The sequence below is a fragment of the Crassostrea angulata genome, chromosome 1 (genome assembly GCF_025612915.1).
Source record: "Crassostrea angulata isolate pt1a10 chromosome 1, ASM2561291v2, whole genome shotgun sequence".
Taxonomy (NCBI): Eukaryota; Metazoa; Mollusca; class Bivalvia; order Ostreida; family Ostreidae; genus Magallana; species Magallana angulata.
In genome coordinates this window covers 18399195-18687552 of record NC_069111.1, presented here as the reverse complement: position 1 = coordinate 18687552, position 288358 = coordinate 18399195, and the positions used below count along the sequence as shown (strand labels likewise).

The window sequence follows — 288358 nt, the reverse complement described above, 5'->3', positions numbered from 1 at the left end:
ACGAAGTTGCTCCCCCCCCCCCCCTTTCCAATTTTTTGGGGGAGTATCTATTAGAATTTGAAATGAAAATAAGGAAATTTAAGAGTGATATTGAAGATTGAAGGTATCGGTACCCCTACCCCCCCCCCCCCCCCCTCCCTTCACACACACACATGTCATGATTTGGGGAATTTGCCTTTTTTTCCGTTTTGCTTGTCAAGATTTTTGATGATAGGTCTAGCCCCCTCCCTTTCAATTTGCTTCCGACGCCACTGGAAAGTGACGTGTTGGGATTATTGAATAAGGTAAGAATCCTCTTCACCTGTTGGAAAAGTTTTGCATGTAAACCCAAATTTTTATATTTTATAGAGATTATCAATATGAAATGCAATTTCGATGCACTGTAATTAAAGGCATTTTGTCTAAACTCCTTTATTTGTTAAATCGGTATAAGCTGCAGGTCTGTAGCTTCCGGTCTAAAAACAATTCGGTTGGAGGATCGGAATTTTAAGACCGAAAGTTACAGACCTTCAGATATGTATACCAGTATCACATTGTACCACTGAGGAAAAAAACATTAATTCCACTTTCATCAGTCGGGAACTAGGCTTCGGATTTTTTTGGGTTTGATAGAAATACCTTATTTTTCCCAGTGATACATAAAAATGAAATTATATCATGTGTTTGATTGACAGATAAAGGTCTACCCATTTATTTTTTTAGGGGGGGGGGATATCAACTGTTTAAAATTTATTAAAAGCGGTTTTATACAAATCTTATAATTATTTTAATAAGATTGATGGTTAAAAAAAGGTCCCTGCTATATTCCAAACACGGGACTTGTGGGTCAGAAGTTACATGTATATATCCATTGTGCTACATAGATGACTGCTAAACTAACCGATAGATGCCGAGTTGAATTTAGGGCGTTTCCTCCCGGGACAGGAGCTGATTTTTTATGAGATTAAACAAAAATGTATATGTCTGACTATCCCAGTTTTGTAACAATGCGAGGTCATTTGAATTTTTGATGTTGTTTTTGGAGGAAAGGGGGGGGGGAGACCGGGCTTGATTTCAAACGCATGTGTAACTTAAATACAAAGTCTAATAGTATACATGTACCTTGCGGGGTGTACGTGTTTTTTGCTGGTAGTAAATGAAAAGTTGACAAATGGCAAACCGGCAAACATCCGAAATCTTGACCAAAAAAAAAAAAAACAAAAAAAAAAAAAAACAAAACAAAACAAAAACATCAAAAATGGAAAATAAATAAAGCTTTTTATCCTATTACAACTACAACACTTTTCTCGCCATTGTCTTTTGTGGTTTAAAACAGGTGCATCTGGAGTGAACGCTCAATTGTTTTATATATATTAAACATTACACCCAATTTAATTATTCCGATCGGGACTTTTCATTTAGTAATAGAAATTACACCATATTTTAATTTGTGCGACCTAATAAATTCCCAAAGATGAGCAGCTTCAAAACATATTAAATTTTCTTTTCAAAACAAACGTATGAGCTACTAAAGCTTTATTTACTGGTAATACAGGCTATGGAACTTGGTGCACGAGTTGGTAAACAACTCCATCGTCATCGTAACATGGCTGCCTTTTCATTCCAGATTCTTATGGATCGCATTGTTTTCTTTTACAATAATTTTTTGAAATTAAGTACAATGTGCTGAGCTATATTTTTTTAAGCAGAATTAATTTACTGCATTAATTCACTTGTGCTTTACGCACGTCTGTTTAGAGAAAATTTGGACGACACAGACTTCGATGTAGAACGTACAGCTGTTAGATTGGACTGATTCATTTCCGTATAAAATCGCGTCATACAGACATTAAGAACAATAGGTTATACCAATTAAGATCAGTTCTGACAATTTATTAATTCCTGTGTATTAATTTCCTTCCTGTGTATAGTGATTAGCAGCGTTAAGCCCCCCCCCCCCCGCCCCCACCCACCTCACCTGAGATTTTCTACCCGGTAAAAATGCAACATAATCGCACCTTCGAAGGCCTGTACAAGTATTACGAAGGATCATGCTGTCCGTCAATGTAAGGAAAATTCTTATATAGTGTACACGAATACTGGGACTATGGATAGGAAAGCGCACCTGTCTTTATATGCACGCACAACAAAATTATATATATATTCTTTAAATTTTGATCATGTAACTTGATCAACTTGAGCGTGCACAGATTATTGTTTGAATGCGTACGTATAACGCAGGTTCATCTAAATGTATTTCTTATTGGGGCGGTGAATTTGATCGATAAAGGAGGTGGGGGGGGGGGGGTCAAACACAGATCGCTGCTATAAAATTTATTCTCAAAAAAATGGCAAAATTATTGGGGCGGCGTAACGTTAACACATAATAATTAAACTGAGAAATTCAATGAACAATCTACCGATGAGGAAGAAGTCCGCAGTATCCTTTCGATATAAAAACTCCCATGCATACGGTTTATCGCACAGATACGTACACATCACCAGTGTACACATATATAGATATGTAAAGTGGTTGGTGTTGCAAAACTGACATGCAATGCTGACATCATTATCAGGTGGAAAGAGAAGAGCATGATGGTGTGTTCGACGAAGACCCAAATTGAATCCTCGGTCCTTTCTGAACTTTAAGGATCCGCTCCAGTCGTCAAAAATCGCAAGATGGCTTTATGTTTATGTGATTTATTTATATACAGCCCTTTAAAGCTGTGCAGAATTAATCTTTCCGATGAGACTGTTATCTAAATTGTACATGCAATTATTGGTTATTCAGCTAATAACACACATATATTTATGTATTAGTAAAGTTATGTATATACTAATGTTTGAATGGTTGTCAATAATAGAGCTCTCTAAATAATACAATCCTGGTTTTCTTAAAAGATTAGAAAAAAGCTAACTTTTACATCAAGTCCCCTCTCATATTTGACATTAGAGAGGCAATTTAAGCTGCATATCTGGAAGAAAATAAAATACTTTTGTAGAAGTAAAATAAAATAGAGGATTGATTGGCTGCATGGGTTCGAAGAATTGACTCCCATTATTTTTAGGGGGGGGGGGGGGGGGGGGGGGTGTGGGGGGTCTGAAAGTGAGCTCTCGTGCTTTTTGCCTGCATGGCGCAATTGGCCTGACGTCTAGACATCAGGCATATTTAAGGTTTGAAAGTTGCATTCTCCAAAACGGTGCAGACAATGTGAGCTAGGAATATTAATATTTTACGTAAGAAAGATTAATATTTATCATATGGCATATAATTAGCAACAATTAGTATTCAAGTAAACGGGAGGTTCACCATATATAAGTGTAATCCTGGTGGAAGGGGGGGGGTGTCACCGCTACAAATTGTTGCCTATTGTGCACCCCTGCGAATGTGTTCGGAATGTTTTCTCTATCGTTGTTAAGTATATAATAAATCCAGAGGTTCTCGAATGAAAGTTCACGGGACTTCACCGATATTTGTTCAGTTCCTTTGAAATTTCGAGCGGAAGTATATGTGTTCGGATAATATTCTCAAAATACGTAAGTTCTGGTCGTTTTTCATATCATATCCTACTTTGATTTATGTTAAAACATGAAAATCTTTCAAGATATGGGTTTTTTTTTCACAACCTAGCGGTTATTCAAATTAAACGATGATATTCAGATTAGAGTTATCGGTCGTGTTGAACCACGTGTAGAGTGGTTGAAAATATAAACATTAGCCTTTAGGTTACTTAAAAAAATCATAGCCATGTTTGATGCTTGTTGTGTGCAATACCATGTTTTTAAAAAAAATAATGGGTGTCTGTTTTGCATAAGAACTAAGTATATCAAGACATTTTCAAGAAACATTCTGCATAAAATAGTATATTATGTTTCACTATTGATGCCTTACTAGGTCAGGCGCGGATGGAAAAAAAACCCTTAGGGGGGGGGGTCTCTACTAAGCATGTTAAATGTTGCAACAGCAGAAAAAACTATTGCTTTTTTTATTGTCACATTTATTTCTAGAATATATTTTATCCACCAATTAATGGAGATAAAGTTTAAAATCAATAAACCTCGAGATTTTATATTTGATAACAAGTCCCTACTGAAGGCTATAAACAAGAGGCACGATTTTTACTGCGAAAATGAAAGGGTCAATTAAAAACAGGTGGTCTAAAATTTAAATGACAATAACATTCACAGGGATGTTGTATATTATGGTAGAATGTAAGTACGTAGCTGGGCGGAGTTAAGACATAGCCGCTCGTGATTTGAATGAGAGAGAGAGAGAGAGTGAATTGAGTAAATTATAAGTGGTGCCGATGAAGGAATAATCATTAGTTATAAACTTGCAAACAAATTAATTAAGGTCTGTTTATAAAAATTACATATATATCCTATATTGGTATAACTTTAAAGCGTTTTAAAGAACTATTGTGAAAATTTCTTTGGCCGCGCGCCGTCGTACATGTACATGGATAAGAATGACGTAGCTAACCAACTAAATTTCCTAGCATGGAGTCCGAGAATATGGACATTAAATATTTTGAAATGCGAACGAATGATCGCTTATGAACATGATGAATTTAGGTGTTGTGTAAAGGAAAGGCAACGCAGGTGGATGCTTAGTGGAAAAGTAAAACAATGGCGGACAAATTCGTCCTCAGGTAAAGAATGTTTCAGACTGAGTAACCATGAAGAAAGTTTTATACAAAGTAAATTTACAACCTATGTTTAATTCCAGGAAGATTCGGCAAACTTTGATTAGAGTACTAACGGTAACACTTGTAATAAAAACAGTTTCTTAAATATTCGTAGTCTTCGATGTTTGACATTACCTCCTCACATTATCTATATATAGACATCGTTGTCTTCAAAGTTTCATAAATTAAAAAAGATATACTAGACCTTGATTTGTCACTTTATAACTATTGTTGACAGATAGTTCGCTAATCTGCCTCATCTAGGCTATAATTTACTCCATTAACCAGTTAACTCTCTCTCTCTCTCTCTCTCAAGTTAAGGTCTCAACTCCGCCCAGCTACGATCTGATTGGACAAAGGTCAGTCAAAACATTACGTAGAAACTTTTGTGGAGTTCGCTACTATTAAACGCTTCAATGTAGTTTGCTGTATCATTATCAACAAAAAATAATCAGTTCGGATTAAAATAAATATATATTCCTAAAGCTGGAATATTTTCTGGAGGAACTGATTCGCTGAAGCGGGGCTTGTCCCGATTTTTTGATCAATTGTTAAATATCATTAATTATGAAAAAAACTAATTTACATGTACGTGTCATACTAAATGTACATTAAACAATAACTAGTAGTGTGCATCACTATTTTAATTCATACAATTGACTCAAAAAATTCAAAATTCTGTTTCAATACTTAACCAAATGGGCATTTGCGCCCTCTTATTGCCCCATCTTCTTTCTTTGACCCCCCCCCCCCCTATAGATCCATTGATGGGCTCATTGATGAGTTCATTCAAGGCATCGATGATCTAATCCTTTCGGTGAAAGGCAGAGGGTGAAGGTACATGTTAATGGAAGTTCGCGCCATAATAAATTAATATCACATTAGTGGACGAGTCCAAATTGGGATCGTGAGAATACCGCGTGTACCCATGTAGCTTTATTTGAAAACAAAAAAAAATCCTATGGTTGGAAATAACAAAAATGGCCTTTGGTTTTGCATCTTTATTTAGCAAATAAAATTTAAATTTTGTCTGTTTTCTCTTCTGCTGTCAAGCCTACAATTTTTTGATACATGAACAATCCTAAAATAATTTGAAATAATAAAATTCTAAAAATCTATGTTTGTTTATTCACCAATTAAAGGGTCATCAAGGGGCATACACATTCAACAACAATATAATCATGATTATAATAAATAGCGGTTGAAATATGTGGAAAGAATGCCCAGATCCACATTACAAGCTTATAGTCAAATTATTGTACTGTATATTTTCGCCCTTATTCAGTTGCAAACGGTTTCGCCCCGTCTTGAAATCGCCCGCCCAAAGTTATGCTTAAAGAGACTGAGATATTTTGAGACATTTGAATTCGCCTAGTCTTAAATTCGCCCGCTGACAACGGGGGCGAAATGGGCGAAAATAAAACGGGGCGAATATTTCCATATATTGTAGTACATTCACTAGATGAAAAAAATAAATGTATTTAAATTGATTCTTGATTATACACGTTCCATTTATGAATTTATGAACAGCAGCGAAAATTAAAAAATATATATTTTTTAAAAGATAGCCTAATTTGTACATCTTTCCTATGAAACAATTTTCATTTGTCAGGCAAGCTTTTTGGAAAGCTACATGTATTACTTGTTTAAAAAATAATTGGTTTTTTTTAATGGCATTCTCCCTCCCTCCCCCCCCCCCCTCTCTCTCTCTCTCTCTCTCTCTCTCATTCTCTGTGCAAGCAGTGTCCATAATATTTATGTTTTCTGTAATTTTAATTCAGTCTATCTTCTTTCATGTTCACTGTAGCTTTATATAAAGTTTATGAGGAACGTAAAGTATCTAAAACCCTTGGCTAGCAAAGATTATCTTCCTCGTGCATGGGGGAATCACAGTCATTATTATAATTCTGAAAATAAATGTACACACGCATAAAAATCATTGACTCTCTCTCTCTCTCTCTGCAACCGGTGATCTTTAATATTCAATCTTCTTCAGTCATGTACGTATGTTTCATGCATTCACATGTATGTACATATATATGCCGTTTAACATGCTTTATCATAGTTCTGAAAATAAATGTATGCATGCATAAAAATCATTTAATATTCTCTCTCTCTCTCTCTCTCTCTCTCTCTCTCTCTCTCTCTCTCTCTGCCTGCAACCGGTGCTCGCAAATGCCTCTGAACATCTCCAGTTCTAGCTTCGTGACGTAACAGTAGGCTATACGTCAGTTTGAAGAAGTTTTGGAAGACTTGCACACTAAAATCGACACTTTAGTTGGCAGAAATATTCATGGGCGGATCCTGAAACTTCAAAACTTTGAATTAGTATTTTGAAGAGAACTCTTTAGTTTCTGCCAGACCACTGACGCAGCATCTTACTTAGGTGATGGGAAATGTCTCCAGCTATATAAATTAAAAAAAAAAGGAATATTAAAATGAAGATTTACAATGAGCCCATAATTCTATCACAACTCATAACAACGTACATCGCAGACTTCCATAGAAATCATTGTGGGTTTTTTTCCAATATAATTTTAATATCTGCATGTTACAAATATAAAATTAAAATGAACGAATATTACGATCACGCTAATGCATTGTGTGATTCAACGTACTGCGTCAAGAATGCATTATATTAGAAACGTGGTATTTCAAGTATTGTCAGTAGATATTAAAATAATATTGATTATTATGGAATTTTTTTTTAAAGAAATGATGAACCCAACAGGTTAAATACAGAGAGACGTTTATTCATGTCTACACACCACTGCTTATTTGTGTAGTTTGACTAAAGAAGAAACATGCATTCAAAACGTCCATCATTCCTATAAATAATGTTAGAGATGCCTATTATACATGTAAAGTATAGTAAAAAAAACCGTACTGCTTGTACTGTAATCACATGCAGAAACTGAAATAATATGGTAATTAAAAAATCAAATTAATGAATACAACTTGAACAACACATATAAATACCTGTTCAAGATATATACGTTATTTATATACCGTACTGTTAGAGTATATGTACCTGTAAATATATGAGAAAATATACTTGTTACGTTAGTATTTCTACTTAAACACTTAGCATGTAAACCCCGCTGAAATTATATTTATTTTCATGTCGCCAGGGACTGATAAGATGTATCCAATTTTAAGTTCGTAGATATTTCAGGCTTAATTCATGATCCGCCGATCAATTTCAACCCTCGGTGCAAACAGAATATATGACGTCACGAACACGGAAGTGACGCGGATCGGTAAATCTTCTGTGGCAATGGATGCAGTGCTTGTTGGAACTTGTCATGTAAATAACGTCAAGCTTATAGCTATGATGTTTTATTGTAACTCGGAATTCGGTGAATTTCTTAACTGCCGCGACCGCAGTTTGGATTATGTACGTCTCGATCGTAGCCATCGCGTTTTAGCCAAGCATTGTCGCATACAAAGGCTACTTCACTTCGTTTCATTGTAAGTTTAGATTTGAGGAGTGCAGTGTTGCTTCCAGTCAACATCTACGATGTTATAGTGGCGAATTTACAGCTTGTGGAGATGATTTACGTATTACAGATCAAATATTAATGTCTAAATTGAAAGGCAGCTGGATTTTACGCGAATGGGGGGGGGGGGGGGGGGGGGGTTAGCTTTTCACTGAAAAACTAAGGGGGTTAGTTTTTCAGTGAAAAACTAACCCCCCCCCCCCCCCCCTTTTTCTACCGGAAGATGTTAGATTTGTCGTACAAATATGATTTATACAAATGAAAATTTATCAAATAAAGAACAAACAAACAATTACAAAACAAATAAATAGAATAAATTAAAACAAATAAATAAGATAAATACTGGTATATAAATTCAGAGCATAGAAAATCATGTATTTTTCTCCATTACCCCTGCCACTGCTAAAATCACACTATCTCATGGATTTATATTTTTTTTCATGTAACTAAGGCTATTAGGGCCAATTAAAATATTCCATCAGGAAAAAGGTGAATTCCGAGGAAAATAATTATTCCGAAATAAAATAATACCTTGTTAGTATCCATGAATATCTAAGATAGTTTTCATATACACTACGGTCAACGCGGTTTGCGTATTTACCGCGAGTCCTCGTGGTATGAAATTGATCGCGGTTTAGCACAGGTAGCTCAGGTAAAACCGCGCATCCTCGCGGTACGGCTTCTCACCTTGGCCACACCGTCGCGGTACTGTGAAACCAGTCCCAGGTGAAAACTATTGTTGTTTTTTAACGCGAGTTACCTCCCCCAATATCTTCTCATACGGGAAATATGATTGAGAGATTTAATGAATATAAATTTATATTCCTTTATTTTATAAAAGGAGCTGATTGTTACAATTTATTATTATTTTTAAAAAGTGGGAGAAATAAAAAGAAGGTGTAATTATGCTAATACAGAATTTTGTATACTATTTTGTTTACTCGATGGCCTTACATATAAATTAATCTTGGCACGTTCATCGCTGACAATTCTTGGTTATAAATTAATTTGATTGATAATTATATACCCGGTTATAAACACTTCACCAAAATATCTTATTTCGCCTCGAGAAAGGGATACTAATTAGCGTTTCATTAACAATCTTTCATATTTAATTCTTACCTTTAAAACATACCTTACACTTGGTCATTTCTCTTAAATACAATTCGTTTAATGAATAACAAAATACATGTAGATATAGTCTAGAATGTTTTAAAGTGCACTCGTTTATCACCGCTGCAACCCGAGTTCTATCCCCGCGATCGACATTAGTTGAATAGACATGCAGGTTGCCTGCTTGGACATGTGGGTTTTCTCCGGGCACTCCGGCTTTCTTCCACATCGATGACCTCCTCGCGTTAACATCCGTGCCAACGAAAGCTATTAATATAACTTGTATAACTTGTTTATCAAACGTTTTTAAATAAAAAAAAGGTTCAATCAGTTTACGAAAATGCTAATGTTAAAATCGTGTGTATTTAAAAATTGACTTTCCTATCCGATCTAGCAAAAGTATGATGTTCAGTGGGTCGCCCAATATTTATATGTTTGTCGTTCAAAACCCGGGATTTAAAAATATGAATTATCATTTATTCTGGGGTATCCATCACATGTTAAAATTTCGCAGTGTCAGTTGACCAACAGAGGGGGGTAAATTGCGTAACAATACGTATGTGTATATAGAATTTTGGGGTGGGTGACCTGCAGCAATTAGTGTGACTAGGGGTCCGCTAAATTGAAGTAATAGTCCGTTCTTTCAAACAGCAAATTTTCTTGATAGAATAATTTAATTTCAAACAAATGAAAATTTGTTTTTAATTTAAATTAAAGGAACTTATTCTGCGTATTCATAACACAGTATTTACAAAATACATCCATAAAATTACCTTTTAATGATATACCGTACACTCGATTAAAATACAATTAACGAACAGGCTATAATCAGGGTTAATCAGGAATGGAGAGAGTAATTGAAAACACAGCTAAAGTAAATTTTATATACACATCTAGTATTTGTACTTTTTAAAATGGTAAAAATGTGATTGTTTGAATGAATGTAAGTTTTGAATCCTTATGGGAATCAAATGAACAAAGATGTGTGTTTGTGTGCATAAGTACAAAAAATCTTCTTTTCGCGATATGTGGTATATCATTTATTCCTCTAGCCATGTAAAAATTAAGAAAGTTTTAAATTTCAATTTTCTTAGAATTTTATATATTTTGATTTTGGAGAGAGAGAGAGAGAGAGAGAGAGAGAGAGAGAGTTGTCTCAACTTCTCACGGCACGTGGTCAGAGCACGGGCGCTGTCACAGACAGGAAGTGTTATGTAATAGTTATACACACCCGTATATATAATAATATGTAAGAATATGCAAGCGTTACCTAAGTTTAACACCTACTTTGTCATTTAAATGGCTCAAGGCATTAGACGCGGGACCCGTGTTACGGGAATTTCTTCAGGTAACACTTGTCCTGCAAGGTGATAATTGTCCATGATTGACCATACCGTTGCCTAGACTATAATTAACACCGATCGTCCTAAATGTACATATAATCGTATTTATTCAAAACAAGCGAGAGAGAGAGAGAGAGAGGCCGGAAAATATTTAATGCGTTAAATAAGAGTAAGATTGAGGGAAAACATACACGTTGCGTTGATGCCTACGGTAGCGACCTTATAATAGTACATCGCGGAATATTTGTCTTCTTTAAATATGTGGCATATTTTCAACTCATCATATGCAAAAAATAATACTTTAAAATATAACTAAATTTCAAGTACACGTATATGCATGATTTTGTAATACATTGCTATGTTTGGGACTCTTGAACAACATTAACAAAATACATGTAGCAATAGTTTTCTCGAAGTTTTTGTTAAAAACAATTCAAAGAGAATAATGAATTTTCTTCTTATAATATTTATATCTAAATTCTAACAATAGTTAAAACAGCGCTTGTTTTCTCCTTCTTGGTTTAATCCCTAATACAGATAACACGCCTGTTACGGTGTCTTACACCATCGCGGTAAAATCGTGACCCCGCGATCACCGCGATGACAATACCGCGACGGTGTATCGCGGAAAAGATTAAAACACCATCACGGTGTCGCGGGAAAATACGGGATCCGCGTTGGCTGTAGTGTAATATGATAAAGGTGGTCTCAAACAGGTGATGCCTCATAAGGTGATGCCTCGTCTCGGTGAGCTTTGTAATCTGTGATTACTTATGTTTATATAGTGTAGTATTAGTGCCTGTGGGTTCTTGTGCTGTTATGTAAAAAGGGAGGGTTACTTTTGCAATTTTTTAGCTCAACTGAGCTGAAAGCTCGATATTCTTACTTGGGAAATATAGCACATTCTAGAATTTGGACGCATTTTGGTTTAAAGAAAATTAAAGTCGGACTGCCTACAAAGGAAAATCTTTTGAATATAGTTTTTTTATCGCTTAAAATACTAAGTAAATCAAATTACGAAAGCCTAGTAATGAGTCTGTTCATTGTAACTTGTTTATTTACATTTATTTAGCACTACACTATAAAATATAAAAATGTCTGATTATAATGGATTATTTATTAGTTGCGGGAAACCGATTATCGATTATGAAAATCTCACCGACTCCCATCACTACTTCTTAGAAACCAATCAGTCAGGAAAGCTGAAACTTGTGTGGAAGCATCCTTAATATGTAGTATAGATACAAATTTGTAAAAATCATGACCCCCGGGGTAGGGTGGAGCCACAATGGGGGAGGGGGTCGAACTTTTACATAGAATATATAGTGTAAATCTTTTAAAATCTTCTTCTCAAAAACCATTCGGCCAGAAAAGCTGAAACTTGGGTGGTAAGGTAGATTCAAGTTTGTTCAAATTATGATCCCCGCAGGTAGGATGGGGTCACAATGTTGGGAGGTGGGGGAGGGGGACAAACTTTACATAAGAAAATATTAAAAAATCTTTTTCTAAAAACCACTTGCCTACGAAAGCTATAACTTTATTGAAAGCAATCTTGGATAAAGTAGATTAAAGGTCAGACGACATGTTCCTCGAGCTTCTTTTCTGTATCTTCTCATAATAAAGAGTTCCAATAAAAAATATTTTTTTATGATGATTTTTAAAATGATTGAAATTTACTTGTATATGTATATATATGTTTAGATGTCTTAGTGGTTAGAGCCGTGGCCACTCTCTGCCAGGAGCGTAGGTTCTAGAGGTTGTGAGTTCAAAGCCCGGCCTAATTTAGTGATTTTCGCTGTGCTGTATTCTTTGTTTATTTTTATATCAGCAATTCAAATGTATTTTCAAGAAGACTGTATAGGAAATTGCATTATATAGTTTTTTGCAGAAATGCCTGATAAGGTATCCTAATTTTTTGCAAGAAAGCATGTCAGAGTAGTAGTAAACCATTAACAAATTCCTGGAAAATGTTATATATAAAATTGAGGAATGTGTCATCTGACCTTAAATTCTTTGAAATCAAAATCTTGAGGAGTAGGGTAGGGCCACATTGGGATTCCAATTTTTCAAAATAAAACATTTTAATTTATCACAAAAAATGAAATGTTATGATATATGGTTTTACAAAAATGCAAGGATCCTAACATATCGCTGATTCTTTCAAACGAGTGTTTTTTACTAGCCTGAAAAGTGTCCATTTTCCTTTGACAGTTATGAATCTGGTTCTTTCCTTTCGCAGCCTGTTTTCGACATTTCTACGTTTCCTCAAACGCTTTAAAAACTAAGAAATTGTAGACTTGTTTATGTTTAAACATTCAGATATTTCTGACGCCGTGCATCCACTTTCTATAAGTTTTATGATCACTGTTTATTGTTGTCTGACATTTCATTACCATTGCCATTTTGTAAACAAGTGGGAAATGTAATAATAAAATGAATTCGATTTGGAAAATTACGGAAATAAAAATTCGTAAGAGTTACTCCCCTTAGATCACAAAAAAAGATAAGTGTGACATCGTGTTATTGTCTAAAACGTAACTTCGAAGTTTTGAGGCGATGCTAGTTATTGGGCGCCATTAAAAAAGTTGATTCATTTTTCGCACTATGCTGTATATCCTTTACTGATAATAACTCCCTTTGGGGTGCGTCTTTTTACCCCAATGAACCCCAATGATACCCCAATGAACTTTGAAATACCCCAATGATACTAAGTATGTTCATAATTGATACACTTTATGAATTTTATGTACCAACATGTTACACAAATTAATGAAATTTCAACTACGCAGCGTTTTTTTACTGATTGATTTCCCAGTGGACCCATTGTTATCCCAACCAAATTTCATTGATACCCTAACGAACACAATAAACTTGAAATGAGCTCTGTTTAATGATTCATTCACCCATGAATTTTAATTTTTCCAAATGAAATAAATCTTATTAATACAAGAATGTACCTGTACTTAATGAACAATTAATCCCAACCAGACCCTGAATAACATTAACTTACCAATGATACCGTATTTTAGCTTTAATGATAAGTAAGCCACAGTGATATTTAATGATAAGTAAGCCACAGTGATACTTTGATGAACACAACAATTCCTAGACATTATTTAAAAGCCCACCCCACCCCCTAAACAAAGTTTTTTTTTTGGGGGGGGGGGGAGAAGGGAGTTATAGGAATTATCTTGTCCATAAGTCTCTCTGTGCAACATTTGTGTCTTGTCAATACTTATACTTATGGAGAAACACTGAAAGTTCTCTTACGACCTGAGTGTGTGTCATGAACTTGCCCCAAGTTCATTAGGTCCGATGGCACGATGCAGAGGTAGCGCGATGACGCGATGGTACGATAGCGACAACACGATGGTGCAATAGTGATGACGCGATGGTGCTATAGCAATAACGCGATGGTGCAATAGTAATGACGCAATGGTGCAATAGTGATGACGCGATGGTGCGATAGCGTTGACGTGATGGTGCGAAAGCGATAAGGCGATGATGCGATAGTGAGGATCAATGGTGCGATAGTGATGACGCGATGGTGCAATAGTGATGACGCGATGGTACAATAGCGATAACGCGATGGTGTGATAGCGATAACTCGATGGTGCGATAGGGATGACGCGAAAGTGCGATAGCGATGACGCAATGCTCTATCATGTCATTGTAAGTTGTTTATCGCGCTATCGTCATCGTATCAACGCACTATCACTCTATCGACTGTTTATTAAAGGATTTCATTCCAATTAACCATTATTTTTGCTCCTCCAAGAAATAAACTTATAAATCTTGACAAAATTTGAGGCGCCCGTCTGAAGGATTAAAACAATCAACCTACGACATAAAGCGCACAAGGGCTACATGTAGTTTTAACAATATAGGTTTTAATAATAACCAATCGGGTTCGAAGAGTGTTCATTTTTATTTAAGGAAATACATGTAAACCTAAACAAAGCTTGTTTTAATTGTAGAGTAGTTTAAATTTAGTCCTACACTCACTCCTTCGTAACATTTCTGAGTTTACGGAGTCACGATCCCACTGCTTAAAGCTAATTATACCCCCCGCAAACGAAGTTTGGGGGGGTATATAGGAATCACCTTGTCCGTCTGTCCGTCCGTCCATCTGTCTGTCCGTCCGTAACAAAAATTTTTACACAGTGTTTGTTAAGGTATACCATATCGTTGGATATATTTTTGTACCAATCGGACATCAACTTCCTGTTAAATGACGACTTTGCTTATTTTTTAACCAAAATTTTCAAACAAATTTTCCTCAAAGATTTCTCGGCAACTATTTATCGCAGAGTCTTGAAATGTTTACACAATATTTGTCATAGGCATGCTATATCATGGGATGTATTTTTGTACCAATCGGACGTCAACTTCCTGTTTAATGAGTACTTTGTTTATTTTAGCCAAAACTTTCAAACAAATTTTCCTCAAAGATTTCTCAGCAGCTATTTATTGCAGATGCTTGAAATTTTAACACACTGTTTGTTAAGGCATGCCATATTGTGGGATATATTTCTGTACCAATTTGATGCCAGCTTTCTGTTAAATGTCGACTTTGCTTATTTTGCATATTCACATCAGAGCGGGGGTATCACTAGTGAGCATTGGCTCACAGATATCTTGTTTAAACTTAATCTTTTGAATACATTTTGTGAAATATTGAACATTATACGAGGGTTGTTCGGAAATTATTGAGACATTTTCTCTTATTCTTTTAGTAAAAAAGATAAACTCTTGAAATTTTACCAAAACGTAAATCAGGATAGAGTTTATCAATGTGAAAAGTTTCTTGTTCATGGCATGAATAGATCATTCCTAGAAAGCTGACCAACGTGCTTTCGTCCTGTAACCCGGCGCAACCGCAAACTTTTCTCGACGTCATTTTAACGCTTCTTCTTGCTCCCATGTTTTAAACACCGTACAAACGAACTGAAATAAGAATTTTTCTTTATTTCTCATCTTTTGTTTTAATTTCAAGATGTCATCATTTACAATTTCTCTCATTCTTGGTTTTTTTAGAGAGAAAATCGAGTTATTTTTACCCGAAAGTGTAATTGCTGTGAATGTCTCCTGCAGAAATTTTTTACATATTTTAGAACTGTTGACAACAGTTAGTGTGTCAAAAGTTGTTAATTAATCCCTTTGGCCTAATTCTAGTTAAACAATCAGTGAAAAAAAATATGATGAACTGAAGTTCTATACCTTGTCTTGTCATCGTATAGATTGTTTACGCAATTGCGTGGCTTTAAAAGGTCTTCTTCTGAGATTTCCACCAGTTTAATGGTTTTCGTTGCGCCGCCTTGACGTCAAAATTCAATGTAAAGTCGTTGTCAGATTTTTATTGTTTGGTAAATATATGTGTACCATATCCGTATTTCAACTCGAACACCAGTGAAACTTAATCAACAGTTTGTCGCAAAGAATAGCAAAATGAACATATTTAATTTGATTTCTTTTATCATTAAGTGTAATTCTACGGACACTTATAAAGTAGATGTTTAAGTTGTTTAATCTCCGAGTTCATGGCTGCGCCGGCTACCCCGACCACCGACTTGTTTATCTACTATCGTAAACAAAATATTAAATATTCTTTAAATATTACTTTGTTTTATTATTTGTTGGTGTTTCTTCAGTGTCTATGCTAATTTTCACCAAAATTCGTCACTTAGAAAAGAAAATAATCGATTTGTCTCAATAATTTCCGAACAACCCTCGTAAGCATCATATTTGATATTTGCTGTACAACAGATGTCCAGTGTACACCAATCTCCCAGATGTTTGCCGTATGGTCAACGACTTTGCCAACCCCTGCTGTAAGAAACCAGACTGTACCATCTCCGCTCACCCTGGTGTAATTCAGGGAACCGGAACAACTACGCCAAACCCCGCTCTGCCTCAGACCCTCCCACCAAAACAACGTAAGTCATCAGTGACCATCCATCTTCAAAAGCAAGGAAATTCGCATTCACAAAAGTTTTGAATAATTTGAGATGGGAAAAAAATTAGAATGTAAAATCTTGCAGTACAAAGAATTGAAAATGATAAACATTTGGCAAATTTTTACAATGAGATGTCCTGTTTTTCTCTTACAACAATGTTTAGAATACTGTGTGTAGAAAGGATGTAAATATTTCTCTCTTTTGACGATTTTCAAAATACTCTGTGTACTAAGAATGTACATATTTTGTTCTTTTGACAATTTCAGAATACTGTGTGTACAAAAATGCCCAGTATCTCCAGGGACAGACCTGGGAAGATGGCTGCAGCTACAAATGTCGCTGTGACGACTCGAGCCATGGAATCTACACCTGTAACCAGAGGTGAGTCGGAAGAAAGACTGTTGTCAAATTGTTTTGCTCAGGAGACCATGATAATGAATTCTACCCTCTGAACTTTAATACAATATAGACATGATAGATTAAACATTAATTGAGTCCCTTTTCAAGGAACTTTGGAGTTAGATTTACTCATTTTATGATCTCACTTTTCAGAGCATTTATAAACAGAATGATATAAACTTTAAAGAAAAAAAGGGGATATTTGCTTCTTAAAAATCTATCAAAACTGAGTATTTTTATTTATTCTTTAGGTGCCCAACAGTCACCAGTGTTACCCCAGGCTGCACAATGAAGACTGATCCTAGGGACTCCTGCTGTCTGGTGGAAGTCTGCCCACAGCCCACACCAGCCCCCGGTCAGACTAACCCAGTGCCCACTATTCAGCCCATACCCTTCACAGGAAAGGTCAATCTGCCCACACCTAGCTCAGTGCCCGGACAGCCAGCCCCATCACCAAAACCAGTTGGTACGTTATCAACTTTTTGGTCTCCTTGTTTGTTGAGAATTTGTTTGGCCATGCCTTGGTAATGATATCGATATTAAAGACAATTCAACCACTGTTCTCACCCTGGATATAACTCTTGTAAGACAGATTTTTATGTGTACATTTACAGAAATTTGAAGTGATTTTATTTTTATTTTTTTTAAATGAATTTCTATTTCATACTGATTTTTTTTTTTACCAATTCTGATAGGTTTCTGTATGTACAAAAGTGTGACCTACATGCAAGGCCAGAAATGGGACGATGGATGTGATTACGCATGTACTTGCTATGACGCAGAGCATGGAAGATACAAATGTGATCCTAAGTAAGTTGCTATGTAGTAAATGAAAAAATATTACCACCACTGTTCCTGTATACACATCTGAATTTGAAGCAATGTATCTTTTGAAGAAATTTTTTTTCTTCTTCATTGTGTAATAAAGAAATTACATACCGGTACTATTATAGCCAATTTTATTTGATTCATATTTGCATTTCATGATAAATGCGATCATTTTTCTTTAATTAAACCCTGCCTTACAGATGCCCAAGATACATGGATCTACCTGAAAACTGCAGACTTCACAAGGACCCTGCCAACCCCTGTTGTGACATTGTGGAATGTGCTGAGCCAACACCTGCCCCCAACCCAACTTAGACCCCTGCTCCAGGACAACCCAACCCCAACTCCAACCCTAACCCCAACCCCAACCCACAGCCGACATACAATCCTAAACCACAGCCAACTTCAGAGTCTAGATGTAAGTCATTCAAAATCATGTGAATCAATATGAGCTGTGTACATGTGTATATAGTGTATATAGAGTAGTTTTTGCTCCGTTTGATTTACACATAGGGTTACTGTAAAAGATTCCCCCTTCCATTATATAAATTAAATGAGAAAAGAAGACGAGTGATAACTTGCGTTCATTCGGGTTGATAGGTACTTGTGAGTACAAAGGACAACAGTATCTCCAAGGACAGCAGTGGTATGATGGATGTGACTTCTCCTGTATCTGTGAGGACTGTGTCACTGGCGTGTACAGATGCAACCAAAGGTATGTCTCTCCATGAGAATCAAAAGAGGTTGAGATTTTATCAGAATTTAGTTTTACCTGCCTTTTTTTGCTGGTGTGGAAAATTTACTAGAAGGTTTTGTCTTTTGACAGGTGCCCAACATTCCAGGCTCCACCCCCAGAGTGTACTCTGATTGCTGATCCCAAAGATCCCCTTTGTTGTAAGATCCCAGTGTCCCACCACAGGAAACTACAACACTGCTCCTCCATTGGTCATTCAGGGAGGAAAAGCCACTCCTAGCCCCACTCTGAGACCCATCTACACCCCACAACCTACACCCTTCATTCCAAATCCTAACTATAATGGATTTACCAGTGGTACAGTCTACACACCAAGACCCACTCCAGCAATCCTGATCCCTGGAAGACCTTATCCCTCAGGCACACCTTACCCAGGGGGCACATACCCACCCGGTACAGTTCCCACTGTTCCTCCCGTAACCTACACACTATACCCAGGAGCAACCTATCCAGTGAACTACATGCCCAATCCTTCAATGATTCCAACATTCAGACCAGGGCAGACATACCCAACAAATATGACTCCATATCCAAGTGGAACATACCCAACAAGGGTAACGTATCCTCTGCCAACCATCTATCCAGGTGGAGAAACCTATCCTCCAGGTTTCAGCCCAGTGACAACCCAAGTTCCTTACAGCCCTGTTGTGGAGTACTTTACAAATGCTCCACTGATCCCATGTGGCACCTATCCACCAAGACAGACACCATTTGTCGGCGGAACCTATCCAACTGGAACTGTACCCCCAAGGACTTACACTCCATTTGTCGGCGGCACTTATCCACCCAGTCAGACCTTTGGTCCTTATTTCACTCAGCCCACATTTAGGCCCTACCAGACCTACCCAACCAACAAGACTCCATACGTTGGTGGAACCTAACCAACTGGAACTGTACCATCTCCAACTCCATTTGTTGGTGGGACCTATCCTCCAGGATACATACCAAGGCAAACACCACCACCCAAACCACAGGCTCCTATTCTGGTCCCTGGAGAACCCTATCCATCCAGAGAGACACCCTACCCTGGCGGAACTTTCCCTACAGGCACTGTTCGAGTACAGTACACTCCCTTCATTGGTGGAACATATCCACCCTCTTTCACTTTCCGACCAGGACAGACACCACCAACTTTTGTGCCAGGGCAGACCTACCCAACTAATGAGACCCCATATTCAAGTGGAACCTACCCAACCTGTGTCACTTTGCCTCCATACGCACCTTTTGTTGGCGGAACATATCCGCCAAGCTACACACCACCTCCATATTACAGACCATCAACATTCAGACCAGGTGGCACATATCCAACCAATCAGACACCTTATCCATATGGCACCTATCCAGTTGGCACTGTCCCAATGGGAACACCCTTCGTTGGAGGAACCTATCCACCAAGATTCACCTTTAAACCACAACCTACCACACAAAGCCCATTCATTCCAGAACAGACCTATCCAACCAATGTTACACCATATCCTCTCGCCAAACTGTCACACCTGTGACACCATATCCTGGTGGACCAAATCAAACACCTTATCCAAGTGGAACCTATCCATCAGGCACTGTACCCCCACCAGTACCATATCCAAGTGGTACCTATCCACCAGGATACACGGATAATAATCCAAACCAGCCTTATTTGATTCCAGGAAGAACCTATCCACCATTCTTGACACCATTCCCCTCAGGAACATACCCACCAGGTGTGACGGTGCCATACACCCCCTACCCACAGGGAACTTACCCACCAGGCTTTACTATTCCACCACAGTTCACCACACCTCAACCAACCCCATCACCACAACCAATCTATGTCCATAAGTAATTTCTCTCTCCATTTCTGTTTAGAGCTTATAATGGTAGCATATTCATGCAATAAAGGCAGCTTTTATGCAGTATGTATGTTTTATACTAGGATTTTAATAATAATTTGCCCATTACGAAATATATTTAAACAGCATATATTTATGGCAATTTTCTAGCTGCATTTTTAATTTTGGTTATTTTTTTTATGACAGAACTCCATTCTTTTTCACAGAACTAATCTTTTTGTTGAAGAATAAATGATGCTTTTCCATTTTAGCCAACACTTGTATCTACAAGGGTAAATCCTACACCCAAGGACAAAGATGGCAGGATGGTTGCGACTACGACTGTGTATGTGAAAATCAAATGACTGGAGTCTACAAATGTACTGAGAAGTAAGACATCCTTCTAAAGCCTAAAAATGTTCGACTTGACTTACGATTTAAAGGCCAAAATATTTGTAATCTATGATTATTCTTTCAAGTTTAGTCCATTTTTGAGTCATATTATTTTACACGTTTGGTCATGGATAAATATGATATCATGACTTTTGTGGCCCATAGATGCCCACGAATCCCAGACTTGAACCCAGGCTGTCAACTGGTCCAAGACATTAATGATCCCTGCTGTAAGAAACCTTACTGTCCCCCTAATGTGTCCCCCATTGTCATCAAGGCCCCAACACCCACCACCATTAACGGATCTCCAGGTGAGCAAATCAAATACTTCATAGCATTACAGTAAAACCAGGTAAGCCAATCAAATGCTTCGAAGCATTTCAGTAAAACATGGTAACAGATACACACTTTTTACAAATGCATGAGCACAGCAAATTCAGTTTCATTACTCTTACTATTCAAAATGTTTTTTAAACTAATTGGATATAAAATTTAATATATAATGAATAGATCATCTGGGGCTTTGCTAAAAATCTGTTTTAGTGTACTTTTAAGACTATGCCATCTTCTCCAATCAGAGACTGGATATTGCCAAAAATGGTCAGAGAATAGAACAGATTTTTTTTTTTGTCTTCAAATTAGAGTTTTCTTGATCAATCTTGGATGGTGAGATGCTGATATGTTATTGATATAGAGACTATAGAGGGGGGGGGGGTCCCAAAAATATTTCTGTACACTTGGTGGATTTGATGGAAGTGCTGATATGTTATTGATTGTTTTGACAGCTGTCTGTATGTACAAGGGCGTGTCCTTCCAACAAGGCGAGTCCTGGAAGGATGGCTGTGACCTGGTCTGTGAAAATGGAACAACAGGATTCTACCAATGTGACGACAGGTAAATGTGACCAATTTTATTAATGCATTGGATGCCAGTTAAATTTTACTTAAGTATAGTTAACTTAGAATGTTTTACCATTTTCAGACACCCCCTCCCACCCCACCACCCCACCACCCCCCCCCCCCCCCCCCCCCCCCCAAAAAAAAAATACCGGTATGTTAAGTGGAAAATCTTAGGTACTGTGGTTTCTTTAATATTTAAGGGTATCAATTTTCGTGGTTAAAGTGAAATACACAGTTTCAAGGATACTTAAATTCATGGCCAATGATCCTATCAATACAAACAGTTAGTAGAAAGTGCACTTCAATGAACATTTATTTTCATGGGTAAACTTAACAACGAAATCCATGAAAATTGGTATCCAACTAATATTGATGAAACCACAGTATTTAATGAAGTTTCTAGTGTTTTGAGAACAACATTGGTTTTTGGAACAGATGTCCACAGTACCAGCTGACTGAGGGATGCTCCATGGAGGCAGATCCTGATGACTCTTGCTGCAAGAAACCAGTCTGCCACCTAGAGCTGATGAAACCCCAACTGTGGCCCCCACACCTTCACCCAAACCTGGCGAGGTCCCAATGCTCACACCATCCCCTACCCCATACACTCTGCCCATGCCAACAGCTATTAACTATGGATCTGGACCCAATGGAGGACGTAAGAGAATTTTCTTCTCCTGAAACAGTTTCAATATTTGATTTAAACATATGGTGACCAATTTCTTTTTAAAGATTCTTTGTTTTCTATCAAACCTGAAAGTCTTTGGTATCAATATTTACAATGGCAGCAGTCTTACATGAATTTTGTCAAATCCTCAATTTCAGGGACATGTAAATTTGTACATGTAGATGATTATACGCCTATCAATTGAAACTGGAATTTCTTATTTCAATGAACAGTTGATTTCATTCCATGAAATTCATTATAAGTGATGTTCATTAATTAAGTGATACAGGATATTAAAGCTCTATCAGAAACATTTTTTCTGGTTTGAACAGATGGATGTTTGTACAAGGGAGTCTCTTACAATGCTGGAAAGACCTGGAAAGATGGCTGCTTCTACACCTGTGAATGTTTGGACATGCAGACTGGCAGATACAGATGCAAGGACAGGTGCAAAAATCTAAATTAACTAAATATTATTCTCAGTTCAGTCAGAGGCCGGGAATTTTGAGCAACGATTTTACCAACTGGTCTTTTTGTCCAATGTTTTGACAGTCAGATCTGTGTCTTCCTTTCTGTAGATGCCCATCCATGGATGGTGTCGTCCCACCACCCAACTGCTAGATTGTCTCTGACCCTGCAGACCCATGCTGTAAGATGATGCAGTGCAGACAACCTACCCCCGCCCCCTCATTCAATCTGGTCACAGGAAACAAACCCCCGATCACTGGCAGCATCACCTTCCCCCCACAACCTAACAACACACAGGTACCCAACCCATACCAAACAACCCCAGACTCCTATGCCAACACCTAAGAGTAAGTGCATCCAGTTGATTTTTCATCAGGCTGTAAAACTGAATTCAAAATTTTTCTAAATAAGTCACCTCTTGAGAGTGTGTTTCTTTATTGGTGGTGATATCTTTCTCTCTCATTTAGACATCTGTATTATGAATGGCAAGACCTACAGCCAAGGACAGACTTGGTATGACTTGGTATGACGGATGCGCCAGAGTGCGTGTGTGATGATGGAAAGACTGGCTACTACAGATGTAGTCAGAGGTAAGTATATTAATTACGAGGACACAAAGGTTATTAATGTAACCATGCTTTTATTCTTCTCTCTACAGAATTTTTATTACTACCGTAGTTTAAAATGCTACAAATTTGACCTTTTTCATTCATAATTCTAAAAAACAAGTGAAATAGAAAGATAGAATATATAATATTTAAGACAATTTGTTTTCTTTTTCCAGATGCAACACTTACGACAACTTGCCTTCCTCTTGCACATTGATCCCTGATCCAAATGACCCCACCTGATGCCAGGTGCCTCACTGTGAAACGCCCACACCTGGACCAAACCAGCCTGTCACCATCAAGGGAGAGCCTGAATCCTTCACAGGATATGGAATCACCGAGACACTACCTCCTACCCAGCCTACCACTGTCAACCCATTCCTGCCAACTCAGCAGCCTACTCCTTCTCCTCAGCCTAGCACTCCTAAACCAGATGGTGAGATTATCCTGTACACTATTACCTACTAAAAATGTTTAGAAAAGGGAGGTTGGTGTTTGGAGGATGAGGAATCTGAATTTCAGTGTTAGGAAAGTTTTTGTGCATGGTTTAGAAATATGGGATAGGAAATGAAGCGAATATGAGATATGATTTTACTCATTCACTAAATTTTGATTTGTAAATATTTAAACAAATTTATAGGTACGGTACAAAGAAAGGGAGGGAGGAGGGAGAGAAATGAAATGAAAATAGTTGAACAAAATTTATGTTTATTTATTATATCAAATTTAAGATAAAGTCTGTTGATTTGTATTTGTCAGTTTGACCATTGTGTTAGAAACTGGCTTTAAGGGGTCAAGAGTTAAACTTTTAGAAAGCTTTGCAGTACCATTGAACTGGTCAACATTTTTGAACACATTAATTTTATGTTGTGCAAGAAGTAATAATTTTTTTTTTTTCAGTCTGTATCTACAATGGACTGGCCTACAGAACAGGTGACCAGTGGCAAGATGGATGCAAGTACAACTGTATCAGTGAGGATGGACACATGGGATTGTACAAATGTACCGAGAGGTGAGAGGTCTTTTATATACCAAGTATTAAAGCAATACCAATTTTTAATTGACAAAAATGCATACTGTATTTCTGGTAATTTTTCGTGGGGGCCTAATTTTCGCTTTTTTTGCAATCACTTTTAAATTGCAAAATATTCAATATGCAGAAATTATATCCAATAATGTTTGGTAAAAAAATTTGAATTGCAAAATAATGACTAAGGCAAATTAAAATTGTTACACATTTTATCCTGTTTCGCAAATTTTGTGACACAAAAAAAATGGATGTACAGTATATCTGTTAATTTGGCACATGACATGGGAATTTCTCAGCTAAGACAAGAATATTTTTCTCCTTTTTCATTTATAGTTCAATGTTATGTTTTTGAATTATTCTTTTTTCATTTAGAAAATTTCACATTTTAAGATTTATGGGCATAGCTGAAAATTGATTTACATGTACATTAACATGATAACTACCTTAGATCATTCCTATTTTACATGAAGATAAATAAAACTTTAGGTCCCAATATTCTGAAAAATTTGTAAAAATTTGAATAATGCATACAAATCCTGATGCTAAGCTTTGATCTTACAGATGCCCAACAGTTCCTCGTCTGTCTGCGGGATGTACCCTGGAGACTGACCCCAGCGACTACTGCTGTAAGGTGACTGTGTGTCGTCAGACCACAACCTCTGCCCCTGGACAGCCAACACCCTCACCCACCAAACCACCAAGTAAATGACCATCAATGTCACTGTCAAAAAATTCAAAAATTTCTTTTTTCAATGCCCCACCCATCAAACCACTCAGTAAATGAACATGCAACCACTGTCAAAAGTTTCACAAAGCACTTGCCATCATTTATGTGGATCCATTCATTACTAATTCTATAGATTTTTACCCTTGCCAACCAAAGACTTCTGTATGACAATGTTTGCATTGTACTTGTAGCTTTCTGTGTGTACAAAGGAGTCCCATACATCCAGGGCCAGACCTGGCAAGATGGCTGCTCCACCACTTGCAGATGTGACAGCAACATCTACAACTGCTTTGACAGGTAAGTGTATATAAGTGAAGAATATTCTCGTTCAGAAGAGAAGTTTTATGGTATTAAGAATTGTGTTTGTGATAACAGCTTCTACTACAAGCTGTCAAGCCAAGACTAGATACACTGATGTGCAATTAATATGAATTAAGATATTGGGCATTATTGAAATTTTACTTCTTTTATGTGTACATGGCATTTTCATTAAGATTGGTAAGGTGCAATTACAGTGTTGTTAAGTATCCATTGTTTATACTTCCAGGTGCCCTCAGTATCCTAACTTACCTGCAGGATGTACCAAGACTGCTGACCCCAACGATCCATGCTGGCTGGTGCCAGTCTGCAGCACCCCAAGACCCACACCCTACAACCCTCAGTACCCAACCACCACCCCCAATCCTAACCAGCCTACCACACCCTACAATCCTTATGTTACACCACTGCCTAAAGGAGAGATTGTGGGATACAATCCTACCACACAGAATCCTTACAAACCTTCACCCAAACCAAGTAAGTGTTGAGAAAATTATTGATAAAAGGGGAAAAAACATTACAGAAAAGTGATAATTCAGGAATTGATTCAAGAAACAGGTATTGTATACAGTACCCGCAACATTATTTTTTACAATCCTATCCTATCGTATCGTGTATCAATCCTATCGTATCGTGCGTGTATACTGTCCTATCGTGCGTTAATGCTATCCTATCGTGCGTGTATTCTGTTCTATCGTGCGTTAATGCTATCCTATCGTGCGTGTATACTGTTCTTTGAGCGTTAATCCTATCCTATCGTGCGTTAATCCTATCAGGTTTATCGTTTGATATCAAAAATTCTTCCGTGTTAATCGTTTCGTGCCTTTTCATAAGCAAGTAAATTTATTACTAAGTTGCAACTCGTTCGGTGCGCCGTATACGAATATTTATCGAACAAGAATTGTAAAATCCTATCCAACATTTCGTCAGGGTACTATTTTTTTTAATTTTTAAGATCAAAATTAGCCAATATTATATGTAAATCATATCTGTTAACATTGAAAATGAAGAACAAAGTTCTTAGGAACAAGGTAACATATTTACCTGTATATCGAACATATTAAATCGTACTCAAAGTGTATACCTGCGTAAACATTAACTTTTATGCAATATAATTTTGTTGCATCATATTTTATAAAAACAAAAGTATTTATGATATAATTTATATTTAATTAAAACCCAAGTTGTATTTTGAACCCGTTATTTTCCGTGTGATATTTGATTTCAGGCTGAAATGTTCTCGGCAATCAGCTAGAATGTGTGGTAAGGAAAACAATGTTAACAAATCGTACGCGGAATGTGTATTTGAGTAAATATTTATTTAACTTGTCTGTAATAATTCGTTTTTAATGCCTCATTTTCTTATACAGAAATAAATGTACTTATGATAGATTTTATATTTACTTTATACAAAGAGTTGGATTTATATAATTGATTTTAATAGATTTTATATTTACTTTATACAAGAGTTGGATTTATATAATTAAACCCGCTATTTTCCGAGTGATTTAATCTCGGGCTGAAATATTCGCGGCGATCAGCTAGGGTGTTCGATAATGAAAACAATTTTAACAATACCAATTTATTGATCATTAAAGCTCATAATTTTAGTTGAAAAAAAATTTACTTGTCATTTTATACATTCTATAAATGATGCAGCGATGATTAACAACTCGGCAATTGTTACTAAAAAGAAATTCCACGTAAATCTTTATTTATACGTGTTCTCTCTCAAATTCTGCCATTATCAGTTTGTTCGTAAATATCGTTTAAAGCGATCATACGTTTATCATGAACATCGTTTGTCCTTTCCTATCGTGTATCAATCATATCATATCGTGCGTGTATACTGTTCTATCGTGTGTTAATCCTATCCTTTCGTGGGTGTATACTGTTCTGTCGTGTGTTAATGCTATCCTATCGTGCGTGAATCCTATCCTATCCTTTATCTTGTAAAAAATAACTTTGCGGGTACTGTAACAGTGCATAACCTGATCCATTGCAGCATTCTGTGTATACAAGGGACAACAATACACCAATGGACAGACTTGGCAAGATGGATGTGACTACAACTGCGAATGTATCGATCAAGCCACAGGCCGCTACAAGTGTACCGAGAGGTAACAATGTCATCTACGTTTAACATTCTGATTTTAAAGTTAATTTAAATGTGCTTTAAGGAAGGCCCATCAAAAACGATCTTAGCACGGAATGGTTTTTTTATTCTGATATGCTTTTACAGGTGCCCATCCTTCCCTGTTAAGCCTAGCTGCTTCATGGTACCAAGCCAGACAGACAAATGCTGCAAAGTACAGTACTGTCCACCCCCAACCCCACCCCTATCCCCACCCACCACCCCAGTACCACCAGAGAACACCACTCCCGTGGGCGTAACTCTTGTACCAAACCCAGGCTCAACCTTGGTACCACCACAGCAGATTACCACAGCTCCAGTCATCCCCATTCCACAGCCCGGAGGTCAGAGTTAACCACTGTTTCAATCTGTAATCTATTCATTTAACACTGTTTCTGCAGGCTTTAAAATTTAGATCTGTAGAGTGACTGAAACAGTTTTATGGGTCAGGGTAGGAATATGGAAATAACAAAAACAATCATTGGCAAGGATTTTTTTGTGCAAGAGTGTTGGTATAAATATGGATATATTTTTATACCCCTGCTCCGAAGGAGAGGGGGTATACTGTTTAACCCTTGTGTGTCCGTCTGTCCGTCTGCCTGTCTGTCCGTCCGTAACAAAAATTTCTGTTGCATTTATCTCAGCAGCTATTTATCGCAGATGCTTGAAATTTTAACACACTATTTGTTTAGGCATGCCATATTGTGGGATATATTTTCGTACCAATCAGACGTCAACTTCCTGTTAAATGAGTACTTTGTTTATTTTAGCCAAAATTTTCAAACAAATTTTCCTCAAAGATTTCTCAGCAGCTATTTATCGCAGATGCTTCAAATTTTAACACACTTTTTGTTTAGGCATGCCATATTGTGGGATATATTTCTGTACCAATCGGATGCCAGCTTTCTGTTAAATGACGACTTTGCTTATTTTGCATATTCACATCAGAGCGGGGGTATCACTAGTGAGCATTGGCTCACAGATATCTTGTTGTACCAATCTGACATCAACTTCCTGTTAAATGACGACTTTGCTTATATTGCACATTCACATCAGAGCAGGGGTATCACTAGTGAGCATTGGACATCTTGTTTCAATTGGGCAGTTCATGCGCTCCACCATGCCATCAGATTGTGGATGGTATGGGGTTGTGTGAGTCTTGTTGATTCTCAGTATATCCCATTTGTTTGAATAATTTTGATTCACACTTGCGCCCTTGGTCAGTATGGAGAGTTCTAGGTGGGCTGTATTTGGTAACGTAATTGTTTATGAAGGCTTACGCTACTGTCTTGGCCTCCATGTGCGGAAGTGGATTAGTTTCGGCCCATTTAGTGAAGTAGTCTTGAATTACCAGATAGTTTTTATTCCCTCTGGTTGATGTAGGAATAGGACCTAAGATGTCAATCGCAACTCTTTCTCCTGGATCTCCTGCTCTGGTAACTTGCATAGGCGCACAAGGAGTTTACTGTATTTCTTTCTTTTGGCGCAATGTTGACAGAATGCACACCATCTTCTAACATCTTTGTTCATGACAGGCCAGTAGAAGCTTTGCTTTTTTTTTTGCAAGAGTTTTCTGTCTACCAAGATGTCCTCCTGATGGCACATCATGGAATGTTTCTTGGGTTGTTGGCATATAGGCTTTGCATCTACAGTATCAATTTTATGTTTTATCAAGTTTGTGTGACCTTGATCAGCACCCTGTTCAGCTAAAAGATTTGCATGCTTAAGCAGAAACGAACTTGCTTGCTTTCTTTGTTCTGGTGAAAGACCATCAGTATTGTCCAAAAGAGTTTGAATGTGTCAGGTAGCTTTGTGTTTTCTGTTGACTCACCGCTGTCTGCAGGTGTTGTGGTTCTTTTCAGCTCAAATATTCTGGCAATACTTCCTTTTTTATACCACTAAGAGATCTTCATTGTGATTTATCAGCCTCAAAGGAACTGTGTTGCTAGGAGCTGTGGATACAGTGGATCTACTCATCATCAATTCTTCTTTTTTGAAATTCATGGATGGTTCTTAAATTCCATACAGAATGCATTCTGAGGGTATCACCTTACCAAAGATGATCCACTCACTTCTGCCCGGTATTACTGAAATTTCTTGGATAGAAACCATGCAACATTGCACATTTTGCTCCAATAGTACAAATTCATCCATTAAACAAGGGTCATTGACATGAGGTTTAGAGTGCATTCATGTTCAACCATTAAATCTAGCCCTAGGATACCCTGTCCTCTTATTGCTGCAACAACTGCTTCATGTTTTATCAAATTTTATCGCTCTCTAAATTTAGACACTGCTGATCCTTTGGTCTGTAATGTTTTACCATCTGTTGAAGGGAATCCTAAGTATGCCGGTTTGTAATATCGGTTGATTTGTCGATGGTATAGCATCATGTTTTGTAAGACTATTGTAACTGAAGCCGTATAGTGGCCAATGAAATTGGCATCTTTTCCATTAACATTTGTTAGAATGTAAAATCCAGAGACAATTGATGTCTAGCATCCACTCCTCACCTGGCAATTAGGTTGTGTGCACTCTTTATCATTCTCTTTACTAAGCTGACGTTCATTATTTGTCTTCTCTTGTGTCACTCGCTGTTGACATTTGTGGCTAATGTGTCCTTTTGATTGCAATTAAAACAAATGATGTCATCTCTTATTGTCTGTCTGCAAACTCTACCCAAATTTCCCTGCTGCTTTAACTGCTGAATTTTAGACTTAAGTTCCCTGATTTCTGCATCTCTGCCATCATCTTGTTTACACAGGGTTTCAGTGACAATTTTGCCTTATTTAATTTCCCTGTCCTCTTTACTTTAGCTTTCATGCAAGCATCGAATTCCACAGTTATCTGTAATGTTCCGTCAAAGAAAACTGGCCGGGCACGCAGAATTTTAAGACAAACTTCAAACTTTGTCAACGGGTTTAGGAAACTGTCCATAGCTAGTGTATCAAGAACTTCCTTTGGTGCTTTAGGGTACACAAGGGTAACCAACTTTCTAATCGCCTGCCCTAGTTCCAACAGTGACTCACCAGGTTTTCTCTGCCTTGTCCTCAGTTCAGACTTATAAAGTCCTTCAATATTTGTCCGTGCAAAGCAATTAGCCAAGGCACTGACTAATTATGCCCCCAATCGAAGAAGGGAGGGCATATTGCTTTGCTACTGTCTTTTGGTCGGTCAGTCCACCAACAGTTTCCATTTATTTTCTTCGCAAAGGATGAACATATTGATATGAAATTTGGTATACAGGTTTATCATTGGGTACGAACGAGTAATTTTTGACAGAGTTATGCCCCTTGACCTTAGAAAAGTTCCAATTATTTACAGTTTCCTTTCATTTTCTTTGCAGAAGATGCACATATTGAAATGAAATTTAGTATACAGGTTTATCATAATGATATCTAAGTCAACTGCTATTTTGGGTATGCATACCTGTTAACCCTCCCGCATTGCGCGGGAGACTCCCGCAAAACGGCCCAAAAATCTAACATCTCCCGCATCCAACATATCTCCCGCGCGGGAGACAAATTTCTCCCGCAATCGTATTTGTCTTCCCCTGTACCAGGGAATCCATTCTGAATCTTTACATGCAAATTTCAACAACCACTGGGGGTTTTTCTCTGATTTTGAGCTCAAACTGCTGCTGTATAGCTTGAATATATCAAAAAAGTACTGTCTACCATGATCATAGTATGACATGTTATAGTCCAGTTTACTTTTTACGATTACTTCCGGTTTTGACTTAAATCAGTTATGTATTTTGTTATGCATAGGCCTTATAAAAAAATTAAATGAAAGCTTAAAACATCTTGATTTTACTCTGTAACACCAAAGAAAACAATAACAGCCAGTGGTGTCACTTAACAGGTGCACAGGTAAAGCACCCAAGCCACGTGCAGTGAGTCGTGACTGATTCTATCTGGCCAGCACGGTAGGTAAAAATCAAAGTGAGTTTGGAACAGAGTGTTTATACAAGCTACCGATAAAAGTGAAGCTCGAGGAAAAAGTGTAAAAGCATTTCACAAGAGTTTTTAAAGTTTATAGTAACGGTACTATGAATTACAGGGATATGCTATAGACATTACAACAGAGATCATTTTTTAAAAATGCTGGAGAAATACATGTTGTTTTGTGAATTAAAAATCTATGATTCTATGCAGTGATGGTTCAATACTGAACAATAAGAAGACTTATAATAATATAAAAAGTGACACTATTGACTTCTTGTATTGTACCATGCAAACAAAATAATAGTTTTCTGAACATGTACAGCAACACAAGTTGTAATTGCACACTGGTAGTCATAGAAATGATAAAATTTAAAATGATTGCAAATGCATTAATTACAATGGTAAAACAAGGTATCTAACAGTATTTTTAATATATATTTGCATTTCACGTGAAAAAACGTCGTTTACGCAAAATCTCCCCCTTAGCCAAGTTGGTAAGGGGGAGATTCTCCCACATAGCAGCTTTGAAAGGTTAACAGGTATGGGTATGATCTAGCAATTTATACCCCTTGGTCATAGAAAAGTTTCAATTATTTATTGTTTCCAGCCATTTTCTTTGCAGATGTTTCCAAGGAAGGGGACATAAGTGTTTTATAAACATCTCTTCTTCATTGAAGTCTGTTTCATTTGTTCAGTTCTGTGCAGTATTCAAAATGAACCTTGAAGTCCATCCAGGCCATCGAAGGTTGATGGGGTAATTCTTGACCTTCACAATTCTGCCAATGTTTTGTCTCTTCAGTTCATGACTGCTGTCTTCTTTCGAGAACTACGTTTTGATAGCATCTGGAATGTCTGCTTTTTATCTTTACAGTGTTAAAGGGCATGCCAAACCTTCAAGAAGTATTTCATACTGTTGTATTCATATGTTAATTTGTTACATGTGATCCTTACAAGGAAATTAAGGTAGGTCCGTAACAATGAAATGATAAACTTCAAGTTGAAGATATCCATGGTGTTACATACAAAGACAAGCTGTTATTGTGTGTACTGGTCCATTGATTTAGCATACAAAAGCCCAAATGGTATTATGTTGTGGGTATAACTGACAATATGATATAAATTAATATTTAGCTACATGCTAAGGTTTTGTCATTTAGTGAATGAATACTTGAAATTTGTAAATGTCTGAGAAGACAGATCATTGTGGGTAAGTATGAACTAACCAGTATTGATGCTTACTGACAATCTCTGTGAACATGTGTTGTTCCGTGTTAGTCCTTGTCTGTCCTTTTATGTACCCTAAATGTATATAACTGTCTTAGGAGATAATGGGTTCAAATCCCATCACTACTGCATATGTTTTCAAGTAGTGTTTTAAGGTAGGTCTCCAAGTTCTAGTATCAACTAATATAACTGTTATGTTTGCATGCTGTTTTATTTCTCCCTTGTTTTGTCTCCAACATCAATCCAATTTAAATCTAAATGATATTGTTTATAAAATTGTTATTAATTATGAATCATTTGCTTTACAAGAAAATGAAGATGAAATGAAAATGATTTTTTTTTCAAATGTTTCTGACAAGATGCTTTATTTTTAACTCCTTTTTCTTTATGGAATGAATTGTAAATTGTCAGACTATAGTAAGGAAATATGTACTTTCAACTCCATGAAAATTTTAGATATTGCAGTTGATTCCTCAGTCAGCCATATCTGGAATTAAGGATGGGGTGGACACCAGTGAAGTCAGGTCTTCCCTTCAGATGTCCCAAAAACCAAGTTGCCTTGAGATACAGCCATTTATTGTCACTGAGGGTAAGATTATAAGTTGCCATGATACTTTGCTATCATTGATCATGTTGGTTTATCACTATGAATGGTTACAGTAGTTATACCCCCACATATGAAGGGGGATCTTTTTGGAAGCACTCTGTCCATCTCTTTGTCTGTCTGTTCTACATGATCAGTCTTCTAAGATATGGAGTTGCATTATTATACCATAGGAGTAAGTGATTAATAATGAAGGAGAAAAACAACTTATTACTGCTGTCATGACTTAGAGTTATACCCCCACATATGAAGGGGGATCTTTTTGGAAGCACTCTGTCCATCTCTTTGTCTGTCTGTTCTACATGATCAGTCTTCTAAGATATGGAGTTGCATTATTATACCATAGGAGTAAGTGATTAATAATGAAGGAGAAAAACAACTTATTACTGCTGTCATGACTTAGATTATTCAAGGTTTCATCCATCAAAGAGCTTTACATGGCTATTTTCATTAACTGCAAAGGTTGGGTTTATTGTCTTTTTTCTGCATTGTAAATAAAAAAAAATAGCATTAATGTAACCCAGAGGCCTCGGGTTAAAAGTATGACTAAATAAATAAATAAAGAACAACATTTGTTTTTGTTCCAGCTGAAGAACTTGAAAATCTAGACACTAATAGTGATGTGCCAGTTGTCTCTCAATCTGAAGGTTAGTATATATCCTATGTTTAGTATTCTTTAAACAATTCAACATTTTGAACTACTGGTATTAAACTGAAATTGGTCATTCTGCCCAAGAAAAGTGCAAAATTTATCAAAATGCTTATAATTGTTAGTTTAAGCAAATATAATTATCAATCTGATTAAAATCAGATCTGTGATCCGCTCCAACAAATTCAATGTCGCTACACAAAGATCTCTTGTGTGGCAACATCAAATTAGTCGGAGGGGATCGCAGATCTGATTTTAATCAGATTGATATAATTATACACACTGCAAATATGATTATACCCCTTGCAAACAAAGATTTGGGGGGGGGGGGGGGTAAATAGGAATCTCCTTGTCCGTCTGTCTTTCCCCGTGTTCCAGGTTTGTGCAATCATGTCAATGATTGCATGTATTGCACACACATGATGGTGGCAATATTGAAATAATTTCAATATTGCCACCATTACAATTATTGTAAGATCATCATTATGTTAATGATTCTGATGGATTTGCCATTCTCAAATGTTAATATAAGTAATATACAGCAATGTGAAAAAATCATCAATGAACTTTTCTCAATGCTGTTTATTTCTAAGATAATTCGATTTAATTGCTAAAGAATTAAATCGCTCTATTGGAGAGACCATTATTTGGGTTTTTTGGGGTGATTAGCATACCCCAATAGCTACTTCGTCAATTAGTCAACCCCACTGCACTTCCTTTTCCTTTTCATCGACGAAGTGAAGCAGACGAGAAATCGCTTATCCAGTTTGAAATCTGTTTATTTTAATTCTTTATTGTTAAATTTAAGTCATTCTATCGTAAAATTTTAAAAAGAGAAGTATTTGACCAATATCTTATAGCTTTAGTTTCTCCATTGTTTATTTATTGCGTTTGATGATGCACGATTTTAAACAGTGTTAATCGGCCACATGTTTGAAATTTATAGTGGGCATGAATAATACATTTTCAGTAATTAATTTTCAAGCTACATTGTTTTTTTCTCATAGTTAGAAGTTAGTTTCAGATAAATAAGAGAGAATGCCAAGGGGGAAACCTGCTCGAAAGAGACCTGCTGCGTCTGTCAGCGCCGAGCGGCAACCAGCCCAAAGTACTAAGAGGAGACATACCGGTAGATCGACCGCAGATCCTTTTCCAGCTGTAGAGGACAACATTAATGCCGTGTCAAACAGTGAATCAGCTACCAATGAGGCTACTGATGCTGTCTGCACTCCAAGTTTGGATTCTGCCTCTGTCAATGGTCCTGGATCGTCTATCCAAGGCAGTACAGCAGGTAATGAAGTTGCCAGTATTTATGACAGTTTGGGGGCAAATGTTTCAGAATTGGTAAAACAAAAAATAGTTAAAGGAGATTTTATTGATTTAGGTCAGCTACTATCCAATCCGATCCCGATGGATAGTAAGCAAACCTTTACAATATCAAATGGTCAATTGGTCATTAAACGTAAGCGGGCCTCAGTTAAGATTACAAATGTACAGCAGTGGACAGATGCATTCTTGATTTTTTCATCCATATATTCTGTTGTTCACCCTGAAAGTTTTTTAGGATTGTTGAAATACATCCACACTATAAAGCTAGGGGCTACAAGGTGTGCAGGAATAGGGTGGAAATTTTATGATGAGCAATTTAGGATGAGAATGGCTAAAAATCCTAGTGCATCATGGGAAGTCGTAGACCAAGAGCTCTGGCTTATGTATATGATTCCTTCAGCTAACCCCGTGCAAAAGCCTTTAACAGGAGGACGTTTTCTAAAATGTTATGATTTTAACAATTATGGGGTGTGTGTAAAACAACAGTGTCAATATTTACATAAATGTTTGAATTGTAGTGGGCCTCATCCATCAGTTATGTGTGTGGGGTCTTCTAATTATCAACCTGTTGCTAGGGATTTTTCAGGTCACAGATCCCCATCACCGTACAGAAGCCAGGTTCCTTCTCCAAGACCAACTCAACCACACAGAGCCAGATTCCCTTATGTACCCAGAGCTGCAGGGCCTAGGTTTTCCCCCAATTAATGTGCAAGTCCTTGCAGATTACTTACAAAATTCTTATTATGATAAGAGGAGTGCTGAATTTTTAATTAGGGGATTTGTTGAAGGATTTAAACTCAATTACACTGGTCCAAGGGTTGCTACTAATTGTTCCAACTTAAAGTCTGCTAGAGAAAATGAGCTTCAGATTGTTGAGAAAGTTTTTAAAGAAATTCATGCTGGAAGAGTTGCAGGACCATTTAGATCAAGACCTTTTCCTAATTTACGTCTTTCACCCATAGGTTTAGTTCCAAAGAAAGATGGTTCATTCAGGTTGATTCATCACTTATCTTTTCCTGCCAATTCTAGTGTAAATTCATTTATTGACAAGTCATTTTATTCAGTCAATTACTCCTCGCTGGATGATGCTGTTAAGTTGCTAAGTTTATTGGGTACAGGAGCACTGATGGGTAAAATTGACCTCAAATCTGCATTTAGGTTGCTTCCTATTCACCCATCAGATTTTGAACTTTTAGGTTTTAGATTAAATGATATGTTTTTCTTTGACAAGTGCCTGCCTATGGGATGCTCAGTGTCTTGTAGTCTTTTTGAAGAGTTTTCAACTTGTTTAGAATGGTTACTAAGGAAGCAATCTGGCCAAGAATCTGTGGTGCATTATTTGGATGATTTTTTGTTTGCAGGTAAGGCAGGCGACAATGCATGCAATGAACTCATGTTAACATTTGTGGAGCTTTGTAGGGAGTTAGGTATCCCTTTAGCTGATGATAAGACAGTGTGGCCTACAACTTCCCCAATATTTTCAGGTTTTGAATTAGATTCAGTAGAAATGAAAATAAAAATTCCAGTAGATAAGCTGTATAGTTTAAAGAATTTAATAATTTGTTTTCTGGCAAGGAAGAAGGCTACTTTGAAGGAATTTCAGGCTCTTGCAGGATTACTTAATTTTTGTTTAAGGGCCATTCCGACAGCTAGAGCATTTACTAGACGTATTTATGATGTCATGCAAGGCGTTGTTATAAACCACATCACTTTATTGGGTTTCAGTAGCGGTTAAGGATGATTTAAGAGTATGGCTTACATTTTTAGATTTATTCAACGGCTGCTATTATTTTCCCCAGATTGACTGGGTAGATGATGAACATTTACAGCTTTTTACAGACAGTGCAGGGAATTTAGATTTGGGTTGTGGTGCTTTCTTTAGAAATCATTGGTTGATTTTTAAGTGGCCTACTGAATGGGCTAGTACAGAAGCAATGAGGGACATAACATTCCTTAAGCTTGTACCAATTGTCTTGGCAATCCATGCTTGGGGGAATCAATTAACTAGCAAAAAAAATGTTTTTCGAGTGGACAATGAGGCCTAAGTTGCAATTTTGAACAAAAAATCATCAAAGTCAAAGCGTGTCATGGGTTTGATTCGCCCTTTAGTACTGCAATCCATGTTAATTGCTATTCAATTTAAGGCTTGTCATATTTTAGGTGTTCATAATGAAGTTGCTGATGCATTGTCTCGTTGTCAGTTTCAGCGTTTTCGGACCCTTGTACCCCAGGCAGACTTGGAACCAACACCAATACCAGATTCTTTCCTAACCATCATTTCCAGGCTGAGTTTAACAGATTAATTCAAGGTTCTATTGCACCAAATACTAGGCTGGCTTATGAGACAGGTTTAGTTGAATTTGACCGTTTTAGGGTCTCCAGTGGGTTACCTTTAGTATGGCCTCCTCCTGATCAACATATCATACAATTCATTGTTAGCTGTTCTGTAAGAGGTTTGTCATCTGCATCTGTAAGAACCTGTCTGTCTGGCATTAGTTTTAAATGTAAACTTCAATGCACACGAGACCCCACCCAAAATTTTGTTGTCAAAAAGCTGTTGTCAGGCATGTCAAGATTAATAAGTACCACTGATGTTCGACTTCCCATTACACCTGCTTTATTGGAAAGGTTAATAAATGTACTTCCAGTTGTTTGCAGCTCCTTGTATGAAGTTAAATTATTTTCGGCCGTTTTTTCGTGTTCATATTTTGGTCTATTCAGGGTGAGTGGGTTAGTGTTGGATAGCAAGAAAGGCAGTAGTTCCCATGCAATGGATGTCTCCAGCATCCAATTTTTCAGGACAATTCAGCTGTTAAATTTATGTGGCCCATTCAAAAACAGATCAACTTGGTAGGGGAGTTGTATTGATTTTGCCTGCAGTAGAGGGTAAGGAATGTCCAGTAAAGTTGTTGAAGCAGTACTCAATGCTGCGTCCTAAAATGGAAGGCCCTTTCTTCTGTCATTTTGATAGATCACCACTAACTCGTTACCAATTTAATGCCATTTTAAAGAAATCTCTGTCATGTATTGATGTAGATATTAAAAAATACAAATCGCATTCCTTAAGGATAGGTGGCGCCACAACAGCCTCTATCAATGGCATTTCCGATGGTCAAATTAAAGAACTTGGGCGTTGGGAGTCAAGAGCTTATAAGCGCTATATACATATAACCTCAAAGTTACTTCATGAATGAAGACTTGAACTGTTGCCCCTTTTTCTGGCGGCTTACTTGACGTTTTTATATCTTGTCTGTTCATATTGTAGTGCACAGAAATGTTGAGTTGTTTACTGAGTATTTTGAATGTGTTTTTATGTTTGTATGTTTGTATATATCTATATATATATATTCTTTCAGAAGTTGTTAAAGTGTGGATTGTTGGATCCTCAATTATTTGGCAAGCATTTAGTCATGCTAGGTTGAATGGGGGGTCCAATCTTGATTTTTCTCCAATGGAAGCTAACATATGGTAGCAGGGAAAAGGCGGCATGAGATGGTGACATCTCCTCCCCAAATTCAGGCAATTGTTACGGTATGAAGACCCTCCACATATTCTGGTATTTCATTGTGGTGGTAATGATATTGGTCAGATTAAGTCTAGCGAATTGCGCAAAAAATGGAGCAATCTTTAGATGCACTTTCTCCACTGTTGCCAAGAACAAAATTCATTTGGTCGCAAATACTTCCAAGACTGAAATGGCGTAATGCTAGAGACAACAATGCTCTCAATTAGACACGGGTGCGAGTAAATAGCTTTGTTGCTACAAAACTTTTAGCACACCAAGGGGGTTACATTCGCTATCAAAAGATTACTCCATCCGACAAAAGCTTATTCAAGGGAGATGGGGTGCATTTGACTGAAAAAGGCAATGAAATTTTCCTTAAAACCTTGAAGAAAGCTTTGAAGAGGTTTATTTCGTCAGGTGTAGGAGTTTACTAGTACCCTTTGTCATAATTATGTAATGGCCATGACATACACTTAATTCTAGCTAAATACTAGTCATAAATTAAACATTCTAAATTCTAAGATTATAAAAGGAATAAGGAATCATTCTTTGAGTATTATGAGGTGATAATTTCGGTCGGGGCGTGGTCAAATCAAATAAAGCCCGAAGGGCTTTATGATAGATTTGACCACGCTCCGACCGAAATTATCACCTCATAATATTCAAAGAATGATTCCTTATTACTTATATTTATATTATTTCTAATGTGCACGATTAAAGATCTAATAATTATAACATTTTTACCGTTGTTTTAATTCGTATAATCATGCAAACCCCACTGGCGCCCCAGGAATACGTCATTTGACACTTGCATCACACGTGTGTTGTACATGAAAACTCACAGACATGTATTGAAGAGTCAAATTTGCAAATTTATTAAGTCGATACAACAAAATATCAAATCAAATATCATTTGATTTTTAAAAAAAATGTGTGTAGTTGCAAAATAGTAAATAACTAGAGTGTTTATTTCGTGATAGCGGAAGGTACTTTCCTCCTGCGCGGTAAGGCGGTCGATCTACACCTCAGTCGAGATTGTACTTGATGGTAATGGAACAGTTCTCAAAGCGGGAGTTATTCAAAACTCCAGATTTAATGCTCGAGTCAGACATGGTGGAACAATTAAGTTCATTTTTGACAGGTAAGTTGGAATTTTCAGAATTATACGGGAAAGATTTGAAGATTCTGTGATTGTTGGCCGGAAATTACACATGAATCTTCAGATGGATCATTTATTTTGACACTTGCGGTGGTTATTGTAGATAAAGTTGCACTCGCACTTTTTTTTGGGGTAGAAGACAGTTCACGATTATAGCTACGTATGGAAGCTTCGTTGCGATGCCCATGGAGAAGTACATGATGTGTCTTGCTTCAAATCCAGCGTCGTTCATGGCCTGAATTGCTGTCGCTCTTAGACAGTGAGCTGTGTAACGTTTGCACCCGGCGGCCTTGCAAATATCCGGAAGGAAATTAACATATGATCGCTTTTTCATGGGATCGGCTGTGTACCATATGTTGCAATCTTTCGGGTAAGAAATGGCATCTTTAACGCATTTATTGAAAAGATGAGACGCATTTGGGTCCGTTTTAGACAAGAAGAACTTCAACATCTTCACAGGACAAGTTTCGTTTCCAGTTTCATACATTCTTTTGTCGTTCAGTGCTTCAAGTTTGTGAATGCCACCTTGATAGTTTTTTTGTTTTGTTTCATGCTTCAAACAAGCATATATGGAGCCTTCTTCGTCAACTTTGAAATCGAAGGAATCTACCCGAAGCTGATGATGGAATTCAAGACCACGAGACACAAAATGTATCGCGATGATGTACCACATTGCAAGTCGCAGATTGACTGGAGAAGAATATGCACTCTCCAGGTAAGCAGAAATTTTCTGTAAATCTGATTTGTGAATGATCTCCTTATGAGTTGTAGGGCGAGAAGTTCCAGTGACCATTCTATGCTTCATGAGACCGGTCAAACTTTTATTTGCAGTTTTGAATGCTTTATCGTTTACAATGTCTATATTTCGACCGATGTCGGATAAATGCCTCTTTATGGCGGCTCTGATTGCTTTCATGGTATTTTTATGATATTCGGAGGTATGCTCCTTTTTCGGGTTTTGGGGTTTTGCTTCACAGTAAAAGCGACTGAGTTTTTTCGCCAGATCCTCCTCGCAAATCTCAGCCAGATCTAGAGGGACTCCAAACGTTTCAATATGCCAATCTGTAATAGAAAACGCACAATGATATCCATGTTTTGACAGTTATTTGAGAAAAAACTGTAACTGCATAATATGGGCTGTTTTTGTTTGCGTTTAATTGCTGCTTACTAATATTCACTTTTAAAAAAAAAAGAAGCGTACCTGTAAGAATCTTTAAACCCCATTTGGTGCTTTGTTTTGTAGCCTTTGATTGTGTGAGTTCCTGAATCCTTTAATTTCGTCGTCGGAGAGCTTGGCAAAACGAGTACTTGTTGGCGTTTCTGGGGCTGGCAACCTGGGATCATCGGATTTTTTTCAAATCGGCAAATGCCTGTTGGGTTAATGTTATATCGAAGTCCGAAACGACCATTTCGGATAGAAAATTGTCAAAATCAGAATCAAAACCTTCTAATTTTAATTCTGGCAGGAGGGCTTCATAATTATCCCCACTAAATACTTCAAAATCGCCATATTTTACCGCATCTGATATATCGTCGTTCATGGTGGCTGCATTCGATCGAAATAAAAAATGAAGTGATCAGCAGACGATCATTATAAGAAATCTATTCATCAGCAGACGAGCCGTTTATATAAAATATTTAAATTGCATATTAAGATGTTTTTCTATAAATTTTATTTTAAATGGTAACCTTTACATGCTCATTTTAATTTTCATTCATTTTGTGTGCGAAAAGAAAACATTTCAAAACCACTACTTTTTTTATTTAGCACATGCAATGTATTACTACGCGCGCCGTGCAGCCAATACCGTTTTTCGGTTTTGCTATAAGACACGCCCATTTTGTGTCACTCATATTTTTTGATGTTATTCGGTTTTAGGGTTCAAAATTGATTTGTAATGTTATCACAGACAAAGACAGTTGAAAATGTAAATATATACTCTTAAACATCATAAGTTAGCATCTTAATAATTGTGTTCAGCTACCGCCCTTATGGCAGTGGACACTCCGTGTCCATATGGCGCAATCTTTAGCTGAATTTAGTGAGCATCTGTTCCCAGGGCTCGCTACAACTCTAATTTTCAATTTGCTTATTTGTGTCAAATTTGATATGTTTTATTTGCTAGTATGTTCTTTAACAGTTTCATATGTATATTCCCATATTTCTGATTCATTTGCATATTTGACATTTTGATGTGCATTTCCATTTACATGTATTAGCCATTTGGGTTGCCATTATCGCCCTATTTACATGGGTCGGTAACCTTGGTTTCAAATGTAGCCAGTAAAAATTGTAAATTGCTGAAAATTTTCTATTACATGTATTTGCCATTTGGGTTTCCATAATCGCCCTATTTTCATGGGTCGGTAACCTTGGTTGCAAATGTAACCAGTAAATAATTGAAATTTATACTGTAATCCAAAATTGTAGTGTAGCCATGGCCATTATTCGCCAATAAATATTACAGTTATAGTTTTTTGGTTATCTCTAATAACTTGAATTATGATATTTTCTTAACGAGGTGTATCATTTGTAAGATTGCAAGCTCAAGTTCCCTCTTGCTAGTTTTCTTTAAAATTTCCTTTTACTTCACAGAAGAATCTTCTTTGTCAGAACTGTCTCACAGAAGAATCTTCTTTGTCAGAACCGTCAACTTCTAAAGGTATGAAAATAAGAAAAACACAAAACAGAAACACAATTCTATTTTGCCTTACATATGTGAAAAGAGAAAGCTTTTTCCTAATTAAAAATAAAAAATTTCTAGTTTATAATATTAAGATTTTAAAAAGATTAAACAAAATGTTCTGGCATTACTCTATATCGAGATAAGATTTATTTTCCGTTTATAAGGAAAATGGAAAGCTCAAACATTTAATGAGTACAGCTACGGATCTCAGCGCCTCATTGAAATTGAGGAGGAGAAGCTTTCAATCAAAAAGCAGAGACCGGAAATTGAAAAAGAGAGGCTCGAGATTTTGAAGAACTTTTATGCTTTGTTTTCTTCTTCAAATGTTCAATCTGTTTGTAATCTTTTGTCTGAGTTTAATTAGTAATTTCGTTTATAATTGCGTGAAACTTCCACCCTATGTGAGACCAATGTTTTTATACCTCCGCTCCAAAGGAGAAGGGGTTATACTGTTTTACCCTTGTGTGTCTGTCTGTCTCATGACTGTCCGTTTGTTCATCTGTCAGTAACGGTAATTTCTATCACAGTTTTTCAGCAACTATTCATTACAGATGCTTGAAATTTTAACAGACTATTTGTTTAGGCATGCCAGAAGATAGGATTTATTTTTGTACCAATCAGCTTTCTATCAACTTTGCTCATTTTGCATATTCACATCACAGCTGGGTATTACTAGTGAACATTAGCTCACAGATATCTTGATCTGCCTGTTCTAACCATTATTACAATTACAATTACTTGTATGGAAGCAGCATTTTTAATTTGCTGGTTATTTTAAATTTTATTATAATTATCCACTATATGGACTAGAATATTTTTGTTTATGTTTTAAAGAATGTGAAAACATTAAGTACATGAATGAATTGTCTTGGAAAATAGACTTAATCATTTTTAAATTTATCAAATAACAAAGAAACACATGCTAAGTTTCATGGGACTCAATGTATTTCATAAATGTATTTTAAGAGTACCATCTGAAGACAACCTTAACAATAATACTTGCATATAAAATGTAAATTAAAAAGTACAGTAAGTCATACTCTGGCATTATCTTGATGTGTTGAACGGTATTAATTTTTTGATTTATCGTACAAAAAAAAAAATTGAAAATGACACTGTGGATTAACAAAAAATGTTTCTTTGTATGTGTTCCAGTTAGATGGAGAATTCAAAAATGAAATTTTACAATTCTAAAGTAAGATGGCAGCTTTAAATGATATCTCTCTTTAAAAATATCAAATAAAACAAATCTAAAACAATAACCAAATTGCTTACCAATGTAGAACATGATTTTTTAGATAACATATTGGAAAACATCAATCTTAGAACACATTTAACATACTAACTTTTGTACAATTCAAAGATAATGACCTGTAGGCAGAAAAAAAATTATCACTTATTTGAATAATTAAAATATCAGTCTACTTTTAACAGGGTGTTGCACATTACTTATCAAAAATAACTAACTATTGGGCAGGCAAATATATCAAATAAACAGACAATTCCACTAAATAATTAAAACCTTCTAACAACGATGTTTCTGATGTTAACTGCGTTTGCATTGACAATAGTTTCAGCATTGAAAGTGTCATTATCAGAGAAGATGGGTACTTGTCCTGCTGCTGGTGCTGGAATGCGGTCTTCGATGGCCCTGTTGTGGAGGCGGCAGAATGTCTACAATAGAACAGTTGTTTGGACAATTAATGATTACCATGGGGTAAGATGGGGTTATTGGGGGGGGGGGGGGGAGACAAATTTTTTCATAGGAATATATAGAAAAATATCTTTAAATCTTTTTCTTAAAAAACATTTGCCTAAAAAAGCTGTAACTTTTGTGAAAGGGATTTCAGATAGTGTAGATTCAAATTTGTCCAAATCACAATCTTTAGGAGTAGTGTGGGGCCACAATGGGGATTCAGTTGTACAAAGGAAAACAATTTAATTATTCACAAAAACTGAAATGTTATTTATGCTTTTACTTATTTATATAGCATTTTTATATATTGCTGATTCTTTAATATTGTTTAAACTTTGGCCCCTGGATGATTATTGGGCCTCACAAAGGTTCAGATATAATTTACACAATAAAATATGTTCAAATAAATCAAATCAAAGGTTCAGAGTTTGATGTACATGTATGCTGAATGTGACACGACTATAAAATCGTGTTAGAAGAGGGACTTGATTATGCCGGTAAATATAAGAATATCCAGGGGGAAACAGATTTTTTGTATAGAATCTACATGTATTATACCACATTGTCCAGATATTTTGTATTATGACCCAATGAAGCCAATTTTATCCTGCCTAGTGTTGCTCAGGTGAGCGATGTGGCCCATTGGCCTCTTGTACTGTAAATTTCTATACCCCGTGTAATTTTAATGAGGACACAAAGGAATAACAATTATCAAATGTCCTGAATGTTGCATTGTCCAAATAACAAACATCTTATTATAAATTAATTTTCTGTGTGTTTATAAATGAATGAATTATACGTGTAGGTGGTGCCTTTAAGCAAAATAGTCCCTACACTTGCAGAGTGTATATACATTTATTGGGAGATTTTAAATCAGAATGCTTGACACAGGTCAGAAAAGAGGATTTGCAATTTTAAAAACAATTGTCAAAATTGAATTATCATTTGAAGATAAGAATTGAAATTGTTTGATGTACACCCTTTTCAAAACTGAGGAATTCCCTACTTTTACTTTCATTTTCAGAGTTTTTCAATACAGACGCATTTTGCCGGAAAACGAATCTGACTTCAAACCACGAAATTTTAACAGGAAAGAGACAATTTGATGAGCTTTCATTCAAGAGGTCCCTCGTTGCTGAACAAAAATTAGGGCCGGAGCTATGAACCATTATAATGTTAACATTACCGCCTATGGAAATTGCATTAGTGGACTATACCCATATTGAGCTCCATGCTGGTAAGGCATATTTCTTGTTTATTAGCAATTATTATGATAAACGTGCATTTTGCTTTTGTACATCTTCTCATTTATGTGAATTAACTAAATTTTTAACAAGTTTAATCATAATAATAGCTCATCTACTAAGAAAATATCCATCAACCCCCCCCCCCCCCCCCCCCCGGATTTTCAAAAAACCAATTTAAATTAAAGAAATTGTGATTTTAACTTGACCGTAATTTATTTTGAGTTTGTACATAAAAAAAATGAAAAGGTATGTGTGTTTCTAATTATATATGAGTTTAGAAGACATCTTAGTAAATTTTGAGACCAAATATCACTTCGGGTTTTTAGTGCGATCATTTCAAGCGAGCAAAAGTGAAAGTAGAAAAGCAGAAAGTTTCCGGTGAGGAAAAATACATTCTAGCAGTGTCCAGTTATCTAAGATTAGTTTACATTGTGAGGGAATTGTATTAGTGTCCGGTAGGTTCCAATTCTATATTTATGATGATAGATTTGCATTAAATTTGAGTAAATTGATTTGTCATGCATGTGACATGACTATGTACCGAACATGTAGGTATGCACTCTTTAACATGTAGAATTAAGCCTACCATGTTGGATAGTACTTAATCCACAAAACCTATCTTTGTTTATCATAATCAAAATTGAATGAAATTATCAGTAATCATTTTAAGTAGATATTTACTAGTATTTATTTATACATACTATTGCAAAAATAGATCAATATATGTTGGGGTGGGTGTTGATATTGAATGTTATTTTGGGGGGGGGGTGGTCTTCAGGCTGTATAGATGTGTTATGCATGAAGATGTAGTTATTGTTGCCTATCTGTTCTCTCTTTCTGTATCTTTCCCCCTCTCTCTAATTCTCTCTGTGTCTCTTAATTTCTCTCTCTCTCTCTCTCTCTCTCTCTCTCTCTCTCTCTCTCTCTCTCTCTATCAAACTAATGGCTGCTTTTGACATGGAATTGCAAATGTTGGGGATAGTGTTTGATAATGTAGAATTTAATTCAAAACATTTCATTTTAGATAACATGTAAATTGAAATGGAACTTCTTCAAAGAATAAAACACAACAATGAGCCACACTTGATGTAAGTAAAAATTTTTTTTGTAACTACACTCGTCCAAGTTTAAAAGAAGGAACCTGTAAAAACTATATACCCTGGCCAGTATTTTACATGCAGATAATTTAGAATATTAGATACTGGGAAACTTTACATTGATTATACATATTTCACAGACTTAGTGGGTATTTCTTGTTCTTCTGGATTTTGAACTTTAGTTAAATGTAGACTCTCTTCCACAGGATATGTCTTTTGATAATTTTTGTTAAATTTGTTACCATGGTAACAATATACAAGAGTAAAAGAAAAAATCCTTATTAGCAAGTTTCTTTTCCCTATGACATATATTTAATGAGTTAAGTCATGGTGCATTTGTTCCGAAATTAGGCTTAAATAAAAGTTCAGCAAATATTACACTTATATGAGTAAAAACAACTCATCACTATGACGTCATTATGACGTCATAGGTGAGGTAATCTCAAGCTAGCATCAAAATGGAGCAAAAACGGAATTGAGGGCCTCACATTATAGAGTCATATAACTTTATTATTTATAAACCAATACCTACATGTAATACATTGATGGATTGGGAAATTCCTATACTTTTCTATTTTACCTTTTTATTGGTGTTTGAAAACATATCTTTTTTGTAACTAAGAAAAAACTCGTGACTTTTACGACAAAATTTTTATAAAATCAGACATAATTGAGCTTTTTCAAAAGAATATGAACAAAATAAATTTGGTAAATTATTGAATGTTTATGTTTCACATGTATTTTAATCCTTGAGATTAAAGTTTCCTCAATTTATGCAATTTAATGAGCATTGAGTGCCAATGAGCTATATGTTGTTTAGGTAAATTATGACTGGACTGTTTCTTCAAATTTCATGCATGTGTATCAATGCCGCAAAATCCATCATTATAGGCAATTGGCTGATAGTCAACAGCAATCTAAAACCCAGTGACTTCTCCTTCACCGACATGTAGGGCTAGCCAGCAGCAGCAGTAGGTCTATTGGTCAATCCATGTAATTAGACACTTTTCACTACCCAGTGATATCACCACCAACACAAGCAGGTAAGTATAGATATCTTTAAAAAAAAACAGGGGTTTTATTTAAAGAAAACTCTGTTCCTCTCGGTAGACTGTATCAATAGCCTTATAGGGTACTAATGTAAACTTGTGATTATCTCAAGGGACTGTATCCCCAGCTATTGGTACTCATATGTTGTAACTGTTGTGATCCTTTCATCAGAGGACTATCAGTTGACTAGGTTATTAATGTGTTGTAACTGTTGTGATATTCTCATGGGACTGTATCAGTAGTGTGTAGTACTAATGTGAACTTTTGAACTTAAACCATTTGCTCTTTTCATGTGTAATGTAGTACCAAAAACTATGTAACTGTTGTGATCCTTTTAATAGACTGAGAGTGTACAAATAGCTGAGGGTATTTATGTGTAGCTAATAAGATCTTCTCTGTAGACTGTATAATTAGCATATGACATTATATTTGCATTTCTATTGTTCTTTCCCACTGTAAGCCCATACGGAGGAGCTGCAATTATTTCTCTATAATCGCAATTGCTCTGTCAGTATACTATGACGTCATAAAGGTGTAACGTTATATATACTTTTCCATGACGTTATAGATTTAAACCACTATACGATACATCATGTGTTTTTCTCCAACTCGATTAAAATTGACGTATTTACATGTGATATTAAAACATGTTTTTGATAACATTTTAAAGGAATAACTGTTATAACATATCATTGATTCTGTTAAAAATCTATGTGAATTAAAAGATACATTACAGTGTGAATGTTTACTTTTGATGTTATAGCTAAACGTCAAGGTCTAGGCTAATACATGGTATTTGCGAGTGGTAAAATGCAAATATAAGTAATAAACAACGATTATTTAGTGAACATGGCGTTATGAATAGCAACTGCTCTGCTGGCATATTTTCCATGATGCGCTAGCGCGCATCATGGAATATGCCAACAGAGCAATTGCTATTCATAACGCCATGTTCACGAAATAATCGTTGTTTATTTCTTAAATGGTTACCTGTTTTGATCCTCTCATCATGGGACTTATTTGATTAGTGTATTAAGAGATGTAAATGTTGTGGTTTTCTCAGTGGATTGTACCAATATCATATGATACTAAACTTTAACTGTTGTGATCCTTTTACTAAAGTGTATAATTAGCCCAAGGAAATATTGGAACTTATTGTTTTCATGTTCCAATCTTGAAAGGGTGATTTGTGTTTTAGAAATTGACATTGTGTAACTTTTTGAGTCTAGTGTTTTGTTGTGTAATTTGTGCAAAAAATCTTGACTCTTGAAGGATTTTATACAAATGTCAAATTGCAGCAAACACATCTACCTTGAACAATTGTCATTTTCCATGCTGTTTTAATTTTCTTTTATACCCCCTGCAAATGGACTTTGGAAGGGTTTATAGGAATCACCTTGTTTGTCTGTCAGTGTGTCCTTGCAAAATTTGTGTCCTGGCCATATCTGGAGAAATATTGGAAGTTCTTGGTTCACATCAAGATTGTTTATGACCTAAGGGTGTGTCATGACTTTGACCACAGGTCATTTGGGCAAGGTCAAGGTTACCGGCAGGAAAAGTGCAAAATTTGTACACTCTCCGTATCTTGCTTAACGGGAAATATTGGAAGTTTTTACTTCACACAAAGATTGCTTATGACCTTAAGGTGTGTCATGACTTTGACCCAGGGTCATTTGGGCAAGGACAAGGCCACTGAACGGGAAAGCTGCAAAATTTGTGTTTCTTCTTATGGAGAATCATTAGAAGTCCTTACTTCACATAAAGATTGCTTATGACATGAAGGTGTGTCTAACGTTGACCCAAGTCTTTTTAGCAAGTTCAAGGTCATTGTTTAAAAAATGCTTAATTCCTGTCTGTGTCATGTTTTGCCAAATGGAAATGATTAGAAACTCAAATTTGACACAAAGCTTGCTTGTGTCAGGCCACATAAAATTAATTTTTAGATTCTGATCCCGACCTGCCTCTCTGAAAATGGCCTGTCCAGAATTTTATTTATTTTTTCGGGGAAAAAAAATTGGACAAAAAAATGTTGCTCGGCATACCAAAAGTTCAAATTATTTAATGTCTGCTTGACATGTGGAATATTGTTTGATTCCAGTCATGTTTGTTACCATAAGGATACAAATGTCTTTATGTATTAACAATGAAGTTGAAATAAAATTGAATTTAAAGAATAGAAATTGGTTTGTGTACTCATACTAGCATTAGCAGTTTTTTTAGGTCACCTGAGTCACTCAGATGACCTATTGCAATTGGTCTTCATCCCCTGTCGTGTGGTGTGCGTAGTGTGCATTGCATTAACAATTTTACTTTTTAAACTTCATGAAAACCATAAGGCCAATTGTTACCATTTTTGGTGTGAAGCATCTCTCTGGTAAGAGGAATATAAATTGTGAAACCCATGGCTCTACATCCCCCCCCTCCCCCGGGGCACCACAGGTGGGGCCAAATATGCAATTAAAAAAAAGCAAAATTTTCAAAAATCATTTTCCCATCTCTCATACATGTGAGGAAAAAGTGAATGCATGGTGATGATGTCCATGAAGCCCTCTACCAAAATTGTGAAATTCATGGGTCAGGGGTTCAGGCTTTAGGGTGGGGTCAATATGGCCATACAGTAAAAATATATTATATCTTAGAAAATCTTCTTTTTTACTCCAATATATATTTGTTAAAAACTAAATGCATGGTTATGATGTCCATGAAGTCTTCTACCTAAATTGTGAAATTCATTACCCCTGGGACAGGGGTCTAGGCCCTAGGGTGGGGCTAATGTAGCAATATAGTGAAAATGTATATATTTAATTCTTTAAAAATCTTCTTTACTCTTACACATGTGGGGAAAAATTGAATGCATGGTTATGATGTCCATGAATTCCTACCTAAATTGTGAAATTCATTGCCCATTGGTCAGTGCTTCAGGCCGAAGGGGGTAGGGGGCAATATTGCCTTATACTGTTAATGCCTATAACATTTAAAAATCTTCTTCTCTACTATCCGCATCTGTAAGAAAAACATACTTCATAATTATGTAAACTAGGAAGTCTTCTACTAAAATTGTAAATTTCATATCCCAAGGACTATGGTTTTGTCTGACTAAGGGGGCCAAAATGGATTTAAAGCGTTAATGCATATAATGTTTAAAAGTTATCTTCTTTATGCCCACACACATGTAAGAAAAACTGAGAAAAAAAGACCAGGTAGCCCTCTACCAAAATTAATTTCATGTCCCCGTGATAGGGGTTCTGACTCTAAGGTGGGACCAAAATAGTCAAATAGTGTTAATATAATTAATGTTTAAAAAAAATCCTTTTCTTCTTTCCTTCTGCTGATACTGAATAAAAACTAACTGCATATAAGGAAAGAAAATAAAGCCATCTATCAAAATTTTAAATTTCATGTCTCCCATGTAGGGATTTGAATCTAGGATGTGGCCAAAACACTCATAAAGTGTAAGACTAGGGGTTCTTAATGCAGGGTGTGGCCAAAATTGTCATTTAGTGTTAATGTATATAAAATTTAAAGAAAAGGTCTACTGACTCACTGCATATATAGAAAAAAAATCATTAAGCTGTCATCTTTAATAATATTTTAAAGCTGAGTGGTTAAGGTGCAGGACTCATGAATAAAGGTAGTGGATTCGAATCCTGGTCGTGGCAGGTCGACGTTGTGTCCTTGGGAAAGGCAATTTACATGGATTTCCTCACTCCACCCAAATGTAAAATGGGTACCTGGCTATGAAAGATATTGTCAGAATGTGAGTGTTTGAGCGCCTTAATGGCTGCCGCACTGAGAAAGCTCTGGAATGCTATAAGGTCTGCTGGAGTAATAATTGTAAAAGTGCTTTGAGAATTCATTAGCATTATAAAAGCGCTATATAAAAATTGCAATTATTTATTTATTATTATTTATGTCAGGTATTATATATACACATTACAAACCTTTTTGAACATGCATATGTAGTTTAGTACACAAATTATCCATTTAAGAGTCGTAACAAGGCATTTTGTTGAAATACGCGTTTAAATTTCCCTGCCATTTTGTGAGAATTCGCACTTGGAATGTCTCGGATTTTATCGTTAACATGGTCCCCATAAACAGCGAATTTTTAAACGTGATCTTAAAAGTTGCAGAGATTTCGTTGCAAAAACAGTTAATATGGTAACATGGGATTATAAAAGAGAAACATTGTAAGTATTTGAGACCAGTCATATGAAAATTTAGGCAGGATACAGCGTGATTTAGTTTTTTTATTTGCTACAAAGCTAGTATTTGGGACGAATTCTATTGTTAAACTGGGTCCGTAGGACATCTGTCATTAGCTCACCTGGGCTGAAAGCTCAAGTGAGCTATTCTGATCACATTTTGTCTGTCGTCCGTCTGTCTGTCCGTCTGTCCGTAAACTTCACATTTTCAACATCTTCTCAAGAACTACTGGGCCAATTTCAACCAAACTTGGCACAAATCATCCTTAGGCAAAGGGGATTCAAAGTTGTGAAAATGAAGGGCCACACCTGTTTTCAAGGGGAGATAATTAATTAGAAATTAATGAAAAATTTCGAGAAATTTTCAAAAATCTTCTTCTCAAGAACCATAAAGCCAGGAAAGCTGAAACTTGTGTGGAAGCATCCTCAGGTAGTTTAGATTCAAAGTTGTGAAATTCATGAAACCGGGGGGTAAGGTGGGGCCACAATGGGGGGGGGGGGGGGTCGACGTTTTACATAGGAATATATAGAGTAAATCTTTAAAAATCTTCTTCTCAGAAACTAATCAGCCAGGAAAGCTGATACTTGTTCGAGGCATCCTCAGGTAGTGTAGATTCAAAGTTGTGAAAATCGTGAACCCCGGGGGTAGGGTGGGGCCATCATATGGGTTTGAAGTTTTACAAAGGAATAGATAGAGTAAATCTTTTAAAATCTTCTTCTTAAAAACTAATCAGCCAGGAAAGCTGAAACTTGTGTGGAAGCATCCTCAGGTAGTGTAGATTCAAAGTTGTGAAAATCATGACCCCGAGAGTAGGGTGGGGCCACAATGGGGGTCGAAGTTTTACATAGGAGTATATCTATAGAGAAATCTTTAAAAATCTTCTTCTCAGAAACTAATCAGCCAGGAAAGCTGACACTTGTGTGAAAGCATCCTTAGGTAGTGTAAATTCAAAGTTGTGAAAATCATGACCCCGAGGGTAGGGTGGGGCCACAATGGGGGTCGAAGTTTTACATAGGAATATATCTATAGAGAAATCTTTAAAAATATTCTTCTCAGAAACTAATCAGCCAGGAAAGCTGTGTTGAAGCATATTCAGGTAGTGTAGATTCTAAGTTGTGAAAATCATGACCCTTGGGGGTAGGGTGGGGCCACAATGGGGGGGGGGGGTCGAAGTTTTACATAGGTATATATAGAGTTAATCTTTAAAAATCTTCTTCTCAGAAACTAATCAGCCAGGAAAGCTGAAACTTGTGTGGAAGTATCCTCAGGTAGTGTAGATTCCAAGTTGTGAAAATCATGACCCTTGGGGGTAGGGTGGGGCCACATGGGGGGTGTTAAAGTTTTACATGGGAATATATAGAGTAAATCTTTAAAAATCTTCTCAGAAACTAATCAGCCAGATGATTCTTTATAATTGTTAATACTTTGGCTCCAGGACAATTCTTCAGCCTCACAAGAAGGTTCAGAGTTTGATGTAGCTTTATATCCCATATATAAACAATTATTAAGGATCTTTTTGAGAACTGCAATACTCATCATGTGATATGACTATATAACCATCCTGTTAGAAAAGGGACTAATGATAATAAACATAAGAATATCCAGTGGGAAAAATGGATTTTATTTATACAGGATCTACATGTATTATTGTACATTGTCCAGATTGTTTGTATTATGACTCCATTAAGCTGATTTTATCATACCTATTGTTCCTTAGGTGAGCAATGTAGCATATGGGCCTCTTGTTTTATTGATAGAACATCCTATCTAGCTTTAAATGAAATGACGGTATTTAATGATACGATTTTTCTATTTTGTTTATTAATAAAAACACAAAAGTACACGTTTCCACTTAAGGTGGCTCTATACACCAATTTTTGATGACGCAGTACGAAAAAAAAGTAAATCTGGAAGCATATATTTCTTGTACTGGCTGATTTCAACTGAGGCGAAAGGTATGGGGACCGCTCTTTTGAAAAAAATGTTAAGGTGGCTCTATACACAAGTTATTGATGACGCAGTTCGCAAAAAACATAAATCTGTCATTCTTGTACTGGCTGATTTAAATTGATTCGTGTGGGGACCGCTCTTCTGAAAAAAAAATGTAAAATAGATTTAATTTGGTCATTGGAAAATTCATTATTTAGATGTAAGGTGATATGGGACACCTTCATGTTGTGTCGTATTATTTATCAAAATGAATAAATAAAATCAGGTATACGTTTATAAATAATTTTTGTTCCTATTATTGTCACCTTAAAGCGCAGCAGAGTGGGTTGGAGGGTTCACCACGGACCTGTAAGACTTAATCCCGCTGGGGATTTTAAAATTTCTTACCTTTCCAAAATTTTCTAAGACATATTTTTTGGTTAAAAATTATGAAAGAAAATTCTAAACTGGTGAAAGGATTTCAATTATAATTTTCTTTAATCCACATTGATATCGACAGATGTTTCTTACCACCTTTAAGGGGATGGAAGGGGGGCTTTGAATTTCTATTGGGTTGGGATACATAAATCCTATTAGTTAATTTTCCCCTTTATTTGTTGGACTTAGTTTTGCCAAAAAAGCAAATATACTATGTATTTACTTATTTATACCTATAATGAAATATGTATGTATTTATCATTCCAACACAATATTTAGGAAATTTTCAACTCAGAAATTGAAAAGGTGTTTGGGCCTTGGAACTTAGGAACGAAAACTCTTACCTAAGGAACTTTCATACCAAATAAAATAAAATAAAAATAATTTGTGTTTATTTGCAATGATTTTCATTATTATCTTAATGTCACATTTATGAAAATACATTTTCTTATGACATCAAGCAGCTTTTTCAGATGACTTGTCAACAGAGTAAGAAGATATGAACAATCAAGTTTTAGGGAAATACTAAGAATTTTGCAATAATAATTTTTTTGAATGTAATAAAGTGGTATAATTATTTTATGTGTCTGAAGGAAATATCCATCATATGACAAAAACATTACAAGTTGTTAACAGGTTACTCTTTTAAAAAATATTTTACAAAAACACAAAAAACAACAACCTTAAAATTCTTTTAAAATACCTATTGTATCACTATCATCATTTTAATATTTGATAAGTATATATTTTGTGGTCTTCTATTGAAAATTGGAATAAACTGTGGACGTATAGAACCACCTGAAATAAATAGACTTAATTAGATAATTGGAAATTTCATTATTTACATGTAAGGTGGTATGGGACACCTTCATGTTGTGTTGTATTATTTATCGAAAAAAAAGAATAAAATAAAGTATAATTTTATAAATAGTCCTAACCTTCATTGTTATCTCACAGCGTAGCGCAGTGAGTAAGAGGATTCACTACAGACCCGGAAGTCATTTTCAAAATTTTCGAAAACATATTTTGTGGTTGAATATTCCCACCGTACAACCACTTTGAAGTTTGAATCACTTCATTTAAGTGCCGTATGATACATTCCAAATAAGTTACATAGTTGCTCTTTTATCTTTTATGTTTTTAAAAAACATTGTAATATAAAGAATATTGAGCCATTTTCTGATGCAATTTTTTTTTTGGGGGGGGGGGGGACGCAAACTGAGAAGTTTGGACGCTTAACAAACTAAAACGGGTTGTGTTAGCTACATGATACACTATCAGAAAAAATAGTCTATTATATAAGCTTCAATAAGTTTCTATAATACATCTCGTTGCTGCTATTTTAATTTTAGCAACACACCCTAGAAGAAAAATGATACTTGTAACGTCTGTTGGATGATACATTCAATGTATGTTATTAAACAAGTAATTATACACAATGATCAGCAAAATTTGCCTCTCTGTAAATGGCCTGCCCTGATGTATTTTTAAAAAATTGAGTGAAAAAAAAAACAAGACATCAGTCGCATCTTTGCATATAACAAATTTGAGGGTTTTTTTTCAACATACAGAATACTTTGTTTGAATGTTACACCTTTCCTTATGATGAACTGACTTGTAAGTTTTTTCACAAATAGAAAAGGGGCTCCTAATTGATATAGACTCAAGTTATATTAGAAAAATGTTAGAGACTCGGAAGTAATAACAATTTGAGTTATGATGACTCGTCTGCCATATCGTTTGTAATGGGAACACATTAAAATAGTTGTATCTGGATCCAGCTTGATAAAGATAATTGTTACAAAAGCGCTTACGTTTGTGTGTACATTCTTATTTCAAATTAAATTCATACAAGAGTAAATTTAAACTAAAAATTTCAGGTGTAGCATTCATGCTTGGTTGTTCTTCAGAGAAGCTACCAGCAGATCTATCATTTAGGCGTCACTGTGAGGGAAATCTGTTTGCCTGTGCTAATTTGTAGCGATCTGGTCTGAACAAGTAAAACAGCCTGCAAGTCCGGGAATTTACCTACTTCAGACGCCTGCAAGACTGTGAAAAATCACACTTTACAAAATGGTTGGAATTATTGTTTAAAACGATTTGCACAAATGTTATTTCTAAATTATGTTCATGATTCTTGGTTCAAAAGTGCAATTGCCAAACATAGACTCAAGCAGTGTTAACAAAATATTTAGAGACTTGAAATTAATAATAGTTTGAGTTAGGATGATTCGTCTGCCAGGTTCAAACTATCTTGCTTTCATATCTTAACTCTGAAATTGAACGATAGAAATTAGCGCCCTCTATTAGGAACGAGGTCCGAGACTTTACAAAACAATTTTATATTGCATTAATATTATCCTTCTGTCAACTGACATGTACATGTATCTTCAATTATTTTCAAAATCCTTGGTTCAATAGTATTATTTCTATATAATGATTCAACCAAAATTACAAAAAGTTTAGAGATTCTAGAGTATGTTAAAACGAAATATGCCAAGTGCAGCATCCACAATTATTCAAAGAAGCAACAACAACTTTATCATAAAGGCGCTACTGTGTGGAAAATGTGTATGCCTGTGGCAATTTTGTAGCAATCTGGTCTGAATATGTAAAGCAGCCTGCAAGTACGGGATTTTACATACTTCAGACGCCTGCAAGACTGTGAAAAATAACACTTTACAACATGTTATGAAATATTCTTTAAAACTTGTTCCATTAGCTTTATATTACTGTCAGCTGACATCTTTCAAGTGTAATTTGCAGACATAGACTAAAGTTTTATTTGAATAATGATAGAGACTCGGAAGTTATAACAGTTTGAGTTATGATGACTCGTCTGACATATCGCCTGTAATGGGAACATATTAAAATATTTGTATCTGGATCCAACTTGATAGAGATAATTGTTACAAAAGCGCTTACGTTTGAGTGTACATTCTTATTTCAAATTAAATTAAAAATTCCAAGTGTAGCATTCATGCTTGGTTGTTGTTCATAGAAGCTTCCAGCAGATCTATCATTTAGGCGCCCCTGTTTTGGAAATCTGTTTGCTTGTGGCAGTTTGTAGCGATCTGGTCTGAACAAATAAAACAGCCTGCAAGTCCGGGATTTTACCTACTTCAGACGCCTGCAAGACTGTAAAAAATCACACTTCACAAAATGGTTTGAATTATTGTTTAAAACGAGTCGCATGAATTTTATCTTTCTATCAGCTGACATCTTTCAATTATGTTTATGATTCTTGTTTTACATACTTCAGACGCCTGCAAGACTGTGAAAAATCACACTTTACAACAACGTATAAAATATTGTTTAAAACCTGTTCCATTAATTTTATCTTACTGTCAGCTGATACCTTTGAAGTGTAAATTGCAGATATAGACGAAAGTTATATTAGAAAATGATAGAGACTCGGAAGTAATAACAGTTTAAGTTATGATGTCTCGTTCGCCATATCGTCTGTAATGGGAAAATATTAAAATATTTGTATCTGGATCCAGCTTGATAGAGATAATTGTTACAAAAGCGCTTACGTTTGAGTGTACATTCTTATTTCAAATTAAATTGAAAATTCCAGGTGTAGCATTCATGCTTGGTTGTTGTTCAGAGAAGCTATCAGCAGATCTATCATTTTGGCGCCACTGTGTGGGAAATCTGTTTTCCTGTGCTAAAGTGTAGCGATCTGGTCTGAACATGTAAAACAGCCTGCAAGTCCGGAATTTTACCTACTTCAGACACCTGTAAGACTGTGAAAATTCACACTTTACAAAATGGTTTGAATGATTGTATAAAACGATTCGCACATATTTATCTTACTGTCAGCTGACATCTTTCATTTATGTTTATGATTCTTGGTTCAAAAGTGTAATTTCCAAACATAAACTCAAGCAGTGTTAACAAAATTTTTAGAAATATTCGATTTAATAACAGTTTAAGTTATGATGACTCGTCTGCCAGGTTCAAACTATCTTGCTTTCATATCTTAACTCTGAAATTGAACAATAGAAATTAGTGTCCTCTATAAGGAGACGAGGTCCGAGACTTTACAAAACAAATTTTATATTGCATTACTATTATCCTTCTGTCAACTGACATGTTTCTTCAAATCTGTTCAAAACTCTGAGTTCAATAGTATTATTTCTATATAATGATTCAACCAAAATTACAAAAAGTTTAGAGATTCTACAGTATGTTTAAAACGAAATATGCCAAGTGCAGCATCCAAGCTGGGCAGTTATTCAAAGAAGCAACAACAACTTTATCATAAAGGCGCTACTGTGTGGAAAATGTGTATGCCTGTGGCAGTTTCGTAGCAATCTGGCCTGAATATGTAAAGCAGCATGCAAGTACAGGATTTTACATACTTCAGACGCATGCAAGACTGTGAAAAATCACATTTTACAACAACGTATAAAATATTGTTTAAAACCTGTTCCATTAATTTTATCTGACTGTCAGCTGATACCTTTCAAGTGTAATTTGCAGATATAGACGAAAGTTATATTAGAAAAATGATAGAGACTCGGAACTAATAACAGTTTGAGTTGTTGTTCAGAGAAGCTACCAGCAGATCTATCATTTAGGCGCCATTGTGTGGGAAATCTGTTTACCTGTGCTAAAGTGTAGCGATCTGGTCTGAACAAGTAAAACAGCCTGCAAGTCCGGGAATTTACCTACATCAGACGCCTGCAAGACGGTGAAAAATCACACTTTACAAAATGGTTTGAATTATTGTTTAAAACGATTTGCACAAATGTTATTTTTAAATTATGTTTATGATTCTTGGTTCAAAAGTGTAATTTCCAAACATAGACTCAAGCGGTGTTAACAAAATTTTTAGAGATATCGGAATTAATAACAGTTTGAGTTAGGATGACTCGTCTGCCAGGTTCAAACTATCTTGTTTTCATATCTTAACTCTGAAATTGAACGATAGAAATTAGCGTCCTCTATAAGGAGACGAGATCCGAGACTTTACAAAACAATTTTATATTGCATTAATATTATCATTCTGTCAACTGACATGTTTCTTCAATTCTGTTCAAAATCCTTAGTTCAATAGTATTATTTCTATATAATGATTCAACCAAAATTACAAAAGGTTTAGAGATTCTAGAGTATGTTTAAAACGAAATATGCCAAGTGCAGCATCCAAGCTGGGACGTTATTCAAAGAAGCAACAACTTTATCATAAAGGCGCTACTGTGTTGAAAATGTGTATGCCTGTGGCAGTTTCGTAGCAATCTGGCATGAATATGTAAAGCAGCCTGCAAGTACGGGATTTTACATACTTCAGACGCCTGCAATACTGTGAAAAATCACACTTTACAACATATAATGAAATATTGTTTAAAACCTGTTCCATTAATTTTATCTGACTGTCAGCTGATACCTTTCAAGTGTAATTTGCAGATATAGACGAAAGTTTTATTAGAAAAATGATAGAGACTCGGAACTAATAACAGTTTGAGTTATGATGACTCGTTCGCCATATCGTCTGTAATGGGAACACATTAAAATATTTGTACATGTATCTGGATCCAGCTTGATAAAGATAATTGTTACAAAAGCGCTTACGTTTGAGTGTACATTCTTATTTCCTATTAAATTAAAACTTTCAGATGTAGCATTCATGCTTGGTTGTTGTTCAGAGAAGCTACCAGCAGATCTATCATTTAGGCGCCATTGTGTGGGAAATCTGTTTACCTGTGCTAATTTGTAGCGATCTGGTCTGAACAAGTAAAACAGCCTGCAAGTCCGGGAATTTACCTACATCAGACGCCTGCAAGACGGAGAAAAATCACACTTTACAAAATGGTTTGAATTATTGTTTAAAACGATTTGCACAAATGTTATTTTCAAATTATGTTTATGATTCTTGGTTCAAAAGTGTAATTTCCTAACATAGACTCAAGCGGTGTTAACAAAATTTTTAGAGATATCGGAATTAATAACAGTTTGAGTTAGGATGACTCGTCTGCCAGGTTCAAACTATCTTGTTTTCATATCTTAACTCTGAAATTGAACGATAGAAATTAGCGTCCTCTATAAGGAGACGAGATCCGAGACTTTACAAAACAATTTTATATTGCATTAATATTATCCTTCTGTCAACTGACATGTTTCTTCAATTCTGTTCAAAATCCTTAGTTCAATAGTATTATTTCTATATAATGATTCAACCAAAATTACAAAAGGTTTAGAGATTCTAGAGTATGTTTAAAACGAAATATGCCAAGTGCAGCATCCAAGCTGGGAAGTTATTCAAAGAAGCAACAACTTTATCATAAAGGCGCTACTGTGTTGAAAATGTGTATGCCTGTGGCAATTTTGTAGCAATCTGGTCTGAATATGTAAAGCAGCCTGCAAGTACGGGATTTTACATACTTCAGACGCCTGCAAGACTGTGAAAAATAACACTTTACAACATGTTATGAAATATTCTTTAAAACTTGTTCCATTAGCTTTATATTACTGTCAGCTGACATCTTTCAAGTGTAATTTGCAGACATAGACTAAAGTTTTATTTAAATAATGATAGAGACTCGGAAGTTATAACAGTTTGAGTTATGATGACTCGTCTGACATATCGCCTGTAATGGGAACATATTAAAATATTTGTATCTGGATCCAACTTGATAGAGATAATTGTTACAAAAGCGCTTACGTTTGAGTGTACATTCTTATTTCAAATTAAATTAAAAATTCCAAGTGTAGCATTCATGCTTGGTTGTTGTTCATAGAAGCTTCCAGCAGATCTATCATTTAGGCGCCCCTGTTTTGGAAATCTGTTTGCTTGTGGCAGTTTGTAGCGATCTGGTCTGAACAAATAAAACAGCCTGCAAGTCCGGGATTTTACCTACTTCAGACGCCTGCAAGACTGTAAAAAATCACACTTCACAAAATGGTTTGAATTATTGTTTAAAACGAGTCGCATGAATTTTATCTTTCTATCAGCTGACATCTTTCAATTATGTTTATGATTCTTGTTTTACATACTTCAGACGCCTGCAAGACTGTGAAAAATCACACTTTACAACAAGGTATAAAATATTGTTTAAAACCTGTTCCATTAATTTTATCTTACTGTCAGCTGATACCTTTCAAGTGTAATGTGCAGATATAGACGAAAGTTATATTAGAAAATGATAGAGACTCGGAAGTAATAACAGTTTAAGTTATGATGACTCGTTCGCCATATCGTCTGTAATGGGAAAATATTAAAATATTTGTATCTGGATCCAGCTTGATAGAGATAATTGTTACAAAAGCGCTTACGTTTGAGTGTACATTCTTATTTCAAATTAAATTGAAAATTCCAGGTGTAGCATTCATGCTTGGTTGTTGTTCAGAGAAGCTATCAGCAGATCTATCATTTTGGCGCCACTGTGTGGGAAATCTGTTTTCCTGTGCTAAAGTGTAGCGATCTGGTCTGAACAAGTAAAACAGCCTGCAAGTCCGGAATTTTACCTACTTCAGACACCTGTAAGACTGTGAAAATTCACACTTTACAAAATGGTTTGAATGATTGTATAAAACGATTCGCACATATTTATCTTACTGTCAGCTGACATCTTTCATTTATGTTTATGATTCTTGGTTCAAAAGTGTAATTTCCAAACATAAACTCAAGCAGTGTTAACAAAAATTTTAGAGATATTGGAATTAATAACAGTTTAAGTTATGATGACTCGTCTGCCAGGTTCAAACTATCTTGTTTCCATATCTTAACTCTGAAATTGAACGATAGAAATTAGCGTCCTCTATAAGGAGACGAGGTCCGAGACTTTACAAAACAAATTTTATATTGCATTACTATTATCCTACTGTCAACTGACATGTTTCTTCAATTATGTTCAAAACTCTTAGTTCAATAGTATTATTTCTATATAATGATTCAACCAAAATTACAAAAAGTTTAGAGATTCTACAGTATGTTTAAAACGAAATATGCCAAGTGCAGCATCCAAGCTGGGCAGGTATTCAAAGAAGCAACAACAACTTTATCATAAAGGCGCTACTGTGTTGAAAATGTGTATGCCTGTGGCAGTTTCGTGGCAATCTGGCCTGAATCAGTAAAGCAGCCTGCAAGTACGGGATTTTACATACTTCGGACGCCTGCAATACTGTGAAAAATCACACTTTACAACAAGGTATAAAATATTGTTTAAAACCTGTTCCATTAATTTTATCTTACTGTCAGCTGATACCTTTCAAGTGTAAATTGCGGATATAGACGAAAGTTATATTAGAAAATGATAGAGACTCGGAAGTAATAACAGTTTAAGTTATGATGACTCGTTCGCCATATCGTCTGTAATGGGAAAATATTAAAATATTTGTATCTGGATCCAGCTTGATAGAGATAATTGTTACAAAAGCGCTTACGTTTGAGTGTACATTCTTATTTCAAATTAAATTGAAAATTCCAGGTGTAGCATTCATGCTTGGTTGTTGTTCAGAGAAGCTATCAGCAGATCTATCATTTTGGCGCCACTGTGTGGGAAATCTGTTTTCCTGTGCTAAAGTGTAGCGATCTGGTCTGAACAAGTAAAACAGCCTGCAAGTCCGGAATTTTACCTACTTCAGACACCTGTAAGACTGTGAAAATTCACACTTTACAAAATGGTTTGAATGATTGTATAAAACGATTCGCACATATTTATCTTACTGTCAGCTGACATCTTTCATTTATGTTTATGATTCTTGGTTCAAAAGTGTAATTTCCAAACATAAACTCAAGCAGTGTTAACAAAATTTTAAGAAATATTCGATTTAATAACAGTTTAAGTTATGATGACTCGTCTGCCAGGTTCAAACTATCTTGCTTTCATATCTTAACTCTGAAATTGAACAATAGAAATTAGTGTCCTCTATAAGGAGACGAGGTCCGAGACTTTACAAAACAAATTTTATATTGCATTACTATTATCCTTCTGTCAACTGACATGTTTCTTCAATTCTGTTCAAAATCCTTAGTTCAATAGTATTATTTCTATATAATGATTCAACCAAAATTACAAAAAGTTTAGAGATTCTACAGTATGTTTAAAACGAAATATGCCAAGTGCAGCATCCAAGCTGGGCAGGTATTCAAAGAAGCAACAACAACTTTATCATAAAGGCGCTACTGTGTCGAAAATGTGTATGCATGTGGCAATTTTGTAGCAATCTGGCCTGACTTTGTAAAGCAGCCTGCAAGTACGGGATTTTACATACTTCAGACGCCTGCAAGACTGTGAAAAATCACACTTTACAACATGGTATGAAATGTTGTTTAAAACCTGTTCCATTAATTTTATCTTACTGTCAGCTGACATCTTTCAAGTGTAATTTGCAGACATGGACTAAAGTTTTATTTGAAAAATGTTAGAGACTCGGAAGTTATAACAGTTTAAGTTATGATGACTCGTCTGACATATCGTCTGTAATGGGAACATATTAAAGTATTTGTATCTGGATCCAGCTTGATAAAGATAATTGTTACAAAAGTGCTTACGTTTGAGTGTACATTCTTATTTCAAATTAAATTAAAAATTTCAGGTGAAGCACTCATGCTTGGTTGTTGTTCAGAGAATCTACCAGCAGATCTATCATTTTGGCGCCACTGTGTGGGAAATCTGTTTTCCTGTGCTAATTTGTAGCGATCTGGTCTGAACAAGTAAAATAGCCTGCAAGTCCGGGATTTTACTTACTTCAGACGCCTGCAAGACTGTGAAAATTCACACTTTACAAACTGATTTGAGTTATTGTTTGAAACGAGTCGCACAAATTTTATCTTACAGTCAGTTGACATCTTTCAATTATGTGTATGATTCTTGGTTCAAAAGTGTAATTTCCAAACATAGACTCAACAATGTTAACAAAATTTTTAGAGATATTGGAATTAATAACAGTTTGAGTTATGATGACTAGTCTGCCAGGTTCAAACTATCTTGCTTTCATATTTTAACTCTGAAATTGAACGATAGAAATTAGCGTCCTCTATAAGGAGACGAGGTCCGAGACTTTACAAAACAAATTTTATTTTGCATTACTATTATGCTTCTGTCAACTGACATGTTTCGTCAATTATGTTCAAAATTCTTAGTTCAATAGTATTATTTCTATATAATGATTCAACCAAAATTACAAAAAGTTTAGAGATTCTACAGTATGTTTAAAACGAAATATGCCAAGTGCAGCATCCAAGCTGGGCAGTTATCCAAAGAAGCAACAACAACTTTATCATAAAAGTACCATTGTGTTGAAAATGTGTATGCCTGTGGCAGTTTCGTAGCAATCTGGCCTGAATCAGTAAAGCAGCCTGCAAGTACGGGATTTTACATACTTCAGACGCCTGCAATACTGTGAAAAATCACACTTTACAACAAGGTATGAAATATTGTTTAAAACCTGTTCCATCAATTTTATCTTATTGTCAGCTGATACCTTTCAAGTGTAATTTGCAGATATAGACGAAAGTTATATTAGAATAATGTTAGAGACTCGGAAATAATAACAGTTTAAGTTATGATGACTCGTTCGCCATATCGTCTGTAATGGGAACATATTAACATATTTGTATCTGGATCCAGCTTGATAAAGATAATTGTTACAAAAGCGCTTACGTTTGAGTGTACATTTTTTTTTCAAAATAGATTAAAAATTCCAGGTGTAGCATTCATACTTGGTTGTTGTTCAGAGAAGCTACCAGCAGATCTATCATTTTGGCGCCACTGTGTGGGAAATCTGTTTTCCTGTGCTAATTTGTAGCGATCTGGTCTGAACAAGTAAAACAGTCTGCAAGTCCGGGATTTTACCTACTTCAGACGCCTGCAAGACTGTGAAAATTCACACTTTACAAAATGGTTTGAATTATTGTTTAAAACGAGTCTCACAAACTTTATCTGACTGTCAGCTGACATTTTTCAGTTATGTTTATGATTCTTGGTTCAAAAGTGTTATTGCAAAATATATACTCAAGTAGTATAAACAAAATTTTAGAGATTAGTTTGAGTTATGATCACTAGTCTGCCAGGTTCAAACTATTTAACTCTCAATATTTTAACTCTAAAATTGAACGATAGAAATTAGGGTTTTCTATAAGAAGACGAGGTCCGAGACTTTACAAAACAAATTTTATATTGCATTACGTTTATCCTACTGTCAGCTGACATGTTCTTTCAATTATGGTCAAAATCCTTGGTTCAATATTACGATATCAATATAAAGATTCAACCAGTATTACCACAAGTTTAGAGATTCTAGAGTATGCTTATGACGAAAAATGTCAAGTGCAGCATCCAAGCTGGGCAGATATTCAAAGAAGCAACAACAACTTTATCATAAAGGCGCTACCGTGTGAAAAATGTGTCTGTCTGTGGCAGGTTCGTAGCAATCTGGCTTGAACATGTAAAGCAGCCTGCAAGCACGGGACTTTACCTACTTCAGACGCCTGCAAGACTGTGAAAAATCACACTTTACAACATGGTATGAAATATTATTTAAAACGTGTTCCATTAATTTTATATGACTGTCAGCTGACATCTTTTATCTATGTATATAATTCTTGGTTCAGTAGTGTAATTTCCATATATTGACTCAGGAAATATTTAAAAATCTACGAGACTCAAAAGTAATTACATTTTGAGTTATGACGTCTGCAAGGTTTAAACTATCTTACTCTCATGTTTTTACTCTCAAATTGATCAATAGAAATAAGCGTTTTCTATTGGGATACGAAGTCCCAGACTTTACAAAAGAATTTTTATAGCTGATTGTCATTTGAATAGTCTCATCTTTGGATGTATACATTTGAGGTTTTATTCAACATACAACATGCATTCGTTGAATGTTACATCTATCTTGATGATTAAATTGATTTTTGAGTTGCTAAAAAGTTGCACCTAAATGTGACCTAACCTAGATGGAAAAATATCAAACTTAGAAATATGCATATTTAATTTTTTACGTTTTAATGACGAAACGCAAAGAAAATTGTTTCTTAATTCTATTGAAACTAAAATATTTCAAACATAAAAAATAATGAGGTGGAAAGACATTTAATTGTTTGAGAACAATCTACTAGTTTGTTATTGTTGTTATCTTCTCAGTAGACTGTAGTAATATTTACTGCAACACTGCGTTACTGTTGTGATCCTCTAATTGTACTTAACCATTTGGTTATGAAATGTATGTGTGATTTTCTTTGCAATTTGTATCATTAGCATATATGGAACCAATATGTAGGTTTAGTGATCATGTCAACGGACTTTTAGCATTACACTGGGATACTGTTGTTATCCTCTCAGTACACTGTATTAATAGCATATGATACTATTTAAAACGTTTATGGTCCTCTCAGTGGACTCTAACAATAGCATAACCAAGTAAACTAAGTAAGTAATAGAGAAACAAGAAGTAGTGTAAGTGGTTTGATATATGTATCAAAATCAAGGACTTAACAGTAGAAGCGCTCGTTTAGAATATCAACAGCTATTTTAGGGAATCGACAGCCATATGGCGTTCGGACGTGTAACAGCATTGCTTCTTTTAAAAGAAAGTATCTACAACAGTACTATTTTACTATTTACTTACATTTTACAGATTATGATATCAAATCACTGTATATATATATATCTGTTGCTGTGAGTGTATATTTGATGTATACTGTTTATTTATGTGTCTTATACTTCTTTTTATACAAATGTTTTTTACAGGACCACAAAGAAGACTAGTGCACTGTTACTAATTGGGCTATCTTGTTTAGATAAAAGACTTCATTATTATTATTATTATTATTATTACAGCGTCGTAATGTATAACCTTTTTAATCGTCTTTGGACGGTTACAATGGCACAGAGTACCAATCTGTAGCTGTTGTTATCCTTTCAGTAGACTTTATCAATAGTAACAATGTGAAGCTGCTGTGGTCTTCTCAGTGGACAATATCAATAACCTATTACTTGTGTATAACGGTTATGATATTCTCATTAGATTGTTTCAATGGCCTAGAGTACTAATGTATAAGGCTTGTGATTATTTCAGTTAAATCAATGAATAACATAATGAGCAAATGTGTAAATATGTTGATCCCCTAAGTAAACTGTACTAATACAAAACTCAATGGCAGATATCAATTGCTTTGGTTTGCCTTTCATTTGATTGAATCCATAGTAAAGGATACCAATGTGTGCTAATTGTGATTCTCTCAAAACACATTAAAAATATCTAGGAATCTAATGTGAAAGTGTTGTAATCCCCTCGGTTCAATTTATCAATATGCTAATAGTATAGAGTACTTTTAACTGCTGTAATCCTATCAGTGGACTGTATCAGTTGTTTTGGATCCTGAATTATAGGTGTTTGACCTTCCTGGTGAACTAGGTCAACAGCTAAGGAGAAAATTGTATAACTCATGTGACCTTCTTCATCGACATGATCAAAGCGTCAAGTTCTAAAATGCAACTGTTGTTATATTCTCTGTAGACTGTATCAATAGTTCAGGGCACAATTGTGTTTTGTGAAGCTCTCAGCAAACAGTAGCATACGTTTCAGATACTTATGTGTTACTGTAGTTATCTTTTCAGTTATATGTATGAAAAGTTAAAGGCATTGTGTATGTGTTGTGATCCTGACAATAGACTGTATCATTATCATTATTCTAAAGTACGAATGTACTACTGTAGAAATGACATGATCCCTCAGTTTGTTGACGGTGTCAATAGCTAGCATTAATTAAAAAACTGCTTTTATCCTTTGACTTGACTGTGCATATATCAATAAATTACAGTGCAAGAATATCCTCTAAGATGACTATATCATTAGACTTAGTTATTAATGTGTTGCAACTCTTGGTAATCTGTATCAATAGTTTAGGGCGCAATGTTATTATGTTGTAATCCCGTCAATAGACATTATTATTCTGGGGTATTCATGTGTAACCTATGTGATCCTCTCTTTGAAATGTACTAAATGCATAAGGTACTATTTAAAAATGGTGTGTTTCTCACAGTGGACTCTATTAATATCTAAGAGTAATTACTTGATGTGATCCTCTAACCGAACGTAATCGTTATCATGAAAAAATGCTGTGATTTACTAAGTATCTTGTACCAATATCAAAAGTTATTATGTAAAAACATTTATGATTCTCTATCAATAGGTTAGGATACTAATATATTACCGTTGTGATCATCTTTGTAGACTGTTTCAATAAATTAGTGTACAAATGTGCAGCTGTTGTGGTCATTTAAGTGGACTTTGTTTTTAGTTTAGGTAGCAATGTATAGCTGACGTGACCCCATAGTGGACTGTATCAATAGCTTATTATTAGGGAGTAAGTATTATATGGTGTGGTCCTATCTGTAGACTGTAAAGAGTACTAATGTGTAAATGTTGTGATTCTTTCGGAAGACTACATTAATAGCTTTTGATACGTGTACTAAGTTGAAGCTGTTGTGGGTATCTCAGTGGAACGGTTCAATAGCCAAGTGAACTTAATGAATAACTGTTTTATTCCTCTAAGAGAAGTCAGTCAATAGGACAGGTACTTGTCAGTAACTGTTATGACTCTTTTAATGCATTCTATATACTATAGAGAACTGATATGTAAGTGTTGTGATCCTTAAAGTGAAATTTATCAACTTATTTTGTACTAACATGTATTTATTATGCTCTTTTTAGTTGACTCTATCAGTAGTCTAGGACACTTAGGTGTAATGGTTATATGGCTCTTACTGTACAAGGTGAGGTTGTGATCTCCTAGATTGTATCAAAAACCTAGATACTAATGTTTAACACTGGTAGTTCTCTCGGATGACTTAATTAAAGGCATGATTTATATGTATATCTTTATTGGAAAGTAATTAATAACTGTTGTGATCCTCTCAGTTAAATGTAACTGTATCATAAGACTTACAAATCAAATGTTTAAATGTTGTGACCTCAAAAAGCTAAGGTCTTTAATGTGTATATGTTGTGATCTTTTCAATGTAATGTTGTGATTGATTTCCAGAAGGCTTATGCAGTTTTTAAAAGAAAAAATCCCCGATTCTATAAGATAGTACAAAAGCTATAGCCTATAAATACTGTGATGGTCTCGTGTAACTTTGTTAAATTGTCAAAAACGGTGAGACCAGTTGAAAAAAAAGGTGTTCTGGTAGTATATACAGTATTTAAAGCAAAGAAGATGTAAAATGCCTGTACTAGGACGGATAAGATGCTAAAAATTTAATTATTAACAAATCTGATAATTCAAAAAATTATTCATCACAAGATATGTTTAACATATCATCGATCTGTAACCCTGAGATATGGTCATTGATTGAAATATGATTCAAACTGGCGAGTAGGTATCAAAACCTCTAACTTACGACGTTTTTCAAAACATAATGCCTTTTTAATACAGTTTGTCTGTGTTCCATATTTTTCTGATAAATGTAGTCTAAATAAGGACAAATAGACCACAAACCAAATCAACAAAAATGGGGAGAAATGACCAACTATACAATAAATACATCATTTTGTATCCAAATACTCGCCAAGAGTAAAAAATAAAAGTCCCTAAACTCGTGGACAAAGTCAGACATAGCATTTAATTATCTCACTTTGTTGTGGCTGAATGGCTGTGTGGCTAGAAAAGGAGACACAAAATATTCTTACATATCTAAGCTTTCTATCTTGTGGGTTCGATAACGCCAAAATTTATGGCAACTTTTTTTTAATCGTTTGATAAAATATTAACAACTGAATATAATTAGAAATTTTTCTTTTGCAAATATTATTACATATATTTAATTGAGAGAAAAAATTAAATTGTATTTTACGGCAATACTTAATGGGCATTTGCGCAATCTTTCCCCCTATCTTTTTAATTTGACAAAAATAATTAAAAGTATGTTTATGGGATATCTGGGTATTTCCAGACAATTATTAAGTCACCGCTTTTAAAAAAAAATTAAATGGAAAGCCTGACTAGTTGGTATCATTCTCTCTGTGTATATACCGAATTACGTATGTTATCCATCTAAAGTAAATTTTACAGATTGTTTTTCCTCCAGATATTTCAGAGTGGTAATCCGTAAAAGAGAAGCAAATGATTCCATACAGTTTCAAATATGTATACATGTATATGGCTTACGAAAATACATCTGGCGAAGTTTTAAAATATATTATAAAATATCTATGAAAACCAGGAATTAGATCAGAGCATTTTGAATTTAAAAATGTTTTTATAAAGTTACTACATGACATTGTATACACGTGTAAAACAATGTTTTTTCAACTTTAAAAAAAAATGACTGAAAACTCCATTTGTATTTTGCTTAAAACCCTTTATTAAAATAGAAACTTTCATGAATTTTTAATTTGAATTCACAATATTTTTACTGCATATTGATATCCAGGTAAACACGGGTAAATTCTACATGTGTCCCTTAAGAGGATCTCATAATTGCCCAGTAAAATATATAAATGTTTATTTTTGCGAGAATCCGTTCGGGAAATAAGATTAATATGCGCCTGATGGTTTACATTTAACATAAAAAATATTCAAAAAGTGAAAATATCTTAACTGCATCCATTAACTGCATACGTAACAAACAATCAAACGTCGAAAATAAATTGCATTTTATTCAATCAGCTGCAAGTCTTCTTTTTCTGTCCACTACTCTAGACATTTAGCCAGTTTCACTTTATAATTTGAATTTTTTAAGAAACAAATGCAGGCTTTGAATAATTAAAGGAAAAAAAATAAACACAGTAAATTTTTTGTGTAGAAAATTGTGTTTGTTTCAGATAATCACAAACTCGAATATTCGGGTAAATAAAACAATTTATTGCGAGGGTTAAAAAACTTTCTTATTTGAAAAATAAATGACCTTAATGTTATTAAAAAAGTTAAATCTAAACACATTCCTTGAAAAACAGATTATTTATTTTCCAGCATTATATCAGCTGCTTTGAAAGCAGCAAGATATTATAAGAATGTAAAACATTTCTGCATTTCCCAAAATCATTTGTATCTTTTCAAATTGATTTAAAAAAACGAATAAAATATAATCTTTCTTCTGCTTTGAAAAATATTGAAGAAATAAAAAAAGGCACGAATCTTTTCGCAAAAATAGTAGAAAAAAAATGATATCTTAATATTATGATTCCTAAAACAATTATTCATCAAAATATTTTAATCAATCAATTAATTAGTTATCAATAAACAAATCATTGATTAATGAATTAATTTATTAACCAATTAAAGAAGTTAATAACAATAGTTAACTCATCTGTTTGAAAAAAAAATCTCACTTAATAAATGTGCTTAGATATCTTCTTTGCATGAAAGCAAACTCGATCCGCTCCCGACGCAGCCTTTGAGATCTGACCCACATTCAAGTCGGAAATGACGTGTTTTGTTTTGAAGTATATTTAGCAAACAATGATGATCACAAATAGATCTATCGAAGAAGTCTTGGAGTCGAATAAACTGATGCATTTATGTAGAAACTAAATGGAAAAAATTAGAATACATGACATATTAGCATAATTATTTTTTTCTGTGTGCTCCTAATTAAATTTGTCGATGCTGCTCATCGCAAGACACAATCAAATCGATCATGCATATTGCGATATTTATGCTATAGTTCAGCGTTCGACATACGTTTAAATTTAAACAAATAGTTACACAGTGGTCATTCAACACATTGTTTAAAAAGGCCCACAATGATTATAAGTTGACCAAAACAAAGATTTCAATTAGTATTGACATTAATTGCTGGTAATAATAATCATTCAATAAATGAATAAATACTTATCGTTTAGAAACTATTTTAGTTTATTTTAAACAAGTGAAAATTCCTACTTAAAATAGATTTATCCCCCCCTCCCCCCCCCCTCCGATATGTAAATGAAAAAAAAATGGTCAGTCAAGAATAAGGCCGGAGTGGTTTTCTCCCTTCGTTTGCCATTATGTGACACTTAAACTTAATGGCAAAAATTCCGTAAAAACTTCTTAGGTGGCAGGGGACAGTTTTTTTGATACAATTCATTGTAGCCAAGGGATGCATGTCTTCGGAACTCTGTAACTAGAATTTCCTCAGTTCCCATTCAGCACAAATACCTTTAATTCACTCTTTATAAGGCCAATCACCAATTTCTGAAGAAAATTACTAGTCAAAACCTGTAAAATTCTCTACATACTGGTTTTTATGAGATTTTGACCCTTTCATATTTTGCTAATTTTTTATGATTTTTCAGCTTTTTAGACCTCCCCCAGCTAATTCCCTGCAGAGGGTTGACCTTCCGTACCGCGTGCATGTTGCACTATCACATGTCAGAAACTTACCAGTGTATAGTTTACAATGTCCCATCCACCTACTTTTCGTGTTATTTTACCTCCCGTCTGTAACTTGCAATTTCACTGTGTAAAGTCAGCACAACAGTCATAGCCGCAGGTTTCGCATTTTACTTCTGATTCTCATGTACCTAACATAAGGGGCCTACATATTGCATATCAATTTCAACAAGAGACACCCCTCTAACTAATGATAATCATTAAAAATCATTTCATGAATTTTAGCAACACTCATAAGCCTTCAAGTACAGCAACTCTCAATTTTACAAAAATATTGACGGGTACTTTATTCGAAACTGTCCCTTGCTACCTTTAACATACACTAACATTCTCTGAAAAGTCATCTTGTCTTAAAATTAAAAGGCTTATGCTATTCTGAGAAAAAGTACACCACATTTTGACAATTCCATTGAGGATTAAGAAAAATATGGCCATTTAAGTGAACCCACCATTTCCACTTTCCTCTATTTAACACAGATTCATAGGGTTCTCCATAAATAAAGCATCTTTACCTAATCTTTTAGAGGTCAACTGTTGTTCAACCTCCTTAAATAAGAAACCTTATTCAAAACTACATACATTGGCTTGATATTATTATGATAAAAGCATCACATCACTTAGAAATCCCTCTACATATATACCCTCCCCCTATCTTTTGATTTTCACAAGAAGGATTAGTTTGAACACTTTAACCTAATATTATGAAACTTTTGGCAGTTTCCTTGAGTCATTTCTTACACATATTTAAAAACAACCAACACTGATATCTAAAATTGATCTTTTTTTGGTAAATGGATGATTTGTAACATTTTTATTCAGAAAAAATCATGTCGCCCAACATGTGATTTCTTGTTTTCATGAAAAACTAAGCCTAAAATCATATTTAGTGGATATCTTACATATTCTGGTTTCTAGTCTCCTTTTAACTTTGCTAAATTAGTAAGACCTACAAGTGTGATGTGTGTGTTTAATTAAAATGAAATTCAAATACACTCGGGTACATGGGGACGGATGAGAATTCCATGAAAAATGTTCAAATTCTACATGTTTTTCTACATTTTTGATGAATATATACAATAAAAGGGTAAAAAATATGTTGTTTTTTATTCATTTCAAGAGTAATTATCATAGCAGATGTTATTTCAAGGTCAAATGTACATTTACATATCCTACATGTAATGGTAATGGAGTCCATTGGAAAGAGGGGGTGGCTTTTTCAATTCTGTAAATACATCTAAAATACCATTTTTTGATAGGAAGGAGCAAAAACTTGAGTTTTTTGACATATTGTATACTTTGATAACTGCATTTGTCTACATGTAAAGTTCACTTGATATAAAAATATGCTGTTTTAAAAAAATTGGGTGATATAAGTCAGGTGGCTTAATGTTATTTCATAAAATCAGACAGCAAAATGGCTGCAAATTCATAAATTTAATGATTTAATTGATAAAAACTGTTTTAAAATATTTATTCTTATCTCAGTAATTACCTTAAGCCTATTAATTGTCATCAGGATAGGAAATACCTACTTTCTTAGCCAATTTACTCTAGTGGTGGTCATTCTACACATTTAAGAGGGAGTTACTCCCCTTGAATATTTTAGCTGATAAATCATGTAATGACATCTATAGCCAAGAAAATCATCCATTTTCACAAAATGTATTACTTATGGTACAAAATCCACTCAAAATTACAGTTAAAGGAGAAATACGAAAATACCATGTAGTCTTGAAGGTGGCAGGGGACAGTTTTTTTGATACAATTCATTGTAGCCAAGGGATGCATGTCTTCGGAACTCTGTAACTAGAATTTCCTCAGTTCCCATTCAGCACAAATACCTTTAATTCACTCTTTATAAGGCCAATCACCAATTTCTGAAGAAAATTACTAGTCAAAACCTGTAAAATTCTCTACATACTGGTTTTTATGAGATTTTGACCCTTTCATATTTTGCTAATTTTTTATGATTTTTCAGCTTTTTAGACCTCCCCCAGCTAATTCCCTGCAGAGGGTTGACCTTCCGTACCGCGTGCATGTTGCACTATCACATGTCAGAAACTTACCAGTGTATAGTTTACAATGTCCCATCCACCTACTTTTCGTGTTATTTTACCTCCCGTCTGTAACTTGCAATTTCACTGTGTAAAGTCAGCACAACAGTCATAGCCGCAGGTTTCGCATTTTACTTCTGATTCTCATGTACCTAACATAAGGGGCCTACATATTGCATATCAATTTCAACAAGAGACACCCCTCTAACTAATGATAATCATTAAAAATCATTTCATGAATTTTAGCAACACTCATAAGCCTTCAAGTACAGCAACTCTCAATTTTACAAAAATATTGACGGGTACTTTATTCGAAACTGTCCCTTGCTACCTTATCACATAGTGGCAAAAAAAATTGTTTAAGTTAAATAATTTTTTAATTAATTTTCTTCCTTACAAAAAATTGTATGATCATTGCTTAAATTCTTCTTAACTTCCGATGTCATCATGAATCATTTCTTAAAAGATGCTTTTTCCCCATAAAATCAACCCTTTGCCTGTATGTGACACCTCAGACGGTTTGCCACTATGTGACGAGATTCGGTTATATATATATATATATATATATATATATATATATATATATATATATATATATATATATATATATATATATATATATATATATATATATCACGTTGACAGTTTTAGTGAAATAAAAAATAAATTGAGTTTAATTAATTGGCATTAAGACACTGAAAAGTATAATAAATGATATAATAATTAAGTTTAAGTCGTAACCGTTTTATCTGTCAAAACTATGCCTTGGTACAATTGAGTTTAAACTAGATTGTCAAATTTATTTTTAAGACCGGGGGCTACAATGTACATACTTGCAGCTAAAGGCTTATTAGTTCAATAAAAAACTTCTAAAAATAATTTATATAAACTTAAATGAATAAAACAGAATGCGACAGTCCAAATTAACTAAATTGTTTATACTGTTAGCGCTTTCAGCCATGTCGGCCCTTCAGACAGTGATACAGGTATAACAGACAGGTATAACTGTCTGAAGAGCCGACATGGCTGAAAGCAGTAATTTGGACTGTCGCATTCTGTTTTATTTATTTATAATTTGCTGTACAAATTAAGGCTTTATATAAATTCAGGGGGGAAAAGGGGAAAAAATACCAGTTTTCAAAATTCATTTGTGACATATCTAGTATTGCAAAATGTAAACAAAGGTACACGGCATACTGCATCAAAGGCACTTTGCGAGGCAGGGTAGAACTCGATCATATCATGTTCATGAGTGTCCATAGAAAGAAGGATCGATCAATAGTTATGCTAGAAAATGAACAGGTAACCAAAAAATCGCAATCAGTAAAACATGTTTCAGCTTGACGTCAGCGAGCAATGGCGGTGCAAGGCATTGACAGTATATTTGTTTTGTAATCGAGAAATGAATCTAAATACACCATCGCAAACGTTTTCGCTCACCTGAGCTGAAATCTCAAGTGAGCTTTTCTAATTACATTTAGTCTGTCATCTATCTGTTCGTCCGTCCGTCCGTCCGTCTGCTGTCTGTCTGTCTGTCCGTCTGTCCTTCTGTCTGTCTGTCCGTAAACTTTTCACATATTCGTCATCTTCTCAAGAACTGTGAGACCAATTTAAACCAAACTTGGCACAAAGCACCCTTAGGCAAAGAGAATTCAATGGGAGTGAATTAGGAATTATTGGAAATTTTTGAGAAATTTTTAAAAATCTTCTTCTCAAGAACCATTTGGCCAGGAAAGCTGTAACTTGTGTGGAAGCATCCTAACGTAATGCATATTCAACGTTGTGAAAATGATGACCCCCAGGGGTATGGGGGGCTCCAATGGGGGGTCGAATTTTTACATAGGAATATAGAGTAAATATTTAAAAATCTTCTCAGAAACCTATTCGCCAGAAAAGCTGAAACTTGTGTGGAAGAATGCTCAGGTAGTATAGATTCATAAATGTTGAAATTATTACCCCTGGGGGAAAGGTGGTGCTACAATCGGGGGGGAGGGGTGTCAAATTTTTACATAGGAATATATAGAATAAATCTTTAAAAATCTTCTTCTCAGAAACTAACTAACCAGGAAAATTGAAACTTGTGTAGAAGGTTGCTCAGGTAGTGTAGATCCAAAGTTGGGAAGAGCATGACCCCAAGGGTAGGGTGGGGCAACAATGGGGGGTTGTAATTTTACATAGGAATATATAGAGTAAATCTTTAAAAATCTTCTTCTCAGAAACTTATTAGCTAGGAAAGTTGAAAATTGTGTGTGAAGCATCTTCAGGTTATGTACATTCAAAATTGTGAAAATCATTACCCATCGGGGGTAAGGTGAGGCCACAATGGGGGGGGGGGGGGTCGAATTTTTACATAGGATTTTATAGAGTAAACCTTCAAAAATCTTCTTCTCCGAAACTTATCAGCCGGGTGATTCTTGTAAATTGTGTAGACTTTGGCCCCTTGACAATTCTTGGGCGTCACAAGGTGTTCAGAGTTTGATGTAAGTTTATATTCCATATACATAAACAATTGTTTAGGATCTTTTTGAGAACTGAAATACTCAACATGTGTTATGACTATAATATTATCCTTTTAGAAAAGGGACTAATGGTACATGTGATAAGAATATCCAAGAGGAAAATGGATTTTTATTTCTACGGGATCTTCATGTATTATACAACATTGTCAAGATAGTTTGTATCATGATTCCATTAAGCTGATTTAATCACACCTATTGGTCCTCAGGTGAGTGATGTGGCCCATGGGTTGTATATAAAAGCGTTCTGTTTTTAACCGGGTTTTCCAAAGGAAAAATCCGGTTATTAAAATGGTGAAAACGGCGGGCGGGCGGGCGGCTGCCAAAAGCGTACCCTCATCGTACGCATAACTCCTCCTACAGTTTTCAAGATAGGAAGTTGTTCTTTTGCAGATCAATTGTACATATATCAGAGGTGTGCATATCGCTAGGATTTTGATTTCCGATAATTTATGAAAAAAATACCAGCTTTTGAACATAGTCATTTTTTGGCAAAATATTGCATATAGGGTACCCTCATTGTACGGATAACTCCTCCTACAGTTTCCAAGATAGGAAATTGTTCTTTTGCAGATCAATTGTACATATATCAGAGGTGTGCATATTGCTAGGATTTTGATTTCCGATAATTTATGAAAAAAATGCCAGCTCTTGAACTAAGTCATTTTTGGCAAAATATTGCATATAGGGTACTCCATTTCACTGGATACGGATTTACATGGATTATGGATACAGTTCACATAAAAGAAAACCTGGTTTGCTGTCACATTGACAGCTTTTCACTTGTAAGATTCATTTCTCGATGAACAAAAAAAAATAAACAAGCAATTCTATAATAAACAGGCTGTTTTGAGTTTTAAAGAAGACATTAATTTACTATGTTAAAAAGTCTTTCACAAAATCTAGGTTCAAAGTATTTTTGTCTACAACTGTAAGTTACTAATTAAACGCGAGGAATTTATATCCGCGTAAAATCGCAAGAAGCACCCCTCGCGAATTTTAAATTCTCGTCATTATTTTCTGAGAGTTGGGAACTATCAGAAATATGTATAACAATACATGATTACTTTACACAAAATGCATTTCATAGGCTATTTAATTATTATTGCATGAGGTACAGCGTCTGTCATTAAGAGGAATGCCGATCTGTCTACCAGTTTCTACAAAAAGTCGGTGATTGTTTAAAATTTAACAAACAATTTTCGATGGTTTGATGGTAAAATATGTAAATACTTTTCATATCCAAAAGTTACCTTTGGAAGAAATTACAAAATTGGCTGATTGTTTCTGCATAAACTGGTCTTTTAAGTCTTTGCTTGACAGCATTAGTAATCAATTTATGATTTACAATAAATTGTTCATTTTAAATGTTAGAAAATCCACAGTTTTCAAGAAAAGAATGCAAAATATCAATGGGTTCTTAAAATATTTAGATATTAAAATATTTTAATGAATATACCAGCCAATTGGCTCTTTAACTTTTTCTGGGCTGAATAAAAGGTATTTCATGCCTGTGATTTATGATAGCAAATATTTACTCTTTTCATATGCAAACTCCTCTAGAGTATACGTTTATCGAGCTTGGAATTTTATGCCACACATTATTCCAATTTAAGTAAATCAACTTTACAGATCTAGACTGACAGTGCAGATATGGGGACAACATTTTCGTTATTTTTTCTAGATAGTATTGGCACGCTGGGCAGTTTTCGAATTGAAGAATGCATCGCTATTGTATCTGGAGGGGCCAACAAACTTAACTGTTCATCACAGAATATGTATATTTGTCAAAGTAAGTATGATAAGAAGAGTTCAATAAATTCCTTTCTTAATTCAGATTTACAAGATTTTACTTATCATGAATTATCTCACCTACGAATTTTAAATGAACAGGTTACGAGATCTGCAATAGTTCATCTTCCCTTGTATAAAGTTAATGTCAACAGAGTACATACAATAAACATAGTTTTATGCAATCAGTGGTTTTGAGCTCCGATTAGTTAGGTTTTTTTGTAAAAATCGATCTAAAATGGGTAGAATTTTGAAAATTGATGGAGGAAATTTGGACTAAATCAAATTTTAAATATTAGCTTAAAACGATCCATTGAAATGTGAATTTAGTAAAACTATTCGTTTTTTATCATTTGTCAACCAACAAATTAAACTGTTTTATTAGTTCTAATAATTGCAAAGTTTGCAAATTGCAAATAAAGAAAACATTGAAAAGGGTGGAAAATTCTGACAAATTTGACAAATGTTTCAATAAACTTTCAAAGGTCATTTACCTAAAAAGTAGGTCATTGACCTAGTTATTTGAAATGGTAGTAAGGCTACGCTGAACAATAAGTAGTTCGTTCATATCGGTGGACTTAAGATGATCCTTAAATTAATCCTTAAGATGAGACAATAAGATAAGTTATAAAGTTTTAAAACAAACTTTAGTTTCCTTAATATGTCACTGTAAATGTGTAAATGGAGATGTTAAGATATTTATAGGAACAGGCAGAGATGAAAAACAGAAACTGAAATGAATGATCTATACATTAACATTATGAACTTGATCTTAAATTTTTTGGTTTCAGCTTACTGAAAAAAGAGCAAACTATTTTATTTAGTTTCAAACCGGTGAGTTGGTATTCAGTGCGTTGTTAATCTAAGGTTTGTTCTTTAGGTCAAATTTCACAATAATTTTTGTCACTGTCCCATATAAGAATTTTAGATAAAAGATTGTTTTGAAGAAAAAGAATGGCAACCCCCATTCCATTCAACTTCTCTGTTTTATGCGTACATTACACATCATTTATTTATATAGATCAACGTAAGACCTAACCTGTTCATTGTTTCCATGTTTATGTATATAAGGTTTACTACCAATCTGTCGTGTTTAAAATGTATATAGAAAACGCTAATCGATGTCCTATGGATAACTCGCCCTTCGCGTTCAGCAATGACGTTATTTAGTCTAACTGCGTTACTTGCCATTCGTTCTGGAAAGTTCTTTCCATCAAAATTAAAAATCGAATCCAATTAATCCATTTTATTTATTTTTTTGATTAACCATAGATTGCCGATCAAAGGTATCCGCCTGCGATGCCCGTCAACCCATGTCCGTGTTTACCCTGTTCTCGAAAGCTCTATCTGATTTTCTCACCAGAGGTCGTGCTTTGCAAGCGTCTAGTATCCTAGTAGCAACCACTCGGGCCTTTCCTCTCGGAAAAAACACCTCGAATGTATTAACATTACCGGATGTTAGAATGTTATACAAAATGGAGTTGCTTCCCAGTAAAATAAGTATCTTCTAGACATCCTCGTGTGTTGCTTTTGTGGTATATTTTAAGGTATATCATTGACTTTAATAAAGTCTAGCTTACATCTATAAAAATATTAAAATGTGTTGTATTTTTATCAAATTTAATAAAAAAGGGGGATTGTCATGGACGCCTAGGTTATACTTTCGAGGTGTTTTTGGGAGCCTGTGGGAAAGGTCCGAGAAGTTGCGATTGGCGTCTATTCATCAAAACTAAAATCGCTTTTCAAGAAACGAATTTTCAAATTTGTCAAATCTTATTTTCTATGTGAACCTTAAATAAGTTCTCACTAAATAAATTCACTATTAACGTAATCATTCAATATTATTTCATTGCAAGTGTATATTTGATTAAAACTTCCACTGACTTTGATCCGCCAAGGCGTGTCCACCTTACTCTCATTTTTGCTATTTCGGGCTGGTTTACCGAAAATGAAAGTAGGTTTTTAAAGCAATATGAGCTGCATTTTTCATGTTGAAATGTTCCTTTCTACTAAAATTACAAAAATATCATGGTTTTTAAATTTCTGTTAGCCATATTTTTCTGGAAAAGGCCGTTAAGAAGCCTTGTGCGGAGCAAAATTGAATCATTTTCGTCCTGTACAAAAATTGATTTTCTATATATTCCTTAGAAGAGAATATTTACTTAAAAAATTGACAAAAATTAATTATTTTTTCAAATCTTATTTATCATAAAAGTTTATGCTATATGCAGACTTGTCATACTAGCAGGTTTTTGCAGCAAAATAAAATTCTAAAAAATACAGATCAAATTGCTTTAATTTATTTTTAAGTTATTTATAATGTAAAATTCAAGCGTTTGGACATCAAATCATCCGTGTTGAAATACCAAAGCTATTAGTAGTTACTCTGACGCAGGAGTTTCGATGTTTATTGGCAAAATGTTAAAATTTATAAGGATATATTGTATAACACTTGTTAAAAAATACTTACACTGTTTATGTTGAAATATTTTTTTTCAAGGCGTCTTTACAATTTGTTTTACCTGATGCACATTTGATGAGTCCAGAAAAAATTAAATAGGGTATTATTTTAAGATTGTGGAAGTTTATTTTAAATTTACATTAAATGTTTATATATCTTAAAATTTCAGAAAATGGCATTTTAATAGACATCCGAGATAAAGTTACTTGGATGGAGGCTGTGTCTAAATGTGCAAAACAAAATCAAACATTAGCGTATTATCTACCGACTCATGAAAAGTACAAAGGCTTACCCTCATCTCGTTATTGGATTGGCATAAGACAGTTTTATCAAATCGAAACGGTGAAACGTAAGTTAAACTTTATTTTCAAGAACTTATGTTCCATATTGTGTTGAAGTCCAATAGAATTAATCCATTAAAGAAGATTAGTATGGTGTTTCTGTGGGTTTTTTTAAAATTACTAGTATGTTTAACTTTCTAAAAAGAATTTTAAATGATTTTTGTTTGTTTTGCTTTAACACTCATGTCCTTCATTGTTAAATACATATTAGGAAAGCTGGTCATTTTAGACTTTATAATCTTTTTTAAAAAGAAGAGTTTTGTATAAAGATATTATAACAAATTATTTAAATTTTAAAGCTTAATAAAAAAAAAATCGGATAGACGACCTGCCGGGAGTTCCATCTATACAGGGAACTGTATATTTATTGCACACAAAAACGTTGCTCAAGGTTTTAAGCTTATCAAATGATTTAGGAATATATCATGTAAATGTTTTAATACCATAAAATTCCTAAGAGATTTTACTACTGGATTCAACACTTTGAAGTATTTTTAAACACCTTAGCCGACAACGAAAGTGAAGTATATTAAATTCACGTTGCAATCGTAAATGGATAGATATTTTTACTTGTAAACAAACCACACCTTTTTAGTTTACGAGGCTGGGAGGGTGTTTAAAAGATATCCAGAGGCAAGTACTATGAGTAATGATATCTGAAGTAATTTTTAAAATTCCTTAATTAGTTTTATAAGTCCAAGACAGTGCGAAACTCTTTGTGCGCAATACATATAGTTTTTTGTTTAGCTGGAACTGTAGCTCTACGGTTCGTCAATTCGAATTTCCCATAGAGCTATAGATCTACAGGTATTTTTTTCCCTTATTAAGTGATAGTCTATAGCTTAACAAACTATACATGTATCTGAGTATTGAAGAAAGGCATGATGGTTAATGTGTTGGCCACCAAGGCTTCTTAATACAAAGCTACATTTATGGACGTATATTGGAATAGTGCATGTCTATTTAGGCAAAATATATCTCATTTTATTTCAATGCAATCAAACAAACATACCAGAAAAACCCAAGGTATTAAATGCTTTCATTTATCATTTCAGAAGGAAGCAGCTCGTGTCCAGTGATCCATCGATATAATAGCGCTGATATCCGTGTTGAAAACTCAAACTGTGACGAAAAAAAGAAGTATATTTGTTCCAAAGGTACTTTTGTGTCTACATATTAGAAACAAAATATTTATGGTTACTAAAATAAATGAGTTTAGTACTATAAACATTACTCCTTTACAAACATTAAAGTTTTTTTTTTAGCTTTTACCACTAATTTTCGGTAAAGGAAATACAGACTTCCACAAAATCTTATCTTTTTGTAAAATATCGAATGCCAAAAGTATAAAAAAAAATTGGAATAATATAAATGTGAAACAATTTTATATGTAATACATTGAAGTGCATTGAAGTGGTAAAAATTTGCGTTTGAATGAAATGTTCTTAACTTTGTATCGAACGTCAATTTTTACATAAGACACGTCCATTTCTTTTGAAACGAGGAATGAACAATTCAATATTTTGAATTGTACACCGTTTAATACTATAAAGATGATTTCATAAACAACATAAAAGACATAATTACTTATAATTAAAAATTGGAATGCAGCTTTTGTCAACATTTCTCGGGTTCAAATATAAAACAAGAAATTTGACACCTTTTCTCTCCATGTGTACTCGCACCGGATCAGTTTTATGTCGATTTTAATACCCATTTTTTTTTTCTTCAAAGTGAAATTGTTCTTAGATTATTTTGCATTTCAAATATCAAACATAACCCAGTTATACATGCAAAAATGTGCCAAGATTTTTGTTAATTGAGTATTTTCCCGCATGGAAATTCAAAGTGCGTGCATGTTAAAACCGTCCAAAAATTATGGAAACGGTGTGTCCAAGATGGTATATAAACATTGTGACGAATACTATTTTCCTCGTTTCAAAAGAAATTGGCGTGACTTATGTAACAATTGACATTCGCTACAAAGTTTAGAACATTCCATTCAAACGAAAATTTTTACCACTTTTAAAAATGCACTTCATTGTTTGGTATTATAGACTTTTGCCTAAATACTACTCGTAAAAGGCATTTTCCGCCACAAATCTCTCTTATTGCGATATCCCTACAGCCCCTTTATAAACCGCACACCTTTATTTCGTTGTAGTGGCCTCATCTGTGTAGACCTACATTTTACAGTGCTGTTACTCGGTCAAGATGAAATTATCAAATTTTACGCACTTTTGCTAAGCCAGAATCATACGAACTTCAAATAGGCAGGCTAATGCACAATAATCATTTGCAAACAAAAATGCATATAGATCAAGAAATAAATGCACAAAATCTAAGGTCACAAAAGGAATACAACACAATACCTTCAGGTGGGCGATCGAGGGCAACTTCCTCTGTATGCAAAGTTTGCTAGTATCAAAACATTTTTCCCTGTTTCTACCGGACTTTGTTTGAACGTCGGCGTCTGTCATCCTGGCAGAATGTCTACAAACAAAGCAGACGCTCTGGAAGTTGATGAGTATAGCATTATGGGTAATGGAACGCTTTAATGACTCATTGATATTTTAATGCTGCATAAACTAAAAACCTTTAATAACGGTTTTGTAGAACGACCTTTAATATGTTTATTAATAAAAATGATTTATTTAGAATTTAATGATTATTAGCCTTAATAACACTTTAAAACTAGATGCTGTCATTAGACAGTAATACCCGCACCATGTGTTTGCCCCTAAATAACACTGTTTTATACCAGTTTAATTAAAAATGAAGGCTACATGCAAACTCCGGTAATACATTTAAAAATTATAATTTTCATAACTGAAGGATGAGATCCCTGCCCATATGATAATACACATCGTGACATGAGCAGCACTTTATGTGCAATTTGGGGTAGAACTGTTTGCAGTGAATTTTCAGTTAATCAATAATCTTAACATTTTATGTCATAGGAAGTATAATGGTCTATATAATTATTACAAACAAAATTAAAAATTAAATTATGCCCCCTCCCCGTGGCGGTTGCCGGTTTTAGATTTGCTTCTGTGTGCCTACATAAACATCATCGTGTGCACAGATTTAGAGAAGGGGTGGGAGTGAGGGGTCCAGACCCCCCCTCCCCATGAAAATTCGTAAATTACCAAAAATACATCTTGGACCCCAATGCTCTTACAGACATGTAAACGCTCTAACCCATTGCGCTTCAATGTTAGGTAACATTATTTGGGGGGTAAATATTTAATCAATAGTCAACATACTTTATTGTTTATCTCAATAGGAAGTATACATGTACATCATAATATGCAGGTGTCCTGCACCACCTTAAAGCTGTTATTTACCTATTAAAATAGTGCAAGTGGATTGGAAGAATAGGTCATAAAAATACATGCATGTTACAAATGACTGATCTTTGTCTGAAGTTACGTACACAACACAGGTTTGCATGTCTCATTAGCGGGTACTAGTTTTACCCAGCTCTTCGATTAGATGGGTTCACGTGTATACATACATGGGTGTTGCTAAAACGCGGAACGGAAAACGGAACGGAAGGAAAACGGAAAATCTTATCTAATGTTATTTACCTCATAGATTTGTTAAGTATGCTAAAACGATATACTTTATGTACCTTTTTAATTTTTTTTGAAAGATTAGCAATATTAGCTTATTTATTCAAGAATATCTATTTCCTCAAAATTAACAGTACATGCATTGACCACTATATTCTGTCCCAAAATATCCTCGATTCACTTTTTGCTGTATATTTATATATACCTCAGGGTTCAAGCGATTCTCTTTTAGAAGCATTAAACATTCTCATTATTCTTTCTTTAAAACGTCCTCTCTAGCTTATCAGCTGGTATAAATACACGGCTAAAAATAAAGAAGTCTATGGGGTTTTGCATTTTAACAGACCCGGATGATGGTGTTGAAAAATTGTGCAAGGTCTTCTGAGTGACTTCCAAATGGAGAAAAGATGTCAACATTTTCCATTATAAATCGTCCAAATGTGCTGCATGAATATTTTGGGATCGACAGACTATAGTCCCAATATATAATCGGAAAATCAAACCAGGCAACGTCTAGAGCTCTCTATTCGGATCATATGTATATAGCTGCTGGAATAAACAACTGCATGCTTTGTAATGCAAACGTAAACATAATTGCATTGCTAAAAATACTAGTTTCACAAATTACTAGTTTCACAAATTACCGGGTATTTTAATGTTTACTGTATTTTAATTTGTTAATGTCGTCAGTCCTACAGTTTTTTCTTCCATCTCAATGATACTGTATCGTCTGTATGATAAAAGATCGTCTAGAACACCGAAAATTCAATTTTGATGTAAGTATATACATGTACATCATATTTGAAAATAATATAAAAATACTCAAAACACGCATAAAACGCTTTCACTAACTGCGTACGTTACGCTAATATGCCAGCAATACCATATAAGAGAAATAAGTAAAAAGTTATAGCTAATTTGCTCGTTTAATCATGTTAATGTTTCACAATTCATATACATTTGATTTTTCCGTTTCGTACTCAACTAAAGCCGAATGAATACAATGCTATAATTGATAGACATTCATATGAATATTAATAAGATAGCAACATGTTGATAATCATTCATTAGATATAAATAAAAGATACAAAGTAAATCGTTTCTGGCCAGTCTATACCCTTTTTAAGGGATAAACGTGATGATATTTTCCATTCCGTTCCGCTTTCCGTTCCGCGTTTTAGCAACACCCATACATACATGTCTGTGTTTTCCGTATGCAGAAAAGGATTACGGTAGTTAAGATCAGCTAAAGGAATTCATTATTGTGTTTTAATTGGATTATCATTATGATGTTGACCAATTTAGGTAAGCATAATACATGTAGTAGCAGTAGCACAATATAATAAGATGCCAGCATGGGATTCCTGCCAGCATACATACACATGTATATAAGTTCTACTTTCACTTTCTAAATGTAATCTCCCTTTGACAGCAGTGTATCATCATCTTTTAATATTTAAATAAGCTTATCATCGTTACCTATCCTATCGCATTTGTAAAGTTTCTGTCATTTTAGTTGCAAAAGTTATTTTTTTCATTTGTCAGACTGCATGCACTGTTGAGTTGACCCCATATTGACCCTGTATAAACAATTTCTTATTAAAATTGTGTATTTCATATGTAAGTAAGTGTAGACACTTATATTTTTTATATGAGTAATAATAGGAAGGAAGGAGTATTTCTTTCTTAATGTATTATAATGCATCAAATACAATGTAGGTCATGACCTTATGGGACTGTTCTGACCCAACGAAACAGGAAAATACAAAATATCTTCTAAAGTCATTATGATGCATCAACTGGTGTAAAGTACATTAATGACCCCCAGGTGTTGTCTTTAACCCCCCCCCCCCCCCCCCACGCCTTTTTGAAATAGGAACTGATATGATACACTGTATATTTTGTTAACTTCTGAGATCTGAGATCCTCATCCCTAAACCGTTTAATTTATTTTTGCTCTTTGTGTCATTGCGCGTAAAATTGTATTGTAAGATTATGCCCCCTTGGAGATACCCTGACATTTTAGAACTAGAAATAATAATGTATTTTATCTTATTCATATGTTATACAGTAGTGTTTGATCCATGTGGGTAATTCCTAGCCTAATGATGTCACTGCTTTGTTTAGGAGACTTTACAATTGCCCCAAATAGGTGAATACACATGGCAGTGATGCATATAACATTTTGTTTATAAATCTTAAAAATTGAATTAAGCAATTTCCAAAATGTTAATGTGAATCACGAGAGAAAAAGCAATCAAGAAATGATTTAAAATTTGCTACTGTACACATGTAAGAATGTATTAAGAAGACTGAATCTTTATAAGCAGGTTAGATGGGGGGGGGGGGGGGGATGAATGTGGAGTATAAACATTTATAATTTGAATCATTTATTGTTATTAATTAATTTTAACTTGTCAATGAATACTACTTATTGATCCCAAGGTAGAAATATGACCTCTGATCGTATCTCAATAGATCATTTGTCAATTATGCAAGGTGTAATGTAATTTTTTTTAAGAATAACATTTTTTACCAGTTTATAAAAGTTTTTAGACACCCAAATTATATTTTGATTTTAATAGATTATTCGACAAGGAAGGGGGAGGGGGGAGAGAGAGAACAGTTTATATTTGAGTTTGTTTGGGAGTGGGGGTTCCAAGTCATATATTTGACAATTTTTTAATGTAATTTAAAATAAGACTAAGCCATACTACAGTCATGAACATGAATAGTATAGAACAAAACACAAACTAATACATGTATATATACATAGGAAGTATTACAAAACAGATGATTGATCTATATCTGGGTTCTTAAATTGAATCATATATCATGTACATATTATATTATTGTTTCTTTGTTCAAGGCATTAAGATGGTATGTAGGTCATGATCCCAAGTGCTCTTCCTGAAATTATCAAATATCATAAAAACCATTGAGATCCCCACCTTAATCCAAAGATATTATTCCTCCTTAGGTCATGCAGGCGCATCAGATCATTATGGCATGTAAGTCATGACCCTAAGGGGTCATCCTGACCCCCTTAGAATCAGAAATTGTCAATTATCTTTAAATTATTGATGTTTGATGATCCTATCTCTATTTAATCTTTATTAATTATTAAGTCTCCTGAATGAAGTTTGGAGACTTATTGTTTTTGTACGGTTCTTAATACATGTATATATTCTTCATCTTCTTTTTCTTCTTTCCCGCTCTGAACTTGTTTCTCAGAGATGGCTGAACATAATTGTACAAAACTCTAGGATATGATAGGCCTGCAAATCTAGTTGTGCACCCTGGTTTGATTTTTCTCATTTTGGGTTAGACAACCACTTTTCGGGGGAGGGGGAGGGGGGGGGGAGGGGGGTGTCAAAAGGGTGTGGGGTCTAACATTGAACCTTGTAGAAAGAATCATAGACTCTATTGTAAATGGTAACTTGAAAACGGACAAAGATAATAATATAGGGTTTTCATAATCATATATTGGCTGTTACTGGCAATATATAGGGTTTATTAGATCTGACCCCTGGGGTCATCCCCACCCCCCAGGAATTTGAAATTACTATATATCTCAGAAACTGTTATAATCATGACCCCTAAACCATATATATTCATGTTTCTGATGTCAAGGGGCATCAAATGTTATGTAGGTCATGGGCCCTGTAGGTGGTCCTGACGCCCTCAAACAGCAAGTCCCTTAATATCTTCAAAACAGTTGAGATCCCCACCCTTAAACCATATATATTCTTGTACCTTGTGTCAAGGGGCATCAAACGGTATGTAGGTCATGGGCCCCGGGGGTTGTCATGACCCCCCTTGAACAGGAAGTGCACGAATATCTCGAAAACGGTTGAGATCCCCACCCCTTAACCATATATATTCTTGATCCTTAAAGGGCATCAAAAGGTATGTACCGGTAGGTAATGGGCCTCAGGGTTAAATTTAATTTTTCAAAACCGTAATGCACATCTATGGAACAGTTCCTTTCATATCCCAAGATATGATGTGTCTAACCATTAAATCATAAAAGGAGTTCTAGGATCTATGGGTTTTTTTAAGTGATAAACGTCAATTTTCTGCTACATTTTGACTCCCTGGATGAAATTTAAATTTTGAAAACCTTACTGCACATCTATAGAACAGTCCCTATCATATCCCAAGATATGATTGTCTATCCATTAAATCATAAGAGGAGCTCTTGGATCAATGTTTGATTTTTTAGTGATAAACGTCAATTTTCTGCTACTATTTGACTCCCAGGATGAAATTTAAATTTTTAAAACCTTATTGCACATCTATAGGACAGCCCCAATTATATCCCAAGAGATGATGTAGCTACTCCAAAAGTTGTAAGAGGAGTTCTGGGAACCATATTTTTTTGGCCAAAAAACGTCATTTTTTGTTGCCCACTGATCCCCTTAATTAAAAAAAAATTCTGGAACCTGATCATGCCTCAATATGACACCCCCAATCATATTCTAGAAGATCATTTGGCTACTGCTTAAAAAAATGACGTTTTTTAAACCAGTTTTTTTGTAAAAAAAAACGTCATTTTTTAGCCATTAAATGACCCCCAGGACAAAATTGAAAATTCCGAAACCTTATTGCGCATCTATAGGATACCCTAAAACATATTCCAAAAGATGATTTGTCTACTTTTGAAAATGTAGGAGGAGTTCGAGGAAGAAGGTTTTTTGTGAAAAAACGTCATTTTTTACCAATTATTTGACCCCCAGGACTAACAGAGAATTTTTGAAACTTTTTTACAAAACAACATGATACCCCAAATCAAACTCCAAGAGTTCAGTTTGCTGGTTTATAAGATGTAAGAGCAGTTTGAGAAAGTAAAACGTGACAGACGGACGGACGGACGGACAGACGGACGGACGGACGGACGGACGGACAGACGGAACAGGGTAACAACAATATACCCGAACTTTCTTTAGAAAGTGCGGGTATAATTAATGAACAGTTGATACAACCCGATCCTGACATACTACATTTATATGTGAGAACCCAAAAAGATTAAGCTATATCATTCTCACTTGCTTCTTTTTCTGGGTGAACGGGGTTTCTGTGTACACATTTATTCAAGATCACAAATAAAGGAAATTATTGTACATTTTATTTAGAAAATATAGATCAAGGTATGTGTATTTTTTCTACAGTTTTCCACTTAAGTTCAAATCTCAAATTCACATATACATATTTACTGTTATATACTTGTACATCGTCATTTTGCTTTCATGTTTAATAAAATCCTTTCTGTGTGCATTTTGTATGTTTCAAATTTTCAAATATTTCAAGTTGATAATTTCACACAGTCTAAAGCAAGCACGTTGATTCGATATGTAAAAGGAAAACACATATCATTATTATTATTTATTGTTTGAAAATATAATGCATGCATGGATATGTGTATACCCATTAATATTGACTTTCAAAAAAAGTTCTTAACAAAAAGCCAAGATTCACACACTGAAATTGTGAGAAAAAAATCAGATCTTTCTAGCATTATCTACACAAGCTGTTTTGTATCATATATCTTTATTATATTTTTATATCTGCATGAATATTATTTATGGTACATGTATTTCAGAACAAATTTCACTAAAAAGAAGTCATCACACTCGATCTATAGTAAACAATAATGGTAACTGATTAAAATTTATAGTTTCTGAATAATTGTTATTAATTTTTCATTTATCATTTTGATAGATACGTAAAAGTGATGAATTTTGTAGACATTATTATAAAACAGTGTTTCAAACACTGCAGAATAATGAGTATGATAATAATAAATTCAATACGATACAATATGTAAAGTTAAAAACATGTTTTATACAATCTTATATGCATGTATACATATTTGTATTGATTTTAAGCGGATTTATTTGCTGAAGGCTGAGATACCACAGTTACGAACGTTATATGGTAATGTCTTTAAACTTTTCTGCATGAAAATTGCTGCCGTCATAGTTCCCTAGTATATTTTTCATTTCAGAACCAACTACAACCCCAGCAATAGAACTAGCGAAATCTTCAAACTTCGTCATAGTAAAAAATGGTAAAATTTTGAATATCTAATCAAAATATCGTTTTTAGATTTGTCTTACTTCTATGGGTTAAAGAAATTGGTTCACTTGTGTCTTATTTTGGCACTCAGATACAGTGAAATTTCAAAGATGCCATGACAAATATTTGGTAAATATTAATACTTTCTTGTTTTACATGCTATCACCAATGTGTAAGTACTTGTGATTCTCCAAATGAATATACTAAATAAATTGCGATGGAACGTCGTGGGAATGCATATTTCCGAAAAATTCACAAAATGCTGTAAAATGTTCAGGATATTTGGATAGGTCAGCATGAAATCACAACTTCCAGTTTTGTCATATTAAACAACTTACTTATCTTGACGTGTATGCAACAATGGTGATAATGTGCGGACCATGGTTTTTTAAAATGCCGTATTTTGATAAAATCAGAATATCGTGTTAGATAGTAAAAATAATAACAATCGATGAATAAATGTGATAAGTTTTGTCAATCATACTCTAAATGCAAAAACATATTAATTTCTTGTATTACAATGGAGCGCATTGAAGTGGTAAAATTTCTCGTTCGAATGGAATGTTATAAATTTTGTATCGAACGTCAATTGTTACATAAGACACGCCCATATCTTTTGAAACGAGGAAAACAGTATTCGTCACAATTATTTCGGAACCGCCACTCTTCTAAACAGCATAAGCAGGAATTTCACACACGTGCATTATACACAAAAACACATATAAACACACTTTTTTCTTTCTAACTATATGTTCAGAAACAGTGATATTGTTCAAAATAAAGAGTCAAGAATATTTTTAATAACAAATTTATTTGTGTTTACATTGTTACGAATACTATTTTCCTCGTTTCAAAAGAAATGGGCGTGACTTTCGTAGCAATTGACATTCGATACAAAGTTAAGAACATTCCATTCAAACGAAAATTTTTACCACTTCAATGCGTTTCATTGTAGTGAGAACGAGATGAAAAGTGAGCTTGATCAAGATTTGTTGCCATTGAGCTAACAATGTTTGAGATAGTACTGACACATTAAATGTATATGCAAGAACCTACTAGTCTAAACGTATACAACTTAAATGAGCCTAATATGCTTATGTATTTCTCTCTATAATCAAATCAAATTTGGCGCAAAAAGCAAGATGTTATTATTCGTACTTTGTAAAGCATGTATAACAAGTTTTTGCATTATTTTTTTTAGTATATTTTTTAATGCTAATAAACAGTTTTGCATGAATACGTTTTAATTGACTTTAATAAATCACAACTATTGTGAATTAACATACTCGGATATGTGAGCATGAATTTTGCAAAAAGTCCTCTTAAGCAAACAAGCTTTTAAGAATTACTTCATTATAATCTTCATCTATTTAAATAAATATAGTAAAAAATATTATCACTGGTAGTCAAGTGTTCTATCATTCTTGCATTTTAATTTTGCATGACAAATAGATGATAAGATATCGTCTTTTATAAGCTTCACTATGCCCTTTTAATTTTTATCAATATTCATCAGTTAATTATAGGTATTTATCGGCAATAAGTACTAATAATCAGCATGCAAAGTAACGAGGTTTATATAATTAATACTTTAAAAAAATTGAAGTTTTCTAATTTTCATTAACTTTTTAAAATATAATTGAATAAATTAAATTATTCAATAAAAGTAAAACAATTTGAATAAAAATTAAGATTAAATATATTAATTTTATGTGAAATGCAGTTTCCACATCGTTACTATTTCAGGCTTTATCTAAGTTCATTATCTTTGCTTGAAATTTGCTGGTTCTTGTATTTTTACCAGATTAATTCGACATTTACCATAATACATAATCCAGCGATTTGTTGGAATAGTAGTTGGAGTTTTGGCAACAGTAGCAATACTGCTACTGGGTTTTGTTTGTATATCTTTACGGTAAGTTAACATTATTCATTATTAAGACGTACATGTACAATGTAAATATGCCTTAATTTTATTGTAAGAGGACTTGATGATCGTGGCCGGTTTTATACAATATAGATCTCCTAAAATGAAAAGTTTTTTGTAAAAATAAATCAACAAATTCAAATTTCAAATCTAAAATATATGATTTTTTAACCTAACAAATCATATCTAATGGTTAATGGTTAATTTGTAGACCACCCAGCCTTTTTAATCTAACATCGCTTGGGTCGCCGATATGTAATGGATTTTTTCGATGATTATAAAATGAAACCATTTCAGAATACAAAAATTTAAGTATGCATTTTTATCTAATTTGCTTAATTTCTAATATGATGTCTTAGATTTGAATATCTGTAATTTTTTATTGTAGACGTAGAAGCAATAGCTTTTGCCGACGTCATTACTCGCTAGGTAGCGTGCGTGCACTTAAGGAAATAAAAAAAAATTAAAATGGCGGGCAATTTAAACAGTAGGCGGTGCAACGTTTTAATTTCGAGCTTGCTCAAAGAGGGGCAGCATGTAGGGGAATGAAGATTGATCTGATCGAGAGGGTAGGTATCTGATATAGGAATGAAGACATAGTTTTTATTCACGGAAACGTGAGATCGTTTATAAAATGTACATTTAATTGCCGTTGTTGTCGTTTTACAACACAAGATTTGGCAGTTTTTGAATCATTTAACATGTAGGACGTAACAATCCATTTCTTGCGTTAAAAAAAATGAAGCTGGTTTCAGGCAAAATATGCACACATTGATTACCTACGTATTTTTAGCTCAAATGTAAGACAAATGTTGTTGATTTCAGAGAGCCATGGCTGAGAAGTAGACATGCCTGCGGCACATTATTGTTCCCAAATCCCCGCGTATGTTGGGCCAATGTTTGACCAATGTCATCGGTTACAATGAACCAACGTTGGCAATTTTGTTCATCGGTCCAACGTTGGCCTAATGTGAGTTCAACGTAGACCCAATATTAGTTGGCGTAACGTTTGGCCAATAAAAAGTGCACACATGAATTGCAACAAAATATTACAACAATACATGTATATGATTTTATTTTTATTTTAAATTTAGAATACACAAACCATGATAAACATCCTTAGAAAGAAAAAATGGCCGATGGTGTGTTATGGCAAGCATAGTTTCACAAGGTAAATCTATATCCGCACTTTTAACCTTAGTTCCCCAAAAATTCAATGTTTGTATCCATTCCAACTCATTAATTTTTGTTTCTTGTTCCTTTTCTTCATAGTCAATTGCACAACACTCAAACCATGAACAGGCCTGGGGGCCATACAAGTAAGACGAGCTCACTTTTGATTTAAGTCTCACTTTTAGGAAGATATAGTGGAAAAGTGAGACTGAGATCGAAAGTGAGCTCGTCTAACTTTTATGGCCCCCAGGCCAGAACTCCCCAGAGTCAGTAGAAAATTCAACAACATGGTTGTACGCCCTAACATTCCCTGTACAAAAAATAATAAAAGAGAGACCTGGGATTAAATTACACAAAATCCATTAAAATATGCAATAACCTGAGATAAATGCTTAAATTTCTGTTTTGTTTGCTGAGCTGTTACTGTAACATTCTCTCTTAAAACGAAGCAGCAAAAACCACGAGTCTCTTTGTTTGCTAAACCTGCTAAATGTGAGCAGATCCATCCCAACAGATCAGATATTACAATTACGGATACCATAGAAACTGGCCAGTCTCACGCTGTGAAAACTCCGTCCTAATTGTTCGGTCAGTAAATGTGCTCTTATCTCAGGATCGGCTTCTTATAATTCTACACTTAAGAACAATTATGCAATATCCAATTATTTTGCAGAATCTTTTTGGTTCGGCTTTTTTACGCGCGTTTTTGATTTTGACTTGTATATTTTCACTTGTTTTCGTTGATGATATAATAGCCATTATTGATATATTTAGGCTTAAAATTATTTAAACATCCAAATATTTCGGAATTCTATTATATATATTAAATGTTTCAATGTTTTTTGTAGATAAATGAATAACCTGGAATATATGTAATCGACAAAAAAATCTTAACATACGACATACGTTAGACCAATATTTGGCCAATATCATGGTCTCACCTAAAATGATTAATGTAACTTTAGCCTAGACTCTAATACTCCAAATATCTAAGTATTCCTTGTTTTTTTTAAACTGATTTTGAATTAATTAATTAAACTAATTAAAATTGGTTTAATAGGCCAAGAAAACCTCAGATCTTTTGGACTATATTTTGTCATTGTACATGTACAGGTTAACACATGTGTATCAAGGTCTACGGATTGTATTACTCTCTAGAAATTTCAGGCTTGAATTGCATGACAGATATAAGAATTTCAGAGAAGATTCCATCAAAATTCCAGAGCCATTAGATGTATTCTGGCCTATAACTGGTTTCCAGCAACTCAGACCAGAACACAAGCCAATGCACAGTTACCATATCACCAGATTGAACAATACTTTCTGTCTAGAATGGTAGGTAAATATGTAAACGCAAGTTTTAATCAAGATTTAGCTGAAATGTTTCTATTTAAAGTGATATTTTAAACTAGAATATAATATATTTTGGTTTTTTCATATTTCTGTATGCACATGTACAGACATTTACAACAAACATTTGATCAACTTTAAAATTTAAAAAAGAACATTCTCTATGAAAATTTACCAACTTTGATTTCATTTTGTAGAAGACAAACAGATGATATCGAACCTTAAAGCATTGGAAAAGGGAAAGGACCACCTAACTGGAGAGAGAATTTTTTAATGCAGCATTAGGTGATACACATATTTATTTATCTGAGACAGTGGGTGCAGCAATGACAAAAAAGATTTTATTTCATATAAAAATTAAGGTTCCTCGACACACAAAAATTTTATTTTATGGTTCGATAGAGAATCTTTTTTGAAACATGATTCCACAAGACAGAGATCAATATCCGCTTTCAGTTATTTTATACGAATTTTTTTGTATTTTTTCAGTGTAATAGGAAAAACTGTTTTGCAGACAAACAGAATATATTAGAGCTTAAAACTTGTTGTCAATTAATGTGTAATATAATTATAAATAAATTCATGCCAAAGATCGTTTGGTCAAATGTTTAATTTTTTAGTTAAAAAAATATTTCTGAAAATCAAAATTGTAATTCTTTAATATCTTTTTAATCTATGGATAAAAGTTTTAAAATAACATATAGTCACATAAACTATTTACTAAACAATGATATTTTACAAAGAAATTGAAATGAAAATGCGAAATTTTGGAAAAATTGCTATTTATCAAATTTGAACCGATCCCGATTGAAAAAAACAACTGATCCCGATCAGAATTATTTTAAAATTGAAATTTTACAAATAAACTGCCGTTTTTTCTAAGTAATTGATATGAATTATAAAGTTAGTAAATGACGAAACCATTTTACAGCTAAACAACCTGAAATTTTTGCAAAATTCTGATTCATTCTAACTTTATGTGATTTCGTTCGGGATCAGTTTAATTACAATCGGGATCGGTTCAATTTTAAAATTTTCCATTTATACTTTAATTTCACTATTTGGTTTCAATTTCTTGTTGAAATATGATTGTACAGAAATTGTTAAATGCGAGTAACAGTTTATCTGCAGTTTTTATCCATAGATTTAAAAAATATCTACAATCCTTTTTTTTAATTTTCATAAATATTTTTTTTACAAAAATATTTCAAAGTTTATCTGGCCGTTTTTGATATGTATTTATAGATAATTGTATTGTGCATTAATTGATAACAAATTTTTAGCTCTAATATATCTTGTTCGCAGCTAAAACGATGTTTCCGGTTTCTATAAAAAAAAATACAAAAAATTCATATAAAATAATCAGAGGCCGATATAGGTGTCATTTTTGAATAATCATTTCTCAAAGAGAATTCTTCATCGATCCATCAAATAATGCATTGGTGTGTCGAGCCACCTTAAGTGTTATTTAGATAGACATGATAAAATAAAAGGCTTATGTAATTGCTTAGTATACCTTGCAAATTTTTCTGAATTGCTAATAAATATATAGGGTTGGTTTTAGCAGTGCATGTAAAATTAACAAAATTGACTACATGATATCAGATAGTAAACTAGCTCAATGTCATACTGGATTTAGCTTGGCACATGTAGCTATCATTTATGTTCTGTCATGATTTTTGTAAAATTATTGATTGAATTTCGATACATAATGGCCATACATACATTTATTTTTAGAAATTACCTTACTTTTTACTTTTTTTTTTATATTTCATTAGTTATCCTAAAATTTTAAAATTGTAATTGACATAAGAACAGGATATCCCCTGATTTCCCATTGTAAATGCCCTGCAGGCAAGAGACCTCATAGAATATGTAAGCATGTTGCTGGTTATGGTGGAGAGCTTTGTAGAAAAGGGAAAATTAGCAGTCAAGAATGGATGTACAGACAATTTGCAAAGCTTTCATGTACCACAGAAAATTTTCAATTATCAAAACTTAAAATTTTCACATAAAATCATTACTCGTGGATATGCATTATGATGTCATGAATGACTCCATACATGTATAATAAAGTGTAGTACTTAATAGGTAAACTACTAGAAGTAGAGAGAAGCTCTTGGAAAAGAAAACACACCGATGAAATGCTGGAGGATTTAAGGAAAGACAAGTACTTGAAACACTCTTCATGATACTCCAGTTACATCTGTAACTGCATGGTTAACACATTCTAGGTTGCAAGTAGAGACCTTGATTACCTTCAACTTCCTTTAATAGGGCACTTTGTTGACAAAGCAGTAACTATAAGTAAACTAATTACTGTGGTTTCATCAATATTGGTTGAATACCAATTTTCGTGGATTTCGTTGTCGAATTGATCCATGAAATTAAATGTTCATTGAAATGCAATTTCTTTTAACATTTTGTATTGAAAGGGTCATTGGCCACGAGTTTACGTATCCTTGAAACTGTGATTTTTACTTTATCCACGAAAATTGATACCCTTGAATATTAATGAAACCACAGTAACAGAACTATATGCAACCTAAATGCATTTCTGGGAATGTATAATTAATATGTTTTTGGCAGAGTCAGGTATATTGCATTCCTACATGTACTAGCTCTGGATAGTGAGTTAACCCTTTAGCTCGACCAGTAGAGTGTTGGACTGGCATAACAGAGAACCCGGGTTCAAACCCCAGCAGTGGCAAAAAGTGTCTCTGTTACATATCAATTTTTTTAGGTCAAACCAGCATTCAAATTAAATATAGCAACAAAGATAAGAATATCATATACAGGTTCTTTATTTTAAAAAAAAAGTATGTTGATTTAACATACATGGAAGTAAAAATTATTCATATTTCATTTTATTGTCATTTTTTTAAGGTCTCTTCAAAAGATGCCAAGGACATAGGGGAATCTACAAGGATGCAAGCCAAGAGTAAAACCTAATGCTTGTTCGATAGAAGAAAATTTGTTAATTACTGCCTCACGTTTCGGTGACATTGTAAAAAATGATTTGCTGCAGAGACACTAGAAAATTGTATTCTAGCATTTACCAACATACGATACGTCAATCATCACATATACCAGTATTTATAGTAGGCAGCATGAGAGTAGAGCAATTTCCATGTTTGAAGAACTGACTCATTTCAATGTCTCAAGAGTGTGGGTTGTGTCTGTCAAATACCCTTACCTTGCTACACCAGATGTTTTAGTAGGGAATGGAGCCATGGTAGAAGTTAAATGCCCATATGGTGGTAGAGATGATGATATTCTTTCTGTGAAGAAATTCCCAATTTTTGTTGAACCAAATGGTAAAATTACATTGTAATCAAGTCATAAATACCATGACCAAATCCAAGACTACTGTATATTTCAGGTACAATACTCTGCTACTTCATTGTATACACATTTTGTAACATTTTGATCTTGAAACTTGAATATGATGATGAATATTATCTGTTTAGTTTATTGCTAAAACTAGAAATGTTCTACAAGAAACATTTCAGACCAAATGTTGCTTCTTGTTTGTAATAAGCGTATATTCTATTAGTTTTCATGCACATGTAAGCTTATTAACATATTATACACTTCATTGTTGAAGTTTTTTGGTGCACTAGATATAGCAGAAAGAAGATAGAATGTACATTTTTGATGCAGTGGCTTGGTATTTGCATCTTCATTTGAAGTTACATTAAACTCATTCTTTTTTGTAACATAAGTCAATCAGTAATACTACTGTTCTGTATGAATATAATATACAATTATACCCCCGCTCCGAAAGGGGGGAGATATACTTTTTTACCCTTATGTGTCTGTCTGGCTATCGGTATTAAATATCTGCAAATTTTATTTCAGAAAATATTAACTGCAGCTGCTTTAAATTTTAACACTCTTTATTAAATATGCCATATGGTGGGATTCATTTCAAATTCATAACAAATTCAATATCAACCTCAAGTTAAATTTATGTTTATTCATTATATATTACTAGAAATGTGAGAGAAGAAAACTGAAGATGTAGTTCAATAAAATTTTATCATCTCTTGATCTGTACAAATTTGAATTTAATTATTTGACATTTGTAATTGTTAATGTTTTTATCTTAACAATACCAGTAATTAAAACAGACTCTTGTTATCGTTTTCATAATTTAAAAGCATAATTTTTTTCAATCCTCAGCAACCAACAGTTTAATGACAAAAAAAAAAAATGGTATAAACATTGTGAATAAGTATTCATTGTAAATTGACTAATATGAACATATGACTGATAATTTATCGTACGCCAAACAAAGCAAAAGCAACGACAGTTTAATAACTTTAAGCAAAACCGTCTACAATAGGTTTTCTGAAGTTTGACAATGAAAAGCAAACAAATACTGTTCTTGAACCAAGAAAATATTTACTAGATGGTAGCGGATGACTTAGAATTTTATAAGTCTTGGAGAGGCCAATTACTCTTTCTACGTTTATTCTCTTGGATGCAATTACTGTAAACGTACTACATTTGGCTGAGTATTTTATGAAGCGCTTTTGGTGGAATGCGGCCCTCCGCTAAATCAAGTACATCGCTAAATGCCATACATCTATAAATAAGAATATTCACATTCAGGAGTACACTAATTCAAATCCATGCCAACTTTTTCGAAAACTAATTTCCGCCAAATATTGTACACGCCAAATACAATACGTTTACAGTATCTTGTCTCAAACAACATCTCTTGGCTTAAGTTGCGATTTACCTTTCAGCATGGAAGGAGTATTAACATATACATCCATGGGTGCAAATCCAATTCTTCGGTCTGCCATTATACTATCTTTTGGCAGTAACATACTTGATTCTGGGTTGATCATGGAACACTCTATTATATGTTGATCTGATGCTTTTAAAGATCAATTCTATGTAAGAATCAAAGATTTATAAAATGTCAGGCCACGTATAGTCACCAATTTTCCTTATATTTCATACATGGACACGCCAAGGTGTAAACCGCAAAAAATCACAAAAATTTGGTTGCTAGGGGTAACCGTTGCCATAGTAACCGAGGCTAAAAAAATAGCCAAAACTTACCTAATTTGAAGCCATATTAGAAGGTTTTACCCACTAATGTAAACTATCAAAGACATAAAAACAGCTTTGTCCTATTTCTATTTATTTAATTATATCAGAAAATTGATGGAGAAACCAATACTTTTAAAATGTTACCATGGAAACAGTTACAAATTTTTGAAATCAGTTTTATTTTTTAATAAGCCGAAGTTGGAAACTGTTAAATTTTTACATCCATATCAATGTCCATTCTATATATATTTTGTTTAAAAAATTACATCCGTTGCTATGGCAACAAGGCCAAAAAATAGGAAAAACTGAGAAATTGAAGATGATTTTGATATGCTTTAATTCCCGATTTTAGAAATTTTTGCAATTGTTTTAGTTAGAACTTGTAAAAATATATCTAAATTTTCATTATATACCACAAAAACCTTTGCTTTGCAACAGAGAAGTGTTGTTGCTATGGAACATTAAGTTGGTAAAAAATCACACAGAAATTCTTACTTTTTGAAAAGTCCATAGCAACGACAGTTATTTTTAGAATATTTCAGATTTTTTTCAAGTGTCATTAAAGATAAGGACATACTTTATTTTTTCTCACCATTTGATTTTATAAATTTATTCATTATAAGTAAATAATATCCATTCAAATATGCCTAAACATATTATAATTTTTCTTATTTTTTAGCTTGTTACCAAAGCACCGGTTCTCAATTTTCATATTTAAATTCTTAATTGCACAATCATAATAGTGTTTACCTAAAAATCCAAGATTTGCACTTTTTATTCAAATTAAATGAAGAAAACAGATTTTAAAATTTCTGTTTAGTATCCATCATGATGGAAACGCTCTAAAAATATGCGTTTCTCCATGAATTTGTTTCTTTCTTTTGAAAAATGACAACTATGTTTAATAGTATATACTACCCTGGAAACCCCAAGTTCTGCACATTACTTACAATATGTTCTCAAATAAGCATTAAAATGCCATTTTTACAGCTTTACCTTCGGTTTCCATGGCAACAGGACCGTATAGCAACAAACAAATGGTGTTAAGACTTTTTACTCACTAAAGTCTATCAAATTGTCAAGTATGAAGAAAAATCAGTGACTTTGCATGGCCACCGAATTTTTGATTCTTACATAGAATTGATCTTAACCACCAAAAGACTCACTAATAAATGAGATTGCGCCTCTACGGGTACAACCGTTCATTGTTTTCAGTGTGTTACGATGTTTATAACTTGACCACGGTATTGATTGAGCGTTTACATTTGATGGTTTTTGAATTGGAATCTCGGTTGCATCCAAAATTACTCTCGTACTTGGAAACTTTTGATAATCTTCAGGCATGTTTTTGTCGATAATTTCACGGGAAGGCCAAATGTCAAGTCCCTTGTGTTGTCAGCCCAACGTCATAACCCACTCGCCTACAACGTGCACTGAAAATGAGTGATAAGTAATAATACTAAGAATAAAAAGACACTGTGATTGAACGACACTGGTAGCATCCGACATTATTCCATTCCAAAAATTTACTAAATATACAAATATTTGATTAAAATTCGTTTAGTTTTAACAAGTTATTAAAATTATTCAATTGTACATTACTTCAAGAATCAAAACTGTGTTATTTATAATCGATCAAATCGATATAAAATAATCTTGTTTTACAATGTACAGCAGCAATTTAACTTTTTCAAAATCAACGAAATAAATCAGTCTTAGAATAAACAAACACAATTTAGTAAAGTATGTTCACGAAAAAGGAAAACAATTCATTAAGAAAATAGATCTACATTTCGTAAACTTTCTTTGTAAACGCTTATTTAATCTATTTCAACCAAGTATTACTTACATATTCTTCTCAGTAAAAAATATTTATTATGCCGATCTTGTTTTGTTTTGCAGTATAATTATGCAGTTAGGCACATGTAACCTATAAACGGATACTTTCAACCCCCTCCCCACATTAATGCAACATGTAAACAAGAGATGTTTGTAAAACACTTATGCGCCCCTCCCTTGGAAACATCCACAAAGAAAATGAACGTAAACTGCAAATATTTGGAATTTTTCTAAGTCCAAGTGCATAACTCTGTCAAAAATTGCTCTATCATACCCAAAATCAAATTGACCTCAATATTATTTAGATAAACCTGTATACTAAATTTCATATCAATATGTGCACCCCCTGCAAAGAATATGAGTGGAAACTGCAAGTAACTGGAATTTTTCTACGTCCAAGATCATAACTCTGTCGAAAATGGCTCGATTGTACCCAATATCGAACTTGACCTAGATAATATCATGATAAACCTGTATACCAAATTTCATTTCAATATGTTTATCCTCTGCGAAGAAAATGAGCGGAAACAGCAAATAACTGGAATTTTTCTACGTCCAAGAGCCATAACTCTGTCGAAAATCGCTCGATCGTACCCAATATCGAACTTGACCTAGATGATATCATGATAAATCTGTATACCAAATTTCATTTCAATATGTTCATCCTCTGCAAAGAAAATGAGCGGAAACAGCAAATAACTGGAATTTTTCTGCGTCCAAGAGCCATACTCTGTCGAAAATGGCTCGATTGTATCCAATATCGAATTTGACCTAGATAATATCATGATAAACCTGTATACCAAATTTCATTTCAATATGTTCATCCTCTGTGAAGAAAATGAATGGAAACTGTTGGTGGACAGACCGACCGACCGACAGACCGACGGACAGCAGAAAAGCAACATGCCCTCCCTTCTTTGAAGGGGGGCTGAAAAATAACCATGACAGAACAATTATATTTAAATCATTTTTTAAAAAGTTTATTGTTTTTACCTTTATCTTAAATTTATTTTACTCACTGAACACTTGTTTAAGTGCAGAAATGTAACAACATTGGGCCCTCTTTTACGAAAATATGAAAACTTTATTGATTTCAAGCTAAATTTTTATTAACTCCACAAGCATGTGCACAAAAGATTTTTTACTGAATCACTTCTTACATCTTAATCAGTTATATATGTGAAATTCACATTGGCACATAACTGTCGAGCATATGAAAATGACATTCTTTTGGTCACAAATTGTCATGGGGGGGGGGGGGGGGATTTTGCAAAACTTAGCGTTTCCATGCCAGTATGACTTCATCAAAAATGTATTTTCCCGGAAAAAATATACATTTTTAGAAAGAACTTAGAAAGTATTTTTTAGGAAAAAGTAGAAAATCTGTTTTTGTTGCAAGTAACGCACTATAGAGTTTAAAATTTTGGTGTGAATAAATGCATAATATAAATATGTAATAAACCATGACCAGCTGCACATATGTAGATTTTCATACTGGACGGCCCCATACCCTGGTTTATCGTGTTTAGGCCAGTTGGGCTTTTGACTCAAAATGTCCAATTTCCAGACAATTATATATCCATGGTATTACTGAATAAATAGGAACAGTATGTGTTTGTGAAACACTGATACCCTGTAAGCATGCTATGGCCAAGGTCTTACAAGAGTAGACTAGACTCCAGGATCAATGTCATATTAAAGATTAAAAAGATGATGTCAAAAGGAATTAAAACCAAAGCTCAAAGTTATAGCAAAATAGAATAAAATCCAATGTCAATTCGTGAATTACAAATGAAATACAAAGAACATTGGTTTGTGACACTAAAGAATAAATCTGGGATATATGAAAGCTTTATCGCTGTGCACAAACAAGCTCCAGCAATGTCTTTTAGTAAATTTATTTATTGGCCTCCTCTGTCCTGAGGGTAGAGGCTACAATTTCCATAACAAATTAAGCCCTCGTAGAAATAATTTCATATAACAACCAATTCATAAACAGTTCAAAAATTACGTAAAATTTGAAAAAAAAACATGAAAAGGAGTACTAGTTTCATGAGTTAAAAAAAAATACATGTAATATTTATACTGCACTATATCATTTAACATTTCAACTTGATGTAATCGAAATAGTTACTAAAATAATGTTTCCTAAAATATAATTGCACCCATATTTTACATCAACGCCATATGCGTTTGTGCACTTCACGTTTTATAACAGTTATGCAGACAAAGGGCGAAAACAATCTTTAAGCAAGTCCTTAAAGATGACTTAAAGGTGGCGTAAAGGAGGCTTAAAGAATATACAATCTTTAAGCCTCCTTTACGACTTAGTCACTTTTTAGCTGAGCTTATAGGTCCTTAATGTCCAAACTTTTTAAAGTAACCTTTAAGCCATCTTTAAGCCACATTTTAGCATTTTTAAGTGGCATTAACGCTCCCTTTAAGTTGTCTTTACATTATCTTTAAGTTCCCTTTAAGTCAAGTTGATCAAGCTGAACAGATTCATCTTAAATACATAAAATAAGGGATGGGAGGGGGTGATCCGAGTGATGAATTAATTTCCAAGGGGGGGGGGGGTTCCGGGCGGTTTTAATTGTCATTCCATTGAACACAGATCGCTATCACTAACACTGCTCCAATGGACACAGATTGCCGTTATAAAATTCTTTTTTTTTCCCTAATTTATTGTAAGGGTACAGTCTCTGTATCTTAATCTGAGCATGAAATTATATTAAAGTATGTTTGTTTCCTATTACAAATGAACCGTTGAAAGCAAGCTCTGTAATTTTTTTTTAATTTTGATTATTTCAAGGTCTAATTGCCAGAGACATGTTAAAGATGAAAAGACTCTCAACTACCTTTGTTATATCGGGCGGGACTTTACTGCTTTTTATGCAGTGTTGTTCGTTTGTGTATATCTATACTACTATATTAAAATAAGAGACTCGAATTTTTGGGCTTTAATACCGAGAAATCGGAAGAGTTCTGTCTTTTGTTTTATATATTTTAAATACCACTGGTACTTGAAGATTACCAATTTGTTTTCATTGTTTCTAAATCAATTTCGCTAATTAATAATCAATGAAAATTTCTTTTAAAAATCCGGAAATCATCTGAGTTCTTTTGGATTTTACAATCTTGCGCATGCACATTCACGCTAAATCACAGGAGGCTCTTTAGTTTATGTTTTCACAATATCACTTTTCATGGATAAACTAAAAAACGATATTACAAATACGTGAAAATTTTCATTAAAAATTTGTCATATATTCTGTTCATCAAAGGAAATATGGAAGATAACTCTAACTCAGTGCAAGAGTTCTGAATGTCAGCATGGTGTGTAAATTCGAAGCCAGTGAAAAAAGTGTATAATTCTTTAGGAATATGAATAAGTTTTGAGATGAAAGGTATTTACAGCTTTAAAATGGTTTGTTATGAATAATTTAACTGTTATTTTTAAAGGAGCTTCATTAATTTTCTTAGAAATCGTTTCGGAGCGATTCTGCAAGTTTTTGCTACATTACGGGTATATGGGAGCAAAGACATAAATAAAGATTGGCAACTCCGCCATTAGTGTGTTTTGTTGTTGAAAAATGTTTCTGGAGCAACCTTACTTTGAGAACTACATTTTAGTAAACTGAGATGATGGTCTTAAACCAAAAGTATATTGTTTTAATAAAGTGTGCATAGGTTTTAAACATTTTGAATCAAAAAATTGAAAAATACGATTATAGTCTGTCCCAAGACATTTATACAGCACATTTGGACGATTTTTAATAAAAATACACATACCTGTAAAAGAAGTGCAGTTGAAATAGTTGAGAGAGATAATTTCCGAAATAATTTCATTGACCTAGTATTATCTTCCACTCGGAAAAATTCACAGGAACGAAAAAAGATTCCTTATGGAGATTTGTAATGGGGAATATTCACATCTTTATTGAAACCTGATAAGCTAACAGGGGTGTTTCGACCGAGAAATCTTCGGAAATTTTCATATTTTTGAATGAACATCGTTTGAACCCTAGGGCTGAGGTATTTATAAATATCATGCAATTAAGCAAAATGTAAATCTAGGATATCTTGGGAGAGAGTATAACATATATATATAGAAAATATATTGGCCAGCTATAAAACATCGGCGAAATCTGGGACGACAGGTGGCCAACTGCCTCCTTAAACTCCTCTTTTAATATTGCTTATATGACATAAACTCATTGAAAAAAATAATATTTTGAATATGTTGGTAATAGGTTTTAGCTGTTTGTATTTCGATATGTTCGTTAATTAGAAATATATACTGATTTAAACTGGGAACACTTTACAATAGGGACCGCGAGATTTCGATCAGTTGCCAATCTCTGTTATTTATGTCTATCATGGAAAGCATTTTAACTGTGGTGAATGTCTGTCCCGAGACACAGTTAGATTATTCTAACTAAGCAGAGTGCAGTGAAATTAATCGCATTATTGTAGGCCTAAAGCTTGGTTAAGTAAATGTAAAAAAAAAATATACGGTGTGTCGATTAATATATCGTCAGAGAAGACCAAATGGTTTGAAGACTTGACCTGGAAATGTGTGTGGTAAAAAGCATGATGTCTTACGTGATAGTGGTATTTGCATGTTAAACTTATCAATGATAATTTCTTTAATTATTAATGCTGACTGGGTTTGTTTTGTTATCAAAATGCTGAAACATCGTTTTAGGGCAAATAACAGAGAGGTAAAAATAGATACATCGACTTGTAAAGATATTATATAATACACAAACACATTATGATTCATGTAGCAAAATAATGATTAAACATAATTTATGTTATTTTTCTTTCAAACTATACTTGTACAATGTACAAGAAAACATGTAAACAATATTGAAGGTATTGTTGAAACTGTGTTATATTATGTGCTAATGTGGGTTGGTGGATGAGAGAGTGTGTGTGAAATGTTCTTTCCTAATGTACATGTATGAAGTGTTACATTGTTAAAAATGATTTGCAATAAATGTGTGCAATATTACAGTCAATGATCTTCACCATCCAGGATTTTAATGAATGGTCGTGTAATGTAGATATCTTTTACGAATTGATAATTTTGCACATTTCAGCTATTAATGACGTCATTTTTACCCAATATTCACCTTCATTGATTACATGAAATTAATGTTTTCGACAAAATCAAAATCAACAACAGAAATTGTATTGCCATTCCGTGCCGTGCAAAAGCTTTCAGATTGCTTTGTATTGAAGAAGTCTTGAGAGAAAAACGATTGATAAACAGTGTAAACAACAAGAATCTAATGGGCCGTAAAATCACTCAAGTATTGAAATCTAATAAATGCAACAATTACATTATTGTCATGTGTATAATGTTATTGGTTACGTTGCATGCAAAGAAACACATACAATGTATGATTAAAACATTGGCAAATTCAGTTAAAAAACCCAAGAAAAAAACCCAAAACATCGGCAATTTCGAATAGCTTTCCGGAGTTTGTGCAGTTTCCTTTAGGCGTATCTTTCCGTGTCGGACATGTTACGTGATAACAAATGATCCTTTGATGCACTTACTGGAACATTATCAAAATGAGAAAAGTGTGGATTAACTTGGAGGAAGGGGGTTAAAAAAATTGACAATTGATGATAAAGGCGAAGGGATTGGGATCAGGACTCATGTGAGTTTAAAGTTGTCCACTACTCCAATCAATTTTTACCTCACCTGAACCAAAGGTTCACCTGTTGTCCGTCGTCCGTCCGTCTGCCTGTAAACTTTCTTCTTTAGAACAACTAGGCCAAATTTAACTAAACTAAATTGTAAAATAAAGGACAAAATCCTTTTCAAAAGAATGATAATTGGGAAATGCACTGTAGTAGAAATGGTATGTCTTAAAAATCTTCTTCTAAAGAACCGCTGCACCAGAAATGCCAATATATACAACAAAGCTTGTATATGAAATGAAGAATGCTAGGTTCCAACTTAGGATTCAAAGTTTAACATAGAAATAAATAGAAGAAATGTTTCAAAATCTTCTTCTCAACAATTTGTAAAATGTGCAGATTCTATATTGTCAAAACCAGGACATGCGGACAAATATTAGGGCCCTAAGAGGGTTTCAAACTTTAACATAGAAATATATTTGGGAAATGTTTAAAAATCTTCCTTTTCAAGAACCACAATGTTGCAATGTGTGTTTTTAATATGCAAGCATTCTCAAATAATGTAGATTCTAAATTGTTCAAACCGTGACCCCCAGACCAATGCTGGAGCCTCAAGAGGGAGTTTTTGCTATGTAAGCATTCTCATATATCTTCATATCCTCATATCAAGGTAACAGTGACCTTCCTTCACTTTTCATAAATATTGAAAGCTCATTTTATAATTTTGTTATCTTTAATTAGTTGAGGCAAAGTATAATTAGATTAGTCAGTTAATGTATTTTAGATTGTAGGATATAATTTCTTAAAAGTATACTTTTGTATTTTTGTTTAATATATTGTATAATTTTGAAATTTCTACATTATTATAAGAATTTCACATTTAAAAATCTCCAGATAAAATTGTACAAGAACTGTTGTTAAGGTGAGCGATGTGGCCCATGGGCCTCTTTTTATTACTTTAAAATAGGAAGACGAATGTATTTTATTGTTTGCTAGTTGTCAAGAGGTTAGATGAATTATTCAAAAATTTATGCATCTCCATTGCACAACCAAATATAGCTTAGCCGATATCATTTAAACTCTTTCTTTTTGGACCATTTCACAATAGTTAGAAGCATTTCAGCTAAATCTAATCAAGTACTTGGTTTGTCTGTTGGTACCAGGCAGTTGAGAAGAGGGGCGCTATGCATACTCATTATATGTACAAAGACCCAAACTACTTCGGCAAGGAACAAGAACGTTGTGAGTTTGTTTCCTGGTATAACGTATACACAATAAACAAAAATATATCTAAAAAAAAATTAACAAAATATCTTTAGAAACCACATTACATTACATCGTTTTTCATTTTCTTAAGAAATGAAAAAAATTATGAAAATTAGATTAAATAAAAATATTTCTTTTAGTCTGATCAAAACTTGTACAAGTAGAATATAGTAGTATCTTTAATGTTATCGGACACTTGTTTGTGATTCTAAATGTGTGGAAGTATACACTTCACTTCCGAGTATCAGTCATACACACACCGTCAAAGTTATAAATATATCTCTAAAAGGTTGTTTGGGACTTACGCTCTGTTCATTGAATGCAACCCTGTAGTGCTTGTTTTGTATGATTACCTTAATACTTGATGAATGTGTTTCGATAAAAACCCAAAAATAGGAGATTCAACAGCAACTTTTCGAAACAAGATTAAAATAAAAAGAGAGAAACTGTAGTTTGACATTCATAATTCTTTTGTTAAAACTATTATTTCTATAAAAGATATTTATACATTATATAAACAATACTTTTTTCGACATACCACATCAGTTACATGTACATCGATCACAAAAATCAGTTGCATAAGGCAAATTGTTACTAATTCAAGAACATGTAATATTTTTTTCATGTCAGGATATACATAAAAGCTAACGGAAAGAGGGCTGTGAGTAAAACACACGCGTGGGCTGAATGTCCTCACCCGCATACACTGTACTGGTGAGAAATACTTCACATGACATCTCACTTTAAGTGTTTCTCCAAAAAAAAAAGTTGGCACTGATTATCTTTATTGATTAATTATCATCACATCCCTTTTCTTGCAAGACGCTGAATTAAATGCATGCGATGTATAGATGTGCAGTGAGTACCGTAGGCCGTCCGGATATTAGTGTGAGGAAATGTGATTTTCCGTTTTCTGGGTTCTAAGTGGCGTGTTAATCATATAAATGTGCAATGTTGTAACCCTTACACAATAACGAATAGACATGTATATCATGGATTGGTACTCGCGATATCTTTATTCTATTGTGCTATCCGTTTTAAGTGAGTATTATATTTTAACAGTAGTTAACGGTTCAAGTTTCTAATAACGAATTTTATAATTTTATAAACAGTGAAGTTGCAAATAAGACATTTTATTATATAGTTAAATTTTATACACTAACTTCCGTGTAGTGAATTTTGTTTGCTTAGTCTATTATTCACACATAAGACCCGAACGTCACCTTTTGTCCTCGAGTCAAAACTCAGTTTATGTCTAAGTATCGAACTCAGATTTATGAACTTTTCTTTTTAAGATCTAAGTTAAGGACTGAGTTAAGTGATCTAACAATTTTGGTGAAACTGTTACTTAAAATATATTTTTGATCTATCAGTACTTTACAAGCTCATAATTTCGAAGATGTGGACGTTGTTTAAATTCTTATATTGCAGACGTGCATTCATCCGCAGTGGTACTTAAAGATGTGTACCTTAATTGGAAAGAGGCTAATGAAGCTTGTCAGTTGATAACATTTTCACAAGTGAAGACAGAATATAAAAAGTTTATAAACGAGATGGATCAGGGAACCTCTGGATACTGGATACAAGACGCAGTAACGAAATTCAGTGTCGTGAATAAAGGTACCAGGATTACAAAAAAATCAATGATATTAAGTTACAAAAATCCTTCTCTGTGCCATGAAGCCCCATAAGGCCAGTTTTTATCCCCAGTTTCCATGGTGCTAAGCGGATAAGAGTCATCGATTCCCTCTTGATGGGACACCAGTCCAATGCAGGTTAACCCCCAGCGTAAGCCGGTGTAATGAAGAATAATGACCCCCGTAGAATAATGACCGGGGGTCATTTTTCTACGTAGAATAATGACCCCCCTAGCTGAAGAATAATTGGATTTTTCTGAAGAAAAAAGACCCAGGGGTTATTTTTCTTCATGTTAAACATGAAGAAAAATGACCCCCATAAAAAAATGACCCCCCCCCCGTAAACATGAATAGAAATTGGTTACCCCGTATCCAAGAAATGACTTTGAAATTACTTAATTTTTCACTCTGTTTAACTGATTTTGAAGTTATAAACACCGAACTTGTAAATAAATCGCTGTATATAGTTTTTCATATTCGTAGCAAGCACACGCAAAACACTCTAACGTTATTGTTAACAGTTACGTTACTTTTCTCGTCGACATACGGCGGGAAATGACGCAAATAAAGAAAAATTCATACACAATGAGGATATTGTGTGATAAGTAACGAACAATAATCATTAAAGAATGATTGTTGTAATGATATAACAATGATAATAATGAAGCAATATTCATTGGTGAATGAATTGTCAATCGAAGAATGATACATGTATATATCTTTATGGAAAAAGACTAAGGGGCAGGTAACGTAGGAATATGAATACTTCTTATTTACATAAAATTTTAAAAAAATCATTCTGCGTTAGTTTTGTTTTCTTCTACGTAATACATGAACATCAATATTCTAAACATGTGTTGTAATGTTGTTTTGTGATCATGAATAGACTTTATTCTTTTGGAGCAAATTTGTGAAGAGCACCTGACTATAGTAAATCTAAATAGATAATAAACACTGATCGATTATAATGAGAAAAGATTGTTTCTAAAAGCGTTGATAAGAGGTTAGGACCCATGTTAGGGGTTTATATCCCGCTTGATTTTGATCACACGATCTTTATTGTATCCAAAGTTACCAATGCTCATACAAACTATTGAAGCATTAATCATCTTGATATCAACTAAACTAAAGTATGCCGAGGATAAAGTAAAATATATTTTCTGTACGAGTACTCTTAGTACTTTGACGATTTTCCTTATTGGCCGTTAACCTCTACTGGCGTAATGGCTGCTGTCAGTGCCTACAAATTTCAGCTTGGTTATAATGCCTAACAGTGGAGTAAACTTTTCAAAATTTTGGTTTCATCATTAATTCTGGGTGATGAACTTGTATACCCAGCAGTTTGTACTGTGGAAATCCTCAATGCAAGTATAATTCATGAACAATATGAAAATATAGAAGATGCGACGGCGAAGCGCGAAGATGCGAAGACGAAAGTGCTAAGTTGCGAAGGCGAAGAAGTGATACTACTATTGCTTCTTCCTCTTTGCAACTTCGCACTCTCGCCTTCGAAACTTTGTGCTTTCGCCTTTTTAGCTCACCGAGACGAAGTCAATGGGAGCATATGCTATACCCCCGGCGTCGGCGTCCGGAGCTGGTTGAAGTTTTAGTTGCAGCTCCTGTTTCTAAGCTATTACTTGTCCTTTCTTCACCAAAATTACATGCATGATGCATCTGGACCTACTGAATCTGGTTCCTATAACTTTCAGATGCTGGAGGAGGTTTAGGTTTTGGGAGCAGGTTAAAGTTTTTTTGTTGTATGTGCCCTTTAATAGCAATATCTAAGTTACTGCTGGTCCGTACTTCACCAAACTTGCATGGATGGTGTGTCTTATGATACTTATGCACCTGACAGGCTTGAATGCTGAATCAGAGCCATAGGTTTATGATTCTTGATGAGGTTAATTTTTTGGAACAGGTCACATGTTTTATAGATGATAGCTTGCATAGTTGATTTAACTATATTATAAATGATACGTAGAGGTTTCTTTAGATGCAGAGCCTGATCTCCGCTAAAAAGGATGCTAGCGAAATCTCCTACCTCACTCAAACCTGCTTGATAGATAGATGTGGTTGTTGTTAAATGATGTACATGTAACATGATTCCTATGATATAGTATTGTATGATTTGAAACACTTTTGTTTAATAGGATGCAATATTAATACCACATGTTATATTGTAAAACGTTATATGATACGATAAAATATTGTATCAATTTTTTTTTATATTTTATGATATGATATTGTATCGTGATATTGTTATGTATAGTATTAATTTTTATGATACAATATTATAAAAAAGCGTGTCATACGATATTGTATGATATGATATTGGTTTATATGATATATTATCATATCACACGAAATTGTATTTTATGATATTTTAATATATTTTATTGTATCATATGATACAATGTGTATAATATCATTGCATTATATAATATTTTACTTTATCCCAGGATATTGTATCATTTGATATGATACAATGTTCTATCAAATTATATTGTATTATATAATACAATATCATATTATGTATCAAATATGATACAGTATCATACAATACAATATCATACTATAATATTTATATTCACTTTCTTTCCCTCAATTAAATTGCATTGGTTAATTTGAGTGATATTTACGCACAGCACAGAAGACCCAATCACCAAATTTGGTGCGTATGAATACATTTAGTATTCCTTTAGTTTTTCTCGAAGAACAGGAACTGACTCTTCTTGCGACTTCAAACCGGATAAGGACCTTTTATTATACTTACGCTGATAAATATTTCATTGATGTAAATATATGTTGACAGTTAAATGAATTCAATTGATTAATTTCTTAGTTTACCAAGAGCAAATTCATTAAATTACAAAAATAAAATTGTGTTATTAGAATTTTAAAAGCTGTGCACTATTTTTGTCAGCATATTTCGGCTGTTCCAGAGGCAATTCCGTTAATTTCGCATAACTCGTTGAATAAGACAGAGCTTTTTAAAAACAAATCATATTTGCGGGAAGGAAATACATGTTTAAAAAACGTAAATATAAGCATTGATTCATTATTTTTTTATAACTGCAACGATGAGTGCTAGCGCGCGTTATACTATTTGTATGCACACACCGTTGCAGTTATGAGACCACATCTTTCAAAAAATAATGATTCAATGCTTAATTATACAATATAATATCATATGTTTCAATGTTATGATGTATTATTGCAATATGATATTGATTCATATAATACTATATTGTATTATGTTTTATGATATTCTATTATTTGATCAAATACAATTATAATGTATAACACAATACAATGTCATATCATACGTTACAATATCATATCTCACAATTTTTTACGGTATTTTATGGTTTTACATGATATATATTGTAGGTATGATAGGATGCAATTTTAATTTAATTTATATTATTGTATTGATTAACATATGAACTTATGCTTATCATACAATTTTTTAACAAATGATATACGATATTGTGTTAAAACATAATCCATGAATATCCAAGATCATAAAGGATGGTTTTCATACAATATAATAAAGGTGGTCTCATAAAGGTGATGCCTCGTCTCGGTTTTATAATTGCGGAGCTTTCCATCGTTTAAAGGGTCCGAGGCATATTTTGGAATTTTTTTTTTATAAAATTAATAAAATTAAATTATCCAGGGGGATAGAGTCCGGACTCCCTCTCCCGTTTTACTGCGTAAAATGATTAATATTGAATTTTCCGGGGGGGGGGGGGGGCGGACCCCCTCTCCCCCTCTAGATCCATGCATGAGCGAGGAGTGTCGCATAATGAAATTAGAATGTTACTGTGTTTGGTCCACGGTAAACAGACGGCTGGTAAGTGACAGGGGTCTGGAAGTGCATATGTATACATTGTGGCGGACATTTTATGTGGAGTATATAATGATTAGGCATAGCCAGCACTGGTAAACATATATGTTACATGTTCACATTAAAATATTTATAAACATTCATAGTAAGCGCGATGGCCTAGCGCATGCGTACCAATAATAGCATGAATTAATCGGAAAACCTTGGCGAGTACGGTGCCTATATTAAATTCTATGTAATCGACCGAGACTTGCTGAATGCAATCAAAAAAGGCGAAGGCGAAGATGCGAAGGCCAGAGTGCAAAGTTGGGAAGGAGGGATAGTAGTGTCGAAGTGGCCCTATCGGAACACCATAGATATATGTAAATGTAATTGTTAAGATGATAACCATACCCCGATGCAATACCTCAATATCTTGTTATAACGGAAGGATTGTTATTTTCCAAGATTTACCCCTTCTTTCACTTTAAGTTTATTTGAATATGAATTATAATTTTTGTTACTTTCGGTAAACTGCAGCAGTAAAAATTTAAATTGTGTAAAGACTATTTCACAAATAATAAAAAAATATACTGAAAAACTTTAATCTACAAGGGGGTCATTATTCTACAGGGGTCACTTTTCTTCATGTGGAGTGTGCTCATTTTTATGAAAATGACAGTTATTCTTCAGGCAAAGGGGTCATTTTTCTACGTAGAATAATGACCGGGGGGTCATTTTTCTGCGTAGAATAATGACCGGGGGGTCATTATTCTACGTAGAAAAATGACCCCCGGTCATTATTCTACGGGGGTCATTATTCTTCATTACACCGGTACCCAATTCCAGCTGGGTGGACTGTGACAATGTAGATAAAGTGCCTTGTCTAAGTGCACAACACACAACAGCAAGTGACCAGAGCTGGGTTAGAACCAGCTACCTTTCGGCTACTGGCCCAACGCCCATAACCACTGAGCCATGTGCTCAACTTAAATTAATGACATACATGTATATTCTCAATAATGCAACATTGAGAGGGCTATACACATGTATATTATCAACAAATTAATCATTAGACCTCCTTTAAAATTTAAAATATGAATTACTTAAACCATTTTTTCTTTATTTTAATATTAATAATAGAGTTCTTCTTTTGGAGATCAATACAGTCTAAAATCGGCCATGACCATCGAGTCCTCTTAAACGAGGCAAATGGATATCATGGTTAATGACTTTTTTAGAGCGTGGTCTAAGTTATGGAACTTGTACAATCTCAACAGTATTTTTGTTCAATAAATTAAAAATATGTTCAATTCAAATCAAATCACTTTTTATAACACGAACGGAAATGAGCATCATTAATTTTAAGGTATTTCGTTAAATGAAAAGGGGTTTTCCTACTAAAAATTCCCAAGTGTGTAAGTTGATTTCAGAAAAGGTAGATTCTAAATAAAAAATAAATTGTGCTTTTATCTTCAGAATCTCAAGGTTTAACTCAACTTTTCATATTTATTACTATTAGTACTGTTAAAATAGATTAGTTGTCAATATGTCTTTAGATTTTCTTTCAGACTGGTATATATTTTGTTCGATACTGTAACACAGATTAAACAAAATATAATATTGTTTTCAATTTTTTCTTTAAGGTTGTCAGAAGAATGTCAATGTTTTAGGCTCTACAACGATTGAAAACAACAGGCTGTTAAACTGCTTTCAATTTTGTCAGAACAATGCCAATACAACGACCATTGGAGTAAAGGTTTCATGTTAATACATGTAGCATCCTTAAATTAGATATAATTAAGTAAATTTGATATTGATGACTATTACTTTTTCTTACTTTATCCGATCCGATCTAAACACATAGTTATATTGATAAATTCTTAATCCATCATTAATCAATCAATTCTAAATATCATTCAAGATTATCATTGAAAAACTTCTCTTTGAATTCGATTCGATCGCTTCTATAAGGTCACCATATTTCGCCGACCTTGATTTCAAGACCCAGTGTTACATGTATCAATTTAACAAAAAGCTCAAACTGTTTTATCGTCACCTACCTGTAACACGACCCTGTAAATGATTCACAGTATTGCTATTTACAAATTACATCGTCATGGTAACCAAAATTAAACTTTTACAAAAGTTCTCCTAAACAAAGAACGTAGGCGAATAATATAGCGCAGATGCCTATTAGTTAATCGTAAAATACAATTATGAATATTTTCAATAAATTTCATTGCTCTAAGAGCTTTATATATTAAAAAGAATCATGCAAAAAATTTAAACTAGTATATTCTGTATTCAAAACATATACTTATCAAATATTAAAATGATGATAGGGATTTCATAGGTATTTTTTGTGAAAATAAAAAGCAGCGACTGTGTCAACGTCCATCTTCTTGACCAAATATAGATACAACTAGACACGATCTCGTTGCGAGCAACGAGGAGGTCTTCCGTCCGATTTTTAGAATATGGAATAACCTTACTCTTGACCTTCATCAACGAAACGTATCCGGAAAAGGAGGCGGGATCTATGAGTAATGGGTGAAAGACTATTTATCACTTTGGTGTCCCTTACTTGAGGGATCAGCTCCTTTTCATTCATTTTAGTCAAAAGGTATTTTTGTGTACCACTAATAAGTATTTAGAAATTGGTTACCGTTTTTGAGATATCTGGGAAAAATCGTTTTGATATCCGGTCCTTAAACTCCTTTTAGGGTCCAGATAAAAACAATATATGGTTGTACATTGTTATGCTCAATATTTTGAGCATCTTTTGTTAAATATTGCTTTCCAAAGTTTTCCTCCATTTTGAGATATTGGGCATCAAAGCTTTAGACTTCTGGCCCCTTAAACTCCCTAATTACGTAACAATGGAGTAAATGATTGCCATGTACATGTACATAACATTAGAATGAACATAATTGCTTCTATAACGTATCAACAAATATTTAACAGTAAAAGGTTATCATCAAAAGACTTTAGAGCCCCCTCAGCCCCTTATTAGAAGGGCCAGCCCCTTTTTCATGATTTCAAATGAAAGCTCTTGTCAATTCAAACACATTTTGTTCAAAAAGTGTTTACAAATTTTGTACCGTTCTCGAGATATCTGGAGAGGGTCGTTTTAGGGCCCGACCCTGTAATTCCTTTTAGGAACCGCATAACAAGGAAATTATGGTTTCAGATTGTTAAACTCAATATTTTGAGCATCTTTTGTTCAATATTGCTTATCCAAATGTTTCTTCATTTTGAGATATTGAGCATCAAAGTTTTGGACTTCTGGCCCCTTAAAATCCCTAATTACGTAACATAGGAGTAAATGATTGCCATGATTAGGTTAATGACCTAAGAATAAACATAATTGCTTCTATAACACATCACAAAATATTTCACGGTAAAAAGTTATCATTTAAAGACTTTAGAGCCCCCTCAGTCCCTATTTTGAAGGGCCAGCCCCTTTTTTATGATTTCAAATGAAAGCTCTTGTTAATTCAAACACATTTTGTTCAAAAAGTGTTTACAAATTTTGTACCGTTCTCGAGATATCTGGAGAGGGTCGTTTTAGGGGCCAACCCTGTAACTCCTTTTAGGGACCGCATAACAATGAAATTATGGTTTCAGATTGTTAAGCTCAATATTTTGATCATCTTTTGTTCAATATTGCTTATCCAAATGTTTCTTCATTTTGAGATATTGAGCATCAAAGTTTTGGACTTCTGGCCCCTTAAAATCCCTAATTACGTAACATAGGAGTAAATGATTGCCATGATTAGGTTAATGACCTAAGAATAAACATTATTGCTTCTATAACGCATCACAAAATATTTAACAGTAAAAAGTTATCATTTAAAGACTTTAGAGCCCCCTCAGCCCCGAATTTGAAGGGCCAGCCCCTTTTATATGATTTCAAATGAAAGCTCTTGTCAATTCAAACACATTTTGTTCAATAAGTGTTTACAAATTATTTACCGTTCTCAAGATATCTGGAGAGGGTCGTTTTAGGGGCCAACCCTGTAACTCCTTTTAGGGACCGCATAACAAGGAAATTATGGTTTCAGATTGTTAAGCTCAATATTTTGATCATCTTTTGTTCAATATTGCTTATCCAAATGTTTCTTCATTTTGAGATATTGAGCATCAAAGTTTTGGACTTCTGGCCCCTTAAAATCCCTAATTACGTAGCATAGGAGTAAATGATTGCCATGATTAGGTTAATGACCTAATAATAAACTTAATTGCTTCTATAACGCATCACAAAATATTTCACGGTAAAAAGTTATCATTAAAAGACTTTAGAGCCCCCTCAGCCCCTAATTTGAAGGGTCAGCCCCTTTTTCTTGATCTCAAATGAAAGCTCTTGATTTCTTTAAGTTTTTTTATTCTACTTGTTTTAACAAAATGCTTTCGAGAAAAGAGATATTCAAAGAAAACCAAGAAAAATCACGACGCCTTTTTTATCTTAATTTTCAAGCTCGGGCGAGCTTCGGCGCTCTTTGACATAAAGATGATTAATGACCATTAGACACTATTTCAATCTTTCGTCTATCAGCCCTGAAAAGTTCAACATCATATCTTAAATGGTAAAAGAGGAGTTCTCTGTACAAAATACCCCTATAAAAACAGTTAAATCCACGATATCTCTAGACAGGAAGTGACGTCATCAACAAAAAAAATTTCCAACAAGGTTCAGATCAATACCTATCAGAACTGAAAATTTGACGTAAATCAGTTGAGTCGTTTCCGAGATATCGCGTGCACAAAATCGGTAAGAAAAAAAAATAATAATAACTAGACACGATCTCGTTGCGAGCAACGAGGAGGTCTTCCGTCCGATTTTTAGAATATGGAATGACCTTGCTCTTGACCTTCATCAACGAAATTTATCCAGAAAAGGAGGCGGGATCTATGAGTAATGGGTGAAATACTATCTATCCCTTTGGTGTCCCTTATTTGAGGGATCAGCTCCTTTTCATTCAGTTTAGTCAAAAGGTATTTTTGTGTACCACTAATAAATATTTAGAAATTGGTTACCGTTTTTTGAGATATCTGGGAAAAATCGTTTTGATATCCGGTCCTAAAACTCCTTTTAGGGTCCAGATAAAAACAATATATGGTTGTACATTGTTAAGCTCAATATTTTGAGCATCTTTTGTTAAATATTGCTTTCCAAAGATTTCCTCCATTTTGAGATATTAAGCATCAAAGCTTTAGACTTCTGGCCCCTTAAAATCCCTAATTACGTAACAATGGAGTAAATGATTGCCATATACAGGTACATAACATTAGAATGAACATAATCGCTTCTATAACGTATCACAAAATATTTAACAGTAAAAAGTTATCATCAAAAGACTTTAGAGCCCCCTCAGCCCCCTATTTGAAGGGCCAGCCCCTTTTTCATGATTTCAAATGAAAGCTCTTGTCAATTCAAACACATTTTGTTCAAAAAGTGTTTACAAATTTTGTACCGTTCTCGAGATATCTGGAGAGGGTCGTTTTAGGGCCCGACCCTGTAATTCCTTTTAGGAACCGCATAACAAGGAAATTATGGTTTCAGATTGTTAAACTCAATATTTTGAGCATCTTTTGTTCAATATTGCTTATCCAAATGTTTCTTCATTTTGAGATATTGAGCATCAAAGTTTTGGACTTCTGGCCCCTTAAAATCCCTAATTACGTAACATAGGAGTAAATGATTGCCATGATTAGGTTAATAACCTTAGAATGAACATAATTGCTTATATAACGTATCACAAAATATTAAGCAGTAAAAAGTTATCATTAAAAGACTTTAGAGCCCCCTCAGCCCCTTTTGAAGGGCCAGCCCCTTTTTCATGATCTCAAATGAAAGCTCTTGATTTAATTAAGTTTTTTGTTATACATATTTTAACAAAATGCTTTCAAGAAAAGAGATATTCAAAGAAAACCAAGAAAAATCACGACGCCTTTTTTATCTTAATTTTCAAGCTCGGGCGAGCTTCGGCGTTCTTTGAGATAAAGATGATTAATGACCATTAGACACTATTTCAGTCTTTCGTCTATCAGCCCTGAAAAGTTCAACATCATATCTTAAATGGTAAAAGAGGAGTTCTCTGTACAAAATACCCCTATAAAAACTGATAAATCCACGATATCTCAAGACAGGAAGTGACGTCATCAACAACAAAAATTTCCAACAAGGATCACATCAATACCTATCAGAACTGAAAATTTGACGTAAATCGGTTGAGCCGTTTCCGAGAAATCGCGTGCACAAAATCGGTAAGAAAAAAAAAAAAATAATAATAGGGAAAAAGAAACCTAAGAAAAACAATAAGGTCTTCCGTTGGAAACGGAAGACCTTAATAATAGGGAAAAAGAAACCTAAGAAAAACAATAAGGTCTTCCGTTGGAAACGGAAGACCTTAAGGGTGTTGTTTACTCAGGGTTTGAGTTCTCGAATTCGGATTGTTATAAAGTTCAATGTAATGAGTAAAATTTGTTCTAAACACAAAAAGTATCTGTGAAATGAATTATTATTGACATAACATTCGATATTTCTACTATATTATGGAATTATGCCAAAACAAAAATATACTTTTAGCCAAACAGAGGAAATTCGGACTAAAATTTGCAGATTTTGTTTTCTGCTAAAACATTTTTGGAAGTAATTTAATATTAAAAGCTAAGATTTTATATTTTAGTCTATATAATTTTGCATATTTTCTGGTAGTTTTACCTCATTTATTCATTATAATTACCGTATGGCACGAATTTAAAAAATATTGAAATATGCTTAAAAACGAGAAAAGACACCATATCTCAAAATTTTGATCATTGACCTCATATAAATTATATGCCAACAGAATAAGATCAATATAAGTAGTTTAATACTATAAATGTTTTTGTATTATCATCATTCAATTTTTTGTAAAATTGGATCAAAAATGGGTAGGAATTTGAAAAGTGATAGAGGAAATTCGGACTGGAATATTTATAAAAATTGTGAAGGAAAACTTAATGCTTTGTATGTATTTAGTGTCACTGCCATTCATAAATTGTATTTTATTTTCAAAAGTGTTGAGCAATTTGTATTATTTTCACAATTAAGAAAATCTCAATCATAGTATACAATTTTCAGTGATTTTCCTTTAATTTTCCAAAAATATACAATGGACATTAACTCAAAAAGTAGGTCATTGACCTACTTTTTTGAAAATGAAAAATAACACTACAATAAAAGGTCTATAACACACAATAGTTGGTTTTTCATTATCATCAGTGGAATTTTTTTTCATTCTGAGTAAACGTCATCCTTAATAACACTCCTTTTGCAAAATAATTTATGTGGCTGCCGCCAGATAAATAATGTGGCGGCCGCTAGATATATAAGTGGCGGCCGCCAGATAAATTATGTGGCGGCCGCCAGATATTAAGTTGCGGCCGCCACATAATTATAAACGTAAAAAGAAAAAATTATAAATTCTAAATTAAGTTTTGACGATATCGTATCGTCAACTTTAGAATGCTTAGTTCTTTATAGTTCTTTATAGCAATATTTGTCCTTCAAGCACAGTTATCCATTTTAGTCATATGAATTGATGTTTTTAAGTTCTAGTTAATACTATGTCCCCGAACTTTTTTTCTTCTGAAACATTCACATGTTGCATAACAAATAACGATTCTTGTGTACGGTTTAAAAACTTATTAAAAATTCTTCGTTTTAAATTATACTTGAATGAACTTATCACAAAAATATGATATCAAAACGCTTGTCACTTGTAGAAAAAATGGGATACTTATAATAATTACGCGTTTTTGAAATTCAATACACCCTAACAATGTAATGTTGTTGTTTTTTATTTTGTGTGCGTTTAAAGTTAAAATTTTATAATGCAATGTTATGAGGATTTAAACCGATCCAGAAGGATGAAAGTGGCATTTTTTTTCATAGTATCTAAACTCAAATTTCACTTGCAAAACGATTAAAGGGAATATCATTAAATATTCTTTCTTCTGTAACGTTATATTGAAAGAATTTCTTTGTCTCGTCTTTGTCTTTTTCTGCAATACAAGCGACATTGAAAAAGTGTAAACCAACAGAAAATAGCTCAATATTTCATAAATACTAGTTAAATCTTCAAAAGAACAAGTGAATTTGTGCTCAATGGGTTAGTTTTGAGAAAGCAATAACAGCTGTACTGGAAAGTACGCAAAGTACCCAAAAAATTGGAAGAATGAATATTGTATGCTTTAAATATTTTTGTACTTTCAGGGAAACAATTGTTCGTGTTTGGTATCAATGAAATCTGACACATATTTGCCCATTGACAACTGTGATATTCTGTGTGTTTGGGAAGACAGACTGTGTGAGATGGCAACAGTTTTTTCCGTTTTCGTACGACAAGGTAGATAACCATTTCACAATATCAGCACCATACATTTTTAATGGCACAACTCATAATAAGACAATGTTTCTTAACAAACATCACAGCAGGCACATTGTGATTTTATTTTCATATTGAGGGAGGTGAAATTGTGAAAAAATTAAAGATTTTTATAATTAGAATGAAAGTAACTATTCATTGCTTTAGTAAAAAAAATCAAATAATTGACTTCAAAATGAAGGGTATGATTGCATTTTAAAATGCCCTCTTAAAAAGAAATGTTAACAAAATAATCATAGAAATATAATATAATCAACTTGTCCGCGTATGAATATGTATGTACGCATAGTTACAACGCATTAAAAAAATACAATTGCATGCGTTAATTTTAAACCATGTCAATGCACTATCAAAACAATTATAATAAACGTTGATATTGTCGATACTAAAGCACTTTTTCAGCACAAAATTGTGTAGGGTTTGGTGAAAGTACTTTTAAAATCAATAAATAGTCATATCAACATTGTTTATCCCAACGGTATACATATATATCAATCAGAAACCCCAAGAAAATTCCAGCAAATGAGCTCACGTACATGTAGATCACTAATTAACACATTAAGAACATTAATATTAGGACACGAACTGCATCGGTTAGCAACCATTCTTTGATTGTATTTGAAAATCTTTTATTACTTTTTTAACAAGGTAAATGTATGAATGCAGCCAATTTGCTAAAAAAATATTTGGCTATGCCAGAAATGAAAATAATTCGTGTAGAGATCAATGTATAACGTGTATTACAAATGGCTTAAAATATAATACGTAGTGCTTATAAACAAAAATGGTGACAAGGATATATGTTATTAAGTATGTCAAACACATTACAGTAAAGTACGAAAAGTTTAGTACGAACACGGATATAGCGAACTCTCGGATATAACGAAGTTTTTGGAGTCCCCGGTAAAATTCTTAACAAACCTTTGCAAAATTTTTCGGCTATAACGAATTCGGATATAACGAATTTATGGATAAAGCGAACTGATTTTGAGTCCCGTAGAAGTTAATAATAATGAAATTTAACACTTTCATAACGTTTTCTCTCAGTTAAATAAAGTTTCCACTACTATATAACATATTTAACATGATTGTTTGAATAAATTTAATTTCATATAATTTTTTCGACCAATAGTCCGATCATTATATGTATCAAAGTAATATATTTTTATTCTAAGCCTCAATTAGTAAAAATTGTAGTCTTGTGAAAGAAAACATGTATATAGTGAATTCGCTATAGTTATTATTACGAATTCGTTATACGGATATAACGAATTACGGATATAACGAAGTAAATCCTTTGGTCCCTAGGACTTCGCTATATCCGAGTTTTACTGTATTATCATTTAGAATATCAATGCAAGAAAAGACATACCCTTATGATTATTCTTAGGCGATTATACTGTTTCATTGTTTAGTACACAGTGTAACTCTCTTGTTTTTATAATAAAGTGATTTATTTTTTGTTAATTTGAATTCGAGAGGGGTTTATGTTTAAGCACCCCATGAGTAAATCCATATTTTTCATCAAACCACAGAAGACAGTATGGTTTGGCCACCTTTCCAATATTGAATTTAACTTTCTTAACAACTAAACATCCTTTTTCAGTTCTGTAACATTTACTTTAATATGTTCGGTGAACATTATTGGATGTGGTGAAGAGGACTTTCCCGTAATCAATTTGAATGTTGTACTGCTTTTTAAACTGGATCTGTGGTTGTCCCCTCACACTTCACTTCTAAACGACTGTAAATTATTTTCATGAGTGTTTACCAATTATCATATCATCAGTTAACGAAAATCGAAGTCATGATTTCATGATTTATGATTTTTTTTCAAAGTGCGTGAAGTGTCTCCATAACAAAACAACAGATGTTGGTGTCTATTCTTCGCACATCATTTTTGGGAGTTGATTTTAATCAACTTTCCTATGCAGTTACTCAGACAAACCGAAAGTGAAACAGTGTTTGGACCTCAGCACAAATCATTGCTGCTGACAAGACTAAGTTCTTGAAAATAATTGATAAATCGATGTAATGTATCCTAAAGCATTGTTTTTCTAGGAAACTTATTTATAAATGCCTTGAAAAGAGTCAGATTTCAAATGGTACGAACAATTTAAATAATTTTTGTAGTCGCATGTATTCCTACGCCAGAGTTCAATATAGTCTCATTCAACTCGACATCCGGCTGTCTCCGTAAATCCTTGTCGGAGATTTACGGTGTCAGCCGAGCGTTTGGTTGAACGAGACTAGAGTTCAATATTGCTTTGATCGATACAATTTTCGAGAAATATTTTATTACTTATACATAGTTTGATTGAATTAATTTTATCTTTAAATATTATTCAACATGATTCATATGGTGGTTTCTCGACATTCTTGTCGAAAAAGTCCAAAAATTCATATTATAAAAATGTGCGTAATTCAAATTAGAAACTACATGTACTTGTCATGCAAAATAGCATATAATTGATTTTAAAATAAATAAACATCGACAAAATCAACTCCCGTCAGTTCTTCAGTTCTTTGATTTTTTAATCGTGTTAACTTGGTCGAAACATTGAACAAATCTAAAATGAGCTGTCACGTTGACAGTTTTAGTAAAATAAACTGAGTCTAATTAATTGACATTAAGACATTAAAAAGTATAATAAATAATATAATAATTAAGTTCAAGTCGTAATCGTTTTTATCCATCAAAACTATGCCTTGGTACAAATTGAGTTTAAACTTGATTGTCAGTATATATATATATATATATATATATATATATATATATATATATATATATATATATATATATATATATATATATATATATATATATATATATATATATATATATATATATATATATATATATATATAACACGGATATTTTTCAGACCGGGGGCTACATACTTTCAGCTGAAGGCTTATTAGTTCAATAAAAAAAAACTTCTAAAAATAATTGATATAAACTTAAGTAAATAACACAGAATGCGACAGTCCAAATTAAATAATTTTTTTTATACTGTTAGCGCTTTCAGCCATGTCGGCTCTTCAGACAGTTTTACAGGTTTAACAGACAGGTATAACTGTCCGAAGAGCCGACATGGCTAAATGTAGTAAACATTTTTTTTTAATTTGGACTGTATATATATATTATATATATATTCAGGGGAAAAAAAGGGGGAAAATACCATTTGTGACATATATCTGGTATTGCAAAATGTAAACAAAGGTACACGGCATACTGCATCAGAGGCACTTTGCGAGGCAGGGTGGAACTCGATCATATCATGTTCATGAGTGGGCATAGAAAAGAAGGATCTATCAATATGTATGCCAGAAAATGAACAGGTAACCAAAAAATCGCAATCAGCAAAACATTTTTAATCTTGGCGTCAGCGAGCAATGGCGATGCAGGGCATTGACAGTATATTTGTTTTGTAATTGAGAAATGAATCTAAATACAGCATCGCAAACGTTTTAGCTCAACTGAGCTGAAATCTCAAGTGAGCTTTTCTAATTACATTAAGTCTGTCATCCGTCCGTCCGTCTGTCTGTCTGTCTGTCTGTCTGTCTGTCTGTCTGTCTGTCTGTCCGTCTGTCTGTTTGTCTGTCCGTCTGTCTGTCTGTCTGTTCGTAAACTTTGCACATTTTCGACATCTTCTCAAGAACTATGAGGCCAATTTAAACCAAACTTGGCACAAAGCATCCTTAGGCAAAGGGAATTCAAGGGGAGTTAATTAGGAATTATTGAAATTTTTTGAGAATTTTTTAAAAATCTTCTTCTCAAGAACCATTTGGCTAAGAAGCTTGTGTGGAAGCATCCTAACGTAGTGTATATTCAAAGTTGTGAAAATCATGACCCCGGGGGTATGGTGGGCCACAATGGGGGGGGGGGTCGTATTTTTACTAGGAATAGTAAATCTTTAAAAATCTTTTCAGAAAACTATTCGCCAGGAAAGCTGAAACTTGTGTGGAAGCATGCTCAGGTAGTATAGATTCAAAAATGTTAAAATCAGGACCCCTGGGGAAAGGGTGGTGCCACAATCGGGGGGGGGGGGGTCAAATTTTTACATAGGAATATATAGAGTAAATCTTTAAAATTCTTCTTCTCAGAAACTAACTAGCCAGGAAAATTCAAACTTGTGTAGAAGGATGATCAGGTAGTGAAGATCCAAAGTTGTGTAATTCATGACTACTAGGGGTAGGGTGGGGCCACAATGGGGGGTCGTATTTTTACAAAGGAATATATAGAGTAAATATATAAAAATCTTCTTCTCAGAAACTAATTAGCCAGGAAATTTGAAAATTGTGTGGAAGCATCTTCAGGTTATGTACATTCAAAATTGTGAAAATCATTACCCCTCGGGGGTAGGGTGAGGCCACAATGGGGGGGGGGGGGGGTAGAATTCTTACATAGGATTATATTGAGTAAACCTTTAAAAATCTTCTTCTCAGAAACTTATCAGCCGGGTAATTCTTGTAAATTGTGTAGACTTTGGCCCCTTGACAATACTTGGGCGTCACAAGGGATTCAGAGTTTGATATAAGTTTATATTCCATATACATAAACAATTATATAGGATCTTTTTGAGAACTGAAATGCTCAACAAGTATTATGACTATAAAATTACCCTTTTAGAAAAGGGACTAATGGTACATGTGCTAAGAATATCCAAGAGGAAAATGGATTTTTATTTATACAAGATCGTCATGTATTATACAACATTGTCCAGATAGTTTGTATTATGATTCCATTAAGCTGCTTTTATCACACCTATTGTTCCTCAGGTGAGCTATGTGGCCCATGGGCCTCTTGTTTATGAAAGCCTTCTGTTTTTAAACGGGTTTTCCAACGGAAAAATCCGGTTATTAAGATGGTGAAAATGGCGGGCGGACGGCTGCCAAAAGAGTACCCTCATTGTACAGATAACTCCTCCTACAGTTCTCAAGATAGAAAGTTGTTCTTTTGGAGATCAATAGTACATTTATCAGAGGTGTGCATATTGCTAGGATTTTGATTACTGATAATTTATGAAAAAATACCAGCTTTTGAACTTAGTAATTTTTTGGCAAAATATTGCATATAGGGTACTCCATTTCACTGGATACGGGTTGACATGGATTATGGATACAGTTCACATTAAAGAAAACCTGGTTTGCTGTCACATTGACAGCTTTTCACTTGTTTGATTCATTTCTCGATGAACAAAAGAATATACAAGCAATTCTATATGAAACAGGCTGTTTTGAGTTTTAAAGAAGACATTAATTTACTATGTTAAAAAGTCTTTCACAAAATCTAGGTTCAAAGTATTTTTAAAAACGTTCCTAATTAAACGCAAGGAATTTATATCCGCGTAAAATCGCGAGAAGCATCCCCTCGCGAATTTTAAATTCTCGTCATTATTTTATAAGAGTTGGGAACTATCAGAAATATGTATAACAATCTATGATTATTTACACAAAATGCATTTCATAGGCTATTTAATTATTATTGCATAAGGTACAGCGTCTGTCATTAAGAGGAATACCTATCAGTCTACCAGTTTCTACAAAAAGTCGTTGATTTGACGTTCAAAATTTAACAATTTGTTAAAAATTTAACATTGTTCATTCTAAATGTTAGAAAATCCACAGTTTTCAAAAATAGAATGCAAACTATCAATGGGTTCTTAAAATATTTAGATATTTAAATATTTAAGAAATATACGAGCCGACTGGCTCTTTAACTTTTTATTGGCTGAATAAAAGGTATTTCATGCCTGTTGATTTCACAGTAAAATTATCAGTAAATATCAGCAATTCTCAGCACTTACAGTACAATATCAGTAAATATCAGAAACTATCAGTAAAAAATGGCACTTTCAGTACTTTTTAGAGCCAGTAGTGTTTATGATAGCAAATATTTACTCTTTTCATATGCAAACTTCTCTAGAGTATACGTTTATCGAGCTTGGAATTTTATCCAACACATTATTCCAATTTAAATAAATCAACTTTACAGATCTAGACTGATAGTTCAGATATGGGGACAACATTTTCGTTATTTTTTTTTAGATAGTATTGGCACGCTGGGCGGTTTTCGAATTGAAGAATGCATCTCTATCATGTTTGGAAGGGCCGTCAAGTTTAACTGTTCATCACAGAATATGTATATTTGTCAAGGTAAGTATGATAAAAAGAGTTAAATAAATTCCTTTCTTAATTCAGATTTACAAGATTTTACTTATCATTAATTATCTCACCTACGAATTTTAAATGAACAAGTTCCGAGATCTGTAATAGTTCATCTTCCCTAGCCAAAGCTATATGGTTCACTCTGCTCTCCTTAAAAATGTTTGGTTCACTTCGTTCCCCATAAACCCTTGGCAGATTTCATTACGAAAACTCAGTGACAACCTCTGTTTTATGATTGGCTGCAGCTGCGAGTAGCTGATCCAATCGCAACGTTTAAAACACTTGCTTTATAAATAGTGTCTTTGAAAATAGATTACAATTTTAATAACGTTTACTACAAGTAGGTTATAAAATATCTTAATTCGTATAAAATTATACGTAATTTCTTATCCAAGGCCCGCAAGTCGATATTTTTTCAAGTTATCATTTCTTCCGTAGAGCTATATAACCTCTTTTTTCATTGAATTAAAATGTAAAGTTGCAAGGGGTGCAACTCTAGTTATTTGCTTGATAGCGCCACCGCATCACCGAGTTTTCGTAATAAAATCTTTTAAGGGTTTATGAGAAGCGAAGTGGACTGAAAACCTTCTCTAGTCCACATATCATATTTAAAACCGTCTGCAAAAATGAATATCCCAAATATGTCAACAAGAGAAGTATTTTTTATAAAAAGGGGGTCAAGTAAATTTCTTAAAGTTACCCGATAAAAGCAGATAAAAAGAGAAGGCATTAGTACTATTGAGTAATGTTCCTACGGAAAATTGTTGTGTATCTATTTAGCAGTTTATTGTTTCATTTTTGGACTATCGGATTGATCACCACACACTTAATGCAGTATATAATTACACGCTCATCATAGGCACATCATAGCCTGATTGCATGTTTAACACATTATTGTGATAAAAGCAAAGGTAGTTTCAAACCTACTTATATAGAAATACATGTATTAACAATATCCATATGATAGGATTCAAATAATTTCAATAAATTGCACCAGATGCCTTTTTCTCAATAAAAGAAATACAGCTTTAACATCACAAATTATTTGCATGTACGAGAAAATGTTTTTATTGTGACGATCTCAATACTGTTGAAAATTTTACAAACTTAAATTTAATAAGAAGTGGGATACCTTAATTCCAGATAGAATATCTCGAAAATTTGACCATTGACCTTATGTAAGAGCGCCAGCAACTACTTTAGTCCTTTTAACTGGAATACGCATGCTCTACTTCAAAGCAGGACATTCTTGAAATACTTCTGTTGATAAACTGTACCATGTCAATTTGGTTTTATCATCTACATATGATCTGAAGCTTTGTGTTCCGTTATTCAACCTGTACATAAATGCTCAATGGTATTAGTAGCCCAAAAGTAACAGCGACTTAGGTCTTACAATGCCGGGTTATCTCTAAAACCATAATAAAAAGATGTCTTTTCTTAACTACATGTACCTTCCTGTATATTTTCGTTAAACTCGGAAAACAATCGTTTTTTTCCGAGCTTGCCGGAAAGGCCCGTAAAGATGCGATTGCAACTTAGATATGGCACGCCAAATTCACAAAAATGAGCTAAACATAGTTTCACATTTGATAAATTAGGTTTATCGACTGCTAACTATATTTTACGAATCGCAAACCATAGTTTACAATTCGTTAACTATAGTTTTTATCTGTTAAACTATATTTTATGGTTCTAAACTATAGTTTACGAATGATAATATTCGTTTATCTGCAATTAACGTTAACGATAGATTTTGCTGACAAAGATAGATTCACATCTGTAAACAATAATTTACATTCGTTAACTATCGTTAAGATTCGTTAATGATAGTTTCACGATCGTGAAACTATATTTATCAGATAAATTATGTTTTGTAATGGCGTATGGTTGTTTTCATTGGTAATAATAGTTTTACACTTCTGAAACATAGATGTTCGCGTTAACTTTGGTTTACAGATGTGAAATATAGATCGTTTATGGCCTTAAATAAAGTTTGATGATAAACTAGGTTTATCGACTGGTAAATATAGTAGAAGCTCACTCTAGATTCAGCATTCTGAATTGAGACCCCCACCCCAACACAATTTCTGTTTTAAAATGTGCCCTCCTAGTTATAAATAATCGATTTAGAAAATTAAACCGACGACTTTTGTGTTTTATGATGGCTACAGCGCTAGCTCACCTATCTTTTTAAAAGATAAACTTGTATAATGTCCACAGAAGACATACAATAAACATAGTTTTAGGCAATCAATGGTTTTGAGCTGCGATTAGTTACCTTTTTTTGTAAAAATCGATCAAAAATGGGTAGAATTTTGAAAATTGATGGAGAAAATTTGGACTAAATCAAATTTTAAATATTTGCTTAAAACGATTCATTGAAATATGAATTTAGTAAAACTATTCGTTTTTTATCATTTGTCAACCAACAAATTAAACTGTTTTATTATTTCTAATAATTGCAAAATAAAGAAAACCTTGAAAAGGGCGGACAATTCTGACAAATTTGACAAATTTTTCAATAAACTTTTAAAGGTCACTTGCCTAAAAAGTAGGTCATTGACCTAGTTATTTGAAATAGAAAAATAACACCATAATAGTAAGGCTACGCTGTACAATAAGTAGTTCTTCGTTCCTATCGGTGGACTTAAGATGAACCTTAAATTAATCCTTAAGATGAGATAATAAGATAAGTTATAAAGTGAGTGTTTAAAACAAACTTTAGTTTCGTTAGTATTTATATTTCAATGTAAATGTGTAAATGACTTTTCCTTTAACATTATCTGCGTAATTCATCTCAAATAAACGAGTTCCAATCTCCCATCTCCGTAAACAAAAAAACAAAAAAACAAAACAAAACAAAGAAGGAAAAACTGGCGCCAACCCAAAAACATGAATAGATGTGAACCAATATAAAGTCCTGACTATAGGATTCCACCTTTTGGTTGATTGAAACTAACATATTGTCTGTTTTTTTTTAAATAATGTCTAGTCCGGACTAAACTTCAATCTGGCCGTAAGTTTTTTGAATGTGAGGAACGGTCCCAAGCTCTTAAAGCGCAGTGCAAGTGCGGGAATTAAAACACTTTAAACATTGAATGATACAATGCTTATTGTTCGTTTTTGTATATACTGTGTTCAATTTTTTTCTTAATTGCTTTCATGACATATTCTTTAAAATTGAAATAAAAAACAGTTTGTCTAGATATTTAGAGGAACAGGCAGGGATGAAAAATATAAACTGAAATGGATGATCTATACATGAACATTATGTACCTGATCTTAAATCTTTTGGCTTCAGCTAACTGGAAAAAGAGCAAACTTTTTTATTTAATTTCAAACGGGTGAGTTGGTATTAAGTGCGTTGTTAATCTAAGGTTTGTTCTTTAGGTCAAATTTCACAATAGTATTTGTCACTCTTCCATATATGAATTTAAAATAAAAGATTGTTTTGAAGAAAAAAAAATTGCAACCCCCATCCAATTCAACTTCTCTATTTTATGCGTACATCATTTATCAATATAGATCAACGTAGGACACAACCTGTTCATTGTTTCCATTTTTATGTATATAAGGTTTACTACCAATCTGTCGTGTTTAAAATGTATATAAAAACGCTAATCGATGTTTTATGGATAACTCGCCCTTTGCGTTCAGCCATGACGTTATTTAGTCTAACCGCGTTCCTCGCCATCCGTTCGGGAAAGGAAAGTTCTTTCCATCAAAACTAAAATCGAATCCAATTAATCCATTTTATTTATTTTTTGATTAACCAATTAGATTGCCAATCAAAGGTATCCGCCTGCGATGCCCGTCAACCCATGTCCGTGTTTACCCTGTTCTGAAAAGCTCTATCTGATTTTCTCACCAGAGGTCGTGCTTTGCAAACGTCTATCCTAATAGCAACCTCTCGGGCCTTTTCTCTCGGAAAAAACACATCGAATGTATTAACATCACCGGATGTTAGAATGTTATACAAAACGGAGTTGCTTCCCAGTGAATTAAGTATCTTCTAGATATCCTCGTGTGTTGCTTTTGTGGTATATTTTAAGGTATATCATTGACTTTAATGAAGTCTAGCTTACATCTCAAAAAATCGTAAAATGTGCGGTATTTTTTATCAAATTTGATAAAAAGGGGGATTGTCATGGACGCCTAAGTAATACGTTCGAGGTGTTTTTCGGAGCTTGTCGGAAAGGTCCGGGAAGTTGCGATTGACGTCTATTCATCAAAACAAAAATCGCTTTTCAGGAAACGAACTGACTCATTTTCAAATTTGTCAAATCTTATTTTCTATGTGTACCTTAAATAAGTTCTCACATAAATAAATTCACTATTAACGTAATCATTCAATATTAATTCATTGCAAGCGTATATTTTGATTAAAACTTCCACTGACTTTGATCCACCAAAGCGTGTCCACCTTACTCTCCACCTTTTTGCTATTTCGGGCTGGTATACCGAACATGAAAGTAGGTTTTTAAAGCAATATGAGCTGCATTTTTCAAGTTGAATGTTGTTTGTTTTGTTTTTATACCAAAATGTTCTTTTCTACTAAAATGACAAAAATATCATGGTTTTTAAATTTCTGTTAGAAATATTTTTGTGGAAAAGGCCGTTAAGAATGCCTTATTTGGAGCAAAATTGAATTATTGTCACCCTTTACAAAAATTGATTTTCTATATATTCCTTAGAAGAAAAATATTTTCTTTTGACAAAAATTAATGATTTTTTCAAATGTATGCAGACTTATCATACTAGCAGGTTTTTGCAGCAAAATAAAATTTTGAAAAAAATACAGCTCATATTGCTTTAATTTATTTTTTAAGTTATTTATAATGTAAAATTCAAGCGTTTGGACATCATATCACCTGTGTTGAAATACCAAAGCTATTAGTAGTTACTCGGACGCAGGCGTTTCGAAGTTTATTGGCAAAATGTCATTATTTATAAGGATAGATTGTATAACCTTTGTTAAAAAAAATACCCTGAAATATTATATTGTTTATGTTGAAATATTTTTTCAAGGTGTCTTTACAATTTGTTCCACCTGATGCGCATTTGATGCGTCCAGAAAAAAATCAAATACACTCTTATTTTAAGATTGTGGGGGTTTATTTTAAATTTACATTAAATGTTTATATATCTTAAAATTTCAGAAAATGGCATTTTAAGAGAATTCCAAAACAAAGTTACTTGGATGGAGGCTGTGTCTAATTGTGCAAAACGAAATGAAACATTAGCCTATTATCTACCATTTCATGAAAACTACAAACGCTTATTTTATCCGTCATATCGTTATTGGATTGGCATAAGACAGTTTTATCAAATCGAAACGGTGAAACGTAAGTTCAACGTTATTTTCAAGAACTTATTCATGTTCTATATTTTGTTGAAGTCAAACAAAATCAATGCATTAGAGGAGACCAGTACTGTAAATCTCTAGTTTAATAAGCCCAAAAACCGTGCGAAACTCTTTGTGCACAATAATTATATAATTTTTTGTTTGGCTGGAACTGTACCTCTACGGTTCGTCAATCCGAATTTCCCGTAGAGCTATAGATCTAGATGTATTTTTTTCTTTACTAAGTGATAGTCTATAGCTTACCAAACTATACATGTATCTGAGTATTTAAGAAAGGTATGATGGTTAATGTGTTGGCCACCAAGCCTCCTTAATACAAAGCTACATTTCTGGACGTACATTGTATATTGGAATAATGCATGTATATCAAGGGAAAATATATCTCATTTTATTTCAATGCAATCAAAGCAAACATACAGTAACGGATACCAGAAAAAACCAACGTATAAAAAGCTTTCATTTATCATTTCAGAAGGAAGCAGCTCGTGTCCAGTGATCCGTCGATATAATAGCGATGATATCATTGTTGAAAACTCAAACTGTGACGAAAATAAGAAATATATTTGTTCCAAAGGTACGTTTGTGTCTAAATATTAGAAACAAAAAAATTATGGTTACTAAAATGAATGAGTTTAGTACTATAAACATTACCCCTTTCAAATATTAAAGAAACAAGTTTATTTTCGCTTTTACCACTAATTTTCGGTAAAGGGAATACAGATTTCCACAAACTCTGATCTTTTTGTAAAATATCGAATGTCAAAAGTAAACAAAAAAAATTGGAATAGTATAAACGTGAAACAATTATACATGTAATATGATATTACAGACTTTTAGCTGAATACTACTCGTAAAATGCATTGTCCGGCACATATCTCTCTTATCGCCGATATTCGCTGTAGTGGCTTCACCTGTGTACCTACATTTAACAGCGCTGTTACTCGGTCAACATGAAATTATCAAATTTTACGCACTTTTGCTAAGCCATATTAATACTAACTTCAAATATGCAGGCTAATGCATAATAATCATAACAAACAAAAATGCATATAGATCAAGAAATAAATGCGCAAAATCTAAGGTCACAAAAAGAATACAACACAGTGGCAACGGGGTTCAGGTGGGCGATCGAGGGTGACTTCCTCTGTATGCAGATTTCGCTTGTATCAAAATGTGTCTTCCTGTTTCTACCTGACTTTGTTTGAACGTCGGCGTCTGTCATCCTGGCAGAATGTTTACAAACAAAGCAGACGCCCCGGAAGTTAATGAGTATAACATTATGGGTAATATTGAAAGAATAAGAACGCTTTAATGACTCATTAATATTTTAATGCCGCATTAACTAAAAAACCTTTAATAACGGGTTTGTACAACAACCTCTAATGTGTTTATTAACTAATGATTTATATAGAATTTAATGATTCATTAAGCTTAATAACACATTAAAATAAATGAACCGTTGATACAACCGGATCCTGATGTACTACATTTATATGTGAGAACCCAAAAATTGTAAGCTATATCATTCTTACTTGCTTGTTTTTCTGGGTGAACGGGGTTTTTGTGTACACATTAATTTTATCCAAGGTCACAAAGTAAATTATTGTACATTTTATTTAGAAAATATAGATGAAGGTATGTGTATTTTTTTTCTATAGTTTTCCACTTAAGTTCTAATCTCAAATGCACAGATACATATCTACTTAAATTGCCGTTTTTTGATAACGTCAATATATCGTGTTAGATGGTATAAATAGTAACAATAGATGAATAAATGTGATAAGTTTTATCAATCATACTCTAAATGCAAATAACATTTAAACTATAATAAAATATGTTTATGAACCAATATCAAACATAAACGGAAGACGATATATCCGAAAACCTTGTCTTATTACGTGTTCGATCTACTTTCGCGTCTCCGTAACCTAGCGGCTATAGACATTAGACTGAAGGTGTCGAAGATACTGTATCAGGTAATACCGGGTATAATTCGACAAGGAAGGTTCTACATCAATTAATATGTGAACAATAAGCTGTTTTCCGTGATTTTCTTAAATGAAGGTAAGTAAGACTAGAAGAACGTGAGATTTTAACATGTAACTTGTACTGATTTTAATATACAGCTATCGCATACAAATTGTGTATCGGTTTTATATTTATATTACAAAGCAAAGAAATCAGTAGTACATACAAAAAAAATTTGGAGGAAATTTTAATACAGTGCTGCTATCCTGAAAGTTGACAAGGATAGGATAGGATAAGATGCACGATGCACGATACAGGATAGAAATATAAAAGTTAAGTTCTATCCTATCCCATCCTATCCTATCCTATCCTGCATCCTGTAGCCAATCAGATTCGAGTATAAATTTCAGAGTTATTTTGCAAAACGAAAATGGTCTTAACAATGTATTTTCAATGTTAATTTAATACGTTTTACAAGTTAAACCATTTAAGAATAATTATTATATCTAGAACGCGGGGCATACAATTGATGCGCCCTAAAATGTCGACGCTACATCTTTGTCAATTCGTACGCAAGTACGGAGTTACTGCGAGAATTCGATGCAACATTTGACAACGTCAGAAATAGATTTCTGTACTAACTTTATTTAAAGTCTGCAAAGTAATAAAAGCTTGAATTTATAAACGACCAATTCGGCATTTTAAAATATAAAATATACAAGAAACAGACATTGCTTCACGTTTCATATAATTTCTTCAATGCCCAATAACAGGGACGCCTATTTCTGTCCGATATTAACCTGAACACATCAAATTAATAAATGTTAGCTAGCTATAAATGCTTAAGAATTTATACTTTAAAAAAATAACTCCGAGTGGTTTAACTATAAACGATATAAACTTATTTCCAGATCGTGTTTACATGTATCGCCGAACGAATCGCTCGAATAATGATAATTATGCTCAGTTATACGTGATAACACAATAATTTGATAAAAATATGTGACTAAACAGTTCCTCAATAAGTACATCGAAGTTATTAATCTGTTTTTTATGCATAAATATAATAAAATCAAACATCGAATCACTTACCTGTTTGTTTACGTTATTTTGTCCATCCCGCGTACGATTTAATTTTACCGTAGCACAGGTAAGTAAGTTATACCGCTCGAAGAATATTCGGTTTTAAGATTTCATTATTCATTTTGAGTACAACATTAATTGATAAAATCATTTAATTCTAAAATTTCGTTTCATTTAACTTGCATTCCTATATTTTGAAGGTACGGGATAGGATAGGATAGGATAGAGCTTATTTGCAGGATAGGATGCAGGATACAGGATATAGGATAGGATAGGATAGGATAGTTTTCTCAACTTTCACGATAGCAGCACTGTACTAGTAGTTTCGTCAGATGAAATTATATAGAAGCCAGAAAAAAGCCAAAAAAACAAACAAACAAACAAGCAGTTAATCAATACAAAGTTTACAAATCGTACCTATCGACGGGTGCTGTGGTTTATGCTGACATGTGTGTACATATTTAAATCGAAAATTGTTTATTCAATATGTATTTCAAACTCAATTTTGGTCTAACATTATTGTATTAGTGAGAATGAGATGAAAAGTGAGCTTGATAAAGATTTGTTGCCATGGAGATAACAATGTTTGAGATAGTACTGGTACATTAAATGTATATGTAAGAACCTACTAGTCTAAATGTATACTACTTGCATGTTCTTCTGGAGGTAAAAGCGGTATTTTATTGTGTCAAACTTAAATGAGCCTAATATGCTTATGTATTTCACTCTATAATCAAATCAAATTTGGCGCCAAAAGCAAGATATTATTATTCTTACTTTGTAAAGAATGTATGGCAAGTTTTTGCATTTCGTTTTATTTAGTATATTTTTAATGCTAATAAACAGTTTTGCATGAATACGTTTTAATTGACTTTAATAAATCACAAGTATTGTGAATTAAAAAACTCGGATATGTCAGAATGAATTTTGCAAAAAGTCCTCTTCAGCAAACAATTATTACTTCATTATAATCTTGATCTATTTTAAAAAAACATAGGAAAAAATATTTTCACTGGTAGCATGTGTTCTATCATTTTTGCATTTTAATTTTGCATGACAAATAGAAGATTAGATATCGTCATTTATAAGCTTTACTATACCTTTTAAATTTTGATCAATATTCATCAGTTATAGGTATTTATCGGCAATAAGTACTAATAATCAGCATGCAAAGTAACGAGGTTTATATAATTAATACTTTTAAATTGAAGTTTTCTTATTTTTATTAACTTTTTAAAATATTTAAATTTAAGTATTCAATTAAAGTAAAACAATTTAAATAAAATTTAAGATTAAATATATTAACTTTATGTGAAATACAGTTTCCACATCGTTACTATTTGAGGCTTTATCTCAGTTCATTATCGTTGCTTGCAATTTGCTGGTTCTTGTATTTTTACCAGATTAATTCGACATTTACCATAATACATAATCCAGCAATTTTGATGGAATAGTAATTAGAGTTTTGACAACAGTTGCAACACTGCTACTGGGTTTTGTTTGTATATCGATACGGTAAGTTAACATTATTCACTATTAGAACGTACATGCTAATATGGCTTAATTGTATTGTAAGAGGGCTTGATGATCGATGCCGTTTTTAGACAATATAGATCTCCTAAAATGAAAAGTTTTTTGTAAAGATATAGCAACAAATTCAAATTTCAAATCTAAAATATATGATTTTTTAACCCAACAAATCATATCTAATGGTTAATGGTTAATTTGTTGAACACCAAGCCTCCTTAATTTGGCATCGCTTGGGTCGCTGATATGTAATGGATTTTTTCGATGATACTGTAAATTCCTTATATTTCGCGAGTACTTAATTCCACGATCCCGCTGTTTTGTATCAAATCGCGAGAATATAAAATTGCGAACGTGGAACTATTATCCTTATTTCTTATAGTTCTCAACTCTAAGAAAAATAATGGCGAGATTTTTCAATCTGCGAAGAGTGCTTCTCGCGATTTTACTTGGATATCAATTCCTCGCGTTTAATTAGGAATCTACAGTAATAAAATGAAACCATTTCAGAATACAGACATTCGAGTATACATATTTATCTAATTTGCTTTATTTCTAATATGATGTCTTCAAATTATCTGTATTTTTTTTTATTATAGACGTAGAAGCAATAGTTTTCGCCAACGTCATTACTCGCTCGGTGGCGCGCGTGCACTTGACGTTATAGAAAAAAATTAAAATGGCTGACAAATTTAAACAGTGGTCGGTGCAACGTTTTAATTTCGAGCTTCATCAAAGAGGGGCAGCATGTGGGGGAAGGAAGACTGATCTGATCAAAAGGTAGGTATCTGATATAGAATTAAAGACATAGTTATCATTCACAGAAACGTGAGATCGTTTATAAAGTGTACATTTAGTCATCGTTGTCGTCGTTTTACAACACAAGACTTGGCAGTTTTTTTTATTCATTTTAGGAGAGAGACCTGGGATTAAAGTACACAAAATCCATTAAGATATGCAATAACTTGAGATAAATACTTACATTTCTGTTTTGTGTTTTGTTTGCCGAATTGTTACTTTAACATCCTCTCTTAAAACGAAACAGCTAAACCTGCTAAATCTGAGCAGATTTGTCCATATCAACAGATCAAATATCACAATTACGTATACCATAGAAACTGGCCAGTCTCACGCTGTGAAAACTGTGTCCTAATTGTTCATTCAGTTAATGTGCTCTTATCTCAGGATCGGCTTCTTAAAATTCTACACTTTAGAACAATTATGCAACATTCAATTATTTTGCAGAATCTATTTGGTTTGCTTTCGTCTTTTTTACATAAAATTTTGATTTTGACTTGTATATTTTCACTTGTTTTCGTTGTTGATATAATAACCGTTAATGATATATCTAGGTTTAACAATTAATTAAACATCCCAATATTTCGCAATTCTATTATACATATCAAATGTTTGAATGTTTTTGTAGATAAATGATTAACCCGCAGTATATGTAATCGACCAAAACATCTCAACATACGACATACGTTGGACCAATATTAGGCCAATATCATTGTCTCAACTAAAATATGGTAAAATTTTACAACATTTACTTAACGTTGGCCCAATGGTGTGTTACCAACTAACATCGGCAATTGAATGGGAATTTGTCAGGTGGGCATTGGCCCAACAGTAGGCCAACGTTGTGTACCTAACACCAACGGACCAATCGTTGCCCAACGTTGGTCTAGCACTGGGCCACATGCTTACCCAATGCCAACGGACCAACAATAACCCAACGTTGCCCAATGTATGCATGCCATCTGAACAAAGCCCAAGCTCTAGTTAAAATTGTTTCATTCAGCACGATACATAAAACAATATATATGAGCTTCGCGAGTGTAGCGAATTCGCTCGCGAAGCTGATAGATGTATTCATATACCATCCTTTAAAGCATTTTTGATGTGTCTTTTATTTATATAGAATTATTTGATATATGTTTTAAGCATTATTTCTTTGTTTTGAACTGTTGAGTTGAAATATACCTCATCATTGTTTTATCAGTAAAATTAAAGGTACTATAGGAACTACATTAATGTAACTTTAGGCTAGTACTCTAATAGTCCAAATATCTAAGTATTCCTTGTCTTTTTAACCGATTTTGAATTTTTACTTGACAGGAAAATCTGTCAAGTAACACTAATTAAAATTGGTTTAATAGGCCAAGAAAACCTCAGATCTTTCGGACTTTATATTGTCATTGTACATGTACATGTTAAAACGCGTGTATCAAGGTCTACGGATTGTATTACTCTCCAGAAATTCCAGGCTTGAATCGCATGACTGATATAAGAATTTCAGAGAAGATCCCATCATAATTCCAGAGCCATTAGATGTATTCTGGCCTATAACTGGCTTTCAGCAACTCAGACCAGAACACAAGCCAATGCCACAGTTAACATATCACCAGATTGAACAATACTTTCTGTCTAGAATGGCAGGTAAATATGTAAAACGCTAGTTTTAATCCAGATTTAACTGAAATGTTTCTATTTAAAGTGATATTTTAAACTATAATATAATATATTTTGATGTTTTCACATATCTGTATGTACATGTACAGACATTTACAGCAAATGTTTGATCAACTTTAAAATTTAAAAAAGAACATTCTCTATGAAGATTTACCAATTTTAATTTTCATTTTGTAGAAGACAAACAGATGACATCGGACCTTAAAGCCTTGGAAAAAGGAAAAGACCTTCTAACTTGAGAGAGAATTTTTGAATGCCGCATTAGATGATACACATATTTATTTATCTGAGACAGCGGGTGCAGCAATGACACAAAAGGTTTTATTTCTTATAAAAATTAAATCCTAGTGTTATTTAATCAGACATGAACCAATAACAGGCTTATGTAATTGCTTATAATACCTTGCAAACTTTTCTGAATTGCTAATAAATATATAGGGTTGGTTTTAGTATTACATGTCAAATTAACAAAATTGACTACATGATATCAGATAGTAAACTAGCTCAATGTCATACTGGATTTAGCTTGGCACATGTAGCTATCATTTATGTTCTGTCATGATTTTTTAAGATTATTGATTGAATTTCGATACATAATGGCCATACAAACATTTTTTTTATAGAAATTACCTTACTTTTTAAAATCTTTTTTTCATATTTCAATAATTATCCTAAAATTTTAAAATTGACATAAGAACAGGATATCCCCTGATTTCTCATTATGAATGCCCTGTAGACAAGAGACCTCATGGAACATGTAAGCATGTTGCTGGTTATGGTGGAGAGCTTTGTAGAAAAGGGAAAATTAGCAGTCAGAAAAGGGTGTAAAGACAATTTGCAACGCTTTCATGTACCAAAGAAAATTTTCAATTTTCAAATTTATTTAAATTTTCACATTAAATCATGACTCATCGATATGCATTATGATGTCATGAATGACTCCATACATGTATAATAAAGTGTAGTACTTAATAGGTAAACCACTAGCAGCAGAGAGAATCCCTTGGAAAAGAAAACACACCGATGCAATGCTGGAGGATCCAAGGAAAGACAAGTACTTGAAACACTCTTCAGGATACTCCAGTTACATCTATAACTGCATGGTTAATACATTTAAGGTTGCAAATAGAGACCTTGATTACCTTCAACTTCCTTTAATAGGGCACTTTGTTGACAGAGCAGTCACTGTAAGTAAACTAATGAACAGAACTATATGCAACCTAAATGCATTTCTGAGAATGTTTAATTAATATGTTTGTGGTAGAGTCAGGTATATGGCATTCCTACTAGCTCTGGATAGTGAGTTAACCCTTTAGCTCGATCAGTTGAGTGCTGGACTGGCATGGCAAAGAACCTGGGTTCAAACCCCAGCAGAAACAAAAAGTGTCTCTGTTACATGTTGAAAATTTTGGGTCAAACCAGCATTCAAATTAAATATAGCAACAAAGATAAGAATATCATATACAGGTTCATTGTATTAAAAAAAACTGTATGTTGATTAAACATACATGCAAGTAAAAAATATTCATCTTTCATTCTATTGTCCTCTTTTTAAGGTCTCTTCAAAAGATGCCAAGGACATAGGGGAATCTACAAGGATGCAAGCCAAGAGTAAAGCCTTCAGTTTGTTCGATAAAAGAAAATAGCGAATTACTGCCTCACGTTTTGGTGACATTGTATAAATGACTTGCTGTAGAGACACTAGAAAATTGTATTCTAGCATGTACCAACATACGATACGTCAATCATCACATATCCCATCATTCATAGTAGGCAGCATGAGAGTATAGCAATTTCCACGTTTGAAGAACTGACTCATTTCAAGGTCTAAAGAGTGGGTTATGTCTGTCAAATACCCTTTCCTTGGTGCTACACCAGATGGTCAAGTAGGGAATGAAGCCATGGTAAAAGTTAAATGCCCACATGGTGGTAGAGATGTTGATATTCTTTCTTGGAACAAATTCCCAATTTTTGTTGAACCAAATGGTAAAATTACATAAAAATCAAGTCATATAAGTACCATGACCAACTCAACGACTACTGTGTATTTCAGGTACAATACTCTGCTACTTCATTGTATACACATTTTGTAACATTTTGATCTTGAAACAAACTTGAATATATGAATATTGTCTGTTTAGTTTATTGCCAAAACTAGAAATGTTCTACAAGAAACATTTTAGACAAAATGTCACTTCTTGTTTGTAATAGGCGTATATGCTATTAGTTTTCATGCACATGTTAGCTTATTCACATATTATACACTTCATTGTTGAAGTAGTTTGGTGCGCTAGATATAGCAAAAAGAAGACAGAATGTACATTTTTGATGAAGTGGCTTGGTATTTGCATCTTCATTTGAAGTCACATTAAAGTCATTCACTTTTTGTGAAATAGGTCAATCAGTAATGTTACAGTACTGTTCTGTATGAATATAATATACAATTATATCCCGCTCCGAAACGGGGAAATATACTTTTTGACCCTTATGTGTCTGTCTGGCTATCGGTAGTAATTTTCTGTCACATCTTTTTTTTCTGAAAATATTAACTGCACCTGCTTGACATTTTAACACTCTTTATCAAATATGTAATTTGGTGGGATTCATTTTTTAACAAACACAATATCAACCTCAAGTTAAATGCTGACCTTACTTATTACTTATATTCATTATGTATTATTATAAATGTGAGGAAAGAAACTGAAGATGTAGTTCAATAAAAGTATATCATCTCTTGATCTGTACAAATTTAAAATTAATTATTTGGCATTTGTAATTGTCAATGTTTTTATCTTAATAATACCAGTAATTAAAACAGACTCTTGTTATCGTTATCATGATTTAACAGTATATTTTTCTTCAATCCTCAGCAACCAACAGTTTAATGACAAACAATGGTTTAAACAATGTGAATAAATAAGTCTTGGAGAGGCCAATTACTCTTTCTACGTTTATTCTCTGGGATGCAATAATCCTGTCTCAAACAACATCTCTTTGCTCAAGTTCCGATTTACCTTTCAGCATGGTAGGACATCCATGGGTGCAAATCAAATTCTACGGTCTGCCATTACACTATCTTTTGGCAGAAAAATACTTGATTCTGATTTGATCATGGAACACTCTATTATATGTCGATCTGATGCTTAACCACCAAAAGACTCACTAACAAATGAGATTGCACCTCTAGGGGTACAACCGATCATTGTTTTCAACCCCATTCCAAGATTTTCAGTCTCATCATTGGAGAATTCAACTATGACTTCATGCTAAACACCGAGATAGTCACAAATGCTTGGTTGCGCTGGGATCCTTGTGCTAAGTTGTCGCCTTTTAGAAATTGTAGAGTTGACGGGGGCAACAATTTGAACAACATCCTCACTAAGCCTAGAACGCTCACCTGCAAAAAACAGAATGTTGACATATAAAAATGTGCTTGTCAGACATTCACACGCTGATATGTGCAAAACAACAGAAATGAGGAATTTTGCAAATACTTGTGGTTGATTCTTGCACTCAAAATTAAGCTTCATTATTCTCAGAATAATAGTTAAATTAATAAAACTTAGTGACCGTACCCGGTTGTAAATCTACCTAGCGTTTAAATAGTATGGAAGAAAAAGAAACTTCGTCAGAAAATATTTTACAATGGCTAATAATACATGCACTAGGTACTATATTTAATATAAGTAAACAAATAAAAAAAAGTTATTGCATGTCAGAGAAAATATCTGAGTGCATTATTTAAATACCAAATACAGGGGAATGTAACATGCTTACCATTAATTGACATTGCATTGAATTTTACTTAGAAGTTAAAGTGAAAAAACTGTTATGGCTTATTACTGCAGAATCTCGTTAATATCATTAAACATTTCAACTTGATGTAACCGAAATAGTTACTAAAATAATGTTTCGTAAAATATAATCGTATTCATATTTTACATCAACGCCATGTGCATTTGTGCACTTCACGATTTATAACAGTTATGCAGACACAGGGCGAAAAACAATCTTTAAGCAAGTCCTTAAATATGACTTAAAGGTGGCGTAAAGGAGGCTTAAAGGATATACATGTACAATCTTTTAGCCACCTTTAAGACTTAGTCACTTTTAAGCTGAGCTTATAGGTCCTTAATGTCCAAACTTTTTAAAATCACCTTAAAGCCATCTTTTAGCTACCTTTCAGCATTTTTAAGTGGCATTAACGCTCCCTTTAAGTTGCCTTTACATTATCTTTAAGTTCCCTTTAAGTCAAGTTGATCAAGCTGAACAGATTCATCTTAAATACATGAAATAAATTCAAAAGCTCTTTTATAAGGGATGGGAGGGAGTGATCCGAGTGATGATTTAATTTTCAAGAAAGGGGGGGGGTGTTCCAGGCGGTTTAAATTGTCATTCCATTGAACACAGATCGCTATCATCAACGCCGCTCCAATGGACGCAGATTGTCGTTATAAAAAGTTTCATTGAAAATTTGTAATATATTTGCGAAAAAAGATTCCTTACGGAGATTTATAATTGGGAATGTTTACATCTTTTCTCCATTCGGAATACACTCGAAATACATCGCGCAATTTTACAAGGTTATCAACCTGGCCTACTGCAATACAAAATCACCGTAGACATCACATGTGTTAGCATTGTATTGAAACCTGATAAGCTAGCAGGGGCGTTTCGACCGAGAAATCTTGGACATTTTGTTTCATATTTTTGAATGAACAACGTTTGAACCCCGAGGTATTTATAAATATCATGCAATTAAGCAAAATGTAAATCCAGGATATCTTGGGACAGAGTATAATATATACCTCCTTAAACTTGTCTTTTAATATTGTTTATATGACATAAACTCAATAAAATAAAAAAATATTTTGAATATGTAGGTCATGGTTTTAGCTGTTTATATTTCGATATATTCGTTAATTAGAAATATATACTGATTTAAGGTATCCCACTCCTCAATGTTCTTGTATCAAGAATTTCTTGAGAAGTATTCTATTGAAATCTGTAGACAAAACACACTTAAATAATACAAAGATAATGGGAGGTCAGTGTTCATCCCTCTGAGTTATGGTCAATTAAATTTGACCTTTTTGCACCTAAATTGCGATTTCAGCCTGATAAGGATTTGTTGTCAGAATTGTTGTCAGAATTTTTGATTAAGCAAACTCTTTTCTTAAAATGTTGTTTTTAATTATGTACAATGGACACACTGAATAGAGGGATTACGAAAAAAAATTTGCATGAAGCTGCATAAATATTTGTATGACCTTTTTGCACTTAAAATAGACAATTTTTATAATAGTTACAATTTGATTTGAAATAAAAACATTTTGAATATCAAGAATTTTAGAAGATTAATCCAGTTTGCCTACATATGTATTCAGTATCATTTTGACATAATCAAACATGGGGGTCAGTGATTTCAAATTTTAGATACATGGCTTCAAAAGAAAAATTATTGCAAAATTTGGCTTTAAAAAATTCAGACATTTTCTATATATTTGCATGATTTTATGATAAACGTCTATCATTCTCTCAAAATTTAGTTTAGTACAAGTCATAGAGAACCTAAAAAACATGTCACACACCTATCAAATGTTAAAAATGAGAATAATGAATAAAGTATAATAAAAAGAAAAGTATATTGAAAATTCATAAAATTGCTTGTTTCTATCATTTTCGACTAAAAAACCTTCCGCACGAGAAAATAGTTCCCCCAAAACTTGTTCTTTTCTTGAATTCAAATGGATTTTCTTTACGAATGTTGTGTAATTATAAAATGATGATCTTCTTGTGAGGTTTACATTAATAAAATCATATTCATTTAAAATATAATGAACATCTGCGCAATGAAATCAAAACATGAGGAGTGATATACCTTAAACTGGGAACCCTTTACAATAGGGACCGCGAGATTTCGATCAGTTGCCAATCTCTGTTAATAATGTCTATCATGGGAAGCCTTTTAACTGTGGTGAATGTCTGTCCCGAGACACAGTTAGATTATTCTAACTAAGCAGCGTGTAGTGAAAGTAATAGCATTATTGTAGGGCTAAAGCTTGCTTAAGTAAATGTAAAAAGATATATGGTGTGTCGATTAATATATCGTCAGAGAAGACCACATGGTTTGAAAACATGACCTGGAAATGTGTGTAGTAAAACGCATGATGTCTTACATGATAATGGTATTTGCATGTTAAACTTATCAATGATAATTTCTTTAATTATTGATGCTGAATGGATTTGTTTTCTTATCAAAATGCTGAAACATCGTTTTAGGGCAAATAACAGAGATGTAAAATAGATACATCGACTTGTAAAGATATTATATAATACACAAACACATAATGATTTATGTAGCAAAATAATGATTAAACATAATTTATGTTATTTTTCTTTCAAACTATACTTGTACAATATACAAAAATACATGTAAACAATGTTGAAGGTATTGTTGAAACTGTGTTATATTGTGTGGTAATGTGGGTTGGTGGATGAGAGAGCGTGTGTGAAATGTTCGCTCCTAATGTATGAAGTGTTACATTGTTTAAAATGATTTGCAATAAATGTGTGCAATATTACAGTCAATGATCTTCATCATCCAGGATTTTTATGAATGATCGAGTAATGTAGATATCTTTCACGAATTGATAATTTTGCACATGTCAGCTATTAATGACGTCATTTTTACCCAATATTCACCTTCATTGATTACATGAAATTAATGTTTTCGACAAAATCAAAATCAACAACAGAAATTGTATTGCCATTCCGTGCCGTGCAAAAGCTTTCAGATTGCTTTGTATGGAAGAAGTCTTGAGAGAAAAACGATTGATAAACAGTGTAAACAACAAGAATCTAATGGGCCGTAAAATCACTCAAGTATTGAAATCTAATAAATGCAACAATTACATTATTGTCATGTGTATAATGTTATTGGTTACGTTGCATGCAAAGAAACACATACAATGTATGATTAAAACATTGGCAAATTCTGTTAAAAAAACCCAGAAAAAAACCCAAAACATCGGCAATTTCGAATAGCTTTCCGGAGTTTGTGCAGTTTCCTTTAGGCGTATCTCTCCGTGTCGGACATGTTACGTGATAACAAATGATCCTTTGATGCACTTACTGGAACATTATCAAAATGAGAAAAGTGTGGATTAACTTGGAGGAAGGGGGTTAAAAAAATTGACAATTGATGATAAAGGCGAAGGGATTGGGATCAGGACTCATGTGAGTTTAAAGTTGTCCACTACTCCAATCAATTTTTACCTCACCTGAACCAAAGGTTCACCTGTTGTCCGTCGTCCGTCCGTCTGCCTGTAAACTTTCTTCTTTAGAACAACTAGGCCAAATTTAACTAAACTAAATTGTAAAATAAAGGACAAAATCCTTTTCAAAAGAATGATAATTGGGAAATGCACTGTAGTAGAAATGGTATGTCTTAAAAATCTTCTTCTAAAGAACCGCTGCACCAGAAATGCCAATATATACAACAAAGCTTGTATATGAAATGAAGAATGCTAGGTTCCAACTTAGGATTCAAAGTTTAACATAGAAATAAATAGAAGAAATGTTTCAAAATCTTCTTCTCAACAATTTGTAAAATGTGCAGATTCTATATTGTCAAAACCAGGACATGCGGACAAATATTAGGGCCCTAAGAGGGTTTCAAACTTTAACATAGAAATATATTTGGGAAATGTTTAAAAATCTTCCTTTTCAAGAACCACAATGTTGCAATGTGTGTTTTTAATATGAAAGCATTCTCAAATAATGTAGATTCTAAATTGTTCAAACCGTGACCCCCAGACCAATGCTGGAGCCTCAAGAGGGAGTTTTTGCTATGTAAGCATTCTCATATATCTTCATATCCTCATATCAAGGTAACAGTGACCTTCCTTCACTTTTCATAAATATTGAAAGCTCATTTTACAATTTTGTTATCTTTAATTAGTTGAGGCATAGTATAATTAGATTAGTCAGTTAATGTATTTTAGATTGTAGGATATAATTTCTTAAAAGTATACTTTTGTATTTTTGTTTAATATATTGTATAATTTTGAAATTTCTACATTATTATAAGAATTTCACATTTAAAAATCTCCAGATAAAATTATACAAGAACTGTTGTTAAGGTGAGCGATGTGGCCCATGGGCCTCTTTTTATTACTTTAAAATAGGAAGACGAATGTATTTTATTGTTTGCTAGTTGTCAAGAGGTTAGATGAATTATTCAAAAATTTATGCATCTCCATTGCACAACCAAATATAGCTTAGCCGATATCATTTAAACTCTTTCTTTTTGGACCATTTCACAATAGTTAGAAGCATTTCAGCTAAATCTAATCAAGTACTTGGTTTGTCTGTTGGTACCAGGCAGTTGAGAAGAGGGGCGCTATGCATACTTATTATATGTACAAAGACCCAAACTACTTCGGCAAGGAACAAGAACGTTGTGAGTTTGTTTCCTGGTATAACGTATACACAATAAACAAAAATATATCTAAAAAAAAATTAACAAAATATCTTTAGAAACCACATTACATTACATCGTTTTTCATTTTCTTAAGAAATGAAAAAAATTATGAAAATTAGATTAAATAAAAATATTTCCTTTAGTCTGATCAAAACTTGTACAAGTAGAATATAGTAGTATCTTTAATGTTATCGGACACTTGTTTGTGATTCTAAATGTGTGGAAGTATACACTTCACTTCCGAGTATCAGTCATACACACACCGTCAAAGTTATAAATATATCTCTAAAAGGTTGTTTGGGACTTACGCTCTGTTCATTGAATGCAACCCTGTAGTGCTTGTTTTGTATGATTACCTTAATACTTGATGAATGTGTTTCGATAAAAACCCAAAAATAGGAGATTCAACAGCAACTTTTCGAAACAAGATTAAAATAAAAAGAGAGAAACTGTAGTTTGACATTCATAATTCTTTTGTTAAAACTATTATTTCTATAAGTGATATTTATACATTAAATAAACAATACTTTTTTCGACATACCACATCAGTTACATGTACATCGATCACAAAAATCAGTTGCATAAGGCAAATTGTTACTAATTCAAGAACATGTAATATTTTTTTCATGTCAGGATATACATAAAAGCTAACGGAAAGAGGGCTGTGAGTAAAACACACGCGTGGGCTGAATGTCCTCACCCGCATACACTGTACAAGTGAGAAATACTTCAAATGACATCTCACTTTAAGTGTTTCTCCAAAACAAAAAGTTGACACTGATTATCTTTATTGATTAATTAACATCACATCCCTTTTCTTGCAAGACGCTGGATTAAATGCATGCAATGTTTAGATGTGCAGTGAGTACTGTAAGCTGTCCGGATGTTAGTGTGAGGAAATGTGATTTTCCGTGTTCTTGGTTCTAAGTGGCGCGTTAATCATATAAATGTGCGACAAAATTGCATGTGTTGTAACCCTTACACAATAACGAATATACATGTATATCATGGATTGGTACTCCCGATATCTTTATTGTATTGTGCTGTCCGTTTTAAGTGAGTATTATTTTCTAACAGTGTTTAATGGTTCAAGTTTGGAATAACGACACTTTTATAAAAAGTGTAGTTGCAAACAAGACATTTGTATTGTATAGTTAAATTTTATACACCAACTTCCGTGTAGTGAATTTTGTTTGGTTAGTCTATTATTCACACATAAGACCCCACTGTCACCTTTTTTCTCAAGTCAAAACTCAGTTTATGTCTAAGTATCAGCCTCAGATTTATGAACTTTTCTTTTTAAGATCTAAGTTAAGGACTGAGTTAAGTGATCTAAAAATTTTGGTGAAACTTTTCCTTAAAATATATTTTTGATCTATCAGTACTTTACAAGCTCATGCATTCGAAGATCTGGAAGTTGTTAAAATTCTTATATTGCAGATGTACATTCATCCGCAGTGGTACTTAAAGATGTGTACCTTAATTGGAAAGAGGCTAATAACGCGTGTCAGTTGATCAAATTTTCACAAGTGAAGACAGAATATAAAAACTTTATAAACGAGATGGATCAGGGAACCCCTGGATACTGGATACAAGACGCAGTAACGGAATTCAGTGTCGTGAATAAAGGTACCAGAATCACAAACAAATTAATGATATTAAGTTACAAAAATCCTTCTTTGTGCCATGAAGGCCCATAAGGCCAGTGTAATTCCCCGGTTTCTGTGGTGCTAAGCGAATAAGAGTCATCGACTCCCCCTGGATGGGACACCAGTCCATCGCAGGTTAACCCCCAGCGTAAGCCGGTACCCAATTCCAGCTGGGTGGACTGAGACAATGTAGATAAAGCCTCTTGTCTAAACACACAACACACAACATCAAGTGACCAGAGCTGGGTTAGAACCAGCGACCTTTCGGTTACTTGCCAAACGCCCATGACTACTGAGCCATGTGCTCAACTTAAAATTAATGACATACATGTATATTCTCAATAATGCAACACTGAGAGGGCTATACACATGTATATTATCAACAAATTAATCATCAGACCTCCTTTAAAATTTAAAATATGATCTACTTAAACTATTACTTTTTCCTTTATTTTTATATTAATAATGTGATAAATACAGTCTAAAATCGGCCATGACCATCAAGTCCTCTTAAACGAGGCAAATGGATATGGTTAATGACTTTTTCAGAGCGTGGTCTTAGTTATGGAACTTGTACAATCTCAACAGTATTTTTGTTCAATAAATTAAAAATATGTTCAAATCAATTTAAATCACTTTTTTATAACACGAACGAAAATGAGCATCATTAGTTTTAAGGTATTTTGTTAAATGAAAAGGGGTTTTCCTACTAAAAATTCCCAAGTGTGTAAGTTACTTTCAGAAAAGGTTGATTCTAAATAAAAAATAAATTGTGCTTTTATCTTAAGAATCTTAAGGTTTAACTCAACTTTTCATATTTATTACTATTAGTACTGTTAGAATAGGTTAGTTGTCAAAATGTCTTTAGGATTTCTTTCAGACTGGTATATATTTTGTTCGAAACTGTAACAAAGATTAAACAAAATATAACATTGTTTTCAATTTTTTCTTTAAGGTTGTCAGAAGAACGTCAATGTTTTAGGCTCTACAACGATTGAAAACAACAGGCTTTTAAACTGCTTTCAATTTTGTCAAAACAATGCCAATACAACGACCATTGGAGTAAAGGTTTCATGTTAATACATGTGGCATCCTTAAATTAGATATAATTAAGTGAATTTGATATTGATTACTATAATATTTTACTTTATCCGATCCGATCTAAACGCACATTTTTATTGATAAATTCTTAATCCATCATTAATCAATCAATTCTGAATATCATTCAAGATTGTCATTGAAAAACTTCTCTTTGAATTCGATTCGATCGCTTCTATAAGGTCACCATATTTCGCCGACCTTGATTTCAAGACCCTGTATTACATGTATCAATTTAACAAAAAGCTCAAACTGTCTTAACGTCCCCTACCTGTAACACGACCCTGTAAATGATTCACAGTATTGCTATTCACAAATTACATCGTCACGGTAACCAAAATTAAACTTTTAGAAAAATTCCCCTAAACAAAGAACATAAGCGAATAATATGGCGAAGATGTCTATAATTAATCGTAAAATATAATTATGAATAGTTTCAATAAATTTCATTGCTCTAAGAGCTTTATATATTAAAAAAAATCATGTAAAAAAATTAAACTAGTATATTCTGTTTAAACGTAGAGAGAAAAAAATAAAAATTCTAAATTAAGTTTTGACGAGATCGTATCTTCAACTTTATAATGCTTAGTTCTTTATAGCAATCTTTGTCCTTCAAGCACAGATATCCATTTTAGTCATATGAATTGAGATTTGAATTGAAGTTCTAGTTAATACTATGTCCACGAACTTTTTTCTTCTGAAACATTCACATGTTGCATAACAAATAACGATTCTTATGTACGGTTTAAAAACTTATTGAACTTATGAACTAAAATTATTAAAAATTCTTCGTTTTAAATTATACTTGACTGACCTCATGACAAAAATATGATATCAAAACGCTTGCTACTTGTAGAAAAAAATGGGATAATTATTATAATAACGCATTATTGAAATTCAATACACCCTAACAATGTAATGTTTTTTTTTTATTTTGTGTTCGTTTAAAGTTAAAGTTTTATGATGCAATGTCATGATGATTCAAACCGATCCAGAAGGATGAAAGTGGCAGGTTTTTTTTCATAGTCTCTAAACTCAAATTTCACTTGCAAAACGAATAAAGAGAATATTATTAAATAGTTTTTCTTCTGTAACGTTATATTGAAAAATTTCTTTGTCTCGTTTTTTTTCTGCAATACAAGCGACACTGAAAAAGTGTTAACCAACAGAAAATAGCTCAATATTTAATTAATACTAGTTAAAACTTCAAAAGAATAAGTGAATTTGTTCTCAATCGGTTAGTTTGAGAAAACAACAAAGATGTGTTCGAATGTACGCAACTTAAAAAAAATTTGGAAGAATGAATAATGTATGCTTTAAATATTTTTGTACTTTCAGGGAAACAATTGTTCGTGCTTGGCATCATTGACATCTGACACATATTTGCCCATTGACAACTGTGATATTCCATGTGTTTGGGAAGACAGACTGTGTGAGATGGCAACATTTTTTTCCGTTTTCGAACGACAAGGTAAATAACCATTTCACAATAGAAACACCATACATTTTAATTGCACAACTCATAATAAGACAATGTTTCTTAACAAACAACACAGCAGGCACACTGTGATTTTATTTTCATATTGAGGGAGGTGAAATTATGAAAAAAATGAAAGATTTTAGTTATCAGAATGAAAGTTACTATTCATTGCTTCAGTAAAAAAATCAAATAATTGACTTCAAAATGAAGGGTATGATTGCATTTAAAAATGCCCTCTTAAAAACAAATGTTAACAAAATAATCATAGAAATATAATAAAATCAACTTGTCTATGAATATGAATATGTATGTACGCATAGTTACAACGCATTTAAAAAAGATACAATTGCATGCATTAATTTTAAAACCATGTCATTGCACTATGAAAACAATTATAATAAACGTTGATATTGTCGATACTAAAGCACTTTTTTAGAACAAAATTGTGTAGGGTTTGGTAAAAGTACTTTTAAAATCAATAAAAAGTCATATCAACATTGTTTTATCCCAACGGTATACATATATATCAATCAGAAAACCCCCGAAATTTCAGCAAATAAGCTCATGTACATGTAGATCACGAATTAACACATTAAGAACATTAATATTAGGACACGAACTGCATCGGTTAGCAACCAGTCTTTGATTGTATTTGAAAATCTTTTATTACTTTTTTAATAAAGTAAATGTCTGAATGCAGCAAATTAGCTAAAAAATATTTGTCTATGCCAGAAATGAAAACAATTCGTATAGAGATCATTGTATAACGTGTATTACAAATGGCTTAGAATATAATACGTAGTGCTTATAAACAAACATGGTGACAAGGACATATGTTATTAAGTATATCAAACACATAACAGTAAAGTATGAAAAGTTTAGTACGAACACGGATATAGCGAATTCTCGGATATAGCAAAGTTTTTTGGAGTCCCCGGTAAAATTCTTAACAAACCTTTGCAAAATTTTACGGCTATAACGAATTCGGATATAACGAATTTACGTATATAGCGAACTGATTTTGAGTGCCGTAGAAGTTAATAATAATGAAATTTAACACTTTCATAACAAATTTCTCTCAGTTAAAAGGGCATGGTCACGTTTTTGGTCAAATTTTATTTTTTTATTTCTATTGTTTACAATGCTTCAGTAAGGCATTTCTAATAATCAAATAAAACTTAAGAGTCATTCATAGAGTAATAAGCAAGATACAGGGCTAACAAGTCTTTGTCATGTAAACAAGACCCGTGCCTTGTTTTTGTTTACATAGCTATAGGTTCAATATACCAGTAAAAAAAAATCTTTTTCCAGCTTATTTGTCTATCGTGTTATTTATTTTAAGTATGGATAAACAGTTCCTAACGTTTAACATACCAGTTTTAAATTTAAAGCTGAAATTTTTTCTTCAACGTTCAAAATGTAAACAATCGCTTTGTTTACATTGCGAAGAATTTCAAGCTCTGTAGCTCGCTTATAACTCAACAAATGACACTCAAATTTCGGTTGCCTATTAAAAATGCCTTTCTAAAGCATTGTAAATATTAAAATCGGAATAATAATTTTTGGAAAAAATCGTGACCATGCCCCTTTAAATGAAGTTTCCACTACTATATAACATATTTAACATGATAGTTTGAATAAATTTAATTTCATATAAATTTTTCGACCCACAGTCCGATCATTATATGTATCAAAATAATATATTTTTATTCTAAGCCTTAATTAGTAAAAATTATAGCCTTGTGAAAGAAAACATGTATATAGTGAATTCGCTATAGTTATTTTTAAGAATTCGTTATACGGATATAACGAATTACGGATTTAACGAAGTAAATCCTTTGGTTCCTAGGACTTTGCTATATCCGAGTTTTACTGTATTATCATTTAGAATATCAATGCAAGAAAATACACACCCTTACGATTATTTTTAGGCGATTATAGTGTTTCATTGTTTAGTACACAGTGTAATACTATTGTTTTTATAATGAAGTGATTTATTTTTTGTTAATTTGAATTAGAGAGGGGTTTATGTTTAGGCACCCCATGAGGAAACCCATATTTTTCATCATATCACAGAAGACAGTATGGTTTGGCCACCTTTCCAATATTAAATTAAACTTTCTTAACAACTAAACATCCTTTTTTAGTTCTGTAACATTTACTCTAATTTGTTCGGTGAACATTATTGGAGTGGTGAAGAGGACCTTCCCGTAATCAATTTGAATGTTGTACTGCTTTTTGAACTGTATCTGTGGTTGTCCCCTCACACTTCTAAACGACTGTAAATTATTTTCTTAAGTGTTTATCAATTATCATATCATCAGCTAACGAAAGTCATGATTCCATGATTTATGATTTTAAGTGTCTCCATAACAAAAATACAGATGTTGGTGCCTCTTCATTCGCACTTCAATTTATTTAAATCGTGTTAACTTGGTCGAAACATTGAAAAAATCTAAAATGAGTTAATTTGGTCAAAAACTTTTTTTAAAAAGTTCGTTGTACTTTGTTAAATCCTCATGTACCCAATATATTTATATATATATATATATATATATATATATATATATATATATATATATATATATATATATATATATATATATATATATAACGTTGACAGTTTCAGTGAAATAAAAAATAAATTGGGTTTAATTAATTGGCATTAAGACACTGAAAAGTATAATAAATGATATAATAATTAAGTTCAAGTCGTAACCGTTTTATCTGTCAAAACTATGCCTTGGTTCAATTGAGTTTAAACTAGATTGTCAAATTCATTTTTAAGACCGGGGGCTACAATGTACATACTTGCAGCTAAAGGCTTATAAGTTCAATAAAAAACTTCTAAAAATAATTTATATAAACTTAAATAAATAAAACAGATTGCGACAGTCCAAATTAACTAAATTGTTTATACTGTTAGCGCTTTCAGCCATGTCGGCCCTTCAGACAGTGATACAGGTATAACAGACAGGTATAACTGTCTGAAGAGCCGACATGGCTGAAAGCAGTAAACAATTTTTTTAATTTGTACTGTCGCATTCTGTTTTATTTATTTATAATTTGCTGTACAAAGGCTTTATATAAATTCCGGGGGGAAAGGGGGAAAAAATAACAGTTTTCAAAATTCATTTGTGACATATCTAGTATTGCAAAATGTAAACAAAGGTACACGGCATACTGCATCAAAGGCACTTTGCGAGGCAGGGTAGAACTTGATCATATCATGTTCATGAGTGGCCATAGAAAGAAGGATCTATCAATAGTTATGCTAGAAAATGAACAGGTAACCAAAAAATCGCAATCAGTAAAACATTTTTCAGCTTGGCGTCAGCGAGCAATGGCGGTGCAAGGCATTGACAGTATATTTGTTTTGTAATCGAGAAATCAATCTTAATACACCATCGCAAACGTTTTAGCTCACCTGAGCTGAAATCTCAAGTGAGCTTTTTTAATTACATTTAGTCTGTCATCTATCTGTTCGTCCGTCCGTCCGTCCGTCTGTCCTTCTGTCTGTCTGTCCGTAAACTTTTCACATTTTCGTCATCTTCTCAAGAACTGTGAGACCAATTTAAACCAAACTTGGCACAAAGCACCCTTAGGCAAAGAGAATTCAATGGGAGTGAATTAGAAATTATTGGAAATTTTTGAGAAGTTTTAAAAAATCCTCTTCTCAAGTACCATTTGGCCAGGAAAGCTGTAACTTGTGTGGAAGCATCCTAACGTAATGCATATTCAAAGTTGTGAAAATCATGACCCCCGGGGGTATTGGGGGCCACAATGGGGGTCGAATTTTTACACAGGAATATAGAGTAAATATTTAAAAATCTTCTCAGAAACCTATTCGCCAGGAAAGCTGAAACTTGTGTGGAAGAATGCTCAGGTAGTATAGATTCATAAATGTTAAAATCATTACCCCTGGGGGAAAGGTGGTGCTACAATCGGGGGGGGGGGGGGTGTCAAATTTTTACATAGGAATATATCGAGTAAATCTTTAAAAATCTTCTTCTCAGAAACTAACTAACCAGGAAAATTGAAACTTGTGTAGAAGGTTGCTCAGGTAGTGTAGATCCAAAGTTGGGAAAAGCATGACCCCAGGGGTAGGGTGGGGCAACAATGGGGGGTTGTAATTTTACATAGGAATATATAGAGTAAATCTTTAAAAATCTTCTTCTCAGAAACTTATTAGCTAGGAAAGTTGAAAATTGTGTGTGAAGCATCTTCAGGTTATGTACATTCAAAATTGTGAAAATCATTACCCATCGAGGGTAAGGTGAGGCCACAATGGGGGGGGGTCGAATTTTTACATAGGATTTTATAGAGTAAACCTTCAGAAATCTTCTTCTCAGAAACTTATCAGCCGGGTGATTCTTGTAAATTGTGTAGACTTTGGCCCCTTGACAATTCTTGGGCGTCACAAGGTGTTCAGAGTTTGATGTAAGTTTATATTCCATATACATAAACAATTGTTTAGGATCTTTTTTAGAACTGAAATACTCAACATGTGTTATGACTATAATATTATCCTTTTAGAAAAGGGACTAATGGTACATGTGATAAGAATATCCAAGAGGAAAATGGATTTTTATTTATACGGGATCTTCATGTATTATACAACATTGTCAAGATAGTTTGTATTATGATTCCATTAAGCTGATTTAATCACACCTATTGGTCCTCAGGTGAGCGATGTGGCCCATGGGTTGTATATAAAAGCGTTCTGTTTTTAACCGGGTTTTCCAAAGGAAAAAATCCGGTTATTAAAATGGTGAAAACGGCGGGCGGGCGGCTACCAAAAGCGTACCCTCATCGTACGCATAACTCCTCCTACAGTTTTCAAGATAGGAAGTTGTTCTTTTGCAGATCAATTGTACATATATCAGAGGTGTGCATATCGCTAGGATTTTGATTTCCGATAATTTATGAAAAAAATACCAGCTTTTGAACATAGTCATTTTTTGGCAAAATATTGCATATAGGGTACCCTCATTGTACGGATAACTCCTCCTACAGTTTCCAAGATAGGAAATTGTTCTTTTGCAGATCAATTGTACATATATCAGAGGTGTGCATATTGGTAGGATTTTGATTTCCGATAATTTATGAAAAAAATGCCAGCTCTTGAACTAAGTCATTTTTGGCAAAATATTGCATATAGGGTACTCCATTTCACTGGATACGGATTTACATGGCTTATGGATACAGTTCACATAAAAGAAAACCTGGTTTGCTGTCACATTGACAGCTTTTCACTTGTAAGATTCATTTCTCGATGAACAAAAAAAATAAACAAGCAATTCTATAATAAACAGGCTGTTTTGAGTTTTAAAGAAGACATTAATTTACTATGTTAAAAAGTCTTTCACAAAGTCTAGGTTCAAAGTATTTTTGTCTTAAACTGTCAGTTCCTAATTAAACGCGAGGAATTTATATCCGCGTAAAATCGCAAGAAGCACCCCTCGCGAATTTTAAATTCTCGTCATTATTTTCTGAGAGTTGGGAACTATCAGAAATATGCATAACAATACATGATTACTTTACACAAAATGCATTTCATAGGTTATTTAATTATTATTGCATAAGGTACAGCGTTTGTCATTAAAAGGAATGCCGATCTGTCCACCAGTTTCTACAAAAAGTCGGTGATTTGACGTTCAAAATTTAACAAATAATTTTTGATGGTTTGATGATAAAATATTTAAATACTTTTCATATCCAAAAGTTACTTTTGGAAGAAATTACAAAATTGGCTGATTGTTTCTGCATAAACTGATCTTTAAGTCTTTGCTTGACAGCATTAGTAATCAATTTATGATTTACAATGAATTGTTCGTTTTAAATGTTAGAAAATCCACAGTTTTCAAGAAAAGAATGCAAAATATCAATGGGTTCTTAAAATATTTAGATATTAAAATATTTTAATGAATATACCAGCCAATTGGCTCTTTAACTTTTTCTGGGCTGAATAAAAGGTATTTCATGCCTGTGATTTATGATAGCAAATATTTACTCTTTTCATATGCAAACTCCTCTAGAGTATACGTTTATCGAGCTTGGAATTTTATGCCACACATTATTCTAATTTAAGTAAATCAACTTTACAGATCTAGACTGACAGTGCAGATATGGGGACAACATTTTCGTTATTTTTTTTTTTTTTAGATAGTATTGGCACGCTGGGCGGTTTTCAAATTGAAGAATGCATCTCTATCGAATCTGGAAGGGCCTACAAACTTAACTGTTCATCACAGAATATGTATATTTGTCAAAGTAAGTATGATAAAAAGAGTTAAATAAATTCCTTTCTTAATTCAGATTTACAACATTTTACTTATCGTTAATTATCTCACCTACGAATTTTAAATGAACAGGTTACGAGATCTGCAATAGTTCATCTTCCCTTGTATAAAGTTAATGTCAACAGAGTACATACAATAAACATAGTTTTATGCAACCAATGGTTTTGAGCTCCGATAAGTTAGGTTTTTTGTAAAAATCGATCTAAAATGGGTAGAATTTTGAAAATTGATGGAGGAAATTTGGACTAAATCAAATTTTAAATATTAGCTTAAAACGATCCATTGAAATGTGAATTTAGTAAAACTATTCGTTTTTTATCATTTGTTAACCAACAAATTAAACTGTTTTATTAGTTCTAATAATTGCAAAGTTTGCAAATTGCAAATAAAGAAAACCTTGAAAAGGGTGGAAAATTCTGACAAATTTGACAAATGTTTCAATAAACTTTCAAAGGTCACTTACCTAAAAAGTAGGTCATTGACCTAGTTATTTGAAATGGTAGTAAGGCTACGCTGAACAATAAGTAGCTCTTCGTTCATATCGGTGGACTTACGATGATCCTTAAATTAATCCTTAAGATGAGACAATAAGATAAGTTATAAAGTGAGTGTTTAAAACAAACTTTAGTTTCCTTAATATGTCACTGTAAGGCAGGCAGAGATGAAAAATATAAACTGAAATGAATGATCTATACATTAACATTATGTACTTGATCTTAAATTTTTTGGTTTCAGCTTACTGAAAAAGAGCAAACTATTTTATTTTATTTCAAACCGGTGAGTTGGTATTCAGTGCGTTGTTAATCTAAGGTTTGTTCTTTAGGTCAAATTTCACAATAATTTTTGTCACTGTCCCATATAAGAATTTTAGATAAAAGATTGTTTTGAAGAAAAAGAATTGCAACCCCCATCCCATTCAACTTCTCTGTTTTATGCGTACATTGCACATCATTTATTTATATAGATCAACGTAAGACATAACCTGTTCATTGTTTCCATTTTTATGTATATAAGGTTTACTACCAATCTGTCGTGTTTAAAATGTATATAAAAAACGCTATTCGATGTCCTATGGATAACTCGCCCTTCGCGTTCAGCCACGACGTTATTTAGTCTAACTGCGTTACTTGCCATTCGTTCTGGAAAGTGCTTTCCATCAAAATTAAAAATCGAATCCAATTAATCCATTTTATTTATTTTCTTGATTAACCATAGATTGCCGATCAAAGGTATCCGCCTGCGATGCCCGTCAAATCATGTCCGTGTTTACCCTGTTCTGGAAAGCTCTATCTGATTTTCTCACCAGAGGTCGTGCTTTGCAAGCGTCTAGTATCCTAATAGCAACCACTCGGGCCTTTCCTCTCGGAAAAAACACCTCGAATGTATTAACATTACCGGATGTTAGAATGTTATACAAAATGGAGTTGCTTCCCAGTAAAATAAGTATCTTCTAGACATCCTCGTGTGTTGCTTTTGTGGTATATTTTAAGGTATACCATTGACTTTAATGAAGTCTAGCTTACATCTATAAAAATATTAAAATGTGTTGTATTTTTATCAAATTTAATAAAAAGGGGGATTGTCATGGACGCCTAGGTAATACATTCGAGGTGTTTTTGGGAGCCTGTGGGAAATGTCCGAGAAGTTGCGATTGGCGTCTATTCATCAAAACTAAAATCGCTTTTCAAGAAACGAATTGACTCATTTTCAAATTTGTCAAATCTTATTTTCTATGTGAACCTTAAATAAGTTCTCACTAAATAAATTCACTATTAACGTAATCATTCAATATTATTTCATTGCAAGTGTATATTTTGATTAAAACTTCCACTGACTTTGATCCGCCAAAGCGTGTCCACCTTACTCTCATTTTTGCTGTTTCGGGCTGGTTTACCGAAAATGAAAGTAGGTTTTTAAAGCAATATGAGCTGCATTTTTCATGTTGAAATGTTCTTTTCTACTAAAATTAAAAAATATCATGGTTTTTAAATTTCTGTTAGCCATATTTTTGTGGAAAAGGCCGTTAAGAAGCCTTATGCGGAGCAAAATTGAATCATTGTCGTCCTGTACAAAAATTGATTTTATATATATTCCTTAGAAGAGAAATATTTACTTTAAAAATTGACAAAAATTAATTATTTTTTCAAATCTTATTTATCATAAAAGTTTATGCTATATGCAGACTTGTCATACTAGCAGGTTTTTGCAGCGAAATAAAATTCTACAAAATACAGATCAAATTGCTTTAATTTATTTTTTAAGTTATTTATAATGTAAAATTCAAGCGTTTGGACATCAAATCATCCGTGTTGAAATACCAAAGCTATTAGTAGTTACTCTGACGCCGGAGTTTCGATGTTTATTGGCAAAATGTTAAAATTTATAAGGATATATTGTATAACACTTGTTAAAAATACTTACCCTGTTTATGTTGAAATATTTTTTTCAACGCGTCTTTACAATTTGTTTTACCTGATGCACATTTGATGAGTCCAGAAAAAATTAAATAGGGTATTATTTTAAGATTGTGGAAGTTTATTTTAAATTTACATTAAATGTTTATATATCTTAACATTTCAGAAAATGACATTTTAATAGACATCCGAGATAAAGTTACTTGGATTGAGGCTGTGTCTAAATGTGCAAAACAAAATCAAACATTAGCGTATTATCTACCGACTCATGAAAAGTACAGACGCTTACACTCATCTCGTTATTGGATTGGCATAAGACAGTTTTATCAAATCGAAACGGTGAAACGTAAGTTCAACTTTATTTTCAAGAACTTATGTTCCATATTGTGTTGAAGTCAAATAGAATTAATCCATTAAAGAATATAAGTATGGTGTTTCTGTGGGTTTTTTTTAAATTACTAGTATGTTTAACTTTTTAAAAAGAATTTTAAATGATTTTTGTTTGTTTTGCTTTAACACTCATGTCCTTCATTGTTAAATACATATTAGGAAAGCTGGTCATTTTAGACTTTATAATCTTTTTTAAAAAGAAGAGTTTTGTATAAAGATATTATAACAAATTATTTAAATTTTAAAGCTTAATTAATTATGCCAATTTTTCTTAGCTGAAAAAAAAATCGGATAGACGACCTGCCGGGAGTTCCATCTATACAGGGAACTGTATATTTATTGCACACAAAAACGTTGCTCAAGGTTTTAAGCTTATCAAATGATTTAGGAATATATCATGTAAATGTTTGAATACCATAAAGAGATTTTACTACTGGATTCAACACTTTGAAGTATTTCTAAACACCTTAGCCGACAGCGAAAGTGAAGTATATTAAATTCACGTTGCAATCGTAAATGGATAGATATTTTTACTTGTAAACAAACCACACCGTTTCAGTTTACGAGGCTGGGAGGGCGTTTAAAAGATATCCAGAGGCAATTACTAAGAGTAATGATATCTGAAGTAATTTTTAAACTTCCTAAAAAAGTTTAATAAGTCCAAAACCGTGCGAAACTCTTTGTGCACAATAATTATAGTTTTTTGTTTGGCTGGAACTGTAGCTCTACGGTTCGTCAATCCGAATTTCCCGTAGAGCTATAAATCTAGAGGGTTTTTTTTTCTTTACTTAGTCATAGTCTATAGCTTAACAAACTATATCTGTATCTGAGTATTTAAGAAAGGTATGATGGTTAATTAGTTGGCCACCAAGCCTCCTTAATACAAAGCTACATTTCTGGACGTATATTGGATTGGTGCATGTATATCAAGGCAAAAAAAAATCTCATTTTATTTCAATGCAATCAAAACAAACATACATGTACAGTAACGGATACCAGAAAAACAACGTATAAAATGATTTTATTTATCATTTCAGAAGGAAGCAGTTCGTGTCCAGTGATCCGTCGATATAATAGAGATGATATCATTGTTGAAAACTTAAACTGTGATGAAGAAAAGAAATATATTTGTTCCGAAGGTACTTTTGTGTCTAAATATTAGAGACAAAAAAATTATGGTTACTAAAATGAATGAGTTTAGTTCTATCAACATTATTCCTATACAAACATTAAGAAAAACAAGTTTATTTTCGCTTTTACCACTAATTTTCGGTAAAGGGAATACAAATTTCCACAAAATCATATCTTTTTTGTAAATTATCGAATGTCAAAAGTAAACCAAAAAAATTGGAATAATATAAATGTGAAACAATTTTACATGTAAAATGATATTTTAGACATTTACCTGAATACTACTCGTAAAAGGCATATATCTATCTGATCGCCGATATCCCTACAACCACTATATAAGCCGCAGACTTTTATTTCGCTGTAGTAGCCTCACCTGTGTAGACCTACATTTTACAGCGCTGTTACAAAGTCAAGATGAAATTATCAAATTTTACGCACTTTTGCTAAGCCAGATTGATACTAACTTCAAATATGCAGGCTAATGCATAATACTAGTAATTATTTACAAACAAATAATGCATATAGATCAAGAAATGAATGCACAAGAGCTAAGGTCACAAAAGGAATACAACACAACGGCAACGGGGTTCAGGTGTGCGATCGAGGGCGACTTCATCTGTATTCAAATTTCGATAGTATCAAACTTTTCCCCATGTTTCTACCTGACTTTTTTTTAACGTCGGCGTCTGTCATCCTGGCAGAATGTTTACAAATAAAGCAGACGCCCCGGAAGTGTATGAGCATAGCATTATGGCATTATGAGTAATATTTCAAGAATAAGAACGCTTTAATGACTCATTAATATTTTAATGCTGCATTAACTAATAAACCTTTAATAACGGTTTTGTACAACGACCTTTAATGTGTAACTAACTAATGATTTATTTAGAATTTAATGATTCATTGGGGATAATGACACATTAAATTTAATGAACCGTTGATACAAGCGGATCCTTACGTATGACATTTATATGTGAGAACCCAAATATTTTAACCTATATCATTCCTACTTGCTTGTTTTTCGGGGGGGGGGGGTCTGTGTACACATTTATTCAAGATCAAAAATAAAGAAATTATTGTACATTTTATTTAGAAAATATAGATCAAGGTATGTGTATTTGGGTTTTTTTCTATAGTTTTCCACTTAAGTTCTAATCTCAAATGCACATATACATATTTACTTTTATATACATGTACATCGACATTTTGCTTTCATATTTAACAAAATCCGTTCTATATGCATTTTGTATGTTTCAAATTTTCAAATATTTCAAGTAGATTATTTAACACAGTCTAAAGCAAGCCCGTTGATTTTATATGCAAAATGAAAACATATATTATTATATATTATTATTTATTGTTTAAAAATGCAATGCATGCATGAATATGTGTATACCCAGTATATATTGCCTTTCAACAAAAGCTCTTAACAAAATTCCAAGGTTCACGCACTGAATTTGTGAGAAAAAAACGGGTCTTTCTAGCATTATCTGCACAAGCTATTTCATACCATATTATATCTTTTATTATAATTTTATATCTGCATGAATATTATTTATGGCACATGTATTTCAGAACAAACTTCACCACAAAGAAGTCATCACACTCGATCTATAGTGAACAATAATGCATATGGTAACTGATTAAAATTAATAGTTTCTGAATATTTGTTAATAAATTTTCATTTATCATTTTGATAAATTTATGATACAAGTGTTGAATCTTGTAGACACTATGTCAAAGCAGTGTTTCCAGCACTGCAGAATTATTACCATGATAATAAATTCAATACGATACAATGTGTAAAGTTAAAAACATGTATTAAACGATCTAATATGCATGTATATATTTGTATTGCCTTTAAGCGGATTTATTTGCTGAAGGCTGAGGGACCACAGTTATTAACGTGATAAGGCTATGTCTTTTAAAACTTATCTGCTTGAAAACTGTTGCCGTCATAGTTCCCTATTATATTTTTCAGAACCAACTACAACCCCTCAAATAGAACTAACGAAATCTTCAAATGGTAAAAGATTGAATGTCATTTTCAAAATATCGTTGTCTTGCTTCTATGTGTTAAATTTGTACAGCTTTCCCATGATGACTTTCTTTTTAGAATATACATTTGTGTGGAAGAAATATTTACTTAGTGATATCCATATTTTGTTATTCTCCTTACACTATAAATGAAATTTATTTGCGGCTGAAAATAATGCGCCCACTTTTGTTATCAATTCTAAAAGTGGAAGAATGTTACCCTTATAGGTAGGTTGACTTTTGTTTCTACCACAAAACAATAGACTTCATTCAGTAAACAATGTGCTCGATGAGTAGAGCGATTCGCTTTCTGTAGATTCCTAATTAAACGCAAGGAATCAGTTTCTGCGAGAAGCACCCTTCGTGGATTTTATAATCTCGCAATTTTTTCTGAGAGTTGAAAACTCTAAGAAATAGAGAGCAAAGTTCCACGTTCGTGATTTTACATTCTCGCGATTTGATACAAAGCAGCGGGGTGGCAGAATTAAGTACACAAAACAATAAACCTCATTTAGTTAACATTGGTTCGATTAGCAGAGCAATTCATGTTCTTTAGATTTCTAATTAAACGCGAGGAATCAATTTCCGGGTAAAATCGCGAGAAGCAACCTACGCAGATTTTATAAACTCGCCATTTTTTTTTTTTTAGAGTTGAGAACTATAAGAAATAAAATGTAAAGTTCCACGTTCGCAATTTTATATTCTTCAACTAAAATTAACTGTTTGACATGCTCGTAAACAATTCCTGCTACAATTTGTACTCTCAGCTTTGTAAAGGGGTCTTTAATTTTAGAATAGCTCAGGCTATTAGTGTAAACAAAGTATTCCGCCGCTCAGCAATTTTACATCGCAAACTCCAAGTATCTAAAATGATAATAGATCAGATGAAAACTTAAACTGACTAACTAATATACTATACATTCTACGTTCTCTTTTAAGTAGAAACTTCATTTTTTTTGTTCAGTCAAAATCTGATAAACCGTGTTATAGCATGGCCATTGCAGTAAACTTGGGTGAACATAATAATAGGTAATAGTTTGGTCGAAAGGGGGGTGGGGGCTAACATAAATATATTTAGTGTTTTTTCTTAACTCTGAACAATATCAGAAGTATCATTCCCAGCAGATTTTATATTGATAATATTGGCAATAAAATGCAACGAGAAAATTGAGAGAAATGACACATACACGAACGTTACTTTTTATATATAACACATTTCAGAACAAGAAAGTCAGATACATGAGATCGGGGAAACTAGGAAATCGTTCCTAGCTAAAGACAGTAGTGGTAAACGAAGTCTATAATGAATTGTTTTGTCTTTTTTTCTCAATATAGTATGCTGTGAATGTAACAAACAAAGCTTTTAGCTCCCATCAAATTTGAACAAATTCAGTTTTGGTCTTATTCCTTGTAATAGTGAGAATGAGATGAAATGTGAGCTTGTCAAAAATTTGTTGCAAGGGGTTAAATAATGCTTGAAATACTGACATATTACATTCATATGTGGGAACCAACTACTTAGTAATTTAACGTATATTATTAATACGTGCATGTTTTTCTGCGGGGAAATCGTAGTTTTTATGTAAATATTTAATGAGCTCAATATGCTTATTTTTAACCCTCAATAATCATATCAGTTTATCCATAATGAATATATACAAAGTTTTTGCATTGATGATGTTAAATATGTATTTTTAATGCTTATTCTATTTATAAACAGTTTTACATGATTACGTTTTTAGATTAATAGACTTTAATCAATCACAATATCTGTTAATTGAAAAATTAGACGTACCAGCATGAATTTTGCAAGAAGTCCTCTTCAGCAAACAGAACATACTTCATTATAATCTTTATCTATTAAAATAAACATATGAAAAATTTTATCATTGGTGATCATGTTTATTCTTGCATTTTAATTTGGCATGGTAAAATGAATATTAGATATCGACATTTACAAATTAAACCATGTCCTTTATGTTTTGTTCATATTCATCAGTTTTATGTATTTATTTGTTATAAGTACTAATAACCAGCATGCAAAGCAACCTGGTTCATGTAACCAATATTTGAATTAATATATGATTTCTTATTTTATTACTTTTTCCAAAATATAATTCAATAAAATATCATTGTTCAATGAAAGTTAAACCTGTTGAATAAAAGTTAAATGTGAACATATTTACATGAGTTTCAGTTTCCAAGTGTTTACTATTTGAGGTTTAATCTCATTTTATTGTAGTTGTTTGGAATTTGCTGGTCCTTGTAATTTGGCTAGATTAACTCGTCATGTTTAATACTTTACAGATTCCAGTTCCAGCAATGTTGTAGGAATAGTAATTGGAGTTTTGGCAACAGTAGCAATACTGCTACTGGTTTTTGTTTGTCTATATAAACGGTAATTTTTTTTTATTCTAAAACATGTTTTAATCTTACTCACTATTATGACATGTTCCTTAAATGCGCTTAAGAATGTTGGGTGATCGTGGCCATTTTTAGACAATAAAAATCTCCTGAAAAGAAGAGTTCTGGATAAAGATATAGCAACATATTCAAATTTTAAATCCAACATACTTATTTTATACATTTCATAAATGAACAAATCATACCCAAAAAATATTGAGAAAGATATGATGGTTAATTTGTTGACCACAAGCCTCTTTAATTTGGCATCGCTTGGGTCGCTGATATGTAATGGATTTTTCGATGATAATGAAACGAAATTAATTTTTAAAAAAAACGGAATTTGAGAATAAATCTTTATCTAATTTGCTTAATGTCTAACATGAAGTCTTAAATTTAGATATCTGTATTTTTGTTCTTGTAGACGTAGAAATAATTTAAGATCGGCTTATCATTCCCCTGTTGTTGAATATGCAACCCAGCAACGACGTGATAGCAAACAGTCGCAAACCAGATCTGTAAAGTCGTCTCCTCTAAAACCCGTCAGACGCTCAAAGAAAGCAAATCCTGATTCACTTGTTTCAGGTACAGAGTATGAAAACATTGTGCTAACCTTTGAAGATCCTTCAACGATATCCCGAGTGGTCAGTTCGACATCAACAGATAAAACGGAAATTCCCAAGGAAGAAGAGAACTATGACGTCATGAATGCAGAAAACAAAACGACTAGTTCAAATGTGATAAGTCAAAATGTTTATGGATTTAGCCCACCAGAAGGAGAGTATGACGTCATGAATAGAGAGAATCGAAATGTCGATGAATTTAATCCAGACTACGACCACATGTGACGTGTATGTTTAAGGTTGTTCAAATCAAAAGATACATAATGATTGATATTGAAACATTAATATTACTCAAATCATGCACTACAAGTAAAAAAGGGGTCAACAAACCTTATGTGCAAAACGACAGCCATATTAAATAATATTTATTTCAATGACCGGTGAATCAAAGTTTTGAACCTGAACGGTACATGTATATTTGTAAAGCATTTCTAACATGTATGGTGTGACAGTGGTTGAGGCAATTATTTCCCACCATTCTTACTAGTCAATAAATACAACATCGCCATTTTTGAGGTAAAATATACACTGTATGTATGTAAATCATTTTCAACGTAAGTTCAAATGTAAATTGTTTGAATGTTTTGAATTCTTATAACGAATCTGTGTGTGTGAGTTTTTTTTTTAAATATAGATGATGCTTCAATTTTTATTCGCATTAATTTTAATCATTAATTTTTTTTTTAATTCTCTTTTATCAATACCAATAAAACTAATAAAGGAACACATTTCTTACATAAGTGGTGTAAAATGGTATTAAAAAATCATGAATTAATAAGTTTACAACAAAAATCTAGTATAATGGATTTACATGAAATAAGTTCACATTCTTTTTATCATTCTGTTTAAATTAAATTTAAATGGAACTTGCATATTAGATAGATCTATGTATATTACTTTAAAGTATAACAAAATACACCTTGGGTCGAATAAGTATTGATAATATGTTTTCAACAATTAAAAAGCTATGAAAGGTATTCTTGTCTGGATATCTTGAAAGAGAAATTTTCATAGATGTATTTTGATTTTTTAATAACGCATGCTTATGCTTAACGGGGTTAATTATGTCAGAATAGTCTTTCGTGCAATTCTCCTGCTTCCCCATAAAGCTATTGGTAATAAAATCAAGTATTAAATTTATGTTGTATTGATTTTCGTTCTTAGTTCGTTTTCCCTTTAAGCATAAAAATCATGGATGGATTAAAAAATAACATCTTGCTTTTATTGATACTACATATACTGTCTACAGGGTTATTTTCGCCCCATGTTATTTTAGCCCTTTTAACAATATTGCAAACTGTTTCGTCCCGTCTTGAATTCGCCCAGATGCAGTGGGGTTAACAAAGATATTAATTGCAATATAGAATTCGCCAAGTCTTAAATAAGCCCTTTGACAACGCGGGCGAAGGGGGCGAAAATAAAACGAGGACGAATATTTCCCTGTATACAGTAGCTCTTTTGCATGATGCACACCTAACATCTAACAAAAACACTAAACAAGAACACCAAAACATGTAATTTATTTTGTCTAGGTTTGGGTTACTTTAGGGCCTGTAAATATACTTCATTTTATAAGCATATAATTTTAGAGTTGTTTTGCTATTAATACCCTGTAGATAGAAGATATTTCCTGCAAATATTTTAGATTGCAACTGTCCCTTTTCTCTACAAACATGGTCGACTAGTGCGTTAAAAACTGATAGAGTGTTCTGAATTTTCTCCAGTCATTTGCATTGCTAATGTTTAACAGTTCTGATAGACTCAACCTCATGGTTTTATTTTACAGTTATTGACCGCACCTTTTTCAAAAAGAAGTTGCTAGCCCGTTTTACTGCGATTTATAAAAAAAGGAATAGTAACTTTAAAAAATATACTTAATTTATCGAGCCTTCTTATATTAAATATCTAGATACTGCAAATTACTAGATAATAAAATACATTGTTATTCACAAAATGTCAGTATTTGATAATAATACTATATTTAAGTGATACATTTTATTAATAATGCGTCGATTTACACTGTACGTGTCATATAAAAAACCTTTTTGATTATTTTACAAACCTAGAAAGATCAGCGCATAAAAACAACACTGCAGTTAAAATGATAATAAGTATTCCTACAACACCAACATAGGCAGCGCTTGGACGAGGGTCCGTTGCGCATGTCAAAGATCGACGATATGCACTGGTGTTTTTCATTTCAAATGTTAGGTTCTTTTTCAGGGAATGCACCATTTCTTCAAGGAACGAGATGCTGTATCCCATTGTGCTGTAGTTTTCAATGCTAGAAGTTGGCACTAACGAAGAAAGTAAAACAATGCTTGCAATTAGTTTTTTTTCATTAAAAAATACTGCCGATATTTATGAGATGAAACGAATATTGAAAAAAGCATTTTTCGATTTTTTGATATCGAATATTTGCGACTCCTTAAAGCAAAAATTTAGAACAAGCTCACGTGCATTAGTAGTACTATAAATTTATAACATATTTATCTGATATGATAAACTGTCTTTCATCTTTAGTACAGCGTCAATATACTATTAGATCAAACGGCGTTTACTTGCCTATGTTTCTAAAAGAAAGATATTTTTACATAGGAGTTTAACGAGCAAACTTTATAAATGTTAATGAATCCTATGTTTACCAGTGCAGTTGTAATCAGTTTCCTCCCAGTAAGAACCATTGTAAGCTACGACACCTTTCGCGCCGTTTGATTGGTAACCAGACATGCACGTATAAATGGTGATGTTATGAAGCATACACTTATGTGCATTTTGGATGTCATTTGGTTGTGAAGTTGAACCTTTAGAAATCAAATGTAATGTTATCATAAAAATGAATTTTCAAACGATTTGATTAATCTTTTATATAAGTAAAACTTACAGTTGGTGGTAAGTGTGTTCCAGTCTGAAGTACACAAAGAGCACCCAAAACCTGTTCCGATTTCAAATAAAAGAGATATTAAGGAAGCTTTGTGGTCAATGAATTTAAAATAATCGGATTTTTCTTAGATTTCTAAATATGAGTTTTTCGGTGTTACCTATCTTTTATTTTAAATAACCATATATTGTAGCTCTAAAACTCGAATGTTTTCCAATATTTTATACGTATTCTATTGATCATTTCAAGAAGATTTAATAATATGTTTCAAAAATGGCTATAACTATCTAGTACTCTTGAACCAAACTATTTATGAAATTTGATCTGTGGTTGTGGTTAAAGCATGCAAACTAGTGATACCTGACCCAGTCGCTTTCGTTTTAATAACCTTCACAGATACACTCGCTGTTGCAGATGCTTGGGTAGGACTTCCATACCCCCAAATTCCACCAACAAATAGAAGATAATCTTCAGACCCAGGGTACCATATGTTTACTTCTCTAGGATTGTACGAATACACCACAGCACCTATTTTCTTGAAGAAAGCCGATCCATCGCTCAATGCTGAGCCAGCCCCCTCAAACACATAGTTAGCATTGGCTCCGTCCACAGCTTGTGACTTAAAATTTTTTTTTCAAAATTTCAAATTTCAACAACAAAAATCTAATACGTAAAAGCAGATAAATGATAACTTACCCGAACAAGAAACAAATGAGTATCGATATCGAACGGTTTTGGCATGGTTATTGTCGGAGAAACATTTATTCCTGAACCTCTTGTGTCAGTCTGAGTAAACACAATCTCAGAGGAATCAAATATCCATGCTTGTACGTAAATAGACGCATAAGTAAATACAAATTCGTCACTTGCTGCTGAGGCCCATCCGTCCGAGACGCAGAAAACTCCAACTGCAAAAAAATCAGTTACAAGCAGTATGAAATCTGCAGTTGATATGAAATAAACGCGGATAAGTTCAAAATTAATCAAAGTACTGAGAGTACTGAAAGACGGGGTCTTGAAAGTTTGAATTTGTAATTGTCCTGGATTTCCTCGAATAAGCTTCCAAAACTTATGAGTTTGAATTAGTTGTTACAATCTATGTTAATTTGGCTTTTTTTGCAATTGTCTGATACTTTGTCTAAATTTTACTCATTCCCGGCCTTCTTAATTGTAGAAAATTGACACAATGTAATATATTATGTTAAATAAGACCACAAGGAAAAATTTTAAAAATTACTACTAACCGGAAAAATCAAACAACTATTTCAAAGTAGATAATTTTAATCATTAGATTTATTCAATTTTGTGATCCAAGGGAAAATCCACAAGTCGGATGGTATCCTTAATAAAAGTTTTATGAAAACCCCGAAAACTCTAAAACTGCTGAATTAACAAACAAAGTGAACATTTGTATACCGATAACAAACACAGGCACCTGACGTTAGAAATATTTTGTTTACAATAAGATTCCAAGAACTTTGACAATAAAAAGATTTGTCACGGTCGCCATTTTGATTTTAAGACCGACTTATCTGACACGATTTTCGTCATTTGCGATTCATGCAAAATTAATGGGTAAAAATAAATCCGTTCGCCACTTACTACTTTTTTGTGTAAACTAGTGCATCACCTACACGAATTACGATACAACCGTTCCTTTCATAAAAAATCATACTCCGAAAATCAGAGACATAAATAACAGAGATTGTCAACTCCGCCATTAGCGTGTAAATGTTACGGGACCAACCTTACTTTGAGAACTACAAGTGCAACAGCAATCTTGTATAAGTCATTAAATTTGAACCTGATAGTGAACATGAACATGAACCTGTAAAAACTTTAAGCATGCTTTATTTATGAAATATTTACAAAAACTCTTTATTTAGTTTTTAAATTACTTTTTTTAAAACTTATTGACTTTTCACAAAGTAATGGTAATGCATTACTTTACTCATGCATGTAATGGTAATGTAATGCATTACTTCAAGAAAATTAAGTAATGGTAATGGTAAGTTAATGCCCTAATTCATGAAGTAATGGTAATGTAATGCATTATTTTACAATGTAATTTACCCCAAGTCTGATTCCAACTAAGCCGGAAAACATGAACATTAAACTTGGTTCTTTAATCGATAAGATTGTATATATAATATGATGTATAAGTTTTCCAAAATGTATAATCTATTATAGAGTTTGCTTACAATGCATTGTTTAAAATTTAAATTCAGTTTAATTAACTAAAGAGCCAACGAACGAGAAGGCAAATTCAGACTTGTTTTTATTTTCTTTGTACAAAATTTCTTTAGAGACGAACAGCAGACATACCGCAAGTAGACTGGAAGCCAATGAAACAACTATATAATTTGTAAAACATCTGTGTATTACCCGTCCCGATTTTAACTTCGGCTTGCGCATGAAGTTTGGTAGTATTAAGGTGAAAGATTGTCAAAATAAAATTCACAACTTTTAAAAAATGCCATATTGCGTTTGGGAACTTTAATTTCGATTCCACCATCAACCTCTTCTATTGATAATTGAGCTCGAACACCAACTGAATCGTCAACGGCGCTGTGCATTCAGTTCGTAACTCATTCCACATTTGAACCCGAGCAAGAATATTTTGATCAATAAAACTATTTGTTTGTTTTCTAAATAGAATTTCGTTTATACACAGAGGACTTAAAAAGATTAAATGCGTGTTTTTATAACACATAATTACTGAAATGCATTAAAACTTTTTGCACTATTTTCTTACGCGTAGACTCAATTTATGTGTTCTACGCGTGCCTTCCGGTTTGAGACTTCGGCTGACAGTAAACCAATTGACGGGGTAACGTGACCCCGTCTAAAAATGATCAATAATAATTACTTTGCCGATGGAGTGAGAAAGAAAGAGGGATGATAATTAAAATCTGCCGTTTAAGATATCAATGATATCGTCTTGGTTAACTTTGTTTGATACTCACATTTTGTTAATCATTTATCAATAGAAGTGCTGCATAGAAAACTTGGAAAACTGCAGCTTTATATACGTGTACGATAGAATAGGCATATAAAACAAAAAATCTGATTTTTTAATGTTAATAAAATTTCCTCAGTTTGAATCAAGCCTTTCCAGCATGTTAATAATCAGTTATTAAGATAAGCCAGCAAAATATATGTGAATAATCTACTCACATTTATCAGACCCATCTATATATTTCGGGGACCACAGTCGAACGTTGTTTCTATCAAAAGCCATAATAACCCCACAAATCTTATTATAAATGTCGTTGTAATTTTCTATGAAAACCGCACCTGAAAACGAAAAAATCAATTTTTCCTTTGTTTCAATAATATATAAGCAATACAAATGTAATTTGTAAGATTCAAAACAGAGCACTTTTCAAAATTCTTACAAAAAGGAGAAATTTTGAATTTGAACGGGTAACTTAGAGGCAAAAAAATTGCTTAAAAATTACCTTTTGTTATCTATTTGTTTGTATTTTTGTAATACATCATATTTCCAAATTGTTTTTAAACGACTTTTACATTGTATGTATAACAAGTACTTTATATTGTTGAATAAATAAAAAGGAAAAAATAGGGAAAGTTTTACTATCGGACTTTTATAGAATTTTTGAGTTGTTCATTACATAAGAAACTGTTCAAATGGAAAGAAATTTTCCTCTTCATAAGTTTAACATGGACTTAGTTATTAAAAATGAAAATCAAAAATAGTTACTAAAGTTCTCTTGAACAGAACCATGTAGCCAATAAATGTAGACCAAGCTCCATTATATAAAGATTATCAAAACTATTCATTTCCCACTCTATCCTATATACCGTCACCTGTCCGTGCATAGTGCATTGGAGAAAGAAAGAAAGAAAGAAAGAAAGAAAGAAAGAAAGAAAGAAAGAAAGAAAGAAAGAAAGAAAGAAAGAAAGAAAGAAAGAAAGAAAGAAAGAAAGAAAGAAAGAAAGAAAGGGGGCAAGGTTACCTTGAGCCTCAGAAATATAGCTGTTTGGCAATTTTAACTGTACAATTACAAGATCTGGATAATATCCCATGTTATGTGGGATATCAGTAATCGAAGTTCCTAGAGTATGAAAAACGAATAAAGAGCATAGTTTTATCAAACCATCATCATGTGTCAAATTTAGTACTGTATGGTGCCATGAGATTAAAAATTATTTTGGGGTCTGATTTTGAAACATATTAAATTGGAATTTGTTTAATATTGTGATTTGCTTTGCCTAAACACATGTGTGCATTTGTATTTAATGAATAATAATAAGATAATGATAATAAAGTTTTGACCGTACCCTAAATTTTGTATGATTTATATAAATATATGTCTCAATTGTGAATATTATTTTCTTAGCAATAATGCATCCATTAAAAAAACTTCTGCATATGACCGTATTATCAAAAGCTTGCCTTCTATTGAAGCGTTAACAAAATTGATAGATATTTTGTTATAAATAAATTCTATAGATTCACAACTGTTATTTGATTGAACAAAAAGGCATTTATTATTTTAGAAACAGTTTCTTATTTTTTTTTATTTTGTGATATCTGAACAATGTACCTCTATTGATAGAAAGAAGCAAACATACAAAAGAGAGTGTTCCGCAAAGCTCTGTACCTGAAGTTGACACAGTGTATGCATTAGCAGACGTAAAGTTTGCTGGTGGGAAATCACACATTCTCCATACCCTCACTCTAACGTCAGCTGTTGTGTAGTGTCCGACAAATGGCCCATTAAATGACCATCCGCCTTAATGAAGAATAAATAAGTTAATAATTGATAAGAATTATGAATGCAATTTACGTTTCCTTTTGCGAGAATGAATATTTTAGCGACATACTTGTAGCTAAATCTTTTGTGTAGTATATATTGAAAATTGTTCTGCATGCACTTTAACACATCCATGTGTATCCCTATAGCTGCTTAATTTCTGCTTAAATTTAATAATAAGTAACAAGGTACCCCTGTTGTGCGGATACATCCTCCTTCAGTTTTTAAGATTGGAAGTTGTTGTTGTGCAGATCAATTTACATATATCAGAAATGTACATATTTTTCTTGATTTTGATTTTTGAAAATTTATGAAAAAATTACCAGATGTTAAACTTAGTCATTTTTCTCGTTTACTATATTGCATAACATGTAGGTTTCTCCTATTGTACGGATAACTCCTCCTCCAATTTTCAAGATAGGATATTGTTGTTTTGCAGATTAATTGGACATATATCAGAGATTTGCATATTAGATGGATATTGATTTTTGAAAAAGAAAAAATATGATCATGAGCTTTTGAACTTTGTCATTTTTGCATCATATTGCATATAAAGTACCCCTATTGTATGGATAACTTTTACAGTTTTCAAGATAAGAAGTTGTTTTGCAGATCAGTTGTGAAATATTAGAATGTGCATATTAATTGAATTTTGATTTTTGATAATAAAAAAAGTTATTTATGGCAAAATATTGCATATAGAGAACCTCATTCCTTTGGATAGCTACTTTTTATCAATTCAGGGTGGACAAATGGATTATGGATATTATTCACACAAAAGAAATACCGGTTTTGCCTGGCATCTAATATCATTAGATTATTCAAATTTAGATAAATAGGAAATTATTTTTTGCTAATTTTATACATGTATTATCTATTATGAAAAAATATGATTCTTTAGCATTAAATTGTTTTTGATTTATGATGAATTGTTTACCGTCCAAATATGAAGAAATAAGAATTAATGATTAAAATATTATATTGATAATGTTTGGACTATAATTAATCATCATGATTTTTTAAATATATATATATAAAATCATCATCATGATTATAACATCAATTTGTATAAAAGAGCTATTTGTAAACCCACTCTCTCGTTTAGAAGTTTGGGTTCTTTGTTGTATTGATCATGTATATTAAGCTATCATTTCTCGTTTTATTTTAATTCTCACCAGTAAATGCAAAACCGCCTTCAGAATTGACTGCAGTAGAATCAGAAATGGTTGGTGTATAGAGTTTAACTTCCTTGTGGTTATAAATGTAAACTATGCCTCCGTAAGGATTAGGATCATCATCATCTCGTTGACAAGAACCAATCCCAGAAAATATATGTTCTTGTGAACCTTCATTCACGCGGATCTGCACGTCCACTTTGGCAGGGTACTCGTTGAGGGGGTGGGGGATGAAGGTCGGGCTGGGTTGGTTTTGAGTGAAGGTTTGCCAGGTACTCGTCCAGGGTACTCTGATACCGTGAACGTGATCTGAAACAGATACAATGAAAATTCTCGTAAACGCAAAAAGCTGTGAATAAAATAACCTTTTAAGTTTCCAATACTGATGTTTACCGTTTATTATCTTTGTTTACTACAGTTCCATGCGGGTCTTTATGACATTAGTATTGAGGACATTGCTAACTTACACGTCGTAACTGTCATATCATGTATAAAACATTAGAAATCAATTCGCTGTTTTATATTTACATCTCACTTTAAATCCATCTAACTCAAATAAGTTAATAAGTAAAGGCAAGTAAACTATCAAATATTGACCAGGTAGTTATATAATACAAAAAAATGTTGACAATAAATTGAATCTTATGTGACCGCGTAGTTGGCACGGGTCAAGGGAATTCGTCTGGAACTGAATCCGTCGTGTGCAGTACGAATGGGGTGAGGGAATGTTGGCGTAAAGGGTACAAAATATAAGTTTAAGGCGCGCTGTGGGACATAAGATAAGATCGAATTTTATGTTTGCTGTACTCCCGAAGGTCCATCGAAATGCAATCCCAGAGAAACAAGCATTCTGAGAGTATTGCATAAGCAATACACGTCCCCTACCGGTCTGTATTATTCTATGAAAGCTTCCAAGCACACAACTATTTCAGAGCTATTGTAAACGAGATGTCATGCTTTAATCAGAGATAAAAGAACAGAGGAAATTAAAACTATATAGCTGATATAGAAATTATATACAAAATAGGTAAAATAATACTCTTTATCTGTTTATTTCATCTCCTGTAATTTCGCCAAGTCTATTCTGTATTCGCTGGTAAAAATTTGTGAAAACAATGCACTGTTATGCACAATATCGTTTCTTACCGTCCTCTGTACCCCGAATCAAGTCAAACAGTTAAACAGCCCAACCCGACAACGAACCCGATTGTTATAATACAAAAAAAACACCTGCCGATTAAATTTACAACACAATGTTTGACACTATTTTACAGAATTTATTTGTTTGTTAGAAATGATAAAAGGAATGGTACAAGTAACGCACGATATTATTACTGACTACATACCGGCCTCGTTTATTCAGTACACACCGAACCCGATAACGAACCCGAACATTAAAAAATTGGAATATAAAAAATTAATTTTCTCGGAAATATGTCAATCAGACGCTACAAAAGTGTAAACTTGATCTGTAGTTTGACATTTTGAAGCTGTTCAGCAAGTTTCATATTATTCCTCAAATGCATAAAGAAAAAAAGTGTGGAAAACTGAAGTGGGACAGACAGACTGACGGACGGACGGACAGACAGACGGACTGACGGACGCAGAGGAAAGCTATAGTCCCCTCCGGTGAAACCGGTAGGGGACTAATAAAGTAAGTGATGAAGGATTCCGTATCTATTATCGAATTTCAAAGATGGACAATAACAAACAATATAGGGACACAAACAGATGTCATCGGTAATGCATCTGGCCTCCGAAATGAAGATTGACAAATACAATTTAGTATATGTGAGAAAATAAACAATGAGTAAAATTAATTACATCAACTGAATTGAGTAAAAGATTCACAGTTAATTGGTAATTATATAAACTTGATAGGTCGTTGATGATCAGGCCATGAAAGACATATAATTATGCACTGTTGTTTCAAGAGATTAGATTGAGAGAAACCTGTTTGATTTAAAAACAAATATAGAGTCTGCAAGGTGTCAATGGCTTATTAACATTCTAAATATCAAATTATTAGAATATATAACAAAACAAATGTTGAATTTGGAAAGAAAAGTTCAAAATAAAGTAAATTATGTAAGTTATTTCTTTTTTAAAATTGCACTCTGATAAAACGTTTTTCTTTATATGAGAAATCGACATTATTACACGTTATGGTGTATTCAATATTAAAATGGAATCACGAAAAACAACAGATAGAAAAGAACCGAGATGTAAATGAAAGATCTGATTTTGATTAGATTGCAATTAGATTATTGAATATATATTAATAATGAACATAAAACGAGGGAGAAAATTCATCTTTTCCAAACTCAGGTAAAATGTATAGTACAAGGTATAATAAGTTTTATTTTAGGATTATTTTTAAGTTCCCCTGATAATGTTTATTGGGAAAATTTTTATAATAAAATATCTCATAATCAAACAAAGCGTATTCCATAAATGTCAAAACAATTTGAAATTTTGTGGTTTTCAAAAGAAAGAAAAAGAAAAAGATGAATTATCATCGATTGCTTCCCAATTAAACGGTATTATTATCCTTTCTTGTGACTTGATTGATATATAGCTATTAAGAAACTACATGTATATTCTTATTCTCATTGTCACAAATCATAAAATTTATTCTTTTAATGATATATATCATATTTATAGTCGACTGATTTCTATTTCTATTATTTCTGATTCAAGGCCTGAATATCTGTCGTTTTCATAACTTTTGCAAAATGAAGTTAAACGAAAAATGTCAACTTACCTTTTATAGCCATATCGCCAAAAAAGAAAAGAAACATTAATACTCTTGATGAATTATCCATGCTCTTATTTTAGTTCGAAAAACACGTTTGCTATAAAATCATGCTTCTCCTCTACCAATAATATGTATACATCTCGATTACTCGCTTAATCAATATTTTTTTTTCTAAAAGGATGTAAATGCCTCTGGAAAAGATGATAATGAACAATATAATCAAAATATTAAAAACAAATGAAATCTTTTATCTTATCATCGATTTAATTAGTACAGAATTACATCTATAATAGCTTTATTTGGCATCATTGACAATCTAAATGTAATGCTTTGTATTGTATGTTTACTAACGAAATTTTATTGATGCCCATATATTAGTTTTGAAGATAGCGGCAAATATTGACAACCTTCTACTGGTCTTATATCCTTTATCTAAAAGCTTTGGTTCTTTAAATACACAAAAGCAAAAGCCATGTAAGTTCTAGTAAAAGTTTAGCTTTTGTTCAGAGAAATATACTGCCATGGTTGGGGTTACATTGACCGTAAATATTGGCATTGACAGCTCAGTGGTAGAACTCCTGACTAAAGTTGCAGGAGTCCGGGTTCGATTCCCGATCCAACCATATCACACCTCACAGCCTTATCAATATTCAGGGCCATGAACCCTGGGGAACATTCATTGTTGTTCCCAAAAAGACAACTCTTGAAAACCTCCATTGATTATAGTCCGTTTCTTAATCTTATTAAAATAAATAAATTGCAAAAAGTTTTCAAAGTACTTTAATTATACATAATACATATAACAATGAGTATAAGGCATGAAAAATGCATTTAAGAAGTGCATTTATTTATATATTATCATTAGAAGGCTGGTACATGTATCTGGTGAACATTAAATGTATATTACTTGTAGGTACATGTATAAATCTACACAACTACATACAGTTAATACACGGTATTGTGTAAATTGAAAAAAAATATACAGGTTGTAAGAGATCTTTTTTTTTAAATGAATTTTCTTAAAATGAAAAATAAATTAATAAAATTGCATATACAGTTCTTTAAAAAACATAACTAATAGACATGCAGTTCAATATAAATAAAGTGATATATTAAATGGATAAGATATACTGTACAGCAATTTAATGAAGATTTGGATGTCATTTTTCATATGAAAGGTAATAAAAAAATTATCACTAGACTCGTTTCAAAAACTCCATACCATTTAAACAATGAAAAGGTTGCAGAAGGCATATTTGTATCTAGTTTAATATAATGAAAATAAATTAATGACCCTGTATACATCATTCTGAGAAGAAAAATTAATAGACATGCTGTTCAAGAAATTACAGGCATCAATAGGATATACTGTACAGCAATTTTAGATATATAGTTAAAACAGAATCACCAGAAACCATCTGCCTTTGTTACCAACTGGTTTAACTTCAAAGATATTTAGATTTCCAGTGGGCAGAAAGATATTAAATATATTGAACAAAGATCGAAATCATAAACCCTTATGAAACAAATGAATGTCTGTATGAGTTGCAACTATCAACATTCTATGTACACTGAAATAAAATTGCGTCAATAACAAAAACTAATCTGAAAAACATAATTTCAGCATAAGAAATTCATGGGATTTCTGCAAATCCCATTCTCTCAGAGAGTGTAAAAGACATTTCGTTATCTTTATAATATTTTCAAACTCCTGGTATTTCTTTTAGAGGTTCCCACCACTTCAAATAACGATAATCATGCAGTGTTACAATAAGATGACTATACAAACCTGTCCCTTTTTCACAAAACATTGTAGCTATTTAGATGACCTTGCTTGGCTTTCTATCAGCTTAAACCAAATATATCTACATATGGAGGACAAGTTGTAAGTTTATTACATGACAAAGATGTACCTTCTGGGCTTCAGCAGACTTGACTGGGTCATTAGCAATATCAAATTGGCAATATTTTCTATATTCCTGATCTTCAGATCATATGGAGGCTGCAAGTAAACCAATACAAAGCTAAATGCTGTCATTATCAAAACAAAAGGGTGTGTCCCAGATTACGCTTTTTTATGGGCACATGCAGTATCTGAGACATATGTCAAAACATTACCATGATAACAGCTATAACAACTCATTGAAAGGGAAATGACATATATGTAACTATAAAATTTGTCTTGGCTCTCTCTCTCTCTCTCTCTCTCTCTCTCTCTCTCTCTCTCTCTCTCTCTCTCCACATAATCTCTCTCAACATCTTTGTCAGAAATATTGCTATTTCATTGTGGCATTATCAATAACAATTACACGTTATGTGTTTAAACACATGTCTTTCAAGTCACATTTCACAACTATCTATTAATATTTTGGTAACACATGCAGTTGAATAATTGCATTGCAGGTGTTTAAAGGAATATTTATTTACTTCAACATTGTAAGTGAGTATGTTCTACCGATACATGGCTACCCCTAGCACGTTTCAGATTGCTGACAAAATCGAAAACTGCGGTTTCATGCTGAGCAATATTTAACGAGATAAGGCCAATCACTTCAAACTTCGAATTCATATTAATAAGCAAATGTTCTGCAACTTTAAAGAATTTAAAAAAGCTTGCCGATAGATTTAACAATAAACTTTTTCTTACTTTTTCGATCTAAACTCCTCTCTCGATTTGCGAGAGTCTCGAACTGGTCTCGTTAAATTCCCGTGAATGACGTATTTAGACCTTCTCGGGGGTTTTTAGTTTTTCGTTAATATAAAAATCAGAAAGTCTCCGATTATGCTAATAAGGCTGTAAGGTGTGCATATGTTTTCAGTGTATTTATTTGCTTATTCGGCTTTCCTATACATTCACAAGAGCACTTACAAGATTAATTTTATAAAACAGCATAATTATCAGTAATGCTAAAATATCGGTTTATCAATTAAAACATGGTCAAATTAGCACTGCAATCCGTCTATGTCATTTTTTTTTTCCAAAACTTAACCTTTTAAAAACAATAACAAGATTTTAAAAATAACAAAATAATTTTAAAAATCAATTTTAAAGAACTATTTGCCCTATCGGTTTGTATGTTATTTAATAAAACCAATGGTAAATAAGAAATCATATAACATATTTTGTCTATTTTTTTTTAAATAAACACTTATAAGAGTCGCACCTTTCCGGGCCTTCTCGGCAGAGGCTTGAAAACTAAATAATTCATCAATTCATAAAATGTATTGGCTACTTGTAGCAACATTTTAGATGATGATTTTACAGGGTGTTTTTGTTCCGTTCAAAATAGTGAGCTTAAAACCTTACAGAAAGAAGTTCATTTCAAATACAAACAGATTATAGATTGTTTGTTTTGTTTTGACATCGATATAACTTTATGCTTATTATTTTCTTTTCATGTCTTCTTGTGAACTTTTAACAAATGTTTTATGAACGATTTTTGTTGTTAAAATGATTCTGCATTATTGTTACAGTATTTGTAGGAAGAGGAAAAAGTATGTGCGGATTTATAAATTTAAAAAAAAAAGAGGAGTGTCAAAGTCTCTAACGTAATACATTACGTCAGTTATACATCAAACAATTAGCGAGCTTCTGTTACAGTGACCTTCACCTTTATATTGATCACAGATCATGGGTTCCGTTTACAGAACTAATTTAAAGTACATCACTTTGTTTTGCATTAACTTTAGAATATTTACTCATTATCTTTGGTTGAAAGAAAGTAATAACATTTTAGACAAAATAAACGATGTTTCGTCTGATAACTTAAGACAGAATGTTGAACCTGACTACACAAATTATATTGTATTGGCGTTGGAGTGTGCCATTTCTTGTATTGTTGATTGTTCGAGATCAAATTGATTGTGTAACGAATAAAGATACTTAGGTAAATGGTATTGATATAAAGAATAAAGGAATTTTAAAGAGTATCTATAAAAGATGTAGACTTAATGCTCTAACGTCGAATTCGGTCCATTCAAGATGTGCTGTATTCACAGTGATCATGAAATCAGATTCATAGTCACCGATAGCCAAGCAACTCTCTCTCTCTCTCTCTCTCTCTCTCTCTCTCTCTCTCTCTCTTAAGTCTTAAGGACTAGTAATTGCTAATGGGTTCTTATTTGCCTACCTCTTCCTGTTTCGATGCACACAAAACGAGCATTCTGTGAACTTCTCAGCGGTCCCGTGATGATATGAACGTGTTACAGTAAGTCTCTTAGTGATTCAATATTTTTAAAAAGGATGTACTTTTCATGTTTTAAATCCAAAACAAAATTAAATTGATTTTGCATTTTATGAAAAGTAAAACCTTAATGAAAAAAAAACATCACCCGGTCTCGACGACTACGAAATGAGATTCATTTTATTGATATTGGTAAAAAAAAAACGTCATTTATTTTCAATAAAATACAATACAACATATAATAAATATTAAGATTAACAAAAAATACTAATAACCATAAATGCAATGAAAATATAAATAGAAAATTAAAATGCAAATAACAGGTTCTCATGACGTTTTAAGTACATATAAATGTTTCCATGCATTTTGTAAACTAAATATGTATTTGAAAATATAAATATTTTTCATCGTTATTTAAAGTACAATTTTTCTGTTGATTTCACAACTCTAGAAAGATCAGCACACACGAACAATCCTCCAGTTAAACTCAAAATAAATATTCCCAGAAAACCGAGGTGAGAGGCACTTGCTCGAGGGTCCGTTGCGCATGTCAAAGATCGACGATATGCGCTTGTGTTTTTCATATCAATTGTCAGGTTCCTTTTAAGGGATTCCACCAATTTTTCGAGGATAGTGATATTGTAAAACAGTGTCTTATTGTTGCTGTTATCGAGACAAGAAGCTGGCTCTAAATTGATTAATTAAAATTACACCATTAACAAAGAAAAGCGAAATGATAAGGATTTAAACGGATGTACTTAGTTTATGCATAGCCAGGTGTCTTTAAAAATGACGCCAAGTCATGAAAATTATCAAAATTGATGCATTGAAATAGTGTGCGTGTTTAATACACTAGCTTTGAATACATGTATGTCAATTAGAATCTCATTAAATAAGAAAACACACCAGCATACGATATCGCCTCAATATATGGGGGGTTTTTCATTTGCGATATACTTTATGCATGTACTTTTACATGTATATGCTTCAATGTAATTTTGAAATGTAAGCTTTAAATTGATAACTACAAGTATAAATAAGAACTATAAATTGCAGGTATTAATTATATGTTTTTACCCTTTATCTTTATCTTTATTATACACACTGTATTTGAAATAATCAGTTGAGAGCATTCTAACCTGAGCAGCTGTAGTCCGTTTCCTCCCAATTAGTACCATTGTATGCAATCACACTTTTCCCGCCATTTGATTGGTAACCAGGCACGCACGTATATATGGTGTTGTTATCAAGAATAAATTTATCCGCATTAGGGATATCAATTGGATGAGAAGGTGAGCCTAAAAGAAATTATGCTTTATATATATTTATTTATAAAACGTCTTGATTTGTAAAATTCAGAAATTTCTTCCTTAAGGGTTAATATCTTAATCTGTAAATCATTTTATTGAAATACTACTTAAACTTACAAGTAGTGGTGAGTGTATTCCAATTTGAAGAACACAAAGATAACCCACAGCCTGTAGAAAATGAAATAAATACATGTTGTTGGATACAAATATTATATAAAAAGTGCCTGTTTGGGAGGGAAACAGTTGAAATTGACACCCCGAGGAAACCATTGTCAACCGACGCGAAGCGAAGGTTGACAATGGTTTTCGAGGGGTGTCAATTTCAACAGTTACCCTCCCAATCAGTCACTATTTATTTTATTATACTGAATGTCTTAATTTTATAGAAATTTTTACTGCTTTTATATAGGATTGACGTGAATTCTACGGCGAACCGTAAGCGCATAATTTACGCGTATGTAACAATTTGTTGTGTTACCCGTTGCTAAGTGTGTTGCTAACGCCGAGGGTAATAGAACTGATTATCAACTGCCTCTAAACCAACCAGATTTCAGTATAAAACATGAAAGTATGATAGTACAATTTGATGATGGTGAGGGATAGATAAAGATATAATTCTCCACAAAAAATCATATTCGTAAATTACTGGCCAGGGGTTTTTTTTCTCTATATTCAAATCACATAGTTGAATTATTTTTCTGAAATATAAGACTAATTTAAATTTAAAATATTTTAGATTTGATCATGTTTGTTTATGTCGTATGGTATTCTCAAGAGAGATTTTTTTCTTATCAATGGAATGAAAACTCCCGAGACTTCCGAAGAATATCATTAATGATTGTTATTCCCCGAGAAACACGATCTTTTGTTGTGGTTTTTTTTTTACTTGTCACTTGACGGTCTAGACCAATCAGTTGGCGCGTTATATTGAAATATTATAAAATGTACGATGAATTTTGTAACGATTCTTGCGTGTGCTACCTGACAAGGGTGATTCAGCGTTGATGACCTTAACAGACACACTCGCTGTTTTAGATGTTTGTGTAGGGGCACCGCTTCCCCACGCTCCACCAATGAATATAAGATAATCTTCAGATCCTGGGTACCAAAGATTGACTTCTTTTGAATTATACGCGTACACCACAGCGCCTATTCTTTCGAAGAAAGTCGATCCGTCGCTCTGTGCTGATCCAGTGCCTTCAAACACATAATTAGCATAGGCCCCGTCCACAGCTTGTGACTTCAATAATAAAGTACGTGTGTATTTGCAATCTGCACAAACCTAGACTTAGAAAAATTATCAATAAAAATATTAATTCATGGTAACTATCTAAAAATAGTAATAACTTACTTGAACAAGAAATAAATGAGTATCGATATCGAACGGTCGTGGCATTTCTATAGTCGGAGAAACACTTATTCCTGAACCTCTTGTGTCAGTTTGAGTAAACACAATGTCGGAAGAACTAAAGATCCATGCTTGTACATAAACAGACGCAGACGTATATTCATATTCGGAATATTCTGACGACGCCCATCCGTCCGACAAACAAAAAACTCCATCTAAAGTGGGATCATATTATATTATTGAGTGATAACATGAATATACAAAATTTTTAAACTGCGGTTTATTACTTGCTTAGTTATTAAAATTCTGACTCAATCTAACATGCATTATATATGTTTACAGGGTGAGTAAAGTAAATTATGAAATGTACGAATCGTATAATTCAGGAGCTTATATTTCGGGGGGGGGGGTGTAATTTAATGTGATCTTTAAAAATCATGCTTTATATTTTTTTATTCTATCATGCACAAAAAAATAAACATATAAGGACTACTACAAATATTATAAAATTAAATTAATTTATTACCTCTAGTAATTGTATATAATTTTTAACTGTCACAAAGTGTCGGAACGATAACTCGGAACAAACTATATACATTTTTGTCAGACAATATTTTCTTTTTTATTTTATTTTTTCAGATAAACTTACAAAGACAATTGAAGTGGTTTATTTACTTACATTCAAAGGAACTGTGTAGAATTTTAGGAGGCCAAAGACGAATGTTGTTCTTATCATAAGCCATTATAACACCACAAATCGAGTTGTATGAGTTCGTCGATTTTTCCTTAAACACTGCACCTGAATTTTGGATAAATCAATTCTCTCAGCTAAATTATGGAAAAGAGAGAGGAAGAAAAAGAAGAAGATAGCAAGAGCTTGACTTTACCCTGTGCTTCAGAAATATAGCCATTTGGCAGTTTTAGTTGTACAATTACAAGATCCGGATAATATCCAATATTGTGTGGTATGTCAGTATAAGATGAACTTTTCAAAATAAAGCGCACATCTTTATTGAACCATGATTAAAAATTTAGATAAACATGTATTTATGCATTCTGTGCCTATCATAGCAATAACTGAAGACTAATTTTACTAAGGAAATTTTCTGAAACTGATTTTTTTTTTTTACAAATCCCGGGGTTTTTTTTTCTTCTCAGATTTCTGTTTACATGTTGCGTAGTTAAACCTTAGTTTAGCACTATACACTGTTTTGAATTTAAATTATAAAATTTCGAGCGTTTATGTAACTATATGAGAGCACAGCATCAAGTACACTTATCTTTACGGAGGCATTAATCCACTCTTAAGAATATTAGTCAATTCTGACGGTATAAATGTAACTGTGTTCTAATTTTTGAAAGCTGATAAGTTCATACCTAACTCTGTACTTTTAATAAACAATAAATGTATCTACTTATTGAAACTTAAAAAAAAGTTGATGCATGTCTACAAGCGCTTTACCTGAAGTTGATACATTATATGCATTAGCAGACGTAAAGTTTGCTGGCGGGAAATCACACATTTTCCATACCCTTACTCTGACGTCAGCGGTTGTGTAGTTTCCAAAGAATGGTCCATTAAACGACAATCCACCTGAATAGAAAATAAACTTTATCCATCTTTTACTTCTTTTTTTCTTTGTATTCCAATCAACATTAAATAAAAATTATAAAATTCTACTTTCCAAAAGCTCATGGGTGTTTATAAAATTAATAATCTGATCTACATTTTTCTTTTCTTTTGAAACTTGTAAAGGTTATGCATTGGAAATATATGATTATGTATATATTTTAAAAAAAACCGTGAGTTTAGATAATACCAAACATCAGTCAAGTCTTAAAATTAATAAGTATCTACGTATCTTTGGTGGAATCGGTAAGTGGGGTGGGGGGCCAAATAACAAAGTTTTTCTCTTTAAAAAAATCTTTTAGTTCATAAAAAGTAATTTTCCCTTTTCCGGGTCTCTTATAATTGGGCATTTCATTTCTTGAAAAGATAAGGAGTTAGTTTTGCAATCTTCGCCTACCCTGAGTGCAAGTCAGTTGACTAATAACATACCAAATAATATCTATTACTACTCACCAGTATAGGCAAAACTACCATCAGTATTCTTTTGAGGTGTATCAGAAATGGAAGGTGTATAGAGTTTAACTTCCTTGTGGTTATAAATGTAAACTATGCCTCCGTAAGGATTAGGATCATCATCATCTCGTTGACAAGAACCAATCCCAGAAAATATATGTTCCTGAGAACCTTCAGTCACGCGGATCTGCAAGTCCACTTTGGCAGGGTACTCGTTGAGGGGGTGGGGGACGATGGTCGGGCTGGGTTGGTACTGAGTAAAGGTTTGCCAGGTACTCATCCAGGGTGCTCTGATACCGTGAACGTGATCTGAAACAGATACAATGAAAATTCTCGTAAACTCACAAATCTGTGAATAAAATAACCTTGAAGATACCGTGAACGTGACCTACAAATGATTCACCGAAATTCTGGACGGAGAAGTAAGTTTTATGATGCGTCTTACATGTTAATATAATGAAGGTCCTACGTGATTTAGAATTGTTAAATATAAACTTAATTTGTACTACAGTGATTTCGTCAGAAAATGTTACAGATATTGTATATATAAGCTACTGTACCTCTAGAAATAGATATAACATTTTTAGTTCACTACAGACAACTTGTCTATAAAGTATACAAGGTTTTTAAAGATTTATTTTGACGTAGAAATGTATAGTAATTTATTTATAGCAACCATATAGCTCAATACAAACAATTTACGTATAAACATTTTTTTATTTTTCTATGTCGTTGATAAATCATTTAATAAATTAAAATTCCGGTTTCAAATTTAAAAAAACTTTAGTTAAATTCTACATCAAATTTAATTCAAAAGATCGTTGAAGAATCTCTATCTGATTTGATTATTAAAAGACAGTACTAAGATGTTTCGAGTTTTTAAAAAACAAACTTTTTAAAATGTTATAATGACTACAAAATACACTTTATAATATAAAAATTTCAAGGTTAGGTAGATGAAACTTTTTTTTGGCATTTTCGAGAAAGAATGTATGACATATTTGAAAGTAAAATGAGATTTTACAAGTGACTTTTTCAACAACTTCTTCTTTCGAAAATACATTTATTTGTTTCATTATTCATAAGTTCGAAGTAGTAGAGTAAAACTTTTTATGAATAGGCGTTCATAACTAACAGTAAGAAATGTCAAATTAACTCGGAGAGACTAGTCGATTAATTGGGAGCTTCAGTCGAGCGATAGTCGAGTACTCGTTGATTGACGAGTACCCGTTTTAAAAAAAAAAAAAACAAAAACAAAAAACTATGTGTCTTTTCCAAAAGCTTCTGTCACATACATCGTGTCTTAGATTCAAAAAACGTATAAAATCATTTAAAAGGTCTTGGACACCAAGGTAGTAAGTGCTAGGGCACCGATGGAAGACTTTAACTTTGAGACCGAAAATGCCAAGAGAAGAAACCTGTTTATTACGTTCGTAGCCCAAAAACTTTAATTGTGTTAAGGGAAAAATAATATATTTCGAACAAGTAATCGACTAATTTACTCAATGATCGTAGTGACCAAAAGACGGTCGAGAACTCAATTATTCGTTGATATTCCTACTAATCATAAATTGGTTATTGTGTTTTCAAATTATCCGTAAGGTTACTACATGCCACAAATTAAAACAAATATATGCCACAAATACAAACCGAAGAGTTACTGTATTTTTACTTACAAAGAAATGCAAACGTTCAACAACATGCTCATGTCATCGTGTTACCTATTCATATAAATCAGAATTGGCTGTTAAAGATTTTGCTCTCTCTCTCTCTCTCTCTTTTAATATTTTTTTACATGTCAATGTAATGAATTAACACCTTCACTTTTTCTAATTATTTTTTCTTCTATAAAAAAAAACCATGAGATCAATGTTTAGTAAACATTCATTTAAACCATGGTTCTAATGGAAAAAAATCTTATTTTACATAGTATTACCTTTGAAAAATGTGAGATGAAGTAAAATAAAAACCATGAACGTTCTCCATATAAAATCCATAGTTCCAAATTCAAGCACAAGCAACTTTGTTACATGGTTTTCGTTTTCTGAACCTTGCTTTTGTTTTATTAGTTTATCAATATATTGAAAACATATATTTGTCTTTTACAAAATGGAGAAGATGATGCCAAACATGTAATGAATAGCGCAATCGTTACGTTGCTATAAATATATGAAATTTTTTAGTGAAAAATAATTAAATCTGGACTAAATTTATAAAAAAAAAAAAAAAAAGTGGTTTCATTGTTTTGTTTTGCTTGTGTTATGTAGAGAAGAATGAATTTATTAGTTGATGGCCGCTGTGTTGCTGTTAACAAATCAATTTATATAATGCTCATAACGCGTCATTAGTTTTTAAAACAAAATGGCAAACATTGCCGAGGTGCGTTGTCCTCATTGGACCTTTAATTTTTATTTCTGATACTAAAAGATCACATGAATATCTGGCATGTCTCTAGTTTTTCTAGATGTTTGAGAAACCAAGACTGAGACCTTAATAAAAAAAAACATTTTATCTTGAGAACCAGGACTGCATGTTACAAAAGAACTTACGAAAAGTCATAAAATTATTAATTTCAGTCTCATAGAATGGTCTTTAATAAAAAAAAAAAAAACCTAAATAAAACCATTTATTTACAACCACTCTAATTTCCATAATTATATTTTACAGCCGTTAGAATACTATTATAATATTAAAACATTGATTAGTAAGGGAATAATTAGCATTCATTAATTTGGTCGAAAGTCGCAAGTTCTTTAGTAAAACGTAGCCTTGGGGCTCGTAACGTAAAGCATGCTAAGATTTTGACTTAAGTAGGGTCATAAGTAGGACTTAGGCGGAATCTTAGGACCTACATAAGTCCTGCTTAAGTATGTCTTATACCGTAACATAAAGCAAACTTAGCAATGTCTTAGCTAAGTCATGTTTATGTTAAAAAGTAAAAACGTATTTTTCATTTCTTTTGTCGAATTTGAATGTATTGGTTTTTATATAGACACGTGCATGACATCTTTGATATTTGATGGGGTAGATGTAAATGTACAGACACAATATTCAAGGTGGCATGAGTATATATAAATATGTGCCTAAAAATTTTAAAAAGCTCAAAGCGATGGATCTCGGACAATATATTCAGTCTATTGTTATTGCTTGTTTGTTTTGACGAATATTCACTATTTTAGTCGTTCTCGAAGACTGTCTGTGGCGTAATATTGCGATGCCGTTGGAACTTGATATAATCATATAGTGGATTTCTTTTTATCTTTTGTTTTACCTCTTACCTCACCAATAAAGCAATTCACACATTCTGGGTATAATTTATATATAATTTATATATTAATTTCTTCATTAAGTCGATAAATTGAAATGAGGCAATCGTCGTATTTAAAATCGCTAAGGATTTTTCTGTCTTCGAACGTCGTTTTTTTAGTTTCAAGTTTCGCGAGTTTATATATGCAGTTACTTCTTGTAAACCGACCATTACGTGTTTACAACCTATTCAGCAGTCCACTTGCTTACTACCGGTTTATGGAAAATGTATTAATATCTATATCAATCAAATCAAAAATTTTATATTGGTAAATATTAAGATATTCATTCGCTGTAAATATCATAATGTGATTAATACTCTGTAATCATATCCTGAATTGAAATAATTAACAGTAAAACTTCTAAATGTGTGAAAACAATACTTAAGACATACTTAAGTCACCTCTACCGGCCGCCTAAGTTTTGGGTAAATTGTCTTTACTAAGCACTCTTCTAGTTACGGACTTAAGTCTTAGAATGTACATAAGTCCTACTTAAGCACTGTCTTAGACTTAAGTAACCTTTATGTTACGAGCCCAAGGGCTCAAAGTCATGAAATCTTAGACGCAAGTCAAGAATTTGATTAATCAGGAAATACTTATATCAATAAGATAAAGCAACTTTAACAACAGATTTGAAAAAAAAACCATAGCAATGAAAATTCACAACTAAAGGAATATATTAATAAATAGAAGACTCGTTATATGAGGCCGACACCGGAATGTAAAACTGATATATTTGAATACTATGTTAAAATGCATACAATTTTTAAGACATTCTCTTCGCTTTATTTGATGTAGATGTGTGTTTGTCTGATACTTTGCTATAACAATTTACAAAAGCCTGCGTACACGGGACTACCAAAACCTGCGTACACGGGACATCATTAACATATTACAAACCAATAAGTGTGCATGCTACACACCAAAACTAGTCATAAGCACTTAATTTAATATGTTTACTTCCAAAAAGAAATGGTTTGATGTACATTATTTCCGAATAAATCGAATATTGCCGTGAACGTCGATCGCAATTTGAATACATGTATTCTAGTTTTTAGACAAAACAATATTTTCAATATATGAATTAGTTCGATATCTATATCACAAAGGCTAAAACATTTTAAACAAAGTAAACGTTGCTGGATACACTGGTTGTAGCTACCTTAGATGTGTCGATCTTCTATTGTGGGCCTAGTTGAATAGAGTAAACTTTCATAAATATATATATTCTATGGTGATGTTTTTAAAGTGCTGTAAGATATTGTAAAACTCTTTAAACAAGTTAAAATATGTATATAGACATAACACGAGAAAAGATAAAATATATGTACAGACCAATGGTGCTGTAAGATGCTGTAATACTCTCTTTAAACAAGTTTAAATATGTATTTTACCATAACACGAGTAGAGATAAAACTATGTGTATAGATCAATGTTCGTTCAAATGAACTTTTTAAAATCCTTTCCTTGGTAAAAAAAAAATTCAGATAGGGCTAAACTCAGTCTTTCAGTGTTCAATGATTTAAAGAAGTTTGATATCTATCATGTACATAAGTGGTTGGCAAATGTCAGATTTCAAGAACTTATAATCTATTCAGCATAAATGAAGGATTTCATGTACCTTTTGGGTTTTTTTGTACAGACACTCATGTCATTTTCACGACTTTGAACTCTATAAATCAACACGATCTGAAATCCGATTTTCATGTTATTAGATGAAACCATGGAGTATATGCTTTTTTAACTTAGCAGGCACGTACATCGGGGGGGGGGGGGGGGCACTTTTTTGCGGAAAGATTTTTCTTAAATTTACATACAAAAAATTGAATTAAGATGTAGTTCCCCCCCCCCCCCCACTTTTATGGGGCCATGAAAAAAATATGAATCCCCCCCCCCCCAACCCCATGGTCTGCCCCTCCCCCCACTTTCAAAAACGAAGCTACGTGCCTGCCCTAGGGCTGGTAGGAAGTCATGAATATTGAAAAGGGTGATAAAATAAAATAATTAATAAAATAAATGCTACTCTACGATCTATCTAGTTTAAACTAAAGAGCTCATGCACGTGTCATATACTAGTAGGTATTACTTACTTAAAAAGCATGTACTCCCGACAACATATACTCAAAGTAATCATAATTATAATTTATTAAAAATTTCTATCTACTAGTATATTATCAAATAAATGATGTTTCATCGCTAGTTCCAATGCCTAGTAGTACCATCTACTTTAATGATGTAAATCATACAATAGGAAAGAGGTGGATACTCACCTCGTCCCTGGCCCCTGAAAACTGATTTGACAGATGAGGTTTTTACTACATTTTTTTACCATCTAATAATGAAATGAATTTCTAGGAATGACCATTTATTTTGCTTCTTTGAAATACAATTTTTAAATATGTTTTTAAAAAATGAAAATTGCATGAGGTTATCTTTCTTTTAATTTTTGAATTATTTACGAAAATATTTAAAACAACAGCTACTTGCTTATGCAAGTAGCCCTCTTTAAAAGTACTAATTGCCAATTAATATCAAAATTTACCAGCTCTTCTCTTTGATACGAATTCTAATGCCAAGGCTAAGGAAATTCATACATTTTGATTTGTGAAAATCATGCGCATCCAAGATGCACTTTTGTGTATATCTAACAATATATTGCATTATATGTAAATCTAAGGTGTTGTTTTTTGTATGGAACATTTATTAAAACGTAAGTTTTATTGTTTTCTGATAAGGTTTAAATATATTGCGAAGTAATATGACTTTTCTCTTAATATTCGTTTTACTCAGTGACTGTATAGATGACCTTCATACCTATATTTTTAACGTACATTTGTTCTATTTTAAATTCTATTTCTTAACCCCTTCCCTCACGCATTCCTTCTTATCAATCCGTTGTATTATATAAAGTTAACTCAGTAATTGTGAATTTCATTCAATACGTGAACAAGCTCCTTTACCGTCCAAAATGAAAACTCAAGTTGTGATCTTGTTGTTTGTATTATCAGCTGGTAAGACTATTATGATCTCTTCGAATCTAAAGTGAGAGAGTTATTAAAGTTTCATTTTGAATCCGGCCACCACTATTCTTCCTCTTCTGTTTTTTTTTAAGTTTTGGCGAGGTGTCCTGCAGATTGGGATCACTACAATGATAAATGTTTCTTCCTCAGTCGTGACAACGAAACATTCGCTGGTGCTTTGGTAAGTATCCTTTCTTAAGCCATTTCAGAAAATTGTTAAATTATTATTATTGTGATTAACAATAAGAATATATCATTAGTTAATAATACATATTTTTGAATTTGAAAAAGTGAAACAGAATCGTATAACCTCTTTGCAAAATTTACTTATCATAAATATTTTGTCAAGAAACTGTGCGAAGTCATTGGTGCCCAGTACGGAAGAGTCGCCTCCCTTGCCACTGTTGATGACGCTGGAACGCAGAGCCATCTTGAAGGCCTTGTTACAAAAACAAGTTTGTAATCTTAACTTATTGTTCATTTTTCAATCATGCATTTAGAAAAAAAAGTTTTAATCATTTTCACTTTGTATATAATTATGAACGATCCAAGGCAATGTTCGAAAATATTTTGGTTTTGTTTTGAAAAATGTGAAAATATCCTGAAGTTTTCTTACTACTCACCAAAAGAGAGCAAATACCAGTACTTTTGCTCAGTTGTATCACAGTAATGAAAGAATATGTTCAACGTACGGTATAATTATGCAGGACTTCAGAATTTACAAAGCAACTTTGCGCATAATATTACTTTTTAAAATATGTTTTAATAATACTCTGCTTAACAAACCAGCTAAACACATAAATATCATAATTGAAATTCTTTTAATTTTACTTTAATATGTAAACGACAGATATAACAGACTAACTGACATTTTTCGGATAATAACCCTTTTTAACTAACGATTGGAATACTTATAGACAACTTACAAGCATATATGATCATATTATATATTTAGGCAGTCTTGAATATTACATTGGTGCCACTGATATAGTCCACGAAGGGACGTGGGTCTGGGTGTCAAACGGACAAACTGCCACATACACAAACTGGGGACCCTTTCAACCCAACAACAGAGGGGGTGCCGAGAACTGTGCCGGCATCACTTACGATATACCGAACGGATTTGTCGGACACTGGACAGATAAGCCATGCACCAAAGAACTTCCTTATATTTGTGAAATGCCGTACGTATCTTTTTTCATGGCAGTTATTTCTTATTTGATTCAACAACCTCATAAGAAAGAATTGATTTATAGATGATCTTATTGCATTAAAAAAATTTTTTGGCTCTATAAGTAACATAAAAAAAGAAGAAAAATTATCAAGCATTATAAAAATTAAATTGATATTGTCCTTTATGGTTATTGTTTGTTAATTACACGCACTATCTAAATATAACACCACTCAGCCCTTCAGACAGATGCAATGCATCAGGGGAAAAACTCTGTGGTCGGTTATAAATTGAATGTTTTAACCAAAAAAAAGTCAAATTAATTAAAGTTGTTGTAGCATATTTCTTTTGGGAAATTAAAAGTAAAGAATTATTGTGTACCAAGTTTTCTTAAAAAGATACATAAAAAATCAATTATTTCCTTGATTTCTGAAATCTCCCGAAAGAATCCTTTTTATTGTAAAAATGTTAATCTTAACCGTGACTCAATACGAGGAGAAATGATTAAATTTGTTATTCTTGATTTTTTTTATTTCTTCTTTCAGTTTTAGGCAAGCCTAGGTACGTGTACGCCGTCCGGTTGTTGAACAAGAAACCGTCTAACTGATGATCACAATTTGTATTCAATGAATAATTAAATAAATTGTTCAAAATTTACTTCTATTTTGTTTTATCATGATGACTGATTTGAAGAAAGAATAGCTGCGTTTTTCCTTTAAGGCATACTGGAGGTACATTTGTATACGGATATTCCATCAATATACAGAACAAATATTGATATAATTGAGTGTCTGGATTTCTCGCATGTTTATACTCCCTTCAGTTTTGCAAAGTATGTGTTTTAGTAAATAAACACAATATCAATACTCCGCGAGAGAAAAAAACACCGAAAGATGAAAAACAATTTTTAAGAAGACAATACTAATATTAAAACATTAGCCCTTTCCTTCTCTTCTTTGTTTCATCTATTTAAACATATACCAGACAATGGTTGATGCCAGGAGAACAAATTTTGAATATCTTTTCTCTGAGTAGAAGAGAAAAAGATACGTTATTCTTTTCCGGGACTGCTTACTCTGATCCTGACGGCATATACTAAACCTCAGAAACATATTTTTTTTACCATCTGGTTCCTTATGCATTTCTTTCGAAACTTATATCTCAAAAAAAGAAATCAAACTCAGCAAATTCATTTTTTTATTCTTTGTATGTTGTTGTACACATCCGTCTTCGGAATATCTTGACCCACTGTGCTCATACACTGAAGTCACAAGAGTTTTATTTCTATTATAACAATATAACGAAAACTGTCCTAAGTCATCAATCTATCGGACCATAATCATCTTCAATAATGTAGTTCATCATAAGCTGGATATCTGAATCTAAATTCGCGAAACACTTTCACCATAAATTCATAAATAGCTGCAACAGTTTTGAACTTCTTTCTGTTTATTAATGTCAATTTTGAATTCTTTACTAAAAAGATTTGCAAATCTTCATAAATCTTTATATATTGTATATAATACTTCAATAAAAATGTATGGAAAAAGAAAAAAATCACTGGAATTATTCATGCCCATTTAAATACAATTGCTAGCACTACTGGTAAAAGAACATTAGATAAAGATATACAAGTAGATTATTTTTGACACATACATGATACTAAGCAATTTATGTAAAAGTTCACATTTAACGCTTACCCAATGATACCCAAAAATCTTTTAAATATTTATTTTTAAATACTTTCCTATATACGAACCTCAGGTATCATTATTCCGCAAAGAGATTTATTAAAAGAACATAACAGAGGTTATCGCAAATACTTTGCCAAGACCGACATCAGAGGAAACCTGGCATATTGTTTTGAAAATGTTACTTAGTAACTTAGTCTATATAAAAAAAAATAAGTTGCCTCAGTCGTTAACATTTTTTCATTCAAAACCCGGAGATCTAAGGGCCACAAAGACTACCTGAGTCCGATACAGCACTCTCAAGGAATCACCTTATGCCCACAATATTCTCACTCCTTTAAGGCACCTGATCCTACATGTACATCTGATTGTTTAGAGGTCTGTGTTTGCTCTGCTCCTGATCTGTATTTTCCTTTTGGACTTTTGATTTTGAACACTGTTTGTTATCACCACATGTCATTTTTATGGCCATTGAGTCATTACATAAAAAAATCTTAATAGAAAATGAAAAATATATGTCTCAAAATCAAGATGCATAGGAAGATGAAATAGTATAAAAATAAAAGGGATGTTGAATTTTAAAGTTTACAAAATGTATAACGCATCCACCTAAATCCTTCTCAGGTAAATATTCAAAAGAGTATAATTTATCAGTATAAAAGAAACAAGATTAAATGGTCATTATTCTGTGTAAAGGATGTCGATATATGCGTAAGTCCAGACTGATTAGTGATTTTCAAGCCATACATAAAAATCGGATCAATATCTTTACTTTGTTCGATTTTTTTTCAATTCATGATAATAAAACGGGGTGGGAATGTGAGAGAATGAAAAATAAATGCGACAAGTTCTCAAATCCTAAAATAAAAATATCTTCTAGTTAAGCACAGAAAGTTATTAATGTTTTTGCCTATATTGCAAATAAAAAAAATATTTTTGCATGAGATTTTTTACTACATTTTTTAACATCTAATAATAAAATGAATTTTTAGGAATGACCATTTATTTTGCTTCTTTGAAATATAATTTTTAAATATATTTTTTAAAAAATGATAATTACACGAGGTTATCTTTCCTTCAATTTTTAGAATATTTACGAAAACATTTAAAACAACAGTTACTTGCTTATGCAAGTAGCCCTCCTTAAAAGTACTGATTGCCAATTAATAGCAAAATTTACCAGCTCTTCTCTTTGTTACGAATTCTAATGCCAAGGCTAAGGAAATTCATACATTTTGATTTGTGAAAATCATGCGCATCCAAGATGCGCTTTTGTGTATTTCTAACAATACATTGCATTATATGTAATTCTAAGCTGTTGTCTTTTGTATGGAACATTTATTGATACGTAAGTTTTATTGTTTTCTGATAAGGTTTAAATATATTGCGAAGTAATATGATTTTTCTCTTAATATTCGTCTTACTCGATGACTTTATAGATGACCTTCATACCTATATTTTTCACGTACATTTGTTCTATTTTAAATTCTATTTCTTAACCCCTTCCCTCACGCATTCCTTCTTATCAATCCGTCGTATTATATAAAGTTAACTCAGTAATTGTGAATTTTATTCAATACGTGAACAAGCTCCTTTACCGTCCAAAATGAAAACTCAAGTTGTGATCTTGTTGTCTGTATTATCAGCTGGTAAGACTATCATGATCTCTTCCAATTTTATTAAAGTTTCATTTTGAATCCGGCCACCACTATTCTTCCTCTTCTGTTTTTTTTAAAGTTTTGGCGAGGTGTCCTGCAGATTGGGATCACTACAATGATAAATGTTTCTTCCTCAGTCGTGACAACGAAACATTCGCTGGTGCTTTGGTAAGTATCCTTTCTTAAGCCATTTCAGAAAATTGTTAAATCATTATTATTGTGATTAACAATAAAAATATATTATTAGTTAATAATACATATTTTTGAATTTGAAAAAGTGAAACAGAATCGTATAACCTCTTTGCAAAATTTACTTATTATAAATATTTTGTCAAGAAACTGTGCGAAGTCATTGGTGCCCAGTACGGAAGAGTCGCCTCCCTTGCCACTGTTGATGACGCTGGAACGCAGAGCCATCTTGAAGGCCTTGTTACAAAAACAAGTTTGTAATCTTAACTTATTGTTCATTTTTCAATCATGCATTTAGAAAAAAAAGTTTTAATCATTTTCACTTTGTATATAATTATGAACGATCCAAGGCAATGTTCGAAAATATTTTGGTTTTGTTTTGAAAAATGTGAAAATATCCTGAAGTTTTCTTACTACTCACCAAAAGAGAGCAAATACCAGTACTTTTGCTCAGTTGTATCACAGTAATGAAAGAATATGTTCAACGTACGGTATAATTATGCAGGACTTCAGAATTTACAAAGCAACTTTGCGCATAATGATACTTTTTAAAATATGTTTTGATAATGCTCTGCTTAACAAACCAGCTAAACACAAATATCATAATTGAAATTCTTTTAATTTTACTTTAATATGTAAACGACAGATATAACAGACTAACTGACATTTTTCGGATAGTAACCTTTTTTAAACCTACGATTGCAATCGTTATAGATAACTAACAAGCATATATGATCAAATTATATATTTAGGCAGTCTTGAATATTACATTGGTGCCACTGATATAGTCCACGAAGGAACGTGGGTCTGGGTGTCAAACGGACAAACTGCCACATACACAAACTGGGGACCCTTTCAACCCAACAACAGAGGGGGTGCCGAGAACTGTGCCGGCATCACTTACGATATACCGAACGGATTTGTCGGACACTGGACAGATAAGCCATGCACCAAAGAACTTCCTTATATTTGTGAAATGCCGTACGTATCTTTTTTCATGGCAGTTCTTTTTTATTTGATTCAACAACCTCATAAGAAAGAATTGATTCATAGATGATGTTATTGCATTAAAAAACTTTTTTGGCTCTATAAGTAACATAAAAGAAGAAAAATTATCAAGCATTATGAAAATGAAATTGATATTGTCCTTTATGGTTATTGTTTGTTAATTACACGCACTATCTAAATATAACACCACTCAGCCCTTCAGACAAATGCAATGCATCAGGGGAAAAACCTGTGGTCGGTTATAAATGGAATGTTTTAACAAAAAAAAGTCAAATTAATTAAAGTTGTTGTAGCATAGTTCTTTTGGGAAATTAAAAGTAAAGAATTATTGTGTACCAAGTTTTCTTAAAAAAGATACATAAAAAATCAATTATTTCCTTGATTTCTGAAATTTCCTGAAAGAATCCATTCTATTGTAAAAATGTTTATCTTAAAGGTGATTCAATACGAGGAGAAATGATTGAATTTGTTATTCTTGATTTTTTTAATTTCTTCTTTCAGTTTTAGGCAAGCCTAGGTGCGTGTACGCCGTCCGGTTGTTGAACAAGAAACCGTCTAACTGATGATCACAATTTGTATTCAATGAATAATTAAATAAATCGTTCAAAATTTACTTCTATTTTGTTTTATCATGATGACTGACTTAAAGATAGAAAAGCTGCGTTTTTCCTTTAAGGCATGCTGAAGGTACTTTTGTATACGGATATTGCATTAATATACAGAACAAATATTAATATAATGGAGTGCCTGGATTTTCGCATGTTTATACTCCCTTCAGTTTTGCAAAGTATGTGTTTTAGTAAATAAACACAATATCAATACTCCGCGAAAGAAAAAAAACACAGAAAGATGAAAAACAATTTTTAAAAAGACAATACTAATATTAAAACATTAGCCCTTTCCTTCTCTTCTTTGTTTCATGTCTTTAAACATATACCAGACAATGGTTGATGCCAGGAGAACAAATTTTGAATATGTTTTCTCTGAGTAGAAGAGAAAAAGAAAAGATATTTCTATTCCATGCCTGCTTACTCTGATCATGACGGCATATATTAAACTTCAGAAACATATTTACCATCTGGTTTCTTACTCCACTCCTTTCGAAAACTATATCTCAAAAAAGAAGTCAAACTCAGCAACCTGACAAATTTTCTTATTCTTTGTATCTTGTTGTACACATTCCTCTTCGGAATATCTTGACCCACTGTGCTCATACACTGAAGTCACAAGATTTTAATTTCTATTGTAAGAATATAACGAAAATTGTGCTAAGTCATCAATCTATCTGACCGTAATCATCTTTGATAATGTAGTTCATCATAAGCTGGATATCTGAATCTAAATTCTCAAAATACTCTCACCATAAATTCATAAAAAGCTGCAACAGTTTTGAACTTCTTTCAAATTAGTAAATTAGTTATATCCGAATTCGTTATAACCGTAAAATTTTGCAAAGTTTTGTTAGGAATTTTACAGGGGACTCAAATAAACTTTGCTATATCCGAGAATTCGCTTTATCCGTGTTCGTACTAAATGAGTTTTACTGTATATGCTCACCCCTTTAAGACACCTGATTCTACCTCTAATGTCTTAGAGATTCGTGTTTGCTCTGCTCCCGATCTGTAGTATTCTTTTGGACTTTTGATTTTGAACACTGTTCACTGTTACATAAGTTCAAAAGAAAATCTTAAAAGAATATGATAAATATATGTCTTAAAATCAAGATACATAGGATGATGAAAGAGTACACAAATAAAAAGGATGATGTATTTTAAAGTTTACAAAATGTATAACGCCGTCCACCTAAAATCTTCTCAGGTTAATATTCAAAGGAGTATAAATTAACAGCATAAAAGTAAAAAGATTAAATGGTCATTATTCTGTGGAAAGGGTGTCGATATATGAGTAAGTCCAGACTGATCAGTGATTTTCAAACCATACAAAGAATCGGATCAATATCTTTACTTTGTTCGATTTTTTGTTCAATTCATGATAATAAAATGGAGTGGGAATGTGAGAGAATGAAAAAAAAATGCGACAAGTTCTCAAATCCTAAAATAAAATATCTTGTAGTTAAGCACAGTAAGGATTTAATGTTTTTGCCTATATTCAAAATAAAAAATATCTTTGCATAAAAATACGCAAATTTTTTAAATCGTCAAATAACCCCCGCACAGGAACAGGAACGGTGATAGATAAAGATAAAGATTTTGGAGGATAATATTAACTATATTTTCATAAGAGCCTCGCCTTAAAACCAAATAAAAAATCCTCATTATCCTCCAACCGTAAATTTCACAATCTTTGTAAGAGGCATTTCTGCTCATTGTTACTGTGCGTTTAGTTTGTCTGGTAAATTACAAGAACCTTCAAGAAGTTATAGATAATTAGAATGTGACATAAAAGTCTCAGCTTATATTAAGACCAGAACTTCTTTAGCTCGAAACATATATTTCACAATTTTGGTGACGGTTACTTTGCTCATAAATAATTTGTCTGCTTCATATCCAGTTGTAGAGAACAGGGGTTTATAAAAATAGTATCATAAACCTTTTTTTTTAAAAAAAAAAACCCTTCTGAACTAGTATTATGAATTTCAATATCTAATGTTCATTCCTTCTACAGATGACACAAACTAAATTCGGTTGAGATAATCCGGGAGAAGGAAGCTAAAGATGTGTATCTGTGTACTCACAACGGACATCAAACAAAGAGGGGCAAAGAGGGGCCCAAATGACCAGTTGTACTAATACATTGTGTAATACATTATGTAAGAAATCATTGAAGAAAACTATTGATTTTGTATAGGATTGTAATACAGCGAGCGTTTATGCATGATTTATTAACGTGTAGTAGATATAGACAGGGAGTTCATAATTCAGAATATAAAGCAGAACAAACACGTTTCAGCAATCCAATAACCCTCTGAAAAGATTACATTAAGATATCATCGTCTCTTAAAACGACCGACTTAGTATTTTTTTAAAATTCTATAATCTCCATATGATTTGTAACAATGCATACTAATCGCAGACAATCATTGTTGTTTTTTTTTTCTTTAGTTGTAAGATACATTTTCGGCATAAAGGATTGTTCGTCGCAGATTCCTTAGTTTGATATGCAAATCTTGCAAATATAAGTTTCACAGTTGTCCTCGGAACAAGTTTCCTACTCTTCTTAAACTTGGAATCATTTGACTTCGTGTTAGCTCAATTTTCGTAGAATTTGTTGGTAGCTCTCTCCCACGAATTTACATCCTCGACGAAAGCAAATTTTGAAGAGTTAGTTTTCTTACTGAAACTAAAATCCGACGCTTCCTCCATATTACATTCCCATGAATAAGCTTCCACAATTCACGAAAATTGACACCAACGAATTTGAATGATTCCACAGTAGATTGAAGTCGCTCACTTTCAATCGCAAGCATGTATTGATAAGTCTTTAAATCTTTGGACTCTCCCTCACCCTGTACTGGCTATCTGAATCTACAGTCTCAAGCATAATTAGCCATAATAATTTTGAATTTCTATTTTATAGCAACATATCTGGTTTGACTATGGAAAACGCGTGCTAAATTACCAGCGTAAAAGACAACTCTCACAGTAAAGAAAACCCCAAAATATGTCTAATCTTTGTTACATATACTTTCCAATATATCAACCTCCACTTTATCATTTTAATCTGAATGAAGAGATTCATTCTAACAACATGAAAAATGTTCCTGTAAACAATCTTCTTTTAAAAACATATTACAATTTTATTTATTATCATAAACAAAAAAATATGCCAAATCATGGGGCAATTAAATAATTGTACCTTTACAAAATGTCTTAATAAAATAAGGAAAGTATTTTTTTTAATCTGGAATCATGCAATAATGAAAGATCAAAAATGATTTTTAAAAAAGGTATTTTTAAAACATACGATTCCTTTCAATGACTAGGTGATGCAGAATTAGAAATCACAGCTGTAAATGTGACATTAATGATGATCTCGACAGGAGACAAGTTTTTAAAAAATTGCCTTTCTATCGTTAAGGTGTAAAGTTGAGCAATTACCCAGAAATAAGCTCTATACATGTGACAACAATAGAGTAAGATAAAAAAAAAACCGACGGCAACAACTTTGCTGATCATATTTCATTAATTGTCTGTCTATGTTTAGATGACGTCATAGATAAACAGCGAATGCGCAATGACGACTAAAATCAAGATTAAAGTGATAGGCGTCCACTGTACAATGATTAATGAAGATTTGATTTTTATACGATACTATTAAAAAATTGGTTAAAATTGGGGGCAGATATTTGACCAAACCGCACATAGTCCTTACTGTAATTAAATATCTCTTGTAAGAAAGCACTGTAAAATATTTAATGCTTTTTCTACATAACCAATAAAGAGGAGTTTTGACCGAAAATTTCTCTTTACTTAATGACAAAGCCAACCCATTCTCCCCACCCGCTCTTTTACAGTGGAACCGCGTTACCAAGAAAATCATTAGACTAAGTATTAAAAATCATCTTTAAAACAAGTCAGGGCGTCTCCCCTGCTCGTATCATAAGTATCCCCCATTCAGGGACTGAGAATCAATTATCTTATGTTTCTTTACTATCATAACCATGTACTTGATCTGTAAGATACCCTTTTTTTAGAGAAAAAGATTTAAAAGACTTGATATGAGATTATACAACCGAGCGTTGCAATAACACAAGACATCTAACCCAGGGACTATGAACTTTACAATTGTGGTAGTAATACGTTCATTCCAACCTTAGTTTTTCTGCGAATTTCCAAGAAGTAAAAAAAAAACAATTTTCAAAGATTGAATAAATATTCATCATATTAACATAAAACTCAAGCTTTAAAAAATTATGAAACTTGGACCATGAATTTTTCAGTTATTGTAAGAGGCATTTTTGCTTATCATGAATTTCACAATCTGTGTCCCCCGTTCTTCCATAGATACTACAAACCAAATTCAGTCAAGATGTTCTGTTCAAAATACGGTTTCAGGGAGGAACCTAAAGATGTTCATCTAAGTAACCCCACAAAAGGGATGAGCTGATAACATTAGCTCAATTGAATAATCCAAGTGACCTTATACATGCAAGAGATTAATTTTTAGAAAAAGCTAGTGGTTTTTTATAGTATTGTACGAGCGTTATTACATGTTTTATAAACGTGTAGTAGATATAGACAGGGAGTTCATAATCCAGAATATAAAGCAGAACGAACACTTTACAGCAAAACATTAACCCTCTAAAAAGATAACACTAAGATTTCTAAACATGACCGACTTTATTTTTCAAGGTTTCTATAATCACTAAGCTTCTTTTTTTTTTTTTTAAAAACATTAACCCTCTAAAAAGATAACACTAAGATTTCTAAACATGACCGACTTTATTTTTCAAGGTTTCTATTATCACTAAACTTTTAAAAAAAAAAAACATTAACCCTCTAAAAAGATAACACTAAGATAGCTAAACATGACCGACTTTATTTTTCAAGATTATATAAACACTAAGCTTTTTGTTAGATTTCTTTTTAAAAACGTTGTTCTTCATTTTAACTGTGGTGTGTTGATCATTATTGCTATAATAAAATATTAATTTTGTTAGATTTCAAAAACTGGCAATGATGGTGGGGTTTTTTTCTGTAACATCAAATTCGTTTTTCTTTAATACTATGGTTTCATTAATATTCAATGGTATCAATTTTCGTGGATAAAGTGAAAATGACAGTTTCAAGGATACGTAAATTCGAGGCCAATGACCCTATCAATACAAAATCTTAATAGAAATTGAACTTCGTTGAACATTTAATTTCGTGGATCAACTTAACAACGAAATCCACGAAAATTGGTATTGAACGAATATTGATGAAAGCACAGTATATGTTTTTGAAAATTCATATCAAAAAACAAACCATCGAATTTATTTGCTTGAATTTGTGGAAAGAAACGAACATTTTCAGACCCAAATCACATAGAATTAAAAAAAGAGCCAAATTATTGTTCTGCAGTTTTATAAATAATGAATTGTATAAACATCAAACAATGAAACTTTGATGTGAATCCCCGTCCTTATAATTGAACGGTTGCTAGCCAGGACATTAAATTAAGATAAGTTTAACGAATGTTGGTTTTGGATTCAAAATAAAGATATTTTAAAGATCGTCAATAATCTTTATGATACAATGACGAAATTCCCATGTACGTTTATCAGGAAAATGCTGGATTTATCGTGCGGTTGTTCCATTTTATATTCTAGTTTATAACCTTTTACCTCGCACACTGATTCTTATCATTTTCAGCAGAATATATAAACTCATTCTTTTCTCATTTCCATCAAACCCATTACCGTCCAATCATGAATACTCTTCTGGTCATTGCCTTGTCTTTAATCGCAGCCGGTAAAAAAATTCTTCAAATTATTTTTCTTTTACAAAGTCTTTGTTATGCTTATGATTTGTATATTGTCATTAGGAACAACTTTGTTGATTTTTACATTTAAGCTTTTGCGAGGTGTCCGGCTGATTGGGATCACTACAACGATAGATGTTTCTTCCTCAGTCGGGACAACGAAACATTTGCTGATGCATTGGTGAATATCATTTCTTAAACTTTTTTCTTAAATTTTTAAAAACTTTAAAAACTCTAGAAAGCAAATTTTTCATTGTTCAAAAATTTGAAAAGTAAATATTTCTATAACCTCTATGCAAAATACAGCTTTTTATGATAATTTTAAATAGAGCTTGTGCGAAGTTATTGGTAAACAGTATGGAAGAGTCGCCACCCTTGCTACTGTTGATGATGCTGGAACGCAGAAACATCTAGCAAATCTCGTTTCACATACAAGTATGTATTTATTTTTTCAAAATGTACTTCACTTTTGAAGTCATATGCTTTCAATATGCTTTTAATTTGGGCTAAAAATCATATTAGATGCTTTATTGGAATGTGGTTTTTTTTCAGGTAGTCTTGGTTTTTACATCGGTGCCAATGATTTAGTTCATGAAGGAACGTGGGTCTGGGTGTCCAGTGGACATGCTATAACATACAACAATTGGGGACCCACTCAGCCCAACAACAGAGATGGTGCTGAACACTGTGCCGTCATTACTTACGCACCTCAGGACGGATTCGTCTACCACTGGACAGATGAACCATGCACCAACCAACTTACTTACATCTGTGAAATGCCGTATGTATATTTCTCAATAATGCATTTATCTAATATACTACTGTGTCCAGCAAACTTAACTTTTTTTATTATGTACAGAAGCAGATTATTTTCACGGGGAACAAATTAAGGAGGTTTTAACCATTGTTGTACATGTAGCATTTAAACCCAATATAGAGAAGAAAAACGATATTATACTTAAGCAAAAAACTCAAAATTCAACCCATGTTAAAACGAATCTATTTATATATTTTAAAACTGTTAGTAGAGATTGGCGAGTCAGTACAGGATTACCATACTAATTTGATCATATAACCATCTATTTGGTCCTAATTCTCTTGAGAGGGCTGGTTGGCTTTGGTCGTTTTGGGCTACTTCCTTTTAGGCGGGGAACTCTGTATAAAGATATAAGAGAATGGTCTTATTTTAAAGCTAAGATATTTGGATTTTTTACTTATTTGACAAAAAAATTACCATATTCGTTTAGTCTTAGGCAGATCTGATGGTGAATTTGTTGACCACTAACCCTCATTGAACACCATAAAATTTATTAACTCGGATCATTTGGAATCTCTGGTGCATGATAAAACAGCACTTGCTTGAACTATTAATCTTTTAAAAATATATTTTTGCAAAATATGACAAATTAATGGCATTGATTAAAATGGATTTTAATTACTTTAAAATACTTACATGTCTTAATTTTTTCATCTTCAGGTTTGATAATGTGAACGCTCCCGTAGTCGGATAAAGAACCCTTCATTTGTTGTTAGTTATTGTGTTTTATGAATAATAAATTCAAATGTTCTTTGTTTATCTGTGTTATATATGATTATTATTGGGGTTTATTTTTAAATTGAAAGATCGCATTATACTCTTAAAGACTGAGTGGAGTTCGCTGCAATTTAATTTGAGTTTAAATAACTTAATGAAAAATATTGATTATATTCTTACATCGACAGATATCTATAAAATAGTTTTTAAATTGCAAAATATAAAATCTTCGATCAGTATTATGAAATGAATTAGCTTTTGTTTCCGTGTTGAAACAGACATAAATTAATAATTGTATAACACAGTGCATGATTATGATGTGCTAAAGTGACTTTTTAAACCAGTCTAAAATGCAGTTAACAAACATTTAAAATGTATCATATCGCATTCTTAATTCAATATCATGTTAAAACCAGAGGTCGGTGCATATTAGTTCAGTATTTTAGAATCAACATTAAATGTCTATCATTAGAAGGTAGTTAGAGAATTTAATTGAAAAACACAAAAAACAAAACTTTGTATGCAGGTTGTTGAATTTCGTACGTCGTTCAACTGTAAAAATCAACTGTTTAAATCTTTTTAAATTGAAAGTTTTGTGTCGTGATTTTGTATCCAGTAGCGAAACAAAATTTGACGAAGTATATAATTTAAATTCTGTATATCCAATATCAAATGAGAATTGACAATATTACACACAATTAACTATGATTTCCCAAATTATCTCAAATCAAACCAAATGTTTGAATTTTAAAAAATCGACAATACTGAGAGAGATTATGAGAGAACATATATGGACATATTACCTGCTGTTCGATACTTTTCCAAGCATATGCTTGAAAAAACTTTTCTTGAATTGATCCTGACATGCAACAAAAAAGATTGATCGCAAAAAGAACACAGACACAAATGACGGCACAAACTCCGTCCTTTATTTGATATCAAATCTAAGGTCATGTTGGTTGATTCAACAAAAGATACCGAAGAACCACTACTTAAATGTTAGGATGCCTTTGAAACTATGCTAAATCTAATCTCTAATCACTAATCTCTATACAGTAAAAATAATTAAAACCAACTTTAAGACCAATACTATTGTTTCTTGTCGAATATGTAAATATCCGGATGGTAATTATTCAGGTCTACAGTAATTTAAATCCACTGTTATCTTTTATTGCCATATATAACTAGAGGTACTGTGAACAAGCTCACAATTGATACCCCCCGCTAAGCAAAAAATCATAACGCGTGTATTTTTGCTATTATAGAAATATTGGATGAATCTATTTCACTGTCCATTTTCTATAAATAACAACTGCTTTATTTTTGAAAAGTGTTAATTTTTAGCTTCTAATATTTCCATTAATACAAGACATGACACAGACAGAATTTAGCTTTTTTGAAACAATGACCTTGAACTTTCTCAATTTACCTTGGGTCAAGGTCATGACACACCCTTTAATCATAAGCAATCTTTGTGTGAAGTAAGAACTTCCAATGTTTCTCCATAAGAAAGATATGGACCGGACACGAATTTTGCACTTTTTCTGCCAGTGACCTTGACCTTGCCCAAATGACCTTGCATCAAGGTCATGACTCACCCTTAGGTCATAAGCAATCTTTGTGTGAAGTAAGAACTTCCAATGTTTCTCCATAAGAAAGATATGGACCGGACACGAATTTTGCACTTTTTCTGCCAGTGACCTTGACCTTGCACAAATGACCTTGGGTCAAGGTCATGACACACCCTTAGGTCATAAGCAATCTTTGTGTGAAGTAAGAACTTTCAATGTTTCTCCATAAGAAAGATATAGACCGGACACGATTGCACAGACAGACGGACAGACAGACAGACAGATGGACGGACGGACAAGGTGATTCCTATATACTCCCCCAAACTTTGTTTGCGGGGGGTATAATTATGTGTCTGTCTGGTGTTGCCGGAACAATAACTCTATGTGTAGTAGTGCATGAGTTGAGAATATTAGTCAAAGAAATTAAAATGACTTTCTTTTTTTATATCGCTGCTTAATATTGTTGGGGACACAAAAAATTACTTTGTTCGATGAGCTTAAATGATCCCTCTATTCGAAGCTAGTACTCAAGGAAGGATTCAACTATGATTTGATCGAACACAAAAAAATCCCAAGGAAAGCTGCTTAACTTTGCCGGATAACAAATGAGGTTTTTTTTCTTTGTATTCTTTGTTAGTTGTAATGAGTTCTTGGGTTCTTAAGGACGTTGGATCCTGCGATCAAAAGTCTCTAAGTTTTTTTCTAAGGTATTTTTTTAACATCTACACACATATCTAAACCAAAATTCAAAACAAAATTTTGGGGTCTATATGCTCCTTTTGGTGCTACGGGGTATTTAATATGACCTTTCTGCACTGAAAGTGCAAATTGCACATAAATAGCTTTTCCCTCTATAATTTTTTATCGAAATGAACCATGGTATCAAATACAAATTTACATTATTTAGAATTAATAAAATTAAAATTATCATAATGAAAAAGTTTGCAATTTCTTCACCTTATTGATATTTTGACCTTTTTGCACTGAAAAAATACTATTTTTATTCATAAACGATTCAGCGTGCAATTAAATAATTTAAAAGTCTCAAACTTTTTCTCAAATTATGACAGACTTGTAAAATAAACCTTAAATATTCAGAAAATAAAACCAAAAGTATGGGTCTATAATGTAAATTTTGAGATATGGCATGAAATAAGCTAATTTTAGGGGAAAATTTGAGTTGATTTTTTCTTTACTTTTATGAAATATCACTTACACATGCCAATATATGTCGATAGAAATATTGAAATATTGCTGAAATATGTTTTTTGAAACAACATGAAGATATCCCAATGTACAAACTATCTGAAAATTTGGTCTGCACGGAAAATAAGAAAGCTAAAATTACGGTACTCTAAAACAACTGAGTTATGAAAAATGTTCATTTTCTTCTTAAAAACCTTCCGCCACAAAATATAGTCCTTTACTATACTCTCTAAATATGGAATTTTTCCTTCACTATCTTATTCAGTATAGTTTATTTGGCATTGTAAAAAAAGAATTTACAAGTAGAAGTCATATATGACACAGAATTTCCAGACTAGAGGTGACCCAAAATGGCTACCCAAAATCAGAGGATCGAACCTCTTTAAACATTAATTTAACTACTATCCCGTTTTTCACATGTCAGAAGTGTGTTTATTTGCAAATGATTCGACATTTTTTCTTCCCTTAACGCAATGTTTATTGCAACCGAAAATTATCCAACGTTGACATCAACCCATGAACTTGAGTTTTCTATATACATTTTTGAAGGTAGTACTAGTATGGAAGATGTTCTCCCCCATCTGTTGGGTGGTCTCCCCCTCTTCGTAGTTTTCATAGACCATGTATAACGGATACCAACTTGTGGATTTGACCTTGAATCACAGAAGAAACCTTAGATGTTTGGATATCTTTATATCGGGTACTATTAATAACACACGTTTGGTCCTCCTTAGATAATTCGATGCATTTAAATCGTAATTTTCACGCCCTAAGCCTGTTTATGGCTAGAAAAGTTTACGCAACATATTTTTATATTGAAATTTCTTAACGGGTTTCTAAAATTTTAATAAATCAAAATAAACTCTATGGATAATTTATTGCTGATATGCCTACAGATCGTTTCTCATTTTGATACACAAATTTCTAAAATCAGGACTCTTGCTTTTGTATTTTTTTTTTTGGAAAATTGACAAATTAGTTCATTAAAAACATCTAGAAAGCTAATTAATATTATGGTGATCATGTATCCATGTGAGAGATACTTAAAGGAATATCAGTGAAATAAAATCGATTTGTAGAACAGTGTTTCTACTGTCTAAAGCTCTCGTAATCGGCGCATATTGAAATCACAGTAGGATGCGAGACCATCAGTAGCTGGTCTTGTAAAAGCGTAAAAAACAAGTGATGGCCCTAATGTTGAGGCTTCTGTACGGTGCATTTGTGTGGCTTCCTTGCTGTGTGTTTGGACTCTATTTTCCAGGTAAGAATACCGGGCATAAACTTTTAAAAAACCTTGTTTTAACATAAAATGATTGACCTTATTTGTATTTTATTTCTTAAAAAGATAAATTAATGTTTAGAGGAAATGCTATTTGAAAAGTACAGAAATGGAACACAAGCTGTAAAAAGAATTTGGAGTAAAAAATATAAGATAAAGTTTTCAGCTACGTTTATTGTAAATCCAAAGGGTTCACACATGAGATGGAGAATTCCGTATGATTGCAGATATAATTAAACAGAAAATACTTTCAAAATCGTTTAATTGAAGAAGAAAAAAAAAGATTTCAAAAAGATGGATTGGAATAACACTGAGAAAATACAATTTATTTAGTCTAAGATCTAAAATTGAATTTTAAAACATATGTTCATAAAATAATCCAAAATAGTTGGTAAGATATTACATGCAACTCAAATAATATTACAATACGCAAAAACAAGATTTAAAAGCCTGTATTAAATAACCAAGTTTATTTTTAATGAACTCTTAGCTTATTGGGCTTACTTTTCCATGTCAACTCTGAGTCATTAAACAGATTTGGACCGATCGCCCAAACGGTATCTAATACCACTCCAAATTGGGTACTAGATTTACAGTACAAAAACTGAAATTGTTCTAAGGGGTAATTTTTGTAATAAATCCGCATAAATGCGTATACTTCAAATACAACTAATCTTTATATTGTTACACTGAAACAATGGCTAATGAGAATAATCCCCAAGAATTTTTGGATCTACCGAATGACCAACCTTCAAAACTGTAGGGTTAAACAAAAACTTGTTTACCAAATTAAAGTTGTTACATTTTATGCAATGTGTTGCGAATTTACACAATTTTTTTGTCAAAATTGAAATAAATATTTTTGCCCGTATTTTTATATCCCATTTGGGATGTTATTTACCAACTGGGCTATCAAAAGCCATTATGGAATTTGTTCCAACCTATTACAGTCAAAATTTCAAGATTATACAACCTTTTTAATTATTCGTAAAAGTTCGAAACATTGTATTTCCAAATCAATAACCCCAAGTATTGTTCATCATTGTTTGAATTTTCTAGGGATTAAAATTGGTTCTTTTTTCACCATGCTTAAAGTTTGTATCAATATGTTTTAATATTGATTTCAAAAATTTATTTAGCGTAACATAAATAGTTAACAATTGCTATTTGAAGGAAATTCTAGTCAATTTGGCATTTCTTGGTTAGCACGTACTAAGCTTTCATTAATATTCAAGGGTATCAATTTTCGTGGATAAAGTTAAGATCACAGTTTCAAGGATACGTATATTCGTGGACCCTATCAATACAAAATATTGATAAAAATTGCACTTCAATAAACTTTTATTTTTGTGGATCAACTTAACAAGGAAATACACGAAAATTGGTATTAGCATTAGCATATATATTCCCAAATACCTGCTATATATAAACTGCTTTATTAGTCAGCCAGCGGGCTGACTATATTAAAGCTGACATGAATTCATTAATACGCATTATTTCCCTTTTTATCTCAAACTACCGACATATTAGTTGTCGATTTCTATTGTTCTGCTCATCGCTACACACCCCCTATATAAGGCCAAAAGCACTAATTATGCTTCACCGCATTCAGGAATTTCGTACACCCGAACACGTTACCTTGGACGAAAAGACACGGAGAAACGCGTTTTGAAGAAAAATAATATGACAACCACTGCACTGGCAAGATATATCCAATAAAGGGCGAAATAAAAACAGACAGATATTCAGCTAGGCACTGATTCTTCAAAAATTCGTTGATAATTGTAGACCGTTTTTCTGTGTATATTATAACATCGCACATGCGCAAACCACACACTGTGGCAGATCGAGCAATGTCAATTATCGCATGGATTTTAGAAACGGAACAGATGGAAACGATGTTACGTTGTTAGTTTCTTCGATTTACTATCATTTAGCTACTGTGTTGGATGTAGTACCGCCGGGGTTTTCAAGAAGATGCAGACGCTACGCTCTCTGTATGAACGACACACGTGTTCGATGTGCATGCGAAGTAATGCAACACTGTCTGTGCAAAATAATACGAATACCTCGAAAATCCTTTCAAGGAATAAATATATTTTGTATTTCATTGATTGTTGTTTTCTATAATCGTTATTACAACATTTTACTACAATGTGTAGTCCATGCATTTAGAAGTCCGTGCAACCTGAATGCCTCGATCGGAAAGCAACCGACCGTAACTTTCTCAACAAGTAATAGCTTTCCAAAAAGCTTGCCTGACTAAATAAAATTATTCAATGGAAGTATGCATGTATCAATTAGGCTATCTTATCGGAAATGAATTTTAATTTTCGCTGCTGATCATAAATTTATAAATGAATGCACATATGCACGCATATCATATAAGTTCATGTAAACTTGAAAGCTGGAGAGTAAATAGTAGTTTTATCAAATTGTATTTGTTATATCAATTGCAAAATCAACTGAAAGGCATCTTTTAAAACTTCCAACCTTATGAAATATGAGAGGGTATACAAACACGTATTGTTTTTAAATGTGTGTTGGCAGCTTCATCAAAATCATCTTGACAAGCCATTAAAAAAGGGTAAATTCTCAAATTCATGAAAAAAACCCTAACGGTAACTTCAATTCAATTAGAATTCCTTATTTGCAGTTTCATTATTGCATGCTCCTACAAAAGTGGAGGGGGGAGGCAAATCCATGATATTTCCATTTATCCTATTAAGTTAAGAAAAGTGCCAGCTGTCAAAATAGAGGGGAGGGGAAAGCAGCCTCCCTCACCCCAACCCCCGATGCTACGTGCCTGTGATGTAAACACATGGTGTGCTCTGGGGTATTTGCATGATCCCAACGAACTCGTCAACTAATCGGCGCGCAAAAACTATGAATGAGACATTTTGGCGCGAAATCCTGCTTTACCGTTCAAGCAAGGAATGAACTCATCCATTGGCAGAGATCCGGGGTGGGGGGGGGGGGGGGGGGGGGGTAGATGAATTTTGTTGACATTTGTTTTGTAATTGCTACATACATGTATATTATACTTTAGATCGGATGTTTTGGAAGAAATATATCGAATTAAAAATCACACTTGATTAGTAATTGTGAAATGTAGTATTGTTCATTTAGTAAGACACGCGAGTTATGTTCCATTTTCAAGATTAATGAAATCGCCCAACTGAACGAAAATCGGGTCACACCCCGCTTTGGCGATTTAGTTCCTCCAGTAAACATTCCAGCTGTATAAATATATATTTGTTTTAATCCAAACTGATGACTCTAGTGTAATAATGATAATCCAACACCAACTATTACTTACGTTGTACCGTAATAGACAATATGTTACAACTTGTTGCGATGACCCCCTCCCCCTTTTTTACCGTTCAAATATGGTGGAATGCTGATCTATTTTTAAATCAGGATTACACACGTGCTCTGCATGGTGACCGTCCCTTTTACTTGAAAACTCTTGCACGCTGTTCTTATTACATGCAGTATAACATTTTCATCAATAATGAACGTAAATGCTGACATCTTAAACATGCATCGGTTAATCTTTTTGTGAAATATCATGATATTGCTTGTCCCATTGTCTGCACTGTTTCGGAGATTGCAACTTTTAAACCTTAGATATGCCTGACGTCATGACGTCAGGCAACCAGTGGCAGTAGAGGAGCGATCGAAACTAATATGGCGACCAAATGCTTTTATGAATTCATGTCAGCTTTAAGTTAGGACGAAACTTCAATTGCGCTTGCGTAAATTGAAATTCTGGGAAGAAATTAGACAGTTCGTGTTAGAAAAACTCGAAGACGTTATGAAACCGATCAGTTTCTAGGTCAAACTGCGCATCGACTGTCAATGGGAATTGTCTGCAGCACAGTTCGGAGTCCGCGTATATCTTAGAGAGATTAAAATGAAAATATATTGTACTTTGCAACCAGACCTTGAAAATCAGAGAGCTATGTCTACAAAATTACAACTTAAAGTATGAAGGTGTGCAGTCATACATTGCATGTACACCGTTACACGCTTATCATCTTATCTCCATGTAAAGCCATGAAGGTAAGGCTGAAAACTAAATATGCACCCGCATATTATTATTGTTCTGGAAACCATTTATCTAGTATTTTAATAGATTGTGTATTCAATTTTGCTCTAAAATTAAAATTCCGATGGCTGACGTTCTTAGCTTTTTAAAAAGCTAACCTTGTTACATCATTAAAGCATACAGGAGCAACAGTTTAGGAAGAATCTGTTTAGAAAACAAAATAATTGAAGATATTCAAAGATGTAAAGATAATTCAAAATTGCACAGAAAAAACTGTTTTAAAAAGCATCAGTGGTGCACAGAAAACTGTCAACTGCAAACAAAAAAACTGTAAAGAGCATCAAAATTGCACATCAAATTAAATGGACATTTCAGTCCTCTAGGCTTCAGACATTAATTAATAATTTAAAAACTCAACGCTATGATTATGCACAATCGAATGAAAATCGATTTAGAAATTATGGCAAAAAGAGCCATCAAATAGACTGAAGTACCCTAATCAATCGAACATTGCTTATCTGAGAATTGTACGTTGTATTATACTTTGAATATCCGTTTAAAAGGATTGCGAAAAAAGGAATCCGGAATGATTATCTCTAAATACCGCAATGATTGTTGATTATAACTCAATACTTTGTTCTGTATTTTTTTACCATATCAGCACCCGGTGCCTTACATGCACTGACATGTATGGATTGTATTGTTCAAAGGCCACTCTTTAAACAGGCACATAGCATCGTTTTTGAAAGTGGGGGGGCCAGACCCATCCAAAAAATCTTGACAAGCCAAAAAAAAAATGAAATTTAAAGTTTCCAAAAATTTTCAAAATCCTAATCCGGGGGGGGGGGGGACTAAACTATACTTCCAAAAAAAATTTTCCCCTACCAAAATTGTCTTCCCTCCAAATCATGAAATTCCTAATCCGTGGGGGGGGGGGGGAGAGGTAACTCCCCCCCTCCCCCTTTTCCTTATTTTCATATCAATTTTCATATCAGGCCCCCCCTGCCCCCCCCCCCTGATGCCACGTGCCTGTTAAAGGACACTCAAACACTTCCAGTGTTATAGTTTTTATGTGAAATGATATATTAGTATTCAGTTATTATGAAAACAGTTGCTACTGTATGGTCCAATAGACTTTAATTATAAAACATGCGTATTTCTAGCTGGGGAAATTAGAATCTTGATCATATCTATGGCGAGCATACTAGTACATATGCAATATGCCTCGCCCTTGATTTCTTATAGGGAAATTTAGTATTTGATAGCATACTAAATCTGGAATTAGGTATCACTCGACCTAACGTAACCTGATAAGTATTCCAATCGACAACTTCCAATTTTACAAAATTACGCCGCTTTGATCTGTCACTTTTGGCAGATAAGGATCGCAAATAATTTAGTCACGGGTGGCCTCTTTCATTTTCTATGATTATAAATCTGAGGCCAACACATCCGTTAATCCTGTTTGTGTTTTTATATAATTTTTTATTAATATGTTTTTTTGTTATTTTGGTTTTTTTTTTTTTTTTTTTTTGGGGGGGGGGGGGGGTTGTTATTATTATTTTTTTTGGGGGGGGGGGGGGGTTAGAGGCTTTGTAACTTGACTAAAACAATCACTATGTTGGTCCATCAATTAAAATGCATAAGTAAACCATTTTATACATAAAAACTAAAAATGAAATTTTTTATCTTAAATCTTGTCCAAGTCCCTTTAAAAAAGACTTGGTCTTCTATACTTGTTTATTTCAGTGTTTGTGAAATGCATGACATATTATGTAATATGCATAAATCAAACTATGTTTGTTTACAAAAGTAAACACAATTTAAAATGTGATTGATATTGTAATAGGATTTACAGAATTACTTCTCCTGATTCTATCAAATATATTTCTTAACAACAATGGATAGTTGAATATAATATCATGTTGATTTCTGTAATGTTAGATTCAGCTGAAGACTATGAGGTCCTTATGCTTCTACAAAGCGGAGGAGGTATTAGTGTTCGAGATGCATGGCTGAACACCAGTGACATCTCAGGCTTAAAGAAGCATCATAGAAACCTCACCCTAAGGGAAATAATCCTGGACGGAGACTACAGGACCGACCTCAACGTGGACCAATTACCTTTTGATGAGGTTAGTTGACCAATTACCTATCATTGAGGTTAGTTGACCAATTACCTATCGATGAGGTTGGTTGACTTATTACCTTTCGATAAGGTTAGTTGACCAATTACCTATCGATGAGGTTAGTTTACGAATTACCTATCGAAAAGGTTAGTTGACTAATTACCTATCGATAAGGTTAAATGACCTATTACTTATCGATAAGGTTAGTTAACCAATTACCTATCGATAAGGTTAGTTGACCAATTACCCATCGATGAGTTTAGTTGATCAATTACATATCGAAGAGTATAGCTAACCAATTACCTATCGATGAGATTAGTTGACTTATTTCATCGATAAGGTTAGTGGACTTATTGCCTTTTTATGAGGTTAGTTGACCAATTCCCAAGCGATGAGGTTAGTTGTACAATTACGTATCGATGAGGTTAGATGACCAATTGCCTATCGATAAAGTTTGTTGACTAATTACCAATCGATGAGGTTAGTTGTCCTCTTTCGGATTTTTTCGGGGAGTTGGTATATGTGTATCTATGCCTCAATCGAATGAAAGGGCTAAATCTGTATACCAAGTTGCTTTTCAAAGACGTGAATTTTTCCTAGTGAAGGACCCAAAGGTTATTAAATTATTTTCTTTTAAACGAAATGAGACAATTTAAGTCGGTATTTATAGTAGAATTTGCAAGCTTTCTATTTTACAACAAATTTATTTTATTTTATTTTTTTTTTTTTGAAGCAGCATTCAGTAATAAAACTGTTTAATTATTGAATTGCACATAAAATATATTGAAAATTGTTTTGAAAGATCTACATGTAGTTATCATAATAAAATAGAGTCATGTAACATATAATGATAACAAGCATTCTGAGAGCATTGCATTAGCAATACACGTCCCCTACCGGTTTGTAGAAGTTTGTGAAAACAATGCACTGTTATCCAGAATATCGTTTCTTACCGTCTTTTGTACCTCGAATCAGCAGACCAATCCGATAACGAACCCGATTGTAATAATACAAAAAAAACCTGTCGATTAAATTTAGAACACAATGCTTGACACTATTTTACAGAACTTATTTGTTTGTTAGAAACAATAAAAGGAAGAGTACAAGTAATGCACGATATTATTACTGACTACATACTTTCCTCGTTTATTCAATACACACCGAACCCGATAACGAACTCGAACATTAAAAAAATGGAATATGAAAAATCAATTTTCTCGAAAATATGTCAACCAGACGCTACAAAAGTGTAAACTTGATCTGAAGTTTGACATTTTGAAGCTGTTCAGCAAATTTCATATTATTCCTCAAACGCATAAAGAAAAAAAGTGTGGAAAACTGAAGTAGGACAGACGGACGAACGGACAGACAGATGGACGGACGGACGGACGGACAGACAGACGGACCGACGGACGCAGAAGAAAGCTATAGTCCCCTCCGGTGAAAACCGGTAGGGGACTAATAACATATATGTTTATTCTATCAGGTGTATATGGTGTTCTTGAACGCACTGGCAGATCCTCTTTGGTGGATAGCATTTAATGGAACAGCCGTGGAGGAAACAAAATGGTTCCAGGAAGTGACGCAATCCTCATCTAACATATGGGACTACAATGTCACTGTCAATATATCCAGATCAAGGTTCAAAACTCTCTTGATTACAATTGTATCGTTATTAGAGACCAACTCCTTGATTTCAATTCAAAATGCACTTGTTAAGATATCGTGGTTGTGTGTCGTTTTCGATTGTTTGTGTTTCATTGTTTATATTTACATTTTTCTTATAACAAATGATAAATTGATAGTAAAAAATAAGTAAAAGAAAGTTATTTATTGTTAGTGTACATAAATATGTTAGATCAAAGTAAAAGCCAAGCCGTCTAATATTGGAAGTTGAGTTTGACGTCATCATGATTATTTCGTGCATTCCGTGATTTTTTTTTAGATGAAGGATTCGACCGATCGATAAACTAGTTATAACTGGATCATGTATATTTTAATCCTCTCAGTTTCTATAGAGCTGTGAAAAACAATAAATTTCCGTAAGAAATAGATGAAATCATACTTAGTGGATGTAAATATTTTGTTAAAAAATTACAAATTCTTTTGTATTAAACATTATTAAAGAGTTCCCTATAATTATATACTAGTATACTAGCCACTACTTTCCGTCTTTTTTGTTTGTTTTCTTATTCTTCTTCATTTCGCAGAGAATTAAAAGCTTATTTTATTTTCTGTTCCAGTGAGTCTTCCTATTCACTGTATGTTGGCACTGGGGAAAGTGATGATCCTGCTTGGGCCGCCATCTTGAATTCCTCCAACTTGGGCATTCCTCATTTCATTTTCAATGCAGATTCAAGTATGCCACATGAATTTCCTCGTGGTGAGTACAATGTATACGTTATATAATTGTTATACAATTGATGTTTTCATATATCAGTTGCTACATGTTTATGTTTGAATGTGTCTTGTTTGACGCAACTATAGAAAACGATAAAATAATTTAAATGTTGTCAATGATAACAAAAATACATGTATTGACATAAAAGAAAATATTTTCATATTTTAACAATTTGCACAATAATATATAAAGTGTAAATGTATGTTAACATCTATGTGATTATCTGCTATCTGATAGTTTTTAAAGTTGCTAAATGTCACAGTTTAAAGACTATTGAGATACTAAACAAAGAGGGATATTAATCTAGCTTTTGTGAAAGATATGCATGTTTTTCAATATGCTTGGTTTTATTTGTACGTATACCGGTATGTGCACTCTTTATTTACATGTTGTTAATCCATACATGTAAATCGACCAACTTCACAGAAAGGAAGTGCACAAAGTGTTCGGCCTAATAAAGGACTGACAGTTTTAAATATAGGAAAGTATTAAAAACGAATATAATGTGTTTACAAAAAAACCATTATACCATAATTCTCTACTGAATTTTTCTTTTAAAAAGTATAACCAAATTTAAAAGTGTATCTCATTAAAATAATGCAAAGTTTAAACACCAATCATCGAAGAATATCAACAAAATAAAACAATTAAGTACTTTTAACGACAGCAAGCACCAGTTATGACTATGATGATAGTATGGCCAACGGGACAAAATTAAGGTCAATGGTAGTGTTTAAAAGAAAGACTATGCACATTGAGAAACTTCCAGCCGGAGTGTTAGTGTAAATGAAGATTTGTGTAGCGTGTGACTCGAGAAAGTGTGTCCCGAGAAAGAAACACGTCAAGATGCACTGATTAACAGAAAGAGTCTACTTGTGGACGTGAGACATGTTCCGAGGACACCTGGGGGATAAAGTGAAAAGAACCTTGTAATCGATGAAGATGGCTCAAGCTAACCGTGATTCTCGGAGTTTGCACTTGAGTTTTACAGTCACTGGACGTGTCCCTGAGCAAGCCGTTCATGACAAAGATGCATGAACTTTGGACCGACTGAGTGGTCAACAGAGAGAAAGAATTCACGACAGGGGAAAATATGACGAGGCCTATCTACAGCGTAATCGTCAGATGGATTAAAGAATTTTGGGACTCATTGTCTATAGATATTGTATGCCATTCATTCAAAAAGTGCAGAATCAGCAACAACATGGGCGGATTTGAGGACGACGCCCTTTACAGTAATTTGGTGTTTGGACGTGAAACTGTCGATAGAGAGTCCCAAGCCAAGGTGCCTGAGTAAGCTGCCAATTGGTGACAGTGATGATGACGATTTCTATGATGACATTCCGTCATTCAAACTGCAGATAAAGCTTCTCTTCGAAAACAAGGATGTTAAAAAATTCCTATGATTCACCCCAGAGAATATTCGAGAGTGGTAAAGCCAGTGAACATTTTAAATATGAATCTGACTTTAAACCCTTTCAAACAAATGTAGAAGTATTCGTTTCATATTGATAAATCATATCAAATAGCATTTACTGTTATTCATGTTTCTTGAATAAACATGATTTTTTTTATATTATTTATCTTCGTTCTTGAGTCAGAGACAAGTGCCAGATATAATAATTATATTGATCGAGATAGTCATACTCAATTTTTTTTTAACATCAGGAAGGATAACTCTCAATTGAACTTTGATATAACAGATAGAACAATTTAGCAATTTTATTGAGATTATTTTTGAAATATTCGTCCTGAAAGAAAAAAAATAAAAGAAAATTGCCTTCGATGGTAAAATTGGATAATTTCATTGACATAATCCTTATACCGCTTTTCCTGAAAAATAAAATAAAAAACACGTTATTGATGGTAAAATGTGATAATTATATTTTATTGAAAAAAAAAACCTGTAAATTATTCATCTCAGGGTAATTTGAAAAAATATTAACGGTATTGATGGGAAAATATCGTAATTTTACGGAAAATCTGTAGACCGAATGTCCTGAAAAATTACCTGACTTATCAGTGGGTCAACGGCAGTATCTTCAAAATGAATCGGGGAAAAAAGTCAATCGACTAATATGTTACCAATACTTATAGACGAGTAATTACGGTCTTTGGTCAGTTTGGAAGGGAAAATAAAAATTCACGCTATTTCGATCTTAGCCAGCCATTTCTCTGAGCTCATTAAATTCAAAACAATCGTAGATAATGGTATATTATGTTTGGATAACTACAGGATTTCGATTTTCTTGAAGTTATCAAAGCTATACTCATTTTCTGCTTTTTATGTTTAAAAAAACTGTCAGTTTATGGAAATTAGTCTTTGCATATTTAAAACTCGTTTGACGACAATGAGAGTTTACGCCTAGCAATGAGCCTGGAGTTGAAAGACCTTCTATGATTTAAGTTTTGCTGTATTATTTCATGTAAAAATTTATTTTGGTAAAGAGGAAGACGTTTTAGAAATCTTAGATATAAAAATGTACTAGAAATGTAATTGAAATATTTCAATCATATGAAAATGAATCTTAATTGGTACAATTTCAAGATTTTCAACTATGTATTTTATTACTAGTATTTTGATTTCCTTAGCAAATACTTATTCATTAGTTGCCAGTTGTATTGTGTATGTATTAAATTGACTTTATATATAATTATTGTTCAAAGTGTAAAGTATATGCTGTATTAAAATGCAGCAGTCAACACTGCTGTTAAATTGCTTATATATCAAGCTTTCATTATTATGGAGGGAATCACAAAATCTAAAGAAAACATTTAAAATGGTCAACTTCTGAGAATATTTTAAATCTAAATCACATGCGGTCTTCCAATTTACAAGAAAGATTGCTTTTTTATTTAAAATTCCGAGAATTTTTCCATTAAGTTATCTGCATCATTTTTGATCGATTTAAACGGACTGGTACATTTAAAATTTATATTTTATAAAGAAAACACATTTTTGTTTTACTTTAAGTTTAGGGAATTCTTTCATTGCAATTTCCTGCATCAATTTTATTGATCAACATATAATGGTACATCATAAATGAATATTTTATATAGAAAAACATATTGTGTTTTCCTCGAAATTCTGATAACTCTTTTATTGCAATTCCCTGCACCAATTTTGATTGATTTATACGGAATGGTACATTATAAAATGAATTTTTATACATCAAAACCTATAATCAAAATAGGTCCAAAAGGTTAAAATTTAGAAAAAAAATTGCAATTCTCTGTATCTTTTTGATTTACATGGAATGGTGCGTCGGTGCATTATGAAATTATTATTTTATAATAAAAACAGAATTTAGATTGCTTTTCATTAATGAAAATGAAATAGTTCATTACGATAAGAATATTTTAAACGACAACTGTCGTTGAGATCATTATCCTTTACCCTTCATCGATTTAGTTCATTTTAAAATTGATATTTTATATATTAGATGTTTTCAGGCAATCAAACGTAGCTTTGCTAATTAGTCACATTGCCCGACATCCCTGTTATCATTCAGTTGGTTGGATTACACAGGCTCATCCTGTCATCATGACTTGAACTTTATTAACATTTAACATAATTACATCAACCATAACGAATCGGAAAAGAATGACGAGGATTTCATTTTAAAATGTTAATATTGTAAATATATGTGCTGTAGATCCCATGATATAAGAATATGTCCTCGATTCATATTAATAACATATTTCAATTTTACATTTTGCGTTGATCTTAACTGAAAAAAAAATATTATGACACAAAATAAAATCATTACTTATGATCTCTAAAAACCTGCCATAATGTATAATGATAACAATGAATAATGAACGAGTAATGAAGACCTAACCGATACTGGCACTGTACCAGAATATTTTATTTATACCAATTTAGATCAGTTTAAATTTTGCTTCCCTATATCACCTCTTTCTTTGAAGTTATAATATTACACTAATCATAGAAGACTTTCTACTTTTTCTAGTACCATATAAAGATACTCGAGGGCCATTTGTCAGCCATATTAGTAAATCTGGCATTTAATCATTTATGTATTTTTTTAATAATAAATACTCTTTAATCTATTTATGTACTCTTTGCAGTACCGTATGAGTAAGCTATTGTTATAGCATTGATCAAGTTACCAGGCATTTATACTGAACATACTATTAAGACACATTAGTGCGTAAATAACTTATATAAAACAATTATTTTAGAAATTCTCATTGGTTGTAAAAATCACTTGACATTCTGTCCTTGGACAATGTGTCTTTACCGCCAACTGACCTTGGATGGTTACACAAAGATCTTATGTAATCTGGTCGTCTGAGTTTGGCTAATGCACTTCATTTACTAATCATTTGAAATAGGACTGTCTAATCGGGGGATTATATAACTACATGTATTATGGACATCAATGTACAATAAATATGAGGCTTTATGGACCCATGTTAAGCCTCAGTCACAATTGACTGTATGTGTATGGTGATCGTGAGTGTGCTACGGGTTTTGCCTGTCGTGGCACCCGTGGCTGATCGTAGCGTTAAAAATCGTATTTCTGTCAACCAAAATTTTCCATAAATATATAATACATAAGCATTCCAAGAGAAACACTTTATTAATTTTCCCCAACTTTGAGCTTTGTTGCTACAAGTAATTTACCCAATGCAAGTAACTGAATCAAAAGTTTTCCAATGAGTCCAAGTTCATTTCGAATGAAATAGAACACGAGAGTGCGTTAAAGGTCGTTTATTCAATGAACCCAATTTGTATTGTTTCAATTGAAAACAATAAATTAAAGAAGAAAAAATCATTGAATAAATGACAAATTAATTTGCAAAGGTGGGCTTAAAACCGCCACAACTGAAAGACCCCACCCGAGGACTCAATTGAAGTGATTGAGTCTGCAACGTAAGACAAACGGACGTTTGGCGTGCTACTCATAGGTGTCACGACAATTTTGTATTAAAGATGGGTTACCACTTGCAACGTGCGATGCCCGTAGGAACCGTACTTCCGTCTTACGATTATCATGCACCAGACGTACGTTTGCCTTGTGAATGGCAGTACTAATATTCGCATCGTAGGTCACCTGCAAGTCAATCGTAACGACTTCTTTCTGTGCCCCACGACAGCTGCATGGACAATGATTAGTTTTCACATTAAATAAAGAACATTTTTTCTTTGGGCATACACTGAAATATAATACTAATAAAACTTCTCTGAAATCTAGACGAAAATCTCCGAAAAAAATCTAATTTCAGCAAGTGAATTATCAACTGATAATCTTCCTAGCCAGTGTAATATCTTTTGATACTTTTTGGTTAAAAACTATTTGTTGAACTTTTCAATACTTGTATCTTCGAAAAAGCTTTGACGAAACTTTCAATTGAAAGAAAAAAAGCCACATCGAATAACTAAATGCTTTTACAAATGTTATAAAACCACCAGTGACACTATCTACACTTAATTTATTTCAAATGACAAAGTCTACAAAATCAAGTCTACAATGCTTTTCTGGCATTCTGATTTTGATACAATTATAAGATTTTAATGGTCATATGAGATGATGTTCAATATTTTCAAAATGGAGAAAGTACTCTGTTAACAAACGAAAATTATCATACTAAAAAAACCAATAACTGTTCGTTATAAAGCATTTTCTCTTTAAAATTGACGCACGATTTTCATTTTCTTTTTTCTTTTTTGATTAAACAGAAGACGAATCTGATGACATCGGACAGATAAACTGTTCTATGATGAAAGTAAATTTTTCTGAAGAAAACAACGGAATATTGGTTTGTATCTTTATACCTGCATTTTGGTCTGAATGAACAAACTTAAGTTTATGAATTCATTAACCAGCCACGTTAATAGTTCGAGACACTGAGGAATGATCATGAAAAATGCAATATTCAGTTATGATTTGAATTTCAGATATCGAAGTATTTGCATTTATCTGATTTGTCCACGAACCAATTATATGTCAGAAGGCACAGAGTTGCATATCTACCAAATATGTCAGCAAAATATCCATATTTTATGTCATACAATATGAAGGATTGTGACAACACCTCACGGAAATCTTACATTGAAATGCTTTCTGGAAATCCACAGGTAATCAATGTAATCCACAGATAATCCAATGAATTCGATATAAAAAGAAAGAAAGATGACCTTGCATGGTCGGTCATAATAAGGTCATTATTTTTTTTTCTTGAAAACAAAGGACCTAATTAACACAAAGATCAGGCTTATTTTTAATCATCCCATTCTTTTTATATACACTGTATAAATGTTTGGCATTTAGTTTCCCATTACTAAATAATCTATGTGCAAATATAACAAGAGATTCATGGACCATATCGTTACCTTGGCGACTCAGACATCACTTTGACCCAAGCAATTATTCAGCCTTCATTCTACGTAGATATATATGTATCTTAGTCCTCAGTTCTTAAAATTTTGTTGTTGTTGAATTGAAACCCAGTTTGTGGGTAAAAAAATTTTACCCACAGGGGAAAAACGAATTCAAAAGGTTTTATTAGTTTGCTTCTATAACAATTTCACTATGTCCCTATGTTTTTTAGAGAAAGATAAAAGATTAAAATGTTTTTCTTTGCAATTCTATCATGATTTGTGGCCACTTTTGAGGAAAACTTTCCTGACGCCATAAGACCCTTGTGTGGACATGCTTCAATGAGAGTTCCTTTTATTCTTATCCTATAGATTATAGAGAAGACAGAAAAACGTAAAACAACCGACCCTTTTAGTCAGGTTTACTATATATCTTCCGTTGGAAGGGAACCTCGCTCCTTATAGTAAATACTTAAAAGCCTTTTAGTTATGACTGTTCTATGTACAAAGTATAGTTGAAATTAGTAATGTGTATGGAACAGATAACTATGAAAGATTTGTTAGTTTTGGTATAGAACAGAATTCGAGATGGAGATCTGAAACAAAGGTAAAAAAAAATTATATGAAAAATCAAGCGCATTGTAGATGGATGCACGATAAAAAAAAAAAAAGATTATATATCTTCCTTTTTTATATACAGGAGTTCACGACCGGGGACTTGTGGAACACGACATTGATACCAGCTGTTTGTATCTGGTTTATCTCGAACACACCACAATACAGCTTTGGTACACATTATTTATTAAGCAGCATCGAAATTGAACTGGAAATATGTGTTCCCCAAACAGGTAAACGTTTTCCTCTTTTTTCGTTTGAACTCTTTGAATGATAACACTGCAAATGCAGATCTAGAAAAAAAATTCACTACACAGAAGTACAAGTAGTGTAATTATACTACATGTAGTATCGTTTCACCTGTTTTTATTTATAAAGAAACACTCATGTAATATAATCAAAATTTGAATATCATAAGATGCCAACATTGACAAAAGTTACTCGATTTTAGTTGAAAAAAGAATAAGTATGGTACTAAATAGTTTGCAAGTTTCGATTTTATTTTGAAATTTTTTTAACGAAAGTAGGAAGATCTACATTTTTATGATTATAGATCATAGACAAACATAATTCGAGCAATACATTTCTGTGACGTGACGACGACAACCGCTTTGAATGGGCGCTGGTTTCACTTTTGGCTACATGGTTTTTATCTGCCTTTGTTTATTGGACTAAGTTACCGTTGCCAAATGATCACTGAATGTCATCAAAGGCATTGATTTCCTCTTTATATAATAAAGTCGATAAAAAGTCAACTTTACGTGGCGTCTTTAACTATTGTGATGAAAAAACCAACAAGAGATAAAGGGAACTTTTTTTAATATACTTGTGTAAACGCAGAAGTAAAATCTTTTGGATATTGCCCAAGCATTCTGGAAAGTTGGTATTCAATCGGTATCTTATTTTTTTTTTAGATAAATATTTCTTTCCCGCGGACTACCTCGCTATCATTGGCACGTATCAACGATCGTCGAATAGCAGTACAGAAAATATTTCAAGCTATTTTGATGGAGCATCAATACTAAATTCCAATCCGTCTAGACTTACTGCAACTGGGTATAACGATCCCGAATCATCCACTCGTGAGATTAAGACAGATGCAACTTCTACCACTGATTTAATGTCCGATGGACCGTCAAGTCCTATTCTAACCGATTATAACAATCCCGAATCATCAACTCGTACGGTTACGTTAGCTGCAAGATCTACCTCTGATTTGGTTTTCAATAGAAAGACCGTATCCACGATTCCTGTCAATAATGGTATATTCAATTCTTCGGTGACTGACCAAAGCACAGACGTTTATACAGCGGCCTCAACCGATATTACGTCTTCTACAAGCTCTGGAAATCAAAAGACAACAGCATCTAACGCTAATGTCCTTTGTTCATGTGCTTGCTCTAATATAACTATCGAGACTCTTCAAGAAAGGTTAGACCATATAAAAAGCATTCTAACTGTCGACAAAAAGGCTTTGTCTTCTACGTACCGGAAGCTTAACTGTGCGCATGATTCGCGTTTGTCCTCAAAAGGCATTGGAGCAACAGGTTTAACGGTTTTGATAGCTATCATTGGAATTATTATTTTAATGGACATTACAAAGTTATTCCAGTGTTAGACAAAAATAAAGAACTGAACTGCAAACATTTCTGTTGATAAAAAGTTCTGTATATCCATAGTTTTGGATGATGAATTGTGCATATCTGTTTGTGTGTATTTTCTCTAAAAACTTCTATATTGGAAGAGAGGTTTATTCTCTGTTCAACAAAGTGTATTTACATAACTGTCAGACTGAGAATAATATTCCAGTCACCTCATATTTCATATCACTAACAGACGTTTAGAGAATGGCCAAACGGTCTAGAGGACTGGAGATTCTGAAGATCATTGTACTGACGCGTATAAGAACGCACATCAACCAAACAATTACTGGAAAAGTTCAGTACAAGCAACGTCAGAAAACGAGTAACCAACAATTTTGAGTAGAAACAAATGATTAACGCATGAAAAACTGACAGACTAACGGCCAGGAACCGATCATGTCAACGGCAGTCTATTTTATCTTTTCACTGCCGATGGGGTTTTTTTTTTTATTTGTCATCCGGGCCTAATGGACGTGGATTAAGCTTTTCGTCGTTCTTTTTAGAAATTTATTCCCTAACTGGTTACATGTATTATACTCATTTTATTTGTCAATGTCTTTATTTGTTTGTATCACTGAGAGTTGTTAATGTATGTTTTGTACGATGCATACGCATTTTTTTTTTCACAAATTAAGCATTTATACCTTTCAAAGAATCTTCATTTTACTTTGAATCATTTAAAAAAATCTAATTGAATACTAAAAATAACAGTTTGTTTTGTTAAATGGAATGTTCTGACAACTACTGAATTTAACATCCCTTTCGGAAAAAAGCCTTGGATTTTGAAAACCAGTCGGTAAATGTTGAAACAGGGGCCTATATAAATGATTTGAGCGTACACTCAATATCAACACCAGTATTTAAGGTATTCCGTTTCCAACCATAGTTTTCGTACTGTTTCTGCTTCTTATTTTTTTTATAACAAATGTGCGCGCGGCCTTTCCGCTACAAACAAGAACTTGCTTCTTATCCAATGAAACTTTCATAAAATATAAATTGTTTAATAGTATAAAACACTTATTAGTTCACATACAAACACAAAGGAATGGGTACGACTAGACGATAAAGAGATCTTTGTCACAAAATATTTCAATCCTTCAAGTAGGGATTTTGACAGTAGTTCTTATGACATCATCGCTTTAGTATATTGCGGGTCACTTTCTGGTATTTCAAATCGGTAGCTAAACTGGCACAAAACATTCCGACAAAAATAAAAATTTTAATATTGATTCGATATATCCAAACTGAAGAGGGTATAAAATGCATTGATTAGTGCTACATCAGATAGGTTTTGTGAAAAAATCTTTACAGTTCTTGAAGTATAGAAAATTGCCGATTTATCATCATATAGTTTGTCAATTTTCTTAGATTATTTAAGCCACAGCAAAATGAAAAATATTTAACAGCGTTTCCACAAGATAAATTTCCTCCATTAAAGTCAGCACAAACATCAAAATTAACGTATGATTATTCTCTTCAAACTTGAAACAGATAACTTATGGCTGTAAGTACATAGTTTCATTTGTTAATGTTTTTGTATACTGTATAGCGACACTTCCAACGTCCAAAAACACGAAACGCGGTGCGATTCAAAATACCACCATATGACGGTACCTTACTGAAGATTACTCCTCATCAAAGCGTGACATATTATATATCTTGTAAAGAGTGTCCATCCAAATATTATCTATTGTTTGCATCAAGTATTAAGGTGACTTTATATTGTAGTATAAACAACATTTAGTATACATCAGTGTTAAATTCTGGAAACTCCTTACTCACACTTAGTGTTCATCCTGGCTATTGCTTTGCTTGTTGTTACTTTCTTGTCCAAGAAGTTCGACGGTTCACATCTTGAATTCAAAGATTATCAATAATTGGTATCATATTTCACAAACATTTAAATGTACTTTCTAAAGGCAGTTAGTTAAACAAAAGCACTACAAGTACAAAATATTGGCAATATTCTTCATTCTGGAAAGAAATAAATAACATTTCATGACCAGCTTTGTTTATTTTTTCGCAATTCCCTTCATAGAAACTGTAATATAGACTGTAGCAATTCAGAAATTATCTCACCTGGTCAAGTTTCGCACACATTTTTTTCGATACCTAATTCTCAAATGTGTGCAAATCGGGGACAAACTGAGAAAAGTAGATCCGGCAAAAATTTTATTGATGCAGGGATCAAAAAAAGAAGATGGGGGAATAAGATGGCGTAACTGCCCATTTGGTTAAGTCGTAAAATACAATTTCCAATTTAACATTTTTTAAATTAAATATATTTGATATGTTATAATACAAGTTTACAAAAGGGTAATTTCTAACTATATTCAGTTTGAAATATTTCAAAAAACGATAAGAAAAAAATAATAAATTCTTAACTTTTGGTGGTATCGAACCCGCAACCCAAAAACCAAAGTTATATAAAGTTACCTAATGTCTGGTGCACTAACCACTGAGCCATTTCATTCACAACAAAGTGCGTTGTTAAAATTCTATACCAGACGTTGGCCACGAATTACGGACTTGTATTATTTTTCTAAAACGTTTAAATGTTGGGCTACAAAATGATATTTTTAATGTATAGTGGGTCATCTCTCCACATTTTTGTTTATTAAAATCGGTTTAAATTCTATTAAACCGCATTTAGACTATGACTAAAATATGGAGCTCAGACCCACTGTATAAAAGAAAAGGCTTGAAGTTATAAAAATTACACTATTTGGAGGTTTTGACACGCATACGCCAGTTTAAATCAACCTATTTCAAATATTTGAAAAATTTAAAGGTTACAAACCGATGTTACCGATGTTTTCAAATATACATTGTTTTTAATCATTTTTTAAAAAATTATCAGATTTATTGATAATTTAATTTTGCAATATCTAATCATTCCTCATATGGGCATTTTACACGCCTTATTCACCCATCTTCTTTTTCGACCAAACAGGAACACCAATATTTTATCAAACTAATAAATATTAAATGATTATTATTTCAAAGAGGAATTTTCGCATAGAAGCTGTTGTAGTTTTGCGATTACTGAAGGATCTCTTCAAATTTCATTCAAGGATTCGTATTCTTGAATTAATCATATAATCCCAAACTTCGTCTGTAGTGAAAAATCAATGGAGATCTGCGTATAGATCATTTTATACGCTGAACCTTATATTTGTCCTTTGTAAACTTTTATAATACTTTATATAATACATTGTATATATTATTTTTTACCAGTTAAACGAAATCAATGTATTATGTTATATTGCCTCTGTAGCCAGAGGAATGCTGTCGATCAGTCTTTTAAATTTATAATTTAAATTCAATTTGTAATTTGTAAAGGAATAATATCGTACGTTAGTAACAATATTAATACTTCTTTAATATTTATTTCTAAATGTAAGTAAATAGCAATGTCGTCGGAGGAAGATATATCCACGCTTTATGCTAGGGACTTAGCTCCGACAGAAGATGAGAAAAATTCCTGCCTCTTAGCAGACGAAAATCGTAGACTCGTGAAAAAAAATCACAGACTCGCTGAGGAGAACCGAGCTATGAGGAATTCATTGACTCTGATGTTTCAAAGAGTGGAAAAAATGCAGATCCACTTTTCTTCCATGTCATCGCTTAAAGCTGACATGAATTCATAAATACGCATTATTTCCCTTTTATCTCCGACTACCGCCATATTGGCTGTCGATTTCTATTGTTCTGCTCATGGATACACACCCCCTATATAAGACCGAGAGCACTATTCATGCTTCACCGCATTCGGGTATTTCATACACCCGAACACGTTACCTTGGACGGAAAGATGTGTAGAAACGCGTTTTGAAGAAAAATAAAATGACAACCACTGCACTGGCAAGATATATCCAATAAACGACGAAACAAGACAGACTGAAATCCAGGCGCATATACTTATAAAATTCCTCGATATTTGTGGACCGTTTTCCTATGTATGTTCTAACATCGCACATGCGCAAACAACACACTGTGGCAGATCGAGTAATGTCAATGATCGCATGGGTTTTTAGAAACGGAGCGTTTTTGTAGGAACGGATGGAAACGATGAACATTACGTTGTTACTTTCTTGGATTTACTATCATTTATTAACTGTGTTGGATGTAGTGCCGCCGGGGTTTTCAAAAAGACGCAGAAGTTATTCACTCTGTATGAACGACACACGTGTTCGATGTGAATGCGAAGTAAGGCAGCACTGTCTGTGCAAAATGATAAAGATATCTGGGAAATCCATTCACAGAATACATATATTTTGTATTTCATTGATTGTTGTTTTCTTTATTCTTTGCTAAAACCATTTTACTACGATATGTAATTCATGCATTTAGAAGTCCGTGTAACCTGAATGCCTCGATCGGAAAGCAACCGACCGTAACTTTCTGAACCGGTATATATACCCCAGTGGCAGTAGAGGAGCGTTCGAAACTAATATGGCGACCAAATGCTTTTATGAATTCATGTCAGCTTTAAGCAGCAGAACGAATAAAGGGAGGAAAATATACGAGATCTGGGAAGAATTTTCATGGAAGTAGTGGAGCAGAATAAGAATTTGAAAGACGCTGTGCACATCTCGGAACATGCCCGACAGGAAATAAAGGCGGAGTTTGAAATTCAGCAAAAATTGCTGAGACTGATAAAGCCCCGCACTCAGACTCAATTGATTCCTGAATCAGGCAGGTCAACTAAATTAGGTAGACATGCAGTTAACTAATGTAGATGATTAATAATGCACGTCTGTTTTTCAAAAAGAAAGCCTTCTTTATTTAGATTTTCTATAACTATAACATGTATTTAAACGTGAAGATCATTAAAAATTTTGATTGTGACAGATTGAGTGTCCAGTTATATTATTTTCCCGATTTTTAGAAGGGGATGTTTCATATTAAGTACAAATAGAACAATCACTGATCTTACTTCATTTAATTCTTTTCTATAAAGGTTATTCATTATAAACAAATATTTCATTAAAGGTTCCTTAACAATAATCAAATATCACATGCACATATAAGTATATTTGTACAGCACCTATTGATGAAATAAATGCATGCACGGCCAATACTAATTGAACGCAACGACACTCCAAGGTTATATATTTCAGTTGAAACAGCGTCAATTTCACACAACAGAAAAGACCTTGAAAACCTTTCCGATTTTGATAGGCTGTGAATGTTGATGATCTTTCCTTAGTGAATTAGAAGAAAGGTACTCAATATTTTACAGCATGTTTAATGAGCAATGGATTAGCCAAATTTAATAAAGGCGCAGTTAACTACAGTTTATGATATCATTGTCTTTTGCGGATTTTAAAGACTTTATGAATAATGTTTTGTTTTTTTACAATAGTTCACATTACTATATGGAGTGAATTGCGACAACTAACTGACGACGAAGATCCTGATTTAGTTATAATTTGTCATGTGATGAATTCAAAGCATTTTAACAGCGTTGTTTCATCAGTTAACCCAATCTTCTCAACGGATCCATATTTTAATACAGCAAAATGTCTAACATTTATATAGCATTTTTCATTCATTAATTTTTTTCACAAATGCTACAAAACAAAAATTATTGTAAAGTTTATTTCCAAGAATGAATAACAATGACGTGATCAAGTTCCACAATTGAATCACTCCCATAACCGCAACCCCAAAAGAAATTGATCACATACTTGCATACAACTTAAATATGTACAGTTCAGACTGTTGTACTAAGTGCAGTGTACGAATTCATACCTAATTATGCACAGGCGCGGATCTAGAAGGGAAGCGCGGAAGGGAGGGGGTCGGGTCCCCTCCTCGTCTTTTAGAAATTTCACTTGTCGTAAACATTGTAAAATTAGCGATGAATGGCCTCGAACCCAGCTCATCAAGAAACACAATTATCATGCACTTTCATTCTACCCCACCCCTACGCCCCTGAAAATTTTCTGAATCTGAGTATATATTGATGTGCAATATTAAAAACTACTATAAATAGATAGCATATTTACAACGCACTTTGTTAAAATATGCAAAGCATATTAAAGTCTTTTATCAAAAAAAATAATTGGTCGTACCTTCTGTAGACATGTAATAAAGAGATACATTATAGTGATAAATAAGTCAAACATACAAGTACTACATACATAGGTCATTAGCGTTGACCATACGTCTTGGTTAAGGAGGCAGCAAATTAAACTTCAAGATCTACCTTATTTATTGGAATGCCTTGTTTAGTCAGAATCTATCATTTAGAAAATAATTCATATATATATATATATATATATATATATATATATATATATATATATATATATATATATATATATATATATATATATGATTGATTGATTTAATGACGTCTTTATTCACCCACCAAAAAAAGAGAGAATAAGCAGAGAGCAGTCAAAGAACACTCTACTAGTAAAGAGGCAATCCGACAACCATTACCCTGGGGCAGCGTGGTGGATGATCCTTCTGATTTGGGTTATTACAGCTATACATACAGCAAGGAACAAGAGAATCATTCCTTTTACTGACAAGTGGAAGAATTCCGGGTAAAAATGCACCATGATTGGGAATCCTCCCAGGATGATCGACAAAACTATTTTGTGCATGGGATATGAAAGCGACTCCCATATGATGCAAGAAAAACAAAGCCAGTTTACAACAGGTTTAAAGCAAGCCACAAAAGAGGACAGAGGATCTGATGATTTTCCCCGTCTTCCCAATTGGCAGCCAAAGAATCAGACTCGATGGGCGTATTCTGGAGAATATTGATGAATCTAGCATCCATAAAAAGGAACGCTCTATTGCTCGAAGCACATCACTAAGAAGTCCCCATGCGAAAAACGAGATGGTACCTAACATCGGCTAAGGTCAACAGCAAGGCTCAATTAATATGACATCTTCCCAAAATGTTGACGACCAACCAAGGGTTCAGCAGACAAACAGCCGTGAAACTTCGCATGCTTATCCAAGAATTGTCCGTAAATATCAACAAACTGGATACAACTGTAACGAAACGCCGAAAATTCATCCTATTTTAAAGCAAAGAAACCTGTCACCGTCGGCAGAAGTTAAGATGAATATTGTTGTCGAAAACGTGCAAGGAAATAGGCTCCCTATAACTCAAAACGATATCGAGAAAACGGCTAATCAAAAGTCACTGATGGGAGGCAAGACCTAGGAATTTCACTCTTAGATACCGATGTATTAGAAACATCCTGACATTAAAAGCAAATCAACGAATGAGCGATCAAATGCGAATGCTGAAAAGATAAAACAAAAACAGCCCAAAACCTGCTGAAACCCCAAATCGTGGCCGTAATCAAGAAGTCTCCGATCCGACAGTTTGCACGCCCTCACCCAAAACTGCTTTAAACAAGGAAAATGGGAAGGCTATGCAAGAAACCACTAAGGAGAATATTACTACCGAGTACGCGAAGCTGCCCCTTCCAGCGAAATTTAGAAATAAGATTGTTGATAAGGAAAGGTATTACTCGGATAAAGAAATAAATTATATAATAGTATTTCACAAAATCCTTAACCATTAAATAAGCTGGCATGTCCAAAGAAGGCAAGTCCATAGATGTTACTTCAAAAAAATACCGAGGTATCGGGGAAGCGCATCCGCAATCACTAGTTCAAGTTCTGCTGAGGTTGTATAAGCAAACCCAGAAACTAGTAAGAATTGTCTTCAAAGTGCAGAAGAAAGCTAGGATATACCAGACCAAATCGAAACAGGGAAAATTTACAACTCCGAGGACAAATTGCGCAAGAAAGCTCTACAGATGATGTCAACGAAGACATAAAAGTTACGCAACAAGTACGTAATAGTGGAAAAGCAATTCAAAACAGTGATGGACGTAGTTCACACCCTGCAATAACTAGGATTGGTCAGTCTGATCAGGTCTTTCCGGAGCAATTTCGAAATGAGTTGGTTACCGAGCAACAACCGCAAATTCATGATTTGCTTCACCAATTGCCAATCAGAAACTCAGAAATATCAGAAAGGAATGGAGACATTGATCGGCAAATAACTTTGTTGTGTCCTTTAGTTGAAAAAGATCATTCAATGGAAGAGAGTTACCAAGCTCAAGAACTGCAAAGTCTTAATTTCGTAAGCCTATGATGCTGGATCGGAATATAAAAGTGACGAAAAGGATCTAGATAACTGTGATGATGTCGTACAACAGGTAGACGAGTCTGGTGTACCTCAGGAATCAAACTCGTTCAGTTTAGGTCGAGGTGTCATAGGAGAGCCAATAGCAACTTTCATTCCAAAGTAGAAGAGGTTTATGATTGAGTTTATAGCTACGTCAGCGCCTAAAGATTTCACAGAACACGCCTTAAACCAATGTAAGACTGAATTTGTATCAGAAAAAACGTAAACACTTTGTACCTAGGAAATGATGATCGATCTTTAAATAAATTTTGAATTATACCATCATCGTCTTGTTGTATATAAGAAGCTCTTTGTTTTTTAACTTTGACCTAGTTAAAGAATTACTAAGCTCAGATTAGGTTTGATGATATATTGAAATAATTTTATTAATAACAAAATATTGACTGTGTTTTAAGTCTTTATAATAGTGCATATAGAAGAGATAGGTCAGTTTTGAAACATTTTCAGTGGTACTAGCACTTTATATACACATAACAACAATTAATAATGTTAAGATAAACACACAAAATTTATACGTAAAGGATATTTCTCTTTTAAAATAAAAATCACATCGAATAATCATCTGAACTATCAAATTCAAATACCAATGAATATGATAATTTTAAAAATATATATATATATATATATCCATTCTTCTGATAGTTGTTCCAAACCGAAGTCAGTGGAACAGTGATGCTATGGACAGTGATTCTGCGATCGAGTTTGACCAGAAGCTGTCGGCAGCTTTGAGGATTTCGTGCACAGGGGTTATCGGGGAAATAGCATTCCAGCTGGAGAGAGGAATAATGGAAACAGTGTTCCAACCAGGCATGTCACCATCCAATGGTCAATCGAAGGAAAAACCGATTTTATGGTTATACCTCTTAAAACATTGGTGCCCTGATTACGAAAGAAACTTTGAGGGCTCATAGAACAAGAGATTTGCGGAAAGAATCGTGTTATCGCTAACGCCATGAGAAGTTGTTAAACCGCCTCAGAGATCATGGATACAACAAAATGAAGAGTTTGTAAATAAAATGGTCTAGAAGTATGGAACAATAAACGTCACTCCGTCCAAAAGGCAGAGTTAGTAAACAATCTCGTGTTACTGGATTGTCTCCGCGCGATGGCAAGTTGGGATGGCGATGAGGGGGTAGCCTGTTTAAATGGTACTCTAAAAAAATAGCGAACGTTTTACATCTTCATTTTTGTTCAATGTGATGGAGCACGAGAGCAATCTATTTATTTTAATTATCAGATATAGTAATTCGTTTGAATCATCAAATTTTAACTTAATGCACATGTACATGTAGATGATCATGATGATCGTTAAATTTTAAAGTAAAGGCATCATTTAATACCGTCTTAATATGTGCTCACAAATATTAAATGTTAAAAGTAAATAAACTTTTGGTATGTAATTTTATCAAACACTGTGTTTATCCTTTAATCAAAGTTTGTTAATCAATGTAAACAAAACAACTTGTGCAGCATTTTTTCAAAAATTCTTTTACAGTATACAATCTCGTAAGATGCCCATTTGCTTTCATTGTCAAAAAATAAGCGATTGGAAAATAGTATCTGACACAAGATTTATATTATTTATATATTTGCCCCCGTTATATTTGCACCACTTTCGCCATCATTGTTAGCGTGTGAATTTATTAAAGACTTAATGAATTCTAAACAATTTTTAAATTATTGTGTAAATTAGAAAGGGTATCTGAATGGGTCTGAAAGAATTGAAGATGAAGCGAAACGGTTCGCGAGTGTAGAAGGGTTAAAAAAAAGGCAGGGAACGAAAATAACCCTGTATACGGTATTCAAGTATTTCTAGAATATTATTTTCTAATATTTACTTATTTCAGTGCCTTTGCCTGTGATAACACTACCTAACGATTTTGTATTACACAGTCTAATAAATTCAAAAGACGTATAATAGGGGCACAATTAAGCGGGGTTTGCCTATTTATATTCGAATACTAATAAGGAATCATTCTTTGAATATTATCAAATGATAATTTCGGTAGGGGCGTGATCAAATATGAACAGTTTTGTTTCGAAAATGCATAACAAATTCTCGACTTTTATATTTTTAGATATTTGTAGTATTTACCCCATATAATATTGTTGATTATGTGCAGCAAGACACCCGATGGGCGTGGTCATAATGACCCATCGGGTGTCTGCACATAATCAACAATATTATATGGGGTAAGTAACTTGTATCATAGCTTGGCGTGTTTTCTATTAAAAGTGTGTGTTATTTGTACATACCCCACACTTTCTTTTTTAACCCCGCCCACTATCTCAGGTAAAAACAATACCAACAAGGTTGTTTTTAACACGACCATTATAAATACTCCACAATATAAAATTCCTCCATATGAAAATTGCCAAAACTCATCATGGATGACTGACTCAAACTACGTTCGTCGAATAAATCTTTAAATCAATTTAAATCTAAATTCAATTTTTTGAACAAAAGCATTGCACAACTTAGGGTTCGTAAACATGAACTTGTGTTAATAAGTTTAATTCTTTGAAGCAAATATCGATACTGGAAGTCGGAAAATGAATAAATGTGAAATAAAAATATGACAATGGGCAGTCGATTTATTCCTAATGGCTAGGAATGTAAAAAAAAATGTTATAAAGAATAATTAATGTTTGTCGGGGATACACAGCTTAAAATTCACGGAGTACATTGTGCATATATAAAGACCAACGCATTGGCACCGTATTGTTTAGAGGCAAGTGCACTCCCGATAAATATAATAATAAGACATAACGAATAATCTTAAACTATGGTACAAATATAGAAAAGACTTCTAATGGTGCTTATGTATTTTTTCCTGCAGTGTCGCCACCTTCATACCCCGCATGAGTCACCAAAGAAAGCCTTTTATTGTTTAAATGTACATGTGACATCAAAGTTTCCGGATTCTGGTCTTTTGATACATTAAAACATCGACTTTGAAAAGGGTTCAACAGTTGTAAAACGTCAATTGCAGTTTATAACAGCTTAATGTTTTCAGCTTTGAAATAAAAAAAAAAAAATCAGTTTTAAGGGGTCAGACACATAACGAACTTAGTCTAATAGGAGTCGTTAGAACAATTTTGAAGATATGTTGTTTAGAATGAAATTATACAATCATAATAATGAATAATATCATTGTTTTCAAAACCAGCATGCAAGAACTATGCCGAAAAGAGAAATAAACAAAATGTTCCTCAGTCTTAGGATAAATTTATAAGACAATCAGTTTTTGGGCCAGTCACGGGCCAGTCACGTAACTCGATTCCTAACAGGAATAATGGGAGTCACTATGACAATTTTGAAGAAACACAATCATACAAAATATTTCACTGTAAAGATTTAAAATATTTTTCGTTCTAAAGTTACGTATCATTAGAGTTTCTAGATTCTGGCCTAAAAAGTCCTATATCATGTATCAGGTCATCATTTGAATGAACATCAGCGATTTTTTTTTTTAGAAAATAAATATTCCTTGTATATCTACGTTTATAAAAAATTTCAAACAAAATACAATTCATAGACTTGCTCAATCCAATCTGTCTGTAATGTGTAATCTGTTTTAGGCTTATACTGAACAGATTCTTGGACATATCATTCACATAACGTACGTTACTTTTTGAGAATAGAGTGGATACGGCAAGTGTGATAATTTTCAGCCTTATATACACCCAGGGACATAACATTTCTGCTTTTACAGTGGAACTGTCCCACTGTTATAGGATGCACGTGCATCGATCAGTACCCCCTTACATATGGCACGCCAAATTCACAAAATTTGGCGTATCATAGTTTCACAGTCGATAAACTAGGTTTAACAGTTGTAAACTATAGTTTACGGACAGAAAACTATAGTTTATTAGTTAACGACAATAATCTATATTTTACATCTGTAAACCATAGTTAACGCGATCATCTATGTTTAAGAAGTGTAAAACTATAATTAACACTGAAAACAACCATTTGCGATTGCAAAACATAGTTTATCTGATAATTATAATTAACAACTCTTAACCATAGTTAACAAAGTAAATTATAGTTTACAGATGTGAATCTATATTTATCAGCAAAATCTATTGTTAACGTTATTTGCAGATAGATAAACTTAGATTATCATTCGTAAACTATAGTTTACAACCGTTAAATATGGTTTTGCAGATGAAAACTATAGTAAACGGATCGTTAATTATAGTTAACGAATCGTTAACTATAGTTTAGCGTCCGTAAACTATAGTTAACAGTCAATAAACCTGGTTTATCATCTCTGAAACTTTATCTAACGCCGTTAATCTATATTTCACATCTGTAAACCATAGTTAACGCGATCATATACGTTTCAGAAATGTAAAACTATAATTAACACTGAAAACAACCATTTGCGATTGCAACTGAACATAATTTATCTGATAAATATAGTCTCACGAGTGTGAAACTATGATTAACAACTCTTAACTATAGTTAACGAATGTAAATTATAGTTTACAGGTGTGAATCTATATTTATCAGCAAAATCTATCGTTAACGTTATTTGCAGACAGATAAACTTAGATTCTCATTCGTTTACTATAGTTTACAACCGTTAGATAAAGTTTTACAGATTAAAAATATAGTTAACGAATCGTTAACTACAGTTTGAGGTTCGTAAACTATAGTTAACAGCCAATAAACCTAATTTATCAAATGTAAAACTATGTTTAGCTCTGTGAATTTGGCGTTCCATACTTACAATGCTTACCAACCCAGTCGACAAAGCAGACACGTTTGTCGTACGACTTAATTACTTTTCAAGACGTGCGTCGCCATCTTTTATAATGAAATATTGGAAAAACAACTGAACAAGGTTATTAAGTAGGTATTAATCACAGCTAACTTTTTGTCATATTGCCTTTCAAATGCCATAGGCATGAATACATAAATTGTCAAGATATTTTCATTGAAAAGTCTTTATAAGGGCATTTTTCTTACAACGTGCTTCCCCAACAGTCTCGTGTTGTTGCAATGAAGTTTTTCCATTAGTATGAATATGAAACACAAGGTATCTTACACCAGAAAAGAAAAAAAAACGTAGAGTACATCCATCTTAGCTGCTGGTCTGTAGCTTCCGGTCTAAAAGAAATCGGGTGGAGGGCCTGTGAGCTACATGTACATGTACAGTGCCTCCCGTAGCACAAGGGCTTGTGTTAGAATAAAAAGAACGATCGTTTAAAAAGTGGGTACCTCGGAGGAAAAATAACAAGGAAGGACGCCATCTGTGAAACCACCATGCTTCATCAGCTAATTTCTCATTGAAAACGCTAAACTAATATGTAAACGGTGTGACCGTTGGACCGAGCGCAGATTTAACACAGTGCAGTTTGATTTTTGTAGAATAAAATTTATTTGAAACGCACACAGTAGGATCCGACTGGTTGCCTACTCAAATCATTAGCCAAAGTTTAACTAAACGTCGCGTGCTCAGTCTACATTGTGACGTCATATTTCATACGTAAAACGTTCAAGTTTTGTCTTCGGAAACAGCCGAAGAGAGTAACGTTATTCCGAACTATTTTTTATTTCTTCTTTTATTGTTTATCAATTTAATTCATATGAATGCCGCTGTAATAAAATTAAATACTTTATTCGGTATCTAAAAGATCAGTTCCTTGACCTTAATGTTTTTATTTTCCATCTGATAGTTTGATAAGACATACATAGAACATGTCGTGTTTCTTGATTGATGCACTATTGAAAATTATCTGGTTTCCATTTTAATTTCTTTTAATTCGAATTACCTTCTATTGAAACACTGGAACTTATTAAATCGAGTTTAGGGGCAACAAACATCGATAAGTACTGATCAATCAAGGATCGAACTAACTTTTTAAAGACAAAATGGCTGCCAAGATGGCGGCGCCCAGGGCTGGAAGAAATTTTTTTTGGTCTTAGTACCCCTGATTCAACTTTCATTTTTCACTGATTTTCTTGTATATACGTGTTACCATTAATCCTCGCTTCGCGAGGCGGGCTTCGCCCGCCTCTCGCTGCGCTCGGTATAAACTTCTGCCAATTCATATTCTTTTATACATGTAAATGATTCTTCTTTGAGATCTCATCTCTAGATTAATTCTGTTTACATCTACTTCAATTTTTAAAAAAATATTTTTCTCGTTTTAACATCCAAATTTGACAACTCCTAGGCTTTTCCCCATAACCAATAATATGACAAAGATCTTGCGTGCTGTACTTTCGCTTTCCGCAAAAGCCAAGCAGTTGTCAATTTTGAATGTTATGCAAGAAATCAACAAGTTTGTTTATGTTGTCTAAAAAAGAACAAAGCCGAAGGTGATATATTTATTTATATAAAGGAATACAAATCAGCACATACCCGGTATATGTTTAGTTTGATAATTAGGTAATGAAGTGAGGTGGTATCCAAGATGGCGTCCTCATTTTTTTTTTCCTCAGAGGTACCCACTTTTTTGAGGATAGTTTTTTTTTTACCCAAACCCCTGTGCCCAACTGCAACAGTTGCACGTAGTTTATATATTTTTCAAAAAAAATTAATACTGAAAAATTATGAGATATTTAACCACTGGTTTACTACTTTACTTGCCTCAATCATTTTTTATAAACACTCTAATTGACCTAGGAAAGTAAAGTATGGTTAAATTCACATTTGGATTAAGAGTCACTATTTTACCTATTAAAAAAAAAAAGACACCGTTTCACTTTACAGGGCTGGAGAGGGTTTTTGAAAGATATTTAGAGGCAAATTAAGGAATGACATCTAAAGTAAAATGTTTTGGGAGTTTTTTTATATTAAAATTTTTACAGAATATATTCTTAAATTAGTTTGATAAGTCTAAAACCTGGCACAATTTTTGGTGTGCAATAAATATACAGTTTATTGTAATTTGGAGAAAATAAGCAAAATATGAATCTAGGATTACTTGGAACAGAGAATTTTTGGGGGGTGGGGTGTTAAACAAATCGGTTAATTTCAGGTTGTGGTGCCTAAAATATTTCAAAGTGTTTTAATCATGAAGGATGATGAATTTGATATGTAATGTTGCATGTTTGAAATGGAACTATTGATTTAAAAATCTTTTATAGATTTTTATTGGATGAGGTATAAAAAAAAAATGAGGCAGCTATAACCACCATGTCCTTTAAACGTCCAACAGAGGTGTCGTGGGACAGGTATGTCAATTTGTTTACAATGCTCATGTTGTTGATGCAAGTCAAATGTATAGCTAAGAATGTGTGTAATCATCTTCACCAGGAACTGTTAAAGAACTCATGTATCCAATTTGGCAGTAAACATTACAGTGAAATTGATTTGTTTTCAAAATTTGACCTGTCAAGTCTTGTTTTCCAAATTTTTTATTGAAACTTTTGAAAGTGGCTGCATTGACTTATATACACACAGCATAGACCTATCATTTTCCAATAAGACTACTGCTTAGTTATACTCTCAAAGTAAAATATTGTTCTAGATATGTGTGCATGATTAGAGACATAAATAACAGAGGTTGGCAACTCTGCCATTAGCATGTTTTGTTGAAAAATGCTACTGGATCAACCTTACTTTGAGAACTACATATCAGTAAATTGATATATTGATCTTAAGGTATTCAATGTATAATGAAGGGGTATTGAACAATTTTGAACAATTTTAAACTAGTTAAATATATATTGCTAGATAACAATCAAAGTAAAATGAATCAAATTCATATGACTGACAACATATAAAAAGCCAGTCATTTTGCACCTTAAACTTTTTTAATGAGTTATCTCCCCTTGATGAAAAAAAGAAAATTTTAATTTCGCCAAAGTATCTGCGGTAAATGATTCATTTTATTTCATATTTTAATAAAGAGAAAGTTAATACATGTATTAACCAAGAGAGTTTTACCAATTTTATGTTACTTTTTACAATATCTTAACAAAACACACGTTACCCATAGACTACAATGCAAAATTCAAGGTGTAATTAGTTGGACCATAATTAATATTTTGAAAATTCCTTTGGTGGAGTAATTTTATTTGATAACATCTTCAAAATGATATAATGATTAAGAATATCGGTCCATTCATTTATTAGGTACAACATGTGGTCGTTATACATCGAATACCTTAAACCAAAAGTATATTGTTTTTATGAAAAATGTGCATAGGATTTAGAAGTTTTTGAAACGATAAACTGAAAAATAAGATTAATATATATAAAAAATATATAGGCCAGCTATAAAACGTTGGCGAATTCTCAGACGATGGGTAGTCAACTGTCACCAGAAACCCCTCTTTCAATAGTGTTTATAAGACATAAACTCATGAAAGTATAATATTTTGAATGTTTTGGTAATAGGATTTAGCTGTTTTTATTTCGATATATTCATTAGTTAGAAAAATATACAGATTAAAACTGGGAATTCTTTATAATAAGGACAGTGGGATTTCGCGAGATTTCAATAAGTTGCCAATCTGTGTTATTTATATGTCTCTTGTGATTCTACAACCTCCTAATTTCAAGCAAAAAGAAAAGTTGTGCTTGAAAGTTTTTGTGTTTAAGTTAAAAAATATGGATCATTTTCTGCAAAACAAGTTAGCATGAGAATTTTCAAAATTCTGTACATTCAAGTTTATTTCATTTCAGTGATGAAGATGAGGAGCTCCTGAATTTTAATCCCAAATTCAAGGTATTTATTATTGAATTCAATTTAATACTGTAAATTCCTTACAGTACGCGAGTACCTAATTCTGCAATCCCACTGGTTTGTATCTAATCGCGAGAATATAAAATCGCTAATGTTGAACTTTTCTTCTTATTTCTTATAGTTTTTAACTCTCTGAAAATAATGGCGAGATTTTAAAATCCGCAAAGGATGCTTTTCGCGAATTTACGAGGATATTAATTCCTCGCGTTTAATGAGGAATTTACAGTACCATTCAACCAATTAACAAAATCACACATGCCATTCAAATTTTCAATTGAGCATGATTATTGTGATGATTTATCACAATAATGTAAATTTGCTGCATGTGTGCATGATACCACCAAATCAATGATGAAAGATTATCTGCCAGAAAAAATAAAAGGCAAATCTAATAGTTCTCTAAAATTTGAATTTTGTTGCATGTATAATATACTTATTATATATGAAGTTATGAATGTATAATATACACAGAAATTTCTTTAATTCAAGAAAATCAAACCAAAACTCATGTGAAGAACAGTTTGCAACATACTTAACTTAATAAATATTTGAAATAATTAGTAAGTTCAAGAATAAATTTTAAAATGGGGTAAAATGTTAGGAGGGTTTTTTTTGTCATGACAGGCTGATGATGATGAAGATCTAGATGAGGATGCATTGCTTGGATCAGATGATGAGGATGAATTTACCCAGTCTTCATTTTCGTCAGACAAAAAATCCAACTCTGCCACACCCCAATCCACAAACAGCAAAGCCTTGATTACTGGGCCCAGCAAGGGCAAAAACTCTGCTGGTAACAGGAATTCCAACAACAACAACTCTAGGAAAGGAGGGGAAGATGCTTCTAAAACCAGACAAATCACTCCCAGTTCCAAAGGGAAGCAGAGTAAAAAGATTGTCTCAAAGGAGTAAGTTTCTGCTAAGGTTGATACAGGCTATTACAGTAAGATAATTCTCATCCTCATTGTCCTTTTGAAATTTAAAATATGGAAGTTGTTTTAAGACATGCTTAACTACTGTAGCATTGAAAAAATAATTTTGAGTGGAAGGGTATATAAAGCTTTAAACAAAAGCACAGTTACAGTACCAATACTTTTTGCTCTTACCTGTCATTAAAATGAAGCATGGGTGAATTTTTTAATATGTCATTTGATAAGTGAAGAGATACATTTTGTATTGAGATTTCCTTTTTAGCGGCATATAAAGCATGATTTAAGAGTAATTTTCACTTACTGTATTTCTCTTGTGTTATGGATTTGTGTACACATGTTGAGTTGTTCTGTTTAGGAGCAATGATGTGGACCCTGAGCCACTTCTGTTATTGGATCCAGAGGAAAGTTATGACTTTGATGAATCGGGAGTCTCGGAGATAATTCTGGACAGTAGTCAGGTATGATATAGATATTCATCACATGTTTAAAAATGTACAACAACTGTCTCATTTGTCAGTATAATTTTAAAAGAAACATTCAAAGGCATTTCTACTCTGTTAGTATGTGAGATTGCAAAGCTGCAAAGTAATAATGATATTTTGATTTGAATAAAATTGAATATTTTAATATTAAAGACTTTGTTAATTCTGATTTGTTTGACAGGGTGAAGAGCCTGAGGACCAGTTCATTAAGCCCCAGCCTGTGACAACCAGACCCCAGACGAGGGAAGCACCTGTCAGAGAGAGACAGATGGAGGAGGAGGACCAATCAGACATCTCCACACTGGAGGTAACAAAATGCCCAATTGACAACTTTCATTTTGCAGTATTTGTATGAATGTGTAGAAATTGCATGGTTACAAGCCTTCATAGCTAGCTTTATGTATGAAGCTATATTCTATACTTTGATGAGATTCTTACATGGCCACTGCTGTATATTTGTTATGGGATTTTTATCTAAAATGTTTTCATTTTGGAGGATGGTATACATTAGTGGACTAAATTATATTTTTTGTATAGGCTTCTGTGGACCAGGGTCAGGAGAGTAGCGAGGAAAGTGATGACAGCGACAATGAGCATGGCAGGAGGAGGCGATTCAAGACAGAGCGCCCAGTGAGCATTAAGCTGTCCACTCATAAGGCTGCAGACATCCCAGACACGTTAGGTCAGTGTGTGCTAAATCAATGGAAAAAATCAAAGGCTACCATAGATTGTAATGAATTTACACTGTCGGTCTATTGTACAGATTGTTTTACTTGGACAGCATGTATAGAAATCCAACATTAAATGAAAATCAGTTTTGAAAAAAAAAAAAAGTTTTTAAATGAATGATACCAATATTGTTTCTCTTTTTGCAGAAATTTCAGAGGAGCAGGAAAAAGAAATTGAGCAGTTTTTACATCATGGTCCAAATAAAAACAAGTCATATCGGGGCAGAGGAAGGGGCAGTTTCTCAAATATGCGAGGACAACAAAGAATGGGTCTCAATCAAGGTCAAAGGTCAGGACCACCAGCCAATCGGAATACGAATCACCACTTTTCACATGAAGCCCAGGTCAATCAAAGTCACCATCAGGTTGGTCTAATATATCCAATATGAATTAAAGGCAATCAAACTTATAGTACCTGGTATTGTAGATAGAATGATTAACATTAACATTAGGGCATCAAAATTAATTCCTTGTTTCTTGGGCCTGCCCGCTAATGATTTAACATTGAAAATTACAACCGATGTTTATAACTTTAGGTGCTGATATTATAATTAGTTGATAACTTGTAATTAGTTAATAACTTTGCCAAGTTAATGCTAAAATAATCATAAAACCGTTTGTCTGCAGTTATCTTTAAAATTAAACAGATCCAACTATATGACGGTTGTAATTGGGTCAAAGGGTTGGACTAATACCTCCAAAATACACTGAAACACACAGACTGGTTTTATTTGTCATTTAGCCAACACAATTACAAAACATTTCATCTACAAAATGTATGAATTCACCTAATAAATTAAATTAAAAAAATTGGATAAGATTTTAATTTTTTAGGAGTTATTTTTAGGTCCCCTGAGTAACTCAGGTGACCTATTGCAATTGGTCTTCATCCGTCGTCGTGCGTTAACAATTTTACATTTTTAACTTCTTGAAAACTACCAGGCCAATCATTACCATTTTTGGTGTGAAGCATCTCTATGGTAAGAAAAATGTAAATTGTGAAATTCATGGCTCTACCACCCCTGGGGTGCCACAGGCGGGGCCAAATATGCAAAAAAAGCCAAATTTTCAAAAATCTTCTTCTCTACTCCCACGCATGTGAGGAAAAAACTGGTTGCATGGTTATGATGTCCATGAAGCCCTCTACCAAAATTGTGAAATTTATGGCCCCTGGGTCAGGGGTTCTGGCTCTAGGGTGGGGCCAATATGGCCATATAGTAAAAATGTATTAAATCTTAGAAAATCTTCTTCTCTACCATCATTTATATTTGTTAAAAACTAAATGCATGGTTATGATATCCACGAGGCACTCTACCTAAATTGTGAAATTCATGACCCTTTTGTTAGGTGTTCAGGCTCTAGGGTGGGGCCAATATGGCCATATTGTACAATGTTTTAAATCTTAAAAAATTTTCTTCTCTACTCCCACACATGTGAGCAAAAACTGAATACATGGTTATGATGTCCATGAGGGCCTCTACTAAAATTGTGAATTTCATGACCCCTTTGTTGGATGTTCAGGCTCTAGGGTGGGGCCAAAATGGCCATATAGTAAAACTGTTCTAAATCTTAAAAAATCTTCTTCTCTACTCCCACACATGTGGGAAAAACTGAATACATGGTTATGATATCCACAATCTCTATTACCTAAATTGTGAAATTCATGGCCCCTGGGTCAGGGGTTCAGGACATTGGGGGGGGGGGGGGGGGGGGGCAATATAGCAATATAGTGTTAATGCATATAATGTTTAAAAATCTTCTTCTCTATTCTCACACATCTGTATAAAAAAACTGACTAATAATTATGTTTACCAGGAAGTCCTGTACTGAAATTTTAATTTCATGTCCCATGGATGGGTTTTGACTCTAGGGCAAGGCCAAAATGGATGTATAGATATTATTGCATATAACGTTAAAAAAAATGATCTTCTTTACTCCCACACACCTGAAAGGAATACTGAATTAATGATTTTGTAGACCAGATCTTTTAGTTTTTTACCAAAATTATAGGTTTCACATTTCTTTTTGAAATGTGGTCGTCATTACAAATTTATAATTTTTCTACTCCAGTATGAAACCTAATTAATTAGATGCATATATGAGACTCCATGACAAGTTTGTGTATGGGTTATATGCTACTCAGGTGACCGTTAAGGCCAATTGGCCTCTTGTTATATTTAATTGACTTGCTTCTAATCCAATTTGAATTAAGGTTGAATCTGTGTATACATGTATTATCATTAGCATTATGCCATTGTCAAAGAATGGAAGTTCATCTGATTTCTCAAACTTCTCCCTATCTTTCTGTGAGGGAAAATTTCAGAAGTGAAGTCTCCTTAAACTAAATTTGCCCTATGTTGGTCCCTGTTAACACTACCACTGAAATTTCTCTGTTATCTTCAGAAATTGAAGCCTCTGTGATATTGCCTAGTAGCAGGAATAAAGGACAATTCTATTGTTTGAGAATTTTTTGATGACTTATTTACTTTTCCTTGATATCTGTCCTCAAGGCATTGAATGAAGATTAATAAGAATGCTTTTAATATTTGATAAATTTTTGTATGGCAAATTCAACTAGTGAAATGCCATAAGAAGTCCCCTATTTCAGTTCAGACTTGTGTTATTACTGTGGAGGGGAAAGATGGGCTGCAAATTGAAACAGGGGCACAAACCATTTGTCATGTTTGTTCTCTGCAAAAACTCAACCTTTGAAAAGGAAACAGAGACAGTTTAAACTAAAAAGAACAATTAAATTAAAAGAAATATTCAAACTTTGCCAATGTATCAGCTTGATGAATTAATCATAAAATATGGTTACCGTCACTGTAAATTTTGTCCTTTAAAAAAAAAAGAAAAAAACCTGCCTGCCTCATCAATATTTCAAAATTTTGGCCCAAAAACTAATGATTAATTTTTTTTGGCCTAAATATTTGGGATTTAAGAGTTATTGCTCTTTGATTAGTGAAAAACATGTTCATTGAATTTGACTTTACAAGCAAGATCAAGAAACAATTAATGATCTAGTAAGATATTACACAGCAAAAAAAGTTTTGGTAATTGTATACTATAGTTATGGGTAAATTTTATTTTCACTAGTTCATTGAACAATTGATAAAAAAAATCAATTTTAGAAGAATAGTGTAGAAAGCACTGGAATGTTCTATACTGTGTTAGCAAATGTGCATGCTCTTTAATTTGGGGTTCTAAGTGCCAAGGAGGTTCTTGATTGATGAATTCAGCCTCAAAATATTGATTTCTATGCATTCAGTTGGATTAAAGAGATTTATCTGCAGACAATCGATACCAGGAATTCCTTTTATCTATCAGTTTTGAAATTTCTGAACTCTTATTGTGTAATTGATGGAAATTTAATTAATGAACTGAGAGGCTCTGTGTGGAGGAAAAGGTTTATGTCAGGCAATACAATTCTTATTAGATTATTTCGTATTCTAGGGTGCAGGTCCGCCGGCATCTAAACCTCAGAAGATCCACATAAATCCCCACTTCAGGCGAGCTGGCATGCTCCCACCTCGTCAAGGGGACGGCCTCATGCCTACCCCAGCCATACCCCCGCTGTTCAGACCCCAGGGACCGCCTTCCCTTCTTCATATACAGCCCTCGGCCCCCGTCATGCATTCTGCTCCACAGGTAAGCATTTTCTTCTTGAATTTGAATGAATATATGAATTTATTTTAAGTTGACTTTTGTTCAGTTGTAAAGAATGTTGTTGTTACTCTATTATGATGAATATACAGTGTAGTTGACAGTCTTTAGGCCTAAGAAAAAAAATTGTTTGTTTCCGCTTTCCCGACCGACCCTAGCTTTTACCCCCCGACTCAAAACTTTTTTTTAAGGATTTTTGATGGAAAATCGTTTATTTTCGTTTTATCTGATTTGGAAAAAAAATTACTCAAAATTTTGGCCACAAAAACGCTTGAAGCAGTTACTCTTCTCAAATCAGTGTAACTCAAACGTTTTGTTTCAAAATGGCTGTATGTTTCCATGTGTTGTAGATTTTAATAATGCTCTCATCGTTGGCAGAGGAAGTATCTGATATATAATATCATTTTTGTGTTTTCTTAAGACCAGCTTAATAGTCAGGAATGATATTAAAAGTATTTCTCATTTTATACCATTCAGCAGTGTCAGTATCTAACCGGCATGTATGGATACTGCAATATTAAAGGGGAAAAAAAATATTTGAAAAAATAAAAAAAAATTCCGACCGACTGACCCTACTTTTTTTCAGCAGTAAAGCGGAAACAAACTTTTTTTTTTGTTAGGCCTTATTTCACAGTATTCTTTCATCATGTTTTGGAGATTTTTTTTAGAGGGTCACAGTAACCTTCTTTCACTTTTTGTAAGACATTTTAGAATTTTGTTATCTTTATAATGCTTTGATGCATAGGATTTTAAGATTGGTCAGTTTAAGCATCTTAGATCTTATGATATGATGTCCAAAAAAAAAATAAATATGCTCCTTTTCATTTATTGTTTAATGTATGGCAAAATCTTAAAATATATGATAGTTTTACAATATTTTTAAATTAATGTTTCAGAGTGCTCCCTGGACCTCCCAAGCTAACCCACAGCCCATGTATAGTAAACCAAATCCCTCACATCAAGTCCACCATCAACAGCATCCTCAACATCAACAACATCAACAACACCCTCAACACCTTCAACATCAGTTTCCACGTAAGTTGTTGTCATTTTTTTTAATAAAGAAAAGTAATATGAATTAAAGTTGAACAATGTTAGAATGCTTTGTTTTTTGAAGCAGCAAAACAATATTGAAAGTAATTGCAACAAAAAAACCCTTAAGTATGAATACTCATTAAATAAAAGGGTTGTTTATAGTTAAGACTTTTGACAAAGTAGAATATCTTTACTCACTGTTACAGCTCAGCAACCTCAACCAAGACATAGTGTTCCATATTCGGACTATTCAAGGGGACCTCCATCTTACCCTCCCCAGGGGCAGCAGCTCATGAGACCCACTCATGTTCCTCACAGTAGGCCCCCATTCCATGGTCAGGAGTTCCAACAGCAGAACCAGTTTCCCCCTCATGGGCCCCCTCCTCCACAGCCATTATTACCCCAGGGGCATCAGTTTCCGCAGCATCCACAGCATCCTCCCCAGCATCCTCCCCCGCTGATGAGGCCAGAGCTTCAACATCAGCATCATGGTCAGATGGGGCCTCCTCGACCTCAACACGCCCAGAATAGGCCCCCACCTCATCATGGACCTCAGATTCAGCATCCTCAGTATGGTCAGCAGTTCTCTCAGCAAAGGTAGGAATGGACAGATGTGTGAAATATATAAATGCAATCAGTAATCTCTGTACGTAGAACATCTCTTTATAAATCATTTGTTTATGCTTAGAAATTTAATGAAAACTTTTATCAAAATGAAGATACAAAACTAAAGGAAATGATACTTATTATTTGAGTGTTGATCATGTTGGTATATGAGACATGAGTGAGTACATGTGGGAGAATGGAAATGCCTTCCTAGAAATTAAAAGGTACATGTACAATATCTTCGTTTTGCTTTAGGTTTCCTACCCCTGGACATGGCCCTGAGTCTCATGTGCGACAGAATTTCAATCAGCAGCAGCAGCAACAACAGCAGCCAAGATTTCAGCAGATGGGTCAAGGATTTCAGAATCAGCCAAGGCCACAGAGGTTTCAGTCTCAAGGGGAGAGAATGCCCCATAACTTAAATAACAATGCTGTGCCTCAACAATCAGTTATGAAGTAAGCATGCAAACATGAAGAAATTCCAATTATGCTTTTAAATAACAACTGTATAATCTTGTGAGTAATATACTGAAGTAATTTGTACATGTAATTTAAGATACATAAAATGGCTAAAAGAAACTGTACCTTTACTTTAGGAGAAAGGTTTTTTTTTTAGTTTTAAACTGAAATAAAGTTGGTCATTTTATCTCTATTCAGACCGAAGCAAAATGCTGTGTTGCATGCACATGCCAAGAAACTGAGAGAACGGGCTAAGAAGTTTGGACAGACCCCCCAGGTGGGACCCTCTAGACCTACAAAGCCCCCAAAGAGGCCCTCAACAGAGGCACCCAGTGCTGATTCCTCACCAGTCAAACAAAGCAAAGTGGAGGTGGAAGTCCTGGTAAGAAAGACAATTCAATTTAGGTGAATAGTATGTTTGTAAACAATTTTAGTGAGAGGCTAAGGGCATGATGCTTATTATCTAATTGTATTTTTCATAAGTCACTTGCCAAAAAGTTTTTAAGTATTTTAACTTTTGTATGCCATTGAATTTGCCTGAATCATGGTTAAATCTTTACATTTATTTCAATGAAAGAATTTCTGGAACACTTGACAGGACCCACTTACTACTAACTGTCTATCTATTTAATCTAGTCCCCAGAAGACAAGGAGCTACAAGAGAAGTTGGCTATGCAAGCAAAGCAGAGAGAGATGATTAGGCAGAGGAAGGAAGCCAACAGACAGGCATTGGCTCAGAAAAAGCGGGAGCAACTTGCGCAGAGACTTGCAGGGAAAGGTAAAATCTAATGATGACAGATAGCATATTGATAAATTAGTTTCATTTTAACTAACAATAGTTAAAAAAAACCGGTTGTTTATTTTTCACAGGCCAGACACTAGAAGACATTGAGCAACCAGCAGCTGGAATTGCACAACCAAACAAACCAGTGAATGTCAATGCGGCACCGAAAAAGACTTTCCCTACTAGTCAGCCTTCATCATCTGGGGGTCATCAGATCCAAACAATACATTCAGTCCCAAATCAGAGCCCACAGAGAAAAGTTGTCAACCCAAATATCGGTGCTAACAAGCCTGCCTATCAGGCGACTGCTAAACCAGCAACAGCCAACAATAAAAAGCTCATGAGGAGGATTGAAACGGTGAAGAAAAACGCTCAAGGGGAAATCATCTCTAGAGAAATCAAACTGGTTCCAATAGAGGATGAAGCCGAGACTAACACAAAGACTTCCGTATTAAATCAGGGCCGAGTTCAGGTTGTGAAGAAGAGTATCCCAGTTACGACGGTCAGTGGGAATAGGTCAGTGATTTCACCGAATAAAAGTGTGGAAACCAGTAACAGGTCGGTGATAAGAATTGGGACAGATAGTGAGGACAGTGAAGATGGGGGTGGAAGGAATGTTGTCACCCAGCAACCAACTGGCAGAGTAAGTGTTCAGTGCAGGCTTTAGCTGTATAAACATACAATTTAGTTTAAACTACTCTTTTTTAGCATTATAGGCTCTCAGGTTTATGTAAGGGGACATTTGGATTGTAGAGGCTGCAATATGAATACATGTAATATAAAAAATTTTTTAATGATATTAAATGTTCTCTGATTTCAGAGAATTGTTGTTACCTCCAAGACTAAAAGTGTTATGGTGAAGAATCTCTCTGTGTCAACATCTGACCTTGTCATCAAGAATCTGTGTACCTCAGTTGGTCCTGTAGAGGTACGTTTCCAAATACGGAACTTAAGAGGGAATGTTAATATGATTTTTTTGCAAAGTGCCAATTCTTTTTGCCTAAAACACAAACAGCTTCAGTCCCCCAAATAATCCTTCTTTAGAATAGACCATTTGAAAAAAAATAAGTTGGGCATTATTATTAACATTTTTAAAAAAATTGGAAAGTGATGTATAAGAAAAAAAAAATTTATCTCAGATCTTGATCATTTCACTTAAGGTATTGTTTTAAAAGCTATTTTCACAAACATGTGACATAGCTAAGGTTATTGAGTCTCTGACAGGGTTGATGATAAATTCTGTTTCTTTTTCTTATATTTGGAAATAGACCATTGAGAGAAAACAGAAAGATGCTGTTATCACCTTTAAGGATGGAAAGCATGCAGCTATGTTTGCTGAAAAGTACAACAGGTAGGTAAATTTTAGACTTTAATTTTATACAGGTACTTTTTCCTTTTAGTGCAATGTTGATGATATGTTCTAAACAATAAGTTAATTTTATGTATCAATTAACAGTTTCTAAAACTGGGTGCTGATTTACAGATGTGCATCTAGACCCATGCATGATAACTATGATACTGCTCTCTTGGAGGGCAAATCGAAGTTTTAGTTGATAGATACAGTTGAACTTCGGTATCTCGAACACCGATATGTTGAATACAATGGATATGTCGAATGATTTTTAAGTCCCAAACAATAAAACTTGAAGTATTTTACCCTTGATATCTCGAATACTTGGATATCTCGAAGTTTTAAACCAGTCCCATCTGGTTTGAGGTAACGAGGTTTGACTGTATATAATTAAATGACGTAGATGAAACAATCAGTATTATGTCATTTTTCACCAAACTAAGTCATTTTGCCCTGCAAAAAAGCTGTGCCACAGTTTCAATAAAGGGGTCTATTGTGTATGGACGTGGAAGAAATGTAAACTGATAATCTTGTAAAATATGATGCACAGAAATTGTATGAAATGCATACAGTTATAAAGAATGAGTAAACTGTTTAAAAAATCCATTAACATCAATACTTTATCAACACTAATAGCATAAATGGGAAAAATATCACGTACGTATACGCACTTGAAATACACTGTAAAGTTACCTTACAAATGCATTCAAATAAGGCAAAGCAACAAGTATAGAAAACTACTTCTTTAGAAGTCCTAGCAATGCCTTTTCTTAAGTATGTATTCTTTCTCGTGTCTTTCTTTAGGTCCCTTTTAGATTTATCTACAATTTTGGTTTCTCTTGTTCGCTATTGAGGAGAGGAGGACATTCTGTTTGGACATAAGGAGAGGAGGATTACTTGAGGGGGAAGGAAACAAAAAAAAAAAAATCAATAACTAGAAATCCGACAGACATACTCCTCATCAGGGACAGCTTTAGATTGGAGGGCACAGAGAGGTCAGGACAAAGTCCTAGAAACTGGATTTCTTCATTCTTCAACGTCATTCAGCGGGACTAGTGAAATAGGTCTTAAATGTCACTGACCATTGTTGGCGAACTTGTTAGAAGATGTTTTACTGTTATTGAATTTCCCAGAAATATGTTCAAAGTACTTATCTGTAAGATGTGTTAATTAGAGTATTGTTTGACTGATCATTATAGATATTGATCTCCAAAGGGCTGCACAATATTATAATTTCACATTTTACATTAACATGTTTCCCATAAGATCACATGAAATATCCATAGTATTCCCCTGATTTAACCTGACAAGATCTAAGCTTAGTGTATGGTGTGTATTATGTCCATAGCTTTAGAAGAACTACAATATTACAGTACCTGGTTCCATAGTCTTTTTGATTCACATCTCTCAACTAAAGTCTGTATTCACAGCTCAACAGTTTAAAGCTATAAAATCATTTTAATGAAAACCACAAAAATTGTTCCAATGGAAAGACAACAATTTAATCTGGAAAAATTGTTTACACAAAGATTGAAAATTTACAATACAGGTAAAGAACCACAGTGTTACATTTGATGTGGATAGAAAATTTACTTTTTAAAAGAATTTCTTCAGTTTGGATTGTAGCATTAAAAAAAAATTACTAATGTAATATGTTAGATAAATTTATTTACTATGAATTTTACTTTCAGAATTCTTTCTAGTTAGCCCTTGGGTGTTTTTAAATTAAATTTAAACAAATAAAACCAGCAAAGTACAGTACTTGAGAAAATGAAAAGAACATATATTTTAAGCAACAATATTTAAAAATGCAGTAAACATGGATACAGGGAACTCGCAGTTAAAACAAAGCTAAAAGCAAAGCCAATTTTATTCTCCGAAGTTTTCAGTTGTATTTTAAACTTTGTGGATATTATAAAAATCTAAATTGAAATGAATCAAAATTTCAAATCTAGGTCATTGCTGTAATTTTATTTTATTGTAATTTTCAACAATTACTGTAAGGTGGTCATAGCATGAGGGTTGTTTTGGACATCTCCATATTGTGACGTACTTTGAAATGAAATAAGCAATAAAATCATACTATTAAATTTTTTTGCCCCAAAATTGATATTTAACGGTGTAGCGCAATGGGTAAGAGCATTAACTAAGAATGTGTAAGTCAAGAGTTTGAATTTTGCTGGGCCTTATATGATTTTTACCTTTCCAAACATTTTTTAAACATATTTTTTTTGTGAAATATTGTCAAATTTGAAAAAGTATTTTGATTATAGTGTACTTTTATCCACATTAATATCGACAGGTGTCCTATACCACCTTAAAGGAAATATAATTGTGCCACTATATCCTTAGTAAATTCCTGTTGATCAGTATGGGTTTAAACAGTTTCCATTGGCTTTTGGAAGAAGGGGTATTAGTTTATTCATTTTTTGTATTTTTAAAATCAATGAGTGGGTCATGAAAAAATTATTAAATGAGTATATTATTATGATAATAATAGAAACAAAAGAAAATTCAATTCATACAAAACCAAGAACATTAAGTATTTTTCCACATTAAATAAGTTATCGTGGCAATTTACATACTGGTAAATTTTGGCTCTTTGAACGGCAACAGCAATTTTTAGTCCAGATTCAAGATGCATATAAACACAAGAAATGATAAGAATATTGGTTACCAATTAATAAGTATTATTTGTAGAGAGCTTGAGATCTTGTCAGTCTTTTATGCATGTCAAGAAGCAACAACATACATGTACTAATAAACTCACCATTCACTATTCACACATTTTCATCCTTTGCCTGCAAATTGCGTATCAAATATGCAATTGAGACAATTTCAAAATATGGTAAAACAAAAGACATATAAAAGTTTAGAGTTTTGGACATTTGCCCTGTAAATATTGGAGGATTTGATAAGTATGCGGTGCATTAAAGCATGGAATTCACAAATGACTGTTGAGCAAATAATTAGAACTATCTCCAACTAGTGACGAAGAAAACTTTCTGAAAACTGCTATGAAGGACATTTGAAGGATGGAATGTGAAAGTTCATTTAGGAAATTGAAAGAAAAGATTGTTTAACAGTAAAATAGAAAAAATATGGAAACTGAAAGTGCTATTTCTGTTGGTGAAGTTAAAGAACTCCAATTAGTATGGAAACAGTATGTGGAAAAATCCAGAAATGTGAGTGCTTGCTGAGTGAAGATGTTAGAAGAATTTAATTCACCTGATGCTGTTATGACTGTGTTCGTTGGAAAATGTTAAACTTTTCTCAGCTTTAACCTGAATCTTAATGCTGAATATGGAACTTTTCACCACTTAGTGAATCGTTGGTGCTTCGAGCCTTATTGGAATTATGAAATGACATTACATCTTGGAAAAGATATCACCAAGACAACACTTTTAATACAGAGAATAGAAAAATTTTAATTTTGTGAATCTATTAAATGAGACTTAATCCAGTAATGAATTCATATACTTCTCATAAAACATACACATTTACTCAAAACAACATGAATTGCACTCTTACAGAAAATGACATAATTTACATTAAGTCTGCCCTTGATCATGTTGGTATAAAATGATATTTGCATTTTAAAAATCATGGTAAAGAAAAGTCATATGTATTAATCTTAACAGTTATACATGTACTCATGAAATTATGGTTCAGATAATATTATTCTTGGATTTTTGTTTTCTTAAATTGTTATACTTGAAGGAAATTATGCTTTAGTTAAAACAGAAAGCAGCAGCATACTTTATATGAACTAGTTTCTGTAGTAAACGTTTGTTGATAATGTGAAATAAATATGAGTATGTACTGTTTGCCAAATTTTGTTGCCTTTTCTGTTGTCAAGAATGCAGAAACTATTTATTTTTATACTTTTTATACTTAGATATATTTTTATATTATTTATACAAATTATGTGTGGATTTTCACACGTTTTATGGTGCTATTTTACACAAATTTATTTTTGATATATTTAATTGTTTCTTTAACAATGGGTCTGCATTCTTTGAATGCTATTTTTCATCAGATCATTCATGTTCTATATTTGTATTGATGTCGGCATAATGTTATCATTTTTTAAATACTTTGCAATTTGAAAACGAACTGAAGAAAGTAGGCACATTTGTAAAGTTAACATTTTTATATTGATTTGTTAGTTGTCTAACCTTTTTGGCTTCAATTTTTATGTTTCCTTTTTCTTTTGTTTTAATATTTTGTGTTTCTCATTAGCTATTGTGAAGGATATTATCCATAAGTACTTTCGATGCTATGGCATATGTTCTAAAGAAAAGAAGGGTTTTTGCAAACAAAATATAGGTAGTTTATTCCAAAAATAATATAATGTAAAGATTGTTTAAAAGGCCTTGGGTACTTTTGTTTTTACAAGTTGTGTTACAGCAATTTGCCTACTTTCTTAGGTATAAGCTAACTAATTATTACTGAATAAAAATGATTCCGTTTTGGTTATCTGTGATATCATACAGGAAGCTGAAGAAATGTATAGTAATTTAGTTTTCTTGTATGGTAGAAGTACATGTACGCCGATTAGGATATTATGAAATTGTATTTCTCTGCAAAGTAACTGTAAATGTGTACTTTAATGTATTTAAAATTGTGTTATTGGGTTTAAAGTTATTAACATAATAGTTTATACTTGAGTATAAACAAAGTTGTAGTGTGGAATGTATGAATTGTTGTAAGATTTATTAATCATGTTCTCACTTTCAGCGCTAAACACCATAGACGGCTAGACAGAGGTAAGACTTGAACTTTACACAGAATTTACTGGAACCAAGTTAGGTAGTGGGACTGTTCACTCTTCAGGTACGCTGTATAGGTGAGTTAACGGACAAAAAGTTTATAGTTGTATATTTAGTATGAAGGAAAACGGGAGAACTACTGGTACCGTTATAAAATTTCTTCCTTAGTCCTTACAAAAAGGTTCGCAATTTGATATATCCTCAGGTACTTTGGTTTAAGGTTTTCCGACCATCAGCTGAAAGGTATCGCGATCTATTAGCTATTGATATCTTATAGGTATTACTTTGTTTTCTGTTTCTTCGGTATCTAAGTTATACCATGTTTGTCCTGCAGAAGAATATAAAGTGAAAAGTGTAAATTCGAAGGTAGATCCTTTTCTTTTACACATCATACGTTGTTTTTCTGATACCACTGAACCAAAGCACTGATGTTGAATAGTGTGTAATGAAAAGATTATAAGACTTATGCAAATTTTCCAACATTAAATCCAAAGCTATAAATTAATACGAAAAAAAATTCTCGGACACTTCAAAGTTATCGTACAGTTTGAGATTCGGTCGTTCTTGGTTCCCATAGTGTAAGGTGAGTACCAATAGAATAGCAATGTCTCTTCTTCTGAAAGTTGGAACACTCCAAGGTCTATTAAGCGCTTTCTGCCACTGCCTACAAATGTATAGTTGGAATTCTTTACAACAACGGCAGCATTGCCAGGTTTGGTACTTGTACGATATCATAGTGTTTAGTCACAGCGCTGGAACCGTGATATTTTTCTTTTCATAATCAAAAATATATACCTACATTTTTTTTATTGTCAAAAAAATATAATTTATAACGTAGGTATAATAGCTTAGGGGTATATATTTTTGATAATGAGAGAAATATATAACGTCAGGTGTCTATTTGTTCAGTAGTTTTGTTTCTGATACAAAAAGGTTATCAATTGTATATTCTGAAAATGAACTTAACAAGAAAGGATCAGCTGTTATGCACAGAAATATACACAGTGGTTAATGTGACTAATTTTGTAATTGCTAAGCACATGACAACATGAAGGCGACAGGAAACCAAGTACTTCCAACGAAAAGTTTTATATCATGTGTTTTTCACCTTGACCAAAGTTTTAATAGGTTGTACTCATGTAATGCCTGTCATTTGTAATTGAGTAATGATATTGTCTACGTGTGTGCACTGTAATGTTACAGTATTTTCTCTATATGCGATTTTATTTTTGGTGACCGTGGCTTTATGAGATGGTTGAAACTTGTTACATAACAGCATTATCTTTGGCCAACTAAATCATATCAAATGCTAAATGTACGCTTGGTTGATGTACTTGAAAGTGCGTTGTGACAAATTCCCGCCAAGAATTATGATGTGCAAAACTTACGTAATTCTCTATTGCAGTAATAGTTTGAATGTGTGTTGTTTTTATACATTTACATTGTATATATATATATATATATATATATATATTTCTTTTATGTTCATCAAGTATACTCAAGACATGTTTGATCTGATGATAATAGCAAACCTCTAATCCATGTTTACCTTTCAGGATTCTGTACGATTTAGGGAGTATTTATATGTATATCGAATAATGATCGATCCACTATGATGATAATGTTTTACTATCGACTACCCGTCAATTTCCAACTTGATAGATTTTAACAGTTATTCTACATTATTAAGTTGATTTTCTAGTTTATGCTCTGTGGTTACACCAAATCTTCTGAGTTCACAAAGCATTTGATTGCGTGTAACACCACAGACTGTCATGATTGAATATTGATATCGATATTTAGAGATGACCAATCTTTAACTTTTCCTTTTAGTTTTAAAGTCAGTCCCCTTAACTCTGACACATATATCATGACATATGTGGTGATATCGAACAGTGTTCAAAATCAAAAGTCCAAGGGAAAATACAAAATAGAGGTAGAGCAAGGGTCAGGTGCCATGGAGGAGTGAGCATCCTCTGCTGACTGGTCACACCCGTTGTGTGCTCTTTGTCGTTATCGGAAAAATTAATAATCCTTTCTTAGCTTAAATGCATTCCTTTAAATTGTTCATGTGATATTCTTTATCCTAAAGGTTGGAAAGGTTTTATCAAAGCGAGTTGATGAGTGCATAAGTTTTAAGGATTCTAGGAAGAAGCATTGTTCCTTTTTTGATGTAATATAACAGAGAGAGAGAGAGAGAGAGAGAGAGAGAGAGATGGATTCTTTTAGTAAACGTTTTAGGTGGTAATGCGGTATAGTTCTTGCTTTTAGTGAGGCTAAAGTTGACTAAAGTAAGGATACTTGCGAAGACTGATTAATTTGTTAAAGGGTTACAGCGGAATAAGCATTTGTTGAATTAATTGTTACCTTGCTCAATTGTGGATGAAGTTGAAGGTTAATTATGCTCCAACTGCAAGATATTGCTGTTATTGAATATCTTTTGGAATCAGGTGTTTGTATATACGTATATCATACTCATTGTTATCTGATGAAGTCCATTCTCTGGTGTGTCTGCAAAAAACATCCCGTAAACAGTGGTGCTTTTGTCGTCCACGGCTATTATAGCTGTTGTATTTCAAGTTTGTTATTTCGACGGTGTCTAGAATGCATTCCTGTCAGTTCTTTGCATTATTAAGCATTTAATACCCCCATTTTAACGGTGCTTGAATGTTATTTGTGTTGAGGGCTATTTAGAAGATGTAGCTAATGTTTGTCCAGGAGTCCGAATTTGTATCTTGGAAGACGAGTTATCCTCATTTGTTTTACATGATATTAATGTTGTATTTATTTCCAGATACATCGATGGAAAAACGACGTCCATTTTATTGTGCCAAAAACTTTTATGTGTTGATTTATCTTATTTAATTGCAATAATGTATTGTTGATGATGAAAACAAAACTTGTTACACGTTGTTGGATATAAGAAATGACGAAAAATAAATTATTGAAATCTCATTTACATGTGTGTTGTGTTATTTGTAAATGTATAATGAGCTTGTAAGAAGATGCAACAAACTGAAGGTTGCCTTGTACATTAAAAATTGGTATTATTACCCATCTTATGACGGAACTTGAACTCTATTGAATCGAAGCTGTTTCAGTAATTAGTGATGAAGGCGGATTGACTGGCCTTGAACCTTTCCCGCTGAATATGAGTAAGGATATTGCACGCGGGGATCACGGAACCATTGTAGAGAATTTCAATGATGGAGCAGACAAGGTAAATCCATTACAGAATTATGCAGGCCTAGAGACATTTATTGTTCGATTTTTTTCCTAACACGGTATTGTGGTATTTGATGGTTATTATAAATCGAATCTGATGTCCGTTCCTTCTGCAGTTTTTGAGTGGGAAAAAACGATGGGAAAGAGGTAAGAGTTATTGCGCATCACCTGTATATGATACCGTTTCATATGGAATATACATATGTAGTAGACGAAGCAATAAATAGGCCTAATGACAAATCGGCCAAACAGTTTTGTTTTACAGCAGGGTCGACAACTACGGAATGCTTGTTCATTTTTATTTGGAACGGGTCTCTAAGTAGTATGGGTTAAGAATGTAATGTTGAAATGCTATAAAATTGTCAGTGTGAATGTTAGGATTTTTTTAACATATCCTAAATTGATAACATTTAATTAATTAATCTAAGAATTAGAATTATTATAGCAGAATATTGAAACGGACAATATATATATCCGGCCCTATGATTGGTTTAAAGTTGACCTAATTTTATCATGTTTACAAAGTTCTCTGTCCACGTGAAAAGGGGATGTTTTCATGCGTTCATATATAAACAAACGGCCTTCAAAGTTCATTTATTGTCTGAAGCTCTTCGAGTCAGTACCGTGTTCTTTATCAAAGAAAGGAAATTAAATTCAAAAGGTAAGAATATTGAGAATTCGCACATTAAAGCAGTTATTAATGTCTTGAATACATTATAATTACTATAAACAAAGTATTTATAAATGATAGGGGACTTCGAAGAAATTTACAAATATGTTAACAAATTTTTTGTAATTTCGCAGTAGAAAATAAGTGTACTTTTAAGTAAGTAGCAGTCAAATGTTTGAAATAATTTCTCTTTTTAATGTATGTTGAAGCAAGGTTATAATATATAATGTGTATTGCCGCGATGTGTATTGCATGCTTTGACCGCGTGTTGTTATTGACCCAATATCAGTTATCAGCTGTTATCTCTCATAGAGGTCTCAAAGAAATTTTGTGCTATGTATATAGAAAATAAACGTTTATATTATAATATTCTGTCTGTAGTCGAAATATATTGCGTAGATTATTTCAAAACTCACTTAGCTGATCAACAACAAAAAATTACCATAAATATGTATTTATCCCAGTGCACGCATGCGCATATTGCATAATGGTAACTGCATGATCAAAACATGATCTCGAATGCGGTCAACAGTTAAAAGCAGTCGGGGGAGTGATAGCTTGACTTTACTGTCTACGCACTAGAGGAATACGGACCTTATTCTCTTAGTGGGAAATAGCAGTTATTGTTAACACAAAGTTTAGGACTGACAGTTGTGATATTGTTTGTTTATTGTTGACAGACATCATGTTGGACAACGAGATGTTAGTAGATAGATACCCAGACCAGCCCCAGTGTAGCCCGTTTGAGGCTTCATCGTCTCTGGCCATGCCCAGCATACCCAAGGGCGGCGTTCTAGTCAGGGTAAGCAATCTATTGTTTAATAGGAAAATCTTTCAGATTGTTAAATTCAAAAGTTTCTTATTGTAATCTTTTAAAAGTGTTTGACATAGACAAACAAGTTTTCTAAAGATTGGTTGTCTTCGAACAGGTCCAGTGTATTGGAGCTTGCTCACCAGAAGGTCCAATGAAGAGAAAGGATCTACACCCGATTTTACCAGGAATGGAAATAGCAGGTGAGGTGCAAGACGTGTGTCCCTCCCTGCCCAATAGAAATTTCAATACAGGCGACAAGGTCATCCTGTTTCTGGATGACGACTTTGCTGAGAGTGGATACCAGGAATACATAGCTGTTGACGATACCGACAAATGCCTACAGATTCCAGGGTCCATTCCACTGGAGGTAGCAGCCATGTTGCCAGGAAGTGCCCTCTCCGCCTACAGTGCAGTGATGAAAGCCATACCTCATATTGAAAAATTACAAGAAGTCAAATGTAAGCATACGAAGCCAGATTTAATGAAAGTTTTAAAAGTCTGTCTGTTTCATTAAAGTGAAGTATTTCTCATGTAGTAAAGCTTCAATGTTAAAATGCCAACTTTCTTGAGTGTTTACATTGGCTTTGAGTATCATTATTTAATGGTGTCGTCTCTATCTTTTGGCAGCTGGAATCAATGTCCTGATCGTTGGAGCCGGTGGAATGGGCCTGTGGGCTGTAAGGCTAGCCAACTACATGTTGTCCCAGTTCAGCCAGACCAACATCAAACTGTTTGTGTCAGACAACAGCATTGACAAACTCCTGACTGCCCTGGACCACAATTGCTATGACGTCATCCATTGGAATGAGGAGGACCATGAGCAATACATCATAGAGAGGACGTTGGAATCCTGCAAGGGAGGGGTAGATGTTGTCATTGACTTTGTCAGCTCACCCAGAACTGTTCATCGCACACTCAAAATCCTCAATAGGGTGAGTAAAACAACAGTCTCTGATTCTTTGATAAATTTAGATGAATAATTCAAAAGGGTGTTTGGGTGGGTTATTGCATTTAGAACTTTTTATTGTAAAGTTATGGAATAAATTGTGTTTGATAGAGCTTTTTGTTTATGTTATACATTGTTTTGCAGGAGGGTTTGATTTTGGTTGGAGGCAACACAATGTCTGAAGTCAGCATCAATTTGAATGTCCTGGCAGCCAAACAACAAAGCATTGTAGGAATTCCAAAAGGAACATTGAAGCAGTTAATGGAATTGGTTGATTTGGTGGCTGAGGAAAAGGTGAGCATATATATATATATATATATATATATATATATATATATATATATATATATATATATATATATAGAAAAGACATTTTTCATGTTAAATGTATAGCATTGGGTTTTCTTTACTATTTAAAGACTGACAATTAAACTAAAAGAAAATTAATGAGTTTGATTTTTTTTTTATATTTTAAAGGTTAAGCCTCCAGCATATTCAATCCACAACATAGAGGAAGCTAATCAAGTATTTGAAGACCTTTATCAGAGTAGGATAACCGGTCGCGCCATCTTAAAATTGAACCACTCCCACACAACTGACAACTGAACTGTCACATATTGTCAGTGTGCCAAGACGGATAGCAATGCCATGTGTTATGATGTAATCATCATCATCTGAACAAAGGCATTGCTAACTTGCAACACAAGACTGTGTGTCCCTGAATTTCTGAACTCACCAAGAGTTTGGGAGAACTTGAATTCAGGCAGCCATCCCTTCATCCAATCCATGATCTGCAAAGTAATATGGTGCTCTGATAAACACTCAAAGTGGTCAAAAAGATCACGTTATTAGTTTACGACGACATGTTTTGAAAGTGGACTAGACTATATATGAAGGTGTTTTAAAAGGGGAGGAGACTTAATGATGCAATGTTGTACCACTGGTGTTCAAGTTATATCCTGTCAGAGATTTTGCAAACTGGGCTGGATAGTATAGAATTATTGAAAAAAATCTCTGCTTAGAGTGCTCCTACGCCATTGATGGTCCATTTAAAAAATATGGTGAACATGGTCTCAGGTGACTTAAAGACCTGCTATAAATTGTTTTAAATTATAATTTACTTGTTTGAAGCGGCATTCTTTGGTAGCATTAAATGTGATATTGTGTGAGATTTTTTTTTTCGTAAGGAGGGTGAATCTATGGAATATATGCCGTTGGAGTATAAGTGATATGATGCCAGTAAATTGTGTGCATGTGTTATGTTTTTGTTATGGCCAATTTGTCGTGTACATATATATGACTTTTTATACTTATTAAAAATTCATGAAACTTGATTTAAGACTGCCTTGTTTTTCCTGGTCTGCAAGATAATAGATGTGCTACTTTTGCCCCAAGACCACAACAAGAAGACTAATTCATGCTGATATATGCGCAGTATGATTTTAAAGTCTCGAAATTAAACGGCGTAGATATTTTAAACAACCAAGTAGCAGGGGTCAAGGGTATTTATTTTACCATTTGGCGAAAACAACCAAAACTTGGGCTGCAGATTGATTTGTTGTCGTCTGCTGCACGGTTTCTGAACTGACAGCTGCTACTGGTTCGCGGACTTCTTATAGTAGGCTTCCCTTCCTGTCCAAACGGATATCTGGGCAAACTTTTAAGGTGATATGAAACACCTCCATATTGTGATATAGTTCCTATCGAAATGGACATGTAATAATAATATTGGTATTCATGTAATTTTACAAATGTATTCTTTCCCAAGACTATTACCTATAACAGCGAAACGCAATCATGGATAAGAACAAAGGTATTGTAAACGTGGCATATTGTTTACACATAATAACAAACCAGTGTATGTTATGTTGTAAATGGATTTGATAAGCTCCATGGAAATCTTATTCAATATATTTACTCAATATAGTATATTAGTAATGAACGGGTGTTTTGATCAAAACACTGGAAGGAAATTTAACACCCGCCTACACTCCCTTTTCTCATATCATTTTCAAAACATCGCAGCCCCTTTCATTATAAAGGCATGTTGTGTTTTTTTTTTCAACAAAAACACGAACTCTTCCTGACCTGAATTCTGTGAACAAACAGTCTGTCAATGCCCAGACCACATGCTACCGTCGAGTTCTCGGAACATCGTTCGGTCATGTTTGTTTGTCCACATAGTGTGAATGGACAGCTGACCTCGGACATACGGTTGTATTTATCAGAGCGGAACGGCGAAAACAAACTTGGGAGGAATCCTCTAGAACCTCAAAACCTACACGACGTGACTCAAGGCATAAAAAAGTCGGTCTTGTTTATACGGAAAAAGTGGTCATGAATCGCTCGTTGACCTATTTTCAGAGACAAACAGCGAATTTTAAAAATACGTTATGCGAATAAACCGTTAACATATTTACGCCAAAGTTTAATAAAAGTACGTTTCATTTAATTTCAAAATAAATAAATTCTGTAAGAAGTATCTACTATACTTTCTAGTACGAATATTGTCTTTAACTAATCGGTGTTACTTTGTAATATATGCTGAAACATCTTAACCATATATATCAGTACAATGTTGTTCTTTGTTAGTGTAATGTGTATGATATGCTCATCGATCGTTGGGTTCAATGACGGCATTTGCCCAATTTTTCCGTGGAAAGGACAAGTGCACATTTCTGTAGCTGATAACTCGTACAAATAGATTTTGTATGGAAATGTGTACCCAAACATTGCCGTTGATTTTTAAAAGCAGAGCTGCAAACTGTGAAACTGGTCGTTCATACTATTAACATGATGAAGTTAACGCATCACAAAAGAAGTCTCAATTTTAAGATTATCAGATGTTTTAAACCCAATAGATACATGTATTGTAGTTACTGGTGTAACGAAGTTACTGGTGTTCTGTTACTCATTCAATCCAATGTACCGACGCCATTTCATACAAATGCAATGACAATGAAGGTGAAAAGAAACCTGTTCGCCAATGGTTATATGCAAAGCAGCGTTTATTTGTTAACTACTTGTAAAGCGCAACATATAGATAAATGTTGCATAATTTGAACACAAGATTCTTATGTTACAGCTGTATAACACTGATAACAAGTTCTATCTTCTTTTTATATAGAACCATTTTAACAAGGCCTTGGACTTTCCATGGGACGTAGCTATCATTTCTTGCGTCAAAACATGCTAAAAATTACGCTGGATTCAAGTGAAATATGCACCGATTTCGTAGTCTTAGCTCAAAAGCCAGACAAATCGTGTTGATTTCAATGAGCTTTCACTGAGTGGGCAGCAATGAAATAGACAGGCATACGTCACATTGCTGTTTGACACAACTACCCAAAGTCCAAGCTCCTGTTAAAATGGTTCTAATTGTAAAAATAATGAAACATAGCGCTAACCAAGTTACGTTTATATTTCATGTTTGGTATACGTGGATATAGCAACCGTTGGCTAGCTTTGTAGAAGATAAATCTAACTTAGAACCATTTAAATATGGCCTTGGACTTTCAGTAGGATGTAACCATCCATTTCTTGCGTCACAACAAGTTAAAATGACGCTGGTTTCAAGCGAAATACACACCGATTGTGTAGTCTTAGCTCAAAGGCTAGACAAATCTTGTTTAATTTCAAAAGGCCGTAGCTGTAGTGCCAGCAATGAAATAGACAGGCTTACGCCACAATGCAGTTTGACACAACTACCCAAAGTCCAAGCTCTTGTTAAAATGGTTCTAACCTTATATTATGTATCTTCGTTCATCAAGAATTCAATTTACATATTAGATTATGTAAATTTTAATATCATCCGAAGTGTAAACTGGTTTTGGGTAAACAATTTAAGTCTGTTTGTTTAAATAAACCATGAAACGATTTAAAAGCTTGAAATATCCCCCATCTTGTTTACACTCCAATAAACTGGGCAATAGATTAATCACTTTACGGTGTTATTAAGCGCCTATAAGGTCAACAAACACGACCTTGACCTGGTTATGTATTTGTGGTCAGCTTAGTTTTCGAGTAATTAAACTCGCCCATGCAATTTGACGTTGAAATGTGATATCCAAATGGTGATTTATCAAGATGTTTGATTTGTCGATTTCTGAACAACAAAGACAGTTTGACAAAATATTTCTCTCCAATTTTTGAATTTCTCTTTACCATTAAGTAGGGGAAGTTTCCATTTTACTAGTAAGCTTTAACATCACTACAGTCTCTGTGGTCATCCTTTTATCTTCAACTTTTTGCCAAAAATTAACAATTTTCATGAACAGATAATCCATAAAAGTCTTATTAAAATAAGGGAAATCCATAATATGTAGATGTACATTGTACATGTGTACTACAGGTATATGTTCATGTAGTACAAGTACTTAAAGTGTGTACATGTATTTTGAAAAAAAAGTCAACAGGTTTTTAACTTAAAGCTGGAAGGAGGAAACGTCGCCCACGGTATGAATGTTGACCCTTTGACCCCGACTTTACCCGTCTCGGGATCAAACAAATTGTCATGTGATAAAAAGAAACATGACATACAGTTATCTTGACACAGAATAGACTGTGTCCAGACACTTCAATTCTGCACGTGTCCTGTATAACGTGTGTTTATTTTTTCACTCTATGAAATAATTACAGATATTGTAGAGTTGAGAATTAAATTTACAGTTTTGTGGCACAGTAGAACATTGAACGATATACACGTAGACTATTGTACAATTTTTTGTTACATTTCTATGGAAAAATTTGTATACATTGCACATAGGTAATTTCTTACCCTTGCTATAAAAGGAATAAATTTTATTCCAGTTATTGGTCTCACTGAAGAAATACAAAATGTGTATCTTGTACACGTTCAACAGTAAAACAAACTAGACGATAAAAAAGATAAGATATAATTACATGTATGTCATTCGGTCACTGTCACAAGCAGGTGTCTGATATTGTATCAATATAGCATAGGTGGAGATAAATGGCCGGTGTAGGTGGTGAAATCTAGATCATCCATATACAATGATGATTTCATGAGTAGGGATTTTTATTTTTGTGAACCTTGATTACAACACACTGTAAAAATGATGTATAGATTTAGAACACATTATATACATGTTTAGGTTTAACATGTTCAAGAAAACGTTTACATGCTGAACGCTAAGGAAACAAACGCGTCTTAACGTTATATGTTTAAGATGTAAACATGTTGAGATGGGTAAGTATGGAGGTAACAAAGAAACTTAAGTTTCTGTGCTAAACATGTTTAATATGTAAACGCATTCACTCAGTTATCAATTGCAGATTTACGTACGTACATGTATATCGGTACTTTAATTTCCCCTACTTGTTATTGATGAATTGATGGAAAAGCCAATTAACAACGGAAAAAAGATAATATTTTATTGATTTTTATATTTTTTACGCCTAAAAGTAAGTCTCTTTGTCTATATCTGTAGGAATCATAGTGTCTTGTTGAATCATTTTATTAATTAATTAATTAATATCCATGCAGTTTGGTTCTCCGAGTACAAAATACATGACCTGTCAGAACCCCTAGCTTATAATGATGTAACAAAGGAGATAAGTTTTGATTGGCAGTCATTGAAAATGAAATATTTAACAGTACACAGCATAGCGTGGCTGGCACGTGTAAAGGGAGGAATCTAAATGACGAAACAACATGATCCACCTTCATGAAAATTGTTTACGCATAGCGGAAGTGTTCACGATATTTTAGCATGATCGTCAAACGAAAACGAATGTGGATTGGAATTCTGAAATGGACTATATCATGAATGCCCATTCATTAATTATGGGAAATAATTTAATCTGATTATATTCATTTTAAAGGCGGTAGAGATTATTAGGAAAAGAAATGAAATAACTCATGTTCAAAAATATCCATTTACAATACACAAGCGGAGTGAGAGAGAGAGAGAGAGAGAGAGAGAGAGAGAGAGAAAGGGGGGGGGCAAGTTTTCAAAATTTAAAAAGAACGGAAATCGTCTGAATTTAGACCTTTAATAATTTGTTTACTAGAGTTCGTTACTAATATTAATAAAGTTCGTTACTATTTGAGGAATCATTATCCTTTAGACCTTTAAACAATCCGTGCCTGCAGATTAAAACAATGAACGCCTTTAAAATAGTCATCGTCTTATTCACAGACATGGTACCATTCTGTAGATTCTGGCGTGAGCAACAGAGGTCACACTAGATTGTAGGTACAGTTTCCGTGGCTAAACTCTTAGTGCATGGAATCAGGATGATGCACAAGTCGTGCTCTCCGAGTGATTTCTATACAGAGCTTCAGGCTACCGACCTTTTAAGCTATGCCGATGTTCCAGGAGCCATCGATCTGCATCGCACTTATCGAGGAGTATTTCAGAGTGACATATATTTTCACTTTGAAGTAAAAAAAAAAATTCAGATTTGTAAATACGTTCATTTCTTCAATACACAAAACCATGAAACTTCTATTGTAATATTGTGAATTTTTTTTTAAAAAACTGTAAATATATATAACCGCAAATGAGATTCACAATTTCAAAACTCAATGGATTTACATGTACAATTTTACCTACAGTACTTTCAAGCAGGTATGAGTAGATATATATTTCGTCGTGACCCTGACTAGTGCGAATTATATTCCGGATCAGCAGATTCCGTTGTGCTTTATCATTGTATCCGTGAAAAGTGCATCATGCAAATCTATGTCATTTAAACCATTTCACCTAAAAGTGTTCTGAATACATTATAAAATCCTAGATGAATACAGATAATAAAAATCACACTATTCATTTCACATAAAACGTGTACATTTAAAATGATTCGTTTACAATGCATTCATGCATAGAGCAAGATTTTACAACATTGAAATATCACTGCCTTTATATTTTCTTTAGTTTGAAACGAGCATAAAAATATTCACAAACTTTTTAAACATGACATTTCTAAATATGGGATAAATGTGATTTTCAGCACTCAGCAACACATTAATTTCATTTTCGATATTTATGCACGGATGCCTGCAGTCGATTCATCAAAAATGAACATAATGCATCTTTAACCTATTTGAAAATTCCGCTATATGTTAAGTCAGCAAGCAATTTACATCACATGCCGCTAATTCGTCCCTAAAAACGGATGCTGACGCAGATCTCGGTACATAAATATCATTTAAGGTTATTTTTACATGTAAGTCATATATGTACCAGCTGACGGTTACATCCGTGCGATCATTCATGCATGTTACACGCGCTGATCATGTACAGACTAAGAGAAATACATTCTCTACGTATATATATATATATGTATATATGTCTGAACAATCAATAACAGGAAAGATGGCAACAATACAGTCAGGAATTATACACTTGTCGGCCAATCAGATGCTTTCGGAGATCCCCGGACTTCCTCGACCCCAGACATACATGTACAAAAAAGTCATGTGTTAAGTGGATGTTTACATTTTGTTTGGACAGAACCTTGTTGAAAACAATATATTTTGGAATACGAAGAGAAGAGAAAAAACCAACAGACCCAAAGCATACATCCTATATTATATATATATATATATATTTCTCTTGTAAATACAATTTTGTGTTGAAACTCGTAGATTAATTAGTGGGTTTTTTTCTAGTTCAAACAAATAAAATGGATTATGATTGAGTAAAGTACTCAGTCTATTAATGGAAACATGTGTAACAAAAAGGTTTAAGTATTGATGTACAATTTCATTATATATACGTATTCTCCTTCAAATTGATTCAATTATTTTATAAAAAGTTAACGGTACAAGAATTGAAATGGGGACTGTCAAATTAAAATCAAAACGAAAAAGAATTTCTCAAGCAAAAAAAAAAAAACCCACCAAACAACAAATATATAGGCAGAGCTCTACCATAGGAAAAAGCGTAAATGAAAAAAACAACAAATAAACAAGGACAACAAGCAAGACTCCACAACAAAACTGACAAATGTCGAAATATATTGGTGTAATGGCACATATCTTTCTGTCACATTGTTGTGTCCCTTGCTCATAGCCCAATGAATCACCAGCCCCGGGGTGTGCCGAGTGCAGTGTCCTTCACATTAGTGTAAGCAATGACCTTGACCTTTGGAAGATGGCGTTGCTAAATTATAAAGATAAAATTACTTAATGTTGATAGATTCATAAATTGAAACATCATAAAAAGTTGTATAGATACATATATTTGTACATGTGCATGCATATGAGCTGGCCTTTGTTCGAATCGAAGATGAACTAATTTTCATAAGTACACGTACTTATGTTAATAAATCATTTACATATTGGACTGGCTCTGAAAAAAAAAACAACAACACATTTTCAACATGTACAAAAGCACAACACAAAGAAAAACAACAAATCACATAAAATCCTAACTTCCTCGGGATATTGACCTTATAATAATTGCCATCTCAATGACCTTATTGACACAAAATTCCCACCCGGTTTTTTTTGTCTGGTTTTTTTTTTACTTTTATTTATGACTTGTTTATAACTAATCATTGATAAAAGTCGATATTGTTATTTCCTTTATCAGCCTGTTATCATGTAAACAGTCGAAACTCTGCAGAGTACGTTTGGCGAACACGATATTCGTCCACTAAATAAAAAAAAAACAATGGCAGCTGTCGACCAACTGCAATATTTATGAATTAAAACATGCATGCATGTCAACCAATTCCACCAAGTCACCACAAGATTTACACCCACTTTTTAGACAAGGCTACTCGAGAGAATTGCGTAATTTGCATTCAAATGTGATATCATAAATGCTGATTACCGAATTCCATATCATGTTGTTTGTGCGTAATATATAAAAGACAGACTCCAAGAATAGAAATAAAAAAAATATACCGCAGTCAGGCTATCCATACAAAACACACAAAGGGCCATGGTTGATAACTGACCTTGTGTGGTTACTCTGAGACAATTTAATGTTGTTAAACTTCCAAAGTAAACTACGCAACATTAAAATGAAGTTGGGATTTATCCCCTTCTCTCTGTCAAATTATATAATTATCGATTAACGAATCTAATCAATTACAAAGTAGTCCACATTAAGTAATTCATTCAATAACATGAAGTATTCGGGGGAAAAGTCACTTACGGATCCTCGAACCCCGTGACTTCTACTTTTTATGACAGAATGGACTTGTATGCAGAACTTTTTCCAGGTGTGTGGAGGACACATATAATTAGATGTTTCTTTATGAAAATACTACATAAGATATATCCTAATGTATATAATAAAATTTTCTTCATTCTCTTTTAAAAAAAAAAAAACCCTGATATAATCAAACAATCTACTGCAAAAACCCATTCCAAAGCATTTAAGAGACAGTACAGCTGAAAAACGTGTGTTTTACTTCAGATTTACCCATTGTATCGATAGGAAATAAGAAATAACGTTGATTGTGACAGTTGAAGTACATAAAAATCCCTTTCACATACCTAATTCATGTAATTATAATTATTGTTTAGAATATACCGAACTCCTAACAACTATTTCTACCACGATATACTGTTTGTACTTGATTTTTATTCGGTGTAAAATGACCCTTTATATTCATAGTGTGGTTGATGACCTAGATTTTAAAACTCGAACACAAAGTCAAGATCCTAGTTAACATAACTGTGGTAACATGAATTAAGACATTTTTGAAAACAATCATTAATAATCTTAATGGTATAATATCGGAGTATTACACGAAGTAGATATACGTAAGCTTAACAAAATGTATATATAGAGTACTTGTAGTTCAACTCGCATGTTCTCGAACTCAAACTCTCAAATAATAGATAATAAGTTTTAATTTGAGGTACATACATCAATTTAATTCTAATTAGATTACACAAACACACACAGGTCTCGAGTCCTTCGATCACCAGTAGAAACGTAGATTGTAATGTACGTGTATAATCTGTCATATTCAATAAACAAACTGTATATAAGCTTGGTACGTATAACAATGTGGTAGAAATTCTGGCTACATGACCCAGATCTCTATATCCAGTACCATATTTTGCCTTTCTCAAAATTATCATTTCTTATCTAATTCAGCTTTATGAAAGAACAAAAAAACCCACCAATTTGATCCTTATCCCATACGACGACAAATATTTTAAGAATATAAAACGATGGTTTTAACGCCTATAGCCACGGGACTGTCCCGTCTTGTGAAATCATTAATATAACAAATGATTAAAATGTACAATTTTTGCGACGGGCTAAAACTGGTTGTCAGCAGAAAGCACATGAACTATATATTAATTGTGATAAACGGGGGTTTCTGGTCTCTCACGTTCCCCTCCTCGTGAGGCCTTGTGTCCAATTCCTGCTGTTGACCTAATTGTACGAACAAGGGGGTATCTTCGCTTGTATATGTATACGTGCTGTATGAATCTTAGCTTTAAAAATAATTTCATGTAATAGATAGATGCATCAAGACCTTTTTATGCACATACTTTTTATTATTTCTAGAAAAGTATCTTTGCATTTTTATCATGTCTGCATGCAGGGATCACAGAGTAGAGCATCTAGCTATTCTCAGCACACATTATTATCTCTCGCGATGACCCAAATTTTAGGGTACATATACCAAAATCGTAGACATGCAAATGTAAACAAAAGTGTTTATCTATAGTGTATTTCATCATTTGAACACGGAGATTCCTATAATTTTGAGTTTGTAATATTAAAAAAAACCTTCAGAAGCATAAAAAGATAAACTTTGATGGTTGAGGTGTACATTTATGCAGTTTAAAAAAAAATACTGTTTATACATGCATGTAATATATAACTTCTTTGAAATATGTTTCTGGCTTCATCTAAGCTACGGTACATGGATTGTAGACACACACATTATGTAATAGCAGCAAGAACATTTGATTCCATTTATTATTGCATAATTCGATCTACACCAGAGGAAAATTGTGATATTGAACAAAATCATACATGTATCATAAGACGTTCTCTGAAATTTAATGGAGCGAATACACTACATGTAAAAAAAACCTTAAGCTACACTACTGTGATCAATTATCTATATAGTTGAACAGTTTATCTGACTTAAAATTTTAAATATATAAAATAAACACATTATAGAGAAATGTAATTTGAATAATATTGTTGAGTCTAGTTCTATACATCGAAATATGGAATCGTACATCTACAAAACAAAACAAAACAACATGCAACAGCAAAAAAGATAAAAGAAGAAAGAAAAATACCAAAAAATAAGAAAGGTACATTTTTATTCCGTAAGGCGATTAACTGCTAAATTAAAAATACTAAAATTGTCTGTTAAATTTTTTATGACATTTACTCTAAATGTGTATATATATACTTTAATATCTTGTGCATATATTATGCAAATATTTTGAACTTACATAACCTATACAGATACATAAATGTACATAGGTACAATTGATATATATTCTTTTCCTTTCATAAAATGTAACTTGATTGTAAGCCCACAAGTATATATAGTGTTACTGACGATCATATGGAATGCTGGGGGGGGGGGGGTAAATCCAATCTAGTTTGCGGAAAAAAAAATTCACAATATGGAAGTTTAAATATATGTGTTTGTATGCTTTTCCCTATTTATGCAGATATTTTTCATGCTAACGATAAATTAAATTAACTCACAAACTGGCGAAATTGATTTAGACAGCATGTAAGTCTGCCTGCCCTAATTAGGTATCGTATGAAATGAGTCTTTTGAATTAAGTATACAATATAAAAACATTTTCTGCTGAGCAAGAGTCCAAAGGTAACTGGTTCGATCTTTGATAACATTTTGTGCATTAGGTCAGTTTCACCTTATTGATAAAGCAAAGGTCATTGATTTATGAATACAACGGCAGACAAGGAGAAAGAACGATAACTCTTACAGAATTAAAGTTGGTTAAAATACTTCAAAGTGAGTCAATATTCTTAATCAAATATTAATGGAGTGTACTAACATTGAGCCAAAATATAGATACGTGTATATAAAACTAAATTAATAATAACACTACACAAAAAATGGGGGGGGGGGAATCTAGTAACATGGTATCCAGGTACATGTATGTACATAAGGTAACACGGACACAAATTACATTTATTAAAAATGTTCTGGAATCGTCTATTTTATGGCTGGATAAAAGACTTAAAATGAGAAAAACACCATTTAGAAATTCTTATTATCTCCAGTCTATAGTTTTGGACTTTTGTGCGCTTTACCCGCGTTGCGTTTTTTTTATTTTCATTTTTATTTTCGAGTGTGTAATTTTTGAGGGTTTTTTTGTTTTTGGTAAACAAAAAATAGAAAACGCAATTAAATTTCGTTTGTTTTGTTCGGTTATTGCGTCGTTGTTGTGTGACGTTGCCCCGCTGTTGTAATATAAATTTACATGTAACTGTAAAAATACATTGACCTTGGATTTATTTAATGTTATTTACACAGGGAGTATTGGCGAGATGGAGTGGGGGGGGGGGGTATTTGCACAACAGAGAGAAATAAACACCATATGTCAGTGCATTCAATGTACTTTATGCAAAATTACGTATTGAATGTATATAATATTCTCAAGGTAATCTGACCGAAGTCTTCACGATGATCCCTTTACTGAGAAGACTTTTCGTTTTTAAAGAAAAGATTACAATATTTATGAAAGTATCTACTTTCTTTGAACCAAACTCTTTCCCCTGGCGCCACGGTTTCCTATATACAGACGTCGAGATTATTCTGACCATAACAAGTCATAGGTTTTGCCTTAATTCCACTTCCATTTGCAGAACTCATTCCGACGTAAGATGAACTTTTTTGTTGTTGTGATTATATGAAGATAATTAGCATAACATTTAGAGTTTCCTCTTGATGGAGGAAGATTTAATGAATCACTCTCATGACATTAATTTGTCATAACAAAGAAACCCAATTTTTGTTACAGTATTAAAATCATAATTTTGTTTTTACCCTTGAGATCTTTTACTACGTGTAGTTTTGCATCAAGTACTAATTATACTTCATAACCGTATGCCACACAAACCTCGTTATTTTTAACTGTGCAGTATTAGAATTCACTACAGATTTTATTTAGATGTATGTCGATCCAGCCTCAAGAATCCCATATGCCCTGACCAAACAGATGTAGTTTCTATCAGAACGCAGGTCAATGTTCAGTGGTTGACTCTCGCAAATTGACATGTAGACTTATGACACTTTGTCACCTTAGTGGGTTTAATTAAGGCCTTAGGACCATGAGTCATATTAATTAGGTCTTGAATGTTGTACAAAATAACATAGATTTTGAAGTGTTACTATTTAAACCTAATATGTCTCCCCATCACATTGCTGTATGTAGGCCCTGTCATACTAGGGCGGTTTAGGCATAAATAAATGATAATTCTATAAATAAAGAATCGAAAGACGCTTTGAAAAAAAGGTATAGATAGCGTAATAACGTACAAGTAAACAAAACATGTGGGGTTTGGGGGGGGGGGGGGGGAGTCGATGGTCCCCCGGAAAAAAACCATTTTGATTGAAATTTACGTACCAAAATTACCGAAAAATATGCCTCAACCCCCCCCCCCCCCCCCCCCGTCCTCCCTTGGACAAACTAAATATCCCTCGGACACCCCATAAACAGTGGCGTCAGCAGCGAATTAAAAAGTTGGGGGCGGGGGGGGGGGGGGGGCTAGACGCAAGCAAAAAAAAGGGGTGCGAGGGATATTATGTTTGACATGAATTTTATTTACAATGTGAAATTTGATTTTTTTTCAGGGCCAAAAAAGGGGGTGGGGTCTGAACACACATAGGGCGATCGATCGTAATTTCACAACAGTGTGCTATACTAGTACATACAGTAAGTAATGTAGTACACATGTACATGTACATTGCAGTTTGATTTAATATGGATTGTCTTTCTTGACATTGCTTGCTTTTGACGATCAAAGAAGTGGAACTTTGTGTGACCGCTATATTCCAGAATTACCGTCCATTATCAGCCTCTGTGTAGGAGAGGAACTTGTAAGTTGTAAGAACTTGTTTCCGATCCTTTTGTGTTACTTACACAATAAAATATGTTCAAATCAAATCTGCTCTTTCATATATTTTGTAAAACAAAATTGGGCTTTTAGCAAAACAGAAGAAATTCGGATTAAATTTTTCATATTTTTTTTTCATTTAAATACTTCTGAAAGTACAAAAATATAAAAAATAAAGATTTTATTTGTAATTCAACATAATTTCGCATATTTTCTGTTGGTTTTATCTAACATATGGCATACTCTACAAAAATGACAATTGATGATTTTTTTATTATCACTGGAATTTTTTTCCATTATGAGTGAACGTAATCCTTAAAAGACACGAATAACGTAAGCCATGACGTCAGCAGCCGGTTGCGTCAAATGTCTGGAAGACAGTCAGTTGTTAAGGAAATAGATATTAAATTGTGAATAATCATTTCAAAAAATAAAGACTCTAGCCAATGTTCCCAGATCTTTCTAACTGCAATTAAATATTAAATTTTAATCATAAAATGATGTAATCTTTCATGGAATCCATTTTTTTATTCGATCCCAAAAGTGATCATGAGGTTTTCATTCCTTTTATATTGATAACCACAGCATTGAGACAATCAATTGTTGTTAAAATATTAATAGTAATCAAACACAGGTGTGCAGGCTGATCACTCATATAATTTCATATCGCTTAGAGAACCTGTCTTTTCAGAACACGCAAAGAAATTTCCGAAAAAGGTGAGCTTTACTTTTAACATTTTAAGACGCATGCAGTTGTATTGAAGAATCTAACTGCTTTCTTCGTGGATCATACGCGTAAAGGTGGTGGAGAAATAACTTCCCGCGCTAGCGATATTTATTTTCAATGTTAAATATCCATTTGAAGCTAGTTAATGTATGTACATCATCATTTTTGACGATCAATTAGAACCACTGTCCAAAGAAAGAGCCACTTTCAAATCTGCAATATATAGGTCAAATAAAACGTCTTTGGGAATACGTAATTTGAAAACAAATAATTGAAGTTTGTTATATTCGGGACTATCTAAACGCGCAAATTTTTTTTTTCAAAGTGCGTTATAAATGTAATGTACTTCAACATTCAAGTTTTAATTAATTATGAAATAATCTACGTATTTTTTACCTCAAAAGTATGAAAATTAGACACCGTTAGACATTCCTAGATAAGTGTAAAGAGTCTGAAGACAGATTTAAAAAGTTTGATTTAGACTATTACGATACGATTCGATTAAAAACACTATCAGATTTCTTCAGAAAAAATAGAAAAAATGGAAGATAGGTCCCGTCTGACCTTAACACCTTTATATTCAAACCTGTCAAACAAAGATACTTAGCGTATTTTAACACTGGTATTTCACTATTCATTGGGCATTTTCTTTAAACTTTATATGGAACTAGCACGCAAAATTCTTGTAGTTAATGCATTTCAATTGTACAACTATCAAAGCTTACCTCACATAAAACTTATCCAACATAAAAAGTTTTATTTTTTCTACAACAACTCAGCAGATGATTGTCTTTTGCTTTGATACCTGTATAGCAATATGATTAGGTCATGAATCTATGACGAATAATTCTCATTTATTATCAGACATGATGCATGTTAAAAGATAATTTTGGGATATTTCATGACTGTGCCCTCGAAATTTATATTTTTTTTTTTCATTTATTAAGTCAACGCGTCAAAATTGCACCCGTGCATGCAGTTGTTTTCTTGCGATTTGTCGATGTACTTAATCATAAGAAGCGACCTTTCAATTACAGAGCAAACAGTAGACAAATCAAGATGAACATGAGTACTGGTGTATTTTGTTCATGAATAATTACGATATAGTTTTAGACTTTTTCATTTTGTTCTGGTGACAAGTACTGATATTTTTTTTACCCAACATAATACATTATTTCTAGTTCTCGTATCCTCTACTATCAATAATTGATGTGACAACCTATCAATTTTATTTTCAATGATATGAACAGTTGTGCATTGATATCATTTTCGTCCTGGTTGCCAACAAATGGCTTACTGAACCAGATATTAGACATATCCGGAGCAAATCATGTCTTTCTATTAAAAACTTTTGTAGACGACCTGAAATTCTGTTGCCCTTTGAAGTGTTAAACTTTCGCTTCTATTAAACAGGTGATTTCTGAAATATTAAAGTACGCAGTGTTGGCCTCAATTTATGTTTACAATGTCTGACACCTTCGATTTGTAGACGACCAAAGCTGTGTCAGGAGATGATATGTTACGACACACCCACTATCTTAACTCATACTCTCAAGATACCAATAAGACTTTCGACTATAGAACGAATCACACACACACACAGACACACACACATACACATACACACACACACAGATTTAGCGACAAACCCTCTTTCTTGCTTTATCTGTATTTTGCGTAAATTAATCGCATTTCTACAGATCTTGCATTTTTTTCGTTTGACTTCTCTGTCGATTATAAATCGTAACTACTAATATCTAACGAATATACAAAGCTACGGCATTCAAACTGTAACACAGACGAGAAGGTTAAAGAATACGTTATTTATAATAGGTGTAATGTGTGAGCCCACACGGTTGCAGTTATGGGAATTTATATATTTGAAAAAAATAATATCTGATTTAATACCTGAATGAATACAGTTGTATGAAAAAGAATCAATTGTTTTCCATTCAAATAATTTCCTTGATATCTATTTCCAATGCACTCCCTTATGTTGCAGGATTTCTGTTTGAATGCATTTTTGAAATTTTCACTTCTATGACACCTCTAGAACTAAAGTTTATAATGTTAAACTTGACCGGCTTATGATGACATCGTATTATAGGACTCTATATATTTTAAGAATTATTTTGGCCTCATAAAGTAATACATTTTTAAAAGTTTTTAAAGAAGGTTTAATTATTTTATTGACGTGTTGAAAAATAATGTTATATGTCAACACGTCTACAAAATAATTTAACATTCTTCAAAAAACTTTATTTTATTTTTGCTTTAGATACTGTATATGGCGTCAACAATGGCAATATTTCTGTTTTCTTATCAAAATGAGTAAAAATAGTATTTTTCATTATTTTTTTCCCGATGGAAATCAAAGAGTCCAACTTAGAAACATATAGCAAATATTTTCTATTTAAAGTTAGTCTTTGGTTAGATACATTTTTAACGGATTTTGTTGAAATTGCGTTTCAATGACGTACATGTCTGTGGATAAATACTTCCCAGATGCGTTTCTCTGAAATATGGCTTTATATATGTTTGTATACATCATTAGACACCGAATAATGTAAGCAGAATTCAGAATACAATTCGACCTTTTCTTGGAAAATATCTGTGCCATTGCATAAATTGTTCGATGAAAAAGGATAAATATATTTTTCAGAGAATGCTGTGTATTGATAACCACTTTGATTTTTAGATACTTTGCAACGACACTCCAATTTCAAACTTATCTTTAATTAAAATACTTTGCAATGACATTCTAATTTCAAACTTATTTGACACTCATTTTGAAAATCTTTCAAACGGTTCTGGGAATCAAACGATTCTTTCGTTTAATTGAATTTATGTGCCGTTGTAAACTGACTAGCGGTGGTTAGAATGCAAATCTGGTCAATGTGTTTTATTTATAGTATATTGTGCAGTATAAGGGGACAGAAAAATAAAAGCAGAAATTATGTTGCACATTAACTGTACAACATTATTATATATAAAAATATTTATAAAAACATATACATGTTTGTAAAGTATGTACAAAACTAGGGCATTTAAAATTTAACACAGAAGGTTACAGAACATGTTATGAGTTTTTTAGCATTCTTGACGCGCGTTACTCAATTTGTATTCGCACTTCGTTGCAGTTATATTTCTTTACATCTTTCAACAGAAATAATACCCGATTCAACGCTTAAATGAATACAGTTGCATGAATAAGTAATCATCACGCAAAATAAATCATTAATTATTTTCCATATCAATAATTTCTTCAATATCTATTTTAAATGAACTCTTTTATGTTGCAGGATTTCCGTTCAAATGCACTTTTGAATTTTTCAATTCTTTGACACCTATAGAATTAAAGTTTATCATGTTTGCCAGGTTTATGACGTTATCGTATTTTTCCCCTTAAAGAAGGGACTTTATATATTTTTTTAAAGAATTATTTTGGCCCCATTAATTTTAACACATTTTAAAAAGTGTTTCTAGTAGGTTAAATTAATTTTTATTATGCAGACATATTGACATATGACAATGCTTTTAATCCATTTGTCATATTTTTGCATATATATGCAGTATATGACATCAGAAATGACGACATTCCTGTAATACAAATAAAATGAGTCAAAATGGTAATTTTCATTAGAGATTTGTCTATGGGGATAATAAAATCCAAATTTTAAGTATATATCAAATAGTTACCATTTCGTCTTACAAATGACGTCTTTGAATTGATACAGTTTTGATGTTTTTAATGTTGCTTTGCGGTTCCGTGACATTAACTAGTTGTATTGGTCTGAAATATGTCTGTACATGATATATGTTCGTATACATACATGTAGTTGGACACCGAATAATGGAAACAGAATTCAGAATACAATTCGACCCTTTTCTATGAAACGTCTGTGTATTAATTATTATAGCCATTGCATAATTTGTTCGATGAAAAAAAGATTAATCTACTTTTCGTGGAAGGTTGTGTGCTGAGAACCATTTTGTTTTTAAATACTTTGCTATAAAACTCCAATTACAAACTTTTTATGAAGTTACTGTGATAACAGTCCAATTTCACACTTATTGACACTTATATTGCAATTTCACCACGATTCTGGGAATTAACCCGATTTTTTCG

At 33.1% G+C, this 288358-nt stretch overlaps 10 protein-coding genes, 2 long non-coding RNA genes and 2 pseudogenes across 17 annotated transcripts; 12 read left to right on the top strand and 2 right to left on the bottom strand.

Moving 5' to 3' along the window:
• The first annotated feature begins 14269 nt into the window (after positions 1-14269).
• On the top strand, positions 14270-27971 carry LOC128177962 (mucin-2-like; annotated as a pseudogene).
• A 1992-nt stretch (positions 27972-29963) lies between these two features.
• LOC128177953 (uncharacterized) lies at positions 29964-43084 on the top strand. Its single transcript, XM_052844891.1, has 5 exons — positions 29964-29969; positions 33244-33375; positions 33972-34038; positions 42661-42696; positions 42885-43084. The coding sequence occupies exons 1-5, from the start codon at positions 29964-29966 to the stop codon at positions 43082-43084; spliced, it is 441 nt and encodes a 146-aa protein (XP_052700851.1).
• On the top strand, positions 35079-38223 carry LOC128160665 (uncharacterized). Its single transcript, XM_052824035.1, has 2 exons — positions 35079-35331; positions 37571-38223. The coding sequence occupies exons 1-2, from the start codon at positions 35079-35081 to the stop codon at positions 38221-38223; spliced, it is 906 nt and encodes a 301-aa protein (XP_052679995.1).
• Positions 43085-92460: 49376 nt separating the features above from the next.
• LOC128160699 (uncharacterized) lies at positions 92461-100127 on the top strand. Of its 3 annotated transcripts, none has more exons than XR_008240327.1 (8): positions 92461-93448; positions 93672-94029; positions 94286-94430; positions 94555-94631; positions 95086-95968; positions 96181-96268; positions 98075-98153; positions 98870-100127. It is a non-coding gene; the product is annotated as an uncharacterized LOC128160699 (long non-coding RNA). The 3 variants fall into 3 exon arrangements; XR_008240328.1 differs by having other exon boundaries at positions 95792-95968; positions 98870-100123; XR_008240326.1 differs by having other exon boundaries at positions 95857-95968; positions 98870-100122.
• A 10622-nt stretch (positions 100128-110749) lies between these two features.
• LOC128160612 (uncharacterized) lies at positions 110750-171452 on the top strand. Of its 2 annotated transcripts, XM_052823962.1 has the most exons (11): positions 110750-110851; positions 111242-111430; positions 116923-117035; positions 123540-123672; positions 129763-129870; positions 135045-135230; positions 135723-135824; positions 166343-166357; positions 168508-168573; positions 169594-169684; positions 170114-171452. In XM_052823962.1, the coding sequence occupies exons 1-11, from the start codon at positions 110794-110796 to the stop codon at positions 170535-170537; spliced, it is 1485 nt and encodes a 494-aa protein (XP_052679922.1). In that variant the 5' UTR covers positions 110750-110793; the 3' UTR covers positions 170538-171452. The 2 variants fall into 2 exon arrangements, with proteins under 2 accessions (XP_052679922.1, XP_052679931.1); XM_052823971.1 differs by lacking the exons at positions 110750-110851; positions 111242-111430; positions 116923-117035; ... (2 more) ...; positions 135045-135230; positions 135723-135824 and adding exons at positions 152270-152414; positions 153390-153496; positions 154871-155003; ... (1 more) ...; positions 163895-164074; positions 165156-165257.
• Positions 138643-145132, top strand: LOC128160687 (uncharacterized). 3 transcript variants are annotated; one of them, XR_008240325.1, is made up of 6 exons: positions 138647-140608; positions 141255-141357; positions 142095-142267; positions 142478-142618; positions 143276-143487; positions 143857-145132. It is a non-coding gene; the product is annotated as an uncharacterized LOC128160687 (long non-coding RNA). The 3 variants fall into 3 exon arrangements; XR_008240324.1 differs by having other exon boundaries at positions 138643-140608; positions 141255-142267; positions 143276-143403; XR_008240323.1 differs by having other exon boundaries at positions 138643-140608; positions 141255-142267.
• Positions 171453-172292: 840 nt separating the features above from the next.
• LOC128160609 (uncharacterized) lies at positions 172293-182118 on the bottom strand. Its single transcript, XM_052823948.1, has 10 exons — positions 181914-182118; positions 179150-179458; positions 177822-177953; positions 177174-177272; positions 176371-176490; positions 173890-174101; positions 173554-173812; positions 173197-173247; positions 172958-173116; positions 172293-172609 (listed from the first exon to the last, which is right to left on the bottom strand). The coding sequence occupies exons 1-10, from the start codon at positions 181972-181974 to the stop codon at positions 172362-172364; spliced, it is 1650 nt and encodes a 549-aa protein (XP_052679908.1). The 5' UTR covers positions 181975-182118; the 3' UTR covers positions 172293-172361.
• A 4354-nt stretch (positions 182119-186472) lies between these two features.
• On the bottom strand, positions 186473-191112 carry LOC128177943 (uncharacterized). Its single transcript, XM_052844879.1, has 6 exons — positions 190833-191112; positions 190288-190343; positions 188383-188641; positions 187519-187569; positions 187231-187389; positions 186473-186779 (listed from the first exon to the last, which is right to left on the bottom strand). The coding sequence occupies exons 1-6, from the start codon at positions 191110-191112 to the stop codon at positions 186502-186504; spliced, it is 1083 nt and encodes a 360-aa protein (XP_052700839.1). The 3' UTR covers positions 186473-186501.
• A 5932-nt stretch (positions 191113-197044) lies between these two features.
• Positions 197045-210874, top strand: LOC128191239 (C-type mannose receptor 2-like). The gene is made up of 12 exons (XM_052863333.1): positions 197045-197151; positions 197253-197341; positions 197510-197615; positions 198116-198344; positions 200139-200202; positions 202017-202122; positions 202622-202850; positions 203072-203115; positions 209393-209481; positions 209630-209735; positions 209853-210081; positions 210778-210874. The coding sequence occupies exons 1-12, from the start codon at positions 197109-197111 to the stop codon at positions 210809-210811; spliced, it is 1368 nt and encodes a 455-aa protein (XP_052719293.1). The 5' UTR covers positions 197045-197108; the 3' UTR covers positions 210812-210874.
• A 10004-nt stretch (positions 210875-220878) lies between these two features.
• LOC128177935 (uncharacterized) lies at positions 220879-229294 on the top strand. Its single transcript, XM_052844869.1, has 4 exons — positions 220879-221076; positions 222557-222711; positions 223314-223453; positions 229179-229294. Exons 1-4 carry the CDS (start codon positions 220879-220881, stop codon positions 229292-229294), a joined length of 609 nt encoding a protein of 202 aa, XP_052700829.1.
• A 133-nt stretch (positions 229295-229427) lies between these two features.
• LOC128168612 (uncharacterized) lies at positions 229428-232462 on the top strand. The gene is made up of 3 exons (XM_052834778.1): positions 229428-229577; positions 230518-230665; positions 231347-232462. Exons 1-3 carry the CDS (start codon positions 229479-229481, stop codon positions 232048-232050), a joined length of 951 nt encoding a protein of 316 aa, XP_052690738.1. The 5' UTR covers positions 229428-229478; the 3' UTR covers positions 232051-232462.
• LOC128177922 (uncharacterized) lies at positions 232280-241466 on the top strand (annotated as a pseudogene).
• A 3555-nt stretch (positions 241467-245021) lies between these two features.
• LOC128175445 (RNA-binding protein 33-like) lies at positions 245022-260026 on the top strand. The gene is made up of 18 exons (XM_052841074.1): positions 245022-245130; positions 247375-247461; positions 248918-248960; positions 249603-249886; positions 250266-250368; positions 250574-250699; positions 250930-251074; positions 251268-251485; positions 254574-254768; positions 255680-255818; positions 256025-256415; positions 256680-256880; positions 257082-257265; positions 257520-257661; positions 257754-258310; positions 258488-258595; positions 258936-259018; positions 259823-260026. The coding sequence occupies exons 2-18, from the start codon at positions 247424-247426 to the stop codon at positions 259869-259871; spliced, it is 3006 nt and encodes a 1001-aa protein (XP_052697034.1). The 5' UTR covers positions 245022-245130; positions 247375-247423; the 3' UTR covers positions 259872-260026.
• A 7487-nt stretch (positions 260027-267513) lies between these two features.
• LOC128175453 (alcohol dehydrogenase-like) lies at positions 267514-270779 on the top strand. The gene is made up of 6 exons (XM_052841085.1): positions 267514-267676; positions 268366-268487; positions 268615-268957; positions 269127-269431; positions 269590-269739; positions 269923-270779. Exons 1-6 carry the CDS (start codon positions 267529-267531, stop codon positions 270049-270051), a joined length of 1197 nt encoding a protein of 398 aa, XP_052697045.1. The 5' UTR covers positions 267514-267528; the 3' UTR covers positions 270052-270779.
• The last annotated feature ends 17579 nt before the right edge of the window (positions 270780-288358 follow it).

Coding starts and splice junctions, on each gene's coding strand:
- LOC128177935 (XM_052844869.1), top strand. CDS start 220,879: ATGTTAGATTCAGCTGAAGACTATGAGGTCCTTATGCTTCTACAAAGC. Junction 221,077..222,556: donor ACCAATTACCTTTTGATGAG/GTTAGTTGACCA, acceptor TTATTCTATCAG/GTGTATATGGTGTTCTTGAA. Junction 222,712..223,313: donor GTCAATATATCCAGATCAAG/GTTCAAAACTCT, acceptor TTTCTGTTCCAG/TGAGTCTTCCTATTCACTGT.
- LOC128160665 (XM_052824035.1), top strand. CDS start 35,079: ATGCCAAGGGGGAAACCTGCTCGAAAGAGACCTGCTGCGTCTGTCAGC. Junction 35,332..37,570: donor TATCCAAGGCAGTACAGCAG/GTAATGAAGTTG, acceptor TCTCGTTGTCAG/TTTCAGCGTTTTCGGACCCT.
- LOC128175453 (XM_052841085.1), top strand. CDS start 267,529: ATGTTTACAAAGTTCTCTGTCCACGTGAAAAGGGGATGTTTTCATGCG. Junction 268,488..268,614: donor AGGGCGGCGTTCTAGTCAGG/GTAAGCAATCTA, acceptor GTCTTCGAACAG/GTCCAGTGTATTGGAGCTTG. Junction 269,740..269,922: donor ATTTGGTGGCTGAGGAAAAG/GTGAGCATATAT, acceptor TATATTTTAAAG/GTTAAGCCTCCAGCATATTC.
- LOC128191239 (XM_052863333.1), top strand. CDS start 197,109: ATGAAAACTCAAGTTGTGATCTTGTTGTTTGTATTATCAGCTG. Junction 198,345..200,138: donor CCTTATATTTGTGAAATGCC/GTACGTATCTTT, acceptor AGAACATAACAG/AGGTTATCGCAAATACTTTG. Junction 209,482..209,629: donor AAACATTTGCTGATGCATTG/GTGAATATCATT, acceptor AATTTTAAATAG/AGCTTGTGCGAAGTTATTGG.
- LOC128177953 (XM_052844891.1), top strand. Junction 33,376..33,971: donor AGCCATTTATTGTCACTGAG/GGTAAGATTATA, acceptor ACATTTGTTTTT/GTTCCAGCTGAAGAACTTGA. Junction 42,697..42,884: donor AGAACCGTCAACTTCTAAAG/GTATGAAAATAA, acceptor TCCGTTTATAAG/GAAAATGGAAAGCTCAAACA.
- LOC128168612 (XM_052834778.1), top strand. CDS start 229,479: ATGTCAGCAAAATATCCATATTTTATGTCATACAATATGAAGGATTGT. Junction 229,578..230,517: donor TGCTTTCTGGAAATCCACAG/GTAATCAATGTA, acceptor TTTTATATACAG/GAGTTCACGACCGGGGACTT. Junction 230,666..231,346: donor AATATGTGTTCCCCAAACAG/GTAAACGTTTTC, acceptor TTTTTTTTTTAG/ATAAATATTTCTTTCCCGCG.
- LOC128160612 (XM_052823962.1), top strand. CDS start 110,794: ATGTATATCATGGATTGGTACTCGCGATATCTTTATTCTATTGTGCTA. Junction 110,852..111,241: donor TATTGTGCTATCCGTTTTAA/GTGAGTATTATA, acceptor CTTATATTGCAG/ACGTGCATTCATCCGCAGTG. Junction 169,685..170,113: donor TTTGTTTGTCTATATAAACG/GTAATTTTTTTT, acceptor TTGTTCTTGTAG/ACGTAGAAATAATTTAAGAT.
- LOC128177943 (XM_052844879.1), bottom strand. CDS start 191,112: ATGAGTACCTGGCAAACCTTTACTCAGTACCAACCCAGCCCGACCATC. Junction 190,344..190,832: donor TGGTAGTTTTGCCTATACTG/GTGAGTAGTAAT, acceptor TTTTCTATTCAG/GTGGATTGTCGTTTAATGGA. Junction 187,390..187,518: donor GAATACACTCACCACTACTT/GTAAGTTTAAGT, acceptor AATTTCTTTTAG/GCTCACCTTCTCATCCAATT.
- LOC128175445 (XM_052841074.1), top strand. CDS start 247,424: ATGTCCTTTAAACGTCCAACAGAGGTGTCGTGGGACAG. Junction 250,700..250,929: donor CAGACATCTCCACACTGGAG/GTAACAAAATGC, acceptor TTTTTTGTATAG/GCTTCTGTGGACCAGGGTCA. Junction 258,311..258,487: donor CCCAGCAACCAACTGGCAGA/GTAAGTGTTCAG, acceptor CTCTGATTTCAG/AGAATTGTTGTTACCTCCAA.
- LOC128160609 (XM_052823948.1), bottom strand. CDS start 181,974: ATGGATAATTCATCAAGAGTATTAATGTTTCTTTTCTTTTTTGGCGAT. Junction 176,491..177,173: donor CTATATTTCTGAGGCTCAAG/GTAACCTTGCCC, acceptor TTTCGTTTTCAG/GTGCGGTTTTCATAGAAAAT. Junction 174,102..176,370: donor TATAGATGGGTCTGATAAAT/GTGAGTAGATTA, acceptor ATTTTTTTGCAG/TTGGAGTTTTCTGCGTCTCG.